Source organism: Pagrus major, chromosome 9 (genome assembly GCF_040436345.1).
Source record: "Pagrus major chromosome 9, Pma_NU_1.0".
In the NCBI taxonomy this organism is placed as follows: domain Eukaryota; kingdom Metazoa; phylum Chordata; class Actinopteri; order Spariformes; family Sparidae; genus Pagrus; species Pagrus major.
In genome coordinates this window covers 18,751,124-19,014,094 of record NC_133223.1, presented here as the reverse complement: position 1 = coordinate 19,014,094, position 262,971 = coordinate 18,751,124, and the positions used below count along the sequence as shown (strand labels likewise).

At 39.7% G+C, this 262,971-nt stretch overlaps 5 protein-coding genes across 10 annotated transcripts; 1 reads left to right on the top strand and 4 right to left on the bottom strand.

Annotated features, from left to right (window-relative positions):
• Positions 1-61,165: 61,165 nt before the first annotated feature.
• fign (fidgetin) lies at positions 61,166-63,402 on the bottom strand. The gene has a single exon (XM_073473001.1). It carries the CDS (start codon positions 63,392-63,394, stop codon positions 61,166-61,168), a length of 2,229 nt encoding a protein of 742 aa, XP_073329102.1. The 5' UTR covers positions 63,395-63,402.
• Positions 63,403-142,765: 79,363 nt separating this feature from the next.
• Positions 142,766-176,701, bottom strand: grb14 (growth factor receptor-bound protein 14). 5 transcript variants are annotated; one of them, XM_073473322.1, is made up of 15 exons: positions 176,611-176,701; positions 171,337-171,551; positions 169,273-169,402; positions 152,821-152,977; positions 150,857-150,978; positions 150,517-150,591; positions 150,231-150,419; positions 148,633-148,743; positions 148,433-148,528; positions 148,030-148,092; positions 146,134-146,250; positions 145,855-145,924; positions 145,672-145,759; positions 144,283-144,376; positions 142,766-144,175 (listed from the first exon to the last, which is right to left on the bottom strand). In XM_073473322.1, the coding sequence occupies exons 2-15, from the start codon at positions 171,522-171,524 to the stop codon at positions 144,029-144,031; spliced, it is 1,647 nt and encodes a 548-aa protein (XP_073329423.1). In that variant the 5' UTR covers positions 171,525-171,551; positions 176,611-176,701; the 3' UTR covers positions 142,766-144,028. The 5 variants fall into 5 exon arrangements, with proteins under 5 accessions (XP_073329423.1, XP_073329425.1, XP_073329428.1 ...); XM_073473324.1 differs by lacking the exon at positions 176,611-176,701 and adding an exon at positions 176,009-176,095; XM_073473327.1 differs by lacking the exon at positions 176,611-176,701 and adding an exon at positions 161,110-161,200 and having other exon boundaries at positions 150,231-150,368; positions 171,337-171,456.
• Positions 176,702-176,835: 134 nt separating this feature from the next.
• On the bottom strand, positions 176,836-207,627 carry cobll1b (cordon-bleu WH2 repeat protein-like 1b). Of its 2 annotated transcripts, XM_073473091.1 has the most exons (14): positions 207,255-207,627; positions 206,945-207,025; positions 188,943-189,131; positions 185,273-185,477; positions 184,959-185,184; positions 184,801-184,857; positions 184,616-184,710; positions 184,206-184,439; positions 183,972-184,104; positions 181,440-181,662; positions 181,258-181,346; positions 178,738-180,227; positions 177,447-177,592; positions 176,836-177,355 (listed from the first exon to the last, which is right to left on the bottom strand). In XM_073473091.1, the coding sequence occupies exons 1-13, from the start codon at positions 207,293-207,295 to the stop codon at positions 177,479-177,481; spliced, it is 3,177 nt and encodes a 1,058-aa protein (XP_073329192.1). In that variant the 5' UTR covers positions 207,296-207,627; the 3' UTR covers positions 176,836-177,355; positions 177,447-177,478. The 2 variants fall into 2 exon arrangements, with proteins under 2 accessions (XP_073329192.1, XP_073329193.1); XM_073473092.1 differs by lacking the exons at positions 206,945-207,025; positions 207,255-207,627 and adding an exon at positions 196,598-196,694.
• A 1,815-nt stretch (positions 207,628-209,442) lies between these two features.
• On the bottom strand, positions 209,443-215,181 carry slc38a11 (solute carrier family 38 member 11). Its single transcript, XM_073473143.1, has 12 exons — positions 215,170-215,181; positions 214,957-215,077; positions 213,418-213,492; positions 213,193-213,327; positions 212,686-212,751; positions 212,506-212,612; positions 212,346-212,425; positions 212,119-212,189; positions 210,319-210,480; positions 210,120-210,232; positions 209,776-209,907; positions 209,443-209,682 (listed from the first exon to the last, which is right to left on the bottom strand). Exons 1-12 carry the CDS (start codon positions 215,179-215,181, stop codon positions 209,443-209,445), a joined length of 1,314 nt encoding a protein of 437 aa, XP_073329244.1.
• Positions 215,182-225,002: 9,821 nt separating this feature from the next.
• scn1laa (sodium channel, voltage-gated, type I-like, alpha) lies at positions 225,003-257,327 on the top strand. The gene is made up of 26 exons (XM_073473142.1): positions 225,003-225,266; positions 226,355-226,473; positions 226,647-226,736; positions 226,822-226,950; positions 227,098-227,189; positions 228,109-228,321; positions 228,723-228,786; positions 228,922-229,063; positions 230,374-230,580; positions 230,966-231,223; positions 231,833-232,201; positions 232,900-233,032; positions 233,149-233,387; positions 233,481-233,654; positions 233,742-234,098; positions 234,228-234,704; positions 237,638-237,770; positions 237,881-238,035; positions 238,825-238,998; positions 239,132-239,254; positions 253,811-254,083; positions 254,245-254,298; positions 255,292-255,432; positions 255,559-255,663; positions 255,770-256,040; positions 256,153-257,327. The coding sequence occupies exons 1-26, from the start codon at positions 225,003-225,005 to the stop codon at positions 257,325-257,327; spliced, it is 5,931 nt and encodes a 1,976-aa protein (XP_073329243.1).
• Positions 257,328-262,971: the final 5,644 nt, after the last annotated feature.

The window sequence follows — 262,971 nt, the reverse complement described above, 5'->3', positions numbered from 1 at the left end:
TTTGTAGTCTTAAAACCTGGAAATCAGTTAGTTTTTAATGGGTTAAAGGTTAAATGTCTGAAATAAAGTCTGAGGTTAACACAGGCTTAAGATATTTACACATTTTGTTCTATGACATGAAATACATCCTTAAATGCCCCACACATTTAATTATAAAGCATTTATGTGTCTTAAAAACAGATTATTTTCAACAATTGCCATTGTCATTTTGTCGAGGGAACCAGGGCGATGCTAACTTCCAGTTCCAGGTTAGCCTACAAGAATACGTCATCGCTACACCACTCTATATGTGTCAAGTACACTGATGAATGTATTCATTCTTCAGCCTCTTTGTCAGCTCAACTATGAGTGAATTAGTTACAACATTGCTCATAATTGTCGTATCTCATTACAAAAATCACACAGTGAAAAATAAACAATGGACGGTTGGACAATTACCAGTTGGACAGTCGTGTAGTGTAGCGATGACTTATTTTTGTACGCTAACCCGGAAGTTAGCATCGCCCTGGTTTCCTCGCAAAAAAGTCAGATTTTTTAATTGGATTTTTGAATATCGACTGTGGCAAAAACGAGTTTATGATACTTAAACGTTTTCTTCGGCAAGATAATCTCCACAGATGAACACCACTTTTGTGACTTTTGAAGCGTAAATTAAATCTCAAGAAGTAAAAAGCTAATGTTAGGCTATAAACAGACTACACTGCAGTTGAATGACATAAACGCCACCACCACTAAGTGTCTTACTGCACAATTACTACACATACTCAATCAGTCTACAAGTTGTAAAGTCAAAGATAGAATAGTTAGTAACTAAAGTCAGCCTGTAAAGACGGACTAATGAGTAGATGAGTCTACGTGTTCGGTGTGATGACGTTTAATGTCCGTGACAACTTCTGTAGTCTAACTTAGCCACTTGTTAGCAACTGCCATTTTTAAGACACGTAAGCTTTTTATAATTAAACTGTGGGACATTTAATGATGTATTTTATGTCGTTGAACAAAATGTGTAAATATCTTCAGTCTGTGGTAACCACAGACCTTATTTCTGGCATTTAACCAAAACCAATTAAAAAAACTCAGACTTCGAAACAAGGGGACCGGATGTGCAAAAATGCTAACTGATTTCTGGGTTTTATGACCACAGACTGCACCCCTCTATTCAAGTTAGCTGGGCGCTATACCGGAAGTCAGCTGGCTCGGTAAGTCTTGCGGAAGTCTCTTGTGCTTCATGCGCAATTGAGCAGCTTTCATAGGAATGAGAGGGGCTCCTCTTCTAAAGCTATATCTAGGTTTTAATGTAACGTCCTTGGTTTCAAGTCCTTGAAAAATTTCATTTTTACCAAAAAATATGAATACAATACATATTAATATATGAATACACCTTATATAAAGGCATTACCAGCAATGGCAATACTGTGATTTAATTCCTGTGGGGGCTCTGGGCCCCTTATTTATGAGTATTTATGAAAAGCATTTCTGAGAACAAGCTACACCAGTTCTACACAGATTTAGAAAAAAACACCAAAAAACACTTTTCCTACTTACTTCACCAACAACATCTTTTCTCAGGACAGTGTGGGCGTTCACAGACTGAATTGATTGACATCTCCCAGACTCTCCTGTTAGTTTTGTTACACCTGTCAGGGCGGCACACAAATTATAAAATCACACCTTAGCAATTCTTAATACATGTACTTTGATGACCTCATATTGTTGGTGACCCAGCTTTAACCCAGGCAGCAGTCTATTCTCACCTGATGCACCAGATGGTTTGTTTCACATAATGGTTTGTCATACAAAACCATCTGGAAAGAAGCCGCTAGAAAGCTGGCGCTTACAGGACTCACTTGGCAGGTGACTGGATGAACCATTTGTCTATCATGGGCTAGCTAACATCAGGAGAGCACTACCACCAGCTGAGCCAGGTGGTGCTGAAATCAGTCAAGAGGAGAGCAAAAAAAAAAAACATCTTTTCCATTGAGAAGAGCCTACAGCATCATCCTTTGCTGTTCTTTCAATGAAATAAACTCTCCACTTCTGAAATATCTGATGCTTTAGCGGCTACGCTAACCTCTTTAGGGGCCGCCATAGTCGTTTTCAAAAATTTGCTTCTCTCGCCGGTTGTCACATCTAAAATATGCCCGTAGCTGCCGTCTCTAGCTGCCATAAGCGCATAGTTTGAAGCTTGGCAAGGTGGATTCACAAATCTAGCTGCCTCACAAAGGTAAGGTCCATGCAGCCAAAATAAATGAGAACACTTGTTTAGGTGTGCTGGGCCTCTAAGAGCCAGCTCAGGCGTTTGACTGCCAAGAACAAGAAGAGGATGATGAATTCAGGTGATGATTTAAGTCCCGATTAGATTTGTATTTGGCACACGTGGGCTGTAATCTTTCAGAGCAAATCCTCTTTTTCTAGATCTGCGTGGAGACTAAAACAGGTGTTGACAACCGGATGAAACTCATTTGTGTTCAGGTCATCTTGCATTTGTTCTACTGTGTGTGGTTGATGTGTTCACTGACAATACATGTCAGTGGAGAGGGCTCTGGCTTGTTGTCAATGTAGCTGTCCAATCCCTGTGAAGGACATGAATATGAAATCAAATACTAATCGAAGTTTTAACCCTTGTGAGGTCCAGTATTCACTGTCGTTTTTATTTTTTTTGTACTGGATTGGTCCACCAACTCCTTAGATAAACAAACATACTGGCTTGTTTGCCCAGAGTAAGCACTTGTTTACTTTAGTCTCCAATTGTAGTGCTAAATGGGAACATCAATTCAGTTTGCTGAGCTTGTGTGCTGGAATCAACTGCCTGCCGTTTATACGGCGGATTGATGAGAGTTGTAGGGACTGAACCATTAGGCCTGGTGATCTAAAACAATCATCTGATAGCTTTTGAAAGCCGCAGACTAGGCTGCTGATTCTCGACGACGTACTGTAAGCATGACTAGCAACACTTTAAAGTGACATGTAATAATTTGATTCAGTACTAGAAATATCAATAAACAGTTGTTCAGCATCATCTCATCATACTTTAGCTTTTACAGCCACAGTGTAGCCAATTTGTGGCTGTTATTTCTACACTTGTCCTATATAAGGACCCATATAGGTCCAGTCCTAGTCAATTGTATAGTATTGTATTATATAGTCCAATATCACAAATCACAAACATGCCTCAAGGGGCTTTACAATATGTACAGTATATGGCACACTATATTCCTATAGACCCTTGCAAAATAACAAAATATATTTACACTAACCCAGAATACATGAGAGGTAATATTTAATATATTTAAGCATTTCCTGAGAACAGTTTTTACAACATTCATTCCACCTTAAGTGGTTTCATCACCTTTAGTGTACTATCTGTACTAGTTTCCTTTCTTGAGCACATTTCTTTCTCATTTGTGGCACATTCATTCGTGAAATGAGCTGCTTACTGTATGTTGGGAAGCTTTTATCTTTATCTTTGGGATCCCACAAGTTGCTGCACGTTTCCCCATAACTTTCCTGAAAAGTCAGCACGTGGATAGTTTGACTGAGGCGCTGTCCATGGTCCTGCAGTTTCAGCGCAACTCTCCTCATCCCCATCCTTTGGGAGCTGGTGAAAAGTGGGCATATTTCACTGACGTGCAATAGCCTGCTTGCAGCCACACAAACATTCTCTCCAAAGGATTCATTTCGCTGTTATTCAATGGATTTTCATGAATGGGTACATGTAAATTACAGGTCAGCTAATCTGTGAAGACTATGGCAAACAGCCAGGTGGTGAAAAAACAGAAATGTATGCGTAACACAAAAAACTCACATACAGTCTTGAAACATCTGTCCCAGTATTTCAGCTTGAGCTCATCGTCCATCTGGCCAATTGAGCCTGAAAGAACACATTGAATTATTGCATAAAAACAAACGTGATCACATCCAGTCTATTTAGTTTTAATCTAACTGGCAGACCATATAATCACGTTTTTATGAAAAAGGCGCTACTGTTCTTGTACCTTGGGTGGTGTGATTATTTCGTTGTCTTATACTTTTTCTTGATTTCTTTTGGCTTACATTCAGAAGATTTGGCAAGCACATTTGTCAGTCTCTGTGCTCTTGTTTTGCATGGCTCTTGGAAAAAAGTTAACTTTAAAAGTAAGCTTGGGTAGCAATATTTGTCACAAGAACCATACAAAATAATCTTGCCGTGTTTTTTCCTCCTGTATCCAGGAACACGGAGCTCCCGAGGCCACAGCACTTGGTTGGCTGTATTTTATTAAATCAGTGTTGCATTAAGCCGATCTGCAGCTTGTGTCCATTACTCACAACACAGCTACAGTTGAACCTTTCAGAGGTCGGACATTACTCAAAAACAATTAAATTAGAAAGTCATGACTTTTGTTCTTTCTGTTTGTTTAGCTTAGCATTTTAGGACAAACAGCTGATTGATTCTCTGTATTAGGACTCGGAGTAAGACCAATTACTTGCAGTATAATGACCAGTGTGAGAAATATCGTTGTTGAATGCATCTCACTTCTAGAAACATACATGATTAATACTGGCAGATACGCTGACTGGTAAAAAAGCAAAGGGTAGCAATGGGTGGGTGAGGGGTTACACACTTAACGAGAACCGCACACATGGGAAGCAATATCCCATGGAGGGCTGTGTGCCCTTGGGTGAAGACATACTGTAGTGCTCTTTCATCTCACAGTGCATCTGCACCATACACGTGATTTACACTTGAAATAAAGATATCTTGTTCTTCCTGCCCTATTTTTCCATCTTTGATAGCTTCTGTAGTGGAGAGAAAAACAGCAAAGGTTTACTCAGTGAGAACATTTAGCCCATAATTATATAGCTTTAGTGAGCTATTAAAGAATTTACTATATATGCTGAATTTTAAGTGGTTTGTGAGTGTTAGAAGTACTAAATACTGTATGGTGAAATGTTTCGAGGCAGAGTTAAATACAATATCTGAACTGTATATGACAATCCAATTCACAGTAAAGCGGATAGAAGTTGGGATCAGCAACACACTGACAGCACTCCACTCAACTACGTGGATTGAAATTAAGTGAGTGAAACCTCAAAGGCGTCCCGCGACAGTCTTGTTATGCTGATGTTAAGAGAGCATTTACTGTCATGGCGTGGTACCTGATCTTTTCTCTTCAAATCAAACAAGATGCACAAAAATGCGTTAAATCTCCCATCAATTACAGGTAGTGGTGTCTGTGACTGAGGAAGACGATGACATTCATCTCTCTATGGCTTCAGGACTAGAAACTAGTCGGACAGGTTACAACAGTTTGAGCTTTGAGATATTCCTAAAGTTCTTAAGTGAAGAAGGAGCACCCAGATACAAACCTTAATGCTAGAAAACATCTATCTATTCAGCAAAAGGTGAACCTGCTACAGCAGATTGTATCACAGCTGACCTCGACCATGTAGGAAACATTATTTATGCATCAACCTTGTGTAATATTACATTTACATTACATAACATTACATCACGCTTTTAAGAAGTGAGCCATGTTTGAACATATATCATAGGATATCTTTTTTTTTTTTTTTTTACACTTAAATGTACAGCTTCAAAGGATTGCTTTGGCTTTCTGGATACTGTATGGCTGTTTTTCGAAGATCACGCCGCCATTCATTCATTTGGTCATTCATTCATTCATTCCACATAATCTCTGAGAATTTAGAGCAATTTGAAAAACAGCTGCAGCCACAGCAGCATCCACTGTCCAGAGCATAATCCAGGTCTCACGGCAGTATAGCGCTCTCTCCATCTCTCTCTTTTTTTTTCTCCCCCTCACCCCTTCTACTCTCCCTTCTACTGTGGCCCATGCACATACACCCATGGAGCACAGTCGCAGGGCTTACTCATTGTCCATATAAACCATTACGGCCCTGTCTCAGAGAATAATCCACTAGTGCAAAACACTAGAGTGCTATTGCTGCTTTGATGCTGTGCCCTACCCCATATGCCACTGCACACATTCTCCACCATCTGCCGTCAATGGGAAAACATAGATATATATATAGATAAAAGGACAACCCTGCACTTTTGGCTTGGTATGGGACTTCATAATAATGAATGAATAATATTCATTCAGAGGTAATTTCTTTTTCCCAAAGACATAGGGTGAAAAATGTGCTTTGAGAAAAGGTTTTTTAAAAGAAAACATAAAATGTTAAATTAAGGCATCAACTGCTATTTTCTCCCAGTTCACTGGGGCGCAAAAATTGTTGAAACCACCTTGTATTATGCATGTTCACATTGATTTGCAGGGTCAGAAATACTGCAGCATCTGTCCCCTGTGTCACCACTGTGAGGAAGCTAGTGCTCGGCGCCGTGTCAGTGCAGCTGCAGTCTTTGGGCACATGCACCATATGTTGCCACCCACAAATATGCTACAAAGTCATCTGACAGTGAAGCGCCGCGTGTGTGAGTTACTTTGCCATTTGCCTTTGTCCAGGCTGTGACTGCTGATTCATCACAAAGCCAGGCATCTTCTGTAGGTCAGCCATCCATTGTTGTTTATCGGAATGGCAGTGGAAGGAGAATTAGTCCTGATACATAAAGCTTACACAAATCCTGCAGGAAAGAAAATTGTATTTACAGATTACATACACTTAGCAGTGTAACAGCAAGAGGATAAAGATATAAGAAATACGAGTTCCAGTTAAGGATAATTTCTTGCAGATTACTTGAACAAAAGATAATTAGGTTCAGAAAAGATATAACCATCAATCACCTTAATTCACCACTGACACTTTGAAATAATTGGCAGTGCATGTAAAACAACTTGAAGTGACATTAAAGCCTTCCTCCTAATGGCATAGGAGTTTCCCACTAGGGTCATAAGCAGCATCCCTTTTTCTCCAGTAGAAATGGCTACAGCTTAACATCATTATAGATCATTTATTCAGCAGCGTTGTAATACTAGATGACATGCAAAGGGCAACACCACTGGACCTTTTCCCAGTAACAGTTTACCTTTATGGATAATTAAATGTCGGCGATTAAAATCTGACGCTAGCTAAAAGAACGTCATTCAGAATGACTTTGATTACCCTCTGATCCAACTGCAGATTAATCATTTAAGAGGAAACAAACAGCAACTGTTTTATGTCTTCCAGCTACTGGTGCTACAAGAGCAGCAAGAACCAGAAACAAATCTGCAACAGTGAAACTTGAAGAGTCTAAAGCCATTAATATTTCAGAAAAGCTAACTCATTAGCTGCATTAATACATATTAATAGTTTTTGTGTTGACAGCAATTGTCTGCTGATGGTAAGTATAAAGAGCATGGAGATGTCTCTACTACCCAAGACCTTCTCTCTTTGTTTTCTGCCATGTGTAGATTAAATGTGGATGGAAAAATGAGACTGACGTCAGAAAATTACACCTCTCACATCCCCAATCCATCCATTCATCCATTTTCTTCATCTAGGTTGCGATGGCAGCAGGCAAAGCAATGTAGTCCAGTTGTCACTCTCTCCTTTAACGTTTTCCAGCTCTCTCTGGAGGCCCTGAGGTGTTTCCAGGCCAGATACATTATACTGTATAATCCCTCCACTATGTTCTGGACCCGAGGTCTTCTACCAGTTGGACGTCCCTGGGAAACCTCTAAGAAGAAGTGCCCAGGAGGAATCCTGCCAGATGCCCAAACCACCTTAATTGGCTCCTTTACAACATGAAGGTGCAGTGGCTCTACTTTGAGCTCCCTCTAGATGTCTGAACCCTTTACCTTGCCTTCTAGCTCAATGCTCTCTTCACCTCAGCGATCTGGTACACCACCTGCATTATTGCTGATGCCGCACCAATCCTCCTGTTGATTTCGTTTTCCCTCACTTGTGAACAAGACCCCGAGATACTTGAGTTCTTACTCTCAACTGAGAGGGAACAAACCACTGTTTTCTGGCAGAGAGCCATAGCCTCAGATTTGGAGGTGCTGATTCTCTTCCCAACCGCTTCACCACTTCCAGTGCGTACTCAAGGTCATAGTCCGATGAATCCAGCAAAACCATAGCATCTGCAAAAAGCAGAGAAGGGAGTCTGAGGTCCCCAAACCAGACACCCTTCTCTCCCCAAGATGTCCCTTGAGATCCTGTCCTGTCCTAACCCTAACCCACCAACTGGAAACATGTTTGACTTTGTGCTGAGAATACGGACACATCTTTTACTTTGGTTATAGAGGGACCAGAATGGCTCATAGCAACAACCCTGATACGCCATACTCCTGCACGGCCGTACGCCTTCTCAGAGTCCATAAGAGACATAAAGACTAGAAAGGCAAACTTCCACAACCCCTTGCCACCGAGGAGACATCTGGCAGGAATATAAGGAAGGCTTCCCTCGAGTCTTCAAACATGGCCCCCTCCATATAGGATGTGTTGGTTGCGCTCAGGAGTTACTCAAAGTGCTCTTTCCACAGCTCGACCAGACTCCCTTCCCAGGTCAGCAAACGTCCTTTCCGACATAACACAGCCCGAGCCAAGCCCTGCTTTCAGGTGATGATTCTTCTAATGGTTTGACAGAACTTCCTTTAGGCCAACTGAAAGTCCTTCTCTGTGGCCTTGCTTAACTTTTGCCACACCCTGGTTTTTGCTTTGATGACCACCAAAGCTGCAGCCCTTCTAGCCTTCGGGTACCTGTCTGCTGCTTCAGGGGAACACTGGGCCAACCAAGCCTGAAATGTCTATCTTTCAGCTTGTCAGCCTCCCCTACTGGTAACAGCCACTTTCACAATGGAGGCTTTGCACATAGACAAGCACAAGTTCTTCCTCGCAGAAAGGGTCCACCTCTGGATATTCCTAGTTCACCCTCACTGCATGTTTGGTTTTACCAGGTCTGTCAAACTCTGCTCCCCTCTTTTTATGCAAGCATCCAAGACATACGACCGCAGATCCAATAAAGTGACCACTGAGTCGATCATTTATCTCTGGCTCTATCTATCTATCTCTAAGGTGTGCCAAGTAATCTTATGAACCCCCTTACGCCTGAACATGGTGTTTGTTATACCCCTTCCATGACTATGACACAAATACAACAATCACTCCCTCCCAGTCACTCCCCTCCAGTTTTCTCCATCATTGGCCATGTACATGTTGAAGTCCCAAGGAGAACTATAGAGTCTTTTGACAGTATTCTGTCCAGGACACCACTGCACTGCTATTCAGTGCTATTTTGTCATAAACAAAAAATACAGTACACATAGTAAGAGCCTTATTCTCAGCAACTTGCACTCGCATTGAGGTGACTTCCTCATTTCCGTGGGAAAACTTCAATACAGTGGGACTGAGCCAGGTTATTGTGAGTATCCTCACACCCACCCCCTGCGCCTCCCACCCAGGGCAACTCTGTAAATGGAGAGCCCATCTCCAGGAGTGTGGGTCCAAACCCAGTACCAGAGGTGAGCCCAACTATATGTACTTAATACTGCCCCACCTTCACACCAGATATGGTTTCTTCCCCGCCAGACAGGTGACGTTCCATGTCCCTAGAACCAGTCCACTTATGTCCCCACCTTTGCTTACCACCCGGCTTGCAATGCATCCGAACCTAATGCCTGTCCCTGCAGGTGGTGGACCCACAGGGGCAACTTCATGTAGTTCTTTTGGGCTGTGCCTGGTTAAGCCCCATGGGTCGAGGCCATCCTCCTAAAACAAATGTCATCAAGATGTGGAAAATCTACAGCTGTTGACATCCTCTTGGCAAGTTTTAGAAGGAGCTGTTCATTACCACTGTTATCAGAGTGCTGGCGGGGAATGATTACCTCATTTCAGTTATCCCCTCTGTGATCAGAGGTTACCATGGAAACTGGTGTGCCCCAGTAGATGTGCCTCTGCCCTTCTCCCCCTGGCAATGTAGTCTACTTGTCATACAATTGTTTTACGGTGGTATTGTTCTAATGAATGTTTTCATCATAACTGAACCCTGCATGTGAATTAAGAGAACTGTATAATATAAATTACACTAGGCTCTGACTTATATTATAAGCAATAAGTTGAGCTATAAGTTGAGCTGGCTCACCCAAAAAATGTATAAACATGATTGACAGAGCATTAGATCCGTTCAGTTTATCAAAATGTCACCCTTCATGTCACTGTGTACTTGATAACAGTGGTTTGAGGGTATGTATAATGTTTAGACTGTAGGCAGAGAACTGCCCCATCTCTTCCTGCTCTTGGCAAAGAGCACATTAGGGACTCTCGATATGAGTAGTCTGACACCACAGCTCTGTTCTCTCTGGAGGCCAGCCAATAAAAAAAAGCCCTTCTCCACATCCAAACTAACCAACACAGATGTCGTCATGCATCTAACAAACAGCCTACACGCCTTGCCTCAACCATCGGAGAGATTTTCTTCTCAAATTTAAGCCAGAAGTACGAAAAAAAATTAATATAAAAATTATATTTCTGAAGTTGAGGTCCATAGTCCATGAAATTCATTAGGACAGACAGCTACATCTGTATTTCCTCATGTGCAGCCACCACACTAGCAAATGTTTGTTTTTCATGCAATTGTCATGAATCACTGGAAAAAATGACTGAAAAGGGGGCATGAGCCTTTGAGTCTTTCTTATTAGCTTTTTCCTCAAAGGAGAAATATAGCAATATAGCCTGTCTAAGCATTTTTTAATAAATATTCCCTTGTGCTATAGTGTACTTCCCTCTGATCTTCACGGTCATCCACTGTGTTATCAGTGATGTAGATGCAATTATCAGTACATTTTGATGTTCAAGGAAAGATGAGGAAACACTGAGGGGTGAACTGAGTATAAATGTCAAGAAAGGACCATGTCACTCCCAGCCTTCACTATTTCTATTCCATAAATTGTATGTTATCAATGTCGATGCTACTTCAAAATGCGGCAGCCACCCATAACACCGTTGGAGACCAAGTACACCCCCTAACGGCAACAGCACTCCCCAATGGCAATGGCCTCTCCCAGCAGGACAATGCGCACTGCCACACTACAGAAACTACACAGGAATGGCCAGAAGGACATGACAAAGAGCTTAACCCTCGACCTGGCCTTCAAATTCCCCAGATCCAAATCCAGTCAAGCATATGGGGGTCCTATCAGAACAAGTCCTATCCATAGAGGCCCCTTCTTGCCAAATACAAAATTCAAAGGATTCACCATCAATGCCCTGGTGCCAAGCACCACAAGACACCCCAGAGGTCCTCTGTCCATGCCACGACAGGTTAGAGCCAAGTCAGATCCACTGTGGGGCTTTTGTGGATGCCATCAGGCAGTGCCGTGGCTATGAGGGTGTATAGTTGGTTTGCAAATGTGTTTTGGTAGGTGGCGTGTCTCAAAGTGGGATTCACATGAATGCCAGGACCAAAGGTTTCCCAGCAGAACACTGCATTGTTACGAGATGATCAGTAGTATTAAAAGTACTTCATTAATGACGGTGACTTCTCCCTGTATTTTATTAATGACTCAGTTTTATTTATGTATTTTACCCAAGATTCCACTCCCGCAGTTCCCAAGTTCCTGTTGTTATTGCTTGCTGTGTATGTATGTGTGTAGGGGGAGAGGGGATGTGATGGGAGGTATTGTTGTTATTGTTCTCATTGTGTGAAGCACTTTTTGTTACTTTGCTGTCAGAAAAGTGCTATACATAATACATATAATAAAGTTTGTTTGTTTGATTGATCGATTGATTGATTGAAAACCTGAACATCATAAGCTTCACAAAGGTAGAAATCACTGCTTGTGAATTGTAAACATGGCATTTCATTTTCGTGTCCACTCTGTATTGCAAGAAATTGTGTTTCAAGATGTGTGCAGTAGCATCTCAGTGGCAGAAATGAAATGAAAAACTTGGTCTTACATGGGTAGGGGTAAGTGTCTATATCTGCAGATATCCCTACTGGGTCCTGGTTATTTTGGTACCATTTTCATTCGGGGGCATGGGAAATATCTACAGCAAACAGCTACACAAATAGTTTTGCTGCAGCTGTACATTTCTTGGGGTTCGCTCAAATACAAGACAGTTTCTTTCAAATTTGACAGATTTATTGTGATAAATATCCTATTTTGTTCATATTACCAGCTACATTTCACTGAAACATGAAATGTAACTTTAAAGTGATCTAGGTGCTGGAGTGAATCTCTAATACCTTGTGGTGGTGACAGAAATATTACTATTGAAAATACTATTAAACTAAATGTAGCGTTGGTAGCAAGTTACACTATACTATAGTGTACATTCCTGCAAACACAGAGAAATGTTTATTTATTAAACAGTAATAAATGGGTGTATGCTGACATCATGTGGTTGCAACAACAAGTTACATGTAAGGTTTTAGATTGTGACGTCTCTTATCTGTATCCTGGCGTGGTCTGAAACCCCCACAACACATGACACAAGCATGTGATCCATGCAAAAGCTGGATGACTACACATCATCTGTGTAGTAAACACCATGCTCTAGTAAACAATGACATAAGGAAACACCAAGCCTTTATACATCTCAAACAATATGGCACTTAGCTGGTGCAACACTGGATTGCATTCTGTAATAAGTAGATAATTTGTATCCATTATACTCACAGTCAGGCTCCAGTCTTGGGCAGCACAGTGGCACAGAGGTCAGCACTGCTGCCTCACAGCGTCCTGTGCCTTTCTGTGTGGAGTTCGCATGTCCGTGCTTGTGGGGGTTTCCTCCAGGTGCTCCGGTTTCCCCCACTGTCAAACCATGTTTTTAAGGTCAATTCTTTGGTCAGTGTCCTTAACCCATGCAGTTGGGTGAGTTGTGATGAGGGTTAATGCAAAGTGTCACTACATTTTACATTAAATTACCGTATGTGAGAAGTAAAAATTCTTCTTCTTCTTCTTCTACATCTCTGTAGTTACTGTATGAATAATTACTGAACTCAGTAGTATGACTCTAAATATGAAATTTAAAATGTCATGTAAATCTGTTAAAGTTTTTTGTGCATTGCATGGTCAGCATATTGACAGTAGCAATGAAAATCAAACAGGGGCATAAGGTGTGTCAGTTTGATCGCATGCATTAGATATTTTTCTGTCTAAATGTATCTGTAGTAAGTATATCAGTGTTACAACCTCAGATTCAAAAAGCTCTACATTCAATGGCACCATGGCTGATAAAGAGCTTGTGGAAAAAAGAAAAAAATATTTTTTGTTGTAATAAATAAGAAAATCCATGGCCTACTTAAATTCTGGCTACAGCCTCTAGGGCATTTTAAAATTGTGAAAAAAGATTAAAATTAAAATTTTTTCCCCAAACCTTCGTTTGACTTCAGCTCTGTTATCACTCTTCTTGACCGTGAACAGGGCTGCTATCATCCCAACTTGCAATTCTGCTCCAAACTTCTCATAAAACTTAGTAGAGTACACTCCAGAAAACATTTACAAGTGTACACTGCCCAAAAAAATGTTCCCTTTTCAAAGTTTAAAGGTGCACTACATAGTTTTGGGGAAGAAAATTTAATCAGATGAGAAAGATCTTCACTGATGGATTTTTTTATGCCTAAACAAACTAAATTAACAAACTGTCTTTGTTTTCATGACTGAATAAACTGATTAAACAAACTGACCTTAAAGAACAACGCAATTTCACACTGTTTTACTTTGTTTAAAGCACACCTGGTTTATTCAGTTCTGGAAAGAATAAATATTTCTGAGTTTGTATTATTACTTCATTAAAGTGACTATGAGGAACCTTTAGTTTTTGTTAATTATAGCGGCCCCTTTTGACAAAAGTGATATGACTGTTGTAAAGATCTTTGTTTTGGAAGCGAGTGACAGAGAGACTGCAGGATGGATCGCGATGAGGTCATGTATTTATATGTGATTTTATATGAGATATATGTGATCGGACCTGAGCACAGGAGCAGCACAGTTAGTATCACAATTTGGAGTTCTGACAAAATGTTGTGCATGAACTCCGCTGTCCCTTGAGCTGAGAGGGGTCATCATGCCATGGGAGAGATGAGCACTGACATAACTAAGCTCTGAACACCCTCTGCTGGCCCATTCTGCATTGTACAGCACCTTACAACTGCGTGATCAATTAACCCTTTATGGACGACAACAATGACTCTTAAAGGTGCACCATGTAGGTTTGAGGAAGAAATGGTAATCAACAGAGAAATCTTCAGTGACTGATTTTTTTTTTTTTATGCCTAATCAAACTAAATGAACAAACTCTTTTCATGACCAATAAACTGAATGAACAAACTGACCTTAAAGGACAGCACAGTTTCATACTGTTTTACTTTGTTTACATTTGGCAGACCCTGCCACCTTTCTAGCTTCAAACAGTGTTTGGGGACCTTATTTTCCTCTGAGAACAGCTTGTTTATTCAGTTATGTAAAAAAAATAATATTTCTGAGTTTGTGTTATTACCTCATTAATATTGTAAATGTTAAAATTCTAAGTTTGAAATTCTTCTCCAAAACTACATAGTGCCCCTTTAATGATCACTACAGGTAAATGTCGGGTGGCATGAGGTAGTCAGGAGACATGTGTTGTAAAATTAGTGAGGATATTTTCCTGAATGTGCTTAAGTTTAGTCTATTTGCGAGTGTTTTCCTAAGTTGCAGTGCCTTGAGCTGAACTCTCACACGTTTTGAGGGTTCAGCCTATGCTGATGCTCACATAAATAAAGTTACACATAATAACCCTATCTACCCAAGCCTGGAGGGCCAGCTCTAGTCTTCCATCTGCTAATGGAAATAGGGTTATAATGTGTAACCTTTATTCATGTTTAATTCACAGTAAAATTACTGACCTGAACCTACCTTTTGGTAGCCCCACAGTTTGAATTCATAATTAGTCCAGTTTAACACCAATGTAAAAAGATCAATCAACTCATCTTGTAATCAATTTCTTCTGATTTGGTTTTAAAAATATAATCTAAAAGTATATTTGAATTAATTGGATCTGACTCAAAACTTGATTTTTCATAGAACCACGGTGTAGCAGAGGTGGATTTTTATAAAATATGATTTTATATGGTTTATGTTGGTGTTATTGTTCATTTTTACCTTTGCATAGCATTAGGCCTATATTGTCCATAGCATTTCTAATAATTGGGCAAAAAATGTAAAGTTGCCATGTGGTGTGTTTTGTACGTATGCAGTTGTGGATTTTTTTGTGTTGTAAACCTCATTCCCTTCCAAATGAAACACTAGAAATATTGGTCAAACACATAATTTCCAATTTTATGCAACTGGCTAGTAATTTAAAGCCTCATAAAAATGTAGGGTCATGTTTTATGGACAGTTCACATTCACTGTCATAAAAATGGATATTTAGTGTTTTTGTGCGTGTTTTTGAAAGAAAATGTATAGTATTACTAAATTTGATGTCGTTCATTAAAAAAATGGAATAAATTCTCCTTTAAACATATTCATGGTCTTAAAACAATTATTCTCGTTTATGTTTTCTTACACATTGAGTACATAAAGTCTCATTTAAATTGTTTTCTCTCCTGTTTTTGTGAAAAAAAATGCCAGGATAATCTGTTTAAGTTCCTTTTTCCTTCCTGGAAAATAATACACAATAATTAGGAATCATACAATTTTAAAAGACATTTTTGCCTCAAAAAATAAAACCAAATAAACAATGATATATTTTTTATTCTTTAGCACCCACTTTGTTCAGCCCTGGTCTAGACTATGTGAAATAAATGTGTTCTTGCATTGATACACTGCCTCCGGGAGATCTGTGCTCCATTAAGTGACGTCCTTGAATTTGTATTGTTATGGCCAACTACAGAAACTTGTTCAGCACATTTCTGCAATAATTCTGTAGGAGGAGAGCGAGTGATTCACCGTCATCGAAATATTGGACTCACATCTTAAACAGAAGAGGGCAGTGTTGACCAAGATATAACTGAGAAGTCAGGGACTACATCTGGTCAACCAGTTTAATTTGTTTTATTCTCGTAAAAATGGTATAACTCTGTGACAGTCTCCATGAATTGAAGGTCAATATGAATTGGAAAATTCTTAAACCTAAAATTAAACAATATATTTCAAATGTGAGATCACATGATAACCTACACCAACATGGACAACACTTCATGGCGTTTGAGCAATGTTTTCAATACTTCAGTACTCTACTGTAACTTGCCCGTCATTTCAAGCTTGAGGTTATTATACTGTTGCTTAAGACTGGTGCTCAAACTTGTGACCTGACTGGAAGGACCAAACCTGTGGCACGGTTTGTGCGTGTTGGATTAGCACACTGGGAATTAACAGAGGAGGGTTATAAGCTTGTCTAGGCTTGCCAGAGGCAGGGTGAGAAGTACAGAGACACCCAGAGACATAACCTGACCAAAGATGTGCAGACGGACAGAGACAGCAATAGATATATAAATATACAGATAGATAGATAGATAGATAGATAGATAGATAGATAGATAGATAGATAGATAGATAGATAGATAGATAGATAAAAACTGGTGAATATCTGTGTCAATGTCATGTAAATCCTTCCTAGCTGGGTTGATTCTTAGCGAGAAAGCCGTGTTAGCGAGCAGAGTAAGTATACTTTGAAGTTGCCTCTCCAATGAAGAAAGGTGGATGGTGTTAAAAGTCATTCTTAAGTGTGGCACTGATGATAGAAAGTTGTTCTTGCGAGGGGGGAAATGGTGCCATACCTATGTAACATTCATATCATTTGAATTATGAATCAGAGTAAGAAGAACTCTATGTTCTCAGCTGATGAATATTTAAAGGATTGAGTATACAGATCATCATATTGACAAAGGGAGAATACTAATGTCCTCTTCTCCGAGTCTGATTAGAGGTTAAGCAGAATGCAAACTGCATAATTTATTTTCATTCTTGCATTTTTGTACCTTTTGATTCGGCTCCTCTATTTTTTTAGGTTTGATAACTTCTTTGTGCAGAAGTCTGTCCCTAACACGGTAAGGTGCAGCATGCAAATGAGGGATAATTGGTGTCATTTGTGGGTTTTTTTTTTCCAGCACGTCAAAGAAAGTTAAAGATGTATTTCGACTGTGGAAAGTGGTTTAAGTGCAGCAGGCCTGCTTGATAACTTTGAGCACAATGTGAGTCTTCCATTTTCTTCAGTAGTTGACATACACGGAGAGCCAACTGTCCCCACTGACACAGACATTGTCCACAGTCTATTAAATTGAATGTTGTATTTAACAGGTTTGGAGCGAGGGCAAAGTTACATGCTTTTGTATCATTCTAACTCCTCTCTCCGGTGGAATGTGCTTATTTCAGGGAGAGACAGGCAGAGAGAGAAAGTGGTAGTGAGAGCCCATGCAGGTGAGAGTGTCTAACAGTGAGGAAATCAATATGATGTAAATTATTAAGAGCTCAGGAATGCGTCTGACCCCTACTGTCTTGCAGCAGGCTGGGCTCTGAAGGCTGGCAGGTGGACGCGAGCTTGGACTCTCCCTCTAACACTCATTAGTGGCTGGGAGCCGGGGCTCCTTGTGAGTGGGAAGGCAGGGATCACAGCGGGGAAGTGATGGCCCAGGCCTCTCACATCCCGGCTCAGCCTTCGCTCTGGCTCTGCCAGCCTCTCCCTGGAAGCTCATTAGTAAGTGCACTGATGCATAAGAGCTAGTCATTAGCTGGGCTTTTTTTTCCGTCTTCATCTCTCTTTCCCCCGACACCATGTCTGATCCTGAAGACCGGTGGCAGTGCTGGTTTAAAAGACGAGAGAAGTCCACATTACCGCAGGTACTCTAGACATATGGATATGAGACAGTGGTAGCCATCAGATTTTTTCTTTCTTTTCTTATAGGGGGTGTAGGATGGGGGTGTCAATTTGGAGTTCTTCAAATGGAGTCCATCCATAGCCCTTCAAACCAAAGAGTAAACATTAGCGCTTGACCAGGACTTTGGCTGAGTGCCCCTTTCTTCCTCCATGGTTGGTTTTGATCTGGGGTATTTGCTTTTGCTGCTGGCCAGATCCCCTCAGCACCTGATGGTTGCCTAGGCTCTGAGTAAATAAGATCTGGGGCCCAGGCCTCTTCGGGGCTGCTGGGTAAATAAGGTCTCTGGTGTGTGTAGCGTGCCTGGCAGCAGGGTGAGCACTGGTGTGGAGGCCTCCAGAGACACGCCATCCCCCTCTCCTATATCTCGCTGTTTAATTCTGTTATCCTCCCTCTCTTTAACTTACTCCATTCTCCCCTCCCTACACACACGCAAACACACACACACAGACCTCCCTCTCAGCAGGAGCACTGATTAATGTTCGCCAGTTGTACTCATGAACATTTATGGCTTCTAAAGCACTTGCAACAGGACCCATGTGTGCCCAGTATCATGGAAGTAACTTGATACACTCATTCAGGTGAAATAAAAAGGAAACAAAGCATTTTTTTTTTTTATATATGGCACCATATGAACTCCTTAGTCAAGACAATCCCCAAGGTTATTCACATGCTTTTTTCATAAGCCTCTGTTACGCCTCGAGTTTGTAGATGGACACTATTAGAATTTGAAGATCCTGTAATTAAAAGTGTTTGAACATCACACAGGATCAAGCTCCCGTCTCCGAGGAACAGTTTGGCATTTAGTGAGTCTTTAAATGTCAGAAAGATAAATGATGATGATAGCACCTGTAATAATGTAATTACGTTCTCAATGGTAATCTTCCAAGCCCACAAACAAATGGATTTCATATACTACTGAAAGATTAAACAATTTAACACAGGATGTCTCAGTGACTTATCAAACCAAGAGTGGCCACGGGAGACCTGCAAAATATTGTAGTCGTTATGTTGCTCAACCTACATATTGTGTAGCTTGTAGCAAGAGCTAATAGTGGCCTTTTGTAGAAGACAAGACGGACATAATACTGTATTTGAATGTCTTTTCAAAGGTGGATTTACAGATAAGCAGATAAGTTTTCATGCTATAGTGTCATTCAGCCACTGTAACGAGGGATTTGCCTTTGTGAAAGTTTACTGAGTCAAATCTCATCAGCTTAATGTGATCTGGCGCTAGCCATGCTGGATCCCCTTATGCCAATTAATCCAGGTTGTAACTCACAGACTCCTGCTGACCAATTCACATCCATTGTTGATAGTTTTTGGCTGCAGGAGCCTCAAACCTCCTTGTTAGAGCCAAAAACCACAAGAAACCCACCACCTCTTTCAGCCCCATCATATTGTCTGTTGATTGCCAGCAATTAGTAAAGCCAGGCAGGCTGAGAAATGACAAGATGGGGCATGGCTATTGCGATGCATGGGCGTTGTTGGCTCACACGCCAGCTGAAAGCCTCGACAATGTTTGTTAACCCCGGGGGTCACGACTGATTCACTAGCGCAGACAGAAAACAAGATTTATGTAGCACAAATCAATACGCAGTCAGACTTTTACCATTGTGAAGCACCAATCCAGGCACTTCTCTCTATCAGTCTAACATGACACTAATGTGTTTTTATTCCTGTTTAACCCAGCCGGTGATGAATCTGTTGGCAGGCTAAGATGGAGACGGTAAGACGAAGCGGGCTGCCCTTGATTAGTTGGGGAACACATGGCAACATGCAGGGGCTGATGCAATGGCATGTCACGCAGGCAATGGCCTATCAGTCTTCAGGTTTCCTGCTGGGGGTTGTTTATCCACCATTGTGAGAGAAATCAGCTATTTACATCCCAGCGCCTGACAGTGTATCAAACAGACTAATGACAGTGTACTTGGGTGCTGATCCCACTCAAGGAAATTAGAATGAATGCAGTTCCTCCGGTTGTCCTCGCAGAGAATATTTCGCTAACCAACCACTAACTGGTCCTCTTTATTCTCCTCTGCCATCAGCTCTGATTTCATTAACACTGCTTGTCAAGTGAACACACACCTGGCAGAGCACCCGCTGAACGCAACAACTCCAGAGTAAATCATTGTACAGTAAGGAAATTCTCTTCTTACAAGCTGGCAGGCCAGTAATGTAAAATGTGTTTAATGTCCTCCCTGCTAACCATGTTAAACGCTGGAGTTGGAAAGAAGTGACATGAGTGACGGGTGGTATTCTCTGAGCATTGACCAGCAGGCACAATAGAGGAGTTGAGCCCGGTGCCAAGTTCTATTTCAGGGGCTGCATTCCAATTGATTAGGAGGCTTGTGAAACAAACTCTGGTGACAGAAATGAGAGGACGGCCCTGGCAACTGTTGGGCACCGTGCCAGGTGTACAGTCTTCCCTTGCAGCATCTCTCTCTCTCTCTCTCTCTCTCTCTCTCTCTCTCTCTCTCCTCCTCTCTCTCTCTCTCTCTCTCTGTCTCACACACACATTAGTGACACATTAACGACACCCACAATGTGACCACTGGGATAACTTAGCGGCATTATCTCTCTGCATGTGATTACGACTGGACCAGCTTTCTGCTTGTTCCCTGTAATTCCAGCGCTGGTGAGCCAGGACTCTTCAAATGTATAACCTCTATTTAAAATAAATTTTAGAAAATCCTATTTTACAGAAATATTCTTTGATTTGCATTAAACTTGGTCCTTGACAATGAGTCCTGAATTGCGCTTCAGTCAAGTATAGTTTTGAAGTACTTTGAGTACTTTTGGGCCCCGATCTTCAAACTATATTAATCTATGTATGTGAGTGTGTGGCGTGGTGATATTGACTGGGAGTTTGTGCATGTGTGTGTGTGTGTATGTGTGTGTATGTGTGTGTGCGCGCGCAAGGGCAAGTGAGTGCATGTGTCCGTGCATATGCCTGGTCTTAGCAGCAGCAGCACCCTGTAAACCCTGGCTTGTCTTTATGGTGGAGTTGATGATTGGATAAACAGTCTGAGTCTGGATTATTGTACTGGAAAATGAAAGCATATGCACAATTTGCATTTTAATGAGCAAGTGAGCATTATAAAACAAATTGTCCCAGCAACGGCAACTCTTACAATAAAGCTGTGGCTTGATTTGGCAATCAATTTTATAAACACATTTGGGGATCAATTATCATTATGATTTTATTGTAAGCGTATTTAAAATTAATTGTAAGTGTGTGAAATGTTTTTTTTTCTTTTCATTTGATCTTGTTTGGGTTTACTGTGAGTCGAATATACACAGTCATGTGTTGCTTTCTGCTCTTAGTAAATCTGCTTTGATTGTGACACATATGAGGAAGCCATGCATAAAATTTATGCATGGCTGACGCAAAGTTCAGTAGGCCTGTGCCAAACAAAACGCTGTTCAATTAAAAGGGAAGTAATGGCATCCTATATAATAAAGGATATCTGTGCATACATAAACTGACAGAAAAGCATGATGGCTCATTCACGCCATGCTATGTAATTTAGTTAATGCATTTCCCCTTGCTCTTTAAAACACTTGCACATTCAAATTTGCCATCATAATCTCTATGACAGAGGACATTAATTATGTTCGTTGGCTGATCGCTGTTTCTTCACAACATCTCTGATTAAAATTTCACACGTTGTAATGATGTGCTTCAGAGCTAGAAGCTGTGAAATTTACTAAGCAGTCAGTGGGCTCGAATCCTTATTCTTGGGAGGTTGGTCCAGCACAAAAAAAGAAAAAAAGAAAAAAGAATCACATATTATCCAAATCAAAGCTGTTAAGTGCTTGAGGAAAAGCTTTATTTACATGCAAATGGCAATATATCTTAGCAACTTGTTCATTAAAAACATTGTGCAAATGAGGGAACAACAAAGCGGCAACTTCTCTCCAGATATGTGGGTTCAAATTTCATATTTGGGAAGTTTAATTAAGCAATAGATTATATTTTGAAAGGAGTGTTCACTTTAATGAATCCCCAGAGAGCGCAGATAAACACTGCAATGGTATCAAAGCATTCATCTCTTTAATGGATGTGAAAATTAGGGATGTAAATGGATTTGAGCCTTTATTTTCATCGCTCGTGGGAATATTTACCGGATAAAGACGACACTTATGTAACCTACATTATACATATACTTTCATTTTTGCATGAATAGCGCTCGACGATTTTCAAGGACAAACACTAAACACTTATTTAAAGCGTGCTTTTAACAGCTGCACCTGTCAAAAAAAAATGAAGGAGGTCTGCTTTATTTAGCCTAATTCCATGTAAATTTCCATTTAACATCACAGCACAACACTACTGCGGTTTCTGATTCTCACTCTTCTGTTCGGCTGAGCTGCTGCTCGACCAAAGAGCATATCTCGAGAGGACCACTGGTCATTTTATAGCTTTTTCAATAAGATGTTTGCCTGAGTGTGGCTCTATATTCTGCAATCCCGAAAACAGTGCAGAGTCAGTGAACCCTGGTACATTGTGTGATGGAGGAGTGCTACGTGCCCAACATTCACCTCTGAGAGGCCGGCTGTTGTTTTTCCCTGTAATGTCCATTTTATTGGGAATCTCAGCGAGCCTTCACACTACCTGCTGTGCTCAGCAGTGTGGAGAAACCGGGGCCAGTAGAGTGGTGGTCAGTGCCTGTCAATCACAATCACAAGGATCAGTTAGCAGCCATCAGTCTGAGAAGCCGTACCCAGATGTTGCCTGTCTTCCAACCCCTCATGTTCCACCTCCGTAGGCTGTCCTTTTTCCATTACTTGTTGTCTTTCCACCTTTTACACACCACAAACTAATGTAGTCAGACACTTTTGATTATTTCATTGCGTGATTGTTTTGTGTAATCATTGTTTAGGAGCTCACCTGAAAAGAACTATAAAGAAAAATGTGTTATTTTTCAACCTCAAGGGAGGCTGTTTGTTTCTGTGTTTGTGTTGGAGTCTATAAAAGGGAGGGCTGATGCTGGGGAAGAGAGCAGTCAGAGGTGATAAGAAGGGAACACCACAATATACTCTAGCTGCTGAAAAACAAACACAAAACATTGATTATATCATCTTTACAGACACCCAGAGCTCACCTAGCTTGATGTTTACCTGACATGGAGTAAACAGCACATTGGACCGTAGACTTCTGCTCTGCATTTCATTTGCTGCCGTGCCCCCGGTATATGTACGTCTGTGACCTGTTCCCGCCCCTAATTTCCCCCATCACATTCAGAGCAGACCTGCCAACGGTCAGCTTCATTACAGCCAATATCTTAAATCACCTCTCATGTGTTTCCCACCAGTTTGGAGCTTGGTCTCCTCTGAATCGCAGTCATTTAAATGTTCCTGTGCTGATTGCGGGTGCAGGTGGTAATACATTAAGGGACTGAGACAGCCAGTGGCAGAGTGCTGAAAGACCTTTATCCATTTGCACTAAGTTTCCCCTCACATTCGGAGGCATGTCGGTCTAATTAGGGCAATGGTTTTGACTGCGGCCATATTCATATGGGACAGCTCACTTTAAGTTGTACAACAAGGTGATTCTACATCATATATCCTCCACCAGGCCAATAGATTATGGCGCGGTCTGGGGAATTTCAAGAAGAAATTGTACATTAATGAAAGCAGAGGATGGCTGTGGAGAATTGCGACAGGGTTATTGCTCTTTTCCTCTCCATCTTTTAAGTAAAGGAGTCTCAGATCTCACGAGAGGTGAAGATATATGGGGTGTTAAACACGTCTGATGATGCCTTTTTGTTCCTGTGGCAGCGCAAATGAAGATGTGTTCAAAACCACTTAGCAGACAGTCTGTTTACAGATTTGCATATGAAATTTAATGTGAGCGCCGTAATGCAAAAAAACACTGCTGCATGTCAAATCAAAGGCACAGGTTCAATTTTATAAAATAGAGCTTGTCTCGGTGTTTGAACCTCAGTGAGTTCCCAGTGCGTCTGAGTCTCTCAATGATGAGCTCTTCTAGCAGGTAAAAGCTTCAGAAAGCCCTCGGTCCATTTCCATTCTAGCTTCCAGCAGTGTGAGTGGTGTGACAGCCTCTTGGGGCAAAGGGATTATTGAGATCAGGCCTCCCCCAGCTCTATGCCTCTGGCCCAGCCAGCCAAGCCAGCCCAGTCAGTTCCTCAAGCCCCCCGGTGCCTTACAGAGCAGCCCACCAGGCGCACAGAGAGCAAAGAGGCACCAGGGACCCCTCTAATTGTCCATGCTTTGGGCGGCTCTCTGGCAAGCCAGCATGAAGAGGGCCCCCAGTCCCAAGGCTGTCCCACTGCTCCCCACTCAGCCCTCGCTCAGAGATTCTGAGGACGATATATATCTGCTTTGAGGCTTTACGTTTCTGAGGCTGTACTTATGGTACAGCTGGAAATTGTGAATTTCTCTGCTACTAACACGGTCAGCAGCGTTAGAGCAGGGTCATATTCTGAACTGCTCAAATGATCCATAACATTCGAGGCTTAAATGTGTTATGAATTTCATTGAGTGTTTGTCTCACAAGTTTCCTGGCGTTCTAACTTAATCTTAAATACAGACCTCAGCAGAATGTATATATCTGGACCAGGGTTTATGTATCCAGATTACAAAAAAAAGGTAACTATTACCAACCCAGATTACATTTGAAACATGTTTGATTAGATCATAATTACATTGTCAAGAATCACTTGACCACATGTGTGAGTAGGTCTTTAAAATATGGTCATTTTAAAATTAGGGAACTTTTCTCACATGATAACCAGAGTTTCTTAGACAAGTGTTGTTGCAAAATTGCAATGTAATTTGTATTCAGTAGGTGACTACATTACACGTAATGTGACTTAAAGGTAAAAAAGTTACAAGTAAATTTAATAATATAATAAAAGCTGTTTTTGTACAGAAACATTTGTTTGAATTGTTTTGGCATAGATATATTTTGGCACATGAGTAATCTGTTATTATCTCATCTTATTATTATTACCTAAACCGTTGTGTCATAAGGATCACTGAAATGTTTGTGCACACTGAATTTATATTTTACCTGATAAATTGACCACTATTTATACAGTATTTGGTATATGATAGTATTTTGGATGTTCTTTTTTTCAACAGTACAAGTTGTCTGGTTGATGGTGTTTGCATAAGTATTCATTCATTAAACACTGTATATTCAACCTTCATTTAAATCACAAAGAATCAATAAGGGGCACGCCGTCTTTTTCACCGATGTCGAGAGTACACTTAAAACAAAACAAATACACACAAACAAGAATATCAAGAAAACAAATAAACAATAAACAGTAAAAACAGTGTTGTTTAAGAGCAGAGTTGCTTGATATCATGGTTTCAAATCGACCTACAGGTACATTTGTTTTAAGTTTTAATCTGTGCTGTGAAATGGTCCAAGTATGACCAGCACAAAAACTGAAAAAAACCAGTATTCCCAAATTTTGTGTATTACACTTGAACAGGTCAAATAATGAGGATTTGACCAGTTTATTGGGAAGTGATGTATGATGGCACATTCCCATAATTTGCTTTTTAAATAAATACAAACTACTGAACAAAGAAAATTCGCTCTGTTTCTGTAAAAACATTACATTTTTTTGCCGTAGTTTGCCGACAATTGTGTCAATGTAAAATTCAAACCTAAGCTTTTTATCCAACCAGATACCAAAATATACAAACTGTGGGACCATCTCAAAACTGTGTACACTCCGACTGGTAATATATAAATATACCTGCTGCAGGTAACATAACCGTGATACTGTACTTGGATTGTGTTATTAAAGTAGCCATAAAAAGCAGCACATATTTTCTTGATATAATGTAATTTAATTTCTTTTTGTTGTGTCTTGCAGGAATATTCCAAGAGGAGCTGCTGTCAGCTGAGAGCGTGAGGTACTGGGGAGGCCATGGCTGCTGGGAACTGGATGAGGACTGACAAGGCCACCCATACAAAGGAAGGGTCAGCCTCTAGTCATCCAAAGGGGGGGAGGGGAGGCAAATGAATGTGTGTAACTGCAATAATGAACACACAATTACTTTGATTTGTGTTGCTTGTTTTCTCTCAGTTCGTGTGTGTTGTGGTCTTTTATCAATCTTGATATATTTAATCTCATTATTTTCTTTATTTAACAGCTATATAAAATGATGTTTCCAATAAATTCTCATGAAGTAGTCACAACATTTGCCAGCGTTTCACTGCAGGAAGGGATTTTTTAAAATCACAACCATGGAGAGGAAGACAGTGGAGCAGTGCCCCGACAATACAGTCGTCAAAAGATGTTGAAAGTCTGTTACAGCTTCTGTGCTGCTTTTTAACTGCATGATCGACCAAATGGAACTAAAAGCAATTATGAGCCACAATAACACTTAGGTAAGCATGCCATTCCCGAAGATTGACAAAAAATATCACAATTATTGTGTTTGTATTAGCGACTCATTAGCAACGTACAGATTGCACAATATCCTCAGCCATTTAATTAAAGTGATTTCATCATTTACTCACCCGCCCGCCCGCCCCTCCCCCCACCCACTCACTCACCACCCACACCTTCTGAATTCATAGCTCATAAATTCCCCACACAAAACTTATCCATGTGTGCGGACCACAGTTAATGGTAGCATTTACTTATTATTTGTTGTGTTGTCTAATAATAGCAATCTGGTGCTTACGTTGTAAAACAAATAGTGTTTAAATGTGTTTGCCGTGGCTGCTGTGTTTGACTTTCTTCTTCCTCCACAAAATATCTGGCACAAAAAAAAATAAAACACAGGACCAAATGTGCTCATGTTGTGCTGTTGAAAAAGTTATGAGCTCAGTAAATAGGTAGTTAGGCATGCTGGTCATGCCGGTTACTGCTAAGCAAAGGATAGCCAGACAATAGCCCCTAACTGGACTGTGACAGGGTAATTACTGTGCGCACATAATAAAAATTCTCTTTACATAGGTCACTCGGAAAGTGTAATTAAAAAAGCGTTATAGATTATTTTTATTGAAGCAATTAAACCAAAAAAGCAAAAAGTAATTAAGTGTGGAGGTAATAATAGTGTTGGTCAACAGCATTTGTTTTGAGAGAGGGATTTGTCAGCCTCACCTCTCTAATGCAGCACACATCCTTTAATTTACACTCGACGATTTTATTATGTTAAACTGTTTTTTTTTTAGTGTGTAACAATTATGTTTATAATGCCAAAAAACTGAGCAGGATTTAATGAAATCATTATCATGTGTGATAATTGTGAGTAAATGCTAGATTTGAATTATCATCTCCCTCTATGTACTGAATTAATGAATCGTTACTATTCAAACTACTGGTTTATAATTATGTTAAATTGGCCGTCTTATCAGCAGTCAAAGACTTGGGATTATCAGCGTCTTGACTGTGTGGACTGTGCCAAATTCCTTGTGGATGTACGCCTGTTCCCTGCACAAAGAAGAAAAGGAGAGATAATATTGGGAGGTTAAACTCCACAATTTTCTCTTAAAAGATGTAAGGAGAGCTAGTGCACAAATGCGCCCGTGCTTTATGAGGGAAATCAGACAGACGGGTCTGTGGGGCATTAACATCCACTTGACTTTGAGTGCAGGCGATTTTACAAGCCAACACATACATGTAGCTGACACATCAACTGTGTTGATCTCTGCAATTGTGTCAGGTAAATGAATTCAGATGATATGTTAATGTGAAGGGGAAATATGTTGCCCTAGTTAGCATATGGGCCACTTGCATTTCAGAAACTTATTATCATTCAGCCTGCACATTTCTGGAAAATCACAGCAATAATCTAATTGTCAGGCTGGGAAAAAAAAAATCATCATTTCATACAGTGAGGTCAAAGACAATTTGGTAAAAAAGGAGGGAATCAAACATGTGAATGAGGTTGTTAAAGGTGCACGATGTAGTTCTGGGGAAGACATTTTAACCAGAAGTGAAAGACTTCATTGGCTGATTTTGCCTGAACAAACAAAATAAACAAACTCTCCGTTTACATGACTGAATAAACAGAATACCAAACTGACCTTAAAGGACAACACAGTTTCATACTGTTTTACTTTGTTTTTATGTGGCGGACCCTGCCACTTTTCAAACAGTGTTCTGGGGACCTTATTTTCCTCTGAGAACAGCTTGTTTATTCAGTTATGGAAAACATAAATATTTCTGAGTTTGTTTTCTAACCTTATTGATACTGTAAAGATTAAAATTCTGAGTTTGAATTTCTTCTCCAAAACTACACAGCACCCCTTTAAATATGTGTTCTCTGGTGTGCTTGTCAGTAATCAACATTAATTAACAGAATATTAAAGAGAAACGACAGAATCAAAGACAATTAAAAATAAAAACTTCTCCCCTTCTCTGTGAACATCTGTCTGCGTCAGATATGAAGCAAGGATCTGCTGAGCCTGAACTACATGACAAACTAAGAGCTTTATCCACAGGTACCTAATCAGCCACATATGCTACAACAGCTTCAACTCCATGCCCCCCGCCCACCACCATTATCACTTACATCCACATCCCTGGTGTCACTTATGTGTAAGAGAAGGCAGCGATAATAACCTTTCACATGTGTCCCCTTTTTTTATTGCTCTATAAATACCCATGTAATCATCAGTCAGAGAGAGGGAAGTTTAACATGTAACACAGGAGTGTGGTGAAAGAAGCAAAGCATGCTACTGATTTCCAGACTCTGGGCGCCGTAGTTGGGATTTTTAAGGTGAAACTTGCGTTTGTTCCATCTCCTGTCATTGGGAATGCGAACAGCAGAGGGCAGCTTTAATACATAAATACAAACTAGAAGGGTGCATCTCTCAGTCATCAAAGGCATGCACTCGTTTACATCTCTGGGCTCCCAGCACACCGCTCAGCTCCTCTCTGACAGCCGACTGGACCGCAGAGATGAGCCGGGGACTGTGATCAGGATCAACCCTATCACAGGACCACACAGGGGACACAGTGGAGGAAGTGGGGGAATAAAAAGAATTGTGGAGTGACAGGTAATTGACCAACACCAGCCAAGTAGCAGGTAATGTTTTGAAAGCCCAGTGTCAATTTGTAAGTCACATAAAAAAAAAAATCTTGAGCTCTCTCTGTCTATTTTGTCTCTCCGCCTCGCTCTCTCCCGCAGGTTTCAAAGAGAGTTACAGCACCTCGCTGCTGCAGAACAGACCTCAAAGACAACACTCTATGCTGTTTTTATTGTTAAACCTGTGTTCTGCCATTGTCTGCCCTCCCTCCTGAGCTCCATCTCTCTCTCCTCCTCACTCTGCCTCTCTCTCTCGCTCACCGCGGCTCAAGATGAATCTGCCAGCATGTGCCCATGCTCTTCATCACTGTCAGGTGCCCCATGGTGGTCCTCCTCCTCTTTCTCAAACTGGGCACCAACCGCTGGCTGGAATTATTCCTCACCTCCAAAACTCTCCCCACTGTTTCTAAATAAATGTGGCTGTAGTAACCGAGGAGTGTTGCTCATCCATCTTTACCGTGTGGTGTGGTGGAGTGTGTGCAGTGTTTGCTGAACGAGACAGAGAGCCTAGTAAGCCACACAGTCAGTGTAAAGACACAGAGTGTATAATTTAATGTAATGTGTTGGATTTCTGGCGTTGGTCTGTTTAATTTAAAGGAGCAATTTGGAGGAATTTTTAGTTTAAAGGTGCGTTATTTAGTTTTGGGGAAGAAATTAAAATCAAAGGAGAAAGATCTTCGTTATTATTTTTTTTTCATGCCTGAACAAACTAAATAAACAAACCCGCTTTGTTTTCATGACTGAATGAATTAAATAAACAAACTGACCTTAAAGGACAACACAATTTCATACTGTTTTCCTTTGTTTATATTTGGCGGACCCTGTCACCTTTCTAGCTTCAAACAGTATTATGGGGACCTTATTTTCCTCTGAGAACAGCTTGTTTATTCAGTTATGAAAAAGTTTGTAATATTACCTCGTTAATATTGTAAATATTAAAATTCTGACTTTGTCTGAGGGGATGGAAAAAATGATCAACAGAATGTAAAGAAAAATGAGTTTTGACATTATGTCAAAGACATCTATAGTATGTGTTGGTTTGCAGAGATACGTACTGAAGTTGGCGTGCTAAGCAGCTAGCCCAGACCTGTGCTTTCTCATTAAAACACTCCAAGCTCCCAGTCAGTGCTTACTGCAGGGCCAACTGAGCTAACGGCAGCTACAGTTAGCAGCAGTTAGCGGTTGCTGTGGTGATATACTGCTCTCTATTTGGTTTCATATGAAGGGGGCCAATTCTTACATATTTCACCTTTAAGAGAGGATGTTTAGCATTCATTTCCTTCAAAATCACACAGAATCATTCATATTCACTGTCGCTTGTGTAGAATTTAAAACAGTTTTTTTCCCCATGTTGTTTTAGCTCATGTTTGGCCAGAAACATTAGACTCGTTAAACGGGCCTGTTGAAGTGTTTCACTCAACACAAGAAGAACCGCTGATGTTGAGTTTGTAATTAAGCCACAAAATATGTCTATTGTTTTGCAGGGAAACCTACTGTACTGAAGTTAGCATGCTAAGCAGCTAGCTCCGGCCTGTCCTTAATCATTAAAACACAGTCTGGACTACTTACTGCATGGCTAGCTGAGCTAACTATCTTACGGCAGCTACAGTTAGCAGCAGTTAGCGGTTACTGTGGTGATATGCTGCTGGAGTATTAAGATGGCAAATTCTTACGATTGCAGCTTTAAGAAAGGATGTTTAGCATTCATCTCCTTACAAAATCACATTGAATCGTTCTCATTCACTGTCACTTTTGTAGATTTCCATGTTGTTTTTGCTCATTAGCGGATGTTTGTCCAGTAACATGAGACTCGTCAAACGGGCCTGTTGATAGAAAAGAGTTTCACTTGACACAAGAAGAACCGCTGATGTTAAATTTATAATTAAGGCACAAAATATGGCTGCACCATCTGTTGACAGCCTGTAGTTTTTGTGAGTGTCCGAATGTGTCTGCTACAGAAGGTGGAATGCTGGTTGTTAGAGTTTACAATGAAAGCTTGCTGAACAACACTATATGTTTACATACACCTACACATGCTGCATCACTCTGTTTTACAAGGTGTGTAGTGATGTCTCTTTGTTGGTTATCAGCAGACAATTAAAGAGGATGCATTAATTTGTTTTTCTTTGAGATAATTAAGCTCTTCTGGATGAGTGAAGTTGTCCTTATTGTCCCCTGCTTCATGCAAATGTGATTCTCTTCCGATCCTTTGTTGCACATACCGTTAAAGCTGACAGAGCCCACACAACACGGAGTGAAATAGTTTTATTTTGGGTAAAACCTAAAGAGCACAGAGATCGTAAGTGACTTAAATAAGGAAAACACCTGCAATACAACTCGATTAGCAGTTAAATCAAATGACCTGCAATACCAGACCTTTGGTTGATCCCTCGCGGAGCACATCAGCCAGGATTCTTTCCCTTTTCACAGTGAATCTCACTCCTCAACACAAATATGCACTTATTAAGTTCCCCAAGTTCAATTTGAAATGGTTTTGTAATTAACAAGTAAGCCAAGCTTTAAAATGTCACATTTATTGTATTTTCATATCTCTGAAATTCAGTCCTGAAACAGAATGATGTGTGTTTTATAGCAGTTATGATAAGAGGCTTACACAGTCAAAATCTCAATATAGATCATTTGACAAACGTCTTTGGTGGCCACTCGTTAAATTGGTTTCACCCGCATATTTGGGCCTTATTTAAAAGATATCTTTGAATAATGGTAAGCAGTTTAGCTCCTCTGAAAAGAGGAGGGTGATGCAAATGAACTCCATTTCACTCTGTTTTGTTTAATCTATAACATTGTAGGTTTTTCGCTGCCTTTTCTCAGAGAGTTTATAGCCTCTATATTCTGGCGTAGATTAATACAGCTTAGGCATACCTATCTTGAATTTAAGTCAGTCTAATGCTCCTCATTGCATATCAAGGACACAAGAACATATTATCTGATCATTCCTTGCATTCATTACATTAATGAATCAAATATGAATAAGTGTTCCTCTTCAGAAAAAGTTCATTACCATAAACATTAATATTAATGTCATTATGCGGTGATGCCGAGCTGAAATATCTAATGACGAGCTCCTTTATTCCAGTGTTTGCAAAAAGAGAAAGGAAACACGAGAAAACCAAAATACACTTTGTGATGGCTCCTTTAAATACACAATTTTGGGAACAACAATTGTGGAAGAACCATTTTATTTTATTGCAAAAGCAAAAACCTGCTCCACTAATCATAATTAACACGCCTGCAATTTGCAATCTGTCACTGAGTTGCAGGCAGGTAAGATCTAAAAGGCATTGTCTGCTCTCTATGTTTTCCCTCCTCTCACATCTGTTTGGAATAACAATGTACATCTGCTGAAAATCATTGGATTTAAAGCTGCTGAATGTTGCTCTGTATAGAGGAGTGTTTTTACTGGCAAACAATGTAACACAAGTCTATGATGAGAAAAATACCATAACATTGCTAGAGATTTAACAAAAAAAATAATCATTATATTTCACTGTCGTGGAGATTCTGCACTGTATACCATACTGCAGCAGACCATAAAGAAAACAACACGTTATGGCACGCATCTTAACAACGTGCCCCAATTATTCTGAAAAGCTGTTGTATGGTCAGTTTTTGGTACCAAATGCATCAACAAGCTGGTTGTATTTTACTCCGACTGAAACGTTGGCTGTCAACAGAGTTCCCATCAAAAGCAGCGGTACCATCCAGCGCCTAGAGCGTCTGGCTCTGTCCTCTTTTCCAGCCAGACCAGTCTCTGGCAGCTGCACGCATGCACACTGGCCGAGGTCAAAGCTGTCACTTCAGAGGGCACTGTCAAATCTCAGCCAGCGCTGGATGATGTGGGAGTGCTCCCTACAATCACCCAGATGTTTCCAATCAGCTGGGCTTCTCCTATCCTCCTCAAACCGGCAGCGCAGTCTGAATTTGGAGTGCCACCATCGACCACTGGAAACATTTTATGGTCGTGAACGAGAAAATCTGATTAATTGAAACCTGCGCTGACATTTCCAGTGACAATTTGCATTTTTTCCCCTCTTCTCCGACTCATCACCTTAACTCTTGGCACATTTCCATTTCTTTTTGGAAGATAGAAAATAAATTAATAAAAGTGCCGTGCGGATAATGAGTGGTTTTTGTGAGCAAGTTTTGATATTTTTATACAGTATATTTTAATGTACAGTATAGATTTATATTTATATTAAAGTCAAATTGTATTGATATATCTCAAAATCACAACTAAAAATTTGCCCAATTTGTACTTACAATCTGTACAATCTTTTATGCATAAATATAATTTCCGGTTCCTTGGATTTGCTTGACTCTGCATGCATGATTGTGTGTGTATGCACCTGTGTGTGTTTGGTGCTGTACATGACTGTGGCGTGTGTTTTGTGCCTCTTAACCTTTTTCGTATGAGCCCATATCTGTTTCCAGTGCACGCTAACAGTGTTAATCAGTGACAGTAACTTTATCTCTCTTTGACTCTATTTTCCATCAGCATGACTGATAACTAATTAGCTTGATTAATCCCACATATGTAGCACTGTTTATATATCGCCCCCTGTTAAAAACATGTTTTCAGATGGTGGCAGCTGATACAGTAATAAGTGTATTGACATTGCCTGATATGATATGAAACATAATATAGCAGTAAATCTGTTCCTATTATTTGACACTCTTGCGGGAATAAGTGTCTGTTGATAAGTTCTTCCCACTGACCTTATCTCTGAGTCAAAAAGAAACAGCAGCAGCACAAATAATTTATAATAGCACGATAAAGGGGCTGACAGGTGTGATGTCAACCAGTTAATATCAGCCCTCACAGTAGATGGACAGACCTCGATGATAAGTAAATGCTACTTATTATTTTGTTAGATCCTATGCTGTTAAGAGAACCATATTTCGCTTTGTGCATGAAAATATTATAATCTTGTAGAAAATATGTCAGGAATAAGAATAAATAGAAAGTACATAAAGTACAGTGATTTTACTGATCATATAATTATGATTATAATGGAAACACAACATGGCACATGGAATCCAGTGAAATTTACCTCTTCACATGTGAATTCCACATTTTCACACACTTTGGCATGCAATTGCCTATTATTATTATTTTTTTACTTGTGTTTTTCACATACTGTATGAATGAAAATTTCCACATGTGAATGACCTACATTTGTGAGTACGTGATTGCCTTTTTCCACACGTAAATTAGATTTTCACATGTGACCTAAAATTGTTTTTTCCGCATAACCAATTTATATTTTTAAATGTGAATTACATACGTGCGTATGTGATTGGCTTTTTTCAGGTGGATAATTTCCACATGTGGAAAAAGAAAAACACAGCCAGGAAATCCTGTGAAATTTCCTTGTTCACATGTGAATTTGAAATTTTCGCACATTTTCACTTCCAGCTGGCTGTTATCACATGTGAACTCAAATTTAAGCATGTGATAAAAATATAATGTCACATGTCAAATGGAAATTTTCACATGTGATCACCTTTGGTCACAAATAAATGAAAATTTCCACATAAGAAATTTGCATTTTCACATGTGAGTTACATAAATTCGTGATTGGCTTTTTTCACATTTGGATGAGAATTCACATCTTTTTTTGTACATATATACTTGAATGGCTGGTTGCATTTTACTCTTAATAAAATGTTGGTACACTGTTGCCTTTGGAGGTGACAGGCTACCAAACACAATGCACAGAGGGCGGCAGGTGGGAGGGTCAACTGGGGCCTATATGAGCCCCCTAACAGGTTCATCCAGCCATGTGAGCATCAATATTTTACCAAAGAAGTCCGACTATTCCTGTTACATTTGATGGTCAAAGGCTGAAACAAAACTTAATGATGTCCCATTTTTTAAAAACAACTGTAGGAATTACTGTCCCGCTAAAAGCGCATGCATTAAATGTGACGGATGGCATTGTTTAACTCTGGATACTTGTACCTCAAGGAGCAGAAATGAATCATCCTTGACTTCACCACGGCACAACACTGAGACAAGGCGTGCTTCAACCATCTAATGCAAATTACCACAATTTAGAATGTTGTATTCAGCGGGAGACCATTGCTAAATGGTCAGACAAGCTAGTCACAGATATTAAAATAAATTATGTCTAATTTAAATTTTAGTCACGCTACATTAACTAATAGAAAGTTATTAACATTTCAAAAGACAGAGAAAAGGCTGGTGCCTGCAAAATTAACAGTGGCTGGGCTGACCTGTAAGCCATGCAGTCTGATCACTGTAATGACAGCGTAATGGCATATTTACATTAAAATCTGGGCAGCTAATATGGGATTCAGAATGGGAGGCTCAGTCAAGGATTATTTAGTCTGGCCTGTTGGCCTCTCGCTGAATGTTTCTTTCTTAACTTCAATACAAAGCAGAAAGTTCTCATTTCATGACTATTTATGTGGCTGGTCTCTGTGGCTTGCTTTCCCTCTTACCACCCTAATGTTCTCTTTAGTTCCAACCTTTTATCTTTCATCTCCTCTCTCTTTTCCCTCCTTGGTCTTTAAAGGCAATTATCATTTCACTTCAGAAATGTCAGAATCCTACACTTCAGTTGTATCTTGAGGAGCCTCGTTGGGATGAATGGAATTCTTCGCCAGAGATGAGTGGCTCTCTCCCACTAACCCTGAACCTTCTGATATTGCAGTCTTTTAAACAAGAGAAGAATTTCTTTGCATTTTAAATATTCCTAATTCATTTCCCCCCCACTTTGATATTCTCCAAGAAACTGCTGTTATTTCAAGATATAGGATGTGAGCACGGATGTGATAGGATCACACTGGTGGAGAGGTTTTAGGTTTCAGGTTTAATTGGTGTGAAAGCGGTGATGGAATGGAATTCTGGTAATATAAAATACATTTTGCCTTTGAATTAGCCGAGCTCTGTGTGAGTGCATGTTTGAATATGAACTGTACCAACTACAATATCACTAGGCATAAAACCAATAATTGCTTAAGATTCATCGATCGACCATTTACTCTAAAAGGTTGTCAGAAAACTGTGAAAAATGCAGGTTACGAGTACAGACGGCTGTACAAGATGCTTGGTTGATATTCGATTTACAATCAGTGAAAACAGTGAAAAGCAATAAATGTTGAAAATTGTTGATACAAACTTGCTTCAGCCCTAAATATCACTGTTTGGTTCTTGCACAATATCACACACAAGACAAATAACAAATAAATACTTATAATGGCAATGGCAAAAATGTCAATGAAAAAGAAACAGAGACATAATTGGTGTTTCAGGCGTCTTATTATGCCAAACTAGAATTTGCCGACATGATATAGACCATTTTCTACACATGTTAAGTTGGTAACCCACCTTATTATGCATTTAGGCAAGATTATAATTAGTGAATAATGGTTGATATCACATCATTACACATGCTAATGTGCCACAAAGACAAAACACAACAGCTGGGCTTCATAATTGGTAAAAATTGGGTTGTAACCTGAGGACTTTCTGACATGTGCTTTACTGTATAGGCCAAAAAACATGTTATGCACTAAAATTCTGTGATGTCTATCAAAACCGTTGTCTGAAATAAGTCAAAATGCAACATCTGCACTTTTGCTGTGTAGTTAGTTACAAGGTTCAGGCTTTGTGTTGCTGCCCAGGCGAGAAAGACAGCAGACGTAAAAGGGCATTAAAGCTAGCTTGTGAGATAGCTGCTGCTAGGCTTAGCTAAAACTTTAGCCGTTGATTCCCCGATAGTTGTTATCAGTGAATGAAAACAATCTATGATGAACTGACATTTTGGTTATTCGGTTTGTTACAGTAACTAAATTAGTTCACAATGGAGAAGTGAGAAAAACAGCTAAACTCTTGCTAACAGTAGCTAGCTCATCAGAGCTCAGTAGTCTAACTGCCTGCCATTTTATTGACTCTTTAGTGAATTTCACGAGTTGGTGGATAATCTACCTTAAAATCACATAACTTAAACATATGAATTTATAAATTGATATAGCCTACCGTATTGATTTCAATATAAATAATGTATTAAAACTAGGCCTAGCCTACTCAAACAGATAACAACTCATTGAAACACATGTTGGCATTAATTAAACCCCTGAACTTACATACCTGGAAGTTTTTGTCCGTGCCTTAAAATTGCCTCAGTGTCACTCTATCACATGGCTTCAAGTATTTGAGAATCAATGAATATGCAATGCCTCAGCAGCATCTTGAACGTACCTGCTCACTCACCGTCGACTCTGCTCAGCGGACTGCTTGTTGTCTGTTTTGCTGGTTAGGTCTACTGTGCGTTACACAACGGCAAGTGATGATATGGGAGTAATTCAATGATCGAATCAGATACCGACTCCAAAGAAGAACGGTAATAGATAACCTGATAACTTGATAGAGCCATATAGGCCTAATTCAGTTTCCCTGGTAACACCTAAGGCAGACGTATTCATCTAGCGGCCAGAGGCAACCCTTTAAGCTATGGACACCGTAAATAATTATAACACTTGAGTTATTTTCTAAAGCAAGTTGGTTAGAATGGATAGAAAGGCAAACATTTTGTTTGTAGGTCTACTGAAGTTTCCAAAGGCAGGGCGCAGTATCTTTAGGTATCCTCTTGAGTGTGTTAATTAGCCTTAAAAGACTTAAAATGAAAGCATCTCAGCCTTTCTATCTGTTTTGGCCATACCGCCTAAAAACTTTGAGCCCTTTTTTCTCAGCTTCACTGCCACTCTAATTACTGCTCGCTGCCTTTGTACGGCAGATTCAAGGACAATTTAAGTGTCTTTTAATGTATCGGCCAATCACCAGTTAAACCCGTACAAATATATTAAAAATCCTTTTATTTCCTTGTGACTATTATAAACCATTTATCAACCCTCATTTTTGTTTATATTTTTTTATATACATATAATTAAGACCTGGAGGCGTCAAAACAAAGTGTCACAAAGTCTTTAAAGGCGCTTTGACTCTGCTGTCCTCACTTTACCTTCACATGATTTTTTTTCTTTCAGACAAATCTTTTATTGCCACATGCACTCCACATGACTGCTGGCTATGAATATTGGACTCCGACATCCTGCAGGTGGGAGGAGGTGATATGTATTTAAAAATGCAAAATGACATCTAATGTTTAGCGTTGCTTCTTGTTTCCCAGACCCGGGGTGGACCTGACCATCTGCTCCCCTGGTCAGATGGAACTATGCTTTTGGCAGCGTTCACAGCTCTTCCATTGGCCTCCATCTCAAAGGACACCCAGTATTATCAGATTTCTCTTCCCTAGAAAGTCTGAGACAGTGGCATTATAAGAATAACAATATGCTTAGTGAAGGAGGGGGGTCGGAGCGGGGGTGGAGGATAAAATGAGTGGAATGGAGGGAGTGGGACGACAATAACAACAAGTTGTCTTCCTAGCAGCCAGATACTGTCACATTACGGATGGAATCACTTCAGAAACGTGGAGAATTAATATCCTAATGAAGCTTCGAGTGGCCATTAGGTGTGTGTAATGTGGCTCCAGGGGGCTGGGATAGATGTCCAGCAGCTTTAGGCCCTTATTTGCGCGCAGTCACCTCAGCGGTTGCTTTTATTAGGGTAACATTAGAGGGAAAAGGGAAGATGCCACAGAAAGATAGCGTTTTTATTACTCTGGTTCCCAGGGAGCCATGCTCTACCTGTCACAGGCACACAAAGCATGCTGTTTTAGTTCATTTTACAGCTAAATATCTCCGTTACAAATATCGCTGTCTATGGAACAACATTTGGGCAATTATCACCAAAGTGTTCCAGCGTTGTCTGGAGATGAGTTATTTTGTACGATGTTTCAAACTGTGTGAAAAGGATCTCTGTGCAGGCAGCCGTGAATATAAATTTCATTCACATTTTTCATTCACATTAATATACTCCATTTCTCTCTTCTCCACCCTCTCTCTCTCTCTCTTTTGCTTTTGACAGGACTATTGCATGCCTCTGCTTTTTATCTTCTTACATTTTCGGGGGAATGAATTGCTCTCCACTGTCACTGGGCTCTGGCCAAGAATTCATTTTTAGCAGGTCAAATGTTTCAGAATGTCATCTTTGACAGGAACCAACCAGCACGATGAATACAAGGAAAGACATGGCCTGGTGATTTTTTTTTTTCTCTCTCGTTCGATCACTGCATACACTTAAAGCATGGTAACCATGCAGTACACAAAGCACAGGCACAAGCAGAGGAGTGCCTATGTAGAAATCAATATTGAATTAAAACACTCCCCACTCATGAATAAAAAAAAACAAAAAAATGAAAAATGGTAAGGGGGCTACTGGAGCTGCAGGACTCTACAGTCAGCTAATGAAGGTTATGTTGCATGGCAGAATTCAGTAATTGCAACGCACAAGTGAGGTATTAGACAGGATGTAGCTAATGGAAAACAATCACATTTAACATGGCTCCTTGGTTCTAGCGGCTCAATAAGTGAGCAGCAGGCTGGCTCACAGCAAACAGGAGGCAGGCGGCGGCGGTGGTGGTGGTGGTGGTGGTGGTGGTAGTGGAGGGGGGGTGTTCGCGCGGCACGGGGTTTTAATGTGATCGGACTATAACAGACAATCTATTTACAGTGTGCTCTGGGGAGCTAATAAACAAATGTTGAGTAATTTCAGCCAGCAGTAATTACCCTTGCAGCTGACAAGGAGAGTGTGATACTCTCTCCTTCACCTCCGGCTCGGTCCAGGAGGTGTGGGCTCTTCGGAGTGGTCCTCCTCTGCTCATATAGATGTGGCTGCTGGCCAGCAGTCAACCGCACAGGATCATTTACAGTACACTGCTTCTCTCTGTGCACCAGGGTGTCAGATTCTACACCATTGTTCTGTTTTGCCTCGGCAATAGCCAGGCACAAATGAGCGTGATAAAAACAGCATATAACGGAGCATATAACGATTTGTAGTAGACGCAAAGATTCACAACTTGTAGAAATTCTATATGTATGTGCCTAAATAGCTCTTATATAATCCAATTAAACAGAAACTCAAGCAGCAGGTTAGCAGCTTGAGTGGTAATTAACATTTGTGTATGATTTCAGTGAAACTCCTCGCTTGCTTTAGCCACATGCTACTGCACTCTAACCTCGTTTATAAATCAGTGCAGGGAGAGAACAAACATTAAGTTTAGGAAGCAAACAAATTACTTTGCAGGTTAGACAGGGGAGAAGGCCAAAGGCATCTTTATCCAGGGAGCTCAGTCTTGATCCTGCAGTTACGGTGAAATAGATTTTTATGCAAATATGTCTCTATTGATCGCTGTGCCTTTCTTTGATGAAACGGGATGGAGAAACCGCATGTAATTAGATAGAGATAATCATTGTGGAATAATCATTAAAGGAACATGTTTACATCAGCGGAGAGAAGACAATCTGTTGCATACAACTACTCAACAGTTTCTAATGAGTGGATGTGCTAGGGAGGGACTACTTTTTACTTGAAGTTGCACAAAAATGGTAACTAATGAATAAATAATTAGTATTTAATGAGTATTCTTGGTATATACTTAGTATTATGTTTCACTTTACTTGAAGTTGCATAAAAAGAGTAACTAATGATTAAGTAATAAGTATTTAATAAGTCTAGTAGGTAACTACTCAGTATTATGTTTTACTTTACTTGAAGTTGCACAAAATGGTAACTAATGAGTAAGTAATTAGTATTTAAGGAGTTTACTTGGTAACTGCTCAATATTATGTTTCACTTTTCTTAAAGTTGCACAAAAAGAGTTCCTAATGCTGATTAGTAATTAATTAATTATTAGTTTGTATCGCTCAGCCGCTGATTCGTAGTAAATCAGGAACAGTTAATAAGTTAATGAGAGAGCTAATGATTGGATATTATTATTATTATTATTATTATTATTATTATATATTATTGCTAGTTTTAGTAGATTACATTTGCGATAATTTTCTTGTTCTTACAGGGTTTTAAATTGGAAGCAACTTGTGCCAAACAGTGAGATTTTCTGTCGCAGATCATGCCTACAGTGCATTAGCCTTACTCCCCTCTGTCATTCTGACCAGTACTGCACAAACAATGCCACATATCAGATCCCCGCGTTCTCTCCAGAATAACAAGGAGGGGAGTGGAGCAATGACGTGAGGGGTCCAGTCTGAGGGGCTGACAGACGGATAGTGAGGCAGCCTGTCCCTTATCCTCAGACAGGCAGATGTCCCCTCTCCCTGCGTGGCCGGCTGCTGACCAGGGGAGAGCCAGGCGGCTGCTGAAATGAAGAAACTTGAGAGCTCCTCAGGGGGTGAGCTGGTCATTTGATGTCCAGCACAAGAGCAGGGTGTGATGCTGAATGAGCTGAGGGAGAGAGGCAGCCTCTGCAGTCTGTTACAAAGGCCTGGCCTGACGGGTAGGGAAGGAGGGGAAAATACTGAGCACAGACAGACTATTACTATATTTCATCTATTTTGTCAGGGAGAAAATGGTCATGAAGCACACAAAAAACATGGGGACTTGTGCATGTGCTCAAAAAAACAATAAAGTCTTATCTAATATTGTATCTATCAAAATTATCGTTATTATCTATCAGCCCTTTTTTTGCTGGAGAACGTCATCTATTTTCAGCTTTGTTATGTCCATAATAACAAACTGGACAATGGGGGAGTGATACTGACACAATCTACAACTGAAGTCCCATTGAAATATGTGAAGTACAGTCACAATGGAGCCATGGCATCTTTCTTACCTGGCCTAGGTTCAGTCTTGCAGGCAGTGGAGAGCTCTTTGAAGGCTACAGAGAGGCTGAGATGAGAGGAAGCCCTGCCTGCAGAGGGATCAACCATGTCGAAGTGCCAGCACCACAGTGCTGTAATTAATCGCCAGCGATGGCAGCCTTAGTCCTGCAGCCCTGCTCAACTTCTCCCTCACGACAAAACCTCGCGGTCAGGAGACGTTAGGCAACATTAACTGCTCGTACCATTTCCATTTTCTGAAAGGGGGCGGTGTGTGTAAAGGAGGGGTGGAGGTGTCCCGGGGTAGGTCTGTAGATATAGGACTACCGTGGGGGCTCAGGCGGGGAGAGCGACGGTGCATAAGCCATGGCTGTGTACCTTTCATCTTGGAGGAGATTTGGAGAGGTTTCAGACCACAGAGACTTCTTAATTCTCACTAATTCATTTGCGTTCCAGATTCACTGGGCCTGGGATAACCTGAGAATGATAATGAACTCGCAAGGGGAGTGCATGGTCCCTTGCCTTTGAATGTGCTCAGAATAGATTCAGATAATCTTTCCTTGCGAATCTTTCTGGAGGAGAAGAATCCTATTAAGAGTGATTGCTTGTCATGAGATGTCCTGCAAGTTCGGGAGGTTTAACTTGTGGACACAATTACCCTGCCGTCTGAGGATGTAACCCTAACACGGTGCTTCTTTAAAAACACAAAAATGCAATATGGATGTATGCACAGACACACAAAAAAAGATCTGTGCAACATTTCGATTTCAAAATCATACTTTATAATGAATATTTATTTGCAAGCTGCATGAATCCGCAATCAATAAATTCTACCCACCAGCTTATATAAAAAAGTGCTTTTTTTTTTTTTTACTTGGAAATCAAGCGTCATCCAAACAATATATTATCATTACAAATGAGGGAGCTGGCTATTTACATTTATGGATTGAAATGTCAGATTTTCAACACCATATACAAGCAAGCAGACCTACATGTTTACCTCCTAAAGGCAGGCAGTGTTTGCTGTCCAAACTTGTTACAATTATTTCTTTACTTTTTGGCCCTATTAAGCGTCAAGAGATGTTTACGGTTACAGCTCTTTTTAATGTTTGAATAAAACATCCTTCAAAAATGAGACACATTCTCGCAGCTGCACTCTTGACATTCAAAAGCAAACCGTGTTTGTCCTCTGCTGCCAGATCATGACCGAAATTTGGGCTGAAAGAATTTTCCATATGCTTCTTTACAGCGGGCCGACAGTGAATAGAGAGATTTTGAAGAGATTTATAGGTCTGTGGAGTTCTAAGGGATAGATTGCAAACTCTTGTGAGAAAAGGCAGGGAAAGCTGCCTTTACTTCAGGGCTGGTCTCATCTTTGGTCAAACAGAAGTGAGCTTAATTTGTGGGTCTGCCTGGGGAATTTCAAAGGAAAAAAGCTTTGAGTGACGCCAAGCTTGAGCTCCCTGATGTTAGTGAGATGAATGAAAGCAGGGTCTATAGGCTACAGGCCTTCTCACACTCCCACATTAACAGAGGCCTTTCAAGTTCTCATCAGGATAATTGTATAGGATGCAGTAAAATGCAAGACAGTGTTTTAGAGGAGACAGGCAGCACTTGTTATCAGTCTGATTAAGATACATTCATTTGTGTGATAATGCATTAACACATTTTAAGGCATTTTAAAGCAATAACATACTATCCTTTGTGTATGATAACAAGTAGTTATAGGCAGATTAGAATAAAATAAATACATTTAACTGTTACAAAGTGCAGTTGTAATTACAAAACTATTGTCCAGCACATAACATTTAGTCACCTATTTAGCATTTAAAAGCAGTAAACAGTTAATAAACGGTTTAATACACACTATAATGTAGTTATAAAGCAGTAAGCAGATATACTGTGTTTATAAGTGACTATAGTCATATAATGACTTCTCCTATGAAGACCTATGAAGACATATTGGTAACACTTTACAATAAGATACACAAAAATGTGAGATTCTGCTAAGGAGTGAGGAGCGTGAGGAATTAATCAGGAACAACTTAATTATTAATGAATTGTTAATGAGTAATTACTGCATACATATACCTTTGATTTGAGGAATATATAGCAGATGATGAAAAACTCAGTAACTAATTGTCAAAATCATTAAGTGATGACGGACTACTTAGTAAGCGCTTAGTATTATGTACCCCTTTACTTGAGGTTGCTCAAGAACAGTAAGTAATGATTAAGTAATTAGTATTCAATGAAACTACTTGGTAACTACTCATTTTTTAAAATTATTTTGTTATATACTCAATAACAAACCAGAGACAGCATGAAAACAACTGATGAAGAAAGTGGTCTGTATGTCGATTCACAGATATTTATGATCTAATCATTACCTATTCAATAATATAGTTCTCTCATAACTCATCATCATGTAGTTAGTCTAGGGTCATTCCTTACCGACTCCTTAGTAACAACTCACATTTTTTTTGTACCCTGTTGTAACATGTTACCATCATATCCATTGTCATTCATTATCTGTTTTCACACTTACGCGTGCCCACATCGAGTTGTTCCCAGCAAAACATTTACATCTGCAACAATATACAACATTGAAGTGCATTCAAAACAATTTATCACATTAAAGTCTTGCCCCTAACATCATAGCCGTACTTATTAATTAGTAATATGTCCCCCCCTTTGTGTAGAGGAGCAAAAATATGCAAACATTTGGTATTTACTCACAGCACAAAGCTATAATATCTAGTGGACAAAATAATGGACACTACTTTCCGAGGAGGTTCAAATTGCAGAAAATACAAAGAATTCATTCTCTGCCTCTTGGTGTTTTTCAACAGAAGACTTACTGTGCTATTGTATGGGACTGGCTGGCCTTGATAGAATGACCTAACATTTTGACAGGACAAAATATAAAGCTGCTCTTTATTCTGTGAACAATTCACCAGATGCAGGCATGGGAATGGCTTTAATCAATAGAAATGTGGGTGTAGTGCATGATTTATTCCAGGCTTTGCTTTATGTACAAAGAAATCCTGGACATTGCGAAAAGTGCGAGCAATAATGGGACCCACTCAATTTTCCCTGAAAGCTCATGTTGTGATGGTTGTTGCTGCGAGTATTTACAAGTGCTATCTGATCAGCCTCAGAGGCTTCCCAACGAGACAGATGATTAGGTACGGCAAACGAGCCTCATCACCAGCTGAAATTGATGACTCAATGCCGCGTGACAGACAACTCTATTTGTATCGAGATAAGGCGCTGACAGTTGTGTATCAATCAAAATTGAGTTATTATTGAGCATAAAGAAAGGCATTTGTAATATCATTAAATCCAGATATGCCTCTCTTCACATCTGGCAGGCAGCCATGCGTGTGAAGGAGGGGTTGAGGGACAGAAAGAGAGAGGCAAAGCAGGAAGAAAAAAAACACACTCGGGGCAATCATTCCTGGCAGTGTGCTGGCAGCTGTAGTGTTTTTTTGTAATTTCAATATGTTTCTCTGTACCTCAAGCTTGGGTGCAATAACAGCTTACAGATTGCTTATGTCATCAAATTTTGACAAACTTCTCAATATATTTTGACCTTCATCTTTAGCCATCTGCTTTCTACTCTCCTTATATCCCCCTCAGTTTCCACCCTACAGTAATTGTGTTCCCTAAATAGGTTATGTTTGAAAGCTAGTATTAAATTACTTTAGACAAGAACAATTTATAGTTATTACTTTAGACTCAAATTATTAGCCAGTATTTATCTTAAACAGCTTTCACACTGGACAAATAACCCACTAACACCCAATAACATCTGGCTTTTGTCTTCAGTGGGAAAGGATACAATCAGCATTCATTCCCAGGTCCAATAACTGAGGCTGTCATGGATGTTTATCGACTCCAGCTTCAATCAACAGGGATGCAAACATGACACCCAGGTGGACGCACTAATTTTGGCCCCTTTTTTTGGCGCCACGCTATGATGTGCATTGAAGTTTTGGATGAAGGCGCGTGAATAGCTTTTCATCCGTCTTCACTCAAGCAGTGCTCGAACATCATACAGTCAGTGTTGAGTTTGAAAAACAGCCTAAAGATAGAGGTATAAAAAAGTAACCCACTTAGTCTCTGGCCTCTATATGCTTTCTGCTGTTCTCTGTTTTACGGCACGTTTGTGACGTCATACATGACACACTAGAAAAAAAATCAGAAAGGCAAATTCATCTCCTCGCAATGGGAAAGGAGTCACCTATTTTTTTAGCATTTTAAAACCCTACAAATAAATGCTTTTGGTGTAAAATGGTGCAATAACTGATTTTTTTTGTTTGTCCGAGTTACAGCAGCAGAAACAAGCTGTAAAGATAACAGTGACATAATATCACCTTAAAGGTGCACTATGTAAGAATAGGCCACATGTCAAATTCATACTCCAAACAGATAGGGGGTAGCATATCATCAGAGGAACTGCTAATTGCTGGTAACTGTGGCTGCCATTAGCTAGTAAGCTCAGCTAGCCGTGCGGCTAGCACTCCTATAGCTGACTCTGGCACTGGGAGCTCAGAACACCAGGGGAGTGTTAATGTTGTTTACTATCACCTCTTGAGGTACAAAGTGGCTAGGAACCAGCTGGTTAGCATGCTAATACATAGACGTCTTTGGCATACGGTCGAAACTGTTTAATTGTTGTTAATTTTTGAATGTTTATACTAAAATTCTTACATATTGCATCCTTTAGGTTAGGTTAGGTTAGCTAAGATGTTAGCATACATTTGCCTATTTACACATCCAGCAGATGGAGAAAGCATTCACTCTCCTAATGACTCTGTATTTTATAATGGAGTATCAAGGCCATTGCAGGTTAAAAATGAAGAAAGAAAGAAATTATGGTGACAGGGGAGGCTGATAATATTCCAAAGAAAAACTTCGAATTTCTAAAATTAAAATTGTAAATTTACAAGAAAAACAATTTGGATATTTCATGAGATTTAAAGGTCAGTTTGTCATTCCTGACCCCTCAAATACTGTTTGGGATTGTAGGTTGGGGTCAGCTGCCATCGCAGAGCATCAGGAGTTGACGAGTTGGGAATGAGACTCAGAAATCAACTTTGACCTTTTACTTTAAGTGGTAAATTTGTAAGAAATGCTTCTCTTGCCATATTGTCATAAGCTTCTGAAATTTGAAGCTACATTTCCATCTTCAAAGTCTCTTTTCTTTTGACATTATCACAATTAAAATCATGCGTGTTTACTTATTGCTAAATGTGCTGTGTAATTTGTTGAAATCATCCACACCGGACATACACGGCAAGCAGTGAAGACGATGTCGGCAAGAAGGTTTTTAGAACTGCTGTGGTCAAAAACGACACAGCAATAGTCAGAAAAACCAAAACCGTGAGCTGAAAGAACACGTAGGGCTCTACGGAGCTGAGGGAAACTGTTGAGTCTCTTGGTAATTCTTTGTGGGTTTATCCCTTTCACACGAACCCTAGCCAGGTGTTGCATTGTTAACTTAAAAACACTGATCAGCTTAAATAACACCCCTGTGAGATCCCGCTGTCATTCAAATCAATCACCTCTCAACATCTGCCCTCTTGTTAGCTGCTGTTGCATTATGTTAATCATGTATATTCGACTCAGTTCTGTTATGTGAGAAAAACTATCGTACAGGTCAAAAGCATAATAGAGACCTCTTAAATAGTCTACCGACAACGTGGCATTAAGTAGTATCTTGTTCCATGAGCTGGTGATCAGAGTAAACAACACGCTCCGTATAATATAGTCCCTCCACAATTTGACATTTCCCTCTGATTTTCATATCTTTGCCTGAAATGACAGTCTATGTAACATGTGGAGGCCTTAAAAATGCCACGGCTGATATGAAATCAATTTGCATTTCCCCAGTGCCTGGATAACATGGCCCTGTCAGAGGACCCTGCAGATCTTGCTGGAGATAATGACGTTATAGAGGGCGGCTCGCACAGAGGAAAGGATGAAATTGAAAGAGTGACGCTCGGTGTTTCCCATGATTGCCCTGACTGGAGGATGTGCAGCTATCGGACATGCACTCCTCTGTCTTTGCTCCCCATTAGCTCCACTTGTTCCCAGGCAGAGGTTAAGGCAGACTAAAGAGATCCACCAATCCAACCAGTCAAAGCCTCCTTGTGTCAGCGATGGTATTTCAACAGAAGCAACTTTTGAGTAAAGAAATTATACAACTGAATTAAAGCTCGTTAATTCTACATGTCAGTGTGTTGAAGGTTTGTGACCTGAAGTACATAAAAGCTCCAAATATTACTATTAATTAGGGATTTCATAATAGCAATTAGAACATCTCATATGAGACTTTTAGTTCACTTTTGATGTTATGCTTTAATTTATAGACATTAATTAAAACATTGATTGACCATTAAACAGCTAAAGAGAACTGACACCAATTAGAATGAGATATAATAACTTAGTGGATAAAAGAAGAGGAAAAAGAAGAAAAAAATCCCTCCGTACTGACTGTTATCCCACTGGCCCGGTGTTAGAGGGATGGCGGTTGATCCCATCATTATATTTTTCAAAGAAGACCACACAGTAATGGTAACTACACGCCACTTTGGCCACTTTGCGAAAATGTGAAAAGGAATTATCTGAATCGTGGAGATCACACATGGGAGTGCACTGCATTTGTGAAGCCATATTACGGCGCACAACCCAGAATTTGTTATAAACATAGGAAGTGGATGGTTGACGGCACTGACCTGAGGACATTTAGACGTGATCACAGTGGTGCAGGAGGCCAGCTTGTTATCGAGCTCAGTGTACGCTGAGAGAGGGGGACATCTCTCCCGCTGCTGCAACACTAATATACGCTGCTATAAACTACAGGTGATTCCAGCAGAGCTTCTCGTCACTTTGCCTATTTCGGGCTGTTGAATGTGAAAACACTGACCTCTACAACCCCGAGTCAGATGGCTTGCTCTCTGTGTGGCAGCTGAAGAGGAAAAATAGTTGTGAATGTTTCAGCTGCTGTGAATTCAATTGTGGTGGGGAGTAATGAATAAACTGTAGACCAAGTTATCAGATGCTTCAGATTTCCTCTCAGTTTTACTGCGGACACAGGACCTTTTATGTATGTAGAAATTGTGAAACCGACATTTTCACAACCGTCTAAAACTACAAGGACAATAAAAAGCCTGGATGACATTTCAAAAGGACAATTTGTAAGAGATGGAAAGAGTTTAAAGGTGCAATATGTAAGAATTGGCCACTTGTCAAATTCATAGTTAAACAAATAGGGGTAGCACACCGCCAGATTTACCGCTAACTGCTGCTGACTGTAGCTGCCCTTAGCTAGTTAGCTCAGTTAGCAGTGCAGCTAGCGGTTCAGACTGGGAGCTCAGGGACCCGGGGAGTGTTGGTGTTTACATCGCTAGCACGGGAGCTTTGGACCAGGACGGGTCGGGGCTAACTCATTAGCATGCTAACTTCATTAGATATCTCTGCAGCACAATACATAAGTATCTCAAAACTGTCAAAACTGCTGTTGATCATTTTCAACTAAAATTATCACAATCAGTGGTGGAAAGTAACATTTATTCAAGTTCTGCCCTTCTGCACTTACAATTTCAAGGTACTTTTACTTGAGTATTTCCATTTACGTTATACTTATATACTCCACAATAACTATGAGGAAAATATTGTACTTTTTCCTCCAATACATTTATTTCATAGCTATACTCTGCAGATTATTTACATGTTTATGATCATGTCTATGAAACATGATGCATTGCTGTACTGATTCAGGGCTGCCCAAAGTGGGACCTGAAAAATGAAACAAAATTATAATTTTGTTAATCCTATTTTATGTTATGTGAAGTAAAAGAGCTCTTTAAATATTTTGGATTCATTATTATTATTTATTATTTTTCATTAACTTGGGCAAAGCATCTTAACAATACAATAGGTGTTTGTTAGTATTTATTTATGCAGCTCCGTTCAGTCTCAGTGTATCATCATTAGAGCTCCATCTTCTAGTTGCTAGTTTACAGTACAAGTAGTCTGATAGTGTCAGTGAGGGTGATTTTTCAGGGCTCTTTCCACATTGCTGCGCACTTAGAGCATTGTTCATCACAGTCGGATTGTTTACTCTTCACTTCACTGTTTTTGTATTTGTGTTTGTCTTGTATTGGAACCATTTCCCTTTGAGATAATAGATATGTGAGGTATATTTTTGTATATTATTGCATATGCACTGTCGTTTTGGCAGTACATTGACGTAAAAGGCATAAAGTGGTAGAAGTCAGATGTCCTGTGATAGCTAATGTAAGTACATTTGTTATTGTGAGTGGGTTAAAGTGGTAGAGCTTACATGTTATGTGATATGTATATTGTATATTTGTTGCACTTTTATTGCTGCTCTCTGTGAAATTGTTTATTGCAAATGAAATGGGTAGAATGAACATGCCACGTGACCTTACCACATGATAACCTTTGATAAACTTAAAACATTTTTAATGCCCCAATGAAGATTCTTCCGAGTCGAAACACGTAGGCGTTTTTTATTACTATCAGAGTGCCTGGGATTCTTTGTCAGACTGCCAACCTAAACCATGGACTTCCATTTCAAGTCAGCTGGACGGTCATTGATTCTTACTTTTTATTTTCACTTGACAATAGGTGTTTGCTTTTGGCCTGTACCCTCCAAGGCTAAAAGTTTGGGCGAGACTGCTATATTTTTAAACTAGACTCAACACTATGTAAACAAATTGCTGAACGTTGACAAAATTAAAATGCTGTTTACATGTTGAATCCTCAGTAACAATATCCCAATAAAACATTTATAAGAATTAGTAATATTTATAATGGCACTCATTGCTGTTGCCATTTTGCTTGAGTACTTTCACTTTGGGTACTTTACTCAGTAAAATACCTCAAGACTTCTTCAATCGCTGAATAGTACCTGTGATACGACAATACTTTAAACATAACAACAAAATATATGATCTGCTGCATTAAATGATGTCATTGGGATGGGAATTTTTAATTACATGTAACCTGTGAAACTTCAAATGTGGATGTCAGTTCTTTAGCACATAGTTAAATTAAGAAGCTCACGCTGTGAAAGATCGGAAAGGCTGCAACTAACCATATATATCTGTATATACTTATATGTCTACTAAAATGTCGACCAGTGTTCCCCAAAGCCCAAGATAAAGTCCTTGAATATCTTGTACTGTCAACAACCCAAAGATATTCAGTTTCCTGTCATAGAGGTGTAAAGATACCAGGAAATATTCACATTTAAGAAGCCGGAATCAGAGAATTGTAACCTTTTAACAATAACTTTGTAATAATACAAACTCAGAAATATATTTTTTTGCCATAACTGAATAAACAAGCTGTTCTCAGAAGAAAATAAGGTCCCAAGAACACTGTTTGAAGCTAGAAAGGTGGCAGGGTCCGCCACATATAAACAAAGTAAAACAGTATGAAACTGTGTTGTCCTTCAAGGTCAGTTTGTTTATTCAGTCATGAAAACAAAGAGAGTTTGTTTATTTAGTTTGTTTAGGCATAAAAGAAATCTGTCAATGAAGATCTTTCTCTTCTGCTTAAAATTTCTTTCCCTAAAACCGCGTAGTGAGCCTTTAATAGTTCATCACTAATCTATTAACTGATAAACTGTTGTAGCTCTAATAGAAACAGCCTTCTGTATCATGTGCAGGAGAAAGCTGTTTAATAACAGGAAAGTTTAAATCCTTGTTTTCTCACTAATAAGCATTTCTGTAAGGCTCTTGAGAAGTTAAAAATCTGTCAAGATGGTCCTCGGTAATTACAGCTGACAGTAAAGTCTGGATGGCTGCAAAAGTAAATATAAATATTTAGGCCGGTTGGAAGTTTTTGCAGAAAAACTGAGAAAATAACGCTGAAGACATTCACACACTCTAATTATATTCACGGGTCACAGTTTAACTTGCGAATATATTTTATCTTTGTTTCCATACATCTCATTATTTTTTCAAATCAAGATAAAATTGCTTTGAATGTCTGGGGATTAACAAGGTCATATCATGAGTATCTAAGAGTATATGGCAGGACTGGTGCTGCAGAGGGATTAGTACAAGTACAAAATGTGCTGTTTTCCACGTTATTGCAATAAATAAACACAGTCCACTCTGTTCGCACAAGTGGTCCGCTGGGTGTAATGTCCACCTTTAGCGCTTGAAATACACTGCAGGTCCCAGGTATAATAAAGAGTATACTTACAATATATGAAGGACGTGGACTGATAATGAGACATCCTGGCTTTAATCAACCTTATAGAAGTCTGAAGAGGAGCAGCAATAACAACTTTCAATTAATACAAACATCATTTTGTCCGGTCCTCCAGGATAGGGATTTGGTATAACTTGAGGGCCTTCCCTCACATGGTGTGAACAAACCTTTATGCTCTGTAGCTGTGTGAATGAGTGTGTGTATTGTACTCACAGACACACACACACACACAGACACGGCAAGGAATTATACTTGTCTGTATGGTTTGTTAGCACTCGAGAGATAAAACTTTACATGTTGCTCCCAATTAGCACAGCAGTGACCGTGCACTGTCTCCTGTGCTCAGCTTCCCTTCTGAAGAGGGGCTATTTATGTGAAGACTCATGAGAATGTGAGAATTGAGGCGAGAGAGGAGATATGGACTGTGTGAGATAGAGAGAGAGAGAGAGAGAGAGAGAGAGAGAGAGAGAGTGTGTGTGTGTGTGTGTGTGTGTGTGTGTGTTATGAGGGAGAGAGGGAGTGAAAGAAAGAGATAGAGAGAGAGAGAAAGGGAGAATTGAAATGGCTTAAGCATCCATTTTGAGTGGAGAGACAGGTCCTATTAACATTTAACAGCATTTGTGCAACTTGGTGCCGAGGTTATGATGCAAATGAGGAGGAATTAAAACTGGCCAGAGGTTTGTCATTGATGGATTGCAGTCTGGCAGTGCTCACACTTCCTAGTGTCCATCAGAAGCGATTACTGTGTAATTAAACCTTATTTCTGGACTCTCTAGTGCATAATTACTTTGTGAATGTAACCATCATCTAAAAGCTACAAAAATGCTTTACCATTTAGTCTAGCAGTCAGCTCCATGGGCTTGTGTCAGATATAGCCATCAGACAGAGCAAAAGAACTGTCACTTTTAATAAGAGGCAAAAAATTAAATGAAACAGTATGCTTATTACAGAAAAATTAGGCTTTCAAGAGTCCTTTCTGTTATTTGCATAATTTATCCCCCACCCCACCCCCCACATACACACACACACACATACACACACACACATGAACACACACACACACAGAGCGCAAGCTTTAGGCAATTTCCCTCACATTTAAATAGATTGCACATTTAAGGCTACTTAAGGAAAATTATCACTTTGCATATTTTAATTGTTATGAAGGAAGTGATTTGAGAGAGGTCTGTGGCTCATCCTCTTGAGCCATGTGGTTGCGGAGCTGTCTGATTCGTCTGCTCAGCGCTGCAGCTCCACAGATAACCTCCGAGTTCACACACATCCACTCCAGTTTCATCAGAATGCAAATGAAGCACAGAACACTGGGACAAGTGGATCTTTGATATTTACAAAATAGCCACTAATAACTTGAGTGTAATTTGTTTGACTCAACTTTATTTTTTCTCTCTTATCGCTCTGGATTTATTTATTTATTTCTCCTCCTGGTCAAATGGCTCTTGTTTAAAAATTCTGTGGAAAGAAAAGAAATAAAGGGCATGTTTGCTGTTAGAATCTCAGAGACGGCAGGGTGGAGGATGTGTACTGTACATCTCTCTCTATATATATCTGCCTATCTAGTGCTCTCTTATAACAAACATGCTGCTATGGCACAAGCCCAAGATAGACACTGTGAGGTGGTAAACATGAAAACAAAGCATGTGCGTGCATATGTAGTGAGGTGTTTGCATGTGTATATCCGACGACAACCGTCAGTCACACTTAACACTGTGAAAGAGACAACCTGCTAAAGGAACAATGTTATGGAGTGACTCAGTTTAAAGTGTTATTGACACTATGGTGGCTACATGGAAAATGATTTCAGTTGTCATAACACACATATGAATTGCTTGGATACTTACCCCCTTGTAGAGTCTGAATTTAGCACGTAGTGTCCTGCATTATTTGGTGATGCTTTATAACAGGGCTGCCCAAAGTGGGGCCCGTGGGCCACAGTTGGACCGCCATAAGGTTTGATTTGGCCTGCTATGAAAAATGTACATTGAAATGCTGTTTATGCTGTTTTATTAAAAAAAAAACAATTGTGTGAGATCAAATGTTCTCTAAATAGGCCTAATTGTTTTCCTAATTGTAATCTTTTTGTAAAAAATCTGAGGATCGTGGTCATAGTGTCAATGTGTGCAGTAAGTCAGTCAATTAAGGTAACTTGGGATCCTCTACAGAAGCCCTGAGAGTCAAAAAAAAAAAAAAAGGGTTAGGGCTAAAATAATTTATCTCAGAAATACAAAATAGATCACTAGATTGCATTCTCTGGGCTCCCTTATAGTACATAGTATCTTAAGAACACAGCAAAATACGTTGCTTGGTCTGTGGTGCAAAGTTAAGTTTCCGTTTTGGTCCTCAAATAATAAAAAAGTTTGGGCAGCCCTGCTTTATGATATCCATCATTGATAAATGGTAAATTTATAGTTAGCTAATGTTTAGCTCATAGTTATTTCCCTGTTAAAAAACATTAAAACGTTTATAAAGCATTTATCAAGCCACTGTTCATTGTAAAGTTGCAACTGATGCTTATAATACTGTACCATAAATGGTTAATAAATACCGTGGAGTTCATCTGTAAACATTATCTGGATGGCCATTATTAAGTTGCAATTGATGTTTATAAACCTGTGGTTCCCAAAATGGGGGTGCGGTAAGGCTAAATAAGAGGCATGGATATTAACCGCCAGCAAAGCATGGACAAGTTGTAAAAATGGAAACAATATATCTAAACCAAACACGACCAATACCAAAACAAAGATAACAAAACATGACAAGGCACATCTTGACCTCCGCGTAGTTTCTCCAGAGAAAATGTTCAGGGTTTAGTTTGTTCCCATGGAGTTGTCATTTTTGTGCTGAGAGGCAATTTTGAAAGATTTTTTCAAGGCAATAAATTTTGTTACACAGTAAAAAAAAATATCAGATAATGTGCAGGCTGCACTTTAATGCTTCCACTACTAAGGTGACTTGTTTCTTATTCAGTGTTTTTCGGTAAGATGTCACACTGAAGCTGCAGTTCTGCATTAATTACATATCAATAAACGGTTTATAAAACATTTAATTCTTTGTTAACAGTGAAATCACTTATTAACTATACATTAATGAAGATTATTTGCAGTGATGGAAAGAGTACTGAAAATCTGTACTCAAATATATGGAGTATAGTTACATTACTGACTAAGTAAAACTACTGGTATTGCAATAATACTTACAGTACAAAGTATTCTCTCAAAGGCTACTCAGAGTATGTGTTTAACTGTTGATGCATGATCAATAGCAGACATTCAATCAAAGGGGCTCCTGTTCCTCCAAATCGTCTGAAATACTCCCAACTCCTGCTCTGTTCTGCTCAGTGGTCATGGTCACCTCTCCAGACCTGCGCCTGCTGCAGAGTTTTGTGTTTTTTGTCTTAATGTCAGTGTTTTCATTGGCCCGTTTATGATCTGACAGCCTTATTGGCTACAAAAATGCAGATGAAAGGTTGAGATTTAAATTCAAATTGTAGTCAGCACTCAATTATGATTTTAAAAAGGAGATTACATAGTACTTAATGCATAAAAGAATAAAAGAAAAATAACCCAAATGACTTAAGTAGATGTAATTAGTTACTTCTTATTTCAAGTACACAAAGAACATGGAACCCGTGAGTTAATATTTCTAGGACTTCATTAATTGGATGGAACAAATTCAAACAGATGGTTTATTCCTTTTGCTGTGTTGTTTAACTCATGATGAAAAAATGTTTCTGAATGTGGCTTCACCTGCATTGGAGGAGTTAAATCTAAGTGTATATTTTCAATCAAACCTGTCAGATTCGTCTCCTTATAACTTTTAATACATTTTTTTTTTCATTCAGAGATGAAAAGCCTACAATTAACTTGAATGAATTACTCCTGCTCCTGTTTTCTAGTCAAGGTAATTTCTCGGGCGATGTTCCTCAGCATAATAGCGACGCTGAATAAGACTGGTGAACAATTCCATCCTCCAAGGACAGTCCTCCATGGGAGACAGGGATGTTTGAAGTGTTAGTGTTCTCGCCTTGACAAGCTTATCAATGCTTGTGGTGGGAGAGCATTCAGACGCTGACAGGCACCGATAATAAGAAATGACCGTTTTTTCTTTCACACCGCTTAGTTTTTGTAAATTAGTTAATGTTATTACTCCACATCGTGTACAACTCAAGTCTTTATTTAGAAAGGCTCTATGAGAATGAAAACATGTTTTATTTACAAATTTTCAGTGCAAAGGATGGATGTTTCCCCAAGTGATTTGGCATTAATGACATAATACATGTACAAAAATGTGTTTTTACTGTAAAAACATTTTTATGTTTAGAATCGTGAAAGAGTCGATATATGTTAGATCTGATGACAAACTGCACCCACAGCTGATACCGATGTACTCACAGGATAAAAAAGAGAATTACCAACACTGACACAATATACTGTGTCTCTTCTCATTTATGTTAATTGCACAGAAACTTCCCACGCATATAACACCTACTACTTAATGATAGCATGAAAGAGGAATTTTAAGCACGGCTGTTCATTTTCTATTAAAAAAAAAAAAGAAAGAAAGAAAGAAAACAGCCGGCACGGATTTATAAATTATTATGGATCATCAGAGGTGTATTGGTGGGAGGAGTGCAATAAAACGTAAGCTTTAAAATCAGCCTCTGTAAACTGCTGCACACTGAATTATTTTCACTATGACACCAGTGAAACAAATAAAATTATGATTTAACTTGTCATGGATTGAACACTTGCTTGAAACGGAAATAGCACAGGCTTTAAATCCATCACACCGCTGCAGATTTAATCAAGTGAAGGTACAAAATGCATCCAGTTTTCAGGAAAAAAAGAAAACATCTTTATTCAGTATGTACCTTGAAATTAAAATACATTTAAACCGACTGTACTGTAAGTATGGCAATACATACACACATATAAACATGTATGTGGTGCATTTTTTGTATGTATGCTGTATATCATTAGCAAATGTACAATACGTACAGCTATGTGCAAGTTTATTCTCTGTACATGTATATGAAAAGTACAAATTTTTCATATCTCCTTGTGTTATCCCTCATACTTGCATGTAATTGCAAGTGCACATACATACACATTAACATGCGCACTACAACAATTAACAAAGGATTAAAGCAACTTGTTACTGTACTTTTTAGGAAATTAATTTGCATCGGCGACCTTGTAGAAGACCTACACAGCCCACAGCAATTCAACTGAAACACGGTATTGTAAATTAACTGTATGTGCAGGTTTTTCTTCATCTTTGCCCTCAAGGTGCCTCATTTTTTTCTGTGACTTGTACTTGACAGTGTTAAGACAGTCTTTTTGAGGTAGACTGCTCAGATTCAAGGGCAAGCTTTTTATTCTTTTGTTCATTTTTTTTGTTATTTTTTTTTACTTTTTTTTTTTTATCCACAAATGCATGACATTCAAAATGACAGGACGTAAGTACTACATGTACAATATGTAGCAATGAGGTAGAAATGGTTATAAAAGAAAAAGCCAGACTATAAAACTACATCAGGATGGAATCAAAAGCAGTTTTCAACAAAATGTAATTACAGAAATACTGACAGAAGTGACTGAGTTGGCATCACTGTGAGACTCGATGTGCTTATCATAGGTTCTGCTCAAGTGTTGTCTGTGTCCGTTGGCCCTTTCATCACATCACCCCCAACAATGAATGAATAGTTTAATGATAACATCTATAGCATGTGAAATATACACCCTATCGAAATAAATCCGTAATTGTTTTTCCTCATATCAGATCTTGCTGTGAGCCTTTTTACTGTCTAAAAACATACAAATGTAACTTCCAGTGTTACACTGTGCTCTACTGCACTGAAAATATGTGACAAGATCTGTTGTTGTCGAGTGATTACAAGTACTACTTAATTTGAGTGGAACATTTCCCCTTTTTAACATACATACCTCTGTCAGTTCATGAACAGTCGAACCTCTTAAACTTGTGAAATCTGCGCTCGTTAATGGCACTTAGGGCTTCTTATCGCCTTCTTGTCAAAAACCTTGCCAGGAGCAAAATTGCTTCTTAAAATTAGCAACCATGGACATGGAAACAATGATATTCCTGTGTGACAATACACTGTGTGCTGTGTAACATTTTCTGCTAATATCTAATTTTTTTTAAAAGAGCTTAGCTTCAGCTATGTGTCTTTTTGTAGTCCAGGCAGAGGTGACTGACTGTTTATAAACTCAGACAGGATAAAGCTGAAAAATGCTTCACAAAACTCACATATCTCTTCAAAATATTTGACATACTTTGATAGAATCACTTAGAAATGCCCAGTGAGAGCGCGATAAAATCACCAATTTCAAATATCCACAACATACACTGTTGCATTAAGGGTGCGATATGTAAGAAGTGGCCACCTGTCGAATTCATACTCCAAACAAATAGGGGGCAGTATATCACCAGAGTAACCACTAACTGCTGCTAACTGTAGCAGCCATTAGGTGGTTAGCTCAATTAGCCATGCAGCTAGTGGTCCGCGCTGGGAGTGTTAGTGTTTACACCACAAGCACAGGAGCTTTGAACCGTGCAGGCAGGGGCTAGCTGGTAAGCATGCTCTGCAGAGCATCGTCACTAGAAAGAAACAACACACAGACGTCATAACATCAAAGCTGTTATTTCTTCACATAATGTTGATAATTAAGTTTGAATGTTGTCAACTTGAATTCTTACATATTGCACCTTTAGGACACTGAAATTCACAACTTCTTAAAACAAGTCACCATATTGAAAAGAAAACAGTTTTACTTTGGCTTCAAGAAGAATTTCAACCAATAAAAACCTCAAAATGTTCCAATAAATGACACAATATTTAAGGTTAGATATGCAGTTGGTCACTTCTTAAACTTCTGTGTTTTTCATGTTTGAAGCATTCAACTGGACTTAAACTTTCACGTAAAACAAATTTGGCAATGGAACTTCTGGATATGTTGCATGTATACAGTTAGTAAAAAAACAACTTGAATGAATGAAAACAATTAATTAATCTTTGAAGTTATGTGTAAAAAAAAGTGACCCAGTTCATTGTGAGAGTGGTCCTGCTCCTGGGTTGATCAAATGGTGTGGGGCTGGGTTAATTTATGTGCATTCAGTGAAAATGCAGTCACCCATCTTAATACTGAAGTACATATCTTTAAACACAAATAATGTGAAACTACAACCAGATATTAATGTTGGCAAGCTTGCTAGCTGTCTCTGCTGCTACGTAGTTTCTCTGCTGGATGTTCTGTAAACATCCTGAAACAGGTCTGGAAGAGTTAATGATACCAAAACCAGGTTGCAGCGATCAATATGCACACCGTCCAATAAAAAAAAGACCAGGTAAAACATGTGCAATAGGCAACAAACATGAAGGGACCTCCTTTGAAAAACAAACACAAGGTCCTTTAGTGCCTCTGCAGTACTATACGCCTACACCTACAGTGCTATCTACTTCAGTGGCATTTTTTTCAATGTGCGAGTGCTTTGCTTTTCCTTTACTGCTCAGAGGACGTAATACATTCAATAACATTTTCACTTGCCAATTCAGCTGTCAGCTCAGCCCGGCTCTTTCATTGCCAAAAAAATAAAAATGTTGCATGGAAATGTACTGATTAATGGCAGCAAATACTGATTGATAACACTGTAAACACAACAGTTTGAGTGTGAAAATGACAAACATAGAGTAAAAATAACAGTTTCATGTACAGTGAGACATGTTCTTAAAAAGGAATGCCACTCAATTCATGAATGTTACAGTTATGGCCTGAGACAGTCGAACCAATTCTTCTGTAAACTTTGTGTTAAAATAACGTAATTGGTTTCAAGCCAGAAAATGTGTACCCAACATCACATTTAGATTTTCTATTTGACATCACAGATTCAGGGGCAAAACACGATCAAGTGGTGAATGTTGGCTAATACAGACCAAATTGTCCTAAGGCGAAGGCATATCCCAAAGCTGATATTCAGTGGTATTCCCCTTTAAGTGCATTATGTGGTGAGAAACAGGGTTATCAAAATGTAAAGCTCATAGATTTTGCACACAACAAAATACTGTTTGGTGTTCTCTCAAAAGGTTTCCTCATCAAACAGGCAGAATAGGTGCTGACATTTTGCTGTCTTCACGAATTTGTCTTTCAGAGATAACTAACAAACTGAGGTAGAAAGGAACTTAGGCTATACATAATCCTTAGGTTTCATTAACGATAAAACGGCAGCAGGATGGAATGGAATAGCTCGGGGGCCATTGTCTTCCTCAACCCCGAGATGTTTGTCTGCACCTTTCGGATTTCTCTCAGCTGTGCATGACCACAAGCTAAAGCAAAGGCGGCGAAGAAAACCCAAACGAATGATTTGTTTTGAATGACTCTTGTACATTCATTGTAGGAACCTTCTCGTTTCACTTTAAGCTTTTTGAGGTATTATATAGCCTTACATGGTTTGATGATGGAATTTCAAATGCAAGCCAAATGCTCTTGTAGTGCTTCAACACAAGCTTATGAGGTACTGTACATATCATTATCACTTTCCTGAGTTTTCAAATAGAGAACATCAAAAGAAATAATGGTAGAATATTACATTTATGTGAAACACTGCAAATTACTACTGCAACAATATTTTACCAGCAATTACACAGTCATTTATTGATTCGATTGAAGTCACATTGTAAAATAAGAAAATGTTTTTGTCATTTCTTCTTTAGTGGAGAGGCCAGTACAGCAACCGAATTCACCGTAAGTTTGCTAGAGAACAAATCCAGCAAACTAAAAGAAAAGTATGTCAGTGTTGTTGTAATTAAAGGATTTACACACACATAAAACCTGTGGAAGGTAATGAAGCCAAACTGTAATTATGCCAATAAATTTAATTTAGCTCAAATTAACCACAACTGTTCACAGAGAGCACGAAAACAGACACAGCTGTAGAACACCGTTCTAATGGAAAAGAGAAAGCAAGTTTTTTGTCTCATTTTAAAGCTTTTTTTTTATATTAGCACATGTCACCAATGAAGATTGTGAAAAAAGAAAACTTAAACAGCACCACCTCAGGCACTTGATAGCAACTAAATCTCAAGATCAGCAGAATAGTATGTATATATATTTATATATATATATGTATATACAAAAAAGGGGGGGGGCATCGTCTCCAGGTCGTTTGAGTTTTAGTGAGCAGATGGCGTCAGCCACATAAAGCCTTTAATTAATTTTTACCAATGTGTGAAGTCCAGAATGTCATCTTCTGTCTAAAGCCTTCAAGGACAATCCCTTTGCTGTACGTGTTCGTGTCACCACTGTTTGTAATATTTCTTGTTCACTGAAGCCAAACACTTATCTGTATTCAACAACTGGGTTTAAAGAAATCGTGTTTGATGGGTCTCTTTCATTGACTACAACCAAACATTTTATTCCACTCAGTGTACATGTCAAGTTCTTTCTGTGATATGCTGGGTTGGAATTTGCAAAACACATTGTCAAAGTCTTGGTAGGAGACCGGCCTCATCTGAGTGGGATGGATGCTTGACAGGTCGGTACCAGGAATGCCATGGAGAGGACCTACCACGGCTTCCTGACACAGCTGGGCCACGTCCAGTCCCGAAAAGCCCTCTGTCCTCTGAACTAGTAGTGACATCTCTTTGTCACTAATACAGTAGTTGTGCTGTGAGAGCAGTTGGCTGATTATCTGGTGTCGTGCTGTCCCATCAGGCAAGGGGATGAGCAGTCGCTTGGCAAAGTACCTCCGTAGGGACTCTGGGATCTCTTCAGGCTTATTGGTGGAGCAGACCACGAGGACATGGTCCTCAGCAGAGGTCAGAATACTGTCAAGCTGCATGAGGAGCTCAGCCTTGAGGCGATTCACTGGGCTCTCCTCACTGAGCTGGGACGACAGCAGCAGGTCCACCTCTCTGATGAACACCACAGCCGGCTGGCGACACCGGGCCACCAGGAAAGAAGCCTGGATGATCTTATCGCCTTCCCCGAGCCACTTGGTCACCAGAGCTGAGCTGCTGAGTCGCAAGAAGGCAGCCCCCAGCTGGCTGGCCATGCAGTGGGCCAGCAGCGTTCTACCAGTTCCCTGAGGTCCGAATAAAAGGAGGCTCCGAGGTAATGTGGCAAGTCCACTAAACATATCTGGCCTTAAAATGGGCCATAGTATCTCCTCTTTGATGGCTGCCTTGGCCATATCCAGACCCGCGATGTCGTTCCAGTCGACTGGAGGGCCCTGCTGAAGGATTTCTGTGGTCACCATCTCCACCAGGTTGGAGTCACTGTTCTTCAGTTGTTCCTCTGCAGCATGGATGGACGAGGTAGCCGTACCAATGTCAGGCCCTGTTAGGGAGTGAGAGAGGTGCTGTCTGTGCTCTTCAGTTTGCTCGCTCATGATGGGGGATCCAAACTTGCCGTAGGGCTCACCAGTTCTGAGATCACCCACAGAGCTTTTGGTTGATCCATAGGATGGAGGAGTTAGTGCTCTGCCAGAGTGTATTATAAATTTTCTTTGTTGATCAGAGGACATCGGCTGTTTGGTTGGCTTGAACGCTAAAGAGGCCGCCTCAACGTTCCTGTCAAAGCCATTGCCCCTGTTTGAGTCTGTGATACTGCTGTCTGCAAGTCTGTACATTGGACTGTGTGAAGAGCGCTGTTGGTTGTAGTTGAAATTACCAAAGCTAGAGTCCATATCTCCATGTCCACTCATGTAGAAAGCTTTTCGTTTTAATGAGTTGGATGTGCTGCCATTCAAAGGTGTTGGTGCAATTGGTGTATGATTATGGGACTGGTAGGTGTAGCCAGGCAGTGTGGAAGGAGGGATTGGTGTAGGAGCTGCAATACCAGACGGTAGATAAGCGGAAGGAGGGGGCGCTCCCCCAGGGCTATAACCAGGGCCAACAGCAGTCTGAGAAGGATACCCTGTTGGAGGATAATTGTAGCTGGGAAGGTTTGGAGACCCGGCGTTGTAGCTCGGCACTAAGGTAGGGGGAGGAGGCGGGGGTGGTGGTTGTAAGAGCCCGGCACTGTGCAAAGGAGAGGGGTGTGGGGAGGGGAGGGCTGGGGTACTCTGGCCGCTATAGCTTGAATGCAGGTAGGAGCCGTTGTAGCTGGCAGTATATTCCTGAGAGGGGAGGCCCGAGTGGAGGGTAGTGGCTGTGTGGCTCCCACAGTTACTGCTGGAATAGCTCGGCTCAGACAAGCTGCTGGCCACCCCTGGGGAGCTGCCTATGCTAGCCGACACATCTGTAGGGGGTAGGGCAGCTGTCATTCCAGCTTTGCTCACAGATATAACATCTGGAGCACAGTTCATTGGGTAAATCCCCTCCTGCCAGGACTCATTCTCTGACTTTCGTCCATTCATGAGTCCAGTGGTGCTATCAGAGTAGGAACACAGCAGGGCTCTTTCATTTGGGCCCTCAAGGATCCCAGAGTACTTCTCTGCATATTTCTTAAGCAGATTGGAGGCAGTCAGTGCAGAGATGTCATCATTTGCCCATGCGTACTGGTACGTTCGCTGTAAGTGCCCCCGGTAGGCCTCTACTTTGTGTGCTGGCGAGCGGGTAGTGGATGAGATGTCAAAGTGTTGCTCTGCCCATTGTGTGTGCTCTGGGGTCCACTGCATCTTTAGACCTAGATATTCCATATAAGGAAGAAATATGGCAAAGTAAGCATTAAATCATGGTTAATAATCATTATTCAATCAAGTTCTATTAAGATAATCAAAAAGTATATCATTCAAAAACTGTGAAAATGTCCATAATGCATTAATTGCTAATTGCTTTTTCTAATTGTTTGGGTGGAGAAAAGGTGGGAAGTTTTCCATATGATCATCTAGAAAATATTTCAAATACAACCTGCACCATAATGTCCAAATGTCTCCCATATGACAAACAGACAACCCTAACTAAACACACATCATGTTCAGTATGAGGATGCAGGACCCAACACCTGGTTAGCGTGGTATAATCCACCCAACACGGAGCAGAATGACACAGACATTGCGGGTCAGTCTATAATCCAACTCTCATCTGAGGCATTCTGAGACAGTTTCAAATCTGCTTGGAGGAGAGCAGCAAAGCAATCTTCCTTGGCAGCGCTCTGTTGCTTTCATCACACAAACCCCTCAGCCCAGCATGAATTACATCCACATCCAGTCTGCCTACTGCTTCCTAGTCCACAGAGTGAGGGAGGGAGGGGAAAAAAAACATGCTTCACTTGTCTTTTTCTCTGCAGCCTCTCTCAGCCTCTCTGCATGGCCCCGGGGGTTTGAATGACATACATAATCAAGTTAAATCCTTAAGTCAATCTGCAAATAAAAGTTTTAACACATGCTGTCGTCTTCTACTCTGCTTGGGATTATCAGATCATGTACTATACCCCCAAAGAATGTAGACTATTAGATATGTTACAGCTCAAAACAATCAATGTGAGATAGTGCTCACATCTTACATCAACACTAATCTGATCAAAAGCAACAACAAGATACGAGAGGTGATGCATTCAACCAAACTTTCCCTGCCTGTTACGATGCTCCATGCCCTTGCTAAGCAGCCGCGGCAGTGCTATACTTTATACTTCAGTAGGTTAAGTCCATATCACAGGATTTAGGCAACAAACAGCTACTGTCCAGAGGCAGATTACAAACGCAGTGTTTGTCTGTGAATTCCCTTCTGACTCCCTCCCAGCTATTTGCCCACCCGCCACAGTAGACACCAGGAGCTAATTAGCAGGATGATGCTGCACTAATTGTGTTAATTTACAAGGTTTTAGTCAAAGGGATCCATGCTATGGCGCACATGGTTGTCAACCATCCAAGCTAATGATTAAGAAAAAGAGCCCGAGGCAAAAAGAAGCATGGGCAGACAAATATGGTGGCAATACTGTGCTTGAACAGAAAGGTTTGTGAACCTACAGAAAATAGAATATGAATAAAAAAATACATTCTCACAGGGGAAAGTGAGAAAGATAAGAAAAATAACATGTCTCTTGTGTAAATCAAACTGTATTTATTTTAAATGTATATAAAAATATGTGAATGACACCCTTCAGAACTCAAAAACTCACTGACTACAGCTTTACACCAACGTGCATTTACATTCACTGAAGTATTAGTCACCCACTATATTCTGGGTCAGCTGTTTTTTTTAGGTGTGGGTGCATTGCAAAAGTAAGACCTCTTAAAGGAGATCTATTATGCTTTTTTGTTTTTTTCCTTTCCTACGGTGTTTTACAGAAATACTTGTGAATTTAAAGATCTTAAAAGTTACAAAGGTCAACAGAAGCTCCTCACTCCCACAGAAAAAACTGCTCCTTAAACACCTCGTCAGTAGTCCCGCTGTTAATTTTGTGATTCTGTGACATCACACTGCAACACTGTGTCACACATTTGGATAATTTATGCCTAGCAGGTTCTTTGGCACGTAACAATTGATTAAGCACAGCTCTGTTAGTGGTGCCGGCTCAGGCGTGTGTGACCTGACCAATCAGAACAGAACAGCGTTTAGGAGGGGGGGTCTTAAAGAGACTGGAGCTAAAACAGAGTGTTTCAGACAGAGGGGGATACAGTGCTGCAGCACTGGACAGTATGAGAAAACTGATGTGTTTTTTTGAGCATTAAAGCATGTAGACCTATTCTAGTAGCACCTACCCAAGGAAGAACCTGAAAATAAGCATAACATGTCTCCTTTAAATTATTTTTCCAGTGCAGCTTGTCAAACACACCCGGTGTTTTTCCCCTCTTGTTATTCCAACACTGAAATACCCCTTTAACAAACTGTCAAATATAGATTTTTCCACATTATTGCTGAGAAAAATGTTCCCTTCAAAACAAACAACAGTAATTGGGCCATAGCAACTAGCACTGTGTTGTCTGCCAAAATTCTCAGCCTGTTCACAGCATTTACTGACACCGCAATGCAAGTATCAGGATAATGGTTTTTGTACAATCATTGAGCAGAGTTCATTAACACTCAAGGCACATTTTGTCAATAACAGCTTATTGAGTGAGATTCTCCTATTACTGTTAATCCTCTCTGAACAATGTGCCACTTTGGACAATCAAAGAAGTGCTACTCGCAAAGTGTACTTGAGATCTCAGAGCATCAGGTATTTTATAAAATGGAAACCATCCAAGATGATTATATAAATACAGTGCACTGGTGAAAAAAAAAAAAAAAAAAAAAAAAAACGGCTGAGAAAGACTTTCTATACTGAAAATAACTCAACCTGAGATTTAGATTTGTGGAGCAAGACAGTTTCTCTTCTACAGGCTAAAAAAATGTGTTCTATCTTACAGAACCTACACAGAGAAGAATACAAGGATACATGACCCGTGTTAAATAACAAAGGAGTTTTAGTATCACATACAATAGCTGGAACATAGTGAAATATCACCATAATTTGTGCTAATAATCAGTGTCTACCAGTTTTCTCTTGAGAAGTTATTTAAAATTGAGCGAGGATCAGACTTTTTGGGTTTAGACAAAGGTTATGGGAAAGGCTAGTAAATGCATCCTCACACAAATAGGCATACAAACACTAACATAAATAGACACAAATGCCCCCCCCACACACACACGCTACATTAGCATAATGATCCTGTACTTTGGTATTACGGTAAAACGTTGTCCTTTATTCCACCTGCTTGGAAATTCAAATCCAGCATCCACAGGTTCCTTTGTCTTTCTTTGAAATGGTATAATTACAGAGCGCTCCATTAGTGGAATGTTTTCAGATAGCCTCGGGGCCCGAGCTCAAATTCCACTGATCAGCCACCAACAAATAAAGCCTTTGTTAGACTAATGTGTTTGTCAATTCACAGATCTGGGCAATCCTCTATGGTAAATTTGAGATGATGGTAGTATAGGAGAATCGTCTTTTTGGTCCAACATTTAGCCAATTTTTGGAAATATAAAAGTCAATTCATATCTTAAAGGGACACTATGTAGTTTTGGAGAAGAAATTCAGACTCTGAATTTGAATTTTTACAATATTAATGAGGTAATAACACAAACTAAGAAATATTTATTTCTTCCATAACTGAATAAACAAGCTGTTCTCAGAGGAAAATAAGGTCCCCAGAACACTGTTTGAGGCTAGAAAGGTGGCAGGGTCCGCCACATATAAACAAAGTAAAACAGTATGAAATTGTGTTTGTGTTGTCCTTTAAGGTCAGTTTGTTAATTTCGTTTATTCAGTCATGAATCAAAGAGAGTTTGTTTATTTAGTTTGTTTAGGAATAAAAGAAAATCAGTCAAAGATCTTTCTCTTCTGATTAAAATGTCTTCAGCAAAACTACATAGTGCACCTTTAAATAATCACCCTGCTGAATTTGAGATTAATTTGAGAAGTCTGTCTTAAAAAATGCCCTGACAATTTATGTTATATATTTTTTCCTTTATAGACAATCTCACTCCTGTTGAAGACTAGTTGGAGTCTCGATGCATTTGACATGTGATGCCATGGTGTTATGGCTACGCTATGGTGTTTAATTTCTGGTTCAGCGATCATCATCTATGAAACAGAGATGCTGACCTTTTTGGGAACTATTAATCTGGTAGCCTAGGCCGTTTTTAAGCAAACAAGAGTGGGCCTCCACTCTGTCCATCCAATTTCCCAGTGCGTAAATTGGACCGCCGCTTGCACAATTCTCTATTCATTACTGTGCTGCTGAAAGGAAACACAGAGGTGGCAGAGCGGTTTTCTTTCCTCTTTCTGTGTGTGTGTGTGTGTGTGTGTGCATGAGAGAGAGAGAGCAAGAGCAGAATGCCTTCCAGGAGGATTCCCAAGCATAAAGAGCTGGACTTTCCTTCCTCTTTTTTGGTTTGGGGGGAGGGTTGAGGGAGAGGGAAGTGAAAGCTGTCGTAATTGAAACGTGGCCTAATCAGACTCATTACCATTTTTACCAATTTGCACCACCAAAGATGCTTATTAGGTAACTGTGTTTAATAAGCCGCTCTTTAGAAAACTAACTGTAATGAGCTCTTTAAAGTCAGACTTGAGCATGATTATGCACTGGAAGTGTTTTGCAGAGCCCAAGCAGACTGGTACATTTAGTCATGTACAATGTCATAATTAAGCCGCACAAACTCTGCACTTCACACCACACAATAGTCCCAGCTGAGGCAGTAGACACGCTGGAAAGTATTTATAATTACTGATCATTACAACCCTGGGATTTTCATCGCCGGACGTAAACATAATTACGGGAGCTTTTGCTTTTATTCTGCACACACAGACCGCTCCACTTGACAAGCGTGCAAATATTGCAGACAGACAGTAATTACGTTTATAAATAAAAACAAGCTCATATTCATATTCAAATTCACTGGAGATATTCTAAGTAGGGGTGGGGCAAAACATTCTAATACAATGTGAAATGGTAATCGGTACGGCTACAGAGTCCTATTCATCTCACATATCAAGTTAAGACTATTTAAACTCAATTTAGAGCTCCATGTGGCAGTAATTCCAATCTTTAGATGGCAGGGTGCCATTTAACCCCTCATTTAGAAAAGATATGCCTTCCTCAGTCACTGTCTTTTCCAGAGCTGCTGCCCATACATTTCACAGTCTGACCACCCATGGCAGCAAATTACTACATGTCTCCACGCTATCAAAGACCACCGATCCCAGTGGATTCTATACTAATCCGAGCATAAAAGGTGGAAAATGACTGTACAAGCATGCACTCACAGTATGTTTATTGAAACTGACCTGCCTGTCAGGCAGACGACTTCCTGCAATTGGATGTGTCTTTGTAATCATGATAATGATCATACAGGAAGCAGAGCAAGTCCATTGTGACAGAGCTGTTATCGCTTCAGTTAAATTAACATAGATTAGTTATTTAAAACAGACATCCTTAATGTGTGAAACACTGTCACCTGTTGCAGAATTATTGAGGTGAAACAGGGTGAAAAAATTAAGAGTCTGCTGTGTCTGCACTGTATGACTACCTTCTATTACTGAAGAAAATGCACCTCAGACAACATGTGAGACATCAGTTCATGATTCTGATGATGAACAGAATCATTAATTAGATCAATCTGATAAAAATTGTACATAAAATCTAATATCTCACATCAAATGTTGGATATTAGATTTCTTTATTCAATTAGTCCATTCATAAATGTGACTAATCACGTACTCGAGGGAATGTCACAAACATTCATACAACCTGCAAAAGTTTTCACTGAAAAATATGAAGAATTTGATAAAAGCAAGCAGCAAATGGCCCAAGCAGCTATTTCTGGAGCATATATCACTTGATACGTGACGAAAATAGATCCAGTTAATTTACTGTAAGAACGTTGATTAAGAAATCATTTGCTTCATCTACGTACGATCACTTAGTTTATAAATAATTCTAGGTTTATCAAAATCTCAAATCTCAAATAAAAATAATGACAAACTGTATTTTGCATGAAGCAATGTCGTGTGGACACACGAATTCTGTACACGTAAAACTGAAATGCAGCATCTGAAGATAAATCACAGACTGATTCAATCTGTGAGGACAAAGCACATGTGTGGAAGAACATACGTGCGTACATTATGTGTGTATATTATTGTGGTTATTGCGATATAATATGGCAAACAATGGTAACTTGACATGTCATTACAGACCTCTCTATGTGCTTTATTACCACAATTAGTTGTGAAGTTGCTCACTGCTAATTCCACAGTTGGGAAGGGCAGCAGACAGACAGATTATCCACCAGATACCACCCCCCTGATCACGGCCCACTGACCAACCTTGTTTGAGCTGCTACTGCTTTGAACGTGATCCCTAACTGGCTTCCCACTTGAAACAATGCCAAATGTGTTCCTTGAAACACGCGTCCAAAATGGAGGCACCACTACCACGAAGTAAATTCCAGCGTTAGCGGTGACCGAAGTTACACTGGAAATCTCACAAAACAGTTATTAAACACACAATGTTAAACAGTTCACTACATACTGTGTAATAGTAATGTGGTCCCTGTTAGGGATAGGAGGGTACGAGATTTTATAGTGGATCGGGATAAAAACATTCAGGATGAGTTAATCATGGTAAATTTCCATCATCAGGATAATCATGAAAATCCTCATATGAGTGACTTGAGAAAGCTGTCTAGCTTGATAAAGCACAGTCCTATGTTGATGTCCTGAATTATTTTGAATTGCCAACAGGTGAAGCCTACATCTTTCCAAATTTCTAATCCTGTAACCATTGTTGCACATTGTATCCCGCACAAAAAAAGTGGGCTCCTGTGTTGTGGAAATACTGTGGATTTCGAACTAAAGAGAGACAGGGAGATGAGCTGTCTACCATTTATTTATCCTCATCCTTATATGTAGGAGAACCTATAGAGACTAATTACCTTATTAAAGATTGTTAGATTGTTTTTCACAAAATAATCTCATCTGAATTTTATTGTGATTCGCAATTATTTTTGTCCAAAGAAGCATGTTGTGTCATATGTAGTCCCTGGTAATCTGTGCTTGGCAGTTAGTGTATCCACCAGTTGTATGAATGCAAGATATGTTGCATTTTTTAACAGTTAAAAACCATTAAACTCAAGTGTAATATTGTGGTGAGCAGAATTAAAATGCAGTTATCACAACATTCCTTGTCTAGCCCGTCTGTCTGGCCTCATTACACAAAATCACTATTACTGAGCCTTGAGTTGTATGCTATACAAAACTAGTCATTTAACTTTAAACACCTCTCAAACCCTGTTTTCACACATTCAGTGTGAAATGTCACTGCACTGAACACAGTGATTTTCCTGTTTGCAACACATTGTATGTACAAAACAAAAAGTCACAAAATAAAGGGTACAAAACTACCAGAACCTTTTCTTGAATTATTTACTCTCACCACCATAATGACAGCCAAACAATGGATGCACTTGGACAAGTGTTAACAGTGTCCTGATATCATCATACAGGATGGAGAAGGATGGTATCTGCAGCTGTTTCACAGCTCTACAACTGACTCAATGAAATAAGTTTGGCAGTTAAGCTGACAGTTAAACCAGGACTTCATTATCTCACCATCCTTGTCATTATAGCTGCAACCAAACTGTATGTTATTCTGCCAGAAAGATGATTCACTGCCACATAGTTTAACCTCTAAATAAAAGTGTAAATCCTCATCATCTAATACCTGTTTTATCTGCAGCTGCTGTAAATGTGCTCCTGCAGCTTAAGTCATCTTGTATTTGTGTCATACACAAGATGGTGGTTATGAAAAAAAGAACAATAAAAGCCTGCTCTCCTTACAGTCAGTCTGAAACAGTCCAAAAACTGTATTGATCTACAGAACAGAGCATTATTTCAACAGCAGCTGGAAACAGACTGAAACTGTTTGCCGGCACCAGGCTGTTGATGATTTGAATAATTCATCTTGAAATGTAATGAGAAGATGTTCACGCTTAGAAATCGTTTCATAATTTAACTGTACAAATGTCCACTTTGGATTTTAAACGTCTTTAAAAGAGTACTTTAAAACACATGACTGAGTACTGTGTAAATGTTTTTTGGTTGAGGTCCGTAGCAGGAAGTTCCTATTTCCTTCATTAAAGTGAACATGGGCACTGTACTTTATTTTGGGTCAGTCCCAAACACGCTGTCCTGCTGCTGTAATTACCACGTCTATTAGCAGGCAGCTGAAAATCAAAGAAAACAACTACTTAATCCATGAAATGCATTTGTTTAAGCTGTTTAAGGTAATTACTTAGCCTTTCATTCTTTCTTTCTTTCTTTTTTTTATGAAATGATACATTTAGGAACCAATTTTACAGATTTACATCTTCAGTTTGGCCTTGGGGTTGAGAGACATAAACAGGGTATTGAGTGGTGGATTAAAGCTATGGGCTTTGTTCTTTTCATGGGATTTGTTGACAATAAGAAACGTGTGTGCATGTGAAGTGGATCTTCTCTATATATTCAAAGTGATGGAGACAGTAGAATACACACAAGGTCATATATGTATATGTTTCCTGTTGCTACACAGTGCACTACCTTGACCAGCCTCCAAAGCTTTGTAATAATAATACACAGAGGTCTGCCTCTCTCCATTCAACCCAGCCCTGCTCTCTGGCTTTACACACAATAATAACACAACATAACACAACATAGCATCACAAGTCTCACTTAAGGGGTGAGGGTATTCTTCAGTGTAGGAACAACTTTTGGCTTATCTGATTGTATAAGAAAATTAATTTGAACATAGATTGATAGTTTAAATAATACTTGAGGAGACGCCTTTATAATTTATAATACTAACATTCAAACAAGATATAATATTGTCACTACAAAGGTTGCAGATTCCCTGGTTTCTATCCAGCCCTTTAATCTTCCAATCACCTGAGGGAGTCTGTTCACTCACATTACAAGACGCCTGACTGCAGGGCTGGGCAACACGGCCTAGAAATAATACTGCAATACTTTTATGTTTTATATCTTATATAAATTATATATATCTTGATATTGTGAAATCTCCTCAAAAGCACTTTATAAATGCTAGGACTGGACGACAAAATCAGATATCACAATATTTTTGACCAAATACTCGATACTGATATTGTGGCAATAAGTCTGGTAAGTTCAGAAAATGACATCCTTTTAATGTACTGCAGGCTTTAAAACCAAGAAAATACAACACTGCCACATCAATGTCCTACGATCCTAAATCTAGGATGACATCACAATAACCGTATAATATTGATTATAACCTGCCTGTACTTGTGGTTTTCATAGACAGACACGTTGCTATTTGAAGCTCTTGTTGTAATTCTACATAAATATTGCATGATGTCATTCTTACTGATAAATGGCAAACTTTACAGTGAAAACTTCAATTTGATAACATAATGCATTCTTTGTTACAAACCCTGGATATTCTCACGTCCCGTGGGGGTTTTTTCGGGCTGAGCTGATGATAAACTCCGCTGGCTTGAGGGGAACATGCATTTCTCATTTTTCCCCTGTAATACAGTAAATCTCGAGGTTGAGAGATTCTCTGAGCTGTCATTTCTCTGTCTCACTGATGCTAATTAAACCATGACTCTTCAGGCCAAGAGGCCCCTGAGGCTACATCTTCCATTACTACCCTAAGTACAGCTAAATCCACACGCATGCTAAACTAACAGCTCTCCACACACAAGTAGAACTTGTACACTGAATAAAATAAGACAATTACAGGAGACAGGCTTCATGGTGTTCTGTAGTGCATAATACTGATGAATACTCAAATGGCTTGTTAGTTAAAAGAACACAGTCGTTGAATTCGAGCACTTGGCGAAACTTGTTTCACATGTACAGTCGAGGCAGTGGTTTTTGTGAGTCTCTATGAACTTGGCTAGTCTGCCTCTCAAGGGATCACTTACACACTTCAAAAGAGAAGAGAGGCAGATTGTGACCTTGCTACATGAAGACTCATTGACCAAAAGCTACTCGCTAACATCTTCATTCCCCAAAGTCCTGTTACCCCAAGGAAGACTCCAATCAAAGAGTCACAGGCCGGCGGGGGAAAGACACATGCAAACAGGAACATTTTGGAAGATTTTCCAGATTTTTTATCACATCTTGACTTTTAGTGAAAGGCAGAGGTTCGATGGCACCATACAGGAGCTGGCCATCTGATTTTCAAACAAGCAGGCCAAGACCTGTTGGAAATTAACAGATTATCTTGTTCACTGGTCCGATTCACAATAGTGATTACTTCCCACTCAACCATTAGACTTTACAGCCATGTTAACCTGGTTAAGACAGGAAGCAAATCGCATTGTAAAAAAATCTCATTCTTCACAGTGTGATCTTAACACAGATAGATATTTAACAAACAGCTGGATCACACAGCCAGCGGCATCACTTTAACCTCAGCTGCTCTGTTTACAGTCTGCAGCCAACAAAGAACTGTTGGTTTCAACACATTAATGTCTTTGGTGGAGTTTTATAATTTCCTATTTTCAGCACTTAAAATACTAGCTAAGCATTGGAAGTTTTCAAATTGGTACAAAAAGTTTTATCCGAATATCATTTTTTTGTCATCAGTCACTAATGTTGTATCCAAAGTACCCAAAAGTCATGCCTGAGAAAAGTAAAGATTTCATGTTAAAATATTACTTTGCTTAAAGTGAATGTCACCCATACAAATATTACTTGTGTAGAAGTCTTAAAGTGTCTGATATTAGATGTACCTAAGTATGACAAGTTATTTTCTTGCAATAAATGTACTTCAGTATGAAAAGTACAAGTAAAGGTAATATAATAAATCTATATTTACACGTATGTATATACTGTATACTAGGGGTTGATTATCAGCCTGGTTTCAGCATGATTCTGATTTTTTTTATTGTACATAAATTAATTTTGGCTCTGATGCATCATGTAATTTGCAAAGTAACTAAAGTTATCAAATATACTCCAATGTAGTGGAGTAAAAAGTACAATATATGCCTCTAAAATGTAGTGGAGTGGAAGTGTAAAGTAGCAGAAAATGGAAATAATCTAGTACTTAAGTACAAAATTGTACTTCACCCACCTGAATAGTACCTTAAAGTATCAGATATCAAATGTACTTAAGCATCAAAAGTAACTTTCTAGCAATAAAGGTACTGAGGTTATCATCAAAAGTAAAAGTAAATTATACATACATGTATTATCGGTATAATTGTCTATTTTATCCGATTGTTGATAAATTAATTTAAATATGTGGTACTTTGGCTCTGAAGCAGGATACAATCTATAAAGTAACTAGTAACTAAAGTTATCACATAAATGTAGTGGTGAAAAGTACAATACAATAAAAATGGAAACGCTTAAGTAAAGTACATGTACCTCACAGTACTTGAATAAATGTATAGTTACGTTCAATAAGTGGTTAGATCAAATGCTTGGTACCATTGGATTCATCACAACTTTCAATGATATTTGCTGTGATGTCAAATTATTGTTAAACTTATTTTTGACACGTGAAAATCAAATATTTGATTTTGTCCTGTGTTATTCATTTACATAGAAAAATATACAACAACACATCTATGCTTTGATCAGATGGTAAACACCAGCACATACAATGAAAAAGAAACCTTTTGACAACACAAAAGAGCATTTACCCTGACCCTGATTAACCCGCTCTCCGTGACACAAACATTGCACCGAACACAAAACTACTAAATCACCTTTCCTGTATAATAACAGAAGCTACATGATGCCGATCTAAAGAAAAATAAAGATTTGTTTGGATTAACCTACACTGCTCCTCGCAATTCATACAGAACTGAATGCAAACTCTCATGTGGAGTTCAAAAGCTAAATTTGTTTTGCGAAAAGAAAAGCCATCTGTTGTTCTATTTATTGTTCCCTACACGTTAAACTGATTAAAAGTTTAAATTGAACTCTAATTGAAAATACCCAAGTGAACAGAAAAAGGGATGTTAGCCTGGAACCACTGGCAGCTTCTCGCTGAAGCATTCTGAAGCATTCTGTGGTATCGACTGCAAGTCTCAAAGAAGGTCACTTCTCCAACACAGGCCAGACAAAAGGTGAAATGAGACAACTGAAGCAATCTTAGGTCAATATGAAATAGAAATCTCTCAGCTGTACTGTAATAAAGTTACTGAAGTGAAGTAGTGAAGCCATAAAGGGGAACTTTTACAAGGAAAGAGCTGTCTAGGAGATTGGTTCGCCCACTGGCAAACAATGGCTTCTAAGAGCTAAGGTGGCATGGTCAGTGCAGCACTGGGGCTGAATTACAGCTTTCGCTTTTAAAAGGAAGTTTGGAAGTTAATGTTACTTATTTTCATGTATGTGACAAAAAATATTGCGATAGAAAGGTGTGTTGAATTATAATGAGTCTTTAAATCCTACATCCTCAAATCTTACGTGATGAAATGAGAATATCACGCTTGTGTAATTTGTACCTGCTTGTTACAGACATAACTGCAGCTATGTGATGTTTTTATGGCTGTAGTGTCAAAGCAAATCAGAGGCTGATGGGTTACATGTTTGGTGCAGCATGTTTACACGCAACAACTTACAAAATCTGTCCACACAACCTGAAGACGTGATGGGGGATTCTCTAAACAAAAAAAGACGTGCAAATAAACAGGAACTTGCTCCTGCCAACAATCAGCAATCATCAAGTATTAAATAAATAGAAGCAGAAACAGCCAGAATCAACTTCAAGCTTATTCTGCTGAGATTATGTGCAGAGAGCAGATCACCTGTTGACTGATTTGCAGCTCGAACCTGCTGCGCTTCCTTTCAACGGGGCTGCAATTAACAGTTATTTTCAGTATTGATTAATCCGACATTTATTTTCAGGGCTAATCTTTTAATCAATAAAATGTCAAAATAATGACAACCAACAGTCCCAAACCCAAAGACTCTTCATTTACGATCATAAATGACAAAGAAAAGCAACAAATCCTTACATTTAAGAAGCTGGAACCAGCAAATGTTTGACATTTCTGCTGGAAAAATGACAAATAATGAATTTATTTGGATCAGCTAATCTATATATTCATTCATTATTGCAGCTATTGTCACATAAAGTTCCCATGATGTTGTTTTGAGATAAGATTTTTCCTTCTGGGTTTTAACATCATTAGAAAAATCAGACTTTTTTGTATTAATTTTATTTAAAACAGCTTTTTCTGACAGAATCTCTAAACTCATGTAACTATTGCTGGACCTACAGGTTTTATATTATGGGATGTGGTTGCTCTATGATCACATTTCATAACTACATTTTTATTTCCACTTAAAGATTCCCTTCACACATCTCTAACATCTCTTTGTTAGACGTGGTTTTTGCCGGAAAAGGTAAAATTGCCACATTCAAGGGGCTCTATGTAACCATTTACGTGAAATAATCACTTTCTTATTGGTCATATGTGAGCGGATTGTAACGTGACCTTCCCAGTCTCTCTCGGTTGCCTATACAAGCCTGTGGATGATTTGTTTAAGTTGTTTAATGCTGCTGGACTGTGAATATCTTCGTGAAGGTTGGATTTTTTTTGCTACAGTCTGAAGAATATGACCCTCCACGTTCTCGAGTGCCTCATCTCAGTGCCGCTCTCTGCTCCGCTAAATGAGAGCAGCAGTAGCTGACGTTAGTTTAGAAACGAAGTCCACTGACATAAACAGATTAATGTGAAAACAACCTTCTAGTGTCAAACTCTGCACTTGATCAGTCAACTTTGACTAGAAAGTGGTTTTAAAATGACATTAAAGGTGCAATTTGTAAGAATATGTTGTTGAAAAAATTAAAAAAATTAAATTAATAATAGAATGTGAACAACAGTTCTGATGTTATGACGTATCATGTTGTAAAGATAAATTCCTAAATTAGCATGCTAACCAGCTAGCTCATACCTGTCTCGAACTAAAGGTCCTGTGCAAGTGGCGTAAACATCAACAATCCCCCTGTTTTTCCAATCCCAGTCCGGGCTGCTAACTGCACTGCTAACTGAGCTACCTAGCTAACGGCAGCTAAATTTCTAGCAATTTAGCAATTATCCTAACAAATTCGACAGGTGGTCAATCCTTACATATTGCACCTTTAACAAACTATTGTAAAAAGAAAAATGTGTAATTGCATTGTTGCATGTCTTTCATATGGAAATATGTTTTTTAAAGTAAAATTCCATCATAATTTTGTGTAATTTGCATCAATGCTCCTGTAATCTGTCTACATCTATTTCTATTAAAAGGCCTATTAAAGATATAGACGCCTAGCGTGTCAGTGACAAAAGCTTTAATGAAACTGTGGTCTGTGTTCTTCTTTTCAACCAGTAACTGCAACACTTGCAAACTTCAAAAAGACACAAAATGAAACCTGATAAGACAGGAAACACAATCACATGGTCAAAGACTAGTGTAGTCTCTGGCTGTTTGGGGTCCAAATAACTGGAAATATAGCCTTATCATTAGCAAATTAAACATTACAAAATATGAATTATACACATTTATATTATATACATGATTTGTATAAATGGCAGAGTTGTCCGTTGAAGACAACCATATGAAGCAGGTGGATGACAGATGAGTTGCAGCCTTCAAAGTGTTCAGCGCTTTGATAGAAATGAGGCAAGAAAGCAAGAAGGTCCAGGCAATGAAAATGATTCCAGAGTACTCCTTAATAGATTATGAAATGAAGGAAAGAAATAAGGTCAATCTGTGGCACGACGCAATTGTGAAAAATAAATGAGATAATTAATATAAAATTGAGAGGTAGGCATTTCAAATATTTCAATATTCTCTTTGTTTGACTAACAGCTCTCTGCTGTTATAAATCCACTCCTCGGGCGAGTCTGGAGGAATTTTTACGCAACAAAACAAAAAATTAAACGGACACAACAAACACATTTCATTAAGATGCTGTTTAAAGTAATGATTGTTCTACATTGTGCTGCATCTGCACGTTCAGAGTTCAACCAATTAAAAGCTAATTAATTAGACACAATTCTATTAAGAAACAAATCCCACTCATCAATATACACAACCTAGGGTCACCCATTGCTCCAATGTGAAGCGGCTCTTTGCACCAGACGGACTGGAGAACAGCACAATAGCACTATTGGAGCTCAGAATAAACAGTTTGGCACGGATATATTTGATGGAGCACGAACTCATCAGCGCTGATAGATTTTACTTCCCTGGATAGAAAGCGGGACCAGGAGGTGTCACTTGGGCGTACAGCTTTTCCCTCAAATGGACGCTATTAGGAGGAGGGCCAGGTGTTCACTATCACAACTCACCAAGGCTCATAATACTGCAATCATCCTGTACTCCAGCTCTAATCATCAAATACTGATCAGATGGTTCATGTAGGTAACACAACTGAATCAGATATTGTGTATGTGGATTACATCTGTTCAGCTAATATCAGATGAATGTGGTTTTTCATATATGTGGTTGGATCAGAGATGTGATATTATCAAATGGCTGAAACTTGCAGTCGTAGAGAAGCTAAAAGAAAGACTCAGTTTGAGAAGTATCTACCAGGCTATCTGTAGTTTCTAATAACTGGAAGATATGACGGTCTGGAAAGGAATAAAAGATTTTGTACTTTATGGAAGTGCCTCAGGGATGAATATCATGTTCTGTTTGAGTGTAAAAACAAAAGTATTGTTGATAACAGAGAGAAATATTTGCCAAAATACTTTGTAAATGATCCGTCTTTGTTCAAACTTACACTGTTACGGCAGACCGATAAACCAAAGGTGCATTTCTGATAAATGTTCTGCTTCTCTTTAAATAACTTGTGCTATGGCTCTGCTTGATGTTGGTACTCCACACCACGATGTGTGGTCAAGAGTTAATAAAATATCTGAAACCTGAATTTTCTCAAGGACGTTGAGGTGCGAGGTGAAGTGCTCGTTGTAGGGGAAAAAAGAAGGAAAAAAAGAAATAATAAGTTATTGTAACTATGAATCCTGTGCTAAGATTTTAGCACATATTTGAGCACGCAGATCCTTTTTGTTATTCAGTTTGATAACTTTATAGCTCGACTGATGCAGTATATCGTTTTGCATAGGGGTGTCGTCATATACCAATATTGACAATAATCATGATATTTGAAAAAAATGAAATATTGATAACATGTTAATTCAACACATATGACAATATTGTGTAAATAATACATTGCCTCTTTCTTTTTAATGTTTCCACTTTGTCACAGTAGGTGCAGCTATGCAGTTTAATAAAATGGAACATTTCATGAAGTCTAATTCTTTCTATACATTTTTCTACAGTTGTGGTTAAAGACTCTCTCCACCTCCGTACACCTGTATTTTCAGGGTAATTTATTTGCCATAAAAGGGACAAAACACACAGTAAACAACCTTAAATGATGAATTTGACTGATAGCACTATTTTTCAAATTTTCTATAGATGATAATCACAGATATGTCAGTACCGGTGTATTTGTAGTCTGGACTGTGCCGGGGGGTTTTTTTTGGATGAAAAAAGGATGTTTGATGTTTTATAATTATAACCCAGTGAAATGTATTGTTTCAGTGCACTGATGGCATTCTAGACAATAACGTTTATTGTTAAAACGTGAGACGTCCAGCCTCTGTTACATCTTTGTCACAAGTGTTTGACGATCACATATAAGGAATCATTGCAAAACATGTATATAATCTCTACAAATACAGTCACGACATCAGATTTTCACTACACTGTTCCCAGACCAGACAAGTTCATGGCAGTTATATTATTGCAATATTGACTGTATAGACAATTTGAAAGAAAAGTATTCCTATCAGTCAAATTAATCTTTGTTTATTTTGTGTTTTGAAAAAGAAAAAAGTGAAAATAAAATGAAGGCTGAACATCTGAGCTGGATTATTCACATGATTATCATACGTGTATTATCAACACGACATCAATATCTCATTTATTTAATATCAGGGTTATTGTCTATACCGCAACACCCCTTTATACAGTATATATTCTATACAATAACGATTAATGGCCGATGTATCAATATGGATTTGGATGAAATCTTTAAATAAGCTCGTCGATTCTTCACTGTACACTGGTTGGATGTGTATCGTCCATGTGCCAGCTTTCCATCCATTTCAATGAATGCTTAAAAAGAGGAAAGTAGGCAAACGGCCTGCTGGCTGAAATATGCAATAAAAAACAAACTACTCCACAGTTTATTTGTTATGTTTCGCCTCTCTTACAGGTTATGTGCATACTGTTAAATAAATCTGCCTCTGGCTAGTGCGAGATCCCTTGATGAATTGTGAACAGCCGACAGTGAAGAGTCTAAGTATGCTGGTCCACTTTGTGCAAGGCAATTCGTACAGCCGTGCTCATTTGGGTATGCATGAAATAACAATATCCTACTGGGAGCGTTCTGAGTTTCAAACGTTTGGGGTCAACTACACGAGCAGATTCCACATGTGCAGCCCGTGGCCACTGAGGTCTGGAATCTACCTCCCTCCTGGCTGGGTGACGTTGCATGTTCTATTTCCAGACCGAGGGTTGAAGTGAGGCTGCAGGGAGTGTAACACTGACCCACATGACCTGTGGCCTAGAAAAGCTGCCTGAAGCTCTGCTCACTAAAAACTCCTCACTCCTTTGCTACAGCCTTTCAAAGGGAAACAAAACCTTTGCGCATAGCATGTGTCTTTTCATGCCAAATGATTTGCATCCTTTTTATTCACATCTTTGACTTGTTGTCAATGTATTCGCCGCTGTTGTGGAGCCTGATGCTCACTCTCTGAAGTCTCAAGTGGGGAGAGAGAAAGGAAGTCGAAGAGGCAAATCTGCTTTACTTTCAGGCCCAGTGTCTACAGGCCACATGTCTCCAGTCATCTGTCACTAGTTTACATACATACTATGACACTTCCTCTCTCTGTGGGAACCCGTTGTCACCACTTGGCCGCCAGCAGAGGCTGACTGGGTGCTAGATGGGTCTCCCCCAGGTACCTCTAGGGAGCCACATTAGGCCTGGCTGACAGACTGACAGGCACACACACACACACACACACACACAGACGTCCTCTGCCCAAGCACTCACTCCTCCTACAGTACGCCAGCTCACATGCTCCCAAGGCATGGCACACTTTGCATAAAGCAGTGACTTTGCTCTACATCAGTTTTTTTTTTTTTTTTCAGACACAAAATTATTTTTCACCCCTCTAGCCTCGACATGCTACATGGAAGTTTTGAAATGAATAATGGAAACAACAGAGCTGAAGACTCATGGGATCCATTTAAAGATGTGGGAGAGGCGATGCAGTCAGGGTTTGGACTGCAGAAACATCACGCTCAGAGTAAATGAATCTACTATTGTTCTGTAGCTTATAGAAACGCTGCTATAAACTGTGAGTGCAGGCCTGCGATTGCCAACAATTACATAATGTTAGTACATTTTCCTTTAAATCAGGAACAATAAAAGTGTAGTTTTCATTTCACATTTGGAAAGAAATGATCTGTGGGCAACAACAAGCTAAACCACTGGAGTTGTACCTCCTTTAACCCGACAATAGCTTTTGTTAAGTGCACAGAAGATCCTAGACCGTGCGACTCGACTAGTAGCTAGATTTCCTTTGCTATGTTTAGCAAAACCTGCGTTTGGTATTTCCACCTTGCCTCCCCAGATACCTCAAGTGGAAGTGAGCGTGGGGCAGTCCACTGCAACAGCTATTTTAGAGCATGCAAAGTCAACACGACTCCCTGAGGTGATTTCCTGATAATGAACACAAAAGAAGTGCCGGCCCTCATAAAGCTTCTGTTGATGATGCTGAACTCTTTTTTTTTTCACTCTTATTTTTCTGATTTAAATTAATCTAATTCCGCGTGGACTGTAAGAGGGACTGTCAAATAGGCCACACGCCAGACGACAAGACTTCCAGTGACTGTTCGTTTAGAACGAGCGAGTGAGATTCAAGTTGTTGGGAGAAAAAAGGAGACAGCTTTCAGCATTAATCTACTAGCAATCAAAACCTTTTTTTTTTCTTATTGTTTCATATTTAATCATTTTGGAGCCACAAGCTGACTTCCATTTCTAACAGCTAGTTGAAGAAAACAAAAGGTTACTTGTGTTTCGTGCAGTTAAAGGGGCACTATGTAGTTTTGAAGAAATTTAATCAGAATTTAAATATTTAAAATATCCATGAGGTAATAAACTCAGAAATATTTTTTTTTCCATAACTGAATAATCAAGCTGTTCTCAGAGGAAAATAAGGCCCCCACAACACTGTTTGAAGATAGAAGGGTGGCAGGGTCCAAAGTAAAGCAGTATGAAACTGTGTTGTCCTTTAAGGTCAGTTTTTCTATTCAACTTATTGAGTCATGAAAAGGAAGTCAATTAAGATCTCTTAAAATTTCGCCCCCAAAACTACACAGTGCACCTTTAACAACAATACATAACATCACCGTCTGTCCTCAAACATCCAGATATCCTGCGTCACAATGTCAATGCAGACACCCGCTGCCTTTGCCGCAGCCTGAGACCTTAAACCTCCATGGCAGCAGTGTACACTCACCCCTCCATCCCCATCCCCATCCTCATCTCCCTCCTCTCCACACCATCAGGCAGACCTCCTACCATCCTCTCCTCCCCGTCCCTGGCACTCAAGGCTCCCTCTGCCAGCACCTGGCACGGCGCCAACCTGTCAGCCACCCGACTCCGCGGAGGATGAATGAATTGCTGAGAAACTTTGCGAGAACCACTGATGGCTCACATCTCGTCTGATCGCCGACAATTAGACAATTAGCACGGGATGTGATGAATGGGACAATGAGAAACAGTCAAAAGATGAAGTTTTATATTCAAAGCAAAGGCTTGCATGCTCTTGAATATAAATATCAAAGTTAACTCAGGCATGTATTTAAATACTTGAATTGTAAGGCTATTATACTGTCAAACAATGACAAAATAAAACGATTCACATGTGTGAGATAAATTTATTCAAATTCTAATTTCATTCTTGGAGTATTTTATCTCTTATTAAATTTAGAGGAAGCTACATTTTTGTAAGATCACAGCCTCTTGGTGTTATCTTAATTAAAGGGGTTATATTGATTAAGACAGGTCAGCATCAAGAGAAATTTGAGAGTTTGAATTCTGAAAAACGTACATTTAAAGCAAGCATTACTTAGATAGACATATAATGGGCTGTGCTGAAAAAGTACTTAAAGGGGGTTTTCAGTCGAGCTCGAATGGCGGCCTCGATTGCCAGATTAGTCAGACGCTGTTTTGTGAGAACACAAGAGGAATTTCAATACAGCAAAATATTGAGTTTTCTCTTATCCTCTTGTGAAACGCTTGCTGCCCTCTCACAATACTCCAGAAACTCCCCAACAGCACGCCATAAAAAAAAGAAACACCTTGGAAGAAGGACAGGAAAAAACACCTCTCTTCACCAAGGTTATTCAATGATAAGCAACAGTGCTCAGGCACACAATGACTGGCTCAAAGTGCCAGCTATTTTCAAAAGCCCTGTAATTGTAGATTTTGCTAATCAGAGTCCTTGAGGGTTGGATGTCCACTGGCTGAGAATAACAGTAAATAATCTGACTAAAGACATAATTTAAAGATATGGAGGCAGATCCAGTCATAAGTGCTGCATGTTGTGTGATTTCTTATGTATAAAGCCACTCCATTCAGTCCTTGGTCATAAATGACACTCTCAGCCACAACACAAAATATAAATCCTTTTAAGGGCATGTAAAGAAGGCTACATTAAAGGGGCACTATGTAGTGTTGGAGAAGAAATCAGAAATATTTATTTTATATATTCATTTAAGTGAATAAACAAGCTGTTCTCAGAGGAAAATAAGGTCCCCAGAACACTGTTTGAAGCTAGAAAGGTGGCAGGGTCCGCCACATATAAACAAAGTAAAAAAAAAATATGAAACTGTGTTGTCCTTTAAGCTCAGTTTGTTTATTCAGGTTATTCAGTCATGAAAACAAAGCTAGTTTGTTTATTTAGTTTGTTTAGGCATGAAAATCAATCAGTCCATGAAGATTTCTTCTTTGTCTTCTTCCCATTTTCTACATAGTGCACCTTTAACAAGACAAGAACTGAGAAAATCATCTTTTTTGTGTGTGAGATGCACACACATACAGCAAGACGTCTACTCTAGGCGTAGTCCATCTTTGCAGAACCAAAGATAGGGAAAATCTCCGATCTTTTTTGGCCACCACGAAAAAAGAAGAAGAAAAAAAATCAAGATTTTTGCATGTCTAATTAAAATGTAAACAGTGTAATGAGGACATCAGTGATTTAGGCAAACGTCTCTCTGGCTGCCACTGGGGGTATGATAATTACAGAGGCAAATCTATGAATGCACATGAATCTCCTACAAGTCCAGATTAAAAGCCTTAGTGCTAAACCTAGTTTAGTACACCTGGGGATTGTCTATTCTAGCCAATCCCCAACAGGCTCGGAGCTGCCTCGTCTCCTTATGAGTGCAGAGACACCTCGTGTGAAACAAAGCCTCTGTTTCGATGTGTCGAAATGAGGAGAACAAGGAGTTTAAGGCAACAAATGCTGCACTCAATAACACGCCTGGCATGTATGGCCTGGATACAGCAGCCCTGCAGCATGGCTCATGCATGTGTTTCCATCATAATCAGCTCTTTAAGCACATTGTGCATCATGGTATGGATCATAATAACATTAGACGATGTAAGTGTGGAAGATTAGCTTCTTAAAAACAAAGAAATAAAAGACAAACACATGCATGCACATGATCCTTATGTACATGATAAAATACAAGAAGATAAGCCCGTGTAACAAGACTAAATGGTTCCTAAAATGCAACCTGTGTTGTTTAATCAACCAGGATCTGTTAAACCAAATTAAACGCTGAGCATTTTTGTTTGAATTAGATGAAAAAAATAACATGACAGGCCTGTAGCTAGGAGACACATGAAGGGTAAGTACAGGCAGCCAATGGTAGGCACATGCATTTTAGAAAATGTCTATGCCATATGCTGTCACTCAGAGGAAAGAAGAAAAAAAAAAAAAAAACAAGTCTGAGCAGACAGTCGCTGTGTCTAAATGAGATGGTAGGAGGAGGAGGAGGAGGAGGAGGTGGTGGTGGTGGTGGTGGTGGCGGGGGAGGAGGGGAGAGAAAGGGAGGATGTCAAGGATTCATGGTCCTTCATCTTTGCAGTAGAGCAAACACGTCCCTCAGTATAGCAACAGACAGCTGCCTCCACTTTCTAATGCAGTCCAACTTAGATCAGTGCGAGAATTGTCAGCGCAGAGAGAAACACACAAAGATAACATAGCGAGCTGCCATGAGGGAAACGACAGAGATGTGGATACAAGAGAGGGAGACGAACGGCGAAACAGAGAAACAGAGAAACAGAGAAAGAGAGGGGAGGGAGGGAGGGGAGGGAGGGAGGAAGAAGAAAGATTGGAGTTTTCGGTCCCTTCTGCTAGCGTCTTGCTCCATCGGGGACTCCCTCCTCTCTTTTTATGTGAAGACACCACTTAACATATTTGCTTAAAGATGACAATCCTGCACTGATCTCGTAAGATGTAGTCAAAGGGCTGAACGGGATAGCTGACAAATAGATCCATCTCTAAAGATGAATATTTCATTGATTTATGACAGCTCTGCAGACATCCCAGGGGGTGTTTACACAGGGTCAGCCGCAGGTATTCAGGAGCTGTCTTTAATTGTCTTCATTAGCGCGGCTATAAAAAGTGTCGGCCCCGTCATCTAACGCTTCCTTGTAGTAATGGTTTATGTCAGACTGTCAATTTTAGTGATCGCGACTTCAGATTATTGACAGAACATTTTTAGAGCAGCTTCACATAGACACATGACACTATCAAGTAGAAGATGAATGTAAGATGCCTGATGAAGATTTGTTTTTTTTTGTTTGTGTTCTCGTGTAAACTACGACACATCAAGAATATTCTGCAGCAAAGGAAACCCTCATTTGATTTAAATGGTGCAGTTAGTGCACAGAAAATAAATACGAGCTTGTAAAGACACATTTCTCCTTTAAAAAATACGATTTCGAAATGTTTAAATTACTTGTGATTTCTATTTTTTTTAAATGTGTCTGGATACATTAAACAAAGCTGCACTGACTGCGCCTCTCCTGTAGCCATCCTTTCTCAGTGTAACACAACTAAATATAACTACTGTGTTACTACGTCCTCGCGTCACTGGACGCAATTATTTAGTTTACTTCACACAACTTCTCGCCGGTATTTACAGTCACTCATCAAAGTGTGAACATGTGTGACACTCAGTAAAGAGGGTGATGAAAACAGGAGGGTCAGCATCTGTCGTCAACTTCGGCTCACAGACTCGACGTCAAAGCAACAGCTTGGATTGCTATCATAAGTGCCATCCTATCAGAAATAAACAGAGCTGTCAGCTTCTTTCCATGCACGCCGGAGGTGTCTGGGGTTAAGTAAGGACCTGCGAGAATCACCTAACGCGCTGCAGGAGATCAGACATGGAACCTTTCCAGGTTTTGAACTGAGACGTAGATCTTGATAATTAGGATGTTTAGGATGAAGGATCTGAGGGAATAGTTTGATAAATGGGATTGTTTTAGCGTTGGAGATGTATTTTAATTTTTGAGACAAACCTACTCTTGCACCATATACTTAAACTTGTGAACATATGATAGCATGAAAATACATCATCCAAAATATAAAAATGGTGCATTCAAACATATTACAAGTAAATACAAACTGGGGAAACGTTTAAATATAATCAATTGAAAACCGCTTCAAACTATTTGCCAGTATCCGAATCTGAGCAGCTCAAATCAAAGTTCCTTTGTAATATGAAATAACCAGCACACGTGCACGGAAAGGGCTCTAAATACGAAACGCATAAAAATCCGACCAACAAAATTTAAAACCCACTTTACCAAAACACATTACAACCAAACACTCAAACATAATGAACGTGGTAGTAATGTACATTTTTTTTTCCTCCCCTCCACTGAGTGACGGATGCTGCGACGCTGTTATTTCTGAAGAGGAATGAAAACATACTTCAGCTCACTCTCTGCTGATGATGTTAATTTCCTCTCAAAGCAAAACATGCAAATGAAATGTGTGAACACAATTAAGTAAATTGTACTATGGAGGTGGGGAGGTTCACTCGGGACAAAGTGTTTGCAAAAAAAAAAAAAAAAAACTAGAGAGAGGCAGCACACAACTTGTTACTTCTCCTCCTGACTTTGTGTCCATGCTCAGAGCCATTTAGAGGCTCGTCCACTGGAACGTTAATAACAGCTAGTTCTGACGCTGCATTCGGAGACGTTTGTGAGGTTTAATTTCGCATGTGAGTTGTTAAAGTATTTGAAATCTGAATACAAAGCAAACAACCTCCTAAATGAAGCTTGTAGCAAGTCCAAGTGAGTTTTAGTGAAAGTCATTCTACATCGCATGGTGCTCGACAAATTACCTTACAATTATATTATAGCATTATTGTATTATGCACTAAGTTCTGAGTATTAAATAATTTTGTTGCACTTTTTACTTTTCCAACATCCTTCAAATGTATAATTATTGAACACAAGTTGCAGGAAATTTGCAGATAATTGTGAAACTGTGATGCTGAATGTATTGTTTCAAATTTCACCAGACGTATCAATTTTCTACACATTTACAAGAGATCCTGAGCCACAGCCACGTCGTGCATCTTGAAATAAATGTCATTTTTTAAAGAACCATATCTAACAAATATAACATTTGTAGCTGAATAACGGCATGATAGCAGACTGTGTGTGCACACACGAAAAAGGGTTGAATTTTTGATCTCTTAAAGACAATGTGCAGCCCTTCTGGGTAAATTCACAAAAGAACCACACTGTCAGTGTGAGTGCATGCAAAAAATATGAAAGCAGTGCAATGAGAAAGAAAGTTAAACTGCACGCAGAGCAAATAAAAATTTAACCTTCACAATAATCTAATTGGTAATGCCAGAAAAATTAACCACACAACGTGCCCTCATACCTGCACTATTTATAATGATGAGCTAAATTAAGTACACTTTTAAAGATGAGCCAAACATGCACAAAGAAAAATAATGCATCACTGCAACAGCAGCCTGTTGGTTTTTTTTTTTCTGTTTTTCAAATGTGACAAATATGCAACAATAACAACAACATTAGTGATAATTGCAAAAATGAACGTACCATAAATACTGGTGCTAGTGATCATGTCTTCAAGCCTAAAAACAAGAGGAGAGGGAGGAAAAACAGCAGAATCGGAATTTTCACGAGGAGGAATTCCAAAGGTTGCTTCTCATTACAGCCACTTCTCTCTTTTTTTCTTTCTTTCTCTCTCTCTTTTCTTTTCTCCTGCAGCTATCGGATTTCACAACTTAAAAAAAAAACACGCTCCCTTGTTCTCTCCTCAGGTATTCATTTAGGTCGTGTAATTAAGGGACAGCGCGGGTGGAAATGAAATTAAAAAAAAAAAAAGGAAGGAAGGTAGAGAGAGAGAGAGGGAGAGAGAGGGAGAGAGAGAGAGCGAGCCCTGGACGGAGAGAGCCTAGACACACACACTCTCTCACACACACTCACTCTCACGCACACACACACGGCTGGAGCCTGTCACTTCTTCTTCTTCTTGCGCGAGTTGAGACGAGAGGATAGGAAGCGTGTGAGAGTCTGTAGATGACACAAAACACACATTCTTCATGCCGCCTATTAGAGGAAGAGGCTGAAGCGGCGTGATGCCCCCCTCCTCGTCCTCCTCCTCCTCCCTCCCTCCCTTTTACTTTTTTAAAATAGATTACTTGCCAGCAGTTGTCCCGCTACGAGCGCAATGACAAGCCATCTATCTATTAACCTCCCGCCTGCGGTGAAGTTTTTTATTCAGCCTCGCATGCAAAAAACTTCCTCGTTGCGGGGAAAGTTATTTAACGCACCGGCTGCCGGCCGTGTGCGCGAGCCGTCTCCTCAAACTACGCAGAGAGGATCGTTCATTGCAAAACTTGCGCCATTCCCGGAACTTCATCCCTTTTTATTATTATCATTTCGCCCTCACTAAAGCGATGACAGCTCGGCTTTCCCCTCAGTGCAGAGTGCAGATGAGTGTCCGCGCGCTGCAGATGTGTCTGTCTGATGCGCGGCGCGGTCTCTCTCCGCGAGCGTTTTGCGCGCACAGGGCTGCTCCGTTTCTCTCTCTCTCTCTCTGTGTTTTTTTTTTTTTTTTTTTTTTTTTTTAAATTGTCAACATCACCGGCAGAAAGGCAGAAAGACTTACCTGTGTAGGTGACAGGGCAGCGGCAGGGTTTATAGTACCATCGATCCGGCGAGCGCGCAGATGAATGGCTGAGCGGAGGTTAAGCGTGGCTGCTCGCGATTTGAAACCATTCCAAGTTAGTGAGGGGAAGACTGACCACAGCCTCTGCCATGTTGGAATTCCAAACCCTGGACAGCTGCTCCACTGACTGGAGGCAGCACGCTGCACACTGCGCATGCGCTCTGCAGCCGGAGCCAAATTCGAAGGGAATCAACCCCGAGCTCATAGGAGGGCTGCCATGAGCACGTTTCACTGTAGGTTAAGTGTGATGAAAGGCTGCTGTCTGCTTTCTACTCCCGCACATTACTGTACAGCCGTCTAAAATGCATCATGTACTGCGCATCTGTAAACATGATGTGTTCTGTCAGGGGTTTGAATGGCTTTAAGATACATTAAAAGCTGCTCCTGTTCTGTCTTTCTGTCTCAATAATTAAACTATATTTAAATAATTAAAAAATTAAATATTCATCAACAGCTTGCGTGTAGGATGTAGCTTTGGAGAGCCAAAGTCACCCTTCAGGTGGAACCCGCTGGACCTTATTTCGGAAAAAAACTTTGTATGGTAGAGAATGGAGAGAGACAATTTCTGGATCCCGTCTGGACATGATGCTTGTCAGTTTAAAATACTTTTTTTTTTTAGTCAAGAAAGTCTAGTTTTGTGTTAAACCGCTCAGTGAACTACATCGTCTCGCTCAGCACCAACATGGCCACAGCCTTGGCACAGAAAGGGTACGAAAAAAAGGTGAAAGTAACAATAAACCTGTTCATATTGACAAATGCAGTTATGCAAGGCTGGTTCGTCAGTTCTGTGAGCTGCTAATATACAGGAGCAGCTCTACAATGTTTAAGTGACGGGTTTTGGTAAAATGAGACGACGACACTGACACGACTGTTGGCTGTGTAGCCTTTATAATGACATATTTTCACAGTCCTGTATTTCATTAGTTGACAAACTGCGACTCTCAAGATTAAAAATTATCCTTGAAATTGACAAACATCATATGTGTGATTCATGACACAATTCAGATCAAAACATTAGTTGTCTCTCTCCTCTCACTACCATGCAAAGTTTACATTCTCAATAAGGTCCCATGGAGCAAACGGGAAGGTATGAATTTGGCTCTCTGTCGTATTTTTCTCTACTGGGGCTTTCACCATATAAGGGTAAATGGATTTGCATATTTATCTGACATAACAAAATAGGCTATATCAAAGCAACAGCTTGGCATATGCAAATAAGTTTATTTTCTTTCAAGGGGGTTGTGACGCTCAAAAAATGTATCCACCAGACACAGAATTGCAGTAAAACTGTAAACTTGTTAATTTAGTTTATAACTATAACAACATTTGTTAGTGATGATTTTGTACTGCGGTGCATTGTTGACTGCCAGCGAAATAAACATCGACAGGCAACAACGTACGGCAGTCTGAATTAATCATTAGCAATTGTAATCATACTCTTAAACTAACTTCACAAATTTCTGGTTTTACTGCAGTTGTGCATGTAATTTGTCCAAGTGGTGTTGCCGTACCTAGGTGTCCAAGATGGCGGACGGGTTTGCGTATACGCTACTCACATTGGGCACCAACAGACTCGCTCCCTCTGTAGATAAAGAAAGCTCATTCTAAAGTAACGAAAACACAACGATTCTTAGTTTCAGGTGATTGTACACAAATGAAAACATAGTTATGAATAATATATCGCATTTCTGCCAATAGATCCTCTTAAATCCTGTACACTGGACCTTTAAATGAAGCTAAGCTAGCTGTTTCACCCTTGTAGTTAACTGACAGCTGGCGGTAGCCTCACACCTACACAACAAACATGAAAAAACTACCTCTTTAAAGGGATCTGATTCATTAAAAAGATTTCAAAAATCTTTATTCCTCTCACTGACTGACACAAATGTTTCTAGGTTATTCTCCAGCAGTCCCTCTCAGTTATCTGTGTACAGCCTTGAAAGAGGGGGATGATCTCTTCTCCTCTGGGGAAGCGTTGCACGAAGACCCTGGTTAGAAACATGATATGAGGATCGGCACCAAAAGTCCCATTATGCCCTCTCATATCCATAGCCAAGGCCCTGGGAGTGATGCATTGATTCAGCCTTCAGTAGTCCCTTGACTGCACCATGCTAATTCCAACTGCATGAGCTCTTTAGAGAAATCCTACCCAAAAGGCAGGACACAGAGTGGCCACCGAGCTGGACAAAGATAGCTCACACAGTCTAGTATCAGTCACTGTTACTGTCCCTATTAGTGTGTAGTGTTTCTTTTTTTTTTTTTTATCTCTGTATTGGAGATTTTGTCACAAATGTCCAAGATTTACACACAAAACTATGGGAAGCAGGGAAAATGATCATAGTGCTCATCAGACTTTTTTATAACCACGGTGGAATAACAAATGTCCTGTTAATACTCAGCTGACTCGACCAGAAGCGAGTGTCCACGCTTGTAGGAACAGCCTGTGAAAATCTCTGTGTGCCGTGGAGGTCACGGCGAAAACAACAGCAGTGCATTTCCAGGTGTAGCCACGTCCATTGTCTCCTTCCTCATATGGGCATGTTCAGTCTGTGCCTTTGTCCTTGTGTCAGCAGGCAGGACACTCTAAATTATTTTGCTCAGCTGCCTCCCTGAACTCTTGCTACAGCACGTCAATACACACATCATGCAGACACCCGCACATGCAGCAACAGGGATCACAGTTCATGTCCATCACACACTCGAATCCTCCTTGACACATATCAGACATCATCGAGGAATAAAGAAATAAAGAAGTTAACCCGGTTCAGATATGTTATCATTTTGCTGATGTCTAAAAGGATTAAAAAGCTGTAAATTGTTGATGAATTTCAGAAAAATCATTGTTTGTATTAAAATTGAAACACTTCCTGTCACGCACACATGGTGGAATTGTTCATTTCCCCAGGAATGAGGGCTTTACACGGCACGTGACTGCGTTTTCTAACCTTCTGCCTACAGACTCTGATGTCATATGTGATCACTTCAGCGACATCGCCGGGCGTTTATTGTTTCTGCCACGAAGCACTGACTTTGGAGAAACCAGCTGCATCGTGCCTTTTCTCACAGGAGCATTCATCTTGATGTAACAAAGCAGAGGTTTTTTTGTTGTTGGTTTTTTTTTTTTTTTGCTCCCTGATCAGCGGTTTGTAAAATTATTGATTCATCTTTTACAGCGATTGTTGTTAAACATTGTGTAATAAAAACAGCATGTAGCATCAGTCTTTAAAGGGGCGCTATGTCCTTTGTGGAGAAGAAATTCAAACTCAGAATTTTTATACTTACAATATCAATGAGGTAATAATACAAACTCAGAGGTATTTATTTTTTCCATAACTGAATAAACAAGCTGTTCTCAGAGGAAAATAAGGTCCCCAGAACACTGTTTGAAGCTAGAAAGGTGGCAGGGTCCGCCACATATGAACAAAGTAAAACAGAATGAAATTGACAAACTGACCTTGTTTGTTTATTCAGGCATGAAAACAAAGAGAGTTTGTTTATTTAGATGGTTTAGGCATAAACAAAAGTATCAGTCAATGAAGATCTCCTTTCTCCTCTGATTAAAATGTCTTACCCAAACTACATAGTGCACCTTTACCTGAAATCAAAATAAGAAAAAGTCACGCCTGCTCTACTCCAAACTGTGTTTATATGTTCTATCATTACACAACTTAACCAAATCCGATTTGGGGCTTTTCATGGCTGTAAACAACATAATTTGCAGAGATGCTGCACTGTATCTCAGGGCTATCAGAGGCAGAGATTCTCATCAGGAATTGAAGTCTTTGAGTAGAAATAATACACACACACACAGAGAGAGAGAGAGAGAGAGAGAGAGAGAGAGAGAGAGAGAGAGGCTTAAGACAGCAATGAAACACTACAAAAGCTACACCAGCTATTATGAACAGAAAGATGTGCAAAAAGTAAAAAATTACAAGCTTGATTTCACACGTTATTGCAAGATGTGTATCCAAGTCCCTGTATAGAGCAGGGCTAAAATCCTAATAGGGACAAGCTTGAAGTGAATAGAGCCCACAGAGGATAAGCTACTAAATCTTGCAATAAAAGCAATGTGATTTACAGTAAATTCCACAAGGCTGACAGTGCCACAGCTGAGGGCATAAACACTCCTTTCAATGCTGCGCCTCAGTTCTGTCTGCTGTGAACTACAATCACACAGGCGTGCTGCTCGCCAGTGGTGACTTTGATAAATCACCAGGAAGTCCCACTGTTGGCTTAAAACTAGAACTTGTTCAGTTGCAATTCTGCATTTGTCCCTCTTTAATGTGTATGGAAGTGGCTTTAGCAGTAATCTGTCAGTGATTGATTAGGTGTGGCCAAATCCCCTCTCCGTTCTCCTCTGCTGGCTGCACCGCTCAGCCACAGCTGTGTATTTACAGAAAGATGGCTGTATTAGGGGGAGAGGCTGCCTTATTTACCTGCAACATAAACACAGTTACTTCCACTCGGGCGACTACACACACGCAGGATGACCAGCAGGAAAACAAGAAACAAGAAGTGACGTGTTCTTGTTGGTGCTGGATTCATGCACCGATGGATGAACAAACAGGCTTGTAGACCTATGACGGGCTTTGTTATGTGAAGGAGAAATCACATCTTAAGCTGTCACTGGTGTTTGTAACAGTCAACAAACTGAACCGGTGTGAAGTGTAGACAGCAGGAAAAGACCCACTAATATCTTAAAGGGGCAATATGTCATTTTGGAAAAGAAATTCAAACACAGAAATGTATGAGTACAATATTAATGAGATAATAATACAAACTCAGAAATATTCATTTTTTCCGTAATTGAATAAACAAGCTGGTTTCAGAGGAAGATAAGCTCCCCAAAACACAGTTTGTTTATATTTGGCGGACCCTGCCACCTTTTTAGCTACAAAGTAAAACAATATGAACTTGTGTTGTCCTTTAAGATCAGTTTGTTTATTCAGTTTATTAATTAATGAAAACGAAGACGGTTTGTTTACGCCTGAGAAATCAATCAATGGAGATCTTTCTGTTCTGATTAGAATTTCCTCTCCAAAACTACATAATGCACCTTTAATGCAGCCGAATCACCCTTTATCCTGTGAAAACAAATATAACTGAAACATATGTAATTATTAAAAACATTTTTATTTGTGACACAAGAGGTTGGAAAAGCAATCTAGACAGGGTGCTGGATATTGATCACACTTACCAGCAGATCCATTTTAATTAAATATTAAGAGAGTGTGCTGCATTGATAGCGACTGAGCAGCGACTGTTTCTTGCTTTTCTTTTGCCATCATTTGAAAAAAAAATCATACAAACTAAAGAAGAAGAAGACATGCTTTAATAACACTCACGCGTAATTAGACTTGAAGCATTAAAGCAGGGCCGGGTTATATCCTGATGCATTTTGTATTCAAAGAATATTTGAGTTATTTTTAAAAAAGAAGGTCTGAGTATGAACATCCGTGCATGAATTTTAATGGAGATACTTAAATGGTAATTATTCCACTCAGGCTCAAACGTAGGTAACAAATGGAATTCAATCAGTGTCCGTGCATAATGATGGTCATTAGGAGAAAGAAAATAATAATGACATCCTATCTGCATTAAACCTGCAGACACTTTACACAATGATCCTGCAGCCATTATTGATCTCCATGGAGATAAGCAATTGTCACTTTTCAGCATTGTGCCTGAATGTTAAATACAGCTCATTTTGTTTTTCTCTGCAAACTATTTCTGTCGACATTTAATTTACTTCACTACTTGAAATCCTTGGTCTCATTCCACATGATTGTAATTTTGGTTCATTGTCACATCTGCTTCAGCTGTTACCACTGTTTTTTTCCCTCCTGCAATTCAAGGTTTCATAAAGCTTGCATGAAATGAACATCAAATCTGAATGTGGCTGTAGTGATACCTTATATGCAGGGACGCGCAGAGGGGGAAGCTAAGGGTTCCCCTTTGCCCTTGATGTCCAAAGTGGCCTTTTGCCAAGGCATATTTCATTTTCTTTCTTTTTCTTTCTGCAGCACTTCTGCAAATTTGTAGAAAATAGCTGTTTTCCATTGCGTTGACTGATCTGTTCCATTTTAATCGGTCTTTTAAAGATGTACTATGTAGTTAAAGGGGAAGACGTTTTAATTAGAAGAGAAAGATCTTCATTGACTGATTTTTTTATGCCTAAACAAACTAAATAAACACATATCAATGAGGTAATAATACAAACTCCATTTTTTTGGAGAAATTGTGTTGTCCTTCAGTTTGTTTATTTAGTCATGAAAACAAAGAGAGTTTGTTTATTTAGTTAAAAAGGCATAAAAATCAGTCAATGAAGATCTTTCTCCTCTGATTAAAATGTCTTACCCAAAGGCAAACATTCATTAGCTCATAAGTTGGACTCAGTGATATAAAAGCATCAGAGAGTGTAAAATATCCAGACCCTTTTAATAACACAGCTCTCATCTTTTGTGTAACTCATTATTAGTTGAATCTTGTAACAGTTGCTTACACATATTGTACAGTAGGCAGCATGTATTGAGTCGTCTCCAAGATGGCCACTTGGTTGAATAATTAAATAAGATCTCCAATCAAATGATCCATGATTTGCATGCCTTCTGTTGCCAGCTCGCTCCATCTGCTTGGTTTTGAGAGCTCTGACACAGTGGCTCGTGTGAGTGAAACAGCAATAATGTAATTGTGGACGTGACAGATACACCAGATGATGCAGGGACTGTTCGAAAGTCTGGTCCAAGGCATACTGTACAGCACGGTGTCATATGGTCTGCAAGAAAGCATGACAAAAACAGTTTCATAAAGGCTGTCTCCTCATCGCTCTTAACTTTAAAGAGCCTCCGCACTGACACCCTCATTCATTTAAATGCAAGCTCCTCAAGACTGGGACTGTGTTTAAAGCATCTCTTGAAGCATGCATCACAAAGTTACTGTGTCTTAATTGAATAGCAGGCTTCAGAGCTCGGAGGGTGAAGGACAATAGTAGCAGGGTCAGTTTGGCCGGGTGCCAGTGGACAATGCAGAGCAGGCCTCAGCTCGCAGCAGCAGGCAGAGCCCATGCCGGAGTCCACATCGGGAGAGACAGCCTCCGCTGCTTTGATGGATCTGTCATAGCAGCCAGTGTCTGCCCTCAGCTGGGGTTCAGGTATTCACCACCAATAACGTGTTACTATCGCAGGTTAGGGTCTGAGTGTGTTTTCTTTTGTTTGTCTGATGTGTCTGAAGGACAATGCAACACCTCTGATCGCCACAAGATTACTTGTCTCCGGTTGTATTTTTGCACTTTTTATACTGAAGTATTTATTCAAACCAGTGATGCCAAGGTCATTTAATTAATGTCTCTCCCTTTTATCAGCTCCAGTAGCTCCACAGTGACTGAGTGCCTCTTTGCCCATCACAGTCAAGTGCTTTGCTGCCCAAGACTGAAGCCCACTATGATCACAGTAATGTGTTTAATTCTGGTTGATGGAAATAGAGAGAAATAATGAAGACAGTTAAAGGTCTAGTGTGGAGGATTTTGGGGGATTAATTGGCAGAAATGGAATATAATTTTCAGAATTGTGTTTTCATTTGGCACAATCAGCTGAAACTAAAATTGTTGTGCTTTTGCAAACAAGTCATCAGAATGAATGTTGGCAATGTACATTTCTGCAAACCACAGATACATCAGATTAAATTTTCTATTTTATCTTGTGACAACACTGTGCTTATGATCTGCTTAGGTTTAGGCACTAAAAAAACACTAAGTTAGTGTTGGGAAAAGATCATTTTTAACCAAAAATACCTATTTTGGTCACCACAAACACAGCTGATGATGTCCTGATTCTCGTCAAAAATATATTTTTTTCCCCATAAAGACAACTGGAAATTGTCTCCAGGTCTCGTTACAGATCGAGTGGTTTCTCACTTATAAATGTTGAAATGCAGTCTGGTATTGCAGTCATTAACATGGCAGCTTTCTCACCTGTAACACCACGACCATTCCCTCCGCCTCCTGATGTGACAAACATGCAGTGTGAACGTGATATGACACGTTTTGTAGAATTGTCCATATGGTTTGCAGACATGTACATATGTGAACAAATCAGTTGTTTGCAGAAATGTTAAACACCAGCATTTATTCTGGCTTCTGTGCTGGTTTTCTCTGAGCCTTTTTTTATCTACAGAGGGAGCTTGTCCGCCATGTTACTACAATAGCCCAGAACGGAAGAACCAAACAGGAAGGTTTTCATGTTTTTAGGATTTTTAGTTGCCACCAAAAAGGAGGGTGAAATGTGGGGTATTTAGTTGGTTGCAATCTCACTGCCACTTCATCCTACACTACACACTAGACCTTTAAAAGAAAATTGCTTTTTTTTTGTATTATTTGGCACAAACTGAGTATTATTTTAACAGGAATGACCATTATTCTACTGTAGGTTATAATTACATTTTAATTGCCAGTTTAGCTAATGGACTGCAGTGACACAAAGCATCAAATTAAGTTTTACTATTCTGTATATTGCTGGTATAAAAAATATGAAAACAAAAGTAATCAGATTAGTAAAATAGTAAAATTCTTACTCAAACTGATTATTGCACATGTCCACCTTCTTCCTGGTCCCGTGGTGGAAGATATTTTTAGGTTTTTTTCATGTATAATTGACAAAAATAAATAAACATATTTTGGGAGGTTAATAGTTATAACTATGATGTGAAAGTAAAGTTACGTCATTTTAATTCATACCTTCATCTGTGTTAAATATGTGACGGGTCTCTAAAGACCTGAGGTATTAAGGAATGTGTGCATTTCAGAGTTATAACCTGTGTGACATTAAAATCACTTGTGTTTCTTGTCCTTGTGTAATCTGTTGTAAAGCCATGTCTCCACATGTCGACAAGGAAATTAGGCAAGTAAAATATTAAATAAATTAAGATAAAGATTGCACAAAAAATCAAAAACTGAAGTCTTATGTGTCCTTTTATTCTTCTGTTTCAGGGTACCAAAAACAAATATTCATAATATTCTATGTGGGAAACATCACCATATGTGCTCAGTTCATTCACAACCGCCTTGTAAAGCACAGACAAATGTGAGGGAAGCACAGCCTTGTGAAACATAGCGCCCGGAGTTGGATTCATTTTGCAAGGCAATGCTTTTCCAAACAGCTCCAAGACTTCCTGATCGGCTGTAATCCCCAGCTTTCACACATAAGTCATTGAGAGCGATGGAGTCCCCTCTGTTTACTCACTCCAAACCAAATGATCTTTCACAAGTAGACCACTTCAGATGTGAAATGGAATTTGCCAGGGTGTTCTATCCCGAGTCTATTTCTCTGTACGCTTTACCAATTCCCAAATAGGGTTCAGTCGCTCACAGGTAATGTCTGTGAGGATTGAGCCAGGCTCCTCTGCTGTTTTAATGGCCCACGGGAAAAGGGATTTGACGGTAGTAAAGAAGTCCTCTTAAGCACATACACAGCGCTGAATTTCATTTTGTTTCAGTCGCTGGACAGTAGAGGAGGTTTATTACAGTGTGTGACTGATTTAACATAGAAATGACCTATATTGTTCACACACATTTAAGACAAAATTCATACAAATCATCCGGTTGATCTTCATATTATAGCAGATGATTTAAATGTTAAAGGGGCACTGTGTAGTTTTGGAGAAGAAATTCAAACCCTGAATTTCAGTATTTACAGTATCAATGAGGTAATAATACAAATTCAGGAATATTTTTTCAACAAGCTGTTCTCAGAGGAAAATAAGGTCCCCAGAAAACAAGTTAGAAAGGTGGCAGGGTCCGCCAAATATAAACAAAGTAAAACAATATGAAATTGTGTCGTCCTTTAAGGTCAGTTTGTTTATTCAGTCATGAAAATGGAGAGAGTTTGTTTATTTAGCTCGATTGGGCATAAAAAAATCAGTCATCTAGTTAATTTTTTTTTCCCAAAACAACATAGTGCACCTTTAAATATAATGTCATATAAAACATTACACATTTCCTCTAAAACAACAGTAGTTTACTCTGTCATACGCTCACATGTTCGGGTTTAAAGAGCGTGGCTGAAGGCTTTATCTTCTCGGCGGTTGACAGTGTTACTGCTTTGGTGCGTAGTTATGATAAATGGTTGTTTTAAGAGGGCTGCATTTACTTTGTAGAGTCATTATGAGAATATTATGTATGAGAAAACAGTCATTAATATTCATTATAATTGCAAACTACTGAGCTGAATGCTGATGGAGTGTGTTCGGATGCCAGCACAGGGCAGCTCTTTCTCTCGTGTATCTCTCGTTGCATCTGTGCAGCGATAAATGAAGGTGTTTAGGAAGGTGTCTGTAACAGAATCTGACTTTCACTCATTTTCCCACTCCATCAGTAAGCCCCTCACAACCTTGTGGGAAGCAGAAATTAGCATATAACACTCCCAAGGTGCTCTAAAACAAATATCACTTTTGTCATGGTAAGATATACGTTAAGAAACATTCACTGTGACTCACTCTTGAAGAATTCAGTGCATAAGCTGCCTCACAGTCTCCAAAGGATACAGTGTTCTTATTCCAGTTGATAAGGGCTCCAATTTTGTTTGTGTCTGGTAATTGGAGCAATGTTGAAGTGAGGAGCACTGATACATTTCCCAGTCTATGTGTGAATGAGGCTGGCTATGGAAGGGAAAGGTCAGGCCCTGACTTGCCTTTCTCCCCCAGGGCCCTCAGCAGTAGGGGCCGCAGAACACCACAAACAATTAAACATGTTGCTTCTCAGGGTAGAGCAGCCGCTCTCCTGTTGGTTAGAGAAGTTTTCACCTTAGTGTGCTGCTGTTGGTCACTCTTCACAGCAATAATCTGCAGGTCTGAGCAATCAATACAGCCACGACAGCTTCAGCCTCCATTAGTGCGGACATCTCTGGAGTGCCTGTGCATGAGCAGAGGAGCACAGAATAGACATCAGCTAACACACACACAGACACACGCATACACATACAAACAGATATATTCAAGCTCATGCTCAGAATCACCCATTCACACATATACACACATTGACACATGTATGTACAAGGCACACGGTCCTGAATGGCACATATATATATATATATATATGTATTTACATAAAACTCAAGAACACATTTTCACGTATTCACACAATAATATTGATTATTGTACATAATACATAATAATATTGACTCTAGCCTCTAATACATGAATTTTTGTCACAGGTCTTATTTCTCAATTATCTATCAAAGAAATTGTGTCTTTATACAACCAATATGCAACAGTAAAAGCCAATCACATATGAATGTACATTCATGTGTAAAAATGGCAAATTCTTATGTGTAAAAAATAAAAGTCACTTGTGAAAATGTCCAGTTCACACGTGACATTTTATTTTCACATGTTAAAATCTTAATTTACATTTCCCATGTGAAAATGTGTAAAAAATGTCAAATTTGCAAGTGAAGAAGCAAATCCCACGTGATTTCATGTGTCACGGTCTGTTTTTACACATGGAAATTCTGATCCACACTTGAAAAATGGTCATTTAAATATCCACCTTTGGGATTTATATGTGAAAATGTCAGTTCTCATTCATATGTGAAAAAACCCAATCACCTGCGTAAAATGTGTAGTTGACTTATTGAATGTTGAATTATTTTTCTTTCCCATGTTTTGTTCACATGTGATAATAGCCAGTTACATGGGAATATGTGTGAAAATGCGGAATCCACATGCGAAGAAGCAAATCTTACTTGATTCATGCGCCATTTTTTGTTTTCTCATGTGGAAATTTTAATAAACATGTGAAAATGTAAATTACTCGTGGAAATATTCATTCATATGTAAAAAATAAATAAATAAAAGAAGCCAATCACTTATGAAAATGTCCAGTTCATATGTGATATTATCCAATTGCATCTGACATTGTGTAAAAATGTTGAATCCACCATTTCATGTGTCAGTTGACATGTAAAATTATTCTATTTTACATGTTAAAATTTTAGTTACATTGAGGAAACAGCCACTTACATGTGACAATGTGTGAACATGTGGAATTCAAATGTGAAGAAGCAAATCTTTTGTGATTTCATGTGCCGTGTCTTTCCATATGTTCAAATTCTAATCGGCAAAAAGACAATCACATACTTTAATTCACATGTGAAACTTGGGAAATGTGTGAAATTTTCTTTCTTATGTGAAAAAAGCCATTCACGTAGAAAAATGTGGAATTGCCATGTGAAGAAGCAAATCTTATGTGATTTCATGAGCTCTATTTTATTTCCACATGTGGAAAAAAAGCCAATGGCATATGAAAGTGAAAATGTATATTTCACATGTGGGAATTTTCATATGTGAAAAACGCCAATCACTTGTAAAAATGTCCAGTTCACATGAGACATTATTTTCTTTCCACATGTTAAATTTTTAGTTTACATGTGAAAAACATGTAAAAAGGCAAATTTCTCATGTAAGATTTTCATGAGGGTGCTGATTAACATTCCTTTATCAATATAATTAGAGAGCATTTTAATAAATTGCCAATTCATAAAATGTTCATACTGAATGTATACGCAACACAACATAGTTCAATATGTACTCTGAAAATACAGTTATCTGCTCATGGCAACTGAAGCATGATTAATGTTTCCATGGATGTGCTTATACTCAAAGGCCTTGGTTCAGGTTCAAGAAAGATCACAAATAAAGTCAAAAGAAGCATGAGACAGAACTCCAAGACAAGTTTATCATTCAACAGAAACCATCACCCTCTCATAACCTTTACCAAAGATGCCCAAATCTACCAAAGAGTTGACCTCAATCACTTCCCAAGGACTTCCATGCAGTTCAGAAGATAATCCTTTCTTCACTTGAAAACAGTTTCTACTAAACATAATACAGGCAGCAGTCATGTTAGCCAAAAAAAACCAAACATATTTGGTCAAACAAATTCAAAGTATATTGATTTTTTTGGTGGAAAGTCAGTCCTAATATCAGCTTTTCTGTTAATACTTTTTATATACAAGAAACACATTTACCACTTGGAAACAAATTACAAATATGAAGGTTATTAATCATCACTAATGAAGATCCTCCAACCAAACATTAATATGGGATATATATTCAGTTTTACATAATATACTAAATGGATTACATATATTGTCGTCAGCTGAACATCCCAAGACTTGCAGAAATGTAAGTGTAAGCATACAAATAACACAAAAACATGATGCTTGAACCAGATTTTCAATGATATTGAGAAGTACCTCACTGACATCTATATGGTAGTCATCTGTGCTCCCTGAATAGCTGACGATAACAATGCAGCCCCCGGGGCCTCGGAGACAGGGCTGTGTGTGCTGGGGCAAGTCCATCTGTGAGCTCTTGCTTGCTTTAAGAGCTAACACAGTAATGGACTCAACAAGTGGAACACTACTGGCATATCTCCAACAAGACATGCATGGCCCCGAGGAAGGCAATGCTACAGTAGCTTTACAATTACACAAACAAAGAGATACCTCGCCAAATGCTTCCTATTGGAAAATCACAACATAGAGTGGGATTTTTTTCAATTATTCCATGATGTGAAAAACACTAATTGGTTCCCTTGCCTATTGTTTGTCATCACCGTCTTACAACTCAGTGTTCTTTGCCCAAAGAAGGAAAAAGCCTACCTGCATGCCTGAACATTTACATTTATTGGAGTGCTTCCTGCTTTAGAGACCTCTCATGCTGTTCATTTTTTTTAATCTTTTCTTCAGTGTGTGGTACAGACTCTTGTGCATGTCGGTCTAGAAAGTTTGAAAGGTCAAAGTCTGCACCAACAGAAGCTCCTCTCTCCCACAGAAAACACTGCTCCTGAAACGCTTCGTCAGTAGTCCCGCCTTTTATTCTGTGACTTCATGACATCACACTACACCACAAAGTCAAACATTTGCATATTGTATGCCTCTGACCAATGAGAGCAGACTGGGTATATGGGGGGGGGGGGGGGGTCCTTAAAGAGACAGGAGCTAAAACAGAGTGTTTCAGACAGAGGGCAAAGGACATTTGAGAAAACTGATGTGTTTTATGTGCATTAAAGCATGTAAACCTATTCTAGTAGTGAGCCAAAATAAAATGATGAACCTGTGTTGTGTTGCAGAGATATCTACTGAAGTTAGCATGCTAACCAGCTAGCCTAGTGCTTGCAGTGTGAACATCGACGCTACCGTAGTCCCAGTCCAAACTGCTAGCTGTATGGCTAACCGGACTAAAAAGCAAAGGGCTGCTACAGTTAGCAGGGGTTAGCAGTAACTCTGGTGATATGCTGCCCCCTATTCGTTTTGAGTATTAATTTGACAGGTGGCCAATTTCTACATATTGCACCTTTAAGGAGCGGTTATAACAAAAAAGTAAGAATAACATTCAACATGCAATCATATGTTTCAATGGCATTTTCTATCATACTTGGACAAAAACAAATGACAAGAACATGTTTCATAGATTTACAAACGTTTCAGATTTTTTTTTCTCGTCTTTTACAGATTCAATGAACAGAGCACTGCACATCCACGCTCACAAACACCAAGCTAAACTTCTCCCTGTTTGCAAAGTCATTGCCACGATAGTGGAAGAGTAGTGTGAAAAATACTCAAGGTTGGTTTAAAAGAGGGGCTGATTTCCTTTTGCATTCTTATCATCAATAGCTTTATCACTGCACTGACAATACGGTGCTGAATAGCCCCTGTGGGAAGGTGATTCACGATCTGGATACACACCACAAAATTACATGCCTTTGTACCGCAGCAGATAATGATAAATAAAAAGGTTCTGAGTAGTTTAATCCAAACCAGAAACACTTTACACATCCATTGTGCAGAGAGAAAGAGGTGTGGCCGCAGCTTTCAGAGGGGCCAGCTCTCTATTTTATGATAATGTTATGCGCTTGACTGTCCTTTCTTTAGAGAGGAATATGCTAAAAGAACTCCAGAATAAAACCCCACAGGAAACGGGTTTGCTCATATTGTTGTATCAAAGAACGAAAGAGAGATAAATCAGATTTAGCTTGTAGTGATTATCTTTTCTCCCCTTTTCATCCAATTTGTGAGATATACTGTACATTTTGCTGGCACGGAGCACTTCAGCATTCGTCTTATGATATTTTTTCCATGAGCGGTGTGTATTCACAGTCCACTGCAGGTTCAATTTCTCTTAATTGTTCCGTGACCTTTCTATATACCCTTAGCAATTAGCTGATGAGTTTGTCTGTATTGTGGGTCAGTAGCACTGGGTTGTAATCAACACAAACACAAGGAGGCTTTTCAGAAGAGGGACCCGCTTGACATTCAGGGACCCTTACCTTACAGCATTTTATTAATTACCAAACAATAATCAAATGGTGTTTGATGAAGGGGATGCACATAAAAAATGTTATGCAGTAATGCAGGGCACGAGAAGTAAAGCAGTAATGTCAAGAATTCTTCACTACACAATCACACAAACACATATTTATTGCAGCAGACTGCGACAGAATATCCTTCTTCCAACGGTCATGTAGTGAAAAAAAAAGTCAAAGTCAAAAACAGCACATTTTCCAGCTGGTGCCACGTGTCTAAAATGTCCGCATCAGGAGCAATGAAGCTCTTTTGTTTTCCTCCTGAAGAATTAGCTCATGCATTACACTTTGCTATAGAGGCTCTAAAGTGCAAAGCTCTACGACACTGGACTTTAACAAACATGTAAACACAACATTTTATAAAACAAATATGACAACAAACAAGCCAAATTTATTTGAATATCTTAAAAACAAATGATTACATGTTGAAAGGATCATAATTGCTATGTGGAATATGTTCACTTGCAAGGTTTATGTAAACCAAAGAATTGCTTCATCTCATACTTTGCAAAATTCATAGGGAGGTGGTTGGGAATAGGAGCATACAAACAACAGACGCCAAAAGACCAGGGTAAGAGTCCCACAGGCAGTTAGTTTAAGACTGCTAAAACACTTCTTTCAAGTTAAGGGAAAGGACATGACCTTGATCAAAGTCGTTTAACACAACTTTTGCCACTTGGCAGCCATCTTCGCTAAGCCTCTGAGCAGTTATTTCAGGCTTACAAGACCAGGCCCTTATTTCAATGAATGCTCAGATAGCCATTACTTTGCTTCCAATGGTCACCAGGACATTAAAACTGCATGTTTAGAATCACCTGTGATATGTTTTATAAACTGCTTTAAAAGTTTGCCCCAAAATAATATTTAAAATCCATTGAAATTGTTGTGAATCTTAACTGTTGCAACACTGATGCTACAACACGATTGGATGATGGGTTTCAGTTCAGCTCAAGGGACCTAAAAGAGAAAAAAGGGTGCCAGACTGGGGTGAAGTCAATGGGAAAAGCATGGAGAAACACACTAAAACCCAACATATTTACGTCGCATGACTTCTGATGAAGAAATGCCTCCAGAAAATGACGAACAGACTCCAGAGAGTAGGTCAAACACTGATTTTTTTTCCACGAGTCACAGGGTTCACAGTATTTCTGAGGGCCAAACTACGTGCCAATTAAAAAAAGTACCTGTACCAAAGTAGTGGACCATCCCATAAACTAACATTGCCTAGAGTCATACCGCTAGTGTGACTAAAAACATCCTATGTCGTGCATAACATTTTCAATATTTAAGTCGAGTCAATCATCTTTCCTGAGCTGCTTTGTTGTGACTTGTCTAAAGGTGACCATAATGTAAAAACTCTTTATACATTCAAATACATTGTCAGTGAACATGTTGCAGAGACTCAAATGTGGTTGTGTTTTCTGATTCATTGTTGCAGTCTGTTGTCTGATTTGTTCCTGTTTTGTGTGAAATGTGAAAAAAAAAAATTTTTTTTTGTTTTTTTGCACCCTAAGGCCCCTCTACTGCCCCCTGGGCAGACACAGAGAGGGAGAGAGAGAGTGTCCAGAGAACAACAGACTAACAGACAACAGGCTGTACTCATTATTGTCTAAACCAGCAATTAGGTGTTCGCACAGCGATAGAGTTGACCAGCTTTATTCAAATCAAAGGTTTGGCAGTCGACTGTGAGTGATAATGGATTCCAGATTTCCTCTTTGTGGTTCTGGACGCTGACACACACTGTCACCAGGCACCGGCTCAGTCCTACTTTGAGGGCGGCCCCATTGGGGGCGGCAGCACCAAAGAACACTGTTGTGGTCTTGGTCAGCAAGTGAGGCTGTCATTATTGCGTTACCATGGAAAAGATGTGTCACAAACACAGTTTTAACGAGGGTGTACAGCTCAGTAAACTATTGACTGAGCTACTGTAACTGGGCCAGACTGCAGCACTGCTCCGCCGCCTGTTTAATGAATTCCTTGGAAGCAAAATATCACTGCCTGTCTACAATATACCAAAAAAAGGTGTTGTCATCATTATGTGTTCATATGGAGGCTACTGTACTGATAATTACATGCATAATAAAAAAGTTCATCTACATGACACACTGTGATCAAGTACACCCGCCGCTCTCCCACCACCTGAGTTGTGATATTCCTTTAAAGCTGCAATTATCAGAAGATTAACAAGTTCATGCTGCTACGACAGGATGCTGTGAGAATAAATTTTGGTTCCAAGAGCACTTGGCTGTTTGCCACGGCTGAAGGTGACAGAATTCTTGCCGATCTTGCATGACGGTGAAGGGGGATGGACAGAGCCGGCTGGGTGGAGCTTATGAATCTGAAAGTCATTGCTGTTTGGGCTTCCACCCTGCCCTCACTGCCCCAGTCCACCAGATCAGCTTTACTCAGCAGATTCCTCCCCGGTGGGAAACAGAGGAAGAGGCGGCTGAAAGCAGCCTAACCGAGCACGTGGCCAAAGCCCCCACTGTCCTGACGCTAATTATTGATCAGATGATTAAGGCAGATGAAGAGATTTTTTCTCTGTTTTGAAAGCGAGAGCTGCGATTGTGCGTCTCAGACTTGTCGAGTGAGAGCTGCCAAAAGATCAATACTTTCAATCACGCCAGAGAGCTCTTCTGTCAGTCACGCTGAGTAAGGTGATTACAATTGAGTCTTAAGACAATGAACAACTTCGTGGGGCTTCCTCAGGCACACTCAGCCTCCTCGCGGGGAGTCTAATGAACTCAGACCTGCTAAATAGGCCTCCAAACCACTTCAACACACATCCTGAGAGACTGCTGGCCCTGCTGCACTCACCCGCTCTCACCTGTGAGCACATACAGTGTGCACACATGTAAGCACAGACACACACAGCAAAAACTGAAACCTTTCATGATGATGGACAGAGAAACAGCACTGATGACCAGTGAAACCTTGCATGAAGCCCCTTCGACAAATCATTCTTTCTTGTGTGTTGAGTTTGGAGTGGGAGGCCGTTTGCTGGCAGGAGGTTATATGGTCAGAAACAGCAGGAGAACCTGACTGAATGATGGCTTTCCCTTCAGTATATTCACAGAACAGTCAAAGCAAACACTGCTTTAATTCTTTTTTGACAAATGGATAAGTGGACAAGGATAGTAGGATAGTACATTTCTGCAAAACCACAGATAACTGGACTTTCTTTTCATTGCAACTTTCTGTTTATTTAGGTTGAATTTTCTATTTCTCTTTTGTCAGAACGCTGTGTTCATGCTCCATTTAGGTAAGGCACAAACACCACTTGGTAAGGGTCAGGAAAACATGATGGTTTCACCACACAAACGGCTGGAGATGTCCGTACCTAGCTTCCCAAAAAAACACCCAGCTCTGACGCCACAAAAACGTCTGGAAATGTCTCCAGGTGTCCTTAAAAATATTCAGTGGTGTGAACTCCAGTCACCTGTTTGGCAGCCTTGCTGGCTTGTAATAACACCCCAACCTCATGCTGCGACAGGTGGCTAATAAGCATATAATGTGAAGGTGATATGCCACGTCTGGTACACGTGTCAACCTTGGACGTTGCAGGAACGTAAACTGCTAACATAATATCCTGATGACTGGGCTGATTTTGACAATGGATTGAATGTTCCCAGGAAGTGTTGAATCTTGATCTTTGTGAAAAAATTAAGACAATTGCTGCCTCCTAGAAACGAACGACTGACATGATGAAGATTACTTTTGTTTTTAACTCTTCTACTTTTATACTGATGTTCACCTTTCAGACAACAAGGGGGAGGAAATCCCTGGATAATATGAGCTCTATATAAAGCTGTCCTTCAATTTCTCAATGCAGAACAGTAAATGCACTGACAGAAAAATGTCAGCATAAATAAAGAGCCCTTTAGCGAGATGCACTGTTGCAGAATTTGAGTAAAGACACCGCAAGAATGAAACAAAGCTTCAGTAGTTTTGTGTCGGGGATCTTTCTCCTCTCTTGTTTTTAACAGGCAGCATGTAGCAGCATCCATCCCTCTGTGGCTGACACCAGCCTTTCAGGGAGCAGGTGACTTGTTAGTACTCTGAGCAACAACGGGAACAGATGTGTCCCTGACAGTGGATGGATGGTCAGGGTCCATCTGGTCAGTGCAGCCCTGGACAGGAATGATGAATACAGCTTCATCAGTGAATAGCTGTCATCAATCGCGTGGCGTGGCGATGGCCGGTGACAGCCACACGCCAGCCCCGGGCCCCAGGTGTGGTGAGTGGAGAGCGGGCTGGCTCTGGAATGCAGGTCAATCAGGCAAGTCGGAGCCAATGTTATACATCGCAATGTAAAGCGCATGCATTACAAAAAGAAGATGAAGAGCATTGCTTAGGCGGGGTGCAAAGAATCTGCGGGGGTTATTTGATACAGATCGGCTCACAGATTTATTTCAACACAGGGCTGTTACTGAGCCGCCGTGCTAAGGACGAGCACCAAGCGTCTAGACAAGTCATGGCTCTACATTGTCTTCCCCGGCGGTCCCAAATGAAATGCGCTGCATCCTTGTCTGCTTCAGTGCATAGACATGGAGAGGTACTAAAACACTGACCTTGCTCTGGACCATTCTGAATATGTTATGGCTCCCGCTTCCCTTGAACTGTCACAACTTTAAATCGACCACTTCTAATGGTTTCATACACTGTGTGGTGATCATTATGCAGGACGCTGCACCTGCTCTTAGACCGGCTTTGAAACAATGATATCTCACTAAAAATCATAATCTAGCAGTGTTTATTCATTTATTGTGTTCATTTTTTATTGTAACGACTGAGGAATAATTGCAGTGAGCCTGTCCGTCCTAATGGTCAGGCTTGCCATGGTGGGTGTGTTCCAGGACCTTGGTGTTGGTGGAAACAGGTCACTTAAGTCTGTAAAGAGGCGGCCCAGTAATGACTCATTCCTGACTCCAAATTACAACAAGAATTGAGAAAAGAAAGTGTACAGTACAAATAGAAGAACACGTAGAAGAACCCATCATCGAATATATCCTAAATATTCAATTATGTCAAGCAGCCTGAAACCAGATCCCTCCATACAGCCCGGCTGAATGAATGTATTTCGTTTTTTGGGGGGTTTTTTTGAACAGTTACAGATTACTAGTCATTTTTACACAGACGTCCCTGAAGTCATCCAGACAGTGTCAGGATATAAATAGCGTGTAACATGTGACCTATTAGAGAGCAGCAAAGTCTAATACATATTTATTGCCATATTTCACCTCCACTCTTGCTGAATATGAGTCTGAATCACCTCTAATCCTTTCAACTCTGCCAGTGTTCACACACCATCAGTATTTTTTCCTTTTTTTTTTTTTTTTGTTGGACAATGAAAAACACAGTAGGGAAATTACAGCGTTTTTATTTTTATCAATTTAGTTAAACCAGTTGTACCTTAGTGTTTTTGAACAACACTGATAAAAATAAACCTTTTACAGCACAAAAACACACTAAAATGGAGATTTAGTTTGTGGTGATGTACATAGATCAGTTCAGGAGTGTCAACAGCGTTTTGAATTTTTGGTGGTGGTCATCCAGTTGTGGCTTCAAAGCGACTCTAATGTAACAATTTGTGGCAATTGTTACATTAGACTGTGGATTTCTTTGTGAAGGACTCGGGTCGGATTTTCTGCGACAGTCCAAAGTATGTGACCTCATCTCAGTGCCTGTCTTCGCTCAGCTAACAGAGAGCAACAGTAGCTAACGTTAGTTTAGAAATAGAGTCCGCTAACATAAACAAACGACCGACAACACAGAAGTTCCACAGAGCCTGTTTGTTTGTTTGTTTAGACCCCATTAACTTTTGGCACGGTTCCGGATAAAGGGAAGGATGCAGGAATTTTTTCTCCCTCTCTTAAACACTGCAAGATAGGGCATTTTTCAAGATTTTGGTTAATTTATCAGGGAATAAGGCATGGGTCTTGATGAAAAAAATCAGCCATATTTAGGTGGCTGGTATCTATGAGTGAGTACAATTTGATTTGGATCCAGATCTAGCTGGTTTGAATATGTTTTATTTGGTATTGGATTAGCCTCGATTGAATTAAAGGGGACTGTTGGGACTCGGTGGACGTATGCGCTCTACTGAGTGCCATTCTGGTTTTTAAATACTTTCATTTATGTGTGTTCATGGTACTTTAAATTGTTTATCTATATGTTCAAATTAAAGCAACATTATGTAACTTTTTTACCTTAAAATAACATCTTAAAATCATGTTGATGGTACAGTGTCTTGTAATAGGGTGAATGGTGTCTCTGTCTCAGCCACTCCGCCCCCCTATCACTTGTTTCTGCTCTATGTAACTTCAGTGAGAGGGTAGGATCACAGCGTTACATACATGTTTACTACAACATACAACACATAACATTGTTATGAAGTAATGAGTTTTGTTTGTAGTTAGCACCTACATTACCTCTGACCTGGGATTTGCGTTTACGACAGTGGTGTTGCACTCAGAATTTCTACATAATGTCGCTTTATTGTTTTTAATTAAAATGTTGATTGCTGGATGTTTGTGAATAGTATCTGCTGCAGTTTGTCCAACAGCATGTTCAACAGCAAACTCATTTTCCAGCTTTATTTAAAGAATTAAAAAATAAATGTCCATGTTTTGGGATAATCGAGCTCAATTTATTTGCATCACACTGAAGTGGATTGCTTGTCAGTGTTTTATTCCTTTGGCTTGGTTCAGGCATTTTCTCTGTGAGCAGAGAAAGGTGGTGTAAGCCAGCAGAGAGCTGGTTTTGTACATTTTTGCTGCCCTGTCGTTTTCTCAGCGGGGTGTCTCTTGGGAAAATCAAGGGGAGGGGAAGGCCATGGGGGGAGGGTCTGGCAGAAAATACACATGCACACACACACACAAACACACAGGCATCACATCTCCAAAACACATCGAGATGTCGGCTGTCTGATGCTGCTTACATGTGATTAAGCCTCTGCCTCTAAACAGGCTCCGTCTGATGACCCTGCTGGTGTGTATATCCAGTGTGCTGCAGTGCTCGCCCCCCCTACCCTCGTTCTGTTTTTCCCTCCCCTCTGACAGATGCCGCAGATGACCGTCTCAACAAGAATCACTCTCATGTTCAGAGCTACACTTTGCTTTGTGAGGCTCCCTGAAACTGACATTAATCCACTTTTTCTTCTATAGACTGACAAGAGCATGGAATGGAGGTGTCACACTTTCAGGCAGCGCAGGGGGGCAGTTCGGCTTTGACGGCCCTGCTAAAGCACTGCTGCTGCCTGTAACAGTCAGAGCACTGCAAATTGGAAATCCAGAGGAGATCATCTGTAAAGAACACGTCTACCGGTGGTGTAGGATACAACCGAGTCAGATAGGGGAGATGAGGGAAAGCCAGAAAGCAAACAGCTGCATGGTATGAAACGAATAAAAGCATTCCAATCATTCGAGCGACACATAACGGGGGAAATTTCCAGAGCAAAAATTCCAATTTTCCCACGAGACATTACCGAGAAAATAAAACACAGCACAGGTACCATATCGTGTCACGTGCGGCTATTCAGCTGTTTGTCTGTCAGGAATGTGTGGTTCACATCTTGCTGATCTTCAAACAAAAACTCTCCATCTCTCTGACATCTGCCGCCATGTTGAGTTTTACCAGGTTCCTGCCGTATTTATTAGAACATGTGGGGCAAATTGCGTTACCTCGAGGAATTTGACCAGGTCAGATGCAAAGATTAACAACACGTATTAAAGTAATACTTTTCCTCGGAAGGATCATATTGGCTTCTTAGCAGGAAAACCTTGTTATGAGCTCTTTCCATCACGGACCAATATCTTGGGATTTCCGAGGCATTACTTCACCCTCTTACATACGATACAGCTTGTTGGGTTTATTGATAAAATGATCAAATGTGTTGCTTGTTCACGAAGCAGTAATCAGCCAGGTTGCCATAATAAAATGTTGGCATTGTACATTCCTGCAAACCACGGTTATGTTATGTTTGTGCATTTAATGTGTTCAGATTACATGTATTTCAGCTCGCTCTCCTGTGAGGCGTAGGAGGGGATGGTGGTGCTGTGACAGATGAGATGGCTCAAGACTACTTTTCCAGACATCCTCATATCAAAACAACTGGAGAGGTTGTTTACCAGCAGCCCAAAATGGACATAGCAACAGGCGTACCTTACCTTCGTCATACGCTCGCACTTTAGGTTAGGTTTGCGCAAGAAAACTACTTGGTTAGGTTTCGGGAAAACATCTTGTTTGGGTTAAAATAACCACACTGCTTCTGTAACTTTACTTACAAATATACCTACATTACTTAACTTATGTAAAGCTAAGTACGTGATGTGACTTCACTATGTTAGTAAGTTAAACGAACTCATCGTTGACTTCTGATTTCACACTGGACACAAACAGCTGCCTCCTGAATGAAGGTCCAGTCCATCCCTGACTTCTTCCCTATACAGACTTTTCACTCTGTACTCTACTTCTTACTTCGTCTTTTGCAGCTGTAATAATCACTATAGCCACTAGAGGTTGTTGACTAACATAAAACGTAAATATGGGTTACAATAAGCTGCTTATATTGTTAACCAGTGGTTGTTTTTCAGCATTTCAGAATTTGGAAGTATTGAACCACAGTTCGAGACAACGTTTCAACAGTTTCAAGGATCCATAGGCAGCTGTCTTTGCTTTAAAAAAAAATATTATATTATATAGTATTTTAAGCCAAAACAAGATGTTTTCCTAACCCTAACCCTTGTGGTTTTTGTGCTTAACCCAACCCAGACCATAACCACAGGGTTGTCTGATCATTAAACTGAAAATAGAAAAAAGAAACCAACCCAAACACCAGAATAAGTGTTCACAATGTATGTTTGTGCAAACCACGGTTTTGTTAAAATCTAGTTTCTTTAAATTAAATTTTCAATTTTATCTTGTGGCAACACACCAGACCATAAGTCTGCTTAGGTTAAGGTACAAAAACCACTTGGTCAGGGTTAGGAAGAGATTATATTTTGACATAGACTACCTGTTTTGGTCCCCATAAACATGACCGGAGATGTCCTGACTCGCCACAAAACATGGCTGGCAAATGTTGCATTGGATTTGTGATTGTGATGATACAAGTAAAGGGAAAGCCTTGAAAAAGTACAAAGACTGCAACTCCAAACAAGTTCAGAAATGACCATCGCTGTCCTCAGTTGAGTTTTTTAAATATAGCACCGTCAGTTGAATTGAAATTGAAATCCTTTTGGCAAGACAGTGTTTTTGGTTTGATTCCCCTCGTCTTGAGGATCACCAGCCACAGCGACAGCTTTTCTCTGCGATCTAGGCCGAGATCTTTGCTGTTGGGTAGAATCAGTTGAGTCATTTGGATGCCTTGCTTATCTAATGGTTCGGTGATGGCAGAAGCCTTCAGCCTGCATTAAAGTAGACATCAGCCTACGAGAGAGAGTGGCCCGAGAGAGAGAACTACAGTACAAACTAACAATGGCAGCTCCAGTTTTTTTTATATTTATAGCGCCCAGCAGGTGTCAGCCACAGCAGTCTCTATGCCCCCTTTGACACCCCATGGCTGCTCCGCTCCACCGTATGAAAGAAAAGCGAGGGGGAGGGGGGCAGCTGCCGCCTGGGATTAGGTACCTGAATCCAATCTTGAGGAGCAGTGGGCTCCAGTGGCGTTAAAGTGTTTTCTGGAGAATTTCTCATGTTCCCCACTAGCTGATTATTTCCAGATTTTAGTTCTGCCTCAGTGGAGATGAGCTCCACACAGTTTTGCCAGTCGTGGTTAAGATGTAGTTTGACACTCGCTGGCCACACTCAGATGAGTTGTATAATCCCATTTAGAGAAGCACATCCCACAGGCAAATCATAACTCCTCAAACTGATATTAGCGTTTGTCAACATGTTTAAGCACATTAAATGTTACATTGAAGACTCTCAGGAGGTAAACTGGTGGGGTTTTTTTTCTTTACGATCGTTGTTTCAAGCTTCAAAAACAAAGGCATTCCCTTTTCACCTCTCTCTGCCTTCGTCTTTCACCAGTGTCAGCACTGCTCTGTCTACTCTTGCTCATTAACCTTGCTTGTTCTTCCACTTCATAGCCCTGCTAATATGACCCCCTCCCAACTCTTAGAAGACTCTAAACCCTTTGAATAACCAAAGGGAAGGAGGTAGTTATTGCAATGTTACTGTGCAGTGATTGGCTTCCAGCGGAAATCACTTCAGAAATGTGAGATTCAACTCGACGGGGCAAGCTCAGCCACGACCGAGCACAAAACATCTGCAAGTGGAAGAGATTTGATTTGAATATTTGTTCTGTTTTGTTTTGTTGTGTGAAACGATACGTTGTGACATATAGCCTACTGTATAGTGACTTTGAGTTATCCGTGTTTTTTTTTCTGTTTCCCAGTTAATCATAATTAGAAAATAAGGTGTTTACTCTTTTGTTCATAAACATGACAGATGTAAATAAACCTACAGCACTATCAGAGAACAGTAATGATGTGCTGTCTAGTGTTTGTGTATCAGTGTCAGCTCGTTTTGATCCTGTGTTCTGAATGGGAGTAGCTCTTTTTATTTTTAACTTGTCACAGTAGTAAAAACACAGGTGTTACTGATTATATTACAATGTTGCCCCCGTGAGTCACGACAGTGCGACAGTGAGCCAGTATTTACAGGACCACGAGCCTGAAACTGAAGCAGCTAAACAGAGTTCAGCCATCATTAAATGCATAACTTTAATCTGTGATTTTCCTTCTGTAATATGTTGTCCTTGATTAAAGGTAAGCTAGGATAAAATGTTGTCAGTAAACATTACTGTCATAGGCTACCTACCATACTGACATTTGCGGAAAAAATGTCATTATAAAGTTCATATTACATGTTAATGACCTGACTTATCTTATCTGGATGTGGAGTGAATGGTGGCAGAGTCACAGGCCAGAAGGCTGCCAAGCCAGTGACCACAGTTCAAGACTGTGTTTCAACATTTGTAAGTGCGTGTGCATGTACTTGGTAGTGTGTGATTCTTAATTTTAAAATGTATATTCAAATTGTGATCCTACTAATAATTGCCATTTTTACTACATTGTTAATCTGATTATGTTTTTTTTCTGTAACTTTTGTAACCTTTTCTAAAATACTAAATACGTGACACTGTTATGTATTCTGATATTCCCAAAGGCTGGTTATTTTTTTGTTTGTTTAGCTCTAACCTGAAATAAAACTGATTTGAATTGACTGTGTATGTAGTTTAACGATTTTTCTTTGGACAATTTCTAGTACTCATATAAACTGTACCTAAACTATTCATATTCTGCCATCAACCATTTTGTGTATTATGTATGCATAGCTGATTACTTCACAAACAATTGAGAACAGGTGCACAAACACTTCCACTGCGTTGTTCTCTAAAAACTCTACATAGCTGTAAATCATCAGTCATATACTGGTGATTCTACAAACTTCATGCTGTAGCGACAAACTTCACATCCAGACAGCAGAAATGCAACCTTCTTTTTCAAGTGAGTGCATCAGATCATACCTTCTTATCAAGATTATTTACATCAGAATAGAGATTTTCATCTTCACTGCGTTTTCTGTACATCTTTGATCAGACACTTCTGATAAACAAGCTTTGTGTGACAAATTCAACCTTGGCATCCCTCTGTAGTGATGTCAGGACCTCAGTGATTGTGACCTGGACCTGAGATGTGTATTTATGACTTACTTTTATTGAGGAACGGTGAGTGTGGTGGAAGATAGACTTTTTAATATTCTTTGACGGTTTACTGTAAAACCTCTATTGATCTGTACAAACTTCACATTGCCCCATATGACACTTAAATAAAACTGTTTCCCTACTAAAATGCATATGTTCGTATATTTTAGAAATGCATTCATTCATATTCTCTCTTCCTTTCTTTAGGCAATGTAAAATAACCTGGTGTGTCCCTTTAAACAACTTTTTTACAATTAACAAAACACATTTCTCAACGAGAAAACTCTTCAAAACTCTTCACACAGACAGAGGTCTGAACTGAAAATCACTTTTCATTTCTTTGACATGAAATGCTTTCAATGACCACATCATTTCAAAATGTATCGTTTTTCTGACTCACACTCAAACACCACCAAACCTCTGTGTTTTCACACTACATTTTGCTCGACTTTAGTTACTAAAAGTATCCAGTATGTCCTAAGTAAAAAAATAAGCCCGTTTGTTAGCCTGAGCTACAATCTCCAACATGGAGATAGAGAAAAGAGTGACACCAGAGGGAGAGTTCTCCGTTCTGGCAAAACCAACTGATTGCTGAGTGATGGCACCACTTGCAACACACCACTACTCACATGTTAGTTACCATACCAACTGCACAAGCTCAACCTGGGTGCTGTCATTACAATTAACCCCTTTTTGTCCTTTAGCATTTAAACTATTTCTGTATGTACAATCAGATACAAACCTTTCACCCGGTGCCAATTTAAATTTATCGTCTTGTCTTGTATTTCTGCCTCTGGTTAAGTAGATGTACCTACTTGCTGTTGCTGTTGAGATATGACATTGTAGATTTTAAGCAACTCTTAACACGACTAACTTTTGAGCTACAGAAGCTTAAGATGATTTTGTGTGAAGTACATTGACAAAGACAAGTTTGGTTTACAGGTTTGGTTTTAGAATGAAATGCAAACGTTGCTGATGGTCTGTGAATTAGTAATAATGATTTTTACTAAATGTAACTTTCATGACAACTCACAACCCTGTCTGTTATCAGTTTAAACTGATGATGAATAAAAAATTGTTTTACGACAAAAATATACATAATCAAATAACACATACTACTGAAATATCTGTGACTTTTACTGAGATATTAAATAAATGACATTATGGCATTTATAATGTTAGTTAGTCCAGCATTGATGCAGAGCTCATATCCTCACAAAGGGGGGAAGTCAAGTGATATGCGTAGGGATGAAGTCAAACAGGACTTTCTATACAGTGGCGCTAAAGTGCAAATCACAACGGCGAATAACAAAACACAACAAACAACTCGAAAAGGAAAACAGCAAGAAATTGCAACCACAAAGCAGAAAACACAACCACATTAACTGTATGTAAACTATTAATTGATGCAATTGTCGATTCGCCATTGTGATTTGCACTTCAGGGCCACCGTAGTTTTACCGAGGAGGCTGTTGTTCATGTCCTCTGAGTATCTAAACATCAGAGTTGACGTACAAGTAGTTATACACAGAAGTTATGTGGGGTTTTTTTAACTTCCAACTTCCATATGTAACTTCAAATAAGTCCTGTACCTAACCAAGTTTTTTGGCCTAAACCCAACCAAACTGTCACTGTTTCACAACGTTAACTACTTAACGTACTTTGCTGTATTTTTGTAATTATGCTATATTGTCGTTTTTGATTTGTGAAGAATCTAAGAATCCAAATCATTCGGACACAGACAGATATTTTAATATAAAATGGGTAGCCAAAAGCAATTCAGTTTTTTACTGTTTTCCAGACTTAATGCTTAATCTAAGTGTTAAAGATATTTTCTAAATGTAATCCAGCCATCAAACAAGGCAGGTGAGGAGATGTCACTTATAACCTGAGCATATTGCAAAAATCTAGTGAAAACACACAACTCAGTGGGTTATTTTTATAGTTAGTCAGGCCTATAACATAAGTAAACACAGTATAGGCTACATGTGCACATTAATTAAGATTGTCTTCATGCTCTACTGTCTGTTGTTCCATTTCAAGTTTGTATATCATGTGTTTCGGTTTTCATGTTATCTAATTGGGTTGCGTGTAGTGGCGAGGTTGTGAATCATTTATTTACTGCATGTTGTGTTTGTGTAAATAAACTAAACTGTGTTTCATGTATGCACAAGGGAGGAGCTGTGTTCAACTCTGACACTGGTGGCATAAATTCACCATCTGACTTTATGATGTACAGACAGATGAATATAGTGGTTGCCTGTATAAAGCACCAGGCTCCATACAGTCAGTACAGCCTCATGTACTAGAGAGGCAACTTTCTCGTGTTGCTCTGATCTAAATTAACTCAAACTGACAGCTATACGGCAACGGCGAGTTTATCTATAGGTACCCTAAAGAATGGCCGACATTGTCATATAATACAAGTTTTTCTTCAAGTTAAACGTCTTAAGTGGGTGACGACGATACAAAAGGATGTAATTAGTAGGTGCTGATTTGAAAAAGACGCGTCGGAGAAAATCACAATGATACAGATGACTGAGTCAGAAGACATCTGGGCAGAGCTTTAATTCTTGGCTTGCTTAAGCATCAAGAGCAAGAAAGCCAAGAATTAAAGCTCTTTGATGTCACTGTTCATTGCGAGATGATGGCACATTGAGTGTAGCAAGACCTCAGTGTTCCTGCTAATGATGACAGAGGAGGCCAGCATGGCAGCAAGATCCAGGGGAATTCAACAAAAATGCTCATTAAAAGGTCTAATAATTAAAATATTGATTAATTAGTCTTACATTGATTTACAGTCACACTTTATCAAAGCGCGAGGCTCTAATTACCGTGCCATTATGCCACAGGCTGACCTACTCATTTTTTGTCACATGTAATGAAAAAGAACATTTCTTTAACTGCTTTTTAAATTTTTGACCTGTAAAATTTTAATGGGGAGTACAGTGGGTGTCGAATCTGGATTGGCAGCAAAGTCATGGGTGGCTAATGTCTGTGAGTCTGGTTAAGTGGCTGTACACACCGGGAGCTGGAACACCTCTCTAGAGGGATTGGTCAGGGTTACTCTGTTTAAACAAAATTGCATTCACCAGTCTCTGCAAAAGGCACAATGAATAATTACACAGAACTTGACTTTTCTAGTGTTTCAGTGCACTTTTTTCCTTTTTTTCCAAAGCATTAGGACATCTGTGAAATACCCCAACCAAAATGTTTTTAAGAAGCATGGAAATGCAGTTATCAAAGTTCTTTGATACAAGCACTTTTTGTGGTCTGGCATTTGGTGGTTAGTTAATGAAGAGGTGTTGAACAGGAATTGAATCCTATTTTCCACTCCATAGAGTCAGAAAATGGTACTTCAGACACTCAGGAATCCCAATTTTCCTCCTGAAATTGGAAATGTGTAGACATGAGAGTGAGGTGCAAATCATCAACAAAGTTTTGGCTGACCAGTGGCAGGGTGCAGTCCACATATCTCTCTCTGTCTATCACAATGCTACATATTATGCCACATGGAGAAACACTTTGTATAGAATTAGTGCAGCTTTGCTCGTTTAAAATAGCACTTCACTGATTTAGAATGGCATGTGGGCTCATAATCAGACAAATCAATGCAGCAGAAGCAGAGATATTATCTTTTTTTATTCCACTCGACTTCTTCCTTGTCAAAACCTTGCAAGTCGACTGCCAACAAAGATCTGGTAAGAAAACTCCTTCCAAACTTTTCACCCCGAAGTTTTTCTTAATTTTCTTAATTTTTGCTTTCATTTTCACACTGATGGGTGGGATATTAACTGGACTTACCCATCCAGAGACCAGAGTTTGCATCCTGTTTGTGACTGAGAGTCACAAGTGATTTGTTTTTTCATTTTTGTAAGTAAGTGAATGTACATAAGTGACGTAAATGATGTCCCATATTAGTGACGTCACATACGTAATGTGAGTTATGTCACCAAACTTACATTAGTTAATTAAACCCAAAAACTGTTTTTTTCTGAACCCTATACAAGTCATTTTGTTCCTAACCCTAACCAAGTATTTTTATTTGACCTTACTCTTAGTGTTGTATTGTAGGAAACTGGACTTGTTTCAGTTTCTTGAAGAAGTTTCACCTCTCATCCAAGAAGCTTCTTCAGTTCCCACTAACTGGAGGGGAGCTGCAGGTGATTAAACTCTGTGTCCTTACAGAGTCGCTAAGGACACGTGCAACCTCTGAGTTTCAGAGTCGTTAGGGCCACTTGTGGGTTGTTGACCCAACTGGCCTTCATGTGGGAATGGTTGTTAAGCTGTCTGGGGAGGGAACTCAGTACTGTATTGTAGGTGGATGATAGGTAGTGTCGTAGGCCACCTACTCTGTTCAAAGACGGCCGTTCCAGTTTGACGTAGATGGATTCATTTACTCCTCTTTCAAAACATCTGTCTTCTCTGGCCAAGATGTTCACAGTGTTGTCCTCAAAGGAATGATTTTCCTCATTCAGATGTAAGTGGACAGCAGAGTCTTGACCTGAGGAGTTGGCACTCCTGCATTGTGCCATTCGTTTATAGAGAGGTTGTCTTGTCTCCCCAATGTACAAATCTGTGCAGTCCTGGCTGCATTGAACAGCATAAACAACATTACTCTGCTTATGCCTGGGTGTTTGTCCTCAGGATGGACAAGTTCTGCCTGAGCGTGTTGGTAGATTTACAGTGAACTGGGATATGATGTTTATTAAAGATCCTCCGGAGTTTCTCAGATATTCCAGCGACATAAGGAATGACGTTGTTGTTCCGTTTTTCCGTCTCTTCCTCTCTGTCTGCTCTGGATCTTTTAGAGGTTTTGACAAAGGTCCAGTTTGGGTAGCCACAGGTTTTAAGTGCTCCCCTGATGTGCTTGTGTTCCTTCTCCTTCCCCTCTGTCTTTGTGGGCACAGTCTCAGCCCGATGGTTTAGGGTTTTGATAACCCCCAGCTTGTGTTCCAGTGGGTGGTGAGAGTCGAACAGCAAGTATTGATCTGTGTTTGTGGGTTTTCTGTACACCTCAGTGTTGAGGCTTCTAACCCGAACCAAGTATTTTTTACCTACCACTAACCAGGTGGGGATTTATTTTGTGTAAACCTAACCGAACCGCAACCATTTGACAGTGTAAGTAACATTTGTGTAACCAGACATTGTGTATTATTTTTTGTTGCAAACTTGACCGTGGAGCCTTTATTTTGAAAGTCTAAGCTGACTGTGCACATAACACATAAGTGCAGAACCCTTCACATCCAAAACTTCTGCTAGAAGGTTAGGTGGAGCGTCATACTTTGAAGCTTAAGGCCACTGAACAAGCTGTGCGAGTGCATAAGACTGGAAGAAGATCACTGCAAAAAACGGTAAACAAGAATGACACCTATGCTACAAATTATGCCGCATACAGACATTTCTCTAAAGTACTCCACTAATTTGGTGTTGCACTTGGACTCACAATCAGACAAATCAATGCAGCAGAACCAGAGTTATTGCCTTTTTTTTATTCCACATATTCCTCTTCCTTGTCAAAACCTTACAACCCGACTGCCGACAAAGGTCTGCTAAGCTAATTACTTTCTAGCTCTTCACCCCCAAGATTTTTTTCCGTCTAATGTTGCCTCAAGTGACCTTGAATAGCTCAAGCTTACGAGCACATGTGCGTTTAAGACTGGAAGAAGATCACTGCAAAAAAATGGGCAACAAGAATGAGACCTATACCATCAAAACCACACAGAAAACCAAATACTCAGAGTGAGATATTTTGGCGAAGATATTTCAGAGAGAGTATTTATTTACAGCAAAGCAACACGTGAACACATATTAGAAGAAATAGAAATTATACAAGTAATAACAGGTTAATATAATGCATAACACATAATGGGGCACTTTTCATAAATTGCCTTCATACAATCACTTAAAGCCTCCCACCAACCTCCCACCTGATTTCAAACGCTTCTCAGTCGCACATTCATAAGATCTATTATTCAAATAGATAGATAGATAGATAGATAGATAGATAGATAGATAGATAGATAGATAGACAGACAGACAGACAGACAGACAGACAGACAGATAGACAGATAGATAGATAGATAGATAGATAGATAGATAGATAGATAGATATTTTTGAGTGATGGAAATGACCCTCAAATCACAGCAAGTCCATTAATAAAAGGTTGAGGGAACATAGCTGATGTCTTTCATATTGTAATGAGATATGAACAGCATTACACCTCCGTGATTTTGCTGCATCAGAACCTATATCCACCCCACCTTTGTTTGCACCCTGTATTTGCATTTCAAAGGGAGCCCCTGGGAAGCCACTTTGCATATTTACATCTGATTAACAACTTTAAATGAACATGTCAAAATCTGAAAATGGTCCATGGCTGACACGGAGAGAGATTCTGTACCATGAGATGTAATGGAACAAAACGCCGAACACAAACTGTGATTAGAATGACATGATATTGGCTTACATATGCACATGCTTCACGTGAATTAAAGCGTCTTGTTAATTACATATTTTTCAGGGGGGAAGATTTGTATTTTGGAAATTGTGTAGATAAGAGGAGCACATTGGGAGGTTGTGCCTTAAATCACAAGAATGCAATAAGAAGGAGAAAATAATATATTGCCTCCTCGGGCTACATTCTCTAAACCACAAATTCATACCAGTAACTCCGTGTTTGGAAAAGGATTAACTGGTCAAAAACTGGCTCTAAAGCAACGCTTAGCTGATTTAAGTATACATCTTATTTCATGGTGAATTCCTCCAAGACAGACTCATTCAAATTTCATGACCATCCCTTAGTGGTCCCATTATTATGTATTTTGTACACATCCGCCCATAATAGTGAATTAAAAGGAGGGTGAAAGAATGGTCAAGCTAGCACATCATTAAAAATGATCCCAAAAAATCCCAAATCCTTGCATTCGGAGGAAAAGAAAACACAAAGTTCAGAGTGTTAAGGTAAGCTTGGCTGTGGTTAGGAAAGAAAAACAGGCTATAAATGTCTGATGGAAGCTTTGTTCTGCTGAGCTCTCTATAAGATATAAAATATGAACTAACTATGTGATTATTAATTGGGCCCATTGTAATTTGAGGATTCTGGGCTGCATATTGTTGGCAGCCCTCCACGGGGTCTGTCTGCGCAGGAACGTGTCGAGGGGGTACCAGCCAGGATGCCTCAGCCATTTAGAGAGCAGCTTGCCACTCGCGCATCGGCATACCAATGAGTGGGGTTAAAAAGGCACGGCTCCTCTCACAGACGGCCCTCCTTCTCCGGCTCGGCTCCAAAGGGTCTCCACGGACTAATTTCCAAAACCACCTCTTAATGTAGGCTTGTGTCAATCACCTGAACAGACAGCTTCATCCCCTGATATGGAGTAGTCACACAGCAGAGCCAGGCAGACCAAAGGAAATACAATAGTGCAGTACAGTTGCAGTCATATGGAAAATAATAGAGAAAGCTCTTTAATGCCACATGGATTATTATTAATAGCCTTGAAACAACACTTTTGCTCATGTTTACATTACAGTGGTTGAGCCTAAATCAAATGGAGAATTAATATTATAATGACAAACTCAATGTTTTTTTCTTACAGACTCGGAAACCAAAAATAAGCTTTCAGGATATCTTTTATGCATTAAATTAACTTTAATTTTAAAGTCTTGTCTATTACCATATTTTAGCAATATACGGAGAGAAGATTGCATGTTCGACATGAACATGAGCATTAGTGGACTGTGGAGGTGTAATGCATACGCACAAAATCACAGTTTTCTTTGTATGCTGGTTTAATTAACAAATGCTCTGCACGTATTTAAATACATATATCAAACTGCCATGGTAACAATATCATCAACATTGTTTTTTTCTCTCAAACGCAGAGTGAAATTTTAGCACTAATTAAAAAAAAAGTGTTTGTGTGTGAATGTAGAAAAATTAATTATAGGGAAATGTATATTATAGCTGATGCAGAATCTTTTTTGAGTAGTAGCAGGGTCACAGCAAAAACTTGCTTGTAAATTGGCTGCTCTATTACTTAAAGTGACTACGAGGAACTTTTAAGTGTTTATGAAAGAGTCTGGTGATTCCTCTGATGATTATAAATGACCTGTAACAGCAAACGAGACCATCAGTGAAAAGACTGCTATTTTTATATAGTTATTATAAATGCCTGTGCTCGGGTCCATTCACATACATCACATATAAAATCACTTATAAACACATTAGCTCATCGCGATCCATCCTGCGGTCTCTCTGTCATGCCGGCACGCGTTAGCAAAGATCTTTACAACAGCAGGCGCTGGTGTCGTACCGCTTCTGACAAAAGGGGCCGCTAGAGTCAACAAAAACTGAAAGATCCTCATAGTCACTTTAACATTTTGCCTTTTTTTGGGCCATAATTAGCCAAATCGGTAGGTAACACAGTGGATTTGTTGAAACTTTACATTTCTTCATCTATAATTTTATCTTGTGACAATGCTGTGATCATGACCTGGTTAGGTTTAGAGACAAAAACCACTTGGTTAGGGTTAGGAAAAATTAAATACCTATTTTGGCCACCACAAAAGATTTTTTTTGAGGTCTCGTTTAAAACACCTGGTGTTGTTGCCACAAACAGGGCTGGAGATTTCCTGAATTCCTGTAAATAATATGAAATTTTCGTCTTTTTTTGATCTTCTCAAAAATATCCTGTGGCTTGACACTTACAAATGTTGAAACACAGTCTTGAACTGCAGTCACTGGCTTGGCAGCCTCCTAACCTATAGCTCAACCATCACTCCCTACCCCTTCTGATATAAAAGTCAGGTCGTAAACATGTAATGTTACGGTGATATAACACTTTTGTAGAAATGTCTATATGGTGCGTAGCCACATGACACATACGATTGTTAATGTATCAGTGGTTTGCAGAAACGTTATCTGCCAACATTTAATATCATACACATAGGTTGAAACTTCTTTTTCAATTTTCAATTTCATACTGTGACAACGCGATGGTTAGAACTTGGTTAGGTTTAGCCACATAAACCACTTACTCACAGTTTGGAAAAGATCATGTTTTGGCTTGAGATGCATAATTTTGTTTCCTCAAAGAAGGCTGCAAAAAGCCTTGATGTCTTTTTACAAATATTGGGCTTAGTTGCCCCAAAGACAGCTGCATAAAGTCCCAACCGCTCACTAAAATTACCAAGTTGCAGTGGTCTTGTTTAGGTCCCACACTACTACCATCTCTTCCTCCTCCCAACAGTAAAGTCAGCTCATATACATGTCATAAACGTTATCTTTTGTCTTGTGACTGTGCTGCTCTGGTGCCTTCGCAATAATAACATGGATTTAAAAACTCATATTTATAGCAGAAAATAGAAAATCACTGTGTACAAAGATACAACAAATATTTAGCTAAACAGTAAAACATGCGGTTTACTGCCATGTAGCTTGGATGGAGATACAGCTGTCATTTCTGATCCACAAACAACTACACACTCCACTTAACTCCTAAACACAACTTATCACACACTTCTCCTGAAACCTTTTCACGCTCTGGCTTCTCTGAACATTGAATAGCTGAAAAACCATCCCTCATACTGAGTTTTGCTTTTTGTGTCACAATCCGAGATGACATACGACACGAGAAATGATGAGAAAACTGTGGGGAGGCTTCCAGTAGATTGATTCTCCCATCGCTTCATTCTTTTCTAGTTAGTCTTTTATTGGCTACAAAGGTAAGAATCGTTGTGAAGCCGAGTATGCGAGGAGTGAACCAGCCTGCCCTGTTTAATCCACGGGGCATTGAAGGAGGGTGATCACTTCTTAAGACCACAAAGGCCTACAAGGAAATCAGTGCAGTCTATGAGATCCCAAAGCTGATTTAAAGGAGAGATGTCCCAGCTTGGGCTCTGGGCCTTTAACAGGAATAAGGCCATGCTGTACAATAACAATCTGAGGCTCCAGAGGAAAGCACTATTCATAGCCAATAATAAGAAAGATCCCAGGTTTGGATGGACAGAATTGTAGAAATAAAGACTTTTGCTTCTTACAGAAAGTGTTTTTGAATTATTCAATCAATGCATCACTTACTTAAATTCCCAATTTGTATAAATCTTATAAAAGTAATACAGACTGATGGTGTAGATCTACTGTGTATATCATACATTTCCAATTACATGTAGCATATGTGAGAAGGAAATCCTGTGAAGTCTCTTTTTCTCTTACGGGCAGATCAACTCCATCTTTATCCAAAACCCTAATCACAGCATCGAAATGAAAACCTACATCTTCCATTTAGCCACAAAGAGAGAACAGAAGATAAGGATATTATTTATATGACTGTGTGTTTTACTCGAATACAAAGCCATCAGATGTAAAATGATTAGCGGCGCGACTGTCTGGCCGGACAGCCAGCGGCAATTTTAGGACATAATCAGTGTTCTGGGTTTTCCCGCGGCGGCTTTGTCATCTGTATTTCAAAGGCATTGATTGCACTTATGAGCTCTTATCTACCTGATGATGTCCATTCATTCACACAATGTTAACATTATCGCAGACTAGTACTTTAAAGTTTATTCAATTTATTGGAAATAACTCATGTGGACAGAAGCAGCTTTGTTGCTGGTACAGGCTGAGCAGGAGCAAGAATTTTGCGCTAAAGAGTGAGTGCAAAATTAATGAAGGGGAACTCTGACTTTTAGTCAATGTAAAAATTTCATTAATGTTATTATTCAGTCACCTCCGTGGTCCTGAATTTATATCGTCGAGACCTCATGTGTTGAATCCTGATTGCGTGTATTTCCATTTCTTCAACATCAGGGGACCCGGAGAGCTGAGAGAGGGACACCCGGGGTTGCTCAGTATGAGAAAGGCATGAGCGCCATTAGTGCATCTGAGTACTGAATATCTTTGTGTGGTCTGCCGACGCAAGCCCTTAACTTACCTTTAACACCCCTGTTTGTCACAGTACTTCATTTACAAATATGTGTTCGGTAAGGAGGAATCCTAAAGTCTTTTTAATCAGGTGCCTTTGATCAACTATGAGCTTTTTTTTTATCTGTAAATGCATCTTAAAAATTACTTTTCAAAAGAAATGTCTCAGATTAAAATGTGTTAAAGCAGGAAAATATTCTGAGGGCTGGTCACATGACAGCTGAAAAGAAACAGACTGGTGCAATATTGCTCGACATGGTGACATTTGGTATTTTATTCAGATGCATTAGTACGATGAGTGCTTTGTTAGCACAGGTGACCTCGATACGTAACGCCATTTGATGAGATGATTACATGGGAATCTGTATGGACATACTTAGTGATTTAGGAACAAAACAGAAGGAAAGGTCGGACATTTAAATATACGGTAAAATAAGAATTGTGTATCGTTGATTCAGATCAGTTCAGATTAAAAAAATCCCTGATTATTCCTCTACTACAATCATTGAAAGTGGTATTCTCAGGAGACAACCGCTCCTTTACATCAAGACGACCAGTACTCAACACTAGTGGTACTAGTGGGAGTGGGAGAAGAGTAAGCAGTAATATAGGCCTGTCATTCTTTTCTCAGTAAATCAGGTATCACCTAAATTGCTTTAAGCTAAGCATGACGCTCTAACAGTTCAAACCATTAGCAGCAACCTGCAACTAAAGCTGCACGACACAACCTATCATTCCTTCATCTAATGGAAACTGCTGAGCTTACTGTGAGTAAAACATCTAGTTCATAATTCAATATTAGATGTTTCCCACTTTGAAATTACACATGAATTCACAGAGAGGCCAGATGTCCCAGTTCCACCGGTACTTAAACGCAGCATGCATTAGTGGATCTTGAGATGTGAAAAATGTCTCATATCTCCTAATGTAGCCTGATCTGTGTGCACATACTTAACAAGAATGAATACAAAAGAACGTCTCACATATTCTTAGACATTTGATCACACAGGAGGCTTTTTGAAAGCCAAAATGATCACATCTGTGAAGCTGAAGTAAGAATCTTTGTGTCAAATATTGTTATTTATTCAGGTTTTGATGTGTGCATTTGTAAAACTGTTTTACACGTGTTCATGTTGCTTAGTATTTGTGCGTGGAGTGGAGCATGCAGTACCCACAACAACAAATATTTGCACAGATTTTGTAAATTCTATTTTTTCGTTTGTGGATCATTTACAGACTAATCTCTCTCCGTACATCTCCAGCAATGTTTGTGGCAACTGAAACAGATATTTTAAGTGTTTTTTAAGCACAGCATTGAAAATTAAAGAAACATACAGTTGCAACATGTCTGTTGTCTGCAGAAATGTAGATTGTCAACATTTATTCTGGCGGCTTGGTTGCTGTCATAGACGCCAACTTTGGATTTCGTAAATTCTGCACGCTCATGTGTGGGTATACAGCTATCTTTGCATTCGTTTCAATTCATATAATCCTTTCTCCTTTTGTCAGTAACTACATTACATTGATTTTAACTGGCAGGCAACACACAAGGAATGACAGTTGTTAAATGGACTAAATCAGAACGTATAGTCAAATCACACGTGATTCTATATTCTACCTGTATTTTGACCTGATGAGAGGATTATAGGCTAAGTTGTCTGCTGTTTGTTCTCACCTCCGGTGAATCTTCTCTTTATTCCAGTTCACAAACCACTGAATTATATGTAAATGTAATAAGTGTTAATTTGTGAAGCCATGCAATTTACAATCACTCAACTGACTTACACTGACCCTCTAGACGTATACCACGCTGATATTTCTCAGCTCTAGCACAGGAGAAGTTTGAGAAGGCAAAACCACAATGGTTGTCTGTATGTTAGAAAATTTACATAATCAATACGTTGTCGTCAGCCACAGAATCTAAATGATTACTGTAGCCTGACATGGGCTACCTCATCATTTGATCAGTACGAAAGCCCTGTATGGTAATGGGTCAAACATGTTATTTCCTCCATTTTCCCGTGAAAACAAGTTAAATATGATTTGTTTTTCTCGAGATTGTGAGTTATTTATGTAACTATCATGGAATAACAAATGTTGTCTTCCCGAGATGATTTTCTTGAGATCTTGAGAAAACAAGCTTTGATTTCCCGAGATAACAAGATAAATTAACCAGTTATTGTGAGAAAACAAGACCTTGTTCCCTCTTGTTACCTAAAGCCTCATGTTTAAGGGTGCACTATGTAGCTTTGTGAAAGAAATATTAATCAGTAGAGAAAGACCTTCACTGACTGTTTTTTTTTCCCTAAACATACTAAATAAACAAACTGTCTTTGTTTTGAATGAATAAACTGAATAAACAAACTGACCTTAAAGGACAGCACAGTTTCATACTGTTTTACTTTGTTTGTATGTGGCGGACCCTGCCACCTTTCTAGCTTCAAACAGTGTTCTGGGGACCTTATTTTCCTCTGAGAACAGCTTGTTTATTCAGTTATGGAAAAAATGAATATGTCTGAGTTCATATTATTACCTCATTAATATCATAAATATTACAATTCTGAGTTTTAATTTGTCCAAAACTACATAGTGCCCCTTTAAGACGGGAAAGCAGAGGAAATAATATGTTTGACACTTGTTGGCCATTTAGAGTTTCCGTACTACAGCTATAAAATTATTTATAATCTTTCTTAAAAATTGGCTGTAATATACCCACTTCTTAAGTTATTTTAGTGAAAACTGTGACTTTTTGATTGTAATGTAATCATACATGCAAAAGAAGATATCAATACATAACTTATGAACATAGGATCTCCATGAGTATTGTCATCTGACAACATATTATATATTAGTTATATTATATAACTCAGACACGCCAAAATGTCAATCAAAGATTTGTAGCTTTCAGTCAAGGTTTTGTTTTTCCTTCAAAAAAACGAATGCCACAATAAGATAAATAAGGAAATGAATCGGGAAACACCATTTTGATTTGATTTCTGACGGTTCTGGACTGATTTCCTGATACAATTGGCTTATAACGCATCTCATTAATGATGTACACAGAATATTCAACATCAGATAACTCTGAACATACCAATCTTGACTGACTTCTTGTTTTTTTTATCAGTAATTTTGTTAGAATAATACAAAACATCAATGCAAAGTGTTTTACAGCATCAGTGAATTAATTGAAAAATGAATAAACAAACTGAAAAAAAGTCTCTTAAGACTATTTATGTTGCCATTTATACTATCAGGTGGTTTGTGTTCAGATTCTCTGTCTGTTGGAATGGAAAGAAAAAAAATATCACATCATAGAGTGTTTTAATCAATTGTTTTTCATTGCTAATAATAAATGAGGGCACTTTGAGAGAAATCCACTATATTGGGGTTCTGAACGGGTTAATATTCCATCCTTCTGTGGTCCCAGGTACTCAAAGATTTCACTGAGCAGAACACATGTTTATATTTTAAATGAGTCTCGTATGATTCGGTGTACACAATCTGACGATGTTCAAAATATCTGCAACTGCTGGAAATCTGTGCTCAAAACTGTAAGTGAAATACACGCCTTTGCTTTGGGGAAATAGTCCTCTGCCAATTGTGCTGAAATTGCGCTATCCTTATCTCAAGCACTGCTTCACAGATATGAGGAGCAGACTGCTTTGTAAAAAAAAAAAGAAAAAAAAATATGATGTCAAATCTTTGCAATTTCAATTTCCTGTGACATGGCTCTCCAGTCCGTGGAAAAGGGGGGACTGTTTTTGTTGAAGTGCCCATACAGCACTTAGATTGAAGAGGAAAGAACGAGTTTATGCAGTTATGTTTGTTACACCCTCAAAGAAGATGAGCTGGAAAATTAATTACACGCAAAAAGAGGAACAGAAATACCAGATCTCAAACTGAGACCGTTTAACGAAAAGACCTCGGCCATAAATTGGCAAAACAGTATGCAGCATGGGTTGACAAGGTGAGAAGCTGTCATAGTTCTGTACCATAACTCCTATGAAAGCGCTTATTGATGAGGTCAAGTGTGGTTTGAGATGATGTACACAGCAGGGTACGTGAACATCTGTATTAGCAGGACAGTGCAGCAACATACTGTGAGCACACTTTGTCCACAGCCTTCCACATGGCACCTTTAATTTCTTGTAGCAGTTTTAACCGCTGACTGCTGATAACTGTAGCTGCTCTTAGCTAGTTAGCTCAGTTAGCTGTGCAGCTAGCGGCTCGGACTGGTCCACTTGGGAAGTGTTAGTGTTTACACCGCTAGGTCAGGAGCTTTGGACCAGGATAGGATGGGGCTAGCTGGGTAGCATGCTAACTTCAGTGGATATCTCTGCAACACAACACATAGACGTCACTGATCACATGCTAATTATAGTTTTAGTCTTTTCTACCAAAATGTGGACATATAGCGCCTATAAAGTCCACACGTTTGCATGTGTATGTGCATGCACCAGAAACAAGCTGCCATCCACAACATCAGGACATCAGGACTCAGACATCTCCACACACTCAGACCGTGGCTACTAAATTCTTATTGCCATGTTTCAGTCGTTGAGAAAATACGACAGCAATTACTCGAGCACCGTGTTAGCTGACCACCTCTGCAAACCATTACACATAAATATGTTGTGATCCCTGTGTTCAACAGTCTGTTATGGACAAAGATGCATTCCTCTCCTTTTAGTGTGCAGTCGTGTCTGAGGTCATGGCCATTTTGTCCATATCCCATTTCTTGGTGTATCTTTAGCAAGCCAAGCAAACCGTGTGCTGTGGCTGCGGCTGAGGTCTTTCTCTGTTGTTGGTATATGTGGGTCAAAGAGGAATCTTTTGAAAACAGGAAGATAGGAATACTGCCCAGCGCTAAATGAAAGGGGTTTACAAAGCTAGAACTATTCTCTTAAATGTCTGACCAGTGCAAACTGATATTCAGTGGAAATACTCTAAGTGCAAATATTGCTGCACCTGCTCCATCACTTTTGTACCTTTATACACACAGAAGCATCTGGAAGGCTGTACTGGGCCGAGATTCAATTAACTTGTGCTATAATAAGGGGCAAAGACTGGGAGTTAGCAGTACACAACTAAGGTCCAGAGCTATGATTGACGTTAGCCTCCATTCAACCTCAGGATGAAAGGAAGCGCTAAGTAAACAAATAGCATGCTCTCGAAGCCTTCTCTGTGTATTAAATTGTCAGAAAAGCCTCATATTTTTTGGTAACATCAAATGGTGTTTTTGTGCGGTTATAAGGTACAGTTGCTGTCTGCTGGATCAGTGCTGGAATGTGTATGCATTGTAGCTTGTTGATGAATTGAATAAGTCTGTGAGCCGCGCTGTAAATCTCTGAGTTGAAGGACGAGCTGTATCTCACGCTGGCCTCTATCTGTGGGGAAGAGAAAGCCTCTGGGCGATGATATAGAGGCAGCAGGGACAGTGGAGGGACAGTTGGTAATTTAAACATGATCTTATTTTGAATATTTTTCTTTGCAAGAATACTAACATCGTCCTCGTTATCTTTGCTTTTTTATGTATTATTTCTATCAAAAATGGCGACAAATGCTCATTGATCGCGCCGCTCGCTTAGCGCCGTCGCAGTGTGCTTGTCTTAGCAGATAATACTGTGAGTTTTCAGTGACAAATGGCTTTTTATTTGTGCTGAATGAATGACAGTGTCAGATCCTGTGTTGAACCTTTCATGTTTCACTTCACTGCACACTTCACAGTCCTTCTCTTTCCTTACAACAGCCACAGAATATATTACTCTTGTTGTGCCGCTGTTTGGTGATGTTTGGGATGCATACATGTAGCATAAACCAAACATGCAAACACAACTAATTAAAGAGGCAAACACAGTTATGTATCATCTGTCATTTTCAGGTGGTATAATGCAAACTTATCCATAGCTGCTCTTCACAATGCAGGACTAGATAGTGATTGTTACATGAAGTGTTAGCACTTGGCGCAAACACTCAATGTGTGAGGAAGTGAGAGGATGGGAAGAAGAAGGAGAGCATCACCATGAACAGAGGCAAATAAGTGTGTCACTATTCACAGGATTAAACTGATCAGCAGCGGCGAGTTTTGCCCCAAGCCTTCCATTCACCAGAACATCCAGTCATGCCCATTAGAAAAGTGACAGGATGTAATCAGATTACAGATACACGAATAAATACATACAGCAAGACGGACTTAAAATCACTCACCGATTCAAACCGCACTTGAAGCACACTCGCTCTTCCTCTGGGAAAACTTTTCATCCAGGAGCTGTTATGAGATTTTCAATTTGCGCATAAAAACCTCAGTGGAAAAGACAAAAATGTGAAAATAAATGTGAAAATAAATGTGAAAATAAATGTGAAAATAAATAGTTTGGTGCTTAGCTGAGGTGGAAAAATTGGTGGATGGATAAAGGCAAAAATGTGATGATGTGCAGTTAAGTGTTAAACTCACTAAACACATATTCATTATAGAAGCCCCGTTGTTTGATAAGCTAGCTGTTAGCCATTTTTTTCCCTGGAGGACTAAAAGATTGTTTAACATCAGTGACTGTAGCTGTTGGTTTGTGGACTACCTTTTTAAAGCATCTTGTTTTTAGCATTTTGTCTGTCACCATCTTGGTTTTCTGGAGCTGGAAGTGACCACTTGGACAGGAGGATGTAGGCCTAGCTAAGTTATCAGCTAACAATAGGCCTAGTGCTAGCCAGCTAGCTAGCTTAGTTAGCAAGTTGTGTCTGGACTTCACTTTAACTGTGATATAAATTGGGATGTTAATTTTGGTTAGCTTAATACAGTCTTAAAACCAAATGTACTGGAAACAATGAACTGCCGATTCCTGAGAGGGCCTTTTAGAGCAACTGAAAGCTGACTAGGTAATTATCAAGCAACCAAAATGTTACGATGAACTTTTATGAACTGATAACACAATGTGAAAGTGTCAAAGTTATAAGCTAGAAAAACAGCCAACGCCCAAAAACAAGTTAACAGCTGTTTAAATGTACACAGTGCCACGGATTTGCATCATTATCCTGACTGACGACGTCTCGTCAATCACCTGCTTTCACATCCATTTACCTCTAAATGGGACAAAATGAAAATGACCATCATGCTGCGCTGAAGAAGACTTAAGCTAGCGATTGCGACCATAAACTTATTAGGAAAATGTTTACTGAGGTACAAAATCAAGTGAGAAGTAGGGTCGGTTTCTCATAGACTTCTATGCAGTCTGACTTATTGTTGCAACCAGGAGAGTCACTCCCTGTTGGCAAATGCAGGTTTAAGTCACTTTTGCATTGGCTTTATTTCTACATCCATTTCTCTTATACAGTCAACGAGAGAACCACTTCAAGATAAATCCACTATTATTTTTTTGGGTTTGGTTTAAAACAGCGTCCTGCTGTTGTCGGGCACCAAGCAGTTAAATCTACAGTTTTTCTTCAGGAGGCCGTCCTTCAAATTTGTGCCATAAAAGATAATCCAGTTCGTTCATGGTGACTGCAGTTGAGAGCGCTCTCTTCTTTAAACTTTTTGCCAGTTACAATAAAATGACAACAATAGTACTTGGCATGTAGCCAATCAAATAGCAGGGGGGAAACAGGGATTCGGCCCCATTTGGCATCAAATTTGTGCTATTCGCTTTCATTGCTAAAGGCTTTGGACATGCATATTGTTGTTTTTCCCCACTCAAGGCACTCGACATCTCCAAGTAATGTCCGACGGAGCAAACTGTAATTAAAAACACGGTTTTAAAACTATTCTGTCCAACAACCGACCTTAAATCGAAGAGTAATCAAACATATGAGTGTGTCATGCATTACTCGGGAATTATAGGAATCTACTCAGAGATGCTCTTTACCACTGCTGCCACTTTTATTCTTCCATGTTGCTCCTGAACTTGTGGGACAGCAACAACCCCGACAAGCATCGATCAGCATTAGAGGGCTGATTAGTCAGCAAAGTTAGAGCTCTGCAGAGACATTTCTGTCTGCTACAACTGACAGCACAACTCTTTTATCTCCTTATACTTGTTTCAAACATCTAAATACCTCTTCCTTCTGCTTCCACTGTCCTGTTGTAACTTTTGTTAAAGGACATTTCTAAATTAAAGGGGCACTACGTCGTTTTGGAGAAGAAATTCAAACTCAGAATTTTAACATTTACAATATTAATGAGGTAATAATACAAACTCAGAAATATTTATTTTTTCCACAACTGAATAAACAAGCTGTTCTCAGAGGAAAATAAGGTCCCCAGAACACTGTATGAAGGTAGGAAGGTGGCAGGGTCCGCCACATATAAATAAAGTAAAACAGTGTGTGTTGTCCTCTAAGGTCAGTTTGTTTATTCAGTCATGAAAACAAAGACAGTTTGTTTATTTAGTTTGTTTAGGGATAAAAAAAAAAAAATGAGTCTGAAGATTTTTCTCCTCGGATCAGAATTTCTTCCCACTTTACTACTTTACTTTCTTACATTTTACATCCATCCTGTTTGTTTTCATCCATGTTTAGCATTTACATTATTTTATTTACAGCTTGATTTTGATCATTTCGTACATACACAATATACATTTCCTGGTATTTATTTCTATCTTTTGTTCATCTCTTTTTAATTTCTAATATTTGAGATGCTTTTATTTAACATCAAACTCTATTCGCGTCCTGTCCATCACCACAAAGACCATTAAATCAATTTGAAAACACTGATGGCAAATACGGAGCACATCTGCCAGCTCTCTCTGTCTGTTCTGATGAAGAATCATAGACATTTTCTCTAAACTACTACAATGGCACTATCTTAAAAAATCACTGGATCTCTTGTATAAATGCTGTACAGAATCTAATGAATTGCAAATTCATTAGATTGTGTGTATTTGGACACTTTCTGCCCTCTTGTGGTGGTACTTTGTAGATTGAGGCACATTTTCACATCAGCTCATCAGTAAGAGAATCTAAGTGAGCAGAAATGAGATGATATGATAATGCGGTAATTATATAGATAAATATAAAGATACATAGCGAGGAGATGTACGAGGAAAATAACAATAAGAAGGATTTTGATGTGTAAAATAAATACTTTCGGATCACATTCAGCGTGTTTCTTTTGTGAATCATAGAGGCAACTGTCAGTTTAATAGAATGCAAATGTGTGTCCAGTGTATTTCAATTAATTTCTTCATTTCTTGTTTTTGCTTAATTTGTTACACGCCACCTTGACTTGCGAAATTAAAACAAAAGATTGTAATGAAGACATCAAAGTAAATGTACGAGCAGAATAGATTAACATAATTTAGAATCGACACCATGATACAGTAACACAGATCCTCCCTGACTCTGAGCCAGATTAGACACAGAGTGAATCTGCCCAGCAAAAGGTCAGCGCGCTATTGAATTTTTTCAAATATTTTTCAAAATACCTCCTGGCATTGCAAATATTTTTGACCACTGCGTAATACTTTGGGGAAGGATGAATCCCCACTCCTCCATGCCCCCATCTCTCGCTCTCCCTCTCACACACACACAAACACACACAGATAGTACAACACAATGCCTGCCAATCTGCACAGAAAAACACCGCTCTGGGTTATTCATCGATTGACCATTCAAATCCCAACATATGCTGCTCTGCTTCTATTCCACTGTGTTCTCAGAAATGGACCATTTCCTAATTCTTCCACAAGGCTTCCTACTCTGTTCAGGAGTCACTCGCACATGATGTAAATGAGAGGAAAAAAGTGGGCAGGAATGTAAATTGATCCAATGCGTGTGTAAATGTGCATGTGCACATGCGCACATGTGAGTTTGTGTGTGCCACTGTGAACATTTTGACCTATTTTGCTGAAAAATGCAACGACAATATATCATGTGAAGTTGTGCTCTGCAACCTTGTGGTAAATGTGCCCGTGATATACATCATGTTGTTCTGAAGTTTCTCAACTACGTGTTACGGTCTGAATGAGCGAACACAGGGAAGTGAATCTGAGAGTTTGGGTCTACTTTTGCAGATAATATTCACCCCAAGTGCTGCACTGTCAAACATCTCAGCCTTACTTTGCTTTTCATGTCTTTTCTTCCTTTAAAGTCAAAAAATGTTTTCCTCTCCTCACGACCCCCTCCTGCTTTTACCCCTGTCGTTTTCCTTTTCTTATCCATCCTTTTGATCACCTAAAACATCAGTCCATCACCACCAGGAGCTGTGGTTTTTGTCTCCCTGCTGTCCACTGTCTGCCTTCCAGGGAGAGCTCCTCCCCGCTGAGCCGCTGCCCGTTTGCCAAACTCGAGTGTTTGTGGGAAGAAGTGAGCAGGTTTTACATGGAGGACTGCCTTAATGTTGTTCAGTCGGTGGGCAGCCACACAGGGCGCTGCACTTCAGATTCGCTGTTTGTTCATCTGTGAAGGGCCAGACTCACTCCTCTCTCCTCCTCTTCCCTGTCTCACACACTCAGACACCATCACAACCTACGAGAACGTTTCCAAATGAAATGATCTGAATTTGAAATGTTTTTATGTCTTCATGTAAACACCCGGCACGCTGGGATGTTCCTGTTCCGTCTGAGGAGTGGAGGTATGCCTTTCAACTGGGGATTAGGAGGGGATGTGGCCTCTATAGGGCTCCCTCAGAGCAAAGCCAGTCCTCCCATGTTAATTTCTCAAGGTCAAGAAGAACCTCTGCAATGTTTCAGCTTTGAAGGTGGACTGAAAATACAATAACAGGAACCCTGCTGTACAGGGGCAGGAAGAAAAAGAACACACTGATTCGATAGCACTACATCTACCTGTTTGCTCGGATCAAAGAGGCCAGTTACAGATGTGTCTGCATTCAACGTAATAAAAGCAGTAACTCATATTAAAGGGGCACTATGTAGAAATACTATGTATGTAGAAATTCAAACTCAGAATTTTAATATTTACAATATTAATGAGGTAATAATACCAACTCAGAATTTTTTTTTTTTTCCATAACTGAATAAACAAGCTGTTCTCAGAGGAAAATAAGGTCCACAGAACACTGTTTGAAGCTAGAAAGGTGGCAGGGTCTGCCACATATAAACAAAGTAAAACAGTATGAAACCGTGTCATCCTTTAAGGTCAGTTTGTTTATTTAGTCGTGAAAACAAAGAGAGTTTGTTTAGTTAGTTTGATTAGGCATACAAAATCAGTCGATGAAGATGTTTCTCTTCTGATTAAAAAAAACCAAACAAACTACATAGTGCACCTTTAAAGAAAAAAAATCACGCTGATCTGTTGTCTTACTGTCCTTGTTGGCTCAGTCCCTGTAGGAATAAGCACTAATATGAGCATTCATCACTCACTGTCTTCAACAGTTATTTTACAAGCTGCACTGCCTCACTCTAATTGAGCTACTTTACATTGTAATAAGGCAACAAAATGCGGCGGATTAAAGCAGAGCCCGCTCCCTTATGTATTTAAAAATAGGGCTTTGGAAAAAAGCTACATTGCGCGTGTCTCGCCTTTTGAGATTTAATGACTATCCTGTGACTCCACAGAGAATTACTGCCAGTAATTGATTATTAAAACTTGAAATTGCAAACCACATCCATTATTTGACGAGTGCATGTGTTATCCTTGTAATTAACAAAGCTTGGCACTTACCGTTTGCCAGTTCCAAGACCCCCTAGAAAAAAATATATCAGAGGTTAGAAAGGCGATTTATAGAGCAAGCACTGTCTGGGCAATTATCTGAGACATAATACATTACCAAAGATGCTCAATACACCGGGAAAATTTCCACTTCACATCAGCGGCACAAACACGGTCTCGAAGAATCTCAGGCGTTGTGTAAAAATGTATTACAATTAGTCTTTTAAAACCCCAAAGTATTATCCGCCTAAAACAAAATTAACACTTCTAGAGAGCGTGGAAGTATTTTTTTTTTTTACCGAATAGGACCGAGAGATTTCAACCTCTGTGTCAAAATGTGAGAAAATATCTTGAATATCAAGCAGATATTTTATTCATCATAAAAGTGGAGATTATTTTCTTTTAAAGGTGCACTATGTAGCTTTTGGGAAGAAATATTGAATATCAATAACCAAAGATTTTAAGATTTCTTCCCAAAAACTACATAGTGCACCTTTAATGCGACAGATTTCGTGGAATCTCACGAAAAGAAAAACAATGCGTCACTATTCTTGCATCTGCTTGTTCACATACTAATTATTAGATATTTAAAACATATTTACATAGAAAAAAATAATCAGCACAGCGTCTGGCTTTGTATTCACAACAAGTCAAATGTGCCAGTTTGATCTTAATTAGGTCATAATGTTCGCTGGAGTTGCATCTCTCTGTCGAGAGCAGCGAGAAAATTCTCCACAGGTAGAGAGAGAAAAGAGTGTGTGTGTGTGTTACCTCCCCTGCCTGTAGCTTCTGATCTATAATCTATTAACACAAGATGCTTGTTACAGTGTGTTGGACCACTGTCTGGGAAAATTGTACGCTTAATACTGCAAAATGATAAAGTACAGTTTGTGAATGATTAAACAAAGGTAGAATAAGCCGCCCGTCGCTGTTTGATGTATTATTTCACCTCTGATCTGTGTGAAAAACTGAGAAGAGATGGAAATCTTTCACTTATTTAATATTTTGTTCTTATGGACCTCTGATTATCTCTGCTCCTGTGGCCACTGTAGCTACTGTAAAGATGATGTTGCATTTGCTTCTGGCTTGAGATAGTCCTGATGGGAGAGCACTTTGCAAAGGAACATTTAAAGCCTCTAACCTTCACTACAGTGCATCCCCCTAAACAAACCTAGCCTCATTTCCGTATAGCTCTGCCAAGACTCATACCCAAGCCCATGTAGATAATGCCCTTTTGTGGATCAAGAGCAGAGCAAACAGCAAGGTCTTCACTTCATCGGAGATAATCAGTTATTGGCCGAAGACAGCGAAGCCAGATAATTGAATACAGACTAGGGGAATACAACAAGAGGGGCATTTAAGAACAGAGTCAAGTTGAAACTCTCAAGCGCAAAACCTGAAGTCATAAGAGTGAGAGTGCAGGCAGGCAGGCAGGAGTGAATCCAGTGTAGTGGTGAGAAGTGCTACAAACAGTGGTGGTTGTCCACGAGGGCCCGAGACAGAGCGGAGAGAGGCTTTATTTACTAGGAGAAACGCTGTATCCACAGGCCGTTTGGGCAGGATGGAGCTGGATGAATTCATTAAAGCAAGCGCAGTCTCTCCCAGCTGCCATCTCTCCCCCTGCAGCCAGACTCCGATCAATGGCAGGAATACATCCAAAACAACATTTAGCGCAAGACCTCGGAAGCAGGGGTGCATTTAAGACTTCACTGTGTGCGCACATCTCCCCTGGATGCGAGCACTGTTTCAGAATGTGCTATTGAAGTGGAGCAGGGGAGGTATAGGGGCAATGTGCTCGTATCATAACAGAGAAGATGGTTTAACACGGACGCTTGAAGACAAGACACACGAAGAGGGAACAACAGTCATGTCCATTACTGTTTTTTGGGTTTTTTTTTTCATACTATATGGAGCCTTGAAAGTTGGTTGTAAATACATTTAAATTCAGTACTTTACATACAATAAATTACTTATCAGCCGAGTAAGAACAGTTGGGATTCTTGTTGGTGTCACTGAGAAACACATTCACTAAAATGTTCTTCTGCTTTGCATATAAAATGTTGGATTCTCAACACCGCTGAACTTTCAGTAACTTAACTTTTTAAAGTCAACATGAGACCAACTTCCATCTTTTATATGTATTATGTAATTTAAATTGCACTCGACACATTATGATTTCAAACATAAACCTGGAGGAGAAAAAACAGAATGCTTCTAGTACCATCTAGTGGTCGTAAAGGTTATCTATGTGACGGTGCTGTGGGGAAACACAGTATGCATACTGTACATACACTCCAATCAGTAAATCATCCTCGACATTGTAAGGCTAATGTGTCCCATACACAGGCAATATACTGTGACTAAATTTAACTATGTGCTGGATCTCATTAGAAAATCATGACTTATGTATCCACTATAAAGAAATGTTTCAGAGCAGAAGCACCCCACTGTGTGCTGATGAGATGGCTCAGGTGGACATTTCATTTTATAGTTAGATTTACTGTCTGTCACTGCGTTTGTATCATGACCCTGTATGTCCTATATACCATACAAAGACTATAACAAATACTGTATTATATTTAAAATAAAGGCTGAGTTTATCAGTGATCGATTGCTTCACACTGTCCCAGATCTCATCTGGGCGCCTGAGTTTAACTACACTGAACATGAATAACATTGCTGGCAGGTTTTAAATGCAAGTGAAAATGTATGTAATGTGGGTTTAAAGGAACATTTCAACATAAAATGAAAATTCAGTCATTGTCTACCCATCCCCATACCGATGGAAATTTGGGTGAAGTTTTGTAGTCCATAAAAACAGTGTGGCAGCATTCTCCTAAACAACTGATGGATGGATGTTTTAAAACATAAAGAAATAACAGAAACATTTAATTAAATGGCTCCATACAGCTTTTGAGGTGTAATCCAAGCCCAAAGCGATTTGAAAAGACGTCATTGACACCCTCAACACGTGGTCGAGCTACTTCAGACAGGTTGTGAGCTAACACTTTTAGCTTAGCAGCTACAGTGAAGATTCCAGCTTTCTAAATGGATTATGCTGGACGAGCTCTATGGAGCCATTTTATGTGTTTTTCTTTTTTTGTTTTAAAACAAGTCTCCATCTACTTCAGTTGTAAAGGAGAATACTGCCACACTGTTTTACTGTGAAGCTCCAGAAATGTTTTGTGGACAACGAAACTTCACCAGAACTTCCATCATGAGTGTGAGTAGATAATGACTGAATTTAAATTTTTGGTTGAATTGTTCCTTTAACTAATAGAACCAATCACAATCAGCTGATGCGGCCGCTAGCTGCACAGTTAACTGAGCTAACTCGCTAACAGCCACAGTAAGCAGCAGTTAGGAGTTACTCTGGCAATATGCTGCCCCCTATCTGTTTGGAGTATAACTTCGACAGGAGTCTGAACCTTTAAATGTTACAGTTACGGCTGAAAATGACAACAGAAATAAGTAACTTTGCCGATGTCACATATTTTTGCAGTGCAAATCAACCACCAGTCGTTTACTCGGAAGTGACTGTTAGCATGAAGTGATTGGGTCTATGGTGTGTTTAACTTGCAGCTTATTATTAACTGTGACAATAATTCATACAAAGTCAAACATTACAAACAGACTTTGTTTATATATATAAAACTATGCAGTCCATGACATTCATTGTTCAATGCACTGTTGTCCAGCTGGAAAAAAAAGAAAGAAACTACTAACGAAGAAGATGGTCATTTCAATCATGTCACTGATTTAAAATACCTTGTTTTTAAAAGCTGAATGGCTTTTTGAAGACAATATGACACCGTTTATGCACAGCAGTGGCAATAACAGCAAAATACAACCAACCCAGGTTTTGCAAACTGCATACCTGAATCTTTGAGAAATATAAAAACCTAAATTTCAATATACAATGAATCAGGTATGATTAAAATCAGTCACACAGTATTTCAGATTTCCATCTTCATGGCTTATATCTAGACCGAGCTCACAACTAATTTCATGTTATACAAACAATTCATTTAATCACATACATTTAAAATGAATGTACAGTGCAGGCTAGTGAGGTTGTGTGCCATTTGTCTCCACATGTACACCTCTCTTTGTCTCTCTACAGCAGTCTCAGGCCAGCTTACAGGACATGCACATTAACACTTCCTGAGAGGTAATTTTATCTCTCAAATACAAAACAAAGATCATTTTCTTAAAAAAAGAAAAAAAAAAAAAAAGAAATACCTGAATACTTGCAAAGTAAGATAGCTTAGTTTTTCTCAAATCTAACCGAAGTGTGTGTTACGATTCCCGGCATGATAATGGTGTCAAATTAAAAAAAATGGATACCATTGTTGGGCTTCAACCATCACTAGCTTTGACGGACTGTAACTGACAGGTTTATGTAGTTACTTTATACATACTACAGTTTCAGTAAAAGCTCAAATTCCAGCTTAATTTCCCAAGAAAAACTTTCTTTCATTGGTGTCATGATTTTGTTAAACTGACAAGCTGTTAGCAGTACCCATTCAGCTCTATATTACAGTACAATAACTCTCATTTTGGTTTGTGGACAATTGGTTTTACCGCCACATACGAGCACATTACAGGGCCAAAGAATATTGTTTACCAGACAGAACTGCCCATCACCTTCAGCACATGTGGTCAGTTATTATACAGTCCATTGGCTTTTTCTCAAAAAGAAAAATAAGGAGGGACCATGTTGCACAATAGTGGATGATAACAGTGGTTTCAGTTAGCATGGCTGTTCAGTTAGTCTGTATGTCTTTATTCTTTAAGGCACAGGAACACTGGGAGTGTTTGTCCAGAAAGGCCCCGGAGTTAAGGTGCATGTGGGCCCTTGGAGGTCTCTTGGGTCCCTTGTTCACAGGGTGATCCGGGCACAGTGGTGTTTGAGCTTACAGGGCAACACGCCACGGTTTAGCTGGTAAAACTCCACCAACTGGATCAAGTCAGTGAACCGCGTGTGACCATCATCCAGGCTGTAGAATACCTCCCCTTCGTCATCCATCTGCGGTGGAGGACACACACATACACACGCATACATCAGAAAGGTGACTTACTGAACATGGCACTTAAGTTTGCAGGTAGTTTTTGGAGCATGTATGAAAGACTCACAGGTAAGATCTGAAAGTGTTTGATTTTCTGCATGTGGCACAGTGACAGGACAAATGTCTTGGGGTTACTTTGGCTGTCCCTCAGAAGAAATACTCTGAAAACAAAGAGAAAAAAATTAAAACTGTTGTTCCAAGTCCTCACTATTATTAGATTTCCTAAAATATACTGTAGATAATCAAATCTAAAACATTTTGAACACGTCATGCTCATCATTCCTCTGTCTGAAGGTTCAGTCTGTTATGGGCCACCAGAGATTACTGATTTAGCTACCGTGTGTATGTCTTTTTTATGTAAACAAGTACAAGATACATTTAGATGTTGTGATAATTGTTGTGTGGACTATCTGCCCACCATAAAACTGCACTACTTTATTGTATATATATTTTTAAATACACTTGATTTCTCTTGTGCAGCAATCTCTATTGTATTATCATATAGTATTGACTGATCAGATTTGAGTGGGCTTCGGTTGCATGCAAGTTAGTCTCGGAAAGCCAGATCTCCAAAAAGTGCTGTTATCATTCTGCTATTGGGGAGAAAACACTCTGGCTTGTTTGCATTTCTTTAAACCAATCACATTTGTCTTGGATGGGGCTAAACCCAGGATGCAGCCAGGGTGTCCCTGCAAAGTAGTGTCGGGTTGAACTTGTTTTCCACGTAGGGAGGCGAGCCCTGGCATTAAAATGGATAAGTCCCAGCAAAGATAAAGGTAGGTGCTAGCATGTTAACGTTCAAACCGTTAGCGACCAGGTTAGTGTTAGAGTGACTTGCCGTTTTCAGCATGTAGGTTGCTAGCTTGGAGGTTGTTGTTTCCTGTAGCAACAGGGATTTTAAAAACAGTAACACACAGATGGCGGAAGGGAGGAGAACGCGGCCTGAAATAGGTGCCCAATGGCAGGCTTCTACATTTGCAGAGTCAGACAACATGCAGGTAAACATTCAGGATCCAAAGCAAAAAGGTGGAATGCGTTGATTGAAATGCAACCACGGAAGCTGTTGACTATAGTCTGAGAACAATCCCGCTTTTGATTAGCATTTTAAAGATGTATCTGCATTCAGATCTAGATGTGCGTTTTTAGAGATTAGCTGAAATCGGACTGTAAACAATATGTGGCACAAGGAAGAGGAAGTCTTGGCCCGTATATCTACAGGCTACACCAGGAGCCCCAAATCATTGGCCGTTTTCTGAGATCAAATATGTTTTATAGGGAAATTACCTGTTTTTAACAGCTTGTCCTTCATAAAAGTGGATATCGGAAAAAAAAAAAAGCCTCAATGTTGTGTATCACCAAATGCTGTGAGCCCAGTGGTCTGCCTACATCCATCACACCCGATATCTTTAATGAAACAATGTAAACACAAAAAAAGGGAGGGATTATAACTGCTCACCCATCGATAAGACCCTGCTGAGTGATGAGACGCTGAGCCTCATCACGAGACAGTTTGCCATGAAACCAGGCCTGAGCCAAGTGGAGGGCTGGAGCACAAAGAAATACAGTGTATTACAAATTATTCTACCTGTGTACAGAAAACAAAACAAAATCATTTTTAAAAAAAAGGTGTTCCACCAACCGATGTTTGACACTGAGCTCTGTGATGTGGAGGGGCTCCCGTGGCCACTCAGACGGTGGCAGCTTTTCCTCTACGGGAGAAATGAGTTACAGTTTAGTTTTACTTATCAAGTTTCACTCAAATTTCAACAGTATATGTTTCCACTGGGTGAAACATCAGGAATACGGCTGTCTTTACGGCCATAAAATAAAATGTTAGAGCTTACTTAGCAGTACAGTATTGGGAAATGTCTCTTTCTGTAGTTTCTGTAGAAGAGAGAGTTTAATGAGCATGACTCACCCTCCATGACAGGCCCTCTTCCACAGCCACAGACAACGCCTCAGACGGGTTCTCGATCACTCGGCTCTTTTGGCCAGAAAAGTCCATGGCCACCAGTGAGTTCTCTGAGATGCTTCTCTGCAATTGCACAGATACACTGAAATGTTATTTATGTATTGACTATATGAGTTTAAATCGTCAGTCTAGCAGCAGCTTTATTTTCTAAAAACTACTTGTAAAAACATGTGCTCAACCAAATACCCAAAGGTTTTTCTTTTTTGGTTTGATTCCTTTGTATAGCGTGAAGGGACTGGCTTTTGCCATCTTGTGGTATTGTATTGCCATCTAGTGTCTGAGTAATGTGACTCCATCTTCATCATTTCTAGATGATTCCAGACAGAAAACTCCATTGAAAAGGGATTAGAGTGGCTTTGAAAAGAATGACACATGGGCACATTTTAGTCCTCTAAGCTGCCATAAAGTGAGTGGCTCACTGCACACACTCAAGAAAATTCTTCTTATCAGGATTACCAAGAAGCTTTTAAATTACCACATTCGTTCCTTTACCACCTACTAAGCTTACAATTTAAACGAGTGGTGAAAACAAAGTGAGCAGTGTTTACTTTGAGGAGAGAGGCATTCAAGTCCGTCTTATCCACTCTGTCTCAATTCCAATCATGTACAGATACCTTTAATTTCTTATAAATATGTTACTAAATATTGTATTTCAAGAGATCTGAAGAAGCAGCTTCTTGAGTTAGTGTGTTTAGCTAAATCACTCAAGTAAACCACAACAGCCTGACCTGACCCTGATTCATGTACTCCCCTATCTTTCTCTATAATCCTCTTGGCGAGGCTGTGGGTCACATATGCCCGTCTGACAGCAGAGAAGAGGTGATGAGTTGTTAAATCTGAGAGCAGCTGATCACTGTGTATTTTTAGAAAGCAGAGGGTTCATGAACATGTCCAAGGGCCCTAAATAGATTGTGTTCACTGCCACGAAAATACTCCCAGTAGAGTCTGAGGCTATTCTGGGACACCAAACCTACATTAACACACCGAAGGTGCCTCATTTGTCCTATGCAATTACATTAACACACTGCTATGTGTTAGCCTGTGTTAGCTCAGGCATATTTTTAGCACATGAACATTTTGTTATGGTCACTGGGGGAAGAAGCTAGAAACACAACGCAATAAGACATAATATCTTATGAAGATGTAATAGCTAACATGTTTGCTAATAGCTGAAAATAGCAAACTTGTTAGAAAACATTTGGCTATACATCCATCAGACACATTTGTGGCCACATGATGAATATGAGTCCAAATCAATGCTCAAGTTGCTCTGTGTCTCTTGGGTGGTGCATATCCGTAAATGTTTGCAGGCAAAGTTTGCCAACAGCTAAGACACGGAGCAACATGAGCATTAATTTGGAGTTGTATTTTTGGCCACATGTCCACATTAATGCTCATGTTGCTCCGTGTCTGTTGTTGTTAACAAAGATTTACTTGTCCATCCAACAGGCACGGAGCAACATTATCATTTATTTGAAGTTGCATTTTCTTTGGCTTTGATCTGGTCTCCATCTATCTGGCTCTTTAGCTGCTAAATGCTCTACCACAATGCCAGGCTAGTTGCTAACATAATCAGTCTGCTGTTTACTGTTTGGCAGGTATCATTAAGTGGGTTTATTGTTGCTTTTCAGTTGAAAAAAAAATACTGCCTTTAGTGGCTAGGAACACGGTTGATGAAAGCAGAATTTATGGCTTAAAACCACCCAGAAATCAGCTAATGTGGGTCATAAATGGCCTTTTTCATAAAGTATTTTGATCTACAAGCTTAAAAAGTCCCTTTGGATTGTGAAGATGAACATTCAAAGTGAGTTACATAGCATAAAAATAAGACCTCCAGCTTACCATCGGTGAAGCTTTTTGCTTCTGGTGTGGCTGGATGAAGTTTTGGTACAGTTGCATCCCATACTGAAACACAAACACATGTCAGCTTTATAAATTCTCTTTCAAACACTTTCAGTAGACCTGTAGTGTACTGATAAAATGAGGCAGATACAAATGAATCACAGTCTGTCGTGCTTTACTGTATATTATTTTTAGACCAGCAGGAGAGTGACTAATACTCTTAACTGTATCCAGCAGATATCCAGACAATGAACACATGCTGCTTCTATAAAGAGTGGGAGTGCTAATCCAGCATCACTCAATAGTTTCCCTTGACCTCTTCCCAAAGCTAAATCTGATTCTAGCACTGACTCAGCATTCTTCCTCTTAGACATCACCCGGAGTTAGTGATCAGCAAGCCAACCTTTAACAAGCGCATGGCTGTGATCCAGCAGGTCCTGGTCTGCTCATCATCCGCACAAAGCAGCTTCAAGTCCCGAGCTGAACTACACTTTGAGGACTGGAGGAAGGAGTTAAGAGGAGACAAAAGGAGTTCAACATGCTGGGAATCAATACTCGTGCTCCTTTTGTACAGTTTGGGCTTTTTATAGAAAGGGACGGTACCTTGACACACAGGCCATAATCTGTAGGTGCTCCATGTAGCTTTTTGGCTGACAACACTGTGTAGACATCGCTGTCACTAAAGTCAGCAATGAACTGGAGATGCCTCGGTTCCTTTAAAACAAAGAAAGGTCAAAATAAAACAAAAGTATATGACTACAGTTTGATTCCAAACAGTTTTAGTGTTTGTGTGTGTTCCTGAGCCAATGTAGCAATATCCTTTATACAATCATGTGTTTCACAAAGTGGAGAACCTCCCTGTCCTTGCTTGTGAACGACTGAGCCTTTCATGGATACCACTTTCATACCCAATCATAGACTATCGCCTGTTACCATTAACCTGTTTACCTGTGACATGTTTCAAACAGGTGTTTTTTTTAGCTTTTCACAGCTTTCCCAGCCTTTTGTTGACCCTGTGCCAACTTTTTTTGAAACATTCTGCTGGCATCAGATGCAGAAAAAGTATATATTTGCACAAATTAACAAAGTTAATGAGGTAAAAACATAAAATATATTGTCTTTGTACTGTTTCAAATTGACTTAACATCAAAAGGGATTAGCAAATGACCACATTATGTTTTATTTATGTTTTATGATGTGGTAACTGCTGTGAGAAAGAAAAGACGATAAGAATAGAAAAAAATGTACTGTAAAAAAAAATAAATGGGACATGCTTCTTCTAAAAAACTCAAACTGTGAACAGCGGATAAACAACACCTATATTTGCATCAAACCACACTTACAGTCTAATCTTTTTGGCAAAAGGAAGATACTGGATCATTTAAGACAAAGGTTGAAAATGTGTATTTATTAATAAATAGGAATGTTATTATTCATTCTGGGTGTGGTTAACCTATAAATTTAATGAAAGAGATAAGGATACAATTAAACATATTGATAGGGCTGTATTGAAACAGTATCAACAGCCACATCGTGCCAAAGATACATTTCCAGGGAAGAAAAAAAGGCACAAAGACTGCCATTGTTCTGCTTTCACGTCATGCACCGTACCCACTTCCTTGTATAAAGTAATGCCACAAACGTTAGTGTCTGTGCTGATTGACTAGCAATGTGTTTGACCAAGACCACAGATGAATGGTAAACCTGTGAGAGTAAAAGTGGGCGCCATACCAAAGCCTTGCTGAACTCGACAACAAAAGGTCTACTGTTGTAGGAAATGAAAGCAGTTGAGAAGTGGTTGTGTTGGCATGGCTGGTGCCTAGGTATAAGCTTTACTTGTCAGCAGCATTCAGAGTACAGTTTCTGCCTGGCTGCTATGCCAGCTGACCTCAGGAAAATCAAGCTCAACCTGTTCCCCTGCCCTCTTACAACATGAGTGAGATATAAACAGAGGGTGAACTGGTGACCCCGTAGAGGATTTTCCAATCCAAAATTGTTTTCATACCGGATGTTTACTGTGTAACTGAGGACAATGTGCATTTAATTCAAAAAAGAAAAAAAAAACATGACAAACCAAATGCAATTACAAATTTAAAACAGAATTGCATGCTTTGCATTGTTTTAGTTTTATGCAATATAACATGTAATAATTTTTGTATTGTCACAACTTTCTGTAGATTGAGTCAATTTGTTTTACTCACTTTGGAAGTTCCCTTGTTGGAGACATAAAGCCCCGACCTCCGCAGCACAAAGTAAAACTTCTTCCAAGACTTTCTGCTTTGCTCTTTGGCATGAAGGTGTCCATATATCTCTGGACAGGTGCTGGAGTTGAGAAAGGTCTGTGTTGGGTAGAGAAATATTTGTCCATAGATGGGTGTGTGCAGTGGTTTCTTAAGGTAACACAACACATTGACACAGAGGTTAAGAGCCACACAATTGGCACCCAAGGGCATAGAGAGTGCACTGTGAACAGAGAGAACTTGATACCTGTATAAGCTGAGAGTGATCCACCATCCCATTGGTTTCACTGGATATGGAGACCATGTGATCCGGAAAAAAGTCCTACCAGTATGAAGCAAACATCAGTTATTAACTCCTCATTACACATTAGCCGCCTTTCTACTATATTAGCTCTGGTTCTCAAACCTTTTCCATTCAAATTTCTTGGAACACTGGTGCTATTAAGTAAAGCAGCATGTGTTTCCACAAGTTTTGAGCAAAGTCACTTTAATCAAGATGCATCATCGACAGAGGGCATTGCACAATGAACACAGAATATATCAAATGCAAAATAATGTGTATGAGTACAGTTTCATCACAAACTCACCAGGGGTGTCCTGAAGAATTCATATTTAGCATAATTCTTCCTAAAATACAGTCGGCTGTCTGTGTCCATTCCCCAGCCGGATAGCACCTCCATAACAGACTCATGGTCTTCAATGGTTCTCTCTAGTGAGACGAGAAGGAAAGAATATGACTTACAGGTAACCTGTTCCTCACTGCTTTATGGATAAAAAACAAAAAACAATTAGAATCAGCTGTAATGCCAAACCAGAGTTTAAAATAAAAATCACAATCGTCTGCAAAAGATTTAGTTACAAGAGTTAAATTGCTTTACTCTGAGTTTGATTATTAACCTCATATCAATGTGTAACCTCTGGATGAGAGCGTGGCTCTCAAGTCAAGTAGTACAACCTAAACATTAATCATTTCCTAGAATGTAAAATGATTGTTAAATTAATGGAAAACCTTTTTTTTGTTCAGACAGCCATGTGAAGCAGTGTTGAGCAATTATCCATGAACAACAACAGAACAAAGAAGTCATCGAACAAGCAACTAGTCACAACTTTCATGGCTGATAAAATAATTGTAAAAATGACATATGCCCTGCTTTGTAAAAGACTTACTTGAATAAGAATTTATAGATGTGCCCTTTATGTAGGAAATCTGAGTGTGTAAAATAGTCAACAACAACCTTAATAATGTGAAAGCCATTTATCTCTGAACGCTAAACTTTTTCTGCTCTTTAGAAAGGAACCTTGAGCTTTAAGCAAATGCATTCAATCCATTAGTTTATCTGAAAAGGTAAACAAACACCTAAATACATGCTTTTCGCTGGATAGCAAAGATACTGTATGTAGTTTTGATTTAAAAACACTGATGACTTTAACAGAGCAGATGGATAAATTATGTAATGTGTGCAATAGTGTGAAAATGCAGCCGACACATTTTCATGCAGTCACATTGTCTCCTTGCACATCACTGTTAATATATCATTGACAAATACAAGTATTTTCACTGTATTTAATGTAGTCCATAGACCATTCTTGCAAATGGAGGTCATGTGGCTTTACTGTACACATAATCATGTCACAGTACATGCTACATAAATGATTAAAGCTAATAGCAAATTACTCTATGCTGTGCATCAGTTCAAATGTTCTTATGCAGTTTTTTAAGTCATTTTTGTAATAAAATTGAACCCCTTTAGGTAAAATTGCTGCTTGGCTTTCATAGAATACCAGCCAGATTAAAATCTGGTGGTGCTTTAAATTAAAATGGATCAAATCAGCAGAGGCAGGTAATGCTGCTTTGAAATGCAGACCTCACAGCAACCTCTCACATTCCACAAGAAAAGCCAAGCAGGCAATAAATACAGGTAGGGTTGGAAATTATATGTAGACCGTGATGTCTTCATACAGTACATGCTCTGCACTACCTCTCTGCTAACGCAGGATGAGGAATAATATTCTATGAAAGGAAGATCTATCATTGATGCCTCACAATCAGCTCCCCTCATATTTTACTCATTTCTCATATGTGACCGGGAAGTTAATCGGCAACAGAGGACAGTGCTGTTCTATTCACACATGTATTTCCACGTTTCACCACCTACCGCTACTCCTCCCATTAAAACAAAGTAAGCCTCGCCCATGGGACTAACAACGTCACCATCACATGATTAATACCACTGCATACAACATGTTTTTCATGTATATTTTGGCCAAAATTCAGCATTATCTGCTCATGAACATTATCATTTTATTCACCGTTACACTGAGTGCAAACTATTTCGCTTGCTTAACCAAAATCGGAAATGTGTGCAATGATTCAGAGGTTCAGAACCAGACTAAAATTACATTTTAACATTTAAATTTGATTTATAGATTGAAATGATACCTTTAAAGAAAACTTTACAAGGCAAAATTATGACTAACACTGACTGAGTCGACAGGATAACACTGATATAAATCTGATGTAAAAGGGTGCTTTTAAAAGACAAAGTCTTACCTATTCCCAGATGTGAGAGGTGTTCAAAAAGAGTCCAGCTGTGGTCATCGATGCAGTGGTTCTTCAAGACAAACAGCTGGCATACATCGCGGGCAGTGATGTCACTGGGAACCTCTACTGCTCTGCTCGTGTTATCTTCATTATAAACTTTGATTACCTGCAACAGAAGCACTGAATTAACAACCATTTCAACCTTTCGGCAGGATGGAATACCTTTTACCTTCAAAAAGTACAAGCAGAGTGTTGTTTTGGCTTGCAATGAACAGTATTTAAAGTGAGGCAAAGTATCAGACCAATTAATCAGTTTGACCCACATACACTACCCCCTATTTTCTGTTGCAGCAACAAAATATTCAGAAAATTAAGAGTTGATGTTTTTGGAAGTCCAACAAAAGTAGAGAACAATGTGTAAAGTTTGTTCTATGATATAAAGATTTGAGCTTGTGAAGAAAACCTGTGTAGTAATCTTGGAAAAAACACATTGAGACATCAAACACTGAACAAATTAATCCATCTGAAAGTAGAACTTACCCCCCTGTTTGGAGCCAAGCAGGGTTCTGAGTTTGGACAAGCTCTGTAGCCTATGCATGGCTGAGTACACAGCATTGCAAAAGAGAGCTTTTTGTAAGAGACATAAAAACACGCATCAGACAGCACAGCGAGTGTCAGCTGGGAAGCAACGAGCCTCTCTCTCACTCTCTCTCTCTTTCGCTCTATGCTGCAGTGGAGCTGAAAGGAGGCAATTAGACAAAACTGCCTCTTAGCACAGGGCTGTCCTGACTCCACATATCTGTATCGCTGGGGCTTGATACCAAATCACCTGCTACCTTTCTCCACCACTGAGCGTCGAGAGAGAGAGAGAGAAAGAGAGAGAGAGAGACAGAGAGAGAGAGAGAGAGAGAAAAAGAGAGAGACAGAAGAGACACAGAGAAAGAGATAATAGTATATCAGTATATTAAAAACTCTTTTACAATTAAAATCTAACCCACAGTCTTTCCATATATTTCCAGTGTTCCTTCATGGCAACTGCCTGGATGAATAAATGAATATCCAGCAAAATGCTTTACAGACACCTTGTGAGCAAACAGGAATAAAAATCCAGACTTAACGACCTGTCATTCAATACTTGTGCACCGTCGGATATCATGAGATACCATTTAATGATGAAAATTATGTGGTAATGCACCCCTCGCGCTCATGACGGCAATCATTAATTAAGGCTTCTTCTTCCTCACTGTCATAACTTTCATAACTCACTGCTGCTCGCTCTCTATCTCTCTCTCTCTGCTCCCTCTTGTGCACCCATCACCAATGTACTCTCATATGTGAATAAACAGCTTCAAGAAAATCTGCAAAAGAAACTGCAAATGAATGCTTGTTTCCATCCACTACCGTTGGGCTATTATTTGGCTATATACTATTGCAAAAGAAGAGGGCGCAGCAATATGATGTAGTTATGAGAACGGTTAAAAATGGTGAACAATGTAGAAAACAATCTGCCACTTTTTTTTTTTACTCTCGAGTGGGAGAGAAGCTCCAGTTGATGTTGAACGCAAGTGCTTTATGTTTATTTGTTGAATCTGTTTTGCACTCTCACATTTTGCTTTAAATCGATACTAGAGCTGTAACAAGATCAGATTTTCACTACACAATTATTATTGCCTTAAGATTTTACAATAACAATATCAGGAGTAGACTGATTATCGGCCTGCAATGGCCCGCCGACAACAATATCTGATTGGTAACACGTCACAATTAATAGCCTATAAACACTGAATAATCTGAATCTGCAAAGTAGCTATTAAATAAAGGAGTCAAATATAGCCATAGCGGTCGACCCCTGAACAATATTATCGCAATATCTACAGATAATCAGTCACATTCACTGAGTGTAACAATTACACCTGATGATTTTTACCGTTTTATGGCGGGTGGCAACTGGCATTAAGGTACACTACAGCTACAGAAGCTGCTAAGACGAAGTGAGAACAGAAAAAAACAAAACAGAAATGAGGTGACGTATTATTCACATGATATTATATGTCTATTTTTTAACACATTATCAATATATAATTCTTAAATATCACAGTTATTGCCAATACTGGTATATCGCAATACCCCTAATCGACACACAGACTTTTCCACCCTGGACAAGTGTAAAACTTTTTGCCGTATTTCAAGATTTTTTTTAAACTTTCAGACTTTAAGGACAGCTTAAAAGAACCACATAAGTCACCTGGCTGCATACTGCAAGTCTAAGAAGGGCTAAGGAGTTGGAGAGAGACAGAGACAGTCACAAGGCTCCAACCCCCCTCTCCATTCACACTCACACGCCCATGACAAGCAGAGCTCCCAGCATAAAGCTCTGCAAGAGTCCACAGAGCAATTACAAAGGAGGTGGTTAAATGTAATGCTAGTTGGGTCAAGTCAGTTCTAAAGTTGACAGAGGCAGGTGCAGGGTGGGGGGCTGGGGGTAAGTAAAGAGCAAATGACTGCCTCTTTTCTCTCAATGAGTTCTATTAGTAGTTTAAAGCTGATTCCTGTTGTGGAGAGAAAGGAGGTCAGAGCTCTCCAACAGGGCTGGTGTTTGAGTCCTCAAGGACCCATCAGCAAATGGGAGCCTCCAGCCATGACATCACCGCTCAGTGTAAACCATTTAGTGTTTAATCAGCCCGCTAGGAGCCTTACATGACAAATATCTTTGTTTGTGGATGGCTAACAAAGACGAGGGCCTACATTAAACAGATTACTCCGGCAGCTAGTGTTTCAATAACACCGCATCATAACGCCGCAGGTTAATTATCTAAAATCCTTTTGAAATGAATCGGAGATAAAGACAACAGCTGAGAAGTTGATACAATAGTGCAAAATCATAGTCACTTAAATAAGTAAACCTTAGATTAAAGGTGTGTATTTGCTGAACTGCTGTTGATAACTGCATCTATCTTGGGCTTCAGTGAAGTTGCAGTGAGGAAGTGGCTTCCTGTGAGACTGCCAAATCAAATCATTCAGGCATCACATTTCACCAGGAACAGGGTTGGGTTTGTCAGACCTTTTTTTTGCATTAGCATCACAGATGTACTTTGAGTTTGTGCTACTTAGCACAGCCTAAGTCAAAATATTAGAATTAGTTTCAAGCAAATTTTAATTTGTGTAACATGGGAAAAGAATAAAAAAAGGGAAAATTCAAGACAGACATGTTGCTTAGCCAGTCATAGCATCAACTGGGTGGCAAAGAAAGCAGAAATACACTTGAAGGCTTCTGTCGCCTGCTGAGACCAAAAAATTACTAAAGGCAGCAATATGAAGCGTCACTACGACACGAAGCAGGAAACTTTTGAGTGAACATACTGATGCAAATCCCAATTAAGGGCACAGGAGACATATGATAACATGCATTTATTATTATAACATGTATTTATAATCCCTTGAGTTTAATAAATAATGTTGAAAATATTATGGAGCTGTATTTTACTACTATACTGTTAATGGCACTGAATCATGATGCAAGTTAGACAATTTAGACAGATCTTCCAGATGGGGTGTACTGTAAGGTTGGAGGTCCAAATGGACAAAATTGCTTACTTGTAACATTTGTTCCATTAGTAAGAATGTAAATTATGTCCATGTAAATGTACAAAATGTATGGACAGAGTGAATTAAGGGCGTGGAAGGTGTGACACATCTATAAAGCTTCATTTGTGGGATGTGCTTTATTTTTATGTTACTGCTGCTGGAGAAGAGGACATCAAAGTCACATGAGCAGAGCAGCTTCCTGTGAAACTGTGCTGTCTCCATGGCTACCGTGATAGTATTATTTTTCTGTGACATTTGCATAATTATCACCAATTATTTTATATTAACCAGTGGGTGTTTGGCCTCAAGCACCAAAATGGTTTGCTACCAAAACCTATTTAAAAGTGAGGCACAGCACCAAGGAGGTATGAAATCTGCTCGACAGGTTCAACGTATGAGTCGTGATTTTAGCTGAAATGGTAATTTTATCATTTCATTTTGAATGAAAACAATCTAAAAATGATGATCTGATTTTTGCTGGGAGAATATGATTTGTAGGTCAGGGCATCTCTGTAGCACCACAATGCTTCATTTGTATTTTGTGGCACATTTTACCATTTAAAATTAACTGTACTGCAATTTTGATATTACATCTCTCTATTGCTATTGATAATATTTCAACTTATAGTACTGCCCATTGCAAATACAAAAAATAAAAATAAGAATACAAAAAAGTAGAGGCTATACAAGAGAAATTAAACTCATATTACAGAATGTAAAGACACACATCAACAATGAACTAATGAATCAAGGACATGAAATTCATCAACTGGCTTGTAAACTTTACCACATACAACAACCTCTCATATGACCAGTTTTCAAGACAAAGAGACCAGGAGATTACACGATGTCTAAACATAAAATTAAGTTGTGCAAGACATATGGCAGCTGCTGTATTCCATGGTGTATTCAAAAGCGAGGGACAGCACCAAGGAAGTAAAAGAGGTATGAAATCTGCTCGACAGGTCGTTTTAGATTCACTAATTAACTCAGTGATGTCCGAGTCAAACTACCAAATGTTGTTTCCAAACATGAAAAATATTCCATGTTGAATCACAAAAAAAGGTGTAAAGAATGTTATATAAAACATCCAGGATTGTCCATTTGATGTGACAGTGCAATCATATAAAATGGCATCTAGGGTTTGAAGTTGTACCTAAACATACTGTACAGTAGGCATGATATTGTAAAATCATTAGGAATGATCATTTAGTGATATGAATCACAGCAACAAATCAAAAAAGAGGCACTCTGGTGCTATTTAGTCTTCTACCACATATATATACATATATATACATATATACATATATATATATACATATACATATATATACATATATATACATATACATATATACACATATATATATATACACATATATACACATATATATATATATACATATATACATATATACACATATATATATATACACACACATATATACATATATACACACATATATATATAGATATATAGATATAGATATAGATATATATATATATAGATATAGATATATATATATATAGATATATATATATATATAGATATATATATATAGATATATATATATAGATATATATAGATATATATATATAGATATATATATAGATATAGATATATAGATATATATATAGATATAGATATATATACATTTAAACTGTTTAAAATATCAACAAGGTTGAGTGATTATAATTACAGAATGCATCTTCTTTAAATTCTACAAACAAATTATTTCATCATTACGCATCTTTTTTTCACTCCTGGTAATTGAAAACACAGAGTGGAGGGTACCGTTAATCATTGGTTAGGAGTTTCTAATGAATGGCCAGGCAAGGTAGCATGCTGTGTAAACGGCTGATGTCTTTATCAGTGAACACAGAGCTGCATTCATCGGCAAGTGACCCTGATCCAAATGCACACCTGCTTTCACCTGAAAAGCACTTGTGTCCGCCTACGTTATGTCAATCAAGTACACCTTTTATGTTGCAACATGTACAAATAAAGAATGTTACCTGGAGAGTTACTTTCACTGTTAGGTTATTGTTCCTCACTTCACAGGGCAAAGTCCAACTAAAAATATGAGCTGTTTTAGTAAAGTCTTGGTCGACATATCCTGCAACTTGAAGACACAGTTAAAGCTGCTGTAAGTGTTCTCGTAGTTTTAGCCAACTTCCCCTCCCTCCTCTCTACATCACCACACTTGCACTCCGTTCTTTTTTTCAAGGCAGCTCTCTTTGGCTTTTTTCTTTTCTTCATTCTTCTTTCATATTTCATTGCTTGGCCTGTTTGGTAGTAAAAGCCTTCACTGGTAGTGCTGGAATTGGTGACAAAGATTGAAGTTGGAAAAAAAAACATGTTAGTGCTCTCTATTGTACGAACTATGAAATGTGATACCTAGCAGTCGACAAATACTTGCGTACACTGATAGAGTTTGTGATTGGCTGATATTGGCTAATCATATTGGCCCACCAATTCATCCTTCGGCAGTTTATATCCATGTCCGTCCAGACTCAATATGTCGTTAAGACGTTGTATATTGTGTATTTTTTTGGTGTGTATTTTTTTGGTGCATGTGTGTGTGTGAAATAGAAGTTATCACTATATTGACAAGCTGAGAAAGATGGTGTCTTCATTTAAGGACAATTTTTACAGGAGGACAGAGAACTAATAGAAAGCTTTGTCACATGGTGCAACGACAATCACCTGAAGCTCAATATCAGCAAAACCAATGATCTTTTACTGGACTACAGCTGTACTGTGTATCTATTACCCTGTAGGTTTATAGTGAAAAACAAAAAACAGAGTACCGAGTTACTGTATGGTGTGAATAATGGCCAGAAAAGTGTTGTAGCAAAACATTATGATGTCACAGTGAAGTTGGCCAGATGTAATGAAACTCCTTCCAGTCATTTCTGAGATATCGCATTCATGAGACTGGGACGGACGTGAGGTAGCAGTGAGGTAACTGTGACCTTGGCCTTTGACCACCAAAATCTAATCAGTCCATCCAAATGGAAGATTGTGCTCCAGTTCAAGAAATTCCCTCAAGGCTTTCATGAGATTTGTGATACGGATGGATGTACAACCCGAAAACATAATGAGGCATGAAAACATTCTGGACAAGGCAGAGTGAATCCAGACATTGAGTTTGCAGAACTACATATAGTCATGTTGAACATAAACTCCTCTTTTAGACCTTCTTATCTCAAGGACAGGACGATGTGAGCCAGTCTGCCAATTAGACAGCTCTGGTTTAACCTTGAACTGCACTCCCACAGCTGCAGCTCTATCACTGAGTGTTGGTGAGGAGGTGGCCTCCAGCCGTGTCTATCTCAGAAACCATTGAGAAATGTCCTCCCGGCTTTTCACTGTAAAAACTGAAGCTGACAGACTGAAGAACTGACACTCTAGACCTCATATAGGACTTTCTCTCTAATGGCTGAACCAGATGCTATTTATGCATTAACAGTAGCGCTGCCGACTGGTGCTCTGAGCGCTGAGACAGAACTGGACCAGTTGGAAATACAAAATATAGCCAGAATACGATTTGCTTTCCAGAGCATTCAGCATGCACAAATGAGGAGATAAATTACAACCCCAGATAACTGTTATCAAGCTTCACAGATAAGCACTTTGGAAAGCTAGTTGCTACAGCAAAACAAATTCTAAGCTGCTGCGGCAGTCTTATCATTGTAACAATACATAAAAAGGATTTGGCCTGATTTTTTTGATTGGATTAGCACAACATGTTTCGCTCAAAGATAGGACAGAAGAAATACTCGAGGTGTGAAAACCTAATTATTATTACTTTGCCCCTTTCTAACAACATATCCATCTCATACTACCTATACGAAGTTAGCAAGAAGGTGCCATATTTCTCACACAGGTCCACACTTCATTGTATATTTACCAGATGGTTTACATTTCAGGTGGTTACCGCCTGTAACAAGTGATTTATTGTTAGTACGATACATAGGTTCACACCCTCATTTCAAAGTAAACAGTAAGAGCAAACATTATAAGATGGAAGGCAAGCTATAAATCCTGAAGAAATAGTGAAGCAGTTTCAAAAGGGGCCCAATTTTAAGAATTTACATTATATTTATTTTGTTGTGCAGTTTGAAAAACTCAAGTCAGGTATGTCCCACAAATACAAAGCACTACTCCACAGATAAATTACAAAAGAATACATAAATAAACACTGCCTCTTGATTTTTGTAACTTCACATATTCAGCATTTAGGCTCCTTAAAGTAAACTGTGTATTAACCAAAGAAAGTAGCACGCTCTCAGTGGACTGTGAGGATGTAAAATATGCAATCTTTGACTGTCAAATAACATGTTGTATCAGTGTCAAAGACTCAAATGTTTTTTATGTTCCCAGTGGAAATTCAGTGCAGACAAGTAAAAACAGCACAGGCAAATTATTATGAACAGAAGATGCAAACAGAATATGAACAGACGATAAAAACGATGGAAAGTTTTAAACAAAGTGAGCTCTTAGATGGTGCTCACATGAGGTTGGATCTCATCCAGACCAGTATCATCTAAAAAGTCTTACATTTAGAGCGACTGGAGAGCATGAACAGAAGACATTTCTTCAGTCGTACAGAGGAAAAATTACGTTAAGATACGATAGTACAGACAATAGTACAGCTAGTACAGACAATACAGATGATAGTACAGACAAGATCCATGTAAGATTCCTACCCGCTTCTGCAGACTAAGTGGTGTGATGGCAGGCAAGGTGACTCTTCTCGCATGGAAATTCATGCTTGCAAAAAATATCCGTACATAGTCACTGAAAATAAGGATGACATTCAAATTATAGCTCTAATGATAAAAATATATAATACAGTAATTAATACAGAAAAGGCTTTTCTAACTCTTATGGACGCTATAGAAAAACTGTTACAGTGACATCCTTCACAATGAAAGTGTGAGAAACTAAGTCACGTTGCCTCCCCGCAACACAAAGTCCTCCTTTGTCCTTGGGAAAGAAAAAGCTTTTTCCTTTTCTTTCCTTTGAGAAAAGCAGTTCCAATAAACAAAAATGAAAAAAAAAAGGAAAAAGAAAAGAGTTACAATATACAAGGTCTGAAAATGCTCACATTCTTCCGCCTGGTGATAATGTAAAACTTACAGCAAAGAAGTTGAAGATTTCCCAGAGTGTGTCAGATTGTTTTTGCTTACTTAGCCAGACGATACACAGCTATTTTTAGTCTCCGATGTAGAATACATTTCACTAAACAAACATTCATGGGCAAATTAATGAAATGATATTGGCCTGAAGAGATTAAACAGTTTTAATAACTGTTGAGATAATGAAAAGCTGAAGACCATATTTGGGGATTTTTTTGTTCTTTGAAGCAGTAGTAGTGCTAATACTGATATTAGTCATGTCTACTGGTAACTCTCATACATGCACACACACAACTAACTTAAGTCATGTTTCTTTTCCTTCTATGGCAACTTTTGGTGGGAGTTCAATTGACTGCTGCAGTCACATAGCTTTCTATAGTCTGTTTTAGTGGGATCAACACAATATTTTGTTCATTAAAATTTATATATTTTTTAATATTTGCATATGGTTCACAATGACTGAGTCGACAACTGACATATCAAACATGTTAGTTGGATATTTACTCGGAAAAACCTGGGAGATAAAGAAAAAATGTGTGTGTATGTATGTATGTATGTATGTATGTATGTATGTATGTATGTATGTATGTATGTATGTATATATATTTCTCTTCTGGGTTTGTATACTGTATGTGTTAATAGAAGATTGTTTTCTAATGTTTGATATTTAGCAGGTTTTTTTTAATCCCATGGAGAATGTTTCGACATTTGGACAAAAATGAAAGAACAAACTGCATTTTTGTCTTAAAAATGTTCAAAGCATACAGTACATTTTTGTCAATATTCATACAATGCTATGGGAGTACTGGATCTGAATTTGGTCATGTCATTTAAGGGAGAGAGAGAGGTCCAAAATAGCTCCAACTCTCACAGCCACAATTCACAACCCACATCTGTTTTACTGTAAGACTAGACAAAGAGGCCTTGTGAATGTGAATGTGCCATCTTGACAGAGAACGCCCATTTTCAAGCCTCAGTCTTTACCAATAGATAATTACCATTAAATAAAACACAGTGTTAAAAGATTGACAGGTATAATTTAACATATTTATATTAATCACATCACATATATGGGACATTGTACATTGTATGCATGTTTCTTTTTATCAACATGAAAGTATACTAGATTATTAATTCCTAAAAATTACAGTAAGCACGAGTATGAAAAACTGCTCAATGTCTGATTAAGACCACACACATACAATCTCATTTAGTCCTGCTATTGAATATTGCACTGTATGTCTGGTTAATTTTAAGAAAATGTGTAGTTTATGCCTTTTATTTAAGATGAAACTGATGATCATTTCCATTGTCAATTAATCTGTGGCTTAATTTCTCAATTAATCTATTAGCTGTTTGATATAGGTCAGAAAATGGAGAAAAATGTCGTTCTGTGTTTTCTAAAGCCTAAGATGACGTCCTCAAATGTTTTGTTTTGTCCTCAGCCAAAAGATATTTCATTTACTGGTCAGAGAGGGGTAAAGAAAGCAGAAATATTCACACTTAAGAAGCTGAATTCAGATTTTTTTGTGTGTGCAAAGCTACAGTAAAGGCATGTACACTGCATTCCAAAATGTGTGTGTGTCTATTTTTCTTTTTATTTCCTCTCCTTATTGACATGTGGAGTGTATGTCATCATATTTAACAGCACTGAATGTGCTGATCACTGTCCTCTCTTTCAACTCATGAGAACAGACAGGGAGAGAAGAACCTCCCACAGCAGGCTTCATGTTTATCTGGAAACAGCTCACCGACTTGTGAGAGCACAGACAAGCAGACGCTGCTAGTTATCACACAGCTAAAATGAATTGGAATTAATGGAGCCAGAATGATAACAGAGTCTCCACAACTCCCATAACAAAGCCAGCTCCAGACACATTGTCCTTGACCAGGGTTGATTCAATCAAGACCCCTTGCAGGCTCTGTCAAAGTAACAAGAGAGGTGCAGTGGTGCGTGAATGCAGGTATGCAGTGTATACCCACCTCTGTGCAAGGGGGATTCACTGTAAACCTAAAAACAGCCAGAGATATATATATCAGTACCCATCTTGAGAAGCAAGGACACAGCCCGTCATGTTACACTCTTATCTGCTGAAGACTTTTGTTCCCTGAATTTAGCCTTTCAGGCAGTGGTCCTTAAACCACTTCAACAGCATCAAGCCAGGAAAGAGGGACGTCTTTAGGATATTGTGTCTTGCATTTATCACTCCATTACCAATGAGCTTTAAATTAGATCTAATCCACAGAATCATACTGCATTTTGTTTGTTTGGTGACATACTTTAACTTGAAGTTTTAAGTAAAAATAGTCACATCAATGTTTATATTGATTAAGGCCAAGCAGAGGAAGTGGAGCAATAGAAGTAGGTAAACTAACAGAGTTAACTAGCTTTGTTTTGGTCTCATTAGTAAAATTGAGGAAAACAAAATGTATTGTCAAGCTACTGAAAATCTTTTCTGTCATCCAGTAAACCCAGTAATTCTATAATATTTCTTGAGGAACTATTCAGTGACCCTATAGTTATTATGGAAAACTCTTTTACATTACATCAAAGCTGAGCAGTGCTAAACATGTATTAAACCCCAATAAGAGCAGGGATGAAAGCTATACAATGTGTTAAGATTGAACATTTCAGACCAACAAGAAACACCATTTTATCCCACGACTGTCCGTCTAAGACAGGTGAGAGCTAGAGAGGCATGAAGAGAAATATAGGGGCTGTACGTGCATCTAATGCCAGACGACTACCTATACAGTATATAACACTTAGACTGAAAGCTATGTAAACACAGCACAGAGCATGACTCATGTTTCTCACATTAAACTATTGCATAGTAATTCATATATCATTGTATTATTCAACCACACAAATCAGTGCATGATATAAAAACATCAGGATACAAAAATAATGAAAATGTTTTAAAAGGTTCACATAAAACAAAAAAGATGCTGCTGGTGTTTTATTGAGAATGGTTGGTATTGCATCAGCATAACCCCATCTGGTCAGTAAGCAGCTTTCTGACAAATTATTAAGAAGCTATGAATGGACAGAGCATAAATAAATGTTGTATATCTGTTAAGTGTGACCCTGAGGACCTTATTACATCTGCTGTAGAGGAGAGGCTGCAACTCAAGAGTGAAGAACTCGGACATGTCTGAAATAACATCTCTGAAGGGGCCGGCATTTCCTCTGAGTCATATGGCTGAACTGAACACTCAACACCGTCTGGACGCAGACTGTCTGTGTGCTTCTGGTTTCTGGTTAGAGTCCAAGCATGACTGCCCACTATATGCCTGGAGAGTGGAGGCTGTGCCAACTACTTGGACTTCCTCAGAAAACTCTTTATTTTGCAATTGTATCATGAAGACATGGCAGTCTGCACTGCCCTTATTAACAAGATCAACGTGGATTGTTTTTAACAATGAACAGCTGGTAGCATGACAGGTTCTTCTTCTTCTTCTCTGTATTTATTGGCGGATCAAAAACCAACTTTAAAGTTGCATACCACCACCTACTGTATTGGAGTATGTACATGCTGCGCTTGATAAGTCAATATAAGTAATATGGCTTCATATTATTGGCTCCATTTATCGACTATATCTTCACCAATACGATAATTAGCAGCTAATATAAATTTCACAACATCAGGCAGATATATATTGTGCATCTGTGATAAACAGAACTCCTATGTATCTGTAGCATCCACAGTTGTCAGTGTACGTTTGTTTGGGAGTATCTTCCAGGTCTTGGAAGCCAAACTCTTGGTTTTGCCAGTAGGCTTGCTGCGGTAGTCTGTGTTACTGATGTGACACAATTTCCTCACTGTGGCATCCCGAAGTATCTCTTGGTACTTTTCCTGAGGTCAAACTCAAAAGGGCAGAAGTTTTCCCTTCACAAAGTTACTTCTAATGTCTGAAACAGCTGAGGCAGTATGTGTTCATTCACAATGCAAACCAGTCTGTCCTAACAATTACAGTTGTCTGTATATCTAACTATGCTTTTTAAAAAGGTACATGACACACAGTATTTATATGCATTTCGAGATGTTTTTTTTCTGGAGGTTATTTTGCTGACAGCACATTTAGGTTCCTCATTGACATGATGTGGCTGTCATGACTTGGTGGTTTTGTTATGGAAATGTAACCATGACACTGCAAACACAGGGCAGGGTTTCTCACGAGTGAAATGGCTTTAAAGCCTTTGTAAAACAAAGCCATGTCAAGAAAGAATATTGCCACAATTGAGCAAAGTCATTCAGTCAACTGCAGTAAAACTAAAACACGGTCAGCTAGATGCTGAGTTGTGTGAGATGCCACAACGACAGACGTCACTGCCATTTTCCTAGACTGCTCATTTTATAATCTAAGCCTGTCCATGGTATAAGATTATTATTTTCAGATAATTGTAACTGATGGGAAAATTACTACCCAAAAGGACACACTGGGAAGCTCAATTGACAATTTTCCTTTATAGAAAAGCGAGAAGCGTGGGTGAGGGGATGATGAGTGCTGCACAGTTGGAACAATGATGTCATTGCTTTCTTGAGTGCTACTGAAAAAAGGTCATAACCCCATGACATGAGGACTGTGACACAAAAACAGCTGGTCAGTCTGACATACTCCCTTTGTCTTCCAAATGCCGCTGCTGAAAAGACTCAGTGAGAGGCTTGTCAGGCCATAAGGTGCAGGCGCAGGCCTCATCAGCGAAATAATATAAGGATCATTTTTAGGATTCGCTAACAAGGAAGCCACACTGCAGCAGAATGAGGTCAACTGGGTCTCATTTTGCTCCTTCACTGAGAAACTTGAGGATTATTCTCGCACTTATCAAAGAAAATGCCAAATCCGTGCAAATCCCTGACCTGTCTTCACAATAGGCTGCTGAGAGCACAGAAGAATTGGCAATCACTCTGTAATTTTCTGATGTGAAACCTTGTATTGAGTGAGAATGGAGTAGAAGGGCTCATTTGAGATGTTGTATATCAAGTGGAGGCACTCCAGTGTGAGATAATCAAGCAATCTCACCACAATGCGTGAAGCGGAAAAAAACAACAAATTTGATTACACTCTTTTACCAATCACACATATACAATGGAGTACAATGGAGCTTCTTGAGAAAACTAGGAAACATGACTCTCTGTATGTATTTTTCACTCTCAGCATGAGAGCAACACGTGAGCACAGAGAGGTCTAATACTGCCGATAGTCCTTGGTAACTGCTGAGCTCTGTAATTTCAAGCTTTCCTATGAGTCATTGCTTTGAGCTGCCCCCTGCTGCTACACATGCACACACAAATACACACACATACCACAAAGATACTAAAAAACCTGAAATCAACTTCAGCATACAGCATAGAGATCCACATCCAGGAAACATCCAGTGGTTGACAAACCAGACCAATTTAACAGCCCTGGAAAATGTATAGACAAAATCTATTATGAAACCCATGCACTTTTGAAGCAGACCCATAATTGTTAGCTTTCCAACATAATGAATGTGCTCTCTTTTTAGAATTTGGCAGTGAGATCTGTATAAACGCACAAATCAACTACAGATCACAGGGTCAAATCAAATAATTTTTGTTGTGCATAGTATTACATTTTCTCCAGACAGCACTTATTGGTTAAAAGAGCAGAAGGAAACTATAACGGCACTCAGTAGAGTGCATACCTCTGCCAAGGCCGAACAGTCCCCTTTATGCAATCAAGCCTAATCCAATATCAAACTTGCTTGCTCTGATTCGCTAACCACCAATAACTGCTACTCACCAGATCTATGATCCACTTAAAATTGTACTCACTGAGGAGATACCAGCCCCCTCAATACACCAGATTTTTTTTCATCAAGATACATGGATAACTCCCTGGGAAATTAACAAAAGCTTATCTCGCAATGTTTAAGAAAGTGAGAAAAAAAATTCCTGGATTCATCCCTATATCTGGATCCACACCAAAAGTTCACAGGGTTTATTCTCAGCTAAGACCCATCCTACATCCAAGTTTCATAGAAAGCCATTTAGTAGTTCTTGTGTAATCCTGCTGACAAACCAACCAACCAACAAAACGGGCACAGGTGAAGCATGACCTCCTTGGCGAAGGGAATAAAGTATATGATTAATCATTATGAGTTGTGGATCCCCTGAATTATGTCTGTGCAAGTTGTTGTTATCAACACAAGGGGGGAAGCAACAAAAGCTGTGTGGTGGTATCAATTTAACAAGTAAGTAAACGTATCTTTTAATAAATTAGGAAGGAAAACATACAAAATAAACTAACATTTTTGTGTTCAGTTTCACTGGTAACTGGCCATTCACCAAACCTTCGCCCCCAGACAGCCATTGTTCAAAATTCACTTTTCCATGTACACTGTATGCATTATACAATGTATCTGTCTGTAAGCTGCAAATATTAGCATGCCCAGCTAGCTTACTACCAACAGTTCTAACTTCTAGACACAGCATTAATCAACTATATCATTATTATGTGGGGTTATAGTTTACATTAGAAAAACCCTCACTCAGGACCAACACATCCACTGTGTGGAAGCCATGAAGCTACTGTATAAGAATTTAGGGTGCAATTGCATTACTGTTCTTTACTCGGTTTAGGGAAGTGTACAGACCCTATGACAAGGTTCATGCTGATGACACTTTTATAAATAGCAAAAATAGCATTAAATAGGTAGAGAGTTAGCAAGCTACAGCTGATAAAGTCCGCAAGCCCCGGTTTTGATTTTAGCCAACAAAATCAACTAGCAAGCTAGCAATGCGAAGCGACAAAAGTGTCAAAAAATATGCAAAATGTTAATAACAATTTCCCATACCCCAAAGACTCTTCATTTACTATCACAAATGACAAGCAAAAGCAGCAAATCTTTACATTTAATAACCTGGCACCAGCAAATGTTTGACATTTTTGCTTGAAAAATGAATAAAACAATTAATCGATCAACTACTTGATTTATCAACTATCATCTGCAACTGCTTATCCTTTGCAGGGGTGCGGATGGGCTGGAGCCGATCGCAGCTGACATTGGGCGAGTAAAGGGGTACACCCTGGACACATCACCAGTTCATCACAGAGCACACAACCAACCACTCACACCCACATTAAATCAAAGACCCACTGTTTCTAGGGTCACCATCAATTTTGAGCGGTAAATTTGGCACCGTTAACTTAACTGTTAGCACATTGTCAAACCAGCAGGTACTTCCCCACATTCAGTGCATGACAAATCACACACCCTATGCTAAAACAAACAGCGGTCGGGCACTGAGCCAGGTACTTCCTGATTAAACCATAAATTTATAATCACATTTTAAATGCAATATCTACAGGTGGTATCAGTCATCACATGTATTACTCATTTTATGCTGACTGTATGCAGGCACAAACCTTGGCTCTCAAAACTAATGACATTGTGTGTGTGGATCATCTGAGTGTGCTGACAGCATTTTTATCTCCTCACTGCAACCAATTTACATACTCACATAACTGGCTCTACCATCCATATGCCCTGAAGTTGCAGACAAATCACAAGCCAAACATCATGTAAATATGCATTTATTTAAATATGTCCTGCAGTTGTTTTTCTGGCACTTCTCCTAATTATAGTGTGCATGACTATGCTGCCTGAGGTAGCATATGGAAAGGTTTACAACAAAGCCCGTCTTTTCTCAAATAATATGCCTCTTAGTGTCCCCCCTCAAGTACTGCGAATGGAGAACTCACCTGAGTTGCACTACTTTTGGTCCATGGTAATAAACATTCAGAGACGAGGGGGGAGAGGGTTGAGGGGATAAGCTCCGGAAAAGGGTTTGGAACAGGGGAAGAGAATGACTCCTCTCCCTCTTTGTTGCTCCTGAAGGACAAAAAACAGAGAGAAAAAGAAACATACAATGTTTAAAATGTGGCAAGCATTGTTCAGATCTTGTTTTAAATTCAGTCCTTCCAGGAAAATGTGGAGTTTTTTTGTGATTGTTGCGGGCAAAAATCCTTGATTATGCAGCACGTTTTCTAAAAAAATGCAATGGAATATGCGGGATATTTATGCAATTTTATGCGATGAAATTACGGGAATTTGCAAAAATTGCGGGAACTTGCAAAAACTGCGGTTTGATGAATAAGAAAAAAAAAAAGTGATTCCCCCAACACTCTGTTACTAGGCTCACTAGGCTACTACCTTAATGTAAAGAGTCATTTCTTATGACTTCCTATGATAAGCAAGCATACTACATCACAGAAAGTGCTGGGAATAATTAAGTTCTCTTCTGCTCTTGTGTGAAGTAAACGCAACATTTTTCAACTTTCTGCGAAGATATATGTGACTTTTTTGCAACGAAAATGCGGTGATTATGAAATCATGCAAGTCCCGCATATTTCGTGCATTTTGCACGGAAATCAGGGATTTATGCGGCCAAAGTGCGGCGTCTTTGAAAAAAATGCGGCCCCCGCATAAATGTGTGGACTTTGGCTGATTATGCATTGAATTATGCGATCGCATAATCGCGTTTTTCTGGAGGGACTGTAAATTGTATATGAGATCCAAAAGTTTTCGGAAAAGCTAAGTATGTCAGAGTTTTTGAGCAATGTGTAGAAAATGATGCACATATCTACAATACTATGATAAATGATGTTAAGTATCTTACTGGTACACAGAAGCTTCAACTAAACGTTGGATCAAGCAGAATTTACAGTTTGTGTGATATTGTAAAGAATTATTTAATTATTAATTTCTGTGAGAAACTCAAGCAAATGACACACAAACAATAGGTCACTTGAATCCCATATTTTGCCTGGAAGAATGTAAAATTTTAATGATGTAGTAGACTTCATGCTCGACTGATTTCACAACCTGTAGCTTAAAGCGCTCTTACAACATATTGTTGGCTCCTCTGTTGCATGTGGCCCATATCGAGGAATGAGGAATATAAATGGAGCAGGTGATAAACTGACAGAAACACAAGGCTGGCTGTCTCTGCATGGACGCCAGACGACACACCCCACTCACCAGCAGACTTTTGATAAGGTGGCAGATAATGCACATGTGGGCTCACCACAATAATATAGGAGTTCATAGACAAAGAAAGCTCTTGAACCACTGACTAGAGGAAATATCACAATCAAAAAATAGCATGATGAATGAGAAAAAGCATTTCTTTGTCATAATGCTGTAATCAAATTATCTTCTACTCATCTCAACCCATAAGGGATTCATCATTATTAACTGTGAATGTCAGGAGTCACAAGGATAACTTTAAATTGAATGTAACATGCCCTTGTAGTGAACTTGCATCTAAATCAATCAGAAAAAACTGAGACCAGACATACATGATGACCATGTTAAAGTCAGAAAAAGTTAGACACTTGCAGATGAGAAGGCCTCAGTTTTCTGAGAGGTGCTGTTCTCTGACTGACGCTTTCTTTACTGCTCTGTAAACACAGCAGTTACTGAGTTACTCATTATCTCCCACAAACTAACAGGTGCTTGATTTGATTCAAGGCCTTTAACTGCTCTGTTGAAATAATACATTACACTTCATTGACAGCTGCATTTGGGTCGAGCCAATTGTGTTTACAGGTACAAAGTCTACACTACAGCTTTCAGACAGACCTCTGTGTCTCACTCCTGCCAATACAAAGAGTGTACTATTCTTCTGCAAGGCAGCTCACGTTGTTGGGAGTAGAGTAGAAAATACTACTCTCAGTTTAAGTGCAATTTCATTTATCTTGATTGAATCTTATAAACAAACTGGTTTCATTGATGGCAAGCGTAAGGAGAAAAATGAGTCATACCTGTTCCCCTTGCAGAGCGCAGTCCTGTTCTTCTGGGCATTTGGTGTTAGTAAAGGAGCTCGCAAAGGGATGAGGGCTGGGCCGGGAAAGCCACTCACATTACCCTTGTCACTGTGAAAAATGTCTGCTTTCTCTCCGAGGCTTCCAGAAGTGTGTATTTCGTCCAGTGTGTTATTCATATCACTCATGTGGGCCAGCTAAATCCAAGGCATCATCTGGAGCAGAGAGAAGAGACGAGCAGTTGGACTGGAGTGTGTGCAGAGCACAGTTAGAGCAAGCTGGCTGGCGGGGCTTCTCTGCTCACAGCTCAGCAGACGCACACACATACAGACACACACACACACACACACACACAGACACACACACACAGACACACACACACACACACACACGCTCACACACAAGTCTCTCTGGCTCATCTGCTGCCCACGAGGCTGGCCCAGTGGGGCAAAACGATCCCTCCTACCCAAACATGATCCACCACAATAAAGATATTTTTAACACAATGACTCCCAAAACAGACATGCTTGCACTGACACAGTAGCATACTAATAATTAACTAATTTGTTCAGCCTCCTCAAGTCTGTTAATGTTGTTGCTTTAATTTCCCTCCTTTTGTTTCTGTTTTTTGATATAGCTCCCTTTGCAACCTGGAAGGCAGGAAAAGTGCACACAAAGCACACTTACACAAAGGGGGTGTCTTTAGCTCGGTAATGAGTCCGGGAGGGCCGCCAGTACTATAAAACAAACTGTTCTTTTGTCATGGACTTTGCACAGAGATCCAAATTGCACTTTAAACTTAGTACACTGTAGAAGGCATGTGGTCGTATAGGGTTAGCCAGCCCTGCAGATTGGTTGTGTTTTTGGGCTGTGTCATTCAGTGACAGGCTCCATGTGGGGGATGGTTGAGATGATAACATCTTTCTGAAAGGTAATGTGTAACAGAGTCTGGACAGGGGAGGACAGGCTACTGGAGATACAGGCTAACAGGCAGCACAGGGTTAAAGCAATACCTCACCACATTAACAGAAGACAAGGCTAACTTGATCACTGTGGTAAATATGTCAAGCTGGTGACAGTGGTCAAAACCCAGTTGTTTTTACATTCAAAAGGGAAGAAATACTGAGAAAGGAAACAGAACAATGTTGCATCCCAGAATGATAAAAGACTATGAAGTATGTATCTTTTTGTGGTTAGTGTTATTATCAAAAGGAAAAAGTCTGTAACTAACCAGGAAATCTCAGATCAGACCGATCTGTATGCCCTGTGTCTTATCGTTTTAATTAAATCCACTACATGTACATCTACCTTCCATAGTATCAGTTACAATAACACAGCTCTTAAGGGCTTGGGTTACCTTTTGACCAAAGCACATCATATGCACTTAAAAAACGTTTCATGAACACAACAACTGCTCACCAGGTAAATCTTTGCTGTTCTGGAGGTTGATTTCAGGTGACAGAGCAGTAGGAGATGGGGACAGACAAATAGTTCAGATCAGGTCCTACGGTGGACCGAGACAAGGACAAGAAACCCCAGGCAGCATGAGAGGGCCAGAAATAGCCCCATAGCCTGGAACACATTCTTTTGGTATCAGTCAATGCAAATGCTAATTACATTGGTGTAGGATGAATGCCAGATCTATTTTAGGGATTTAATAACTGCTTCACATAAGACAGTTATTAAAAAGATAAAAATTACTACCAAACTTTAAAAAAAAATTGTGTGACTAAGTGACACACAAATAGACTTCTTTGACTGCAACAGTTTTGTACCACAAACTACTACATTAATTCCTTCAAATTAATTACTGATGATTGATTGTCCTCGTCAGTTTTCATAGCATTTAAATGCTACAGTGAACACGGGTCAAGTCTCGTTGTTTGCTCTTGAGTATGGAGGACTTAAACTGCCAAAATCAATAATAAAGAACAAAATAAAGGGCTCAATTAATAAATTGATATGGTTTTAACTGCACCAAAAATATTAAAAAGAAATGTAGGCTTTAATTTTGTGACCAATTAATATTTCTGTGTTTATTTGCTTCTGTATTTATTTACCATTATATTAATTCCCCTATTTACTTACTTTCCCATTTTATTAATTTAACATCAGTGCTTGGTGCTTACAGGTGTCGATTCCAAGGTGTCGACCTTTTGATATGAAGATACCAACTACATTATCATCACCATCTTGTTGCTGCTGCTTACAAACAACCTAACACAGATTCAAAAGATGCGTCATGCTATGTGTTTATGTATATTTATAAATGTGCATATGTTCTGTAATTTGTGGAGCATGAAGAAGTTTACAAACCTTCTTTTCATTATGCAACTCTGTGTTGTATAATGAAAAATAAACCTTGTTCCTTATTTAATAATGTATCCTTTTTTAAATGTATTTATTGTCATTTCCCCTTATTTATTTCAACAAACTTAGTTATTTCAGTTTTTTATTTTTATAATTTTTATGCATTTCTGCTACTTTACACAAATGAGACGGCTGTCATTAAAAGTGTGCCATGGGATCAACCACTGCCTATTGTTTGATTGACTTTTCCTAATTAAATGACAGAAGCAGTTTTACTCATACTTTTGCTTTTCGGCACCAATGGCAATAACCAGTGTCTGGTGACTATGAGGGAATGACCATCACCAGCTCTGCTTTCTGTGCCACAGCACCAAGAGCGCCTTCACTTAAACTGCTGACTTGCTAGAGTGCTGGTTGCCAGATTTGTAAGGTGTTGGTAGTAAACAAAGCACTTACGCTTTTGTTATGAAATATAGTTCAGAGTCATGCCTCACTTTTGCAAAGGCCATCCTGCAGGACACCCCTGAGCAGAGCATGGACAAGGCAATGCTGGAAACTGGATATTCCACCTTGCTATCCAGTTGGCAATGGTGGCCAACAACCTGTGGCTGCTGGGTGTGTCCCTGTCACAGCTGTAACGACAGGTAAGAAAAGGCACAACATTGCCTGCCATAGGCTATAGTATGTTACATAACTGTCCTCCTGCACAAGGACAGTGAAGACCTCCTGGCTGCTCCATGGCTTTTACAAGAACAGTTTGGAGCATCAGACACAGCATTTTCAGCATTTTAAAGAAGGCAACATGTCTGAAACAGCAACTACTGTCGGGCTCCTCTTACTTTTGAAAAATTGTTTGCTCTGTTGGTCCACCTACTGGCCTGAGTGGTACATCTCAGACAAAGCCTTTCATGCTCGAGACCATCATGAGTTTAAGTCAAGCTACAGCTGTCCGGTTCAGCTCGATGCACTCTATCCATCTAATGAAATGGAAAGGTTACAACATTTGTGCACTCTGTCTGCTGGCTTATGCGGAATGCAATGGAGTGAGGCATAGCAGCTGTTGGACAGCACAGGGAGAGGGTGGCTGGTTAACACTTGTGCTGCAGCAGCGTCTTTGCAGATGAAATCCACGCTCATAATGTCAGACACAAGTGATCATGACATTTCTAATTATTTTTGCATACTGCATATTTTGGTTTATTTCAATGCATCCCTTCTGGCATGTTATAAAAAGACTTTTTGTTCTTTTTTTCCAGCAAGCTGCCCTATTTTGTAATATAGGAAAACAGAACGTGCTGCTTAAAATTGATTTATATTGGATTGAATGGGGTTTTCAGCCAAACCTTTTTGTCTGGGCAAACAATTTTGTTCATGCTTTTTTTTTTTTAAATTAGGGTGTTTTTTTAGAACTACATGAGGTAAATGAATTGTAAATAATGATAAAATGTTACGGTTTTGTTAGTGACCCAATCACAAACGTTTCACTGAAGTGATGCAGACAAGTATTCACTCGTAGTCGTTTGTATTTTGCACGCAATGTTGAAAGTGTCATTTTTCTTGTTCATTTCCCGTTAATCGTTTAGATAAAGTTGCAGTACAAAACACTTCATGACAACGTTTTAACTTTATATTACTGTACAAACCACAACAGTGTCCAATTCAAACCCTTGGACAGTGATGGAATGTAACTTAGTACATTTACTCAAATACTGTATTTAAGTACAATTATGTACTTTACTTGAGTATTTCCATTTTCTGCTACTTTATACTTCTGCAGCACTCCATTTTGGAGACAAATATTGTACCTTTTACTCACTACATTTATTTGATAACTTCAGTTACTAGTTACTTTGCAGATTAAATGTTCCAGTAGAGCCAAAGTAGTGCATTTTTAAATTATTTCATTGGCAAAACAAAATAAAAAAACAGAAAAACATTCTGATAAACAGATCCGATAATTGTCCCGGCCTACAGCATATCGTATATATACACTACTCAAAATGAGTTAGGGATATTGGGATATGGGTGCCTATATATGCATGTGCATGGATTTGCAATAAAAGTTAAATGAAATGTGTGGCATTATTTTTGGGGAGCAAAAAAAATATTCACAAAACACAAAATTAAAATGCTTAAATGTCACAGAATAAACAAGTGAACCACTAAAATATCCTTAACTAATCTTGAGTAGTGCACTTCACATACATGCACTCTTACTTGCACTGTTGATGCTTCAGTACATTTAATGCCAGAAAAGTACTTTTGATACTGATATTAAAATGTGATACTTTGAGACTTTTACTCATGTACCATTTGTATGGGTGACTTTCCCTTTTACTAACGTAATATTTTTACACTTTACCTGTACTCAAGTGTGATTTCCAGGCACTTCTTCCAACACTGCCTTCGGGATGACGCTGATACAAATCATCCATGTTGTTAACGGAGAAGTTTCATCGCGCTAGGTAAGAATAATGCAGAGCAAGTTTGGCGGTGTCATCATTGAATTTAACTGTAATTATGAAAGACACGTGCTTGGACAGATGATAACCTCTTCGTGTGCGGGAGCTCTGCCTTTTATTCGCATCCTTTAATTGGAGACAAGTAGGAGAAAGCACGACCTTGGTGTGTTTGAACTGTTAGCTAACACTTAAGTGTCACAGCTAAGCTAACGTTAACTTCATACACACAGTGAAGTCAGGCTCCTGTCCCGGTGTCCCGACTATTTTAAAGTTATAAACAGCTTTAGGGTTGTAACTCTCTTAATTCTTCATAGTAAGTGATTCATTTTACTTACAAAATCAATACGACCTGCATTTTATCAGCCTGAAATAACGTTAGATACGAATAGTAACTAGGCTTCCTGTTCCCTCGAGGTTACACCAGCACGAGCCGCCTCATTAACACCTCTTTTTACTGACAAACCTGCTGTGGACTTTATATTTTTTACTGCTGTTATCTTACCTTGTGCCTCTTTAAGTGGAGTCTCCAGTTCAAACCTTGCCAGCCGGTCGTCATGTCGCTGCTCCGGTGGGGGAATGAAGCTTCACTGTTCACACGTGCAGCAGCACAGGTGTTCCTACTGTACGTGCTCTACGTCACGTTTTACCTGTTTGTCACAAACACGCTGTATTCAAAGGGATCAGCTGTTTGTGCAACACTTAATGTTAAGCACTTAACGAAGACAACTGAATTGATAAAAGCTTTATTCATAACAACACTGGTTGACAAGAACAACAGGTGTACTGCACATCAGTGTATTTTTTCATATAGCTTAATCAGAACTCTGTAATACTTAAATATAGATTTGATGTATGATCTAAGAGGCATTTAAGTACCATAGGTCAGACCTGGTCCGCCCTACACATCCAGTATTATTTATAAACCCAAAATCAGTCTAATAATAATTTATAGAATTGTTCTCATTTAACGTTCTTGTTCACTCACGACAGTAATGCATTAAATGCAAGATAGTCATCACACACAATAAAAGAGAAGCATTAAAATACGCAGGTCATCCAGGGGTATTACTTAATGACACATATGAGAAAATAAACCAAAAAATACAGCAATTATTAATTATCAAAATACATAATTTTATGTACACTGTTGGAGACTACCAAAAGAGGTAAAACAAAATACAGTTTCTGCTTCTGTGTCGTGGGATGGAGGGTTGTGGAGATCTCAAAGTAGACAGGATAAGCTCCTCCTGGGAAAGAAAGAAAAATACAGTGGTTAAATGGATATGTTGTGGGTACATTTATATGATATTATACTGCAGTGTGTTTGAGTTTGCTTACAGTAGATGGTCATCAGAAGAATTAAGGCACTGCTACAGACTGCTCTCTCCTCCCGTTTGAACAATCCCACTAAAAGCTGGTGGTGCACCCTCGACTCCTTGCAGGGTGGAGCCTTTGTCACTATCCTCTTCTCTATTTTCACCTTCCTGTGATGTTAAAAACGAGATACAACGCACATAATAACTGAGGACTTAATGTACCAGATGACATAAAGAGCAACAATAATAAGACCATCTTCTCATGGGTATTTTAAGGGCCAATAAAACAACTATATTGACTGAAATAAAAGTAAATTGAACTTTAATTTGTAGATGGATGAAAATGTGGTATTTGTCGATCTGGGAATGAAACTCAATAATAAACTCTTTTATTATCTTTCTCCAGAAAAGCTTCGATGCCAAAACTTGGCATCGAAGCTTTCAATGGAGTACAAAAACTGATCACATCAGTGAATGAAATCAGAATTTACTTTGGTTTCATGTTCATTTGCATGGCATTTACATCTTTAGTCAAAATCAGCCATGTACTAATGCATATAAAGGCATAAACAAACAATAAAGGATTTAACTATTATCAGCCTGGCCAATTACAGGAATCTGCAAAGTAACTAAATTTATCAATTAAATTTAGTGGAGAGGAAGTATAAAGTAGCAGTAAAAGAAAAAGGAACTACTCAGCTAAGTACCTCAAAGTTGTACTTGGGTAAATCGTACTAGTACTAGTCAATTTTCATTTTTACTGCAAAATAATCGGTATCGGTATTGTCTTTTTCTCAACTGCCACCTCTCATGCTTTATATTACAAACCTTGATACTATATTTAAAATCAAGTAGGTAAAACACATTGAAAGAATACAGCAGGCAGTTTATATTAAAGCCTGGGCTGATTCAAGCCAATAGGTCACAGGAACTATTACAAAGTATTCTGCTACTTATAAAAATGTGTAATGTTCATGAGAGTCAATTACTCACTGCTGGTCACAGTGTGAATGTCCGATACAGCAGCAGAAAGAAGCACCAGAGCGGTTGAGAAAGTGGTTTTAGGTTCAAACAAACTAAAGCATCAGTGGGATAAATCACATTCGTTTCCACTTCTATAGAACTCTTTGAGGGCAAACCAAAATATTGCTTTGATCAGCACTGCAGAGTGCTCTTCTACTCAATATATCAGTGTGTGAGTTAAAGGATAACAAAAACTATAACAGTGGTCTCATGAGTAGAAAATAGTCCTTCGCTGCTCTCATCTTTATTTAGATATTTAAATAGAAGCGTGCTATGCTATCTGAACTTACCTTGAGCTTTGATAATCCTTTTGACTCTATGACTGGTGAGCGACTCGTGATGGGGGAGAGGGGTGAAACAGGAGAGTGAGGCGAATGAGGCGAGTGAGGCGACTTTGGCCGGTAGGATAAGGACTGGCTTCTTTTCACAGCAGAGGACACTGCCTGGGCGAAGCGGGATGGGGTCGCAGGAGAGTAGGGCCTAGGTGCTGCAAAGCTCCTTAATTTTTCCAAGCTTAAACCTACGCTTGGCTCTTTAGTCGGCAAACTACTTTGCCTGGTGATTCGCATGACGCCTACATTCTTGTCGTCTCCTTTAGGGCTCGGCTCAACATTAGCGGCTCCTGTCGACTCCTCTTGAAACTGCACGGGAGGTGGGGGAGTAGGAGGAGGAGTAGTAGTAGCAGGAGGTGGAGGAGGAGGAGGTGGTAACTGTGCTCTCTCTGAACTTGCTTGAGCCTCCTTCTGGCCATAGCCAGGACTGGCACTGAGATTCTTTTCCGCTGCTGAAGTTACATAATACCCAGGTGTTTTTTTGTGCTGTGCCAAGCGGAAAGAACCAGGCTTGGGTTTAGTTGCGGGTGGAATTTTCACCTCCTTGACCTCCGCTGGCGAACCTGCTTGAGATGCCCCATCTGCTGAGGACGAGACCTTGTCATCTGCTTTAGGTAAACTTGTTGGTGATGAGGAATGAATGGATTCAGGTATACTTCCATTAACAGTGTCTCGGGTAGTAGTAGTAGTAGTAGTAGTAGTGCTAGTCAGTAAGTCTTCCCTGGGTGTGGCAGAGTGCAGCTCACTTTTTTCCTTTGAGACCTCTGTCTGTTCTCTCGCTGCTGTGCTCTCCTCCAACTGAAGAGCACCAATATTAAGTCCCTCTTCTGGAGCAGCGTTGGACGTCTCCAGTGTCAGTGCAACTTCAAAATATCTAAGTTTCTCCAGAGATTTCTGAGGCACGATAGTGTACGTTGTCATCCCCATCTTGGGGATGTAGTCCCTTGTCAGCTCGTTGGAAGGCTTGGGCTTTGGCTCAGAGTCTGTGGCATAAATAGATGGTGCCTTTGTCGTGGCAGAGGCACTTGGTGTTAACTCTTGGCACGATGAGGTCTCTGAGGTGTGGGATAAGGCACGTTCGGGTTCAGGCGGGTCCAGCTCCTCCCTCAAAGTGGCCATATCTTTCTTCCCCGCTGATTCGAAGCCAGGCGCATTAACTGAGGAAGGGACTTCCACATGCTCTTGTGGAGGCAGCGGTAGTGGTGTGGCTTCTGTTTGCACTTGAGCGTCCTCTCCAATGGGGTGGGATGTGCTGGTGGCCACTGGGCTCTCCAACCTGTCAGTCTGCTCTGGGACGGTATCATTGTTTGCCTGTGCCTCTGCATCCTGCATCACAGGCGGAGGGAGGCTGCTGGGTACAGTACTGCAATCACCTTCAACACTTTCAGGTGTAGACACTTCACAGACGGGCTGTTGGCTCGCATTTTCAACTTGACATGGACCACCATCTGTACAGGGGAAGAAAAGTCATCATGTGAGACAGGGGACTTTCTTCAAGAGGCAAAAACACATAGACAAGGCTTATTAAAGGGATAGTTCAGATGTTTTGAAGTAGGGTTGTATGAGGCACCAGAAGTGGGAAGTAACAGGCTTGTTACTTTAGCTTTAACGCACATGAGGAGAACTATTGAATACTTTTATTTTGCATCATTGCACGCTGCCTTTTTTGCTGTGCTCAGGGTGCTTTACCAAAATGTCGGCATTTGACGTCCTGGGAATGAAACTCAACAATCAACTATCTTTCTGGTGCATTTACGAACAGCTTGGACAAACTCCTACTCATTCTACCTTAAAGTTTAATAGTCTTTGAATTATATTAATATGACGTGAGCTTCAGTTAGCTTTGCACAGAAATGGCTGGCAGAAATGTCATTCAGAGGGATACTTGTAACTTATTTTTATACTTTGAGTACATTTCAGAACCTGTACTTTCTTACTTTTACGTGAGTAAAGAAGTTGAATCAGTACTTTTACTTTTACCACTCTTTTTTTACACAAGTAATTTTACTACTACTTGAGTAAAGAATGTGTGCCACCTCTGTGAGGTACCTATCCATAATCAGTGAGTCGGTGGATTACCGACAGTAGATGGCAGTTGGCACGCCCCCAGTTTGGAAAACCAACAGGAGTACTGCTGTAGGAAGCTAAGGAATGTACTACTGTAGACGGGGCCAGTTCAAGTGTAAGCTACATTTCTAATATTACACAAATACTAGCGCTTTGGGTTGGCGTCCGACCCAAACTTCCAACCCAAGGTGTCACTATTCGACAATCTGGAGATTAGACTCAACAATCAACTATCTTTAAGTCCATTATCCATTAAGAGAATATGGCAGAAGAATTTTAAGAGAAAGGGGGGAAACTTCAGAGGGAACTGCATATGTTGCACGTTTAAGGCAAAGTTAAGAAAAAAATTAGCAGGTATCTAAGCAAAGATATAAACAGTACCACTACAGTATAATCCAAGTGTAAACCTACTTGTATCAGCCAGTTCAGATGAACCTGTGCCATCAGTTGTCCTGACATCACTCAGAGCTGCAGCATCGTTCACTGTGCTCTGCAGTTGACTGTGAAAATCAATTTGAGAAGGAATTAGAAGTGAAGCTGATACTACTGGAAAAACATGACGCAGGCTTGAGAAGTCATACTAGAGTTCGTACTTGCCATCTGAGGACAGATCAGGAGACTGATCTTCCCCATTGCCCTCGACGGACATTGTGCTCAGTACGTCAGTGTCTGGGGACGGGGAATGCAGTGAAACGTCAGCAGACATGTTGAGGCTGCTGTCCTCTCCCTGGGTATCACTAGCAGTTGCAGACATTAAAGAGGCAGTGGTCTCCTCTTGCTCCATAATCTCCTCCAGTGTGTTAGCAGCTGCACCAGCTGTAAACAGCAACATAAAGACATTATGTAAAATCATTCACATGTACCGTTCCTAATCTGGCTGTAATGTAAACAATTTTTCATTACTCATCAACTGAATCGGGAAATAAATCAAAAGTTATTTAACTTCTTTTGAATTCATCATTTATTTGAGTTAATAGTTTTTTAGTTACACGAGAAACCGAGCATCCAACTATATTTACGTATCTCACACATTCACCCTTTTCAGCAAAAAAGGTTCTTTAGATGAATGAATCCCACTTAATCTTTTACATCTGAGTCTCCCTCGTCTAGTTCTTAATTTAGCACTTCAAGGAAGTGCATCACAGAGAAGCGGAGGGCAAAAGGAATTTCAAGGCTACTTAAACAAAACTGCAACTTCTCACCGTTCTCAGCCTCTGATCTCTGTATCTACTGAGCAGCACAGGAAGTGATCTTTCTCTGTGGACTAAATGTTTGAAAAATTGGGGGGCAAAGGGAGGACAGCAATGGTGGTGTATACATGTAGACAGCAGTGGTTAAAAAAAAAAAAAAGAAAAGGCTGATGACACTCTTTATTAACGAGGTGTGGGAAGATACGCTGCTAGTGAAGGGACGATGGGTAACAGAGGAGTTGCACAAATATGTAGAGAAAAAATGAAAAAGGAAGACAGGCAGTGATTTATATGAGAGAGGAGATAAGAAAGGAAACTATCTTTATAAGCTGTCTGTGGGAATTAAAGGCTGTGAGTTTTTTCCAGTGTTTAATCAGAATATACTCAATGGAGTGAAGTAAATGTTGTTTGGTGAGCTTAAAGGTGCAATATGTAAGAATTGGCCACCTCTTGAATTCATACTCCAAACAAATAGGGGGCAGTATATCACCAGGGTAACCGCTAACTGCTGCTAATTGTAGCTTACGTTAGTCAGTTAGCCGTCCAGCTAGCGGTCAGGTCTGGGAGCTCAGGGTGTTTTTATGAAAAAGGGCGGGCTGGGGCTAGCTAGTTAGCATGCTAACTTCACTGGATATGGCTGCAGCACAATGCACAGCCGTCTTTAACGCTGTCAAAACTCTTATTCACATAATTTTAGGTTATTTTTGAATGCTTTAAACTAAAATTCTTACATATTGCAACTTTAACGCAGTCGCAGAGCTCAACAGGAACATCTTATTTCAGACACACTACCATCATTACCAAAGAAATTCCAGACCTTGCAGTGAATAGTTTTCATAATTTCCTAATGTTGACCAAAAACAGGTCCTACAAAATCTGCTGACAGCAAGACCTGTGGATTATCCAGAGTAACATGCATATTTATTCTGGAGTGTGATGTCATTTCAACGCTATGAATGCCTCAAACAAACTTCCACTCACCTCTGATGAGTCTGGGTGGCGGCAGAGACGTCAAAACCTCAGCAAACAAAACCCCAACTAAGTGTGTGACTATAGGTGCCATCAATAGGAAGTGAGAAAATGTGCTTTGTAAATTATGTGATCTGACCTTTTAAATGAAAGAAAGGGTACAACCCAACTTTTTCTGAGGCTGTATATCCTAGTAGTATCGGGGGGAAAAATCAAACTCAGAAAGTGAATATATTTCCATATAAACAAGTCATTCTTGAGGGGAATAAGGTCCCCAGAACACTGTTAGACACTAGAAACGTAGGTACTTAGAAGGGTCCTGCTGACATAAACAAAGTAAAATAGCACAGAATTGTGTCGTCCTTTTCTTTTCTTTTCTTTTCTTCCTCAAAACTACATAATGCACCTCAAATATTTTCCCATTGTTATGCCTTCAGTAGTGTAAGCCAAAGTAGATCACCTGTGGTTGTTTATCAGACCTCAGTCTATTTCTTTTTTTCGGAAATTACTTGCTTTTTGCTTTAAATTGCTTTGTATACAGGACGGGTGGAGTTTCCCTCACAGGACAATACTGCAAGTGTCCACACAATCACAGGAAGGTATATCAAAGCAGGTTGATTATACTCAACCAAGGAAAAAACACCAGGGAGCTCAGGTCCTACAATAATCGGAATGTGGCAAAAATGAGCTTCTCAGAAACTGTATGATTTCTCAGCATACTGTATGTGTTTGTACAATGAGCCACTGCTTAATAATGACCACTAGGAGGCACAAGAGTCACACAAGTGAGAAGTTGCAGGCTCCTGCTGCAGAGTATGAAAAGACCTGCCTGTCCGTGAGTCCAAAGTACACAGGACAAAACATCACACTACAGGCAGTGTCTTTGCCAGTGAGTTAAACAATTTAAACGTATGATTAAACAAGGATCACGTTGCTCCACATTAATAAATGCAATCGAAGACAAACCTTGCAGATTTTCAGTTTCAGTCAGAACTGCTTCTTGGACAGCAGCGCTGGGGGTTGTGGGGGGTGGAGGAGCTTTGCGTTTGGTTCTCTTCAGTGAAGACTCAGCTGAGGACCCGCGACTTAAACCAGCAATCTATGTGACGTACGATTTAATTAAATTATACGATCAATGTAGCTAAACACAGAAATCACATGGCTGTCATCATGCCATTGAAGCCCACAGAGTCCACTCACCTGGTCGCTGTCCAGCTGGGCGTTAGGTTCAGAGTTGAGTCTCCGCCGAGCGCTGAGGTCCGAAGAGCTCTGAGACACGAGGATCGGGGGTTGGGGCGCGCGTCTCTTCTTTGGCACGTAGGTGGGTGTTGTAGGGGAGCCGAGCGGGGACGAATTGGAGCTAGGTAAGGCCATGCTGAGTGGTCGAGGCTTGCTCATGAGCACAGGAGAAGCTGGGGCACTGGCTGTGGTTGCCTTTAAAGAACAAACATCCAATCAGAACATGATAAGAGGCCCTTTGCCAAACAACACAGTGCACATTAACCAATGGCAAACCAAAGTAAACAAACCTCCCTCTGAACATGTAAAGCTACTTTCTCACTCAACTGTATCTTTGCATAATCGGCACACACAAAGAAACACTGCATCACCTGTTCAGACTTTTTCTTGCTTTTTCGAAACTTGCTGAAGAGGCCTTTGTTTTCCTCCTCTTTCTGATTTTTATCTTTTCCTGGCGTGACTGTTCCTGGAAGAAAAACAAAACACATTGTAAGATAAGATTAGCCAGAATATGACAGCTCTGTTGATATCAATCATACAGTTACAACGTAAATACCTGCATGAGTTGGCGAGGCTGGACACACGGGGGAGGCAGGTTGTCGTGCAGAGAAAACTGCAAGCAAGAGAAACACTGATTGGTTAATATGCTGAAATCTGCTGAATCTGATGCCATACACAGCATGGTTGACTTCTTTTAAATACTGTAGTACTTACCTTTCGTGTCTCTTGCATAAACCTCCCTTATGGCATAATCATTAAGAGAGCAGGACAACTCCAAAGGGGCCAGTGATTGGACATCTCTCAACAGAACTGTAGTCTCAATGTCAAATTCACATTTCTCACAGATGGCTGGTAGATGTTCAGCCAGGGGAACTCGAGGACTGACTCGTAGTATCGTTTTCTGGGTCTTTTTGTAGTTTATCACCATCCGAACGGTTGCCTGGAGAATAGAAAATGTGTCACTCAACATGATCGGCACACAGTGGTGTTTGTGCACGTGCCAGTGTGATGCCACATGGTTAACGTACCTCAGGCATCTGGGGACCTGTCTTCTTATTTTTATCCTCCCCCTTCGGTTTTAGTATGATCTTCTCTGCATCCAAAGTTCCTATGAGAGCATTGGGCTTGAGCTTGGTGTTCTTCTTGTTGGCGGTGACCAGTTCCAAGGTGTGGCCCGAAGGGTTCAGGTGGTACTTTGCACAGAGCGTCACCAACAGATCCATTAAGGGTTTGCTGAAAGACAACATTTTTTTTTTATCTTGAGTTTTATGAATCCACATTTTGGCAGGGTTTATTCTGACAAATAAAATATTTTTATGCTGCATATCACAACATCCAAACAACATTATCAGACCATTATCAGGTCCTTTCTTTTATTTTAGAATTATCTTCATTTACTTTCATGCTTTCCACCTTACAATCTCTAACCAACATATAAACATGTATATGATAACAAAATAATGTGAGTCATAAGAGGGTAGACATGGTGAAATCTGGTTATGTGCAGGTTACTCTGCAAAATAAAAAATTCTGATGAAAGTAATTTTAAAATCATGAAAAAAAAAACCAACCTTACACCTACTTTGATGTCTCATTACAAAAAGGCCATGAAAATTACCTCACTTAATAAATCATTATATTGGAAGAAAGTTTGATGACTGCTTTTGGGGCTGGAGCTACTATTTTACAATATTGATTATTTTGCTGATTATTTTCTCAATTAATAGATTTATCGATAAAATGTCCACAAAAGGCCAATAGAGTGAAATATGTCCAAAGTGACGTCTTTAAAGGTCATATTGTTGACATTTTTATGTAGACAAATAATTAATTTTTTTAATTAAACGGCTACGGAGCTTGTAGAAAGGTGCTAGCTAGCGTTAGCAACGTTGACGTTAGCTAATGTTAGCAATGTTAGCTAGTTCACAAACTGGCAACCAGTTGAGGGGGCAGATGATTCGAACAACAGCGGTGTTGTAACATGAATGCAACGGAAGGGGGAGGAGGAATGCCACATTAAGTGGCTGGATGTTGTCAATAACACCTTTAAATGTCTTGTTTTGTCCAACCAACAGTTAAAAAACCCCAAATATTTTGTTTATATTCATATAAAACAGTTAAATTTCAAATAAACAAAATATCAGAGAGGCTTAAACCAGAGAATTCAGGCATATTTGCTTTAAATAAAAGTCAAAAATGTAAAGAAGCAGTGCAGAAGATGTAGAAACAATACAACGCACAATTACAGTCAGTTACAGTAGCAACAGTAGCCCTTGCGGAGCTTCCCTGACACTCATAATACAGTAGGAACATAATGCATTCAACTTAATCCTCAAAACATCAACACTAGCACTAACTTTTGTGCAGGCACTTAAACCAGGTTTATAGGGAGAAAAGAAGGTGAAGAATTCAGTGTTAATCCTCATTAAGGATCCTGCTCAGTACTTTCTCAAGAGGCCAAGGTGCAAAAGACACCCGGAGAAGAATGTTTGTAAACTGTGCGCATTGTGAGAAAGATAATGATATCTTAAGTAAACTCTGTCGATGGAAAGTCTGAGCTGTGTGAGTGAGCAGACTCACAGAAGGACACACAGACCTTGTTGTTAAAATCTCTGACACAGAGGTATGTTGACACATGTTGATCTGATTAGGCGGCGCAGTCATAGCTGAAGTGGCGAACAGTGAGATTTGTGTCCTCGTTGCACTGTAGCATGCAATCGAATGATAATCTGAGGAGTTTGAGTATCAAAAGTTCATCATTCCTACTTTGTTGGGAGAGCAAACGTAATCAATTTTGTTCCCAGTACAAATATTAACCGAAACCACACATTCAGCTGCTCCACCTATCTGACTCAATATAACTGGAGCTGAACTTTACTGTAAGTGATGACTTCATCTGACATCAGCCTCATTAGGTAGTGTTGCACAGGGATGTTTTCGCTAAAATTGCAAACCTTATCAGCCTTTATATGTAACTTACTGACTTGCAATTAACCTAGTACACTGTAGTTTAACTATTTTGCACAAGCTTGCTGGTAGTTCAACAACATCCATATTTGCATAGTTATTCAAGTAGTTATATTACTTTTTTGCCCGTGTTTGTGTAGTCAGCCACCGAAACTACAAACACATTTGGGCCATAAAAGGAAAACTGGAATTTGTTATCGACAAATGTTCAGACAAGTTGTTGCATGCTAATTTAGAAGTTACCTGGCAAAACTGAGTAATCACACCTGGTGGAATAACTCCACCTGGACTCTAGTTTCTGTAAGACGAGAGTGACTGAAGGACACTGGATACAAAACGAAAGTTGACATTATTTGCAGTTTTCCATGAATAGTGGGGTATTTTAATGTTTTCGTTTTATCTCTGATCTGTGAACTGTGAAGGTTCCTCTTTTTGCAATAAACTTACTTGACTGTATTCGCACGGCAGTCATTTTCTTCTGCCATGCTTGTTAAGCTGCTGTTTTCAAGGTTGCGGGTCAAATAAACGTTAGTAATCTGACAATTTTTTATCATTTCACTGCTTCCTGACTGATCAGCAACTAAAAAGATGTTGATAGTGAAAGTCTGGAGGGACATTAAACCATATTTCAAGGTAAAGCAACATATTTGATAAGCCAAAAGCTAACGTTAGCATAACCATTTCCTAGCTAATATTACTGTTTGATTACACCCGGAGTGTTTTACTTCCAGGCTTATAATAAATGTGTCCAAGATGTGCTTTTATATTTGAGAATGAATTTACACCTTTCCTATCGTATCGTGCAACACTAAACAGTGTAACTAAACAGTAACATCAGCTAGGAAGGGGTTGAATGCTAAAGTTGGTTGTTGGAAGCTAACAGGTCATCAAATATGTTGTTTTTACCTGAAATATGGCTCCAGATTTTCACTATCCATTGTCTTTACAGTTGCAGATCAATCAGGAATTGGTGAGCGGATTACAACTTGTCAGATTCCCTATGCTTACAGGACTTGCACCTTACGGTAAAACAACATATTTGATAATGCCATAGTTAATGTTAGCATGCAATCATTTCTAAGCTTATTTAGCTGATCTAGCTAATGATTACTGATTGATTACATCTAGTGAATTAATGAATTATTATTATTATTATTATTATTATTAATTTATGCCTTTCCTTTCATTTCGTGTACCACTATCAACTGGTAACGTTAGCTAGGAAGTAGTTGAATGCTAACGTTAGCTGTCTTCTAACGGAAACCAACAGGTTATCAAATATGTTGTTTTACCTTAGTAATAATAATAATAATGTGTTTATTTTATGTAGCGCTTTTCAGGCTACACAAAGACACTTTACAGGTTAAAAAGCAGAATAATAAGGCCTAATATGGCCTAATTTGACAGATCCCCCACATTCCCTACTTGCAACCTGTAAGCAGTACAACATTTGAGTGTGATGTAAGAGGAAAATAGCTGTTGTGTGAAGATGGTCTATATTTTTTTTTATTTTTTTTTTTTTTTATATGTAGCCTTAGTAAACCAAACTACACTTCTCTTTCGGGTAGCCCTGCTGTCGTTCAGCCTCTTCCACAGTGAAGTAATATAAGTTTGGCAGCTTGCAAAGCTATGCTTTCAAAGTAGCTTCCCCAACACTGGTGAAGCTTAAAATCAAGCTTCACACATCATGATTAAGAGACACAGAGTCAGATACAGTGGTCTAAACTGTACCTTCCATGGACTGTGGTCATCTTTTCCTCCCCGCCAGGCAGAATCACAACCAGAGAGAGGTCTTTATCGATAAGGTTCTCCTTCTGGTCCATGGTTAAATGAGGGTTTCCTGGGTACCACTGGGAGAAACCTGGGGAATCCAGCTTCTTTAGTCCAGGCGGGGATGGTGCTTTGCTTTTGGTCGACACCCTGTAGTTGGACAAGAGCGTGTAAATTATTCTCAGAGTTGCTTCAGCTTTGGCACAGGCAGACAAATGAAGACTTTAGAGATTGAGTGGGATTGGTGTACTCTTGCATGCTTGTGTGGACATTTTCAGAAATATCAGTGAATTGTTTCTGCTATCTCAGACAATAATCTGATTGAAACTCAAAGTGCACCGGACAGCATGAAAGGAATCCTTTCTTCCTCAGGTTTTAGACAGCAGTGAGGCTATTACATGAAAGAGCTCAAGTCCACTTTGCAAACAAGTCACAAGACAACCCAGTGGACAGATTTACTCATTGAGCCTGAAGAAATGGCTCCGAATGGACAGACATGTGAGAGAGACTGATAATAAGACGCGAGATAAAGAGCACAGTTTCTGTAGCTGCAGACGCTGTGTTTTATAGTGTCATTAAATGTCTTTCTTTTTAGCGCAGAGGCAACAACCCATGTATTAGTAGACATCACTTGGTGAGCTAGGATTTTTTTTTTTCAGTGTGACTGACTTTGACAAACACCTTTAAGTTTTGACGTGCGCTTTTGAGTGTTTGTCCAGGCCTTACATTCCTGGAAACTGTGTCAATACAGTGTGGGAGAGAGCAGTGGCAGTCATGTGAGAGAAACAGACGCAACAGGTCAGGTCAAGATTTTCTGCCATTAAATCTGTGATGCTAATTACACCTTTCTCATAATGCATCCGGAAGGTGGTGATAAAAACCTGCCGTCTGTAAACAGGGAAAAAAAACAACTGATTAGATCTGAACACAGTCATGATTACAGGGTGTTAAGACTTGCTGTAACACATGTTGTTTTGTGTTACCATGAGCTCCGAAGCTACAGTTACGTTAACAAGCCAAAGTAAACACAAGAAAGATCACGTCAAGTCAACAGAGGTCTCACTATTGTACTGCAGCTCCATCTAGTCGTTCAGTGTGCCAGGGAATCGATAACTTTAGAGACATTCAAGTGTTACATCAGTCAGTCAGCACATGGATAAAACAGGGTTTTCCAGACCCAGTGCCTTGACTTATAGCCTGTAAAGTCTCACGTGGGGGCACCGCTTATTCAAACAGAGGAATCCGAGCAATGCAAGGTCACAGGCTCCACGGAGGCACGTCAAGCACAGGATTATTAGTCTTTCTATGGGGGCGGCTGTCCTTAAACACTAGGACTAGGACATATATGAAAACACACACACACATACAAACAAGATTCATACTTATATATTGATTAAGAGACACAACAGTGTGTAGACATACTAATCATGATGTCAAGTTTAAAATTACATCAGAACAATCCCACGAGCAATTTACCATGTACTGTACATTACCTAGGATTGAGTATTAGGTGTAATTTTGATGCAAAAGTGTAAACTGGAACATCAGTATGCTGATAATTAATTAAGCTAATAAGAGGTGGTAAATATACTGTACTGCCAATGAGACTGTAAGGCCTCATTCAGACCGAATCAGGCAATGTGGCCATTAGCCATCACAACCAGTTTGTTCCTTTAAAAAGAAGCGAGTGTTAAACAAGCTAGCTTCACCCACACCTTCAGATAGCTAACATTTCAGCATGCTATTGCTAAATAGTCTACCTAAGACCTAGGATGTGTCTAAAACCGTTCAGTAGGCCTATCTATTTTTATTTTATTCAGCCCCTAGTAAGAATATTCAAGAACTGGATTATACCACAGCACAATGTATACAAAATTGAACAAGTTACGGTCACTAACAAAACTCTGATCACACTGTTCATCAGCTGAAATGACCAGTGTTGTTTTTGTGACAATAGCCTACGTTACTTGTTCTATATCGTAGGCAACTGGACTCGTTTCAGTTTCTTGAAAGTTTCGCGTCTCATCCGAGAAGCTTCTTCAGTTCTAACTAACCGGAGGGGAGTTGCAGGCTTTAATCCCTGTGTGGGAGTGTCCTTACGTTACAAGGTTTTCACGTGAAAAGTGAACAAGTTTAACAACTTCAGACACAGCCTGAGTCACGTCTACAAACGTAAGAAAGATTTTTTTGTCATGCATTATCGTCTGCTATTCCTCAAGCAACTAGATGGAATTCATGTGATCATGAGCCAGTGGACAGCAGACTGTAGGCAGCACAGAGGAGGCTACACAATAATTTGAGAAACTGCAAGAAGAGCTGTGGCAGCCACAGAAGAACAAACAAGCTGTAAGCAGCGGGGCCCAACAGAAACATGCTTGTTTATCTGCTCATCTTTGAGCCAATGGCACCAGTAGCCAGCACGATAAAGCCACATGATCTAGCACCGACGATAATGAGCAAACCCAAGTAATAGTTGCCATGACTTGTGAACTGCTTATTTTTGTTGAGTTTGTTCTGTCCTGGTGTGTGAGACAGTAACAACCCTGAACGAATAAACAACAAGCCAACGAAAGAAAGCCTGTCAGGGATCCCTGGATCAGGTTGTTCCTGCTATTGCTAAATCCAATACATACTCCATTTGTTTGTGTGCAAAGCCTTTCCTAACTTCTAGTAACCACAAGCTAGTTTTAAACTGGTGATTTACTAAATCAGATTTTAGCAAGTACAACTTGGAACATTAAATAACCTTATGTTATGTGTAAGGCATTAGGAAACATCAAGCTCCTTCCATTCAAAAGCAACCAACTAGTCAAGAAAAAGGCAGCGTAGCATCATGAGCTGATACTTTAACTACCAATAACAACAGTTTTAGGCCGAACTAGCCTAAATTAACTGTCTATTTTTTGTAAATATAGATATGCCTTTGCATAATGCTCAAACATGGACGACTTTCAGAGTTAATACTAGATATCGATGCACTATCATATACTAACTGTCATTATTTGGTGATATGGCAGTTAAAAATAAGGACTAGCATTTTGCTAATGTTTTTCACCAAAGCATTTCTCATTACTAAGAGTGTTAAAATCATGCCCAAGGCACAAACGCTAAATATAGACCTACTACTAAACATAAACAATATATATTTAAGACAACAGAAACAGCATGGACAATACTTCTTAAGACGTGTCTGATGCGCCACCACACCATGGGTCAGATCTCAGCACAGTGACCCAGAAATAACTTAAACTGTCAAGAATATTGACTGTAAGCAAAGTAAAATGAAAAAAGAAACATGTGGACAGCACTGAACGCTCATCATTGCTGCTTAAAAAGTAGGTATAACACAGAAGAGAGTACAATACAACTCACACTGAGCTGTCTTAACATATCAGGACACCACAGGGCGTATTTTTGCATTATAATGGCCACTTACCACAGGCAAACAGAGATGCTCCTGTGCAAATCTTCATCCATTTTTAGAAAATTTGCCTGCAGTCAGTGAAAGCTGGTGAGAAGTTACTGATAATGCATGGAGCAGAAGTGTTGTTGCTACGGTTACTTGTATTAGCACCTCTGAACAAAGGTTAAACTGTCCACCAGATCCTTTTTGGAGGTTTTCTTTTTATAAGATTCAAGATATCCACCATATCTGCATTGTATAAAAATGTGTCATTGGATTTTGTCATTGTTTAATGTGCATTATATTTAAAGCTCCATTTATTAGTAATTTGACACTGACCCTTAATCAAATGATTAATTTGAAAGGAATCACACATAGTGGCCGAGAGAGTTATCACCTACTTATGAAGCAGAGCTCTACAGAGCTTTTTAGCCTATTTTAGCTTATAAAATGTCCTGCATGGTTTGGTCTCATCACTCTCACCAACCTATCCAGTGGCTGCAGGCAGCTGTTTTCAGCTCATAATACAAAATAAACCCCTTGCCGATCAGACAGTTAGCAACCAGCTGGTAAAGACTGAAAAACTTGGAGCAAGCAATTGAAATATTCTTCTCAGGAGTTGCTGAAGACCAGATAGAGGTAGGAGTGAATGATAGACTTCACATTTGTCATGTGGCACGAACACGTTAGCCATAACTACAGTATAAGGTCATGGCTGTCTGTGTGTCTGTCAGCTTGTTTTGGAGTTCATCCAGGATGCAGTATTTTAGGATTCCCATAACATTCATTAAACATGCTCATGCTCCCTACAGGATCTCTGACCATTATGGTGACACATGAACTTGGCTTTAGGATTTTCCACGAGGTGTATCAGATTGGATTTTCTCTTTGTGTATATGTGCGTGCATGCATAAGCGTACGCTGGTGTGACGCAACACCTGGAGCAAAACTAAATCTGCTCGTGTGTGTTTGTGGCTTTTCTTTGCGAGCGATTTTAACCATCACAAAGTTGTTTTGCCTTCAAACTGCACGCAGCTTTCAGCAAGATCAACTTGTTCCACTGGAAAACTTCCTCATAGCAGAATTGCTGTGATATTTGCTGTTAATATCCGTTGTCCTCACAGGATACAACACTGCAACAACAACTGCATATTGTAACAGGCTGATTTACATAACATTTGCAAAGCACACAAATGGTCCCCAGAGCAGGGCGGTAGTTCCACCCTGGAGCCAAACATTTCATCTTTAGCCTCCTGAACAGTCTAAAAACAGCTAGATTGACAGTATGCTCAATCATACAGTATTATGGGGTGTAACTGTACCACTGTAATTGTAACACTGCTACCTCTGAGGACCAGCAGTGGTGTTTTAGACATTTTTGTCTCGTGAATAATGTCGATGTGTTGAAAACTTTTCCTCTCCCCCAACTGGACAGTTTAGAAGGGTGTAGACAAGTGAGGAAGGGAGTGTTAGATGAATAATAATATACAGATTACACACTGTTGGAGTGGAACCAACAAATATGAGCATGAATGCCATGAATTCTCCGCACATGATATCAACACACAGACTTGTTACAACAGACAGTCACGTTGTGGTCTCTACTGGGTTCAAAGTCCTGATTCTTGGCTGTGGTTGTTTATTTGGCAACGGGATAATGGCATAATCCTTTAGCACTGTGTCCAAAGATTTTCTTTATCCACACATTTTACAAATGCTCTAAAACTGGACCTTGTAATCAGATTTTGTTCAATTGATACAGCTCTTATGTGATTTTCCAATATTCCACATCGTTCATGCATGATTTGTATTATTCACACTTTTAAAGCCATTCCAGCAAAACCTTAAACACATTATGTTTGTTTACAGGTTCAGAATTTTATTTATGGTTACTACTAGAATATGTTTACATGCTTTAGTGCTCAAAAAACATCCATTTTTTCTCATACTGTCCAGTTCTGCAGCACTGTATCCCCCCTCTGATCTCTTTAAGCTCCTGTCTCTCAGTCTCCTCTGATTGGTCAGCTCACACACACCTGAGCCAGCACCGCTAACAAGCTAACAAGCACTTAGCAGCTGTGCTAAATCAATTTTTATGTGCCAAAACGAGGGATAAGTTATGCAAATGTGTGACTCTGTGACATAGCGTGATTTCACAAAGTCACAGAATTAAAGGCGAGACTACTTACGAGGCATTTCAGGAGCAGTGTTTTCTGTGGGAGAGCGGAGCTTCTGTTGGTGCGGACTTTGACCTTTTTATCTTTTAGATCTTTTACGTGCACAAAAACCTAAATGAAACACTGAACGAAAGAAAAAAAACAAAAGCATAATCGGTCTCCTTCAAAATACTTCACATCTTCCATACATGATTGGTATCAGGCCAGCAAAACACATTCAGCATCAGCTTTTCAACAGCCGGCACTCACAACCGCAAGTTCTTCCAAACTTGCCCGCTCTTGTTGATAGAGCTCTTACGATGGAAAAATGCATCATGTGACGTCTGACTGTAAATACCCCAAATAGAAACAGTTACTAAATGAATAAATATGCAAAACATACAGAACAGCCATGCCTCAGGGTCGAGGTCATCCCAGTTTATACAGCTGTGTCATCAGTGATTTTATCAAGACACCTCGAGCAGGTGACGGACACGGACACACAGGCCGGTATGTGTTTGCCGTCCGCAGGCCTGTGTTTTCTCAGAGGCCCAGGATGTGTTGCTGAATGAGAGGAGACGTGTTGAAGCTTGACTATGCTGATGCCTCATTCACAGGGTTTCCCTGGGAGGTCTGACGCACACAAACAGGCCCATTCAATACCAGAGGACATGCTCCACAGACGTGATCATCACAGACCAGCAGGAAATAACAGGCCTGCTGTTGTTGTTGTGCCATTTGTTACGTTTCATCATACGATAATCTTGTGAGCGTATGGCCCCTTCAATAAATACCTCATGCTATGAGTTTGTTGTTGGTTTAACTGCAGCGATCAACTGGTTCGAGGTGTAAAAATGTTGGCTTCAGCTAAACTTCTACTTAAGAGCCAGAAAACGAAAGGCTAGTGTAATATCCTGATGCTGCTTCTTGTGTAGAAAAGACAGAATGAGTTGGAGAAGCAAGTGTAGAGAGAGCGTTTGAAGAAAAAATGAAAATAAATATCTTTACTTTTGTTTTATAAGAAAAACTTAAAGGTGCACTCTGTAGTTTTGAGGAAGAAATTTTAAACAGACGAGAAAGATCTTCACTGAATAAACAAACTGTCCTTAAAGAACAACACAATTTCATACTGTTTTACTTTGTTTATATGTGGCGGACCCTGCCACCTTTCTAGCTTCAAACAGTGTTCTGGGACCTTATTTTCCTCTGAGAACAGCTCGTTTATTCAGTTATGGAAAAAAAAAAATATTTCTGAGTTTGTATTATTACCTCATTAATATTGTAAATGTTAGAGTTCAGATTTCTTCCCAAAAACTACATAGTGCCCCTTTAAAGAACAATATCAGCAGGAGTCAACCGGCTCAACAAAGAAATATCCAAATTCCCTACATTCCTTTAAACTTTCTTCCAGCTGGCACAACTTTTACCAGAAACATTTCAGTTATTTCTGTGTATTTTTTCCACCCAGTCCATTAAAATCCCTTCAGGCAAATCCTGAATCAAACCTAGCAACGGACAGGTGGGAGCAGCCCGGAAAAGAAACCAGATGAGGAACTTTGAATTGAGGTTCTGAGAAGGTGTTGGATTAGCAGATATGCCCGGTGTGGTATGTTAGCAGCTGCTGGGTAGCTGCACAGCCCCTTGGGGTTCATGTACAAGGAAACAAACACATTTTCACACTTTCACACAACACCCTGATTATTTTAAGAAACAATTCAACGCTCCAATGACCAGAGCACTCCCCAAACAGTAGTTCACTCGGCGGCTGCACAGCCAAAATGTACAGGCTCAAACATGCCACGGTGATGTAAGTCCAACACACCCTGAACTTCAAGTCAAAACACATACACACTTAACAGTCTGAAAAATAACATTTAGGAGACAAAAATACTTTAAAGTGCTCTCCAACACTCTTAGAAGAAGTGAGTGAGAGCAGTGCTGTGCTGTAAAGATAACACCATGAGCATTATATGATGAAGGAAGCAGAAACTTGGAGAGCAGGTGCGACTGACCGGCTTTTCCTCTCAGGTTGCCAACATTTCTTTCCACGCTCTTACCTCTCTCCTCGCTCAAATAATTTCCATTCTGCTGTGTATATCCCATGGGTAGCCAGACGGACTAAACTCTAATCAGCACAGCTTCAAAGGGCCCACCTTAATGCCACGCCCAATCTGCCCCCACCCCTCTACCTAAATCCTGTCAGCCCCCTGACAGCGTCTCGGAAAAGCTCCAGCCAACTCTCCCCCCGCGGATATGAGCAGAAAGGTAAGCAGCTTTGCCTCCGTGTGCTGACATGAACCTGTGGGTGGGGCCAGTGGAGCAAGAGTGCACCGAAACACACACTGCAGGCATGTGCTCCCTTCAGGAACTTTGACTAAAAGTACATATGCTGAATTATCAGAGGAGTGAGCCCTCTCTGATGATGTGATCATCAGTGTAAAAGAACAAGGAGACTAAGAGGGACTCATTTCACACTTATTGTCTCCAAACAGCCTCGGCATCCTCCACACTCCCTAATTTAATCAGGTACTTCTCCTTTGTTCGGAAAAACACTGACAACTGTTCAAAACCACACCTTACTCCTGCAGGACTGACTCACTCCTCAATCATGTGGACTTGACGGTTGAGAGTAACCGACAATGATGGCGAAAATAACGTATGACACATCATATGTTTAGCAGTGAGCAGTCACACTGAGGAGCCTCACATCTGGATTGTGATGATTTAATCAGTTTTCCTTTTTTTCACTTTCAAACTGCAGACAGAAAAGTGTCTATTATGGCCTGGCTGACTGATGTTTCCTTTTTTGTGTGTGTTTGTGTGTTCATTTGTTTTATATATGGTTGTGTTATGTTCGTTTTCTTAGTTAATCTGTTTTGATCTTCTACATTTTATAAAGGAAATACTGTGTATATTTTCTTACTTTTTATAAATGCTGTGATGACACAAGTAGAGCCCGACCCTGGATTTTGGGCGCCAATACCAATACAGATGTTAGGGAGTAAAATAATTCTGATATAATATATTGTATACATACGCACACATACTGGAACTGGAGCAATTTACAGAAATAACAGTGTTCTGCTTTATTTTCAAGGAAAACATCACAAAGTGAAGTAGTGCTGGGCAGATCAGGTCTCGTGGGTAAAGTAACAGACTCTTACCACTTATGTATTGAGGAAGTGGATCAGATGATTGATTGCGAAATGTTTTGTTTTGTGACGTTTTTTATTTTTATTGCTGAGGCAGCGACGGCAAAACAATACACTCAGAAATGCTGCTGTTTCACATGATATACGATGATTCATATTCACACAGGCTTCGAGTTATTTCATTTAATGGCACTGTCTTCAAAAATGGGTCACAGTCTAGAGCCCTGAATATATATTTACGAAAAATGTTTGCACCCACCCCCAAATGTGAGTATCAACAAAGATATGTAGGTAATTGAGGCAAGGTATTTTGTAGTTTAAACCAGGGGTGCCCAAACCGTTTCCATTGGAGGGTCAACCCTAACCCTACTGTACGGACGCCCAGAGAGGCAAGTGAGAAAAAGAACATTGTTGCGATCCATTTTCTCAATTGTTCTCTTGTGTTGATGACATAAATATGTGGAAAAAAATGTTTTACCAAGATAATCTTTCAAAATTCAAACTATTTTTTTTTTTTCACTTGCCCTCTGGGCTTCCATAGGATCCCATGTTCCCTGAGTTGACTGACTTCCTGCAATAAATGTCACTTTGCCCGCCATGCTCAGATTCTAAAAGATAATTAATAATTAAGGATCCTACATATTTAAAGAGCATTTGTACTGACAACAATATAATTTCATTAAAAACATCTGGTGGGACAAATCAATCCTTTTGGCGAGCCAACATTGGCCCCCGGGCCGCACTTTGGACAAGAGTGGTTTAAACTTTACTGTCCAAAATAACATCAGTGCTCTGAAACAATGAACTTCACTGGGAATTTGATCATTATAAATGACTAAAAAGCATTTTATTTCTGTGATTTGTTCTGTAAAAACTTTCCATATCGGCGCAAATCAGACAACACATACACCGATATGATATATCTGTGATAAGTCAATAACGGACAATATTATCAGCCGACCGATATGCGTGACTGATATAATACTGTAAAGACCCTAAACATGTTCACGAAAGCAGTCATGGAAAACTGTTAGTAAAAGCCGTCAACAGAGGCCGTCAGCACCTCACAGTCACTGTAACACATGGAGCCAGAGAGAGCGCAGCCTTTGTTAGGTTTTCTGATGCAGCCATTGTTAAATGAATCAACACTTCACAATGGATTACGGTTTTCAATCTATAACTGGAAAATGTATCATTTCCCCGATGAGCCGAAGAATGACGCGATATTTTTAGCTGCACGTTTGTGTTTTGCAGGTACGATACACACTTTCACTGAAGCCATTGTGACTTTTCTGTATTACTATGCATCAGATGAAATCAACAGTTTTTATTTTCCTGAACCCTTTAACTAATAATATGAATGTTGCTTTCTATGATTTGACGCTGGATGTGCTGGATGCTGCGGCTTTGTTCAGCGAACTGTACACCGTCGGGTACGGAAACCATAAACCTCCATTATGAAATAAGTGCTCACTTATCAGTATCCTTGCACTTTCACTTAAGAATGTGCGGCCCTTTCTGCAAACACCACCAGGCGATAAGGAGGATAAGTGGTGAATGGAGATGTGATTGTGTAGGAGCAGAGAGGAGGGGTGGAGTTACACTGAAGAGGGGTATGGAGATGGAGGAGGAGGAGGAGGAGGAGGAGGAGGAGGAGAGGGTGGAGGGGGGTCCCTGAGGAAAGACAAAACACAGGACCAGGGCCACAGCTGGTAATTTGGTGAGAGGTCACTCACAGTAAACACAAGCTTTTTAAAGAGGGTCTGGAAAGGCCATTACTTCATAAGCAGTGTGGGATAGAGTGAGATTAGGGAGAAAAAAGAGCACAGGGACCCTCTGAGAACTTCCCACTTCCTTATGTGTGTCGTTTATTATTCCAGGCAAAACACAAACTTTTTCCCACAGCAGCCTCCAGCAGAGGCCTGGTCAAACTCAGAGTCTCAGAGTGAACATCATTATGAATTATGATTAATATAACCTGGTGACATTACCCGCTTTTCAATACAGTATCAGTCTGTCATGATCCGGCTCATTTTCATTCTGTATTATGACTCCCCACGGTGTTCACTCATGCACTTTATGTAGTACTAATACTACTGCGGAGCCAGAGTAAGCTCCCAGGTCTGCCAGCCAGTTAGATAATGAGACTGGAGATTACAACACACGAGGCCCCAAACAGCGGAAGTCACTCTGGTTTGTGAACTGGGGTCTGTTGTGGTACATTAGCCTCAACTTATCTCAGAGCAGCTCAAATATTTTACTCTAAACATCGCACTGAAACAAACCAATGGTTCTGCAGTAGACCATATTCACATGGCGGCCATTGGCCTCTGACATTAGCTCAGGGTGGGAAGGTCAAATGCCGTATGTAGGGAGTCTGAGAAGAAGGACGTTGTGCCATAATTCAGTGTCAAACAATATATTTGATAACCCCTCGGCTACCGTTAGGAGCTTACGCCAGCATTCAATCGCTCCGGTTTGACAGTGGTACGTAATATGAAAAGAAAGTCGTTAGTTAATTCTAAAATATCAACAAACATCTGGGACTCATTTCTTTAATGTTGTTCGCTAATGGTTTACAAAATAGGCTGTTTTTAGCCTAGTCCCAACATGTTGGCAGTTAACGTTCCTGCAAAACACCAGTGTTTCCCACACGTGCTTCACTTTTTTACTTTACTTTATTTCTTCATCCGTCCAAGAGAACGATGCCATCCACGATCAATGAACTAGTGGCAACGCTGCCAATCCAACCCATGATATACAAGTCTATGTACACTTCTGACCACGACGTTGCCAACATTTATTCTGGCGACTAGGTTGGTTGTTTTATCTTAAAACATGGCCCGCTGTGCTTCAGTATTTTCACTATCCATTGTCCTTTTGGTTGCTGATCAATGAGGATTTATCAGATTTCCTTCATACAACATTATTTTTTTGATAACAGCAATTGAGCTTTCCACCACGAGCGCTCCATCACAGGAAAATGGCTGAAGAAAGAGCACAACGAACAGGTGAACTCAGAGTTACTTTTGGGTTTTCAGTCATTCCCTTCCAGACACGCACAAAAGCCCCACAGAAACACATGCAGAGAGAGAAGATAAGGTAATGATCACTCTAACCTCCTGTGACTTGACCAAATGTGTGCTTTTTTTAAAGCGAGACCAACGTTTTGATAAAATAACTCGGTGAGAAAGAAAGCTACCCCTTGAGTCATAATTATAACTATCACACTGCGTCCTTTCATGTGAAACAATGCGTCATTGTCTGCAGTGGGGCATCTTTCAAAAGGCACGCCAGCATGCTTTCCCTCTTTGGCTGATCACATGAACTGAGGTTTGGGTTTGCACACAGTAACTCTGGACTGAAACAGGCACATTCTGTGCCTTACTTCACTGCTAATAGTGTAAACAGAATATTCAGTGTTGCACAACCTGCCAGCTTAATTTCATCTAAATGTCACTGAGGGTTACACCCTTTCTCACATACAATCTCGCTGAGGCAAGAACCAAACAACTGTTGGGATTTCTCACTCAGCTTTTGCACCTTTTCTTCATCTTGTTGTCTCCTGTTCAAAACATATATTATCTTTAGACAAGTTTTATTATCAATGTCAACAAAAAGCAGCACCCAAGAGGTAAGAATTTAATATGAAAAGTGAAATGATCAACAGAAAGAAGAAGAAATAACTGATTATTATTATTATTATTATTATCATGTCTATGTACTGTGTGGCAAAGATATATCTAAAGTTAGCATGCTAACCAACTTGCTCCGGCCTGTCCCAGTCCAAAGCTCCATCCCAGTCCAAACGCCGGCTGCACAGCTAACTGAGCTAAGTCGCTAACAGTAGCCAGAGTTAGCAGCAGTTAGCGGCTACTCTGGTAACAAGCTGCCCCCTATTTGTTTTGAGTGTGAATGAACAGGTGTCCAATTCTTACACATTGCACCTTTAATGGAACAGAAACGAAATGAGCTGAATCTTTATCACAAAGAAGCTCTGCTTGCTCTTCATGCTAATAAGCACTGTTAGTGTGGCCATCCTCACAGGAAGTGCGTTCAGTAAGGTTCAGTACGGCCAGTCAGTTCATTGCCAGTCTGATATTCAGCAAATTTCAAAGCAGAAACTTGTGCCACAGTGTGCAGTATTCACAAACAAGTGGGTGGATACAACAGTATGAACATAATGAATGTATGCAAAGTGATGGTGCCATCTAGAGAACCATCTCAAGGTGTGCAAGCGTGTAACTCTCATTTCACGCCTGCCCTCTGTTGTCCTAATAATTAGTTTAAGCTTGGATTTATGATTTGCCATTTGTTGAATAGTCAACCTGTGACTTTTGGATAAACATCTCATCTACACAAGACAAACACTGATAATGAAGGTCAAGCAAATCACGGCAATTTGTCCCTTTTTGTCGCATACAGTGTTTGAATGTTATCGGAGATAAAGTAAAAGTTCCTATTGAGAGCACACAAAGGGCTAATTCATGTGAGGTCATTCTGAATGTTACACAGGCTGAGAGTGGGAGGCATCCAACTGTTATGCCCTGGAAGAGTGAATAAGAGACACAAAGAGGGGCCGAGACTTCCAGGCTGTCGAGCCAGGCAGGATCTGTGCAGCAAATCCTGCTAAATCAGCTGTTGTGCACAACATTAATATGATACAAATACATTTTCATAACGGAGATGAAAAGAAAAATTCCCTGTAATAATCAACAAACTGGTTCATGATGTTCATAACTGTCCAGTGAGAAGTATTCGCTGGTATTTACGGTCAATGCGTTGGCTCCAGTGTGTTCACAAAGACGACCCATTGTTAGCCATTTTGTCTGTTTTAGCCCTGTGAGGCAGAAAGAGATAAAACGTCAGTATTCAAAAGACACTCTGGCTCACTGCCAGGACCGGCTCGCTGGGCCTTAATGCTGATTTTCCTCCTGTTTTATTACACCTAGTGGGTGGAGATCTGTGAATGACGCCCTTTATCATTTGCTTTTTGAGCGCAGGAGATCTGAGTGGGCTTCCTGAGGGCAGCATGCTTTAGACTAATGATATATTTTCCTGAGTGGACAAAGCCTCGTTGTCTCTGAGGATAATTATGAGGAGAAAGCGCTGCATTAGGCTGCGGGCACACAAATGCGAAGTGCACACAGGACTCAGTTTGCTGGTTTGTAGTCAGTTTAAGGGGGTCAGCCACACACACGTCTTTGCTCTTGGATGTGGCTGCGACAAAGTTCAGCAGAGTTGAACTCAAACCCAAGGCCAAGATGTGGATTTGCCTCGCCACTGGATGCAAATGTTTTTGCTGCCCCTTTGCTAGCATAAAATAGAAGTGAACCGGAGGTGAAAATTGATTTAGCGTCTGTGTGACGGCAGCCTTATGCTTTAGTTTACTCAACGATTCCATCATTAAAGGTGCAATATGTAAGACTTTTTAATTATTAACAGAGCAGTAAGAAATAACAGTGACATTATGTCAAAATATCTATTGAAGTTAGCATACCAGCTAGCCCCTAGCCATTTTAGCTGTGTGTTAGCTGCACTTAGCAGCCATGTTTGGAATAGTTTCAAGTATGAATTCAACAGGTGGTGGCAATTCTTACATATTGCACCTTTAATCGGTTCATCTTTTGTCTATAAAATGTCAAAAAATTATAGAGCTGCAACGACCGATTAATTAATTGTCAACTATTAAATTAAAAGCCAACTATTTTGATAATGGATAAGTCAGTTTGAGTCATTTTCTCTTTTTTAAGAAAATAAAAGTCTAAATTCTTTGATTCCAGCTTCTTAAGTGTGAATATTTCCTGGTTTCTTTACTCCTGTATGACTGTAAACTGAATGTTTTCACCTATTATACAAAAGACAAAATTAGATAAAATAACTAATTTAACTATTTAACTATAACTCTAGAATTAATTGAGAAAAAAATTCAGCATATTAATACAAAATGAAAATAATCGTAAGTTGCAGCCCTAACAAAATCAGCCCGGTCACCAGGATATTATGTTAGCACAAAAACACAGTAACATCCAAGGTTGACACGTGTACCAAATGTGGCGTATCACTCACATTATCTGCTTATTAGCCACCTGTCGCAGCATGAGGTGGAGGGGAAGTCGGTGGCAGTATTACACCCAACGAGGCTGCCAAACAGACGACCGGAGTTCAAGTCACACAAACATTCCAGCATTTTTTGTCGCGACCAAAACCGTCTATTTTTTCACGGGAAATGAAACCATCTCTGATCGTGGAGACCTAAAGAGGTATTTTAAACCAAACCATGATGCTTTCCTAACCCTAACCAAGTGGGGTTTTTAAGCAGAGCATAAGCACAGCAGAAAGAAATAAAAAAATTCAGTCCAAAACCCAAAGACTCTTCATTTACTATCCTGAATAGCCAAGAAAAGCATCAAATCCTCACAGTTAAGAAGGTGAAACCAGCGAATTTGTTGCATTTTTACTCGACTAATCTTTGCAGCTCTAGTGCTGGATTTTGGTCCGTCCCATCTTAGGTGTTGACAGACCAGATGTATATTTTTTCAGAAAAGTCAGCGTTACTGCACTCGACTGTCGCCGAGCTTCAACACCCTGCTTCGAGCGTCTACGTCTCACCCGTCACTCCTGCCATAGTTTTCATCTGTAGACTCGTGTGAGCAGCTGTGCCCTTGGACTGCCTGCATTTGGGGAAACAGCTGTGGGGATTCACAATACCTTAACTAATCCCACATTCTGCCCTGAGGAGAGCCAGCCATGTGAGATCATGGTTTAAAGGTGTGTCCAATTAGCGCTGGGGCCAGCTCCACGCAGCTCGCTGTTAGATTGAATATGAATAAATGGGTATGCCTCTTGGAGATTTACAATTAAAAACCACAGTTAAAACAATTTTATTAGGACTTCTACGTGTTAAATACTCCACCCTCTGTCTGTCTTGTATGTGTGTGTGTGTGTGTGTTATAACAGCCAGCCCAGTGATTCTGGGAGGAGGGTCAGTATTTGGATAACAAATGTAGCGTAGCTTTGGGGGTCACATGAAATCTTCACATATGACTGCATTTGAAAAAAGAAAAAAAGTGAGATTTATTGGCAAATTTAAGGATCCACAAATAAGAGCGAGAACATGTGCCTCAGCCCCACACACACCCCGGCAGCTTATGGAAGAGTGCAGTTTACTTTTCCAAATAAGAGTCAAACCACAGAGAGATTTAGGTAGTCTGCTGCTCTCCGCTGCCAGTGAGCGTGGCTGTGCTCCCAGATTACACAATGCTTCTGAAGTATGAATACAAGTCACACCATGAGAGGCTTTTTTTTCTCCCCCCCCTTTAAGATGACTGTATATGATGGGCCTGAATGCTATTTTTGAGCAGGGCAGGACTGGAAACTTGGAGTTGGAAAGAAGCATATGTTCAAATTTCTCCATCTCACCTCTAATTTAAATCTCAAAAACTCAGCAGATCTCCTCTGAATGCCAAAGGAGTGAAGAAGAAAAGCTCTGGAAACTCACTCCCCTTTTTTAATGATTCCAACCACTGGAATACAAGCAGCTGACATCATCTCCAAGTCCCTGAACCAAAACTGATGGGAAATTCCATCATGTCATATTCCTCGCAGCACTTTTTTTTTTTTTTTACCGTGATTTACTTTGACTCTTGGACATGACCAATCAGTATTTTATAGAATATCACTTTCGAGCCCGGTGAACGCACACATTTCCACAAGGAAAAAAAAACAAAACACAACCACCGGGCTCATCGCTGGAGACAGAGGATGCAGAGTGTTTTGCCTGCAGAATACTTCCCATGACCTCTACATATGGTCAAGGCGACTTCTCAGTAAAACTCGGGAGAGGGCAGGAAATGAGGAGAGTTCAAAGGTTGAAGCGTCTGCAACAACTGGGATGCACTGGGTGAAAGGAATGTTACTTGAAAGTTGGTTTAATGCAGATGCATCATTTTAAAAAGGTGGCACTGAAGTAGAAGACAGCTGGTTCCCTGTTAACAACTGTTATTGTCAGGGCCACAATATTAAAGGGGCACTATGTAGCTTTGGAGAAGAAATTCAAACTCAGAATTTTTATATTTACAATATTAATGAGGTAATAATACAAACTCAGAAATATTTATAAGATTCCATAACTGAATAAACAAGCTGTTCTCAGAGGAAAATAAGGTCCCCAGAACACTGTTTGAAGCTAGAAAGGTGGCAGGGTCCGCCACATATAAACAAAGTTAAACAGTATGAAACTGTGTTGTCCTTTAAGGTCAGTTTGTTTATTTAGTTTGTTTAGACATAAAATATCCATCAATGAAGATCTTTCTCTACTGATGAAAATTTCTTCCCCAAAACTACATAGTGCTCCTTTAAAGGTGCATTATGTAAGAACTTGCGTCCTGTTGAATTTATACTCAAAACAAATAGGGGGCAGCGTATCACCACAATAACTAATTGCTAACTGTTGCTAATGTTAGCTCAGTTAGCTGTGCAGCTAGTAGTTCAGGCTGAAAGCTCAGTACCAGGGGAGCGCTGAGCTAGCACGGGGGTTTTAGACCTGGACGGGCCGAGGCTAGCTGGTTAGCATGCTAACTTCAGTAGATATCCCTGAAACACAATACAAAGACATCATAAAGTAAACATCTTCACATTCTGTTCATTAAGCTTTCGACTAAAAATTCAAACATATCGCACCTTTAATGGCTCATGGGTAGAGGAACTCCATTTTGGTGGCGTTATGTGTTTTAGACTTTTATGTATCAAACAATGAGGTCAGGACTGTGGAGGTTTAGTCAGTTAAAAACACATTTTGACAAAAATACCTTAAAGGTGCACTACGTAGGTTTGGGGAAGACATTTTATTAGAAGAGAACGATCTTCATTGACTGATTTTTTTTAATACCTCATCAAAGTAAACAAACAAACAAACTGTTTGTTTTCATGACTGAATAAACAAACTGACCTTCAAGGACAACACAGCTTCATACTGCTTTGCTTTGTTTACATTCGGCGGACCCTGCCACCTTTCAAGCTTCAAACAGCATTCTGGGGACCTTACTTTCCTCCAGATTTTCCTCCATTTTCCAGAGTTTGTATTATCACCTCATTAATATTGCAAATATTAAGATTGCGAGTTTGAATTTCTTCTCCAAAACTACATAGTGCACCTTTAATTTCCAGTTAGAAACACTTGGCTCTGCTCTTATGAGCCACAGAAGATGCACAGATTTGACAGCTGATAATCCAGATGACAGATGCACATACCTCAGACCAGAGCTCCGTGGATGGGGCAGGGATCCGTGCTCATCCATGACTAAACTCATCGGTTTAACAAACTCCCTCGGACTGGTCCAACAAAAACAAACACAACAATTCATCTTCAACAGTTTGCATGCTCAAATATTGTAAAGGCTGCTTTAACCTGCTGCTTTTCAAGTGATGCAAACTGGCAAATACTGAAATATGGGCGAATCCCAGATGAGGTCATCAGTTTTTCGGTCATATGAACCGTTTTTGTTTTTTTTCTCCCTTCAAAGTCTTAGCGATTTAAAAGTGTTTACAAATCGTGTCTTACCATGAATGTGGGTGTTTTTCGACGCAGATGTCAACTTCCATCAGTCTTCACAAAGGCGACGTTAGTTTACAGACTCCCACAAACAGATGTTTGGACAAATGATCCATAATTCCGCTCTGAAGTCTCGCCGCGTCCTGCGCCTTTTACGCAAACCGTCCCAGTGTGGTAAAACCCTGTCTCTCCTCCTTTTCTGAAACCGCGCAGTGACACATATCTAAATCATCTCGCTCCTGACGCCGTGGATAACTCTGCCAGCTTCTCTCTGTGAGTCCAGAAGACGCCGCATCGCAGGAGTGGGGCGTCCCTCAGATCCAGATCACCTTCCCTCCTGGATCCTCAGGAGGGCACAACGACCCCACATCCAAGCTCACATCTCAGGCGAGGGCGCACAACACAGCCACGCCTTCATAAACAACACAAGCAAATCCATTTTAGTTTGGAAATGAGCTGTATGAAATGAAAAAAACATCAGCCTTGTTGTTTTGTACTTCCTTTAAATAAAAGCTGAATTTGTCTACAGTGACACCTTGTGGCTGCATGTGGAAATGGGCCAGTCCACAGTCCACAGTGAGAAATGATTTTGTGACGGCCCAGAGCTCAAAGTGGCAGCTTCACAAAGCTCGTTTGATAAAGAATGAATCAACTCTTCATGTTTTGTCTGTAAAATCTTAATTTGTAAAGTAACCAGCAACTAAAGCTGTCAGATAGATGTAGAGAAGTAAAAAGTACAATTTCCCCACTGAAATGTAGTAAAAGTAGAAAGTGAAATGAAAATACTTGGGTAAACGACAGTACTTCAGTGCTTCAGTATGGTACTTGAGGTAATGTGCTCAGTTACACCCCCCACCTCACCACAGTAACCATCAGTGATGGAGAGTAATAAGGCCTGAGTCATGGTCAGTGATCAGTTTATCTCACAGCCATGTCTGAAGAAGTATTCAGACCTTACTTCAGTAATACTCATGATGCAGTAAAATGGTCCCCATCAGTGTTGAACTATATACGATGTTTTTAGATTAATATTACTGCTGCATTAATGTGTATGTTTTGTTTTACTGCTGTAGATGTTTAAGCTTGAGCTCATTTTAACTCCTTTACATACTGTAAGGTAGCTTAATCTACAGCAATGCATCATCATAGGATCGTCATATGTTTGTAGCATCATGTGAGAACCATGTTTCTCTAAAAAGTCAACTCTTCATGTTGTCAGAAGATCTTTGCCACGATGCTTGGGTGATGGGTTTTAAAATAGTTTATTTAGCTTCAGATCATCTGGAGATATAAGGTTTTCACTGGACAGGAAGGGTATGAACATTTTTAATCTGAAAAGTAACCAGTGACTAAAGCTGTCAGACGAAATTAGTGGAGTAGAAGGTACAATATTTGCCTCTGAGATATAATGGAGCAGAAGTTTAAAGCTGCATAAGATGGAAATACTCAAGTAAAATACAAGTACCTTCAATTTGTACTGAAGGTAGGTACTTCAGTAAATGTATTTAGTTTCATTCCACCTCTGTCTCAAAGGTGTTGAGTTCAGGGCCAGTCGAGTTCTTCCCCTCCAAACTCAATAAAACATTTCATTGCTTTGTGCACAGGGACACTGTCATGTTGACAGGAGAAAATATCTCCTCCAATCTGTTGCCACAAACTTTGAAACATACTATCTTCCAAAATATCATTGCATTGTGTAACATTAAGATTTTTAAAAACTAATATGAGTAAAGCCTGAAGGAGGGCCGGGTGATATGGCTTTAAAGTAATACTGCAATACACTATATATACCTTAATATTTTGAAATCTCCTCAAAAGCACTTAATAAATACTACGACTAGACGACAAAATCCTACATCACAATGTTTTTGACCAAATACCTCCTGATCGATATTGTAGGAATGACTATTGGTACTTTCACAAAATATAAACACAATGAGATTTTTGATAAATAAGCATCAGTAATGTGGATATAATGACCGAGTGGGTAAAGGCAAGTCTTAGAACAAGTGGGACAGTCTGGTAAGATTAGAAAATGGCATCATTTTACTGTAATGCAGCCTTTAAAACCAGGAAAACACTTCACTTATGTCATATCATGATATAACAATATCCACAATCTAAGAAGATAAACAGTACAGTCCCATATCACAATAGTGATATACAGTAGCAGTTTGAAAATTGGTGGATGTCCATTTCATACAGGTGGTACAGTGGCAGAGACGTTGGCGTCCGCACAGTAGAACATCTCGGCGCCGTGTGAACAGTCTTGGGGGTAGAGGCCGGTCATGATCAAACCGGTGATCATGACAAACAAGCCGATCACTATCAAGATGGCCGAGATCAAGTTTTCACCCTGGTACCAGCGGCCGGTGGAGAGTTTGAGGAAGCATGCGGACGGGATGATGAAGATCAGAGGTGTGGCGCTCAGAACGCCCTGGAGGGCAGAAGAGAACACCGTACATAATAATTCTTAAAAAATTAAATACAGGTTCTGCTGGTGCCGAGCGGCCGTACTGATATGACTTACATTCAGCTCCAAAACAACTCCCAGACAGTCGAAGGCCAAAGACATCGACGTGCAAACTGCGACTATGAGCAGCGTGATGGCCACATGTTCAGTTTTTGAAAGATCCCTCTTGCAAATGACGTTGGATAGCACCTGAGAGGATAAACAACATCAGAATGAAAATGAATGAATATGTGCGTTTTCAGCAAAAACCAAAAAGATGTATTAGTACTGAAAGCTTCTTTTTGTTTATTTCATTACAAAACCTCAGAAGCTCAAACCCTTCAAATACCACTCTCCCTCACATGTGTAACCATTTAACTGTTAACCTCTCTGGCTGATGTACGAGTGAAAGTATCACTTACCTCTCGTGTAACAAAACACTCCAGTGGAAATGTGGTTATTATGCTGAGGCCAAAACAGAAGCGTCCGAATGTCGCCAGGTTATCATTTCTGCAGTAGTTCTCGAATATGTCTCCTGAAAAGTGGAAATATGAGACCATAAAGAGGCATATTTTCATAATACAAAAACAAATTTGAGGGCATGTGGTTCAATACGTCTACCTTGTGTGTAGCCAGTGAAGGTGGTGTAGCCGGCGACAGCGAATGCAGCGCTGATTATTAGCGCAGAGCCGACAGACATGTGCGTGACCCGAGACCAGTTGGCTAGCGTGGGCTGCTCCAGAGAGCCGTAGATCAGAAAGCTGTTGTGGTGGCAGATGAAGGCTAAAGAGACAAACAGGGGCAGAAAATATAGAAGAAATAAGGTGGAATGAACCTTTACACACACAAATAAATGTCTCATTTGTAGTTTTCTTGCTGGATTTGATTTGTTAAACTGAGCGTATCCATCTCCTTTAAAACTGAGAGACTGCCTGTCTAAGCTCTGGCTGATTAACACTGCATTTCCTGAGAGCAGCACATCCCCCGTCTAAATGGTCTCCTGTGCAGCAGTAGTAGCTATTATCATCAAGGCTCTTGATGCAAGGCCATAATTTTCACCACAATGTGCGTAAAGGTGGACTAAACAACACTCACAGAAAGTCTCACTCAGGAGGTGATGACAGCAGATATTCTTTAAGATGCTCTGTAGTGATTTAACCCAAAGGCGGAGCAATATTTCAACTAAATGAAATAGCCCCAATTTTATTACATTTAAGCTTGATTTCACGTCTCATGCTGAACAGGCGACATTGTGCATTGAAGCTGTGTGTTTCGTATGAAAGGATTCATTTTAATGATATTAATTTAAAGCTGCATTAGTCGATCTCTGGTCACTAGGGGGCAGAAAAACTCCAAAACAAGCTGACAGACACCTGACATTTTCTCAATTAAAGTTCATATTGATAACATTGTTATGAAGTTTTTGAAAATAATACATGTGCAGAGCTTGTATAAATGTTCAGAATAAACCCCTTTTTCTTAAAAGTATTATTGTGATTGTGAATCAATAATTTTCAAATGTTTGACGGGTCCAAAGTGATTGTTTTGTTTATCTCTGTGTAAAATTCTGACTGTTGGTTCCAGCTTGTCAGCCAGTAATATAACACCGTTGGTATTACGTGGTATCTGTTTTTCGTCAGTGATCAACAGTCTTGGTAGTTGCCAGTTTTTGTGGTTAAAAAATGTAAAAATGGCTAGCTAGCGTTAGCACTGTGAGGTAGAACAACAAAATGGCAACCACCTGAGGGGGCAGATGATTCGGTCAGCAGCGGTGTTGAATGTTTTCAATAACACCTTTAATTTAAGGTGAAAAATACATTTATTATTTTTATGCACAGGTCAATTCTGAGATTTGGGGTTATTTTACTTCCAAAATGTGTCTTTTTTCATAGGTAGTGGAAGGAAAATGTCCAAAATACACATTTAGCTGTTTATTTAAGTTCACATTTCTGCTCTGGACATTTATGCAAATTAGAACATATTCAATTAGATTGCTGCATTTGCATATTTAAGCATACAACTTCAAAAAAGCTTACATGTAAGTAACATGTAGTGGAATCTTTTAGCCTCCTGACGAAGTCCAACACTCATGGCTCTTTTCAGCTCTGTTTTGGTCTCCACCAACTCCACCAGGTCCTTTGTCAGCCCAGCGTGCAGCAGAGAGCAGTGAATACACTCATACACCCCTCCTGGATTGACACTGACCTCTCTCACATGTATGCCGATGCATTTGATTCTCCTTTTATCATGTTTTTCTTCATTTTGCTGTTTATCTGTCTTCGTTTACACAATTTGGGTTCTATCATTAAATTGTGCTTTGAGGTAATCTTGGCCTGGATTTCTGTCTGCACTACAAACTTTGTTGTATACCGTGTATATGACCCTGCTAAATCAGCATCAGCTTCATGAAGACGAACTCACCAAAAGACATTATACCAGCTGCCTGGACTGCATTCCACTTCGCAAAAGCCCACGCATTCTCTGTAGGGACGCTAGAGAATGATGTTCACATTCAGTCATCGAGAAACACAGAAACACATTACTGTGTTTGTATTATAGCATATTAGCGTATATTCATTTGAAGAAAAGAACCCCACGGTTCAAACAGGAACATTTATATTAGCAAATTGCAGAATATTCATTCATACATTTGGGGTCCAAAGGTAGCTGCTTTGATGATTACAATGATGAGGATGGTGAGTGTCAGCACCATTGACAGGAAGGACACCTGGTAACACACATGGACGTTTTACAGGCAGCTTTAAAATCACTAAATGACACTGACAGGTGTGTGGTAATCAGACTTACCTTCCCAAGTCTCTCTATGTTCCGATACAGCGAAAGAGGCAGCGTGAAGGCGACGGTCGAGAGCAAGATCACAAAGTGGCGCTCTGCGAGTATGTGATCTGGTCCAACTGCAGACACAGAACAATATATACTTTAACAGATTCAGGCACACGTGTATAAACTATACAGAATGCGACGTACCTCCTGGTATTCTCTGAAACACTTTGGTCAGTGTGTCGCCAGTTGTGATGTTGTAGCTAATCATAGCTGAGGGAGAAAACAGAGGTGAAGCATCATTTTAGTATCTGCAGTGTTATTTAGACTTAAAGGTGCAATATGTAAGAATTGGCCGCCGCTCAAATGTATTCTCCAAACAAATAAGCGGCAGCACGTCACCAGAGTAACTGCTAACTGCTGCTGTCTGTGGCTGCTGTTAGCCAGTTAGCCGTGCAGCTAGTGATCCGGACTGGCAGCCATGAGTGGTTTTATGAAAAAGGGTGGGTTAGAGCTAGCTGCTTAGCATGCTAACTAACATATCTCTGAAACACAATACATACAGTAGACGTCTTTAATGACGTCAAAGCTTTTTTTTTTTTAAAGTGTACAACAGAGCAAAAAACATATAACAGAATAAATACAAATATTTGTCATACAGTCATATAATAACTAACTTTGGATTGAACTACTTGCATACTTTAAACAACTCACCAATAAATGGATAAAGGAACTGCAGTCCAGATAAAATCAGGAATCCAGGGAGGCCAAACGTGCTCTGCACCAGCGACTGATAACTGTTTGTCCCTGACAGGTTGCCTCCTTTAATTAGTAAGATTATGGAGTAGTCTGCCATGAAATGAAAACATGATGTCATTGATTTGTTCCTCTGATGAATTTATGTTTCCATACTCATGATAACAACTTCAGTATTCCTACCTGTGATGAAGGCAACAACTATCAGAAGCAGAAGGCCCAAGGGGAGCCCTGCCTGGTTCAATGCATACGGTAAACCTGGTTAAAAGAAAAAATGTGAACATAATACATAACTGCAGGTAAAGAATGATGATGATGATGATGATGGAAAGTTGGGTGAGGTTTCGTAGTCCACAAAACATTTCTGGAGCTTCACAGCAGAACAGTGTTGCAGCATTCTCCTAAACAACTGAAGTAGATGGGGACTTGTTAGAATAACAACTGAAAAAAAACATAAAATGGCTCCGTACAGCTCGTCCGGTGTAATCCAAGTCTCCGAAAGCCCAGAGATCCCAAATCAATTTGAAAAGATGTTATTTACACCCCTTTCGAGACATCTTCACTGCAGCTGCTGAGCTCAAAGTGTGAGCATGCACTCCATCTGAAGTGAGTGCAGTAGGTCAACTGCACGTAGAGGGTGTAAATAACATCTTTTCCTTGGATTACGGCGGACACGCTGTACGGAACCACTTTATTATTTTTTGTTGTTGTTGTTTTTACGTTTTAAGGTCCCCATCTACTTCAGTTGCCCTGAATCCCCGGCTCCTCCAGGCTGCATGTCAAAGCATCCTTGAGCGAGATACCAAACCCCAAATTGCTCCTGATGAGCAGGTTGGCACCTTGAATGGCAGCCTCTGCCATCAGTGTATGAATGTATGAGTAACTGGGTGAATGTGACAAAGTGTTGTAAAGCACTTTGAGCGAAAAACCCATACAGAAATGCAAGTCTGTTTACCATTCCATTTAGGAGAACGCTTCAACGCTGTTTTTTGTTGAAGCTCCAGAAATGTTTTGTGGACTACAAAACTTGACCCAACTTTCCATCGACATGGAGGTGATAAAATGATGACAAAAGTTTCATTTTTGGGTGAACTTAACCTTTAAGGGTATATTAAGCTCATCTCCAGGAAGCACAAAAGTAAAAGTTATTATGTCTTAACTTAATAAGACATGTCATTTTTGGGTGAACTTTTATGTCTTAACATAAAAGTTAAGACAAGTTCATGTTACAGACAGAAGGAGAAGATAATTTCTGTCTGCATTTGTCGCCCAGATTCAGAAAAAAATTTGAATAATAACAACTTAGTCCTTAAATCTTCTGCTGCTTCTTTGCTCCTTCGTCATGTTTGTTACTGAATCATGACTGAGGCAGTTTGTGAGGATGAAAGGGTTAAAGGGGAGAAATGGGGGCACCAGGCGCTAGTCATATGATACAGAGGGTTTACTGCTGCAGGGCTTCACTGGTGTGAAAGCTTCAGCTTGTTGCACCAAAATCAGCCACTTATTATTTCACCGAAAATCTGCATCTCAGGATAAAAAGGTTTGACATGCCGTAGTTCACCATCCATATAATCGACTGCATGTAATTGAATTTTAGGGGTTTTTTTCTCTCTCTCTCTCTCTCTCTCTCTCTCTCTCTCTCTCTCTCTGTGTGTGTGTGTGTGTGTGTGTGTGTGTGTGTGTGTGTGTGTGTACTGTTTGAATTGTGAAGTGAGTACTTACCTATTATTCCAGATCCTATGATGGAGTTGATGAAATTAAAAGACGCAGATATCATAGAACTTCTCGGCTCTCCTGCTGCATTTTGTGGAGGAATTAATGTGCTCCCTTCTTCATTGTTTAGCTGCAAAATGAGAAGTTATTAAAACAACAACAACAACAAAACACTATGAATCTGTGTGTCCTGCTACTACAGCAGCATCAGTTTCGACCTACCTGCTGAGCCATTTTGAACACCTGCTGGTCGCTGGTTTGGTTCCTCTTGTGTCAACGTCTCCTCGGTGTTTTACCCTCACATTTCTGCGGTGTGACTGAATTAAAGGAGAAGTTTTGGGGAAGTCTGTCAATTTTATTAAAGCCTTGAAACATCTCAACAGCGCCGCTGATCGGTCATTGGCCTGAACTCAGGGGTTAAATGCGGCACACTGACTCACACTGAACACTCACATGCAGTTTATATCACGCTCCTGTTCTGTGACTTTATTGAACAGAAAAGGGCCATCACAGTCTCCGTATCGGGAAAAGGGCTGTGCGTAATTTACGCACGTGGTGTCGTTATTTAAACATTATGATCTTATTGTTGTTTTTTTTAAAGCTGAATGTTTTTTTATCTGCACAGCAAAAGAGTGAACAGTTGCACACAGAGGACAAGTTTATAAGATGAAGTCAGTGGAACACCAACAGTCCAAAGTCTGAGATGTCAAGTGAGCTTCAGTCGTGCTGATTAACGCCCCTAAAATTAATTTAAAGGGTCGCTCCACCCAATGCATTGGGTGCACTCCATGCATTTTGTTTTTGTTTTTTTGTCGCTCCACCCAAATTAACCCATTCAATTTCAATTCAATCCAGTGTATTTAGTTCACCTTGAAAAACCACTGAGGACGTATCTTCATTTACAATGGTGAGGAGATGACCACACAGTTAACATACAGGATAAATATGTTATTGGAGTAAATGGAGATAGGAAAAAAACAAACAAACAATGAGGTCTGAAGTAGATAATTACCAAATAAATACATTCTGTGAAGGATTATGTGAGTTCAGAGTGAAAAGGGATGTGATATATGGTGGAAGCACCTGTATTAGAGATTTATAGATGAATATAAAACAAGGTACCTTCTCACAGCCAAAGATGGCCAGCCTGTCTTTTGCTAGAGGATGCAATGGTGGATGCTACGGGGATCACCAGCTATGAATCTTAGGGCCAAGTGGTTTACAATAAATCACGAAGCAAAGCTAAATAAAAATGATTAAATAAAAGCACTTCTCCCTCGTGGCATGAAATGTCAACTCCATCAACTACAGTGGAGTTGGATTAAATGTAATTTATGGTGCGGCATTCAGACAAATGACATTTGGAAAATTCAGCAACATCAGTGTCATTGTAAGTCTGGACAATCAGCATCCGCTCAACACAATGTCCAGTGTTTTCATTAGTTTCTACTGAGGAAATGACCCCAAAGCTGAGTGGACAAGGGCTGCCCCTCCACACAAAGCACACTTTAACCCTGCCTACACTGAGTGAAACCTCTCTACATCACAATATGATGCAAATCAGCACTGGTGTAATAAATATGGAGTTTTTGAAAAATATGGCCTTGAATTTCAACACTGAGTCAGGCGTTTGTATGACTTCTGAGGCCTGGGTTGCACTTTGACACTAATGCCAAAATGGAAACTTTAATGGAAATAAGGAATTAAAGTATTTAAGGATTATATTGTAAAGCCGACTGTTAAACAGACGCCTTTGTTCTGGGATGGAAATGAGAACTGGATCTAAGAATTATAAACTATTTCATGAAATGCAATCTATTTAGGTCAGTCACATGTAGCCACCGCAGCAGAGTGAAAAAGTTGGGAGGAAATAACTGTTCTGACACTTTTGTAAGCTGACTTTTCTACACATAATCAGACCAGTGAAGCATTACGTGACGTCTAAAGCTGATATTGATGTGAATGGTTCATTTTATAAAACTGAAACTGTTAAATTTATAGTGATTTATAGTCATAAGTATTTAATAAAACGTTTATAAGACGGACATAATGTTGTTGTAAGCAGATTTAAAGCCATTTGAGGTGTTTATTACAGTCCAGTATTTGTCAACAATTATAACTTCTCTTATGAAGACATGTTTTATGTGACATCATGTTACACTACATGACGTTCGTTTTCTGTTTATAGACCAGCATCAAGTTATGGATGCTGCTTAAAGGTGCATTATGTAGTTTTGGTCATCATTGAATGATTTTTTTATTCCTAAACAAACTAAATAAACAAACTTTCTTAGTTTTCATGACTGAATAAACCTAATAAACAAACTGACCTTAAAGGACAACACAGTTTCACACTGTTTTACTTTGTTTATATGTGGCGGACCCTGCCACCTTTCTAGCTTCAAACAGTGTTCTGGGACCTTATTTTCCTCTGAGAACAGCTTGTTTATTCAAGCATGGAGAAAATTTGAAAAAGTTTGTATTTTTACCTCATTAATACTGTAAATCTTAAAATTCTGACTTTGAATTTCTGCTTGAAACCGACGTAGTTCCCCTTTAAGTGGAGTTACAGTTGTTGGCAAATGCATGAATAAGCATGTAACAATGGTAACAACAAAAATTACTGTGTCATGAAGTGTTCATATAGGCCTACTGCTTCTAAATACTAAATAGCTGGGATTGAAATACAGTATTTTTTGCCATGGTGTATGGTTTCCATACTTCATACTTACAGTATCACATACACAGATGCAAATGTTCTGGTAGGTCTACCAAACCACATGTTCTGTTCACGTTCTTAAAATAAGCAGAATTTAATGTTCAAACTTCTGTGTGTCCTACATGATATCATTTTTCCTTTTGTTGTTATTCATATAGCACTAATTCAACCTACAGTACATTGCTGTTTTTTTTAACAGAGTTTATTTCTGAATTTTGTTTGTACAGTTTTGACAAATCACTGCATGAACGAGATAAATAAACAAATATACAAATAATGCTAATTATAAAACTTAAAAACAGAATAAATATAATACATGTATATGTACATATATGCATAAACATAAACAATAACAGCTGCATACATATTTACACATATACACATAGATATAAACAAACAAATGACTGTTTAATCAAACTACTGACATTCAATTATTTTCTGCAGCTTTTCTACAGTCATCAAACCTTTCAGTCATCTTGTCGATGGGCCTCTATAGGCTGCTGTATGTATATAATGGGTCCGCTCGGTGTGTTTTTCCACTCTGGAAACTTTGTGACAGCCTTTACGCAAAGCTGTGTGCGTCCACCAGGGGGCGCCAGACCCACAGTGAATGTCCTGGCTCACCGTCAGGTCACCTGAGCAACTTTACAAAACACATTTTTACTCATGAGCAGCACATTAAAGACAGGTGCAGACACACGCTGATGGTGTCGATGCTGCAGGTTGATGTGTTGTTTCCACTCTGACTCTATCACTCCAGGCAGTCAGTGCATCCGGCTAAAAAGGCTCCAGAGTGACCCTTCAAACTCATCCATCCAACCACAACCTGACTCATGGCTGCGGCTTTGGCTTTTAGTTTCTGATACGCGCCTGATCGCAAAAAAACATCTGCATTCCCGACAATTACGCGCCGATAACGTCCACCGCAATATTATCTCAACAGCCTGTCAGTCTGGCAGCTCTGCGCTCACTTGGTACCCAGGAAACATCCGGAAGCGCAGCAGCCGCAGCAGTCAGTGGACTGGACTCTGACTCTGCCGATGGGCGGATGAAGAACACGCTCCCACCCTCTCTCTCTCTCTCTGTCTCTCTCTCTCTCGCTCTCTCTCTCTCTCTCTCTCTCTCTCTCGTGGAAATAAACCAGCTCTGCGCTCCGGAGAGGCGTCAAACACCCGCAAACTGACGGACAGCTTTTCTTTTACCAACATTTTACGCGGACTGAAGCTCTTCCACGTCGTTTTTGTTCACAAGTCCAGGATGGAAAACTGATGGTGAGTTCACAGAAGCTGCCAAAGTTGCATGTGAGTGTTGTTTTTCCATCAGGAACTGGGCTGAAACTGATTGAAAAGGTGGTTTGTTCTTGTGAATGATTCGTGGAAGTGTGAGAAAAAAAAACTTGAAAGTTTTGCTTATTAAGAAACTATCTATCTATCTATCTATCTATCTATCTATCTATCTATCTATCTATCTATCTATCTATCTTAATCTCCTTCTATCACACTGTTCAATATCATCTTTTATGATAGGAACTGTGTTGAAAGGCCTGTGTGGAAAAAATAGGAAGGAAAAACCCTGATTGATCTCTTGTAGTTCATCTGGACAAAGACTAGAGTGCAAATCATATGCTACAATATATTACAGGAGTTAATGGGCATGCCAGCAATTATCAGCCCACACTCCATCTTAGAGAGGACTTCCTGCCTGCATGACTGTCAACATCTTTATTAGATTGCTGTCAATTAGAGATCAGACCGTCCTTGTTTGCTTTCTATCCAGGCTGTGCAGCTCACACAGTGTAGCCAGGCCCTGGCAGCTTGTACATTAAAAATAAAAAGAAACAAGAGAAGAAATTAAACGTGGATTTATTGCAGATAGAAATATGTTAGCAGCTTCTTGTTCTGACAACGCCCTGAATGAGGAAGATCTAATCTGGATCCTGTAGTCTGTAAGGGGCAGCAGCAGTCATTAGACGTGAGCACTTAAGAGCTGTGAGTGTGTTGGTCCCTCAGGAGCCCGCAGATACTGAACAGTGATCACTCTGCTCTAAGTTTTATCTGTATGTTTAAAGTTGAAAGATGTCATTTCAGTTCAATTTATTAATGAAACACTGATCACTAACTCGGCTCGAGTCGGTGTCGACGCCTTTGTTGGAGCTCAGTTGTAGGCCTGTGGTTGTGGTCAGCGTAAGAGGCAAGGATTGTTCAAAACTGAGCTGGTTAACCCTCACAACTCTGAGCAGTATCCTGCCGTTTCCGTTTTTCACTGTGGATTTGTTTAATTATGTTTAATATATAAGAAGTGGAAAACTCAAATCTGTCTTTGGTGCAGCATAACACAGTTACAATGTCAGAAAATCACCTGATACATTTCTTGGATTATTCATTTTGGAAAAACAAACTGTGGAGTGCATAACTTAATAGCTTCATGCTTCTTACTGGTTCTGGTTCATACAAAGCAACTCAAGTACGGCTGCACAATTAATCGCAAAATATTTGAATGCAATTTTGTAGTGCTGAAGAGATGCTCTGGCCTGCAAAGCTTGTTCTCCAGATGTAATAAAACATGTTTGTTTGGCAGAGACCGGGAGAAATGCCACATCATCATGATTTTACTAGTTTTTAAATGAGAATGAAAGTTGTGATGTAAAATTTAATCATCCATAATAATCATGAATTGAATTACAATGCTGTGTTCATGCTCTGGTTAAGTGTAGGTACAAAAACCACTTGGTTAGGGTTAGGGAAAAAAATAATGGTTTGCTCTAAAATACCAGCATTAGTCACCACAAAAGAAAGGTTGGAAATGTCTGCAGGTGTCCTTAAAAAAGAATCGGCTTTGGTCACCAAAAAACAGCTGGAAATATCCCCATGTGTCCTCATCCAGTGGTGTGACATGAACTGCGGTCGGCCTTTTTGGCAGCCCTGGTGCCCTGTAATAAAGCCACTGCCTCTCCTGATGTGCGTGGTGGCTCATAAGCATACAATGTGAACGTGATGTGCCACGTTTGGTACACATGTCATGCTTGGACGTATCTCTGGTTTGCAGAAACGTTAACTGCTAACATTACATCCTGGCGCCTGGATGTCAAACATTTGCTGGTTCCAGCTTCTTAAACGTCACAATTTGCTGCTTTTCTTCATTGCTTATGAAGCAAATGAGGAGAAATTTGAAGACTTCCGGCTCTTGGAAATTGTGATGAGCATTTTTCACAACTTTTGACATTTTGTTGACAACAATAATAATTAAAGAAATAGAGCAAATTGATTAATTGTCATCACAATCTGCTAAATCAATAATGAAATATAATCATTATTGTCGCCCTGTGTCCCTGTAGAGACCCCTTGCTTGTGAGATTCCAGTGAAAGTAACTGGGGACAGAAGTGATAATGCTATTTTCTTTATGTGACGACTACATCATAGTGAAGTACTGTAGGGCTGCAGGGAAGCCTAGGCCCACAAGAGAACATGTTTGTTTGGTACAGACCCCAACAAATGTCACATCACCTTGATTTTGATATGTTTTACAGTAAAAATGAAAATTGTCATGCTAAAATAATCATTCCCACTAATCGTGAACCATTTGGCAGTCAGGACATCTGTCGTATATAAAATTATATTAATTATATTGTGTTACTGTCCCTCCGCTGCAGCCCAGGAAAGAGAGGAGAAATTATTCCTTTAGCAATGACTCTTCCAATATACGTATGAGCATGTGCTGCACTGTTTTTTGTGGTGACAAAGTGTCGTGGATAAAGTAAACTGAACCGATAAGCTTATCGATTTATTGAGAAAATAATTAACAGACTAATCAGCAATGGAAATAATGATTGCTGACGCCTACAATATGTTTTCCTTGGAATAGTTTTATTGCCCGAGAGGCAAAGGAAGCCGGGAAGTAATTCGCCACAATGTGTTTACAACCCATCTGCTTCCTCATCTAAGTGATGAGAAGCATTTGAGGTCAAGGAATTTTAGCTTTGAAATGCACATTAAATATTCAAGGTGAGCTCCTGTTGGACACTGCGTGAGCGTTTAATATACGTGCATGTGTGTGACTCAGGAGGCCTAAGGTCAGTCATCACTTAAAGCTCGTCAACAAACGAACGTGTCGACATTCTGTTCCAGCGAGAGTCGAGGGAAACAAACATAACCGTTTTTAGGTTGGTCAGCGCAAGGTCATGATGCCGACAGGTTGCAGATAAAATGAAGTGGGTCTATTTGAAGCTCGGACGTGGCGCCTCGTATCTCAAGTTGTGTGCAATGAGTTGGGAACGGATTGACAGGATGATGCATGCCTCTTTAAAGGTTAGTCACTGCAGGTTGACCTTGATGGGTGAACATCGGATCAAAGTTTATATTGTGTTTTCAGATCAGACAGTTCAAAAGCTTGTGTTTCTGTTGTTCCAGACTATACCAGACTATACTACTCTTGAAATACTTAAACTTACTATGAGTGACTGTTGTCTTTTAAGATCATCGCACATCAGAGACACTTGATACAGAAGAAAACTACGGGCTCAGTTCTTATTGTACTATAGATTATGTAAACACTATGTAGTGCACTGGAAAAAAAACCAACATGTTTTCCTGGAAGCTAGGAGGGTGTATACACAGATGTAGCACATTTATTGAAACGTTTCACTCATTAAGCTACAGCACAGCAGAGCAGAGCAGTTCCACCATAAACAACGGCATCCATTAAAGTGTTTGAAGCTCGCTGCACCACTTACCAAAACCCATGCAGAGCCAGTAAAATGTATCCGATGAAAATACAGTCACTTCATGAAAAACATTAACCAGTGTTCATGTTGAATATGAGTGGAAATTATATGGAAAACTTGTCATAAGTGGTTCACTTTATTTATTTATTTTTTTTTGTGAAATTTGTCGGAGCTGGGTTTTGGCCTATGGACACGGATACATGTAATTTAAAGGAGAAGTTCACTAAAAAATGAAATGTAGGCATTATCTACTCACCTCCATGCCAAGGGAAAGTTGTAAAGAATCTTGTCGTCCACAAAACATTTCTGGAGCTTCACAGCCAGACAGGGTTGCACATTCTCTCGAACAACTGAAGTAGATGGGGACTTGTTTTAAAATGTAAAAAGAAAACAACTGAAAAAAATTCAGTGTAATCGGAGATCCCAAATTTATTTGAAATAACCTTCACACCCTTGTTTGGGCAAAATCTTCACTGTAGCCGCCAAGCTAAAACCGCACCCCATCTGAAGCAGGTGCATGATCTCAACCGTGCATTGAGTTTGTAAGTAACATCTTTTCAAATCAATTTGAGATCTCCAGGCTTCAAAGGACTTGGATTACGCCGTATAGGTTGTATGGAGTCATTTTATGTTTTTTGGAGGGTTGTTTTTCTACGTTTTAAAATAAGTCCTCATCTACTTCAGTTGTTAAGGGGAATGCTGCTACGCTGTTTTGCTGTGAAGCTTCAGAAATGTTTTGTGGACAACGAAACTTTACCCAACTTTCCATCAGAACGAGGGTGAGTAGATAATGGCTGAATTTTAATTTGTTGGTTGAACTTTTCCTTTAAAGTGTGTATAAAGGAGAGGCTAGCCTCTCTGGTCGTTCTATGTCTAAATACTTTGGCTTTTATAGAGCATTTTGCCCTCAGAATTCAAATGCAATGCTTTGACATCATCTGTCAAATCAGATAAGTCAGTGTATTAAAGGACACATATTATACTCATTTTCAGGTTCATAATTTTATTTTGGGTCACTACTAGAATAGGTTTACATGCTTTAGTGCTGGAAAAACACATTAGTTTACTCATACTGTCCAGTGCTGCAGCGCCGTATTCCCCCTCTGTCTGAAACGCTCTGTTTTAGCTCCTGTCTCTTTAAGGCCCCCCCTTCTGAATACCCAGTCTGCTCTGATTGGTCAGCTCACACACGCCTGAGCCAGCAACACTCACCATAACTTCACTACTACCTTAAATACCTTATAATGATCAAATGTGTGACATGGTGACGTAACGTGACGTCAAGAAGTCGCGGAATTAAAGGCGGGACCACTGACGAGGCGTTTCAGGAGCAGTGTTGGCGCAGACTTTGGGCTTTTTAACTTTCAAGACCTCTTACATGCATGAGAACCTACAACACACTGAAGGAAAGGAAAAAAACTGAAAAAGCATAATAGGTCTCCTTTAAGCACTCTATTCAAGTACATGTGAAGTCACTGAAAGCAATTTGGCATTATCAGCTCTATTTATCAGCTATTATTTAATCATTGGAATAACAAATAATGATATTAATTTCCTATTATCAGGCTGATATATCGTGGGACCCTGACATGGATATGATGAATAATAAAGCAAGATGTTAATATTTATAACCAACAGTTTGTACTTGCAGAGGCTCGTGTGCTACATTTCACCAGTTCAGCAATTCACTGATCGGTCATCTTTCTGTCTCTAGCTGTCGGCACCACTGATGCACGTGTGCGAATGATTGTCTGTCTGTGCAAATCAAACAGGGAATAGTTCAACAGCCGGAGGCAATTTTACTGCTGTGTATTTGTAGTATTTAGTACATAAGATATACTTTATTTTACTGACGTTTATCTTCTGTGTCATTCCTCAGATGAGGTCAAAGCTTGTATATTTAGTTGGACCTTCCCCTGTTGTTGCAATTACATCACGCATGTACAACCCCGTGCTGTGGGCAGTTGATTGACCAGTGTGTTTGTGATTGATTTCTTGCATCACAGCGTGTGGAAGTATTCTATTACACTATTACATTCAGATCGGGCAAAAGCTCTCAGTGGTAGGGCAGTGCAGCCTGTAGTGCATTCATATTTAATACTGCATAGGTCTGCCTAACACATCATACCAGTCAGGCCTATTAGCAGGATGAATCTTTTCCTCCCACCGCTCTGTCTCAGGCTCCGAGGGGAGAAAGTGGACTCTTTTCATTTTGAGGGATGGAGGAGAGGAGCAAGAATCTCACCTGGAATTGATCATTGTCACGTCAAATCTTAATTTTATCTACAGAAGAGCAGATAATTAGATCTAATTTTACCAGAGCTGGCAGGAATTTATGTGCATGACAGCCATCTTGAGGCTCATTATAGCCTGCCACTTCCTGAGATGATGATCTCTGGCTAAAGAACAGAACCACACCCACCTTCCTCTCCTCTCCTCAAAAGCAGCTCTAATCTGCTGCTTGAAGCACTTTAATTATTTGTTTCCAATAAAGTTATATTTCATGGAAGATATGACTCATCTTCTTAAGGAGCTGTCCACCTCTAATCATCTGCTCTGCCCCCTCAGGCCCTTCTCATGTTGGAGGCTAGCTGTTAAAGGTGCAGGATGAAAAGATGGCACAGCTGCTTGTACCACCAGGTCCAGACAGCTTCCGCCCGTTTAGCCGTGAGTCCCTCAAAGCCATCGAGACACGCATCGCTGAGGAGAAGAGCAAGAAGCCCAAGGGAGAGAAGAAAAAACGCAATGACGAGAATCAGCCCAAGCCCAGCCGTGACCTGGCTGCGGGCACATCGCTCCCTCTTCTGTATGGGGATGTTCCTAAAGCAATGGTGGCGACACCGCTGGAGGACCTGGATCCATACTACTCCAATCAGGAAGTAGGTTTGCATGAAGGCTCAAGTATGATAGTGTTTGAAACATCATGAAAAACGTCTATGCCAGCAGGGTTGGGTAGTAAATAAGTTACTATAAATTGTGAAATAAGATTATAGTTACATTGTTGAGGATTACTTGATCATATCTTCAAAACACAGAATTTTTTTTATATTATGAAACTTCTTTTAATGATAACTGGTATAAAATATCTATTCTATTCGAAAGTAGATTTAACACAAAGGATACAAACATAGTTCCTTTTTTTTTAAAACCCTTGTGTTTTAAAAAATGACAATACATTTACCTTGTAACCTCTTAATTTTAGTTAAAAACATGAAAATGAAAAAAAAAATGATTGAACTATGAACTAATGAACTAACATTATCAACAGAGTGTGTTGACGATGTCAAAGCTGTCCACGTATCTTCTGAGATATCCACTGAAGTTAGCATGCTAACCAGCTAGCCCCCGACCCGTTTGGTTTCGTAATACCACTTTGTAGCCCATAGTTTCAGGTGGGCGATGTAGACGTGCAGCCAGGTCACTTCTTAGTCTAATAAGTAAACAAAACAAACTCACAAAATGTCAGTGAAATAAATATTTTTACACATTTTAAAGGAGACATATTAAACTTACAATGCTGTACTGAGTTCTCTCCCCAGACAGTCTGAAGCGCTCTGTTTCAGCTCCTGTCTCTTCAAGAATCCAAAACTGTTCAGATAAGATTGCATGTTTTGTCTTCCAGTAGATTACTAGATTACACGACTACATTTGAAAGTAATCTTACCGAGCCCTGCATGCTTGGCAGGTATTATTAGTGGTTTCTCAAAGAGGCTGGAGGAGAGTTGACCTGAAATGTGGACAGGAAGTGAAGAAGATTTATAAGCGGTTTATTGGCTATACACAAAATGTGATTAGGTATGATACATAAGATGTTTGCTGTAACTCCTGGGGCTAAAGTACTTTTTGATTAGTAGATTAAGTAACATCATTAAACTATCATTTATTATTTTAAAACTAGAATGAGATATTGCAAGTCAGCCAAATGGAAATAAAAGTATTTTATATATGTCTTGTCTTTTTCTGTCAGACTTTCATAGTAGTAAACAAAGGAAATTTCATCTATCGCTTCAACGCCACTCCTGCCTTGTACCTCCTGAGCCCCTTCAACCTAATCAGAAGAATATCAATTAAGATTTTGGTACACTCATATCCTTTTCAACAAGACACTCATCTGATAAGCACGAATCGCGTTTATGTCGCACTAAATCTATGATTACTTTGCCCTGTGCATGAAGGGTGATTTGTTTACATTGCTACCATGCTTCAGATATGATGAATTAAAAACAAACAAGTGTTCTTTCCTTGACGACTGCCTGCACATTGTTCAGTCTGGTGATCATGTGCACTATCCTCGCCAACTGTGTACTTATGACACAGAGTGGACCGAATTCCTGGGCCAAGTATCCAGAGTAAGTTTCCCGTGAACTACACACTGAATCGCATGCTTAGTGAAAATGCACTTTAGTTTAACGACTTCATTTTTGTTTCCAACAGGTACACGTTCACTGCAATCTATACATTTGAATCCCTCATTAAAATTTTAGCTCGAGGGTTCTGCATAGGGAAGTTCACATTTCTGAGAGATCCGTGGAACTGGCTGGATTTCAGTGTCATTGTCATGGCGTAAGTACTTGCCACGTGTTCTGTAAATTACGTTAAGTGTTACACCTTTTCCCCGAAGCCTCCTCAGTATGGAGTATTGTTGGCTTCAGTGTATGCTATATGAATTGTTGTCTCATTATTCAATAATAATTCCAAGTTTCTCTGCAGGTATGTCACAGAGTTTGTACCCCTAGGCAACCTCTCAGTTCTTCGCACATTCAGAGTGCTGAGGGCTTTGAAAGCTATCTCAGTTATCCCAGGTAAGACGCAGGAGCTTGTGCACGTCAGTTACTCTCTTGCACGATTTTCCCCCTGCTGCGCCTAAACCTCGCTCTCCTCCAATCACCTCCACTCATGCAACTGTCATGACATGTATGCACAAAAATTCAATCAAAATGGGACGTTTCTTCTTGTATTTCAAGTGTTTGCTATTAAAACCTCTGAAAGATCTTTATCTCTTAGCTTAGATGATTGTGGAGATGGTGGTATTACTGTAACATTGGACACATCTGATAAGCTGCCTTAAAGGGTAACTCCACCAGTTTTACACATTAAAGTGTGTTTACAGGTCCTGGGGAATAATACTACCTCATATGTGAAAAAAGTAGTATAAAGCCTTTTGTGGCTCCAGAGGAAGCTGCATGTAATCTGATAAATTGCCTCCAGTGATGTCACTCAGTAGCTAAGTTGCATTGTGGGTAATGTAGGATCTAGTTTTGAAAAGCAGTCCACTGGTCGAGCATTTCACTCTGCAATGCAGTTTAAAAACAAATGATCAGGATCAATACAGCATAACCAGAGATGTTGCTCTCTTTTTTGCCACGTATTCTTCTTTCTTTTTAAAACCTGGTGCCTACAATACCCACAATGCAATTTACCCACAAATTATGAGATTACATGCAGCTTCCTCGGGAGCCACAAAAGGCTTCATACAACTGTTTTTCAGTACTCTCAAAGACCTGTAGACACACTTCAATGTGACAAATTGGTGGAGTGATGACACTTGAGGCAATTCAGCGTGAGGCGAGAACGAAGACTACAAGTCTGAAATTTGAAGTTTTACCAGATCCCATCTCTGCCTGAGTTTAGATGATCGAGCATAACACGCCTGAATCTCAGTGAATGCTAGATAGTATCAATAATTGACTACTTATTAACAAGTGACACTGTATCTCGCAGGACTGAAAACCATCGTTGGCGCTCTGTTCCAGTCTGTGAAGAAGCTTGCCGATGTTATGATCCTCACCGTCTTCTGCTTGAGCGTCTTCGCCCTTATAGGATTGCAACTGTTCATGGGCCATCTGAAGCAAAAGTGTATACTGATTCCAAGCGATGCTACATGGAAAGAGGGTGAACTAATAGCCAACTGGACTGAGCTTGTACTCAATAAGAGTGAGTATTTAATTTTCCTCATTTCTAGTTTGAGTAGGACGCAACAGAAACGCACAAAAACAGAGCTTATTAAAGTTATTACTTATATAACGGAGGAATCGGACCTTCTGTAATCAGAAGTGATTATATTCTCAACATTGTTTATATTTTACCTTTAGCACTTTATTAGGTGCATATCTACGATACACCACCTACTGTATGTGAGCAATCCAAGATTCACAAAGAGATGATTTGTTGGAGCGCTCCTGTACTGTACCGCATCAGTTTATTGAGATGTATATTATTATATTAGAATTTAGTGTCTATCATGGGCTTGTTTGCAACCAGTGCTGACAACCACAGTCCTCACAACAGATAATAAACTTTTTTTTTTTTTATGATTTTCCATCTTTCCCCATCAGGTAATATTTATTACCTCCCAGACAAACGAGATCCTTTGCTTTGTGGAACCGGCCATGGAGCTGGGTAAGTTATTTCCAGCTACCAGGAGACTGGATACAATATAGAGTTAATGTTCTCCTTGATTCTGCATTTACGTAACGCATGAATAGGCAGCAGTATGATTCCTTCTGAGCTTCACGGACTCTCTGTTTGTTGCAGGACGTGTCCAGAGGGCTACAGCTGCCAGAAAGCAGGAAATAATCCAGACTATGGTTACACCAGCTTTGACTCATTCGGTTGGGCCTTCCTCTCTCTGTTTAGACTGATGACACAGGATTACTGGGAAAACCTTTACCAGCAGGTAGGCAGCGGAGTATGAAAGACTGGAAGATCTTTTTCTGGCCATATAATACATTTAAACTATTTTTTTGATCAAGCTGTAAGAATATCAGTCACTAAATGCTTTACATAGTAGTAGTAGCACATAGTAATAATTATCAACAATTTAATATTCACAATTAATCAATTTAAACAAAGTTTTTTGGGTTTTTTTTTTGCAAGACAAAGTAGGACTGAGTCCTATCCTATCTCAAACCTTGTATTTTATCTTAAGAAATTAAAATGAGAACTGTTCACTCGATTATTCAATTGGCGCTAAGAATTTATACTAGTGTCTGTATCCATGACCGTGGATAACGTCAGTGCTAGCTGCTCCACCTGGCTAACATCAGTTAGGTTCTCCAACAGGCTAACATCAGTGTTAGCTTCTCCAAGAGGCCAACATCGGTCTTAGCTTGTCCAAGAGGCTGACATCAGTGTTATGTTAGCCTGTTGTTCAAGCTAAGTGTTAACTTCTCGAGTAGGCTAACATCTGTGTTAACATCTATGTACGAGGCCTGACTGCTTGGGCTGGAAACTAGGAAGAGCGTGGATCCATGGCAGGGAAGCAGAGCTGACAAGACGGGGAGCTCGATAGAGGGGTTTGAACCAGAGTAGACGGGACTGCAGGGGAAACAGGAGGCTGTGATGTGAATAAAACTGCTCAAACCATGAACCAACTGGTGCAAAGGCTACGATCGGGCAGAGTGGGAGCAGTAGCAGGGCTTAGTATCAGTGGATATGTGGATCATAGAGATGAGGTGCAGCTGGTGTGGCTCTGCTCTGACTCCAGCACACCTGTTTGCACTCACACAATCACTCGGGGAGTGGCAGCAGGTCAAGGAGGCAGCGGATCATGACAACAATGCTGCTACTAAAAGTGTTCAAACAAACCTCTGAATGAAGTGCAGGTGCATCTTGGTCAGAAAGAACAAAGATGAGTCCCTCTGTGACCCGGGCAAACACAACTTCAATGGCCCTAAATGCAAATAGGTGTCTATTGAATAGGCCGCCGCGTATCGTGAAGCAAACAGTAATATGACAAAGGTCCCATGTGCAAATCTTTTTTGTATCAACAAGCTCAATATGTCAACGTCTCTCTGTCATGGTACGGAACAGAGATAGTATACCTTATTTTTCATGTTTTTCTTTCTCTGCTATACACTACTTCTACCTGATAGACAACCATATCCAATCATGAGTTGACAATTTGGCGCGCGAATCAGCGCAGCAAACTCTAAGAATTAGTATATGAAGTAATAACTATAAGTCTTGTTTTGTTTTTCCTTCCAGACGTTGCGGGCTTCGGGGAAGTCCTACATGGTCTTCTTTGTGCTGGTGATTTTCCTCGGTTCCTTCTACCTGATCAACCTGATCCTGGCTGTAGTAGCTATGGCCTACGAGGAGCAGTGCCAGGCCACCATAAAGGAGGCGAAGGAGAAGGAGGAGGAGTTTCAGGCTATTCTGGAGCAGCTGAAACGGCAACAAGGGGACGCTCAGGTAAATCCTCTTGTAACTCGACGTCATGTCATCGCTCGACAGGTTTCAACTGAATAACATAAAGCCGGGGTGCATTTTGTTTTCAGTGCTAGAAATTAGATTGTGATTCAGAAATAGGGTTGAGGGGGTAAAGGTTGCTTCCTAGTAAATTAATTAACTTTCAGCTACATAAGAGATAAGTGATTATGAGTCTGCGTTATGATGTTTACATGGAACAAACATCAAACCACAGTCCTGATCGCTCGTTTAAGGACACAGTTTCTGAGTGTGCATTTCTCTGTGGAACCCAAATTCCTCCAGTCGACGACCTCACCGAACAATATAAGAATCACAAAAGATTTTCGTCCAGCTGTTTATCCCCATTGTCCCCTCTCTCCTCTTCCAGGCGTTAGCGACCGCAGCTGCCGCAGACGGCGGGGAGGCCGGTAATAAAGTCGCTGGCACGGAGAGCTCCTCTGACGCCTCCAAGCTGAGCTCCAAAAGTGCCAAAGAGAGACGCAACAGGCGAAGGAAAAGAAAGGAGGAAGAGGGCAAAGGGGCCGATGAGCAGTTTCCTAAATCCGATTCACAGGACACTCGCTGCCGCTTCTCTGTGGACGCAAACCAGCTCACCTACAACATGAAATGCTCGTCTGCACATCAGGTTCAGTACGATCTGTCAGTATGTCTATGAGAACAGTGATATTCTGCTACCGCAACAGTGTTGCCCTGATTTCAGCTTATTATATCTCAACTCTAAAGCACCCTTTCTACCTGCTATAACAATGACATTTTCATTATTATTGATATCATCATCATCATCATCATCATCATCATCATCATCATCAGCAACACCATCTTCTTCTATTTCTTCTTTGCCTTCATCAACTTCTTATAATCTTGTCATTGTCGATCATCATCAAGATGCATTTTTTATTTTTATCTTCCAATGTTTATCATGCTTACCACCACTTCCTTCATCATCATCATCATCATCATCATCATCATCATCATCACCATCACCATGATCATCATCTTACCATTCTCAGTCATCATCAACACGTATATTTAATTTTGCACTTTCCTTACAGTGCTCACCAGTATCCTCATGAGCATCATCATCATCATCGTCATCGTCATCATGCAATATTTTCTCCACCTCACCACAGAAGCCGCCTCTGTTTCTGTTTTTAAATATTACGATTTCTGTCGTCACCGTTCCTTCCTCTTTACGATCGGCATGTATCCACTGAAGAGTATCTTTCTCTCCTAGTCCTTTCTGAGTTTTCGTGGACCCCTGTTCTCATCCAGAAGGAATAGCAGGACCAGCCTGTACAGTTTACGGAGACAAACGCCAGACGGGGGCTCTGAAAATGAGTTTGCCGATGACGAGAACAGCATTTTTGAGGACAACCTGAGTCGCAGGGGCTCTTTGTTTCTCCCCAGGAGAGATCGACGCAGCAGCAGTATGAGCCAGTGCAGCTTCTTGTCGCATCTCTTTCTTCCACACAATGGGATCAAGCACAGCTCTGTAGACTGCAACGGGGTTGTGTCTCTGGTTGGTGGGAATTCACTCCCGTCGTCACCTGGGGGGCTCCGTCTGCCTAAAGTGACAGTAGATATGGCCTCCACCGGAGATAATGTAAGAAAGGGTTGTCTGGCTCGGATGGCCCTATTTCATTTGCCTATAGCTGACAGCCCATAGCGCTATCTATTTCGATTGTCTCCTTCTTTTTTTTTGTCCTTTTCCCGTTTGATTCACACTGTGTGTTGTACTGTGTACCTTCAATTGAACTTAAAGGTCCAGCGTGTAGGATTTGGTGGCATCTAGCGGTGAGGTTGCAGGATTCAGATTTCCTATAAACATGCCCAAATCCTGCACACTGGACCTTTCAAAATGGCCATACCAGTGGTGTTTCTCAAATTTCGACCAGTCAACTATACATACATGGCAGCAATATAATTTTTATTAATTTCAGCTGGCAATGCATTTGATGTTGTTTTGAGTCAAAGTGATATTCATTCTTTGTGATGATTTTCCTGTCAAGCCGGCTAATGGTTACTGTGTTCACCATCTTCATTTCGCATTTTAGTCAAAATTAAATTTGGACTAAAGCTTCTTCTAAACATCAGACCCGGGTGCCATTAAGTTATTACAAAGCACTTATTTCCATATTCCATATATTATTCCTTTTGCTTGTTATTCTGATTTACTTCTGCAGCTTTGCACTGTGGTATAAAATACTGACACTATTTGTCATGTTTGCAGCAACTCTATATCTATAGTTACATTTAACTTATTTTCACAGCTGCTTTGTTAACAATTGTTTCTATCTCCAGGCTGACACTACTGACACGGACTGCAAACTGGCCGATGGAGGTACAAATCAGGAGTATATGGACTTCCTCGAGGGCCCAGATACCAGACAGAGGGCTCTTAGTGTAGCAAGCGTCATAACCAGCACAGTGGAGGGTAGGTGATGGACATCATGGCAGGAGTACCCTATCTTTGGTATTGAAAAGATAAATGCTACTTTCAGATAATTGTTTTGTCTGTTTCTTTGTTTTGCCATCCCTCGCGTGCATCAGAGCTTGAAGAGTCGAGACAGAAGTGTCCTCCTTTCTGGTATGATTTTGCCGAAACCTTCCTCATCTGGGAATGTTCTCCGACATGGCTGAAGTTCAAGGCGATGGTTAGGCTAGTGGTGATGGATCCATTTGCAGACTTAAGCATCACCATTTGCATTGTACTCAACACGTTGTTCATGGCCATGGAACATCAACCAATGTCTGTCACATTCAGCTACATGCTGACCGTGGGCAATGTGGTGAGTGGACTGTAGAGTGAAAAGTACTGACAATGTTTTTTGCAAGTCAAGTTTGTAACAGTCACTATATCTGTTTTTTTTTTTTTTTTAAAGGTATTCACCATCATCTTTACAGCTGAAATGGTCTTCAAGATCATTGCTTTGGACCCGTACTATTACTTTCAGAAGGGGTGGAATATTTTTGATTCGATCATTGTCAGTTTAAGCTTGATGGAGTTTTGTATGTCAAATTCTGGGAGCATGTCTGTTCTGAGATCATTCAGATTGGTAAGTTATGTGTCATAGCGAATATGTTCAAGTGCATTGTGAGCGCAGAAACGTGTGAAACGACTAGCTTTTCTTTTCTTTTTACAGCTGAGAGTATTCAAGTTGGCTAAATCGTGGCCCACTCTCAACACACTGATCAAAATAATTGGCAATTCCGTGGGGGCTTTGGGCAACCTGACGCTGGTGCTGGCCATCATCGTGTTCATCTTTGCTGTGGTGGGCATGCAGCTGTTTGGAAAAAGCTACAGGGACTGTGTGTGTAAAATCAATGAAGACTGCATTCTGCCCCGTTGGCACATGAGTGACTTCTTCCATTCATTCCTCATTGTGTTCCGAGTGCTTTGTGGAGAGTGGATAGAGACCATGTGGGACTGTATGGAGGTGGCTGGGATGACCATGTGCATCATTGTCTACATGATGGTCATGGTTATTGGAAACCTTGTGGTACATTATCATCTCTTATGGTCAATTCAATTCGAGTCCAGCTTGTCTAAGTTAGACATGTTGTTATCATAATGTACAGTAGCTAAATGCTGATGTAATCTTATATGAAGTCATGTCGTTGTCTGATAGGTGCTGAACCTCTTCCTGGCCCTGCTGCTGAGCTCATTCAGTGCCGACAACCTGGCAGCGACAGAAGAGGACCCCGACACAAACAATTTGCAGATCGCCCTTGCTCGGATTCACAGAGGCATTGCCTCCGCCAAGTCCATGCTCCGAAGGAGCTGCAGCAGTGCCTGTCTCAAGGGTGGGAAGAAAGGGAAGGGTGAGGACAAATCACTGGAGGAGCTCCACAAACCTTTAGGGCCAAATGGTGTCCCCAACCATACCATCAAAGATTTTTCTAGAAACGGCAATGGGGATGTGATCGGAGTGGACAAAAGCGGAGACAAGTACATCGTCAGCAGCAAGAGTGATGACTCCATAATGTCTTTCATCAACAATCCTAGTCTGACTATCACTGTCCCTATTGCTGTGGGAGAGTCTGACTTTGAAAACCTCAACACGGAGGACTTCAGCAGTGTCTCGTCTGATGTAGCATGCCATGTGGTAAGGATGCTCATGTGGATGTGTCCAATTGGTCTGTTTAGATGACAGAAATGAGTCCAATCAGTTATTTCAAAGTCAGACGGATGATTTGGGGTGTCATGATTCCAACATCTAACCAAAGCCACGATACAAAAGTCCACCATCCCATTTTCCCAAACAACGACACCCCCCCAACCTTTCACTCACATTGAAAACTCTAACTTACCACTGTTTAACATCAGTCCTGTCACCAAAAGGACAAACACTGTGAAAAAAAGTAAACGTCCCCCTCAAACCAGATCAACGTCTCCCCTCTAAAACTTGAGTTTTGTCTGACCATGTCCCGCAATAAACACCTGCCTGCTTCTGTCGAATGACTGAGCTCTACATGGTGCATTCAGCGTAAATTACAACCTTATTTTCACTTAGTTAATTTATTAAGTTGATCCAATTCTTTTATAGTTCCTGATATCCCAAATTGTAGTTAATTAAATAACGCCCTTCCTACTTTTCTTCTTACTCACCATCGACATCCAACCCCCCCAAAAAACAAAAGAAAACAAAACTAGAATGCCACTCAGTAGAGCGTATACCTCCACCATGGCCCGACAATCCCCTTTAATTAAATCAAGACTAATTGTACTCACTCAGAGATACAAACTACCTGAACACACTTGATTTTTTTCTCCAGATCTACGCATTATTCACTGAGAAATTAACAAAAACGTTAAAGAAAGTGAAAGAAAGATTCCTGGATCAGTCCCTTTTATATGGATCCGCACCAAAAGTTAATGGGGTCTTTTCTGGGCTGAGACTTATCCTTCATCCAAGTTTCGTGGAAATCTGTTCAGTAGGTTTCGTGTGAACCTGCTGACAAACCAACCAACCAACAAACGGACACGGGTAAAAACATAACATCCTTGGTGGAGTTAAAAAGGCCAAAATCTGAACTAAACCGTGGATTATGAGAATCCTTACAAACCTACTAATGATTATGATGTGTAATGGATAGTGTCAGTTGCGGCCGTTGGTGAACACATCTGTTGTTGTAGCTAAGTGGTATGTTCGATCAAAGATGTCATGTTCTAGCACTTTACCCACAGTCCATGGCAATGAGGTATGAGCATGTGACGTCACGTTTCCGCTGAAGAGCCCGTATAACACGACCCTTTAACGAGGAGAAGCCATATAGACAGGAAAATACCAGCGTGTATATTACATTACGTGCCATTTAAGTCTGAGTGCTTGGTAGCAGAATGCTCCTCTAAAGGGGGCTGTTTGCTTTCTGTTGGAGAAAAGCTCAAAGTGCCAAAGAAAATCGTTATTGTTGCTAATTTACTCGTGACATTTACTTTTTAAAATTTTGTCTCAGCTTTGCAGGCAATATTTCACGTGAAGATTTGAAAGCAAAGTCATTGTTTGCTTGCTGCTACTTTACAGAGGCTCTCAAAGCTTTAGAGTCATTTTTGTTTTGTTGTGTTTTCTGGGGTTTTCACAAAACTGAGAATGGATTTTGCATCGTGACATCAAATCCACGAGAAAGAAATGTAACATTTAATGTCCCACGGTTTACTGGAACAGAACGGATGGAGTGAAGTACAAAACCAACAACACACTGACTTTAGTGCTCACAGTATATGGCAGTAACATGTTTACATCATTCCCTGCACTGCATTAGCTGGTCCCAGGACAGCCAAGTGCTCCTGCATTCTCCAGGAAGGCATTCAAGCGGTTCTCATCTACCGGCTATTAGGAGACACACCCTGCAGAGAGCCATACAACAACAGGCTGAAGTAGAGGGACCATGTGGCTGCTGTACAACACAACCACGCTTAAATCTCCACTGATTTTTTCTTCTTTATTACATGTACTTTTTCGTGGGACTGTCTGTATAACAAGTACTGTGCATATTTTGTTTGTCTCTAATTGGCTAAGCAAACATTTGACAGTTAAAATAAGTTATACTGGACAGACAGTTGTAGTTTGGGATTTTCTTCCTGCTCTTATTACTACGCAACTACATATATTTCTCTGTGGAGACATGATCAGTTTATGAAATATAGGATTACACCTGTTTTTCACTAAAAAAAGCTGTTGAAAGTGGATAACATTTAGAAATGACCTAAAAATCTCAACCGAATTTGAAGAATTGACTTTATGAAGTTTGTTTATTTTGTTTCAGGGATTTCCTGTCCCATCACGATCCGAAGCTCCTTTGCTAGTGCTGTAAACACCAACACATCCCCAGTTCTCTCAATTCAAAGTCCGGACCACTAGCTGCATGGCTAACGGAGCTAACTAGCTAACAGCAGCTACTGTTAGCAGCAGTTGGCAGTTACTCTTTGTTCATATTGCTCCTTAAGATAAATATTAAAATTTTAAAAAATCTTCTGCGTCCAGGTTCTGTTCGAGTTCACAGTAAAAAAAACAAAAACAAAAAACATTTGCGTCAATTTTTTAATTTATTTTTTTATTCAGGTAAGTTCCTCTACTCTCAGACAAAGCAAATGTAAAATTGGGCTTTAAATGAGCCAGCCTGAAACTTCAGGTTCTCCCAAATCCAATGATGTATGGCACTTGATGATGGCTGCTAAAGTAGGTTAGGAAAAATAAAATACATACAGAAGAGTCAGGCGCACCAGAAATTGCTCTATGCGATTGTGGGTTAAGTGGAGATTACGAGGGAGCTAGACAACAGTAACTATAATGTAGATTCTTTATTGCCTTCTCTGTTGACGAGCACTCGACTGGCCTTTTCCCGTCGATCTAATGAGGATGGCCTTATCTTTGTTTTTGTTTTGTTTTTTACTGCAGGGAGAGGAAGGGTAGATGGTTCTCATGTCAACATTTAAACAAAATGTTTGTTTAATCTTGTTACAGCAAAGACTCATTCATCCAAGTTCATCCGTCATACATTTGATTCAAACACTGGTTTTACTCGGCTTCATTAGCAGATACCAGAGGACGACTGCCAGTCCAGCTCCTCTGAGGGCAGCACAGTGGAGTGTTTTCCAGGCGGGGAGGGAGTAGAGTCGGTGGACCCTGAACTGGAAGAATGTATGGAACCTGACAACTGCTTTCCTCAGGGTGAATACTGCTACAACCTCTGCCACCACTTAACATACTACAGACTTGGTGTTAAACTGACATTGCATATTACACTGCTAACTCACCACCACCCCTTTGTCTCTCCTCAGCCTGTGTGCAAAGGTTCCAGTGTTGTCAGGTAAATGTGGATGTGGGCCTGTGGAAAAAGTGGTGGACGCTTAGAAAGACCTGTTACCGGATCGTGGAGCACAACTGGTTTGAGTCTTTCATCATCCTCATGATCCTGCTTAGCAGCGGAGCGCTGGTAAGAGAAATGTCAATAAATCGTCGTAAATATATATTTAATAGGAATTCTGTATTAAAATGTCTAAAAATAACTACATCTCTGTTATATATTTTGTTGAGTTGTGAAGTAACATTATCCCGTCCCATTTTGTGTGTTATCACAATGCATTTTTTACTTTTCATCTGTCATTTAACAGCGTCTGCCCGAAGCTTCAGCGTGTTATTTCACGCGCGTATGTCATAGAGGTTAGAAGCGTCACCTTCATGCGTTGAAACTTGCGTCATCGTACTTATTTTAACCCAAACCATGATCATTTCCTAAACCTAACGAAGTAGTTTTGTTTCCTGAACCCAGCGAAACAGCGACAATTTCAAAACACTAGCCAAGTATTTGTTATTACCACAATGCTGACAAAAGTCACCTGACGTTGTCCTTTCCTGCACGGCCACAAATCAATGCACACTGCATTAAATGACACGAGAAAAGCTTAAAATGTGTTACAGCATGAAAATTTCCTTAAAAATATTGTGCAATTTATATGCCATCCCATGATCATGTTGGTTTTTATACACCTAATTTTGCTTCTGTCATGTAGCAGATATTGTATCTGACAACTCTTGTTAGGCAGTAAATTCTCAAGCTAATGTGTTAATTTAATGTTACATTTGGGTTAGCAAAGTCTCACCTCGCTGCTATGGTTTGTTTCAAATTTCGAAATCTTATTCAATATCTTGAACAGGATGTATTTATTTTACTTTGTATTCATATTAACAATTAATTTCTCCCTGTCATTTTCTTCACATCCAGGCATTTGAAGACGTCTACATTGAGCAGAGGAAGACCATTAAAATAATATTGGAGTTTGCAGACAAAATCTTCACCTACATCTTCATTCTGGAGATGTTACTGAAGTGGGTGGCGTATGGATTTGCCAAGTATTTCACAAATGCCTGGTGCTGGCTGGACTTCCTCATTGTTGATGTAGGTCGAAACACATACACTTTTTTTAAAAAACAGTTGTTGTTTTTTTTAGTATTCACAGATTCTCCCTTAAAACTGAGAGTATTGTGTCTCCCCTGCTAATGATCTGACATTTGGTGTCATTGTGTCGTAGGTCTCAGTGGTCAGCATGGTAGCCAATGCCATGGGATATTCTGATCTCGGTGCCATCAAGTCTCTGAGAACCCTGCGAGCTCTGAGGCCCCTGAGAGCCCTGTCAAGGTTCGAAGGCATGAGGGTAAGAGATTCCCCACCCACTCACAGAGTGCACTGTCTACCACCAGCTCACTGCGGGAGTTTTGGGGGCTTGGGTGCAAGAGGGGACTGTGAGCGTGACTGGCCTACTGGCTAGCTAGCTACGCTGGCGCTTGTGCAGCTTCACAAGTCTAGAAATGTTTTGTCATCAATTTTCATTAAACTGCTCAATACTCGAAATCTGCACAGTTGATTTCTCACCTCAAAATGGTCCAAAGTGAATTTAGTGATGAAAACGCTTTCTGTTGTTGGCCTGATCGCTTGTTCACAAGTGCTTTGCATTGTGGGAAACAGTACGAGAGTTAGGCTGGTCTCTTATACACGTATACTGCTAGTATATGTAGGAGATACACTAATAATAAACACTCGTTAATGGGGCACCACCTCCGTTATTTGGTCTATTTGAATAATCCGGAGGTAATTAATCAAATTCGACTGGACAAGTTTAACTTGTATCAATTCTAATCAATTTCAGATCAATTTATTCATCTCATATATGAAGCAGTGAGATTCTACACATATCCATCGGTTCTCCACATTAAAACAAACCTGCACAGACAACGACGTACGGTTAACTTTGTTTATTTACTAAATAAATCAAGGTGAATAAATGAAAGGATGATTCAAACAAATAATAATGATAACATAAGATGTAGAGGCTAAATGATCATGGTAATGAATGAATGGAGATGAGCGGATGGTAAAGTCACGAGTCTGGGAAGCATTCAAAGATTACTATAGTAATTTTGACACTAACGAGACCCTAACCGGATTTCTTATTAATTAAAGATTACTATGAATCAAAAGAAAAGAGACACCACCAACTCAAGAACATGCGTGTGACTCCAGCAGTGTGCGTGGGTGTTTAGCCTACTTTGCCTGAAGACTGGGAGATGTTCACCACTTTGGACCTCTCTGGAGCTGATAGCTTGACCTCGGCTTGAGGTGTCGGTCCAGGAGAAGGAGCTGAGTCGCGGATCGTCTGCGGCTTGAAGATGCCGCTCGAGCCGGATGGATGTCGCAGCTCGTCCGGTCTCCCAGTGGGTTTCTCTCGTCCAGGTGTCGGAGGGAGAGCGCAGTCTGTCCAGTACCCGGCAGGAAGGTCCCGATCCACTGCCCAGCGGGATGGCACCGCTTGTGAGCGTTGGGGGCGAGCCGGTCTTGGCTTGGCAAATGTCTATTGTTGCAAACCGTCACACGGTTTGTTGATGCAGGCAATTACTGCACAAAGCTGGTTGTTGTAATAAAAAGTCTTCTTCTTGCCTGAAGTGGTGACTCTGAACTTTTGATCGAACTAATTCAACTTTCTTGACGAAAATAACTAGAGAATAACGCTGGCCTGGCGAGTCCTCAGTTATTACTCAAAACAAGACGAATTAAGTCAAATTAACTTCTACTGAGTAAAATAACGATACTTAACAAAACGAAAGCACTTAGAATTAGTGCGTCCTCAAATTAGAAGATTGAGGTAAAAATCGCACGTGGTCAATTGTGCGGAGATTTCTGCCTAAGAGCGTGTCGCAAAAATACAAAAGGTAAAGGTTTAAAGTAAAGCTAAGAAAAATTTAGAAGAAGAGAAATTTTAAAAAGAGGTTACAGCAAGAGATTACAGCAAGCGAGCGAGTGAGCAGTTGTCTCTTGGTATTTGTAGTCCATATCAGCAGGCGGTTCCTAAGGGGCGGGCTTACGGTTATTACTGTGTATCATATCAATCGTCTACACTTACGAAACTTTGAATTAAATTAAACCGATTTAATGTTTCGCGATCGTGCTTCACCTTTCTCAGGACCTTACCATGGCAAAATAAATGGACTTAATGAAATAATATGACCTGATTAAATTCGCTGAACGAATAAAAGAAATTAACACTGGATCAAACATGAAAACACTTAAAGATACAGTAGAACTGATAGAATCTGACCACATATATAAGCATTTCTTATAGTTCTAATACCTGTAAATGAAGAAACATATTACAGACTTTTAATCAGGAAAACGTATTAAAACATAGATATCTTGAAAGTTTAATTTCTTTGTACCCGGACTCACCACTGGAGGGCACTGTGGTTCCACCAAACACATGACACAATTAAACATTAAATTTGATTTTAGCCAAATTTCATCACAGAGAAACGGGAGAAAGATCAGTTTTATGAGCTTCTCTTACTGACCCTTAATCTGTTGGAATTAAGAGAATGAGATCCTGACTTAATGGTTAATTAGAAATGGTCTGAAATCTGGAGGAACACAGAGACCATTTGGTGTGGAATGTGATCCAGATTACCTCCAGACGGGTAATAAATTCAGACCTGAAGTGTTTGCATAGAACAAGTCAGAAGGTTTCCAGTGTTCTCTTAAAAGCTAATGTGTGCTTTAGAAGTTAGAGGTGAGGAGAGAGACACAGGTAAAGAGAGAGATACTCTAAAACAAAGAAAGAAAAACATTTGATGTGAGTTAATTTACATATATAAAGACTCTGTATTGACACCTTCCGATGGCCAGTTGTCCCTCCTGGTAAGCTTCACAGAGGCCTCCCCATGACCTGTGAAAGAGGATATGTGTGCTTGCAAGGGAGAGGAGGTTCATCCAAAGGCTTTGAGTTGTAAATTAATTAAAAGTGTCTTCATACGAAGTATTTACAACCAAGAAAAACACTGTCCTCTCGGCCAGGCGATAAGATGGCGCCTCTCTTCCTGTAGAGTTGCTTCAAACTTAAAAACAGAGGTGATAAGAAACACAGGGCCTCACATCAAAGATATAAAGGAACACAGCCATGTGCTCCTACATATCCCCCACTTCGATCTGAATGACCGTAGTAGCGGGAACTTTGGATCGATGAAGTCATGATGTCCATCGTCGAGGAAACTGAACTGGTACACTTCATGTTCAGAGTTGGTGTTTGTCTTTATCATGTGCTGAGGTCTATTATATAACAAAAATCGTATATATATCAAAAGAAAAGAGAGAAGCCGATAATAATACTGACGACCCTAACTCTTCCTAAGGGTTAATAGGAGGTGCTAATCTTATAGGGTTACAGGGCCTATACTAAAGTTAGTAACTGTCGTCAACTAACTGTAAAAGGGTCGCTATCACTAACTGATCACTGCACTCGAGTAAGAGTGTTTGCTCTAACTGAGTGTCTGTGGAGAAATTTAGATTTCTTGATTTTGCTTTCCCGTTGATTTGTGTCCAAATGATGGAGCTAAATTTTCAATGTATAGGATAACGTTCTCTGGTGATGGTGGGTAAAATTTCCTTCACCAGAAACAGTGGGATAAGATGCAGAAGAATCTTATCTATGGCTGAGCTGTTCACTGAGGATCCAATGTCTCTCGGCGTGCCTGTCATAACGAACTGACAGGTTGTGTGTGAGGATAATCAACCGACATGACTGAAAGGTGAATGATTACTCACGTAAATATGTATTACACTGTTCATATAGATGTACATTTCTGCTTATTTTCTAAGACTGAATGGGAGCAGCTGTAACACAAGCAAGATCCTTTCAGGGATCACTAAAGTATTTCTGATTCTAATTCTGACTATAGCAAGGCGAGTTTTTATTCAGAGCTTCACTGTGGGTTTCGACCACCAAAATGATGCTCTACAACGACTGGCTTATGTTTGTAGCACCTGCGGTTGTTGGTTGATCTGTGCTCTGATGTCTGGGATTTCAGCTTGTAGTTCACATCTATAGCGATTTGACTGTGAATAAGCTGATAACATGGACTGCAGAAAATCCAAAATTAAACAAAATATTCTTACAACAATAGCTTTTCAGGAGCCCCCCAATGAATTGTTCAGGTCTGCACTGAACTATTCGTTTCTGATTGAGTGACAGTGAACTTCCACAACTGCTGCAACCTGTAAGTCGAGTCTGTCAGCTTGACAAACACTTTCTTTGTGTGTAGACGACAGCTGGTGATCAACAGTTTGGGTTGTTCTTCGCGAACAATCTCAGAGTTTTGGTTTTGATTCTACTCTATCAATTTATTATACACTTTGGACTAAAGGGCAAACGTGTTAGATTAACCCCCACTTTGAATCAATTAGTTTGGGTGAATCAAATGACTGTATTTAGTTAAGCAGGTTAAATTAGCAGGTTAATTTACAAAGCCTGTTTAACAATTCAACTTTTGTAAACGACTGGAACAACAGTGACTTTTGTTGGCAAACACAAAAAAAAATTCTACTCGCGATGGGCACTTTCAGGTGCTTTAAGGGTTTTATCCTTATTTATGACCTAATAGAGAAGTTTGCATCCCTGTCAAGTCCCATGGGGTTTTTGTGCGGATTCATCTGGTTGCGATGGACCAACTTAAGAGTCTGCTCTTCCTGACCTTTGTTTACTTTGATCTTTTGGGGCAGAAGCTTACGGGCAAGCCTTCTGGTGTCTTGGTTGTCTTTTCTCGTCAGGGGAGCAGAGGTGTAGTACCACCTTTTGTCCCCCACTTGGATTTTATCATGGGACACTTTTTGGTCATAGTAGGCTCTGTGGCCCCTTCGTGGGAAGGAAGCTCTGGGACGCAGGTTTGACAGTTGGACCTGACGGCAAATCGAGCAGTCTTTGATGTAGTTTGCTACATCTTCCTGCATGTGTGGCCAATAGGCTACTTGTTGGAGTGCCTGATATGTTGCTTTGGCTCCTCTATGTCCTGCGTGTGGAGAGTCATGGGCCTGCATTAGCATCACCCCCCTGTGGCTCTGAGGCTCCACGAACGCATGTGAAGTGAGAGCGTCGGAGACACGTACAAGGAGGTTTTCGACAATGCGCAGGGAAGTGTGTGCGTCATCCAAGTGTTTCAAGTCAGGACCAGAGCGTCTCAGTTCTGAAGAGTTGGCAGGAGCATTGGCTACTGCCTGAGCTTGAGTGACGACACCAACCCCAAGGGTGGGAGGGTTGGGAAGAGATTCAGGATTGAATTGCCAGGGAGTTTCATCAAAGGCACCAGGTGCCAAGACATCTGGCTCAAGTACATAGCCCTGAGTTTCAGTGGGATGTGGAAGATCTATAGGCAGTGGTTGGTGGACCTGTGCCCAAATCTTCAAGCGTTTGAAGTCAATCAGTGGCTCAAATCGGTTGAGGAGATCTTTACCGATGAGAAGAGGGATGGAATCAAAGGGGGACACGTACACAGGGTGGACGAGGTTCATTGATCCCATAGTGAAGTTAATAAATGCCCTAGTGGTCAAGGTAGTACCTGTGGGCGAATATGGTTGGACTTCAAGTGAGCAGTGTTGCAGCTTTAAGTTCCTGTTGGATTGGTGTACCATTGTTCGCAGTTTGTTGAAAAGCGTTGGTGACATGAGAGTCACATCTGCACCTGTGTCAAGGAGTGCTTCATGTTCAAGCTCGTTTTCAAGTATAGCAGATAGGTAGAGCTTGCGTGCAACCCCCCTTTCTTTAAGATTGCCTAAGAACTGTTGAAAAGGTGGTTCAACCTGAAAGATTGACGGGGCTTCATCAGGAGGAGTCTTGTTTGAGTCTAGCTGAACCACTAAGATTGCACTAGAGTTTGGCTGTTTACGTCCTTGGTCTGATTGCTCAGGTGTGCCATTCTTGGCCATTGGGACCTGGTTCTGAGGCAATGCATGTTCAGGTTCAGTGGGGCTCATGTACGACTCCTCTTTCACCACCACATTGGGTTGGTTGGATGAGGGTTTTGGAGAGGAAGTTGCTGGATTCTCAGGAGTCGTCAAGCGAGCAACTACTGAGAGGAGGTCAGCTTTTTCTCTATCTCCTTTGTACACATGTTCAATCATGCGTTTAATAGCGTCAAGGTCTTTCTTGCTCATACCTGATTGATTCAACTTATCAGGGCTGGTTGGTTCAGTATTTTCGTCTGTTGCTTCCTCATCAGATGGGTTTTCATGTTGCCCATTTCTGGATGGATAGCTTTGAGACCCACGTCTGTCGTGTTTTCTACCGTTATAAGTTTGACGGTTTTTCCATTGGTCTGATTGGGATTTGTTTCGGTGGGAGTCAGAAAAGTGACGTTTTGCACCAAATCGTGGTTGGTACTGACTTCTGTCAGACCGCGAGGTTTGTGGATACCTTCGACCTGAATCAGGTTGGTGAAATGAAGGGTTTTTCTGCTCTGTTGGAGGTTGGTAAGGTTGAGAAGGGGGTGTGGTTGACTCACATGGTTTGACACCCGGAACTCCTTCCAACTCCAGAGGCAAAGACTCTGTGGAAATACTCAAGATATTTGTTTCAGTGGATTTGACCAGTGTTTGTCTTTGTTTAGCAAAACCTTTTGTGGCCAGTTCACGTAGTTGTCGACTAGTGAGGGTTTCTGGACATGCCATGACACCAAGATGATGGCTAGTCGTGGGGTGGAGGTTTTGTACGAACAGTGACTTGAAGTGTAGTTCTTCCTCCATCTCTGTCTCATTCTTGGGTCCGAAATAGGCTTCATGAAGCCTCTCATAGTACTCTTGAGGGGATTCTTGTCTTCCCTGTTTGACAGCTAAAGCGGCAGTTAGACCTGTCTTTGTAGTGTAGCTTTTAAATTCATCCATCAATGCTTTGCTGAGGGCTTCATAGCTCTCTTTGACACGGCGAGGTTGTCGCTCGATGAATTTGCTGACTCTCTGATTAGAGGTGACTCTAATTAGGTAGATTTTGTCATCTACTGTGGCATCTGGGAATCTCCTCAGATAGAACTCTATGTCTTTTAGGTAAGCGCTGGTGTCGTGAGTGCCACCAGGCTTGGGTTCGAAACGGTTTATGTTTCGAGCCATTTTATCTAGGTCCCTGTCGGAGGGACTTCGCGAATAGTGCGCGCTTGAACGAGGGGGATGTTGAGGAGAGTTAGACCTTTTATTTTGGTCATGTAGGTCCCTGTCAGTCCGATTGCGGACAGCAGGGCCTATGGGCGACAAAGATCGCGGCGAGGATACGCCTATTTGAGCGTCTCTGTGGAATCTGCTCTCTCTTCTTTCCTCACGGGAGCTTGCATTTGCAGGCGTTCTTTGGAATGAACTATACTCAAGAGAATGTTCTAATTCCCTTTTAACCTCATTGAGCTCTGCCTCTTTCTTCATCTGTTCAAGATGGGATTTGTCAGCTTGGGCCCTGGCCTCTGTTAGGTCCTGTTGCATTTCTTGGAGACGTTTTTTTTCGTTTTCTCTGGCCCTGTCCCAGACTTTGAGCTTACTTTTTAGATCCTTATTTTTTTCGGTTGCTTCTTCAAGGTCTTTGTTAGCATTTTTAAGGTCTTCAGTTACTTCTCCAAGCTCATATTCCTTTTTATCTAGCTCTAGCCCTTGGGCGTTTAGGATCTGTTTTAGCTCTGAGTTTTCACTGAGCAGTGTAGCTTGTTCATGCTCTTGTGCTTTGACTTGAGACTCCAGTTGTTTATTGTAGTCTTTTGCTCTAGCTAAAGATTCCTCTGACTCAGTTAAGGACTCCCTTGCTTCGGTTAAAGCATGCACTGTCTTAGTTAAAGACTCCTCTGCTTTAGTTAAGGATTCCTCCATTTCCTCATGTTGCTTTTTAAGAGCTCTGTGGTTTTCTTTTCTGACCCTCATTTCAGCTACAGCTTTGTCTAGCAATCCATCTCTATGTTTTTGTTGCGCAGCCATAACAACGATCATGCTCCCTAACATTTTCTCTCTGGTTTTTCCTTGCATTGGTTCGGTTAGGGATTGGCATATTAGCGCGGTCATTATATTTTGTAGTTCATTAGGGTCGGCCTTCTGGATTTCGTCTACGTATCCTGGCAGCAAATTTGTTGTGAGCTCCTTTATTACTGCATCTTGTTCGGCTAGGGGATTCAAAGTTGCGGCTAGTGAACCGCCAGGACCCCCTGATTCGGTCATTGTTTAAGTTTGTTTTGAAAGGGAAAAAAATTTTTTTATTAAAATTTATTTATTTAATTTTAAATTTTTTCTATTTATTTTATTTGGGCTTTAAATGTTTAATTGTTTTCAATTAGAGGTAGGATTCACCTTTATTTGAATTAACTTGTGCAGTTCAAAACAAGTAAGCGTTTGGATTTTAAAGGATCTAACAGCTAATGTGTTAACAACAAAAACTAAAGTATTTGATCTAACTGTGGCTTTCGATTGAAACTACTTGGATGTGTAGTTAACAGCTTAATTATTTGACTTGCATGAGCATAGCATATCAGCGTCAGATTTCAAGTAATACACTAAAAAGAAAAATTTTAATTGAACTTGGATTGAAATAGTTGAATCTGGTTAAAGTTGTCAAATTGGTAATTTACAGCTAAATTAACTTTTATTTATCTGAATAATGAGACACGTTAATTTACTATGGTAGTTATTGCAGTATTACAAGTTTCCAATAATACAATTTAGCAAGTATCTGTGTGAAAAAAAAAACTTTTGTTTATTAAAGCTGAAGGATCAAATTCAGTTAGCCAAGTTAGCCAGCAGAGTATGCTATTTAGTCGTATTTGTTGTTAACAGAATCAGCCACCATGGGTGTTGTCACAAATTTGATAGTCACAGATTTGGTCATTAGAGGAAGCTATCACAAAATAAAATCTTTTACCGAATCGTCCTACAGAGGGCACTATTACAAATTTAGGAGTTTTAATAGAGTCGAGCAACAGAGGGCGCTAGTACAAATTTAATAGAGTCGAGCACTAGGGGCGCTGTCTCGGAATTGAATTTTAACAAGGCTACCTGAAGAAGAGTCTAGAGGAGGGACTTTTTAGCTCCGCCCACTGATATACCCCCTTGTTTTAGCAGGATTTAGCTCAGTGGTGATTTGGGCTCTGAAACGTTCACTTCTCAGCTGTGGGAAAAGGCAGCAATTGGTTTCACTTTTCACACAAGCAGAATCTGGGCGCAGCGGCCGGCACTGATTTCTTATCACAGACAGTTTTCAGCACATCAGAAAACATTCAACCAGCAACTAGCATTGCATTCATTTACTTATGTTTTCACCATTTGAGCTGATAGAGGTTTTCTGCCCTCCTTTACACAGCCAAATATACTGTCTTTGATCGGATGGTTGCCACAGCAACCGATCTTGATACTACGGGAGTAAAACAATTAAAAACCTCTCACTGTTTGCACAGCTGTTTTCTGTTTAGGTAGCTAATCTAAGTCAGAAAACACGAGGGTCTGAGCAAGTTACAAATATCTCCGGAACATCGCGGCAAATAAAGACTGTCTCAAGATGAGTTTCTAAGCTTTGGCACAGCGCAACAGCTTAAGATTCATCAAACCGGTTAAATTTAGAAGTGTGCAGCGACACTTATGCATGCAAATAAATCACAGACCTGGTTCAACACAGCGTCTGTACACGAAACATTAACGCACGGCGGCGTTTAACAACTCTTTAAATCATGGATCTGGTACAACGCAGCATCTACACATTAATTTCCAACATGCGGCGATGTTGAACGCTTCTTTATCATACACGGATCTGGTTACAACGCAGCATCCATACACATTACTTTCATATTAAGCAACGCGATCACAGCTCGGCGGAGTTTATGCTCACACACGATTCAAGGTAGGCCTATATACAGTCAAGAATATAAAGTTAAGTATCGCATTAATCACTCAGTGGACAGCTAAACAACGTTAAACAGCTTGGGTTTTGATTTTAAAACCGATGTTTGTCTGTACACATCAATTTAATGCAGAGAACTGTGGTTTTAGGTGGCCTCACACGGGGCACCATAATATATGTAGGAGATACACTAATAATAAACACTCGTTAATGGGGCACCACCTCCGTTATTTGGTCTATTTGAATAATCCGGAGGTAATTAATCAAATTCGACTGGACAAGTTTAACTTGTATCAATTCTAATCAATTTCAGATCAATTTATTCATCTCATATATGAAGCAGTGAGATTCTACACATATCCATCGGTTCTCCACATTAAAACAAACCTGCACAGACAACGACGTACGGTTAACTTTGTTTATTTACTAAATAAATCAAGGTGAATAAATGAAAGGATGATTCAAACAAATAATAATGATAACATAAGATGTAGAGGCTAAATGATCATGGTAATGAATGAATGGAGATGAGCGGATGGTAAAGTCACGAGTCTGGGAAGCATTCAAAGATTACTATAGTAATTTTGACACTAACGAGACCCTAACCGGATTTCTTATTAATTAAAGATTACTATGAATCAAAAGAAAAGAGACACCACCAACTCAAGAACATGCGTGTGACTCCAGCAGTGTGCGTGGGTGTTTAGCCTACTTTGCCTGAAGACTGGGAGATGTTCACCACTTTGGACCTCTCTGGAGCTGATAGCTTGACCTCGGCTTGAGGTGTCGGTCCAGGAGAAGGAGCTGAGTCGCGGATCGTCTGCGGCTTGAAGATGCCGCTCGAGCCGGATGGATGTCGCAGCTCGTCCGGTCTCCCAGTGGGTTTCTCTCGTCCAGGTGTCGGAGGGAGAGCGCAGTCTGTCCAGTACCCGGCAGGAAGGTCCCGATCCACTGCCCAGCGGGATGGCACCGCTTGTGAGCGTTGGGGGCGAGCCGGTCTTGGCTTGGCAAATGTCTATTGTTGCAAACCGTCACACGGTTTGTTGATGCAGGCAATTACTGCACAAAGCTGGTTGTTGTAATAAAAAGTCTTCTTCTTGCCTGAAGTGGTGACTCTGAACTTTTGATCGAACTAATTCAACTTTCTTGACGAAAATAACTAGAGAATAACGCTGGCCTGGCGAGTCCTCAGTTATTACTCAAAACAAGACGAATTAAGTCAAATTAACTTCTACTGAGTAAAATAACGATACTTAACAAAACGAAAGCACTTAGAATTAGTGCGTCCTCAAATTAGAAGATTGAGGTAAAAATCGCACGTGGTCAATTGTGCGGAGATTTCTGCCTAAGAGCGTGTCGCAAAAATACAAAAGGTAAAGGTTTAAAGTAAAGCTAAGAAAAATTTAGAAGAAGAGAAATTTTAAAAAGAGGTTACAGCAAGAGATTACAGCAAGCGAGCGAGTGAGCAGTTGTCTCTTGGTATTTGTAGTCCATATCAGCAGGCGGTTCCTAAGGGGCGGGCTTACGGTTATTACTGTGTATCATATCAATCGTCTACACTTACGAAACTTTGAATTAAATTAAACCGATTTAATGTTTCGCGATCGTGCTTCACCTTTCTCAGGACCTTACCATGGCAAAATAAATGGACTTAATGAAATAATATGACCTGATTAAATTCGCTGAACGAATAAAAGAAATTAACACTGGATCAAACATGAAAACACTTAAAGATACAGTAGAACTGATAGAATCTGACCACATATATAAGCATTTCTTATAGTTCTAATACCTGTAAATGAAGAAACATATTACAGACTTTTAATCAGGAAAACGTATTAAAACATAGATATCTTGAAAGTTTAATTTCTTTGTACCCGGACTCACCACTGGAGGGCACTGTGGTTCCACCAAACACATGACACAATTAAACATTAAATTTGATTTTAGCCAAATTTCATCACAGAGAAACGGGAGAAAGATCAGTTTTATGAGCTTCTCTTACTGACCCTTAATCTGTTGGAATTAAGAGAATGAGATCCTGACTTAATGGTTAATTAGAAATGGTCTGAAATCTGGAGGAACACAGAGACCATTTGGTGTGGAATGTGATCCAGATTACCTCCAGACGGGTAATAAATTCAGACCTGAAGTGTTTGCATAGAACAAGTCAGAAGGTTTCCAGTGTTCTCTTAAAAGCTAATGTGTGCTTTAGAAGTTAGAGGTGAGGAGAGAGACACAGGTAAAGAGAGAGATACTCTAAAACAAAGAAAGAAAAACATTTGATGTGAGTTAATTTACATATATAAAGACTCTGTATTGACACCTTCCGATGGCCAGTTGTCCCTCCTGGTAAGCTTCACAGAGGCCTCCCCATGACCTGTGAAAGAGGATATGTGTGCTTGCAAGGGAGAGGAGGTTCATCCAAAGGCTTTGAGTTGTAAATTAATTAAAAGTGTCTTCATACGAAGTATTTACAACCAAGAAAAACACTGTCCTCTCGGCCAGGCGATAAGATGGCGCCTCTCTTCCTGTAGAGTTGCTTCAAACTTAAAAACAGAGGTGATAAGAAACACAGGGCCTCACATCAAAGATATAAAGGAACACAGCCATGTGCTCCTACATATAGTTGGTGTTTTCAAATACAGCCTATGACTTTGCTAGGCCTAGGGAGCAGATACCTCAAAAATATATTGCATGAAACATTCCTGTCCTTTCCTAATCCTCTTTCTCCAGCTGATATTTGTCATCAATTATCGTGAATTATGTAACATTTTGGGGATTGTGCTTACACGTTTTAGCTGAGTGATGAGAATATTGCAGGGCTGCCAACTTTGAAGAAGACTATGGTTGAGGTCAATGGTCATCTGTAACTTGGCTAAGATACTTCACTTCTCACAGTTCACTTTGTATATTGTTAATAGTTTATCATTTGTTTTTATATGTAGTGTTTTTAACATTTTTGATCCTTTCGATAGATATATAACCGTTAGCAAAGTTAGCTAGCCGCACGTTAACATTATGTCGCTGTGGCTGTTTTGTTTTGTTTTGTTTTACATTCGATGCTTGGAAGAGCTGCCAAAAATGAAACTGACTGACGTACTCCATCTTGTGAAGACAAGCAGTGAAGCTCCGACCTCATTGCTGGATAAGTTTCAAATCAAATCACAAATCAGAGAGAAGGGTGACTATGTGTAGAGCCTGTATATGTTGAGCTTTTTAGGAAGCCTAGCTAGGCTAGCTGACAGGCTAACCCCGCTTGTTAAAAACACCTGATTATCTAAATTATTAGAAGTATTTTAACTAAGTTACGGATGAAAAACCACTGAGACGGCTAATGATGTATTTTGTTGAGTTTGAACTGGAAGCAAAAGGACGTGCAGTTTGTAAAGCGAACTACATTGTGCAAGTGGACAGTAGCCTACCACTTTATGGACAGCAGTGACTACTACTGCTCCCAGGTAAGAAATTGTTCAGCACATAGCTCTTCACAAGCACTTTAGATGTATCTGTACATGTTAAAAGAGATAAAACATGGTAATTATTGATATTTAGAGGTGTTGGTAGGTGGATTTTGTTACCTTTGCATAGTGGCAAGCTGGCTGTTTCACCTTGTTTCCAGTCTTTATGCTAAGCTAAGCTAACCTTCTCCTGGCTTTGGCTTCATATCACAGATACCACAAGGCGTTATAGACTTTATTCACGTTGCGGCCATTTTACGTGCCACATCACGGCCATGTTGGGAAGCTCAAATGTACAGCTGTGTTTTCAGGTTGTAAGTCACATAAACTCTGACAAATTGCTATTATTTCACTGCTTCCTGATTGATCACCTGAGAAGACAATGAAAAGTGATAGAATAGTGAGAATCTGGAGTGACATTGGGCCATATTTCAAAGGAAAATCCAATTGACCCACTGGCATCCAACCTAGCTAACATTACCATTTGATAGTGTTACATGCTACGACAAGAATGTCAAAAATATTTTCAAAAATATAAAAATATCAGTGCACATCTCGGTCACATTTATTTGAACCCAGAAGGGAAACATGTAATCAAACAGTAATGTTAGCTAAGAAGTGGTTGAATGCTAGCATTAGCTAACGGGAGGTCAAATATGTTGTTTTACCTTGAAATATAGCCTGATGTCCCTCCAGATGTTCACTATCCATCAGCTTTTCAGTTGCTGATTCATCAAGCAGCTGTGAAATGATAATGATTTTTTTCAGACTCTCTATGTTTATACGATTTGCAGCCTGGAACAGAGCAGCACAACTTTTTCCCAGCATTTGAGCTTCCCACCCTGAGGGTGACGTCAGAGGAAAATGGCCTCTGTGTGAAAAAAGTGTTTAATGTCATATTATTACAATATTTTACTGTGCAAGCATGGTCTAAATAGGGTTTGACAACTTATGTAACTGAGGGGGAGGGTTAGTCGGCTGCTGAAATCAATGTAGCATGTATTGATTAGCTGCTTTCATATTGTGGTGGTCTAGCTTTACAGCACTGATGAGCCGATGGTCTTTCCTCACATGGTAGCCAGTGTATTCCTTCATTTGCATGAACAGCTTTTCATGTGCGTCAGTCGGGCTCCAGTAGTTTACATTATAATTTCATTGTTTTGAATATTGTTTGCTGGGTTCTTTAACATGACTCCTTCATGTTTTATTTATGTTTCTGTTTCCAGTCAGCAAATTTTGTGGCATCGTCCTGCCTCTGCAAGGTGTTCTGTTTCAATGTTTCTCCAAAATTTAGTTGTGACCCACTTAAACCACTTTAAGATACATACAGTAGCATTGATCTCCAGCCTCCTCTCCTGATTCTTTTCCCACCTACACCACACAGTTATCATTGTATTTGAGCTTTGGTGTTAGTCGTGGCTGTGTTGGGCTCATGCTGATGTGTATGTTGGCTCTGAAACATTCATTCTTGTGTTTTCCTATTCTTACCATTACCATTAGTGTACAGTGGTGTACATTTATTGTACATCATTTGATCTCTGCCTGCTGTACAGATAGGCTATGTTTGTGTGTTGGTGTACAGGTGGTTGTCAACGCCTTGCTGGGAGCCATTCCTTCCATTTTCAATGTGCTGCTGGTGTGTCTCATCTTCTGGCTCATCTTCAGCATCATGGGAGTCAATTTATTTGCGGGGAAGTTCTACTCCTGTATTGACAGGGCCACAAATAAGCCTTTCAATATATCAATGGTGAAAAATAAAAATGATTGTGAAGCATTGGGTAACAAAGCTCGCTGGAAGAACTACAAAGTCAACTTTGACAACGTTGCCTTGGGGTACCTGGCATTGCTGCAAGTGGTAAGTAACTGAAACTTTTGTAAGTGTTTGATAATTACGAAAAGTGTGCAATTTTAGGCTTGTTTATGTTAGTTATTGTATTGGTTGGTAAATTGCAATTGATGAAAAAGATCATAGGGCTACTAAAATATTTTTCCTGGATATTGTTCTTTCCTATACAGGCTACATTCAAGGGCTGGATGCCCATCATGTATGCTGCTGTGGACTCTAAAAAGGTGATCAAATTTTCATGTTAATTACATTTTATGATCTTTTCATTGAACCATTGCATGTTTTTGATACTATTAATAGCCATTTATTGTATTTAGATATTGTTAGTAGTGGAAAATTACAAATGGCTTAATAAAAAGAAATAAAAGAAAAAATTCAAAAGAACTACAATACATATTGTTGTATGTTGTTATATGATAAAATACATAGCGTCTTGTCTTTTGTATGTGAATACATTGCTTTTCATTCTGACAGAAGTTTTCCATGCCACATTAATATCAAATCACTAGCAGAAGGCAACTTAAACCTGCCAATACTAGATGCAAAGCGCAATAGAGGTACTTTTAATGCATCCTCATAATCGCCATTGAGATTGCATTTCTGTCCTCCACAGCAAAACCTGTGCATGTCAAATTCATCTTAACTTTGTTTTTTGTGTGTTATGTCTGTTTTTGTCAGATGGATAACATTTGTCATACATGTGTAGGGGGTGGAGAGAGAGTCTATGTAACCATAGATGTCTGCCGTTTCCACATGATTTTGCACAGCGGTAGTAAATGAATGAGTAGCAGCCACACACCAGATCCATGCGACACACTAGCTAGCTAACATTTAACTGCAAGGACACAGTGTTGGAGGTGAGCCCCATTCATTCCTGTGAAAGCTGCTCAGTGGCACATGAAGCCAAAAAAGCTTGACTTCCCGGCTATAAAATTATCCAGATCTTCCTCATCACGGTTATTGTCAATACCAGTTATCAGCGACACCCCTATTTGAGATTCACTAAAAAAGTTTGTACAAGAAATTGCAACTGGATTTTCATTGTTGGTACTCCAACAATTTTTTTTTCTCACTAGGTAACCCTGTAATGTGACAAGTTACTTTTTAATGGCAGTAATCTTGCAACGTAACAAGTCACAAAAGTAACGCTATCCAAAGGACTGAAATCTGCAGGATTATAATTTAAACATAGTAATGTCTCCATTTTCTGTCACTAGGAGCTAGGAGACCAACCAGAGTATGAAATCAACCTGAAGATGTACATGTATTTTGTTGTTTTCATCATATTCGGAGCCTTCTTCACACTCAATCTCTTCATTGGTGTCATCATAGACAATTTCAATCAGCAAAAGAAAAAGATAAGTATCAAATCTGCTTTGTAAACCGAAATGCAACATTTATTAGAATTACTATCAGTTTCTCTTTCTGCGGTATCTACTTGTCACCTTTGCTGAGATTTAACATTCCTTGCATCCCCTCTTTACCTAGGAGGTCAAGATATCTTCATGACTGAAGAACAGAAGAAATACTATAATGCCATGAAAAAGTTGGGGTCAAAGAAACCACAAAAACCTATTCCTAGACCGTCGGTGTGTAACTAAAATCGTGACAGCATCTAATCTGCATTCCAAATATGATCTTTGTTTCATAGCACCTAAAATGTATTTTTGTTTCTCCACCTTGTGTCTTTTTCAGAACATAATTCAAGCATACATCTTTGACTTCACCACAAAACAAGCATTTGATATTGTAATAATGGTTCTAATATGGCTTAATATGGTAACCATGATGGTGGAAACTGATGAGCAGTCGAAAACACAGGAGTACATTCTCCAGAAGATTAACTTAGTATTCATTGTCATATTCAGTGGAGAGTGTTTGCTGAAGATGATCGCGCTTCGCCAATATTTTTTTACAAATGGTTGGAATGTGTTTGATTTCATCGTAGTCGTCCTGTCGATCATTGGTAAGACTCATCTCTATTCACTGTGGTGCTCAAATACATTTAAATAACTTATTTTATCAGTATACACGTGTTGTTTACTTTTTGCTTACTGTGTTTTCCTTTCTTTCCTTAGGTGTGTTCCTCGCAAACTTGATTGAGAAGTATTTTGTTTCGCCAACCTTGTTCAGAGTCATCCGACTGGCTCGGATCGGCCGAGTCCTCCGCCTTATTAAAGGCGCCAAAGGAATCCGCACACTCTTGTTTGCCTTGATGATGTCTCTTCCGGCCTTGTTCAACATCGGTCTCTTGCTGTTCTTGGTGATGTTTATCTATGCCATCTTTGGCATGTCAAACTTTGCTTACGTCAAGAGGGAAGAGGGCATCGATGACCTTTTCAATTTTGAGACATTTGCCAACAGCATGATCTGTTTGTTCCAGATCACCACCTCAGGAGGGTGGGATGGCCTACTAGGACCCATTCTCAACAAACACGCAGATGATTGCAGCAATTCCACGGCGCATCCTGGCAGTTTGGTGAAAGGAGACTGTGGAAATCCTCCTGTAGGAATTGCCTTCTTTGTGAGCTACATTATCATATGTTTCCTGATTGTGGTGAATATGTACATCGCAGTCATTCTGGAAAACTTCGGTGTGGCGACTGAGGAGAGTGCGGAACCACTAAGTGAGGATGATTTTGAAATGTTTTATGAAGTCTGGGAACGGTTTGATCCTCATGCAACACAGTTTATTGAGTACAATATGCTGTCAGAATTTGCAGATACTCTGGACCCACCATTACGTATAGCCATGCCTAACAAGATTGAACTGATCTCTATGGATCTACCCATGGTGAGTGGTGATCGCATTCACTGCCTGGACATTCTGTTTGCATTCACAAAGCGTGTTCTGGGCGAGGGTGGGGAGATGGACATCCTAAGGGGGCAGATGGAGGAGCGCTTCATGGCCTCCAATCCCTCCAAAGTGTCCTATGAGCCCATCACCACTACCCTCCGCCATAAACATGAGGACTCATCAGCCGTTGTCATCCAGAGAGCATTCAGACATTATGTAAGGAAGCATGCTGCTCTTATGGCCATGAAAACATCCAGTGATAACATTCAAAAGGATGAAACACTCGACAAAGAGGATCTTGTCACAGACAGACCCGAAGAGGTTTCTGGTGATGATAAAAGTGGAAATGAACCTTCAGCAGCACCTCAACCTCCGGGTAACAGTGTGACAACAAATGGAAACAACAAATATGAAAAAGACAAAAGTGAAAGGGAGGTTGCGGGCAAAGACATGTAAAAGAATCCTGGAGATGCAACAAAGACATTTTAATTAATGACAAAATGTTTACAACCTTTGAAAGAGACTTAGACATCCATTGGACTCTCTTCTTTAGTATGTGGATATCTATGCCAAACTGACCATGCTTACTTGAGTCTAAAGGTTGGTGCCTAAAATGGAGAAGTGGTTCATTCAGGCTGCAGTGGGACCACTTTGGCTGTGTTCATGAGTAAAGATGCCTTTTGGCTGTTTGTGGGGATGGGCAAGTGTTCTGAACAGACACATTAGTTAATGCTTTAACTTCTATTGCAGCTAGTTCTGCTATCCAGTGTCTTGAATTATTGTTATATCACTGACTGTTGTATTAATTTACCTACTTATTTTTCAATGCTATTATTTTAAGAATTCATAGTTTGGTTAATTGACTTTTTATACACTTTTTTTTTTACTCTTCAAAAGGGTCGTTCCTTCAGGGGTACTCTATACAATGAGCGACATTGCTTCAAGGCTAGTCTTGCTAACTGATAGCACTTAGAATACTTGACAAATCCAGGAGACCATGTTGCTGTTGCCGCAGTTAACTAGAAATGTAGACCTGCATGAATGTTTCTTCATGATTATGCATGCTAGGGTGTAGCTCTCTCCCTGTCCATCATGCTTCATGATGCGAGGTATACCGTCAGAACATGGCTGTTTTTTATACACTGCAGAAACACGACCCTCCAGTTGAGTGCTTCGATTCCGTTTAATTATCAGTGTGAGAGCAGGAACACTTGGCAGAAATACTTTGCACATTCAGTTTTATTCAATCATCAAGATCATTCACTTGCTTCAACCCAGTCTGCTGTGTGCTACCTATGTACAAATGTATGTGTATATTTGTCATCAAAGTGTGCTAAAAACACTCTTCAACTGAAGGTTTGTCTTTCAAAAGCTGGAAATTCATAAATCCTATGTTGTTTGCACATTGTACCAAACCCTGTTATAGCTTACCTCTCTTAAAGGAGACCTATTATGCTTTTTGGTGTAAAAACGTCAAGTCCGCAGCAACAGAAGCTCCTCTCTCCTACAAAAAACACTTCTCCTGAAACGGCTCGTCAGTTGTCCCGCCTTTCATTCCGTGACTTTGTGACATCACACTATGTCACCTTGTCACATGTTTGCATAATTCATGCCTAGCAGCTAGTGTGGCATGTAATTATTGATTTGGCACAGCTGCTCTGTTGTTTTTTAGTGGTGCTGGCTCAGGTGTGTGTGAGCTGACCAATCAGAGCAGACTGGGTATTCGGGGGGGGGGGGGCCTTAAAGAGACAGGAGCTAAAACAGAGCGTTTCAGACGGAGGGGGAATACAGTGCTGCAGTTCTGGACAGTATGAGAGAACTGATGTGTTTTTGGAGCATTAAAGCAAGTAAATCTATTCCCCCAAAAAATTATGAACCAGAAAATGAGCATAATATGTCTCCTTTAACTACAAATCTCTTGGAGATGATCTGTAATGTTGCTTATTTTTTGGACAGCAGCGTTACTTTAATTTTTTTGTTTTCCCCCAAATACACGTCTCCTTCATGTGTCTACCTTTTCCTCATTTTGTCTGTTGTCTTTCTTTGCTAAGTTTGATGATGAATCTCAGTGTGTGTTCTGTAATGATTATGAAATGATCGAGTTTATGGAACAATGATTATTTATCACCTGTGATATGAAACCAAATATATTCTCCATATTCTGCTGTATTCAGGCAGACAGGGACATGATGCAAAAAGCAAGAGCTGTGAGGTTAAAAATATAAATGCCCATAAAAACTGTTATATGGATGGTCATTTTACTTTGTAAGACAAAGCTCTCTGTTTGATTACTGGTGATGTTATATGACTCTAAGCTTTATTTTATTCAACCTTTAATTGTGTATTATTTGGAAATTGTGACTGGAAAAAAGGGTAGTTTTATGTATTGTGTGTTTGTTTTGTTTTTTTACAGTTTACCTCTCAAGCTTTATCATGATAAATATCTAAGTTGGATGAATGGTGGCTCAGAATATTCTAAATGACTGTCTCAAGGACATGGCATCACACATCTCTCATGTGCCCTTGGCTGTTTCCTACTTCTGTTTACATTTTATAGTTGTGCTACTTTTGTCAGTTCCTCCCATAGCTATGACGTCCACCCTAAACTGTGTCACAACTACATCTGTTGTTCCATGTTATTAAAGTATAATTCCATTCATGTAAGTATATTGTGCATGTAATTAAAACACTATACTTTATGCATAAGGAAAGAATGTTTTGATTAGGCAGAATTTCACATCTCCCATCACTCATATGCATAATGCTTGTAGTGTATAATTAAACTGCATGCAAGACACTCTTATAACTCATTTCACTGAAACGCCAAAAGAATAAAGATTACATGTACCTCAAGTATGCGTAAAACATGCATTTATTTTATCATGCTATGTAAAAGACATTAAGTTTTTTTTTATGTATGTGGGGTTCAGTTTGATGGAATTACTGTGTCTTTCTTTTTGAATTGACTGTATGAGTGGGGTTAAAAGTGTATTATAGGAAGAATATTCTCCCAGAGTGAGACTTACTGCCCAAAGGTTGGCTCTTTGCTGTCATTGCGTATTTCTTTTGTCATTTGTTTTCTTAGTAAGGATGACCCTGTTTTCATCTATGATCTGGTAAAACTGGGTGCTGCTTTATGTCTGTCTCTTTGTCTCTTCAAATCCTCGCTTACAGTAATAACGGTTCTGTTTTTATCTTGCTGCATTCAGCAAAATATTTTGACTTCTTATGTTTAACATTAACTTGGAGATCTATGTTGTTATCAGTTCATTGTTTATTACAGAAGCATATTACTGCCACACCAGAAGGAGAAAATGGGATTAGTATTGCGTAATAAAGTGGAATACTTATTGTCATAACAAGTTGTTTCCATGTTATAACATTAAATTTTCACATCATTAGAAGAAATGCTCATGTTGTTACAAAATACAAAATTACATTTGTATTACTTAGTATTATAACAATTTAAACGTAACAACATGTTTTAACAATATAAGTTATATATTACTACAAAATGTTTCACATTTTAAAATGTCAACTTGTATTGTTATAACAAGTAGCTTTTCTTGTTATAACATTATATGATTTTTCTTGTTGTAACATAATTAATTGTTATAACATTAAACGTTTCACATTTAACCTCATAATACAATTTGTATTATGAGGTTAAATGTGAAATGTTTAATGTTATAACAATATAAGTGATCGCGTCATACATAAACATAAAACATTTCATGTTATAACAAAATAAATGGTAAATTGTTATACTAAGAAAAGTTTCTTGTTATAACAATACAAATTATCATGTTGTAATGTATAAAATGTAATAACGTGAACATTTTCACGTTATAACAAGATAAATAGTATATTGTTGTGACAAGAAATGTTTCCTGTTACATTGTAAAAAGTTTGTTTGTAATGTAATGTGAAAATATCCGGTTATAATGTGAAAAACATCTTGTTATAACAAACTTTTCACATTATAACCTGCAACTGATCCGTTTTTCTTTTCTGGTATGGCAGCAATACACTGCTTAAGTCAAGATAAAAACAAAAATGTTATTTGATTGCTCAGAGCGGCTAGACCAGTATGAGAGAGGCTGATTTGAGAGTGTTTGTAATTATTATCATTTATTATCCACATTGTTCGGGGAGGGAGCTCCTCTGCAGTTGTGTGTTTTGTTTGTCTCAGGTGCATTATCTGCCTTGTTTACTCATGCAAAGTGCTGACATTTCTTTAAATTTGAAGCGAAACCCTTGAAAAGTTACAAAAGATTATCTTTTATTTTCTTAAGCTTAGTATTTTTTCTGGTCATTTCTACATTATTTCATTCCCAAAGTTCCCAAAGTTTTGTTTTTTATGGAGCCAGCAGCTGTACTTCATCTGTGTTTGATAAATTCATATCATTGCAGGCAGCGATTCCTGTCCATAGTTGAATGGGAACTGATGATTAGTCATCAGGCTGTCGTGATAGTTTCCAGTCGAGTGAGGGATTTAATTTGGAAAAATGGATCTAAAGTGCTAACCACATTTAGAGGCATTAAGCATACCAGCTTTATGACTATTACAATACTGATAGCTACCAAACCGCAATCAGCATTAGTGTCATTTCCGAACCTGTGAAATGTTGAAGTTGTCAGTGTCCATTTCACATGGAAAAAGTGATGAGCACTTTAGCTTTAATGGTTCAACTTATATTGATCTCTGGAATCTCTTGAGATATTGACAGCACTTACAAATGTGTGACTTCAAATCATCTGGAGGGACATGACAAAACATTTCTTCAAAATGTTTTTGTCACTCCTGACTGAAAAGGGAACTTCCACTGAAAATGTTCGCAGGTTTATAATATTTTCATTTCGCCGTGCACTATGTTTTAGCAAACATCTGTGCAAGAATCTGGTTTCTGAGTGTGCTTTGTGGCTCCTGCCGGAAACTATTAGCATCTTAAGTGGGTGGAACATTTTTATTAATTATTAATAACAGTCCAAATATTCATTACAGTCCAACATCGCTTGTGCCTATTGTGGCTAGTGAATCCTGGAGGCAGTAAACAAGAGGCTGATGGCAAAGTGCTGATTATTCCTGCCATTCTGTCTCACAGCGATGATATGATTGCGCCGCACCCACCCTCACATCTTGTTTTCCTGACAATCAGTCAGCAGAACAATTGAGCTATCTCTGAATTTGCCAGCATGCTCTCATCACCCAAGGCATTATAACTGAGACAAACAGGGCACCTGTTTTAGATAGCAAAGAAATCTTTGCGTATAATGTCACATAAGATAGCCAATGTACTTTGAAATGACTGAAACCAGCACACAGCTCCACTGATGGCAACAGGTGGAGTTACAGACTGCCTTTTTTTTTAATGACCAGTAAATCAAGAGTGATTCTGCAGATTCTCCTTGCTGGTTGCCCGGCAACATGACATCAAGCTCCCTCGTTAGACTGCATTAGGGTGGAAGGTCGGAAGTTGGTCTGCTGTCCCCACCCCGGGAGTCTCGCAAGCTGGGCAATAATATGTGGACATGTAATATGTGAAAGGATGTCTATCTGGCTCGGGATCTCGCCACTGGCATGCATGGAGGGGCAGAGTGAAAAACAATTCAGAGAGAAATCCGAGAATGCCACCCATAACAGCTCTGTAATTTTATTTGCTGTAGATAGATGGGAGGAAAATCCCATTAGATAAGGTAGTGGTGAGTACACCCGCCTACCTTCCCAGTGTGCTAATAGACAGACACACACACCCACACACATGCTTTTTTATCTTAACCACTAACTCACACACACTCACACACATACACTCACAGTTCATGTGAACCACTCCCTCAGTAACTCACAACAACACACAAAGACCACAGTTTACAGACCATACCTTGAGGACTGAACAAATTCTTCCATGTTTTCTATTTCTGTTTCATCAGGAGCAAATATGTAAGAAAAGATAAAACCCTGGCCGGCAGTATAATTTTGTATGTTTAAAAAGATAATTTAATATCTCTGCCTTTAAATTCCAAGCAACTTTCTTTTATTGCAACACATATGGAAAAAGAAATAAAAGAGTTCAGACATTAGCAAGTGAGCTGCTTGTAT

Bases quoted from the DNA above. Each gene is read 5' to 3' on its own strand.
- fign (XM_073473001.1), bottom strand. From the start codon at position 63,394: ATGCAGTGGACCCCAGAGCACACACAATGGGCAGAGCAACACTTTGAC.
- grb14 (XM_073473322.1), bottom strand. From the start codon at position 171,524: ATGAGTGATATGAATAACACACTGGACGAAATACACACTTCTGGAAGC. The intron at 148,529-148,632 runs GTACCGTCCCTT...TCCTTCCTCCAG, and splicing joins ATTATGGCCTGTGTGTCAAG to TCCTCAAAGTGTAGTTCAGC. The intron at 144,176-144,282 runs GTGAGTCTTTCA...CCTCCACCGCAG, and splicing joins AACACTTTCAGATCTTACCT to ATGGATGACGAAGGGGAGGT.
- cobll1b (XM_073473091.1), bottom strand. From the start codon at position 207,295: ATGGAAGTTGACATCTGCGTCGAAAAACACCCACATTCATG. The intron at 207,026-207,254 runs GTAAGACACGAT...TTGTTGGACCAG, and splicing joins GAAAAACACCCACATTCATG to TCCGAGGGAGTTTGTTAAAC. The intron at 184,858-184,958 runs GTAAGTACTACA...TCTTGCTTGCAG, and splicing joins TTATGCAAGAGACACGAAAG to TTTTCTCTGCACGACAACCT.
- slc38a11 (XM_073473143.1), bottom strand. The intron at 210,233-210,318 runs GTAGACGTATTG...TCCACTTTTCAG, and splicing joins CTTCACTGGCTACACACAAG to GAGACATATTCGAGAACTAC. The intron at 209,908-210,119 runs GTAAGTGATACT...TTATCCTCTCAG, and splicing joins AGTGTTTTGTTACACGAGAG to GTGCTATCCAACGTCATTTG.
- scn1laa (XM_073473142.1), top strand. From the start codon at position 225,003: ATGGCACAGCTGCTTGTACCACCAGGTCCAGACAGCTTCCGCCCGTTT. The intron at 228,322-228,722 runs GTGAGTATTTAA...TTTCCCCATCAG, and splicing joins TGAGCTTGTACTCAATAAGA to GTAATATTTATTACCTCCCA. The intron at 233,033-233,148 runs GTAGGTGATGGA...CGCGTGCATCAG, and splicing joins CATAACCAGCACAGTGGAGG to AGCTTGAAGAGTCGAGACAG.